The sequence below is a fragment of the Lycium barbarum genome, chromosome 7, assembly GCF_019175385.1.
Source record: "Lycium barbarum isolate Lr01 chromosome 7, ASM1917538v2, whole genome shotgun sequence".
In the NCBI taxonomy this organism is placed as follows: domain Eukaryota; kingdom Viridiplantae; phylum Streptophyta; class Magnoliopsida; order Solanales; family Solanaceae; genus Lycium; species Lycium barbarum.
Window position 1 is genome coordinate 77,717,750 of NC_083343.1, and position 288,358 is coordinate 78,006,107.

Genomic DNA, 288,358 nt, shown 5'->3' on the forward strand with positions numbered 1-288,358 from the left:
CCCTGGCCCCTTCGGGCATGCCGGTCCCGACATAATAATAATGATGATGGCCCCTTCGGGCATGCCGCGTCCGACATTATGATAATGATAGCCCCTTCGGGCATGCCGCTTGCAACATAATAATACTAGTCCTGGCCCCTTCGGGCATGCTGCTTGCGACATAATAATAGTTCTAGCCCCTTCGGGCATGCCTCTCGTGACATAATAATACTGGTCCTGGCCCCTTCGGGCATGCCACCTGCGACATAATACTAATAATGGTGTCTACACTACTCAATCCACAAATATCAATACAAAGAGATACCGTTATGGAGTGTAAACATAAAATCATCAATGAAACAAATAGTAAGATCTCGCATCCCCTTCGGAGTGGTTTTGAAAATCTAAATAATAAAATCTCGTACCCCTTCGGAGTGGTTTTGAAAATCTAAATAATAAAATCTCGCACCCCCTTCGGAGTGGTTTTGAAAATCGACTTTATGTTTCCTTTAGTACAAAACTAATTTTCTTGAAATCATTAATAAACCACAAACACGTTTCAAGTAAATCCGAGTTAGTATAAGAAAGTTAACAACCGTATGCACGAGCAGAGTAGCGAGAACTAAATACACATAAATCAACCTTTAAGACTTGATGTATAAGTATACTTACCGACCCCTGAAGACTCAGAAACAAGTTTCGGGTCAATCCGACTTAGTATAAGAAAGTTATGAGCGTTTGAAGTACAGAACCTTCTACGAATGTTTCAGAAGCTATTTTTGGAAAATTAAAGCAACAACCATACCCAGTACCTTTCAAATATCGTTATGGACATCATTCATTATAGAACCCCCCATGAACATTTCTAAAACAATTCGAGTTCGCTTATGAAATTTATGAACGTTATTCATTATAGGAACCTCTACAACCATTTTCAAGCAATCCGAGACCGTCTACAAAAGTTAGGGACATTACTACTTACAGAACTCTTTAAGACTTTTCTTGTTATTCAATCATACAATAAGCTCGGCCATACTAAGTATACTCACATGAAGAAGTGAATAAGAATCATCAACAAGCTCGGAATCGAGAATAGAATTTCCCCAAGGTAAGTATCATAGCTTACTTATCTCTAGGAGATGCCAAAAGAAAGAAAAGGTAAGCTTTACGTACCTGTCCCACGTCCAATTAGCCACACTTATTCGTCCAACTTTCTAGTCTACATTCAAGAGAATTGACATAATCATTAGACCCATTGACATATGCTTGTCTTAGTCCTTCAAATGAATTCATTTATATTCTGCCGAAAGTTCGGCAGCATTTCCCCTGTAAATACACCATCCCCGAGAATCTAACTCGGCCGATTTATCAACAACAAATCCGAGAATTCAACTCGGCCAAACTATCAACAACAATACCAACAATCATATCTCCAACTCAACAATTATTTCAAAATACATTCTAACATTAGTAGCTCCTTTTACATAATTCGATGACATTTCATTTATATTCAATTCAATCACATACGATCAAGCCAACATAAATGCTCACACGTCCAAATACTTGCCCATGACCTTACAAACAAGACTCCAGAACACTTCAAACAATCCGCGCAATGACCAAAACAACCCAACCAATGCACAATACCACTCGAAACCTCCCAAATGCAACAAGAACAATAATGACACATTTTCTTCCTTCAAATTCATGAACTACACCAACAATCCACACACTAACAACATTGTTTTCCATAATTACAAGAAAACTATATTCAAATCACATTAACTTCTAAAGCAACTCTCCAACCAATACAACTTCACTAGAATCATTAAACTTTATTTCTTAACATAGAATCCACAACAACAACAATCAAAACACTAAATAAAATAATTGACTCATCTTCCTACACAACACACATATACACGGCCACAACCAACATCCATATTTTCATGAATTTTACCCATTTTCTACATACTACAACATACACAACCATCCATACTATATAAAAGAGATTAAATATGACCTTTCTCCCTTAACTTCTCACTTGGCTTTGGTTGTGAATATGCAACAAAGAATGAGCTACTTGCTCCAACAACTACTCCATGTTATAGAGGACCTACCAATTGGTAGAAAAGCTAGAAGAAAATAATTTTTGGATCAAAATTTTTGGACTTCAATTTTTTTTCCTCCCATGGCCTAATAGGCCCTTGTTCTTTTTCTTTCTCTCCAAGCTTCTTCAAAGTTCCAAAAGATGAGAATGAAAATGTGTTCCATAAGTCATCTTTGACTTATTTATTTTAATTCCATGTGGGCCTTGGCCCACTCCAACATGGCCGACCACTTTGGCCCAAATTATCCAAGCCCAATCTTTTTTTTTGTTTTGAAATTCATGAAAATTTATTTTCCAAATTCCAAATTTGCCCTTGGCCTTCTCCATTTTTCTATGAGCCATCTTGTGAATTTCCCTTTTTGCCCCCTAGCCTTTCTTAATATTTCCACTAATAAACAACTCATACATTAAAATAAATTGGAAAATAGTCTTACCCTTAACTTCTTGCAATTTTCTTGAATTATCCGAATACGCAAAATACGGGATATAACATAACTATTCATGGCTGAGGATCAAAGCTGTGGGACATCACTTGTGATGGACCGTATGTTCCTATGAAACGTTGTGGGGCTGGATATGGGACTGGTTAAAAGTTTGAGAATGAGCTAAGAGTTGACCAACCCAGTTTCCAGAAAAGGAAGAAGGCTTGAGTGAGAAGAGGTAGTCAAAAGGTTACCTTAAAGGAGACTGCTCGAAGCATATCATTAGGAAAATAGGTGATTCCCCTCATTCAAGAACTTTCAAGTGGGAGTGTGTTTTATTTTTTCAAATGACGCTGAACAAGAAGCACTTTTGAAGAAATCGATAAAAGATGGGTTTGATCGAGCTCAACTTGCTGCCACTCCTCAAATTCTCTCGTGCTTGGCTACGTTAAGAGGAAAGGTAGAATGTTAAAAGGTGTTTTTTTGTGGCATCTAAATTACTCTTGTACCTTTACAGGTACACATGTGTGGCAGGGTCAGGATAACAAAATCATAAATGACATTGCACATCTCAGAGCTCTTGCCTCGTCTTCAAAATTGTCAAAGGACCTGGTCCATACGGCTCAGGTGAGCAGCCTCTTCTGTGCTTAGTATGTCATGAACTGTCTAGAATACCACATCATTAGGACTATTTCGCTTCTTATTCCAAATTAATCCCTTTAAATGCTTGACCATCTTGAACCTCTTCACACTCCAAAAGAAAACCCTTCTTTCTTCAGATCTTGCCAAAAGAAATCACCATTTCTTAAACCTAACTCGTCCTTCCTCACTCGACAGAATCTAAACCCCACCATATCACTACTAGATCACAAAAATAGTCTGACTCTGCTAAGTCCCACTTCCATTGATCATTCAGAACAGAAAAAGGACTTTATTAGCCCTGTGTAGACCTTTTCCATGATGAATCTAAACGAGAGGGAGAGAAACAGATCTAATATCATGGAAAATGGAACTGAAATTGTTAAGGGGTTTGTAGAGGCCTTGAAGGAACTCATAAGGATCCAATGACTAAACTAATGAAGGAGAAGGAACCTAATAGGGAAGAAATGGACGCAATCCGGAAGGCATGCAATCTATTAGAAGAAGGGTATCTGTCACAAGTAACCCTTGTGGTAGTGCAGAAGAGACATCATACACATATGCTCCCTGCAAATCACAATGGTCCTAACATGACAAACAAGGATGGAAACACCTTGCCAGGTACTGTGATAGATACTAAGATGTGCCACCTTATGGAGCCCAATGTTTACTGGTATAGCCATGCTAAAATCTGAGATACTAGTCGTCCAGCTTATTACAATGTACTAGTTGATAAGAACAGATTCGACGCAACTACAAACTTGCTATGCTACATATCTAAGGTGCACGCGTTCAGTCTCCATGGTTCCACCAGTCTATTATGCACATTTGGTTGCTCGTTGTGCACGATATTGCATTGAGGATGATGTGGTAATCATGGAGAAATTAAAATGCTCAAGAAGGAAAAGGGAATAGGTCTCAGTGGTGTTGCAAAGGAAGCCGACTCTTAGCTAAAGAATGAAAATCTTTGTCTAGAACCACCCCTCCTTAGTTCTTGAGCCACTCCTAGTCCCCCTAAATATCTGACCCTTTGTATTCCATCACTTAATGACTATGGCACTTATGGTAGTTTAAGCATCATATTTTGTACTTACTAAGACTTCTATGTTTTTGATATACATAATCTAATCTGACCAATTACTGTGATTTCTGAAATGATCTTGAAACTTGTTGTTACTATTCTTGCTTATGTTGTGTTAACCTTGTGGCCATGAGCTAACGCTATTGAACTTCTTTTTGGCTTATGCTACTTTTCTTACTCTTTTTAATGATACCAAAAAGGGGAAGGAAAACAAAGGGGTGGGAAAGGGAGGAAGAATGATGAGAGAGAGAGCAGTATATAAGATAGCGTCTCTAAGTTTGTCATCATTAAAAAGGGGTAAAATGACTATTTGTTTTAATGATTGTTAAACCTGGTGAAACCAGAGAGAGTGAGAAACTCGCTCCTCAATATGGCCTCTCCATAAATATCACAGTCTCAAGAATATAATCAATATATGTGAGAGAGACATATGCGGAAGATAGGGGGAACCGTGAAAAAGGGAAAGAGGACTGGAAGCTAGGCAAGTGAAAGACTGATCCGTAAAGGAACAAGTGGGAATCTGGTTCTCAGGGGGAACTTTTTCTATAAGTTTATCATCATCAAAAATGGGGAAATTGATATGCCATGACATGTTTTTATAATTTGACAAACCTCACTCAAAGAACCAAAATACTATTATGTATCTCAAGATCTGAGTCTCAAGGGGATCAAATGAGGCAACTGGGTAAGGGATTTGGTCCTTAGGGGGAATACAAAGGATGTTGCTTTGTCATCATCAAAAGGGGAGAAATTGATAAGAAATGTTATGTTTTGATGACATGAAAAACCCTAAGGAACCAGATACAATTAAGTTCACCTGTCTGAACTTGGTTAACCTTATAATATCTCATATGCTATTATTCTAACATGCTCCTTGATGGATCAGATGCCTACAGAACTTGCTTATATATGAGAGACTAGATACGTTGATTGAAAAGGACCAGATAGGAACAGGCCTCCTGCCTGCTCAGGCAACAGTGCTGCGGTAGAACTACTGACAGTATAGCCAGCAATTACAACTTGTTCTAATAACAGATGAGGTACCAGGTTCCCCCAGATAAAGGTCCTGGTCACTGAAGCGTTGAAAGTCCAAAATCTAAAATTGTAAAGTGTACAGGTTAAAAGTTCAACAAAGTTGTATAGCAGCACATCAACAAGGTCAATTGATTAATGCTTCAGATTTCATTAGTGGTCACCTCTGCCCTCTTTCTTCTCGTGCATATAAAGACATCATCTTCCAAGATAAGACTTATTCTTGGACAATCCAAAAATTTCTCCATCCAATGTGCAAATCTTCACCTTTCAAGGTGTTCCTCAAGAACAGAGCCTCAGCAACCCAAAGGACCATATCCAGAACTGAAGATGCTTTAGGTCCTTAGGTCATTGAGTCTTTGTTCTTTTGTGCTTAAATTGTAAACCTACTCTTCCATAAAAAGAAGTTGATTGTAGGTGTTTTTGATGTCTCAAAGGTTGCTTGTTGGAAGTGTGTTTCCTCAAGCCTTGAGTGGTACACTAGGCTAGAGTTAGCTTAGTTGTATTAGTGTATGGGTGGCTAGTGTTTGCCACTGTGGTGAATTCTCAAACGGTGTCTTTGAATGGTATGCTAGGCTAAAGTTAGTCTAGGCGTATTATTTGAATTCTCAAAGGTTGCTTGTTGGAAGAGTGTCTTCATAAGAACTTTGAGTTGCACACTAGGCTAGAGTTATAGTCTAGGTGTATTATTGTGCTTTTCTAGGGGTAGTCAAGTGTGAGGGTTGCATAAGCATTATTGTAAGGGTGAGGGGTTATGTGAATTAACTTCTAGCTTGCAATAGAGCTGTAACCTGAGTTTGCTCTGTTAGCGGAATTGAAATCCTATTGGGGTAGGTCGTGGTTTTTAATCCCTTGACTAAGGAGTTTTCCACATAAAAATCTTGTGTCGATTCTTGTACTCGACTGCATAAGGAAACTGGTGCACAATGTTACACCTCGGAAAATTTTTTCGTTGGTACGTAAGTGAACGAACTACTGATAAGTATGAGTGCATGATGTCCATGAGCAAGAAACGACGTTGATGACCTTAGGCAAGATTTCAAAGGTATCCGATGTGAGATGAGAAAGTTGGCTAAATTAAGATGAGATAAGAGGTGAGCAATGCATGTTCATGGACGTGGGTGATTAAAATTAGAAGTCTAAGAAATATGGGAAGTTGTAGAATTGCAATTGCCCAGTGGTCGTAAAGTGCTAGGACGGACCGTAAACTGGTATACGGTCCGTAAACTAGCAGGTCATAAACTGCCATGCAAGGCTTCAACTTTCTGCTAGCCGAGAAATGGTAAAATATGACCTGGAGGACGGACCGTAAAGTGATTTACGACCCGTAAACCATGGTCATAAATCACCATGCAAGCAGCCAAAGCTTCTGGTTCTGGAAATGGTTAAAGACAATCGCGAGGGACGGTCCGTAAACTGCAATACGGGCCGTAAACCATGATGGACGACCACTGTTCACCTCAGCACAGATTTTTGCAAGTCATTAAATAAAGGGACCAACACTTGTTTTATTTCATTACAACATTACACCACTTCTCTCTAAAACCTCTCTCTACATTTATTATACAAGTTTTCAAGGATATTTGAGGATCAACAACATAAAACAAAGTGAATCAAGAGTAAGAACATCATCAAAGATCATCTAGGTCAAGAAATCCAAATGGAGAAAAACTAGGGTTTTGCTCAAAGTGGAGTATTATTAACCAAAGCTTGTTCCTACAACCTCTAAGGTAAGATTCATGATTTTTACATGATGTTTAAGATATTGAAGAGTTGAAATACATGGATTGTAGAAAATATGGTCAAGTAGGTCATGAATGATGAATAGTGACATTTTGAGGAATAGTTTGAATTGAATCATGAATGTTGTTGTGTTGTGATATGAATGCATTATAAATGGTACTAAGATCATGAACTAGAAACTTTAGACGAATGGACGAAGTTGGATGTTATGACCACGAATATGGGTGAATTAGAGGCAAATTAAGGAATCTAGATAATGTGGATAATGTGAATGACTAATGGCCATTGTTATGATATTAATGAAGGTATAGACGCTAGCATTGGAAGGAAGCGTGCAAGTGTAGAATCGTCTGACGAAAAGGTATGTAAGGCTAACCCTTCTTTCATAAGGCATGGTTCCTTGGCCAAACTCTTAAATCCTCTATATGAGTATGTTGTATTCAAATGATTGACACTCTGAGCTCATAAGCCCACGATCCTCGATATGTGCTACGATTGTACTACGCACCCCATATGACGAGTAAGCATAAGATATAGATGTAGCAAAAATGATGATGCTAGTGATGACGATGATAATAATAATGATGCTAAAGGTGCCTATGGGCTATTATACTTACATGTGCCTATGAAGGGCTATAATGATACCCCGAGCTTATAACGCCGGGTAGGATATATGTATATGAATATGTATAAAGTATGTATACGATTACGAAACGCGCGCACACCTCTGAAGATGGTACGGATAACCCTGAAGCCTTGGTAGGGCCAGGTATGAGTAACCTTGAGCCTTGGTTGGCCAAGTATGTATGAAACACCGATCTTATGAGGTCAGGTATGCTATGTAAATGCATGTATATCAAATGACTATGTATATAATACGAATATGAATGTGATAAGACTATGTATAAGAATACGAATAAGGACATGTATACGAATATGAGCACAAGTATGGTACGAGTACTATTATGGAAAACGGATGATGACGTAGGTGTACAAATACGTATGAAAAATGGAAAGTCCTACGAAAGGCAGGTAAGTGCTATGACGATGATATTATTGTCTCCCCCTCCTATGCTATTTACTATGTTGTTCATGATGCTTATTTATTGGTGTGATCATGCTTTGCATAATCAGTACATTCTTCGTACTGACGTCCTTTTGTTTGTGGACGCTGCGTCATGCCCGCAGGTGCATAGGGAGACAGGCTTGATCCATAGCTGCCTATTCGGAGATTACATAGAGAGCTCCATTTCCTTCGGATCCATATCTTTTGGGTACTCATTCTTTTGTGTATATAATTATGGGCATAGCGGGGTCCTGTCCCGCTAATGTGATATGTTATACTCTTAGAGGCTCGTAGACATGTGTGTGTGTGGGTGGATATGTTTGGCCTTGTCGGCCTATGTTTTGTATATCATTTTGTTGGCCACGTTGGCCCGTGTACATTGATGTGGCATAAATGCCTATGATGATATAAATGTGCTGTTGTCCAAATGGGACTAGTTGACGAATGAATGGAAATGCATGTATAATTATGTGGCTCACCTATATGTAAGCATAAAGGTAACCTAAGAGGGTGCCCGGGTGGGCTAGCACCGGGTGCTCGTCGTGGCCTCGAGTCGGGTCATGACAAAAGTGGTATCAGAGCAGTTCAGTCCTAGGGTGTGTCTACGAGCCGTGTCTAGTAGACTCTTGGTTATGGGTGTGTTGCGCGCCACACTTATAAACAAGAAGCTGCGTACATTTTAGGAATAAATGACCTTCTTTCTTCATAAGAATCGTGCAATAGAGCTATGATGTAGGAAATTCTTGCTCCTAAATCGTGTGTTGTGTATTTCAGAGATGCCTAAAAAGGGAAAGCCTACGGCAGCCCAAAAAGGCAAGACGGTGGCAAAGAAGCGGGCTAAGAAAGCACCGCCACCGGTAGTAGAGGAAAGTGAGTCCCAGGGTGCGGCTCAATCTCAGTCCTCCCAGATAGTGCCCGTCTCTGAGGAGCGTCATGAAGCCTCAGCCCCTGCTCCAGCACCTCCAGCTCTTCCACCAAATGCTTCGAGCCAAGATGTAAAAGAGGCTATTACTTTATTGACTCAATTGGTTGCGGCCCAGGCTCAGAGGCACAGTTCAGGGTATGGTGATAGGGCTGTTAGTGCAAGAGCCCGTGATTTCATTACTTTGAACCCTCTGGAATTCTTTGGGTCAAACCTGGAGGAGGATCCCCAGGACTTTATTGATGGTATGCTAAGGACGCTCCGGTTGATACATGCTTCGGACACCGAGTCAGTGGAGCTAGCGTCATATAGATTGAGAGATTGCTTAATTCAGTGGTATACGGTATGGATGGCTTCACGGGAGGAAAATGCACCTCCCCCGGTATGGCAAGAGTTTGTTGATGCTTTTCTCCGTTATTATATGCCCCCAGAAGTTTGGCGAGCTAGGGCCGATAAATTCTTAAATTTGAGGCAAGGCAGTATGAGTGCCCTAGAGTATAGCCTCCGTTTTAACTCCTTGGCTAGGTATGCTTCGGCCATGGTAGCAGATATGGGCGACAGGGTACACCGATTTGTAAAGGGCCTAGGGCCCCATCTAATGGACAAATGCTTGACTGCGTCCCTTCAGGACGGTATGGATATTGCACGCATTCAGGCTCATGCTCAGAACTTAGAGAAAAGCCTACAGCAGCGGAGAAGTGAACGTGAACAGGATAGGGGACATAGCAAGAGGGCCAGATCTTCGGGCCCAATAAGTAAGTCCAGAGGCGGACACAGGCAACAGTTCCCTAGACATTCGGGCTATTCTATGACCAGTGCACCTCCACGGTTTTCAGGCCAGAGCCTTGATAGATCTACTCATCCCGGGCCGAGTCAGAGTTATTCGGGGTCCCAGTTTAGAGGTGATTCAGGCCAGTCAAGCCCACCTATACCACGATGTTCCCAGTGTGGGAAGTCGCATTGGGGTCAATGCCGATTGGGTTCAGATGTTTGCTATTCATGTGGTCGACCAGGCCATATTATGCGTGATTTCCCCTCAGTTCATGGTAGAGGTAGGAACCAACCATCAGGGTCGGTAGCCGGATCTTCGGCATCTGTACGCCCTACGGGGCCAGGTTCACATGCGCCAGTCATCCATGGTAGAGGTAGAGGCAAAGCTCCCAGTACTAGCGGCCCTCAGCACCGTATTTATGCCTTGGCTGGACGCCAAGATCTAGAGTCTTCTCCTGACGTGGTCACAGGTATATTATCGGTATTCTCTCAGGATGTATATACTTTGATTGATCCGGGCTCCATGTTATCATATGGTACTCCTTATATTGCGGGTCAATTTATAGTTGATCCGGAGTCGATCAAACCTTTTGAGGTGTCCACACCCGTGGGTGAATCGGTAATAGCTAGTCGAGTATATAGGGATTGTATAGTCACGATTTGTGACCGTCGTACCATGATTGATTTGCATGAGCTAGAAATGGTAGATTCTGATGTTATTATGGGCATGGATTGGTGGGCTTCTTGTTATGCCAATGTTGATTACCGAATGAAGATGGTTCGTTTCCAGTTTCCAGGAGAACCAGTCTTATAATGGAAAGGGAATGCGGCATCACCAAAAGGTAGATTTATTTCCTATTTAAAGGCAAGGAAGATGATCACGAAAGGATGTATTTATCATCTAGTGCGAGTTCAAGATGTAGAAGCTGAATCGCCGTACTCTTCAGTCAGTTCTCGTAGTGAACGAATTACCGGATGTGTTTCCGGAAGAGCTTCCAGGCCTTCCTCCCGAACGGGAGATTGATTTTACCATTGATGTGTTGCCAGGCACTACACCTATATCTATTCTTCCATATAGAATAGCACCCGCAGAATTGAAAGAGTTGAAGGAGCAATTGAAGGACTTGCTTGATAAAGGCTTCATTAGGCCTAGTCCATCCCCGTGGGGAGCGCCCGTATTGTTCGTCTGAAAGAAAGATGGCTCCCTGAGAATGTGCATTGATTATAGGAAATTGAATAAAGTAACGATTAAGAATAAATATCCTCTCCCAAGGATTGATGACTTGTTTGATCAATTGCAAGGCGCCAAATGGTTTTCAAAGATTGATTTGAGGTCCGAGTATCATCAAGTGAGAGTTAGGGAGAAAGATATCCCTAAGACAGCCTTCAGAACGAGATATGGTCATTTTGAATTCCGGGTGATGTCATTTGGGCTAACTAATGCGCTAGCGGTATTTAAGGATTTGATGAATAATGTGTTCAGGTCCTTTCTGGACTTATTTGTAATCGTATTCATTGATGATATTTTGATGTATTCTAGATCCGAAGCAGAACATGCGGATCATTTGCGTATTGTCCTTGGAGTTCTTCGAACTCGAGAATTGTTTGCAAAGTTTTCCAAATGTGAGTTCTGGTTGAACTCAGTGGCATTTTTAGGGCATATTGTGACGGCCGATGGTATTCGAGTGGATAGTAAAAAGATTGAGGCCGTGAAGACTTGGCCAAGACCCACAACTCCTACAGAGGTTCGTAGCTTTCTGGGCTTAGCAGGTTATTACAGGAGATTCGTTGAAGGTTTTTCCTCTATTTCTGCACCACTCACAAAGTTGACACAGAAATCAGCCAAGTTTCAATGGACAGATGCTTGTGAACGTAGTTTCCAAGAGTTAAAGGGTCGGTTGAATTCTGCCCCAGTTCTGACACTTCCAGAGGGATTGGAAGGATACGTTGTGTATTGCGACGCTTCAGGTGTTGGGCTAGGCTGTGTGTTGATGCAACATGGAAAAGTGATTGCGTATGCTTCAAGGCAATTAAGGACACATGAGCAGAATTATCCTACCCATGACTTAGAATTGGCCGCGGTGGTCCATGCATTAAAGATATGGAGACATTACTTATATGGTGTCCACGTGGATATTTACACAGATCATAAGAGTCTTCAATACATCTTCAAGCTGAAAGAGTTGAATTTGCGGCAACGACTATGGCTAGAGTTGCTAAAAGACTATGATATTGAGATCCTGTACCGCCCCGGAAAGGCAAATGTGGTGGCTGATGCTCTTAGCCGTAGGTCGATGGGAAGTCTAAGTGATGTACGACCAGAAAAGAAAGAGATGGCCCGTGAGCTTCAACAGTTAGCTAGCCTAGGAGTCCGAGTAGCGGACTCAGGTAGCAGCGGAGCTACTATCCAGAATACAACAGTCTCATCACTAGTAGCAGAAGTGAAAGAGCGACAATATGAGGATCCCATGCTAATGTAGTACAGAAATACACTCCCTCAGAAAAAGGAGTCATCATTTGACATTTCAGGAGACGGAGTTCTCCGATGTAGAGGAAGACTATGTGTTCCCGATGTGGCAAGTTTACACCACCAGATTTTGAGAGAAGCTCATAGTTCCCGTTATTCTGTTCACCCCGGAGCGACGAAGATGTATCATGATCTTAAGTCTATATATTGGTGGAATGGGATGAAGAAAGATATAGCGGAATTCGTAGCTCAGTGTCCTAATTTCCAACAAGTGAAGATTGAACACCAAAAGCCGGGTGGATTGTTGCAAGCTATAGAAATCCCAACTTGGAAGTGGGAAGTGATTAACATGGACTTCATTTCAGGCTTACCCCGTTCTCGACGCAAGTATGATTCCATATGGGTGATTGTGGATAGACTCACCAAGTCAGCTCATTTCTTACTGGTCAGGACGACCTATGAGGCAGAAGATTATGCGAAGCTTTATCTTAAAGAGATAGTAAAACTCCATGGCGTCCCGGTATCTATTATCTCCGACAGAGGGACTCAGTTTACAGCTAAGTTTTGGAGGTCTTTCCAAGAGGGTTTAGGGACCCGAGTTAGCCTTAGCACGGCATTTCATCCCCAGATCGATGGACAAGCTGAACGTACTATTCAGACTCTTGACGATATGTTACGAGCATGTATGATAGATTTTGGAGGAAATTGGGATGATCATTTGCCACTCATTGAATTTGCTTACAATAATAGTTATCATTCCAGCATTCAAATGGCACCATATGAAGCTTTATATGGGTGAAAGTGTAGATCCCCAATTGGGTGGTTTGAAACCGGAGAAACTAAATTGATAGGGCCAGACTTGGTCCAGCAAGCTATAAAGAAAGTCAAGCTTATACAAGATCGGTTGTTAGCAGCCCAAAGTCGTCAGAAGTCCTATGCGGATAATCGTCGAAGAGACTTGGAGTTCAAAGTGAAGGATTGGGTATTCTTGAAAGTGTCGCCAATGAAAGGCGTTATGAGATTTGGCAAAAAGGGAAGCTTAGTCCCCGGTATATTGGACCATATGAGATTGTGCGCAAAATAGGCAAAGTGGCCTATGAGTTAGATCTACCTTCGGAATTGGAGTCAGTCCATCCAATATTTCTTGTCTCGATGCTTCGAAAATGTGTTGGAGATCCCACTAGGATCATCCCAGTAAATGATGTGCAAGTGACAGAGAAATTGACTTATGAAGAGGTACCCATTGCCATATCAGACTGGCAAGTACGGAGGCTTAGAAACAAAGAGGTGGCCTCGGTTAAGGTTCTATGGAGGAGCAGTAAACGAGAGGAGATGACATGGGAAGCAGAAGAAAGTATGCGATCCAAATACCCACATTTATTTCAGCCCTTGGAAGAAGCCCAAGATGAGACGTCAAGATCATAAGGTATGTATATTTTCCTTTTATGATTTTGGGTCATGTGTGGCCAAAATTTTATGTATTATGTTGTGGCCCTATGTGGCATCGATATTTTGGGTTGTTGTGGCAGGATTGTAGCGCCATATTATAAGGGAAACTCTGGCGAAATCTTTGTAGAATTGCCGAGCACTTTAACATTCGGGGACGAATGTTCTTAAGGGGGGAAGAATGTTACACCTCGGAAAAATTTTCCGTTGGTACGTAAGTGAACGAACTAGTGATAAGTATGAGTGCATGATGTCCATGAGCAAGAAACGACGTTGATGACCTTAGGCGAGATTTCGAAGGTATCCGATGTGAGATGAGAAAGTTGGCTAAATTTAGATGAGATATAAGCTGAGCAATGCATGTGCATGTACGTGGGTGATTAAAATGAGAAGTCTAAGAAATATGGGAAGTTGCAGAATTGCAACTGCCCAGTGGTCGTAAAGTGCTAGGACGGACCGTAAACTGGTATACGGTCCGTAAACTAGCAGGTCGTAAAATGCCATGCAAGGCTTCAACTTTCTGCCAGCCGAGAAATGGTAAAATACGACCTGGAGGACGGATCGTAAAGTGATTTACGGCCCGTAAACCATGGTCGTAAATCACCATGCAAGAAGCCAAACCTTCTGGTTCTGGAAATGGAATACGGGCCGTAAACCATGATGGACGACCACTGGTCACCTCAGCACAAATTTTTGCAAGTCATTAAATAAAGGGACCAACACTTGTTTTATTTCATTACAACATTACACCACTTCTCTCTAAAACCTCTTTCTACATTTATTATACAAGTTTTCAAGGATATTTGAGGATCAACAACATAAAACAAGGTGAATCAAGAGTAAGAACATCATCAAAGATCATCTTGGTCAAGAAATCCAAATGGAGAAAAACTAGGGTTTTCCTCAAAGTGGAGTATTATTAACCAAAGATTGTTACTACAACCTCTAAGGTAAGTGTCACGACCCAACCCCGTGGGCCGCGACTGGTACCCTAACTGGGTACCCGTACATACCTACTTGACCGAATTTCATACCACTCAGATTTTTTTTTCTTTAAATAGATGTTTACAGAATCAGGCTGATACAGATACGGCACGCGCGCGAACATATATATGTATATACCTGAACATCCAGACATTTACAGATAAGCCGATAAGGCTAACATACAGACGAAACCCGTAACCCACACATCTATCTACAGGCCTCTACAGACATACAGAATCATATGACGGGACAGGGCCCCGCCGTACCCCAAAATACCATACATACAGAGTCTACAAATAACAGAAGATATATATACCAAAAGTATTTGCTCCGGATCGAAGGAGCTCTTCAGAATAGCAGAATCCGAGCCCTAGACTGGCGGTGTATCACCAAGTGCGCCTGTACCTGCGGGCATGTAACGCAGCCCCCGAAGAACCGGGGCTCAGTACGAAAAATGTACCGAGTATGTAAAGCAGAAATATATCAAACATAATCATGATCTGGACCGGAAGCACTGAAATATAATAGACAGGCTCATAAGCCGGACGGACAGAGTCATAGTCCCGACAAACGGACAGGATCATAGTCCAGACAGACAGAATCAGAGTCCATGCGGACATACAGAATCGGGATCCATACGGACATACGGAATCGAAACCCGTCGGTCAGATAATCCAGACGGACAGATGGAATTGTAACCCGTCGGGTAGATAATCCGGACGGACAGACAGAATCACAACCAGTCGGACAGATAATCCGGACGGACAGACAGAATCATAACCAGTCGGACAGATAATCCGGACGGACAGACAGAATCATAAGTCATACAGACAGACAAAATCACACATAGGGTACAAGAACGTGGTCACCACTCCTGCCGTTGGCGCCACAACACGTCAGATATCAGAAATTCTTCTCCGATTTCCGTCACTCATCATAACATAACCACGGTACCCGGGGGCGGACAGATAACACAGCACCCCGAGCCCGGACACATCATACTTCGTAATATATCCTCGGTAACCGGGGACGGACATATAACACAGTACCCCGGAACCGGACACATCATACTTCGGAATTCACATATGGGGCTCGGCGGCCCACCGCACGAAATACGTACCGGCCCGGGATCCGGTGAAAGGAATCATAGCATGTGCACGAACTGATTGATGAGAAACCACATACATATAGATCGTCATACAGAATCAACAGAACGGAAGTAGGCCAACTGGTCGATCGAACCAAAGTATTCGGATAGTTTTCAGACTACGCGCCTACACGTCACTTGGGGAGGCACGACAGATTATAACCAGGACCAGATTTCCAGATGTCAAGAGTTATTTTATAAGATTTGTATAAAAACAGTCATAATGTGATCAAAATAGTAGTCCAGATGTTTCTGAGAAAATCGGACAGAATTAAGGTAATTAAGATCATACAGAAGGTATCGGGCCTCGTGGGCCCGCCTCGGGTCAACTCGAGGCGACATATGTAAATTACCGATAGTATACCTTATGAGGTCATCCATAATCATCTGGAAGTGTTCCGACTCCGTTTAGGAAGGTTTCGTGCAAAAGTTCACTTTGAAGGCATTTTATAAGAAAAGGGTTTCAATTGTACTGAAGGAATTGGAGCGGATTCCCATCTCGAATTCCGAGGAACGGAGTCGTACTTAAGGCTCGCGGCCGAGCCTATCACATCCAGAACATGCCTAAGAATAAAGGGAAAGGCCTTACATACCTCGATTGCGCCTTACGCTCGCTTGGCTTCCACTCCAATCTCGTCAAAAATCTAGAAATGGTCAAGTTTACCAATTGTTAATTTCAAACATTTCAATAATCCAAACTTGTTACATACTTGCCTACCGAAATTTCGACAGCATTTCCCCTATATATATATCATCCCCGAGACTTAGCTCGGCTTAATATATCAACACAGCAACCCAGAAACAACATCAATGACAACAACATATATCACAAAATACAAGGTATGGCATAACTAGCCATCTTTCCGACATAACGAAACATCTCTCATTTCAACCTTACACTTCCAAACCAACCCTACCATTTTCATATTCAACACTTATCAAGATCATTACAACATATTTCGGAGGCATATCATACCATTTTCACAAGATATACATAAGATATACACAATATACAAGTTTCCTACCAAGGGCATATTTCACACACAACTTCCAATCTTTTAGTATAAACATCCATAACATATTCTTACCTTCCAACTTCATCAATGATAACCATAATTCGCATCTTCCTACTTTCACTTCCACATTTACATAATTATAATAAACTTGCATGTTTTCCTACTACAACTTAATAACCATTTTTCCATAACAACAAAAACCATTACTTTTTCATTCACTTCACAATTAACACAATTAACATACTAACAAAATTTAGTTCACATTCCATAATCAACATAATACCACACGGCCACGCCTTACTTTTCCGACTTCCACTAAATTCTTTCAACTTTCAATTCCAATACAAATTCCACCATAACCACAACTAGATTACAACATAAAAATTCAACTCATTATATCCATAAATTAACATACATACACGGCCACTTTCATACAAACACACCCACTTTGCAAACTTCCATATTTTCGTAAACTCTACTCATTTCTACATATCACAACATCAATCAAACCTCATAACATAAGAAAATGAATTGATTCTTACCCTTCCTTCAAGTTCTTCACTTGCTACAAAAATCACTTTCTTGCCAAGATACTTATACCACCTTGTAGAGGACCTTGCACTTAGTAGTATTACACCAAAATTACAATTTTTGGGTTCAAGATTGAAGGGCTAGAATTTTTTTTTTCTTTTTCTTTCCCTCTTTCTCCTCTCACCCGAAATGCTCCTCTTCTTTCTTTTGTTCTTGGTTTTTCTTGTTTGTTCTTGAATGTTCTAAGGATATGGACAATTATATAATGTCACATGGAAATTAATTAATCCATGGGCTTGGATCCTTGTATGGCCGGTTGGGCCTTCCCTTTTGGGCCTTATTTCTTATTTTTTTTTTAGCCCAATTGTTGGCTAATTAAGTAATTCATGGAGCAAATTTCTAAAATTCCAATTTTTTCCCTTGGCCTCCTTTCGTAATTCCACACCAACGTATTCATAGCCGACACATTCATCCCAAGTAAGGTCCAAGTAGGGTCCAAATATGGCCTTATTCATTACAAGTAAAATTATTTCGAATTTTTGAATAAGCAAAAATGCCGGATGTAACATCCTCCCCCCCCTTTAAAACATTCGTCCTCAAATGTTAAATTGACCTTATGGGGCTTCATATTACTTCGGGAGGGTTCCTTTTATTTTTATTTTTTATAATTGTCCTTTGTTGACTTTCCAATATGGATTCTTTACCAACATGATGGGGTAATTCTTCGCGTTACTGATTCAAATGCCATCATAATGTATTTTCTCATACCCTACATAATCACCGGACCATAAACTATATTCTCGTAACCGATGAATGCTTTTCAGACATCCTAATCAACATCACTTCTTGTTACGCTCCTCGGTCCCTTACCACATTATCATTTTCCTTTGTCATACCAAACAGATTCAGAACTGGGATCGGACGCATAGGAGCCTATCGGACAAATTCGTAATCGGAGGTAAACGTGCTAAATTATGGCGGACAAATTCGTAATCAAAATCAGACGCATAGGAGTGTATCAGACAGATCTGAGACCAGAGCCAGACATACATAGATTTATCAGACGGATTCATATCCAGAGTCAGACATACAGAGGCGTGTCAGACAGATTCGTAATCAGAGTCAATCGTACAGAGGTATGCCAAACAGAAACGTACACAGAATCAGAAATGCAGAAATATAACAAACAGAGTATTGATCAGAATCGAACCACTCTTATTAAGGCTCCAGTGGTTTATGAAAATTTCCCTTATCGATATTTCATTATTAATCCCGACAATTATACCACAGGGTTTTTTTTTTTTTTTTTGTATCCTTCCTAGGGGGGTCACCCATCCCGGAATTACTCTAGCCTTAGCAAGCTTAACCTCGGAATTTTTTCATGCATTTTGATGCGTTACGGCTAGTGTAATTTCGTCGACTGCCCCGCACGACCTTTGTCACGTAATTTAGGTCAAATCGGGATCTTTACACATTTTCGGAAAATTCTCGTAGTGGGTCCCACCCCGGGCTAAACCGTACAATTATCATTTCGCCCTTCCGAATCCTCGGTGTCTATCGAGTTAGACATTACCTTACCCTTACTAGTACCCGGAAGAAGGAAATCACATGACGTAACAAAATACAGACTTGTTCATACACACATCCCTCAAAAGAGATCAGTAGCATACCTGGGTGTGCACTGGAAGACGCTCCTGGGTCCTGCCGGCCGGTCAAAGCAAATACGCGGTTCGAAGGACCGCTGTAACCCGAAGCTGCACTGCGACCCCTGCCACGACTCGCTGGCGCTGGTGTTGGTGCTGGTGTTGGGGCCCCTCACCCCGTGGGGCGTATGGCTGCCAAAGGAGGGGATGAGCCAGCAACTGACCCGATAAGCTGGGTTGAACCACCTGGACCACCCCTATGTGGACACTCTCTTATCGTATGGCCTTGTTGGCCACACGAATAGCAGGAACCAGTGGCACGATAACACTCGCCGGGGTGGCGCCTCCTGCAATGAGGACATCGAGGTATGGATGGCCCCATCTGACTGAAACTCCCATCTGCTCGCGAACTCGAAGCCATGGAGTTTTGTCCCGAAAACTGGGGGGGCGTACTGTATGCTGGCTGGGACGGATACCTGTTACCCTGCCACTGAGAAAACTCACCCTGGAATCCCCCTGAATATCCGGCCGATCTGGCTCTCTTAAGTCGGCCCCTATCGGGACCCCTATCAGGCTGACGCTCCCTACGCCGGTCCTCCATGCCCTGGGCATATGCCTGTACTCGGGCAACATGCATTCCTGGCTGGGAAGCCATCGCCAGGCAACCATCAATCAAATAGGGGTCTAGCCCCAGCACATACCGGTGCACCCTGTCGGCCATCTCTGCTACTATAGCGGGTGCATACCTAGCCAATGAGTCGAACTCCAGGCTATACTCTCGAACACTCCTACCGTTCTGCTTTAGATGCAAGAATCGGTCAACCCTGGCTCTCCGTAGCTCTGGAGGTAGAAAATGCTCAAGGAAGGCCTTAGTAAACTCGGCCCATACTGCTGGGGGAGCTCCGTCACCCCTGGAGAGCTGCCAAGACTCATACCAGTTCGCCGCTACCTCGTATAACCGATACGAAGCCAACTCAACGGACTCAGTCGGCGAAGCCTTAATCAACCGTATCGTGCTCTCCATCTTTCTAATAAACTCCTGGGGTCCTCCTCAGGTTTTGTTCCGGAGAATTCTGGAGGATTACATGTCAAGAACTCACGAGCCCTGGAGCTTTCATATCTGTCCGCACGACCACCCCCAAATCCATGTGTACGAACCTGCTCTGCCATCAGCGTGGTCAACAACTGGACCGCATCTCGCATAGCCCTACCCTCCGCCCCTGCCTGTGGAGCTGGAGGCTCGGGCACTGGAACCTCGGGAGCTCGCGGTGGAGCCGTCTCCTGATCAGCAGCTTCTGCTGCTCCGATATCCTCCGGCAAGGGGGGTGTAACAGATCCAGATAATGGGGGCACATCCCCAAGGCCCTGGTAACCCTCGGGGCCCGGCTGGTCTCTCCTGCCTCAATCCTTGCCTTGCCCTTCTGGGCAGCTGTTGCCTTCTTCGGAGGCATCACTGAAACATAGCAGATCGTTAGGAGAGGATCATCCTACTAATACAGTTCTATCGCACGATCTAAGAATCCAAGGAAGGGTAACATCCTAAATGCCCTGTAGCTTCCTGTTTATAGATGTGGTGCACAACACATTGATAAACAAGACTCTACTAGACACGGCCTGTAGACATTCCGAGGACTAACCGCTCTGATACCACTTCTGTCACGACCTAACCCCGTGGGCCGCGACTGGTACCCTAACTGGGTACCCGTACATACCTACTTGACCGAATTTCATACCACTCAGATTTGTTTTTTCTTTAAATAGATGTTTACAGAATCAGGCTGATACAGATACGGCACGCGCGCGAACATATATATGTATATACCTGAACATGCAGACATTTACAGATAAGCCGATAAGGCTAACATACAGAAGAAACCCGTAACCCACACATCTATCTACAGGCCTCTACAGACATACAGAATCATATGACGGGACAGGGCCCCGCCGTACCCCAAAATACCATACATACAGAGTCTACAAACAACAGAAGATATATATACCAAAAGTATTTGCTCCGGATCGAAGGAGCTCTTCAGAATAGCAGAATCCGAGCCCTAGACTGGCGGCGTATCACCAAGTGCGCCTGTACCTGCGGGCATGTAACGCAGCCCCCGAAGAACCGGGGGTTAGTACGAAAAATGTACCGAGTATGTAAAGCAGAAATATATCAAACATAATCATGATCTGGACCGGAAGCACTGAAATATAATAGACAGGCTCATAAGCCGGACGGACAGAGTCATAGTCCCGACAAACGGACAGGATCATAGTCAAGACAGACAGAATCAGAGTCCATGCGGACATACAGAATCGGGATCCATACGGACATACGGAATCGAAACCCGTCGGTCAGATAAACCAAACGGACAGATGGAATCGTAACCCGTCGGGCAGATAATCCGGACAGACAGACAGAATCACAACCAGTCAGACAGATAATCCGGATGGACAGACAGAATCATAACCAGTCGGACAGATAATCCGGACGGACAGACAGAATCATAAGTCATACAGACAGACAAAATCACACATAGGGTACAAGAACGTGGTCACCACTCCTGCCGTTGGCACCACAACACGTCAGATATCAGAAATTCTTCTCCGATTTCCGTCACTCATCATAACATAACCACGGTACCCGGGGGCGGACAGATAACACAGCACCCCGAGCCCGGACACATCATACTTCGTAATATATCCTCGGTAACCGGGGACGGACATATAACACAGTACCCCGGAACCGGACACATCATACTTCGGAATTCACATATGGGGCTCGGCGGCCCACCGCACGAAATACGTACCGGCCCGGGATCCGGTCAAAGGAATCATAGCATGTGCACGAACTGATTGATGAGAAACCACATACATATAGATCGTCATATAGAATCAACAGAACGGAAGTAGGCCAACTGGCCGATCGAACCAAAGTATTCGGATAGTTTTCAGACTACGCGCCTACACGTCACTTGGGGAGGCACGACAGATTATAACCAGGACCAGATTTCCAGATGTCAACAGTTATTTTATAAGATTTGTATAAAAACAGTCATAATGTGATCAAAATAGCAGTCCAGATGTTTTCTGAGAAAATCGGACAGAATTAAGGTAATTAAGATCATACAGAAGGTATCGGGCCTCGTGGGCCCGCCTCGGGTCAACTCGAGGCGACATATGTAAATTACCGATAGTATACCTTATCAGGTCATCCATAATCATCTGGAAGTGTTCCGACTCCGTTTGGGAAGGTTTCGTGCAAAAGTTCACTTTGAAGGCATTTTATAAGAAAAGGGTTTCAATTGTACTGAAGGAATTGGAGCGGATTCCCGTCTCGAATTCCGAGGAACGGAGTCGTACTTAAGGCTCGCGGCCGAGCCTATCACATCCAGAACATGCCTAAGAATAAAGGGAAAGGCCTTACATACCTCGATTGCGCCTTACGCTCGCTTGGCTTCCACTCCAATCTCGTCAAAAATCTAGAAATGGTCAAGTTTACCAATTGTTAATTTCAAACTTTTCAATAATCCAAACTTGTTACATACTTGCCTACCGAAATTTCGACAGCATTTCCCCTATGTATATATCATCCCCGAGACTTAGCTCGGCTTAATATATCAACACAGCAACCCAGAAACAACATCAATGACAACAACATATATCACAAAATACAAGGTATGGCATAACTAGCCATCTTTCCGACATAACGAAACATCTCTCATTTCAACCTTACACTTCCAAACCAACCCTACCATTTTCATATTCAACACTTATCAAGATCATTACAACATATTTCGGAGGCATATCATACCATTTTCACAAGATATACATAAGATATACACAATATACAAGTTTCCTACCAAGGGCATATTTCACACACAACTTCCAATCTTTTAGTATAAACATCCATAACATATTCTTACCTTCCAACTTCATCAATGATAACCATAATTCGCATCTTCCTACTTTCACTTCCACATTTACATAATTATAATAAACTTGCATGTTTTCCTACTACAACTTAATAACCATTTTTCCATAACAACAAAAACCATTACTCTTTCATTCACTTCACAATTAACACAATTAACATACTAACAAAATTTAGTTCACATTCCATAATCAACATAATACCACACGGCCACGCCTTACTTTTCCGACTTCCACTAAATTCTTTCAACTTTCAATTCCAATATAAATTCCACCATAACCACAACTAGATTACAACATAAAAATTCAACTCATTATATCCATAAATTAACATACATACACGGCCACTTTCATACAAACACACCCACTTTGCAAACTTCCATATTTTCGTAAACTCTACTCATTTCTACATATCACAACATCAACCAAACCTCATAACATAAGAAAATGAATTGATTCTTACCCTTCCTTCAAGTTCTTCACTTGCTACAAAAATCACTTTCTTGCCAAGATACTTATACCACCTTGTAGAGGACCTTGCACTTAGTAGTATTACACCAAAATTACAATTTTTGGGTTCAAGATTGAAGGGCTAGAATTTTTTTTTCTTTTTCTTTCCCTCTTTCTCCTCTCACCCGAAATGCTCCTCTTCTTTCTTTTGTTCTTGGTTTTTCTTGTTTGTTCTTGAATGTTCTAAGGATATGGACAATTATATAATGTCACATGGAAATTAATTAATCCATGGGCTTGGATCCTTGTATGGCCGGTTGGGCCTTCCCTTTTGGGCCTTATTTTTTTTTTTTGAGCCCAATTGTTGGCTAATTAATTGTAATTCATGGAGCAAATTTCTAAAATTCCAATTTTTACCCTTGGCCTCCTTTCGTAATTCCACACCAACGTATTCATAGCCGACACATTCATCCCAAGTAAGGTCCAAGTAGGGTCCAAATATGGCCTTATTCATTACAAGTCAAATTATTTTGAATTTTTGAATAAGCAAAAATGCCGGATGTAACAGTAAGATTCGTGATTTTTACATGATGTTTAAGTTATTGAAGAGTTGAAATACATGGATTGTAGAAAATATGGTCAAGTAGGTCATGAATAATGAATAGTGACATTTTTAGGAATAGTTTGAATTGAATCATGAATGTTGTTGTGTTGTGATATGAATACATTATAAATGGTACTAAGATCATGAACTAGACACTTTAGATGAATGGACGAAGTTGGATGTTATGACCACGAATATGGGTGAATTAGAGGCAAATTAAGGAATCTAGATAATGTGGATAATGTGAATGACTAATGGGCATTGTTATGATATTAATGAAGGTATAGACGCTAGCATTGGAAGGAAGCGTGCAAGTGTAGAATAGTCCGACGAAAAGGTATGTAAGGCTAACCCTTCTTTCATAAGGCATGGTTCCTTGGCCAAACTCATAAATCCTCTATATGAGTATGTTGTATTCAAATGATTGACACTCCGAGCTCATAAGCCCACGATCCTCGATATGTGCTACGATTGTACTACGCACCCCATATGACGAGTAAGCATAAGATATAGATGTAGCGAACATGATGATGATAGTGATGACGATGATAATAATAATGATGCTAAAGGTGCCTATGGGCTATTATACTTACATGTGCCTATGAAGGGCTATAATGATACCCCGAGCTTATAACTCCGGGTAGGATATATGTATATGAATATGTATAAAGTATGTATACGATTAAGAAACGCGCGCACACCTCTGCAGATGGTACGGATAACCCTGAAGCCTTGGTAGGGCCAGGTATGAGTAACCTTGAGCCTTGGTTGGCCAAGTATGTATGAAACACCGATCCTATGAGGTCGGGTATGCTATGTAAATGCTATGTATATGAAATGACTATGTATATAATACGAATATGAATGTGATAAGACTATGTATAAGAATACGAATAAGGACATGTATACGAATATGAGCACAAGTATGGTACGAGTACTATTATGGAATACGGGTGATGACGTAGGTGTACAAATACGTATGAAATATAGAAAGTCCTACGAAAGGCAGGTAAGTGCTATGACAATGATATTATTGTCTCCCCCTCCTATGCTATTTCGTATGTTGTTCATGATGCTTATTTATTGGTGTGCTCATGCTTTGCATAATCAGTACATTCTTCATACTGACGTCCTTTTGTTTGTGGACGCTGCGTCATGCCCGCAGGTGCACAGGGAGACAGGCTTGATCCATAGCTGCCTATTCGGAGATTACATAGAGAGCTCCATTTCCTTCGGAGCCATATCTTTTGGGTACTCATTTTTTTGTGTATATAATTATAGGCATAGCAGGGTCCTGTCCCGCTAATGTGATATGTTATACTCTTAGAGGCTCGTAGACATGTGTGTGTGTGGGTGGGTATGTCTGGCCTTGTCGGCCTATGTTTTGTATATCATTTTGTCAGCCATGTTGGCCCGTGTACATTGATGTGGCATAGATGCCTATGATGATATAAATGTGTTGTTGTCCAAATGGGACTAGTTGACGAATGAATGGAAATGCATGTATAATTATGTGGCTCACCTAGATGTAAGCATAAGAGTACGCTAAGAGGGTGCCCGGGTGGGCTAGCACCTGGTGCTTGTCGCGGCCCCGAGTCGGGTCGTGACACACAACTAGGACCCTTCATACATTATTTCGTGGACGCATAGCCTGCATCAATAACAAATATATATTCACATGATTTCCAGCTTTATACTCAATATAAATAACAAGAAAACAGTCCATGAAACTCAATAAATCAAATTAGCATCTCTATGACCTAGTTTAGTCTTTCTTCATCTAACACATTAACCAAAATCAATACAAACTTAAAAACAAGAAAGAAGATGAATGTACTTACCTTATACAACAACTATAACTCGAAATCCCAGCTCCTCTTAACTTACAGTAACCCTCAAAGCCACCACAACACCTTAGAATTGTTGTTCTTCATCTAAGCTATCTCTTGTGGTGAACTTGGATAGAAACATATGGATTTACTCTTGGATGCATAAGAACTTTTTACGGAGGGTCTTGGGAGTATGGAGATGAAGTTTGAGTAGAAAATGATTTAAAATGAACTCTCAAGTTTATTTAAAACAAAAGAAGGTCGACTACCGCCTCAATGTACGTCCAACTTGTACGGGCCATACATATCATGTACGGGACATACATTGGGCCGTACCTAGCAAGGAAATGTTCCCACTTTTTATTTTAGGAGATACGATGGTACCCCCATAAAGGTACGGTCCGTACCTCACTTGTACGGTTCGTGCAACTTGCCCCAAAATCCAATTTCTGACGAAATGTTTTTTATTTGTTGCGTTCAAAACTGCAACCTTAGGATACATGCTTAAAACTTGCTTAATACCTTTCTTAATATTATAGGAGTTCCATGACCTCTTTGACTTACATTAGTTTACTTACGAAGCAAACGACGCGAAAAATACGAGGTGTAACATCCTTCCTCCCTTAGGAACATTCGTCCTTGAATTTTAAGGCATATAAGGATGCAACTACTCTTAGGGAATCCTGGGGAGATTTTGGCAGAGTCTCCCATAAAATTATAACTATCCAAGTCCTATAGATAAGTAGAAAAGTCCCAATTTTGCTTTACCATGCCACATATCATAATATACAGACCATTCTCATTTGAATATCAAAACATCAAGTGCAATTACTAAGAGATTTACCTCATATACAAGGAGTCTCGTATCTGGTTATACCACGCTCTTTTCTTGATTATCATCTAGGTACGAAGAGAATGGTTAGTACAATTTCATTAACATATCGAAATAAAAACATAATCGAGTCATAATTATTTAGGTTTTTCAGGCTGAAATAGATATGGATATTTCAATTTCATTACCTCTTTTGCCTCCCATGTAACTTCTTTGACATTCTTGTTGCACCATAGAACTTTTACAGAGGCTACTTCTTTTGTTCTTAACTTACGGGCTTGTCGGTCCAGTATAGCTACTCGAACCTTCTCGTACAATAAGTCTTCCATCACCTGTACATCATCTGCCGGTATTATCCTTGGAGGGTCTCCAATGCACTTCCTTATCATGGAGATATGGAAGACTGGATAAATGGATTCTAACTCCGAGTGTAACTCCACTTCATACCCATGGTGTACTCATCGAATGATCTGATAGGGTCCGATGTATCTTGGGCTGAGCTTGCCCTTCTATCCAAATCTCATTATGCCCTTTATATGCAAAATCTTTAGAAAAACCAAATCATCTACTTTGAACTCTAGATTTCATTGCCCTACATCTGCATATGACTTTTGACGACTTCGGGAAGCCAATAATCGATCCTGAATAACCTTAACTTTCTCTATTGCTTAGTGCACCAAGTCAGGTTTGAATAGCTCTGACTGTCCAACCTTGAACAACCCTATGGGAGATCTATACCTCCTCCCGTACAAGGCCTCATAGGGGGCCATTTGATGCTAGCGTGGTACCTATTGTTATATGCAAACTAGATAAACGGTAGGTGATCATCCCAGCTTTCTTTAAAATCTAGCACACAAGCTCGCCGCATATCTTCAAGCGTTTGAGTCATGCACTCTGCTTGCCTGTCCATCTATGGATGAAAGGTTGTGCTAAGATTAACTTTTGTACCCAAACTCTTCTAAAAATACCTTCAAAAGCTAGCGATAAATTGAGCACCTCTATCAGATATAATGGAAACGGGAATACTATGCAATCGAACAATCTCCTTAACGTATAGCTTTGTATAATCCTCAGCCGTATATATGGTCTTGACCGGTAAGAAATGAGCTGACTTCGTCAGTCTGTCCCTCATCACCCATATAAAGTCATAATTGCAATAAAAACGAGGTAAACCCGTAATGAAATTCATATTAATCATTTCCCATTTTCACATAGGAATCTCTATATTTCGATCTTCACTTATTGGCAATTGGGACATTGAGCTACAAACTCAGCAATACTTCTCTTCATATCATTCCACCAACATAGATCATTTATATCATGGTACATTTTTGTTTCCCCTGGATTGATGGAATAGCATTAATAGTTAACCTTATTCATAATCTTGCCTCATAACCCTATTACATTAGGAACACACAGTCGGCCCTGGTATCTTAAGACCCCTCGTTCATCAACCTCAAAGGCTGAGATCTTCTTTTGTTGAATACCTTCCTTAATTTTCCCTAAAATGGGTTCCTCGTGCTGGTGCTCTTTCACTTCGGCTATAAGGGATGGCTATATTTTATTATGAACCACAGCGCCCCCATAATCTGCTTCTATCAACCGGACTTTAAAGATGGCTAGCTGATGAAGTTTTTTGGTCAATTGCTTCTTTTCTGCTTGTATATCTACCTAGCTACAATGGAATTGCGACTAAGTGCATCTGTTACGACATTGACTTTATCGGGATGATATAGGATATCCACATCATAATCTTTCAATAATTCAAGCCACCTTCTTTGTCTCAGTTCAACTCTTAATGTTTACATATGTATTGGAGAGTCTTGTGATCCGTTAAGATATCTATACGAACACCATATAAATAATGCCGCCAAATCTTTAGTACGTATACCACAGCTACTAACTCCAAATCATGCCTCGGATAATTCATATCATGCTTTCCTAGCTGCCTCAAAGTATAAGAAATTCCCTTCCGATGCTGTATTAGTACACACACTAAGTCTGTACTTAAAGCATCGGAATATACCACACAGCCTTCTGTAATCTCTGGAAGAGTAGGAATAGGTGTTGTCGTCAACCGAGTCTTCAACTCTTGAAAACTCCGTACACAAGCATCACACCACTGAGACTTAGCCTCTTTCTGAGTTAACTTCATCAATAGCCCTGATATAGTAGAAAATCCTTCTACCAACCTCCTGTAATAACCTACCAAGCTAAAAAAACTATGAACCTCGGATGGAGTTGTGGGTCTCGACCAGTTCTTTACGGCTTCTATCTTCTGAGTATCAACCCGAATACCCTCATCGAAAACTATATGACCAAGGAACGCCAATGAATTCAGCCAGAAATCACACTTGGAAAATTTTGCATATAACGTTTGATCTTGGAGTATCTTTAATACCCTCTATAAATGATCTGCATGCTCTACTTCCTTACGAGAATAAACCAGAATGTCATCAATAGATATAATCATGAACACATCCAAGAATGGACGGAGTTGACTATTCATCAGATCCATGAATGTTGTTGGTGCGTTTGTCAGCACAAACGACATTACTAAGAACTTAAAGGGCCCATATCTCATTCGAAAGGCTGTCTTAGGAATGTCCTTCTTCTTAACCCTCAACTGATGATAACCCAACCTTAAACCGATCTTCGAAAAACACTTAACGCCCTGTAACTGACCAAACAGTTCATCAATTCGGGGAAGGGGATACTTATTCTTGATGGTAACCACAATCAGCTACCGATAATCAATAAACATGCGCAATGAGCCATCTTTCTTACCCACGAATAATATAGGTGCACCCCAAGGTAAAGTGATAGGCCTAATAAAGCCCTTCTCAAACAGGTCCACCACCCACACCCTGACGTGGGGCTTGAGCGGCCACCAATCGAGTCAACAACTACACTCCATCTCACAAATCCTTATTAGGTGCCTCAGGTAGAGGAACTAGGGGTACTGCAGCCCCTCAGAGCTCCTCTGGAGCGGGCGGAATTTGAGAAGTCTGGGATGGACCCTCACTCTAAAACTCACCTTGGCCCACTTTAGCGGGTGGCACTTGACTGGTTCCATCTCCCGCAACCACATCTAATCTCTTACCCACTAACTTCTTTCTCGTAGTCGTAGGCATCTATATAATCAAAACATAATATCAGAAGATGATCTCTTATGACACAGTTCGAGGGCACAATCTAGGATAAGAAGGAAAGATAACCATCCTAAATGCCCTACAGCCTTATGTTTATAAGTGTGGTGCACAACAAACCCACAAACAAGACTACTAGACACGGCTGGTAGACACCCTAGGACAGGCCTGCTCAGATACCAAGTTTCTCATGAGCCGAACGGGGTGGCCGCGACGGGCACTCGGGCTTTACTTGCCGAGTACCAACATGACATACACATTTGACCATATCAATATACATAAGTCGGCCAGAATGGCCGTCACAAAATAACCTACTAATTTATAAAAAGGGTAAACCAACATAACTAACCCAAAATGAAATATATATATACACATCAATAAAAGTAAGTACGGGCGAGCAAGGCCATCCTGATCATCTGTATAGCAAAAGGTAGACCGATACGGCCATACAAACGTCTATATACATAACAACTATCTACAAGCCTCTAAAGGAAGATATGAACGTCATAAGGTTGGGACAGGAGGCTGCCATACCCATATAATGTATACAAAACCATACCAAGAAGAAATGGAGTGCTCCTAAGTCAACGCTGAGCAAGATAGCCTACTGGTGAGGGTCGTCAACCTATCTATCAGGACCTGTAGGCATGAAATGCCGTGTCCCCAGGCAATGGGACGTCCTTACAAATAAAGTACAAAGTATGTACGATAGATAACAACATTAATAAGACATGAAGATAAGATAGGGATAAGGAAATCAACCTGGACATTTGAAATGCCTCTGAGGGCCATGATATATATAAATATAGTCTATATGTGTTTATAACGCAGTCGTACATATATATGTGTATATAACGCCACCAAGCCTCTGTGGGCATCATTATCATAGTAACAAACTGATCAGTGGCGCGTATATAATGCCGTCGTACACATATATATGTAAATAAATTGCCATTAAGCCTCTGTGGGCATCATTATCATAGTAACCATATTTCTATAAATGTATATGAATGATAAAGGAACATTCTGAGCCTATCGAAGTGACGTAAGGTCGTTGCACCTCCATTAATATTATGAAATTAACATCGTTAACATATTTGCATTTAAGAGTCAATGAACCATATGACAAGAATAAGTAATATAATATGGAAAAAAAAAGAACATAAGCTTTTAACACTTCTAAGAATGGAGTCGTTATGAGTATCGTCCATTTACGTTTCGTTTCATTAAGAAGAATGCCAAAATAATGAAAGAAGGTGCCTTAACATACCTTTGTCGTTTACTAAATGATTCACGTATACTTCCCGAAGTCTTTCAGTCTACCACAAGGGTAATGAAATTAGAATTAAACCATTACAAGGTTTAAACGCAAACACTTAAGGAAGCAACTCTCCTAGAGAAATTTGGGTAGCGTTTCCCCTATAACTTGACTTCCTCCAATCCCATACATCAACAACAACAACCTGAGCAACACATCAAGAATAACGTCAACAACATAGAATAGTATATTACCCATAAATCCATTATATAGCACGACGAGCGGCAAGCTCGAATTGAAATCCATATGACCCATTTATTCCTTATGAATCCTTTACTTTAACGCAATAACATGAATATCATGATAAAAAATTATATTCACATGATTTCCAGCCTTATACTCAACATAAATAACAAGAAAATAGTCCATCAAACTCAATAAATCAAATTAGCATCTCTATGAGCTAGTTTACTCTTTCTTCATCCAAAACATCAACCAACATCAACACAAACTTAAAGACAAGTAAGTAGATGATGTACTTACTTTGTACAACAAATAGAACTCAAAATTTTAGCTCCTCTTAATTTACATTAACCCTCAAAGCCACCACAACACCATAGAACTGTTGTTCTTCATCTAAGCTATCTCTTGGGGTTGAACTTGGATAGAAAAACAAGGAATTTCTCTTAGTTCAGTAAGAACTTGTTAGGGAGGGTCTTGGGAGTATGGAGATAATGTTTGAGCAGAAAATGACTTAAAATGAACCCTCAAATGAATTTAAACTGAAGGTTGGCTACCACCGCCTCAATGTACGCCCAACCTGTACACGCCCGTACATTGAGCAGTACCTCGCAAGGGAATTTTCTAACTTTTTGTTTTAGGAGGTGTGGTGGTACCCAAAAAAGTCACGGTCTGTACGTTAGCTGTACAGTTCGTACAACTGCCCCAAAATCTAATTTCTGAGGAAACGTATTCTCTTCAATTTGTTTGACCCCGAAACCTTAAGATACATGCTTAACACTTGTTTAAAACCTTCCTTGACCTATAGGGGTTCCATGTCCTCTCCATCATTCATTAGTTTACTTACGACGCAAAAATTACGAGGTGTAACACATTCGTCGCAAATGCTTTCAAATATAATGAGTCAAACACATAGTACAACCACTGGTCTAGGGTAAAACAAGGAACAAGCAATAAAATAATCCACAATAGGGGACTTATGCACACGTTGTGGTAAAACTAAACATTCTAAAGACAAGTGCCTAGTGGACATAAGGCATACTGAAAGGAACCTGAAGGGAATTGACAGAAGAGATGACATAACCATAAAACAAATAGAAATCAAGTCCTCATATGTGCCGGCAAGGTGGACAACAAAAAGTAGGACTCAACCTCAAAAACTATGGAGAGGATTTGAGACAATAAAAATAAATATCAGATCTCTAAAACAAATAAAATAGGAAACAAGAACAGGTTCCCTTATATGCCTTCTCATAGGACAATAAGAGATATGACGTATACTCTCAGTAAAAAGAAAGAGGTCTCATCGAGATATAGAGATACTAAGCCTCTCAAGACCACTGATACACAAAAAAGAAACTGGACTTCTGATGTATTTTCAGGATGGACAAGGGGAGATTCATTTCATCCTACTGGAAATAAGATTGGGATGAGGCCTGTTGATAGCAGGATAAAATCTGCGGTATTGACTGGAACAAGTGAAAGAAACATGTCTTTTCATGAGACTTCCGAACAGACCAAGAAAATATCAAAGAATTCTGCAACAGGGGTAAGAAACAGGTTCACTTCGGCTATCCCAAAATGGACGAAGAAAGACTTGATTCACCCTTTTGTACAAGGAAAAGGACCCAAGCTAGTATAGTTCCTAATCTCTGAATACCTAGAAATTTTAGTGAAAGGGAGCGAGCACTGACAACATAAACTTAAGGCTTGCTCAAGAAAGTGAGACGATTCAAATAAAAGGGTCCTTTCACCTACAATATTTTTTTTTAAAAGGAGGAGATACGAATTAAGCAGATGAAAAGCAATAATCAAACGCACTAGCACTCTGACATGAGGAATCTTCAAGGAATCATGCAGAGGAAATGGGTCAGTCAGCTTATTTGTCAACCTCTTTGAGAAAATAATGTGGGGAAAGGACACGAATAGGGGGAAAACAAGGTTGAGCAACTATGGGAGATGAATCTCAAACTAAATATTCATAATAATTGCACAAGAAATATGTTAAGGAACCAGTTAGACGAAATGGAAAAGAGATACCAGCGGAATAAGTAGTCAGAACAGGTCCAAGCTCAAGGAAGTAAGCAATTATCAAGTGACCTCAAAATTGAATACTGTGTGTCAGAGAAAAACAAGGAATTCCTATGATGGTAGCTAGAAAAATTGAGCTACTGATAAATTGATAAAGGTTTAAGAAGTTAAGATGAAGACCATGCTAAAATGTTGAAGATACCAGTCTTCCTCAAATCAATTAGCTAGAATCCCTGGTTTAGATAAACAGAGTGCTTCAAATTTGAAATCGTAAAATATATTCCTCAGTCTTGTAAATTTTATTATATGGCCATACCCTAATTGGTTCATGATCTCAAACTAGTTTTAGAAAGTATTTTGTCACAACAATTGGGCTGAAAAACAAGATTTCACATGGTTAGTCATTATCACTTTAGGTATGTATTCCTTTCTTTGAAATAAATTGTACAGTTAGATCATGCGTTGACAACCTGTTCTACCTACCCCAGTCAAGAACCTAGCAGTCATTAAAAGAGCCTTGAGAAGAGATAAAAATAGTCATGATGGCTTCTCTTGAAAACGACGGCAAATCAAATTTATCCTCTTCCCAAAAGATTCTTCACCTCTTCTATACCATGTCCCCTCGCCTTTTCTTAAACCTTCCAGAAATCCTTAAAATCTCACCCATTTCACTTTCTCCTTTATCACAACACCAGATCGGAAAAGAGAAATGCCTCTTTCTTTCTCCTTCTCCGATAACCCTAGGTTCCCTATTCATTCTTATAACACAACCAACTTTGACTTCGCGCTCTATCTCACTGTCATCAACCATTCATTCCCTTCTATACGAATCTACTCATCTGAAATGAAAAAAAAGGAAAGAAAAATGGTTGGGGCCTATGGAAAGGGGTAAATTTCTAAATATCCCAAAACAGGGGCAAATACGAAAGGAGTTAGTGTCACAACAACTCTTCAAGAAATTGTGTTGCTGGACATTACATGTTCAATCCAAGCTAATGTCAGAGGCCTATTGGGAAAAATAAGTTAAGGAGATATAAGGGTTCGTGAAGAAATATTGAAGGAGAAAACAGAGAAGAACCCTCGACTATCAGGGAAAAGAAAAGTAGTTTGGATTTTAGTCCTCATGGGCAAAACCAGTGGAAAAAGATGATGGATCGTCTTGGGGGTAAAACATGGATAAAGATGGTGGTTCTTGAAGAAGCTATCCAACAAAAATATATACCTCCCTTCCTCTTCAACGACACTTCTATCAGCTCATCTTAGGACTCACTAGTTACTAGTCTTAGAATATAGAATCCATCCAGGTCACAGTCCCTAGCAAAGTGACCAGATTCGTTATAAGTGTTTCCTCAAAACAATGTATCCTATTTTGTCTAAGTTCTAAGTTTCACAAATTGATCTCTTTGTACAATTGTAATCAAGGGACTGGAACAGTTTAATGAAAAACAATTTTTTATCTTATGAAAGTATGCCTTATTTATGTGATTTGAATTTTTCTAATATAAACTTGTTTGAGTGACTAATTCTGCTTGTGTGTGAATATGAGATAGCCCCAGTGCCAAAGAGTAATGTATTTCATACTCGGTTTGAACTTAAGTAATCTGAATTAAATTTTTAATGATGCCAAAAGGAAGAAGATTAGTTAATTGTGTGCTTACATGCTTCCTGACTCAATTGTTAAACTGGGCTATGAGATAATTTGAAACAAGTTATGGTATCGACCTGTTTGGGTGATTAGGAGATTTTACCCTTTTATCCCCTGTTGACCATTCCCCCCAGCCTCTTTAGGGTGTATTTGACTTGTGAGGCTGGGTAGCGTGGTACCCGAGGTGATCGGGCTGGTTTTGAGGAATTTAGAAGCCTTTAAGTTGAACAAGTGAAAAAGTGTTGACCAATAGCTGACTTTTGCGTAACTGAGTCTTTATTGAGATTTTTGTCAGTTCCATTAGGTCTAGAAGGTTGATTATAACTTGGTAAGGTATTTGGTTAAGCTCTTGAGAGACTCGAGGTTTTTTGGTCCTTCGACCGGAAGCCTTGCCTTTGGGTGTTTGGGGGTTGCTTGGGTCAAGATGACCGATTTTTCGAATTTTAAGGCTGCGAATGGGTTCGTAGCTTGTTTTTATAGTGTGTTGCATGTTTGATTTTTATCCAGGAGGTCTCGGATACGTTTCGGGTTGAACTTGGTGAAACACCGGATTTTTGTCGGTTTCTTGTGTACCGCACCTACGGGCTCGAATCTGCAATGCTTGGTCCGTAGGTGCTACATTGTGTGAGGTCAGCCAGGTTCCGCACCTGCAATGAGTTTTTTGCATGCACGGGACCGCGTCTACGGAAGTTCTACCGCACAAGCGTGTTTCAAATATTTTAGTGGGTTTTTCCTCTGCGGGTAATTTTCCACAGATGCGATCCCGTATCAACGAGGGAAGTTCCGTAGATGCGGGATCACTGGATCAGAAAGTTCTTATTCAATCTTTTCCAACTCCGAAACCCATTCACCCTAAATCATTTCTTTGACCTAGTAGTCTGTTGGAAGGGGAAAATTGGAAGATTTCTCAAGGTATATCATTGGGGTAAGTTCCCTAACTCTATTTATTATTTCATCTTATATTATTTAAGGTTTTCATGGTGGGGAACTCATTTTAACGAGGGTTTGATGATTTGTGAACCCTAGGTTAGTAAAGCCCTTTCTTAACTTAATTATGGATGGTTTTTTTTTTGAAGATTTCATAGTTTGTAGCTTGGGCAAATATTTCCAAACTTCAATTTCAACTTTTAAGAGGATATTCAAATTGAGTAAATGAGGGTTCTTCTCCAAATTGGGGGTTATGAGAAATTGTTGAAACTAGTGCCAAATTTAGGTTTAGTTTGTGATGAATCTTGGTATTGTGACACCCTAGACTTTGGGTAAACAGTTGTCAATATAAATTTCTATTTTTGGCCTTGTGGGCCTGGTGTTACACCTCGAAAATTTCCCCGTGAACGCACAACGAATAGACTAGCGAAGGATACAGGTATATGGTGTTTTAATGAGAAGGGAATGGCGTTTGACGACCCTAAGTAAGATTTCAAAGGCAATGGGAACAAGAGCTAGGTTATGCTAAACAATGACTAATTATAGGTTTTGAAGACTTGAAAGTTACAGATCTGCACTTTGGCCCAATTGGTCGTAAAATGAAATACGGACCGTAAAGTAGTATATGGCCCGTAAACCACCATGTCGTATTTCAACTCAACAAACATCAACTTTCTGCCAAATGTTTAAATTGTTAAATACGACTTGGAATACGGACCGTAAATTGAAATACGGCCCGTAAACTGCGGTCGTAAATCACCATGATCCTCAGCATACCTTTCAGGTTTTGATATACTTAAATACGACCACGATATACGACCCGTAAACTGGAATACGGACCGTAAACTGGGTTTACGACCACTGTGCACTTCGATTACTGTTCATTCCGGATTAGATTTTAAGTCATTAAAAGGAGACCGAAGCTCATTAAATTCATTTCATCTTCACGATATTTCTCTCTAGAAACCTCTAGAATGATCTCTACTCTTCATCACAAGAAAACCAAAGGAAATCCATGATCAATAACACCAAATCCATGAAATGAAGTGTATGAAACCTAGCTAAAGTTCATCTCTCTCAAGAAAACCCAAAGGAAGTGAAGTAGGGTTTTGATGCTAGAGGAGTAATTCCATCCAAGGCTTTCTCAACCATCATCTAAGGTGCGTTTCATGACTAAACCATGTTGTTTAAGGTATTGGAAGGTTAAGATACTTGAATTGTAGAAAGACTCAGGAAATGGCTCATTCATGGGTGAATAGAGTCATGGTTGGATAGTAGTTGGGTTGAATTATGAATGTTGGAGTGTTGTGATTATGAATAAGTTATAAATGACATTTAGACCATGAAATAAGTAATATATATGAGGAAACGTGATAGTAAGATATAACCATAAATATGGAGAAATGGTGGATTGTGGTCAATGTACACAAAAGACGATTGTTGATTTCAATATTGTGAATGTTGTTGTGAGCGTGTGGGAGTTAATATAGAATATGGGAAAGTAGTATAAACTAAGGAAGTCCCACCCAATTTTCCCTAGAAATAGTAGCGCGTTCTTATAGTCGATTAACTAACGCAAATGCGAATTCTCTTTTGAAGGTAGAAACGTGATATCGAAGGAGAACAAGCGAACGATAGCTTAGTTAAATGTCAAAGGTATGCGAGGATAGTTCCTTCTTTCTAATGGCATGAATCTTCTAGCATGATTTTCCTTCCTCTTCATGAGTTCCTATATTACGGAAAGCTAAAAGCCTATATCTGTGAATGGTAATATAAGATAAGGGATATGATATGATGATCCTAAAATGGCATGATGTTATTTATTGCTCACACTCACCTTATACATTAGTTCCTTCAAGGTGAGGCAGGATGTCGATAATTGCTTCATAATAAAATCCGGGGAAATCACGACCTTACGTCACCCCTATAAAGTAAAGTTGTTCATAAACCTTATGCATGTATTGTGATGAGTATGTATGATGATGATATAACAGCGCACCTAGTTGGCCGGGCAGTCACCGCTAAGGCGGGCAGCTATACGATACACCATGGCCAAATGGCATGGGCAGACACCACTAGAGGGCGGCATGAGATGATACCCCGGACGCGGGAGGCCTGGACGCAGGCTAATGTTATGATTATCACACCGATCCGAAATGGACGGGAAGCTTATACATTATTACACCGTACCTGTTACACCTCAGAAAAAATTTCCCGTTGGTACGCAAGAGAATGAACTAGTGATGAATATGAGTGCATGATGTCCATGAGCAAGAAACGACGTTTGATGACCTTAGGCGAGATTTCGAAATCTCCGATGTGAGACGAGGAAGTTGGCTAAGTTAAGATGAGATACTAGGTGAGCAATGCATGTGCATGGACGGGGGTGATTAAAATGAGAAGTCTAAGAAATATGGGAAGTTGCAGAATTGAAACTGCCCAGTGGTGGTAAATTGCAAAATACGGACCGTAAATTGCTATACGGTCTGTAAACTGGCAGTCGTAAACTGCCATGCAAAAATTTTCAGCTTTCTGCCCAACCGAGAAATGGTAAAATACGACCAGGTTTACGGATCGTAAAGTGATTTACGGCCCGTAAACCATGGTCGTAAATCACCATGCAAGCAGCCTTAAGTTTTTGGTTCTGCTTAATCTTAAAGACGACCAGGAGGGACGGTCCGTAAACTGAAATACGGACCGTAAACCTCCATGGACGACCACTGTTCACCCAGCACAGATTTATCAATTCATTAAATATGAGGATCAAGACTTGTTTTATTTCATTTCCACATTACACCACTTCTCTCTAGAATCATCTCTCTACATCTATTTCAGAAGTTTTCAAGGATTATAAGTCACCAACAACATAAACAAGTGAATCAAGTGTAAACAAGCCATTAAATACCATTCAAGTCAAGAAATGCAAATGGAGAAAAACTAGGGTTTGGCTCAAAGTGGGGTATTATCAACCAAAGCTTGTTCCTACAACTTCTAAGGTAAGATTCATGATTTTTACACGATGTTTAAGGTATTGGAGAATTAATATACATGGATTGTAGAAAATGCGGTCAACTAGGTCATGAATGGTGAATAGTGACATTTTGAGGAATAGTTTGAATTGAATTATGAATGTTGTTGTTTTACGAAATGAATGTATTATAAATGGTACTAAGATCATGAACTCGACACTTTAGACGAATGGACGAATTGGAGGTCATGACCATAAATATGGGAGAATTAGAAGCAAATTGAGAAATCTATATAATGTGGATGATGTGAATGACTAATGGCCATTGTTATGATATTAATGAAGGTATAGACGCTAGCATTGGAAGGAAACGTGCAAGTGTAGAATAGTCCGACGAAAAGGTATGCAAGGCTAACCCTTCTTTCATAAGGCATGGCTCTTGGCCAAATTTCTAATTCCTCTATATGAGTATGTTGTATTCAAGTGGTTGACATTCCGAGCTCATAATCTCACGATCCATAACATGTACTACGATTGTACTACGCCCCTCATATGACGAGTAAGCCTAAGATATGGATGTAGCAATAATGATGATGATAGTGATGACGATAACAATAATAATAATGATGCCAAAGGTACCGACGGGCTATTATACTTATATGTGCCTATGAAGGGCTATAATGATACCCCGAGCTTATACCGCCGGGTAGGATATATGTATATGATTATGTATAAAGTATGTATACGATTACGTAACGCGCGCACACCTCTGCAGATGGTACGAATAACCCTGATGCCTTGGTAGGGCCAGGTATGTATGATTTTGAGCCTCGGTTGGCCATGTATGTATGAAACACCGATCCTATAAGGTAGGGTATGCTATGTAAATGTTATGTATATGAAATGACTAAGTATATAATATGAATATGAATGTGATAAGTCTATAAATGCGAATGGGAGCACAATTTTGGTACGAGGACTATTATGGAATACGGATGATGATGTATGTATACGAGTACGTATGAGGAATGGAAAGTCCCTACGAAAGGTAAGTAAGTGCCATGACGATGACATTATTGTCTCCCCTCCTACGCTATTTCTTCTGTTATGTATTATGCTTATATATATATATATATCGATGTTGATCATGCTTTACATACTCAGTACATTCTTCGTACTGGCGTCCTTTTGTTTGTGGACGCTGTGTCATGCCCGCAGGTGCACAGAGAGACAGGCTTGATCCATAGCTGCTTATCCATGGATTGCATAGCAGAGCTCCATTTATTTTAGAGCCGCAGCTTTTGGGTACTCATTCTTTTGTGTACATAATTATGGGCATAGCGGGGTCCTGTCTCGCTCATACGATATGTCATACTCTCAGAGACTCGTAGTCATGTGTATGTGGGTATAGATGTTCGGCCATGTCGGCCCATGTTTTGTATATCTTTTGTTGGCCTCGTCGGCCTTGTACTTATGATGTGGCATAGATGCCTATGATATGTTAAATGATGATGGTCTTCTAATGGGATCAATATGTTTAACGATAAAAAAAAACACGAATTGACTTATGGTTCACCTAGATGTTATGTTATGTACGATAAGGGGGTGCCCGGGTGGGGTAGCACCGGGTGCTTGTCGCGGCCCCCTAGCTGGGTCGTGACAAAAGTGGTATCAGAGCAGTTCAGTCCTAGGATGTGTCTACGAGCCGTGTCTAGTAGAGTCTTGGTTATGGGTGTGTTGCGCGCCACACTTATAAACATGAAGTTGCGGACATTTTAGGAATAAATGACCTTCTTTCTTCATAAGAATCGTGCGATAGAGCTATGATGTAAGAAATTCTAGTTCCTAAATCGTGTGTTGTGTATTTCAGAGATGCCTAAAAAGAAAAAGGCTACAGCAGCCCAAAAGGGCAAGACGGTGGCAGAAAAGCTGGCTGAAAGAGCACCGCCGCCGGTAGTAGAGGAAGATGAGTCCCAGAGTGCGGCTCAATCTCAGTCCTCCCAGACAGTGCCTACTATCGAGGAGCACGTGGGAGCCTCAGCCCCATCTCCAGCTCCTCCACCGAATGCTTCGGGCCAAGATGTGAGAGAGGCCATTAATTTGTTGACTCAGTTAGTTGCGGCCTAGACTCAGAGGCCAAGCGCAGGGCAAGGTGACAGGGCTATTAGTGCAAGGGTCCGAGAATTCATTGCTTTGAAACCCCCGAAATTCTTTGGGTCAAAACCGGAGGAGGATCCTCGGGACTTCATTGACGGTATGTTGAGGACGCTCTGATTGATACATGCTTCAGACACCGAGTCGGTAGAGCTAGCGTCATATAGATTGAGAGATGTCTCGATCCAGTAGTATACGGTGTGGATGGCTTCACGGGGGGCCAATGCACCTCCCCCGGTATGGCAAGAGTTTCTTGATGCTTTTCTCCGTCACTATATGCCTCCAGAAGTTCGGCGAGCAAGGGCCGATAAATTCTTAAATTTGAGGCAAGGTAGTATGTGTTACATCCGGCATTTTTGCATATTCGAAAAATTTGAAACAATTTGGCTTGTAATGGACGAGGCCATATTTGGACCTTGCTTGGTACGAATGTGTCGGTTATGAATACATTGTTGTGGAATTACGAAAGGAGGCCAAGGGCAAAGTTGGAATTTTGGAAACTTGTGCCATGAATTACAAAAAATTAGCCAAGTGGACTCAAAAAAAAATAAGAGAAACAAGGCCCAACAAGGGAGCCCAACCGGCCATGGTGTGTGAAAATGGCCCAAGTCCATAATTTAATTATGTGATATTATATATATGGATCCCTATCCATAGAACCTTCAAGAAAAATAAAGCAAAGCAAGAACAAAAAAAGAGGAGAGGGTTCGGGTGAGAGAGAAAGAGAGGAAAAAAAAAAGGAAAATTCTTGGAGCTTAATCCTTGGTCCAAAAATTCATTTCTTGTGAAATTATTACCAAGTGCAAGACCCTCTACAAGATGGTGTAAGTATTTTGGCAAGAAAGTGATTTTGTAGCAAGTGGAAAACTTGAAGAAAAGGTGAGAAACAATTCATTTTCTTATGTTATTAAGTTTGGTTTATGTTGTAATATGTAGAATTGAGTAGAGTGTATGGAAATATGGAAGTTTGTAAAGTGGGTATGTTGTTTGAAAGTTGGCCGTGTGTATGCATGAATTGCATGTCCATAATGACTTGAATTTTTGTTGAAATCTAGTGTAGTTATGGTAGAAATTGTATTAGAAAGGAAAGTGGAATGAATTAGTGAAAGTTGGAGAATATAGTATGTAGCCGTGTGGTGTGTGTGGATGATGGAGTGTGAATTTAATTTTGTTAGTATGTTAAGTGTGTTATGGTGAGATTAATGGAAAGATAATAATCTTTATTGTCATGGAAAAATGGTTATTAAGTTGTTGTAGGAAAACATGCAACTTTGTTATGGTTTATGTAAAAATGGAAATGAAAGTATCAAGAGGCAAATTATGATTAATGTTGATGAATTTGGAAGATGGAAATGTAATATGAACTTCTAAGTTGAAGGTTAGGAGAATTGGATAAATTGTGGTTTTGATGGAAAGTTTGTATGTTTGTATATCTTATGTATATCTTGTGAGAATGGTATGGTATGCCTCCGCATCGTGTTATAATGACCTTGATGGGTGATGAATATCAAAATAATAAGTTTGGTTTGGAAATGTAAGGTTGAAACGAAAGATGTTTTGTTATGCCGGAAAGATGGCTAGTGATGCCATATTGTGTGTTGTAATGCATGTTGTTGTTATTGATGTGGTTTCTGGGTTGTTGTGTTGATAAATTAAGCCGAGCTAAGTCTCGGGGATGTTATATATATATAGGGGAAATGCGGCCGAAATTTCGGTAGGCAAGTATGTATTAAGTTTGGAGTCTTAAAGTTTGAAATTAACAATTGGTAAACTTGACCATTTCTAGATTTTGGACGAAATTGGAATTGAAGCCAAGCGAGTGTAAGGCGAAATCGAGGTATGTAAAGCCCACCCCTTTATTCTTAGGCGTGTTCTGAATGTAATAGGCTCGGCCGCGAGCCTTGAATACGACTCCGTTCCTCGGAATTCGAGATGGAAATCCGCTCCAATTCTTCCAGTATGATTGAAACCATTTCCTTATAAAATGCCTTTAAAGTGAACTTTTGTACGAAACTTTCCTAAACGGAGTCGGAACACTTCCAAATGATTATGGACGACCTCATAAGGTCTACTATCTGTAATTTTCGTACGTCTCCTCGGGTTGGTCCGAGGTGGGCCCACAAGGCCCGATACTTTCTGTATAACTTTAACTACTTTGTTTCTGTCCTCCTTTCTCAGACAACACCTGGATTAACATTCTAATCATGATATGACGATATTTTTATATAAATCTTACAAAATGGTTTTGACATCTGGAGATCTGATTCTGGTTATAATCTGTCGTGCCTTCCCGAGTAGGATATAGGCGCGTATTATGCACACTATTCAGATACATTGATTTGACTCGCCGCTTGGCATACTTCAGTTTGATTGAGTCTATATAATAATCTGTATGTCTGTGGTTTCTCACTAATCTGTTCGTGGATGTCTCAATGCTTCCTTTCACAGGATCCCGGGCCGGTTTATATCGTGCGGATGGGCAGCCGAGTCCCTTGTCGGGGGCTGGGTCCCATGTATGAATTCCGAAGTATGATGTGTCCGGTTCCGGGGTACTGTGGTATATGTCATTCCCGGTTACCGTGTATATGTTACGAAGTATGATGTGTCCGGTTTCCCGGCGTGTGATCTGTCCCCGGGGTTACCGTGGTTATGATATGATGTGTTATGTGACGGAGATGTTCGAAGATATGAAATCTTCTGAAATATGATATGTTGTGGCGCCAAAGGCAGGAGTGGCGACCATGTTCCTGTGCCCTATTATGATTCTATCTGTCTGATTGGATTCTGATTCTGTCTGTCCGTATGGATTACTATACTGTTTGACCGTATAGATTACGATTCCGTCTGTCTGTATGGATTGTGATTCTGCCCGTCCGTCTGGACCCTAATTCTGTCCGTCCGTTTGATTTATGGTTCTGTCCGTTATATTTCTGTGCTTCCGGTTCATGCTATGATTATGTTTGTTATGTTTCTGCTTTACATACTCGGTACATTTTTCGTACTGACCCCCGGTTCTTCGGGGGCTGCGCTACATGCCCGCAGGTACAGACGCACCTGAAGATACGCCGCCAGTCTAGGGCTCAGATTCTGCTATTTTGAAGAGCTCCTTTGGTCCGGAGCGTGTACTTTCAGTATATATCTTCTGTCTTCTGTATATTCTGTATGTATGGCAACTCCGGGTATGGCGGGGCCCTGTCCCGTCATATGACTCTGTATGTCTGTTAGAAGCCTGTAGATATGTTTGTGGGTTAGGGTCTTTCTGTACGGATGTGTGTACATGTTGTGTTTGGGGCGACCCCATTCGCCGCGACGGCCGGTCCGCATATGTTTATATACTGCTTTGTTGGCCGGTGTGGTCTTTGTTGGTATTTTCTGTGCGCAGGGTTATTTTGGATAGTCTGTAAAACAAAGGAAACTCTGCCAAAATTTTTCTGGAAATTATCTAAATTTGAAATATAGCCTTGACAGCTTCTGCTTTATACTTGAATGCGTTTGATAACAGTTGAGATAGCATTGGATAGATGTGTTTGGGTGCCCAGATCGGGTACTAGTCACGGCCTACGGGGTTGGGTCGTGACAGTATGAGTGCCCTAGAGTATAGCCTCCGCTTTAACTCGTTGGCTAGGTATGCTTCGGCCATGGTGGCAGATATGGGCGACAGGGTACACCGATTTGTAAAGGGCCTAGGGCCACACTTGATGGATAAATGCTTGACTGCGTCCCTTCAGGATGGCATGGATATTGCACGCATTCAGGCACATGCTCAGGAATTAGAGGAACACTTACAGCAGCGGAGAAATGAACGGGAGCAAGATAGGGGGCATAACAAGAGGGCTAGACCTTCGGGTTCGAGGGGCGAGTCTAGAGGCGGACACAGGCAGCGGTTTCCCAGCCATTCGGGCTATTCCATGACCAGTCCACCTCCACGGTTTTCAGGCCAAGGCCTTGATAGATCTGTTCGTTCAGGGGCGAGTCAGAGTTATTCAGGTTCCCAGTTCAGAGGTGATTCAGGCCAGTCAAGGCCGTCTGTGCCACCATGTTCCCAGTGTGGGAAGTCGCATTGGGGTCAGTGCCGATTGGGTTCAGATGTTTGCTATTCATGTGGTCGACCGGGCCATATTATGCGTGATTACCCCTCAGTGCATGGTAGAGGTAGGACCCAGCCATCAGGGTCGGTAGCCGGATCTTCGGCATCTGTACGCCCTACAGGGCCAGGTTCACATGCGCCAGTCGGCCATGGTAGAGGTAGAGGCAGAGCTCCCAGTACTAGCGGTTCTCAACACCGTATTTATGCTTTGGCTGGACGCCAAGATCTTGAGTCTTCTCCTGACGTGGTCACAGGTATATTATCGGTATTATCTCATGATGTATATGCTTTGATTGATCCGGGCTCTACATTGTCTTATGTTACTCCATACATTGCGGGTCAATTTATAGTCGAGCCGGAGTCGAAAAAACCTTTTGAGGTGTCCACGCCCGTTGGCTAATCGGTGATAGCTAGCCGAGTGAATAGAGGTTGTGTAGTCGTGATTTGTGACTGTCGTACCATGATTGATTTACATGAGCTAGAGATGGTAGATTTTGATGTCATTATAGGCATGGATTGGTTGGCTTCTTGTTATGCCAATGTTGATTGTAGAATGAAGATGGTTCGTTTCTAATTTCCGGGAGAACCAGTCTTAGAATGGAAAGGAAATACGGCATCACCAAAAGGTAGGTTTATTTCCTATATAAAGGCAAGGAAGATGATCACGAAAGGGTGCATTTATCACCTAGTGCGAGTTCAAGATGTAGAAGCTGAGTCGCCGACTCTTCAGTCAGTTCCGGTAGTGAACGAATTTCCGGATGTGTTCCCGGAAGAGCTTCTGGGCCTTCCTCCTGAGCGAGAGATCGATTTTGCGATTTATGTGTTTCCAAACACTAAACCCATATCTATTCCTCCCTATAGAATGGCACTCGCAGAGTTGAAAGAGTTGAAGGAGAAATTAAAAGACTTTCTTGAAAAAGGCTTCATTAGGCCTAGTTCATCCCCGTGGGGAGCGCCCGTACTGTTTGTCCGAAAGAAAGATGGCTCTTTGAGAATGTGCATCGATTATCGGCAATTGAATAAAGTGACGATTAAGAACAAGTATCCTCTCCCGAGGATCGATGACTTATTTGATCAATTGCAAGGTGCCAAGTGGTTTTCAAAGATTGATTTGAGGTCTGGGTATCATCAAGTGAGAGTCAGGGAAAGAGATATCCCTAAGACGGCCTTCATAACAAGATACGGTCACTTCGAGTTTCGAGTGATGTCGTTTGGGTTAACTAATGCCCCGGCAGTGTTTATGGACCTAATGAACAATGTATTCATACCTTTTATGGATCTATTTGTAATTGTATTCATCGACGACATCTTAGTGTATTCTAGATCCGAGGACGAGCATGCAGATCATTTGCGAATTTTCCTTGGAGTTCTTCGAGCTCGAGTGTTGTTCGCAAAATTCTTTAAGTGTGAGTTTTGGTTGTACTCGGTATCATTTCTGGGCCATATCGTTGCAGCCAATGGTATTCGAGTGGATAGCCAAAAGATCGAGGCCCTGAAGACTTGGCCAAGGCCCACGACTCCTACGGAGGTTCGTAGCTTTTTGGGCTTAGCAGGCTATTACAGAAGATTTGTTGAGGGTTTTTCTTCTATTTCTGCGCCACTCACCAAGTTGACTCAGAAGTCAGCTAAGTTTCAATGGACAGATGCTTGCGAGCGTAGTTTCCAAGGGTTGAAAGACCGATTGACTTCAGCCCCAATCTTGACACTTCTAGAGGGATTGGAAGGATATGTTATTTATTGTGATGCTTCAGGCATCGGGCTAGGCTGTGTATTGATGCAAAATGGTAAGGTGATTGCATATGCTTCTAGACAATTACGGAAACATGAACAGAACTATCCAACCCACGATTTAGAATTAGCCGCAGTTGTCCATGCATTAAAGATATGGCGATATTATTTATATGGTGTCCATGTGGATGTTTATACAGATCATAAGAGCCTTCAATATATCTTCAAGCAGAAAGAGTTGAATTTGCGACAACGACGATGGTTGGAGTTGCTAAAGGATTACGATATTGATATCTTGTATCACCCCGGAAAGGCTAACGTTGTGGCTGACGCTCTTAGCCGCAGATCCATGGGAAGTCTAAGTGATGTACGACCAGAAAAGAAAGAGATGGCCCGTGAGCTTCAAAAGTTAGCGAGCCTAGGAGTCCGAGTAGTGGACTCAGGTAGCAGCGGAGCTACTATTCAGCATTCAGCAGTTTCATCGCTAGTAGCGGAAGTAAAAGAGCGACAATATGAGGATCCCATGCTAATGCAGTACAGAGATACACTCCCTCAGAAGGAGGAGTCATCATTTGACATTTCGGAAGACGGAGTTCTACGATGTCGAGGCAGGTTATGTGTTCCCGATGTGGTAGGTCTACGTCACCAAATATTGAGGGAAGCTCATTGTTCCCGTTACTCCGTTCACCCCGGAGCGACGAAAATGTATCATGATCTTAAGTCTATATATTGGTGGAATGGGATGAAGAAAGACGTAGCGAAATTTGTAGCTCAATGTCCTAATTGCCAACAAGTGAAGATCGAGAACCAAAAGTCGGGTGGCTTGTTGCAAGCTATAGAAATCCCGACGTGGAAGTGGGAAGTGATTAATATGGACTTCATCACAGGGTTACCCCGTTCTCGACGTAAATATGATTCTATATGGGTGATCGTGGATAGACTCACAAAGTCAGCGCATTTCTTACCGGTCCGAACGACCTATATGGCAGAAGATTATGCAAAGCTTTATCTTAAAGAGATAGTGAGATTCCATGGCGTTCCGGTATCTATTATCTCCGATAGAGGAACTCAGTTTACAGCTAAGTTTTGGGAGTCATTCCAAGAGGGTTTAGGGACCCAAGTGCACCTTAGCACGGCGTTTCACCCACAGACCAATGGGCAGGCCGAACGTACCATTCAGACTCTTGAAGATATGTTGCGAGCATGTATGTTAGATTTTGGAGGAAAATGGGATGATCATTTGCCACTCATTGAATTTGCTTACAATAATAGTTACCATTCCAGCATTCAAATAGCACCGTATGAAGCTCTATATGGGCGAAAGTGTAGATCCCCAATTGGGTGGTTTGAAACCGGAGAAACTAAGTTGATAAGGCTAGACTTGGTCCAGCAAGCAATAGAGAAAGTTAAGCTCATACAAGATCGGTTGCTAGCGGCTCAAAGTCGTCAAAAGTCCTATGCGGATAATCGTCGAAGAGACTTAGAGTTCGAAGTGAAAGATTTGGTATTCTTGAAAGTGTCGCCGATGAAGGGCGTAATGAGATTTTGCAAAAAGGGGATGTGGCCTATGAGTTAAATCCCCGGTATATTGGGCCATACGAAATTGTACGCAAGATAGGCAAAGTGTCCTATGAGTTAAATCTACCTCCAGACTTGGAGTCAGTTCATCCAGTATTTCATGTTTCGATGCTTCGGAAATGTGTTGGAGATCCTACTAGGATCGTCCCAGTGAATGATGTGCAAGTAACAGAGAAATTGACTTATGAAGAGATACCCATTGCCATACTAGATAGGCAAGTACGGAGACTTAGAAACAAAGAAGTGGCCTCAGTTAAGGTCTTATAGAGGAACAACAATCGATAGGAAATGACGAGGGAAGCAGAAGAGAGTATGCGATCCAAATACCCACATCTATTTCAGCCCTTGGAAGAAGTACAAAATGAGACGTCGAGATCATAAGGTATGCATGTTCTCCTTTTATGCTTTTGGGTCGTGTGTGGCCAATTTTTATGTTATTATGTAGTGGCCATGTGTGGCATCGATATTATGGGCTGTTGTGGCAGGATGGCAGTGCCATAATGTAGGGGAAACTCTGGCGAAATTTTTTATAGAATCCCCGAAGACTTTAACATTCGAGGACGAATGTTCTTAAGGGGGGAAAAATGTTACACCTCAGAAAAAATTTCCCGTTGGTACGCAAGAGAATGAAGTAGTGATGAATATGAGTGCATGATGTCCATAAGCAAAAAACGACGTTTGATGACCTTAGGCGAGATTTCGAAAGTATCCCATGTGAGACGAGGAAGTTGGCTAAGTTAAGATGAGATACAAGGTGAGCAATGCATGTGCATGGACGGGGGTGATTAAAATGAGAAGTCTAAGAAATATGGGAAGTTGCAGAATTGCAATTGCCCAGTGGTCGTAAATTGCAAAATACGGACCGTAAATTGCTATACGGTCCGTAAACTGGCAGTCGTAAACTGCCATGCAAAAAGCTTCAGCTTTCTGCCCAGCCGAGAAATGGTAAAATATGACCAGGTTTACAGACCGTAAAGTGATTTACGGCCCGTAAACCAAGATTGTAAATCACCATGCATGCAGCGTTAAGTTTCTGGTTCTGCTTAAGCTTAAAGACGACCACGAGGGACGGTCCGTAAACTGAAATACGGACCGTAAACCTCCATGGACGACCACTGTTCACCCAGCACAGATTTTTCAATTCATTAATTTTGAGGATCAAGACTTGTTTTTATTTCATTTCCACATTACACCACATCTCTCTAGAATCATCTCTCTACATTTATTTCATAATTTTTCAAGGATTATAAGTCACCAACAACATAAACAAGTGAATCAAGTGTAAGCAAGCCAATAAATACCATTCAAGTCAAGAAATGCAAATGGAGAAAAACTAGGGTTTGGCTCAAAGTGGGGTATTATCAACCAAAGCTTGTTCCTACAACTTCTAAGGTAAGATTCATGATTTTTACACGATGTTTAAGGTATTGGAGAATTAATATACATGGATTGTAGAAAATGTGGTCAACTAGGTCATGAATGGTGAATAGTGACATTTTGAGGAATAGTTTGAATTGAATTATGAATGTTGTTGTGTTACGATATGAATGTATTATAAATGGTACTAAGATCATGAACTCGACACTTTAGACGAATGGACGAAGTTGGAGGTCATGACCATAAATATGGGAGAATTAGAAGCAAATTCAGAAATCTAGATAATATGGATGATGTGAATGACTAATGGCCATTGTTATGATATTAATGAAGGTATAGACGCTAGCATTGGAAGGAAACGTGCAAGTGTAGAATAGTCCGACAAAAAGGTATGCAAGGCTAACCCTTCTTTCATAAGGCATGGCTCTTGGCCAAATTTCTAATTCCTCTATATGAGTATGTTGTATTCAAGTGGTTGACATTCCGAGCTCATAAGCTCACGATCCTTAACATGTACTACGATTGTACTACGCCCCTCATATGACGAGTAAGCCTAAGATATGGATGTAGCAATAATGATGATGATAGTGATGACGATAATAATAATAATAATAATGATGCCAAAGGTGCCTACGGGCTATTATACTTATATGTGCCTATGAAGGGCTATAATGATACCCCAAGCTTATACCGCCGGGTAGGATATATGTATATGATTATGTATAAAGTATATATACGATTACGTAACGCGCGCACACCTCTGCAGATGGTACGGATAACCCTGATGCCTTGGTAGGGCCAGGTATGTATGATCTTGAGCCTTGGTTGGCCAAGTATGTATGAAACACCGATCCTATAAGGTCGGGTATGCTATGTAAATGTTATGTATATGAAATGACTAAGTATATAATATGAATATGAATGTGATAAGACTATAAATGATAATGGGAGCACAATTATGGTACGAGGACTATTATGGAATACGGATGATGATGTATGTATACGAGTACGTATGAGGAATGGAAAGTCCCTACGAAAGGTAAGTAAGTGCCATGACGATGACATTATTGTCTCCCCTCCTACGCTATTTCTTCTGTTATGTATTATGCTTATATATATATATCGATGTTGATCATGCTTTACATACTCAGTACATTCTTCGTACTGACGTCCTTTTGTTTGTGGACGCTGTGTCATGCCCGCAGGTGCACAGGGAGACAGGCTTGATCCATAGCTGCTTATCCAGAGATTGCATCGCAGAGCTCCATTTCTTTCGGAGCCGCAGCTTTTGGGTACTCATTCTTTTGTGTACATAATTATAGGCATAGCGGGGTCCTGTCCCGCTCATACGATATGTCATACTCTCAGAGGCTCGTAGTCTTGTGTATGTGGGTAGAGATGTTCGGCCTTGATGTGACATAGATGCTTATGAAATGTTAAATGATGATTGTCGTCTAATGGGATCAATATGTTTAACGATAAAAAAAAAGCACGAATTGACTTATGGTTCACCTAGATATTATGTTATGTACGATAAGGTGGTGCCCGGGTGGGGTAGCACCTTGTGCTCGTCGCGGCCCCCTAGCCGGGTCGTGAGAATACCTATAAGGGCGGGCAGCTTATATATTTATGCACACATAACCTGATGATGACTATGAGTAAGCCAGCATGCATTATTTCTTTTACACTTGATAGTCAGATACAGTTATTCCTTATTGATACTTTTTGTATATCATTGCCTTATTTCCTTGTTTATGCCTCTCATACTCAGTACAATGTTCGTACTGACGTCCGTTTTCTTTAGACGCTGTGATCATGCCCACAGGTACACAAGGAGGAGAGCTCGACCCAGATCAGCAAGAGCTGTCAGCTGATTGAAAGCACTCCTTTGTTCGGAGGTGCTTCTGATGATCCTTTTGTGTATATTAATGTATATGTATTTTTGGGCATGACGGGGTCTTGTCCTGTTCTTATGTGTAGCACTCCAGTAGAGGCTCGTAGATGCGCAGTGTGGGTTAGATGGTCTCACGAGATGCTATTATATGTATATATTATTTTGATGGCCGAGAGGCAGATGAATATAAAAGTATTTATGTTTCCATATAAAATATGATTTTCCTACTATTTGAGTATAAAGTTGATAAAAGAGCATTAAATGAGTAAGATGAGTAGTGGAACGAGTGTGCTCGGTGGCTAGCCCCGGGTACCCGTCACGGCCCCTAGCTGGGTCGTGACATGGGGACACGTTTAAAGTTGTTTTTTATTTCGGTTTGAAATTATTTCATTATGGATATCTTTAGCTTCATAATCTAATGTAGATTAACTGACTAATAGACTTTGATCGTTCGGAAGCTATTCGGAAAGGAAAGGCTCTAGCGGATTAGTTTGTGGCACCTGTTCGGCTTTCGAGGTAGATTATGTCTTACTTATGTTTAGACTCCGGTTAGCGAAATGTATGTAAATGTTAATTTTTTATGGGGAAAGCATGATAGGCCTTCGGTTATGGATGTGGTGTTAAATCGACTGGTTTGGTATGATTGTTGTTATATGGGCTTATCTCCATGTTCGTTATACTTCTGAGTTGGGCCGTATTTATCTCTGTCTCTTGATATCGCTTATGTCACGACCCGTCTAGAGGGCCGCGATGAACGCCCGGTGCTAGCACACCCGGGCGCCCCTTGGCTTACACTTATGCTTACATCTAGGTGAGCCATAAATTAAACATATGAATTTATTCGTTCATCATACTAGTCCCATTGGACGACAATGCCTTTATATCATAATTGGTATCTAGGCCACATCAAATGTACATAAGCCGACAAGGCTACCAAAAGATATACAAAATATAGGCCGACAAGGCCGGACATGTCTAACCATATACACGTGACTACGAGCGTCTAAGAAGAGTATAACATATCACATGAGCGGGACAGGACCCCGCTATGCCCATAATTATGTACATAAAAGAATAGGTACCCAAAAGCTATGGCTCCGAATGAAATGGAGCTCTGTTATGTAATCTCTGAGTAAGCAGCTATGGATCGAGCCTGTCTCCCTGTGCACCTGCGGGCATGACGCGGCGTCCACAAACAAAAGGATGTCAGCATGAAGAATGTACTGAGTATGTAAAGCATGATCAATATCAATATAGAAGCATAAATAGCAACATAAGAAATAGCATCGAATGGGAGATGGCAATATCATCGTCATATGCACTTGCTTGCCTTTCTTAGGAACTTTCCATGCCTAATACGTGTTTGTGTACATACATCATCATTCGTATTTATAATAGTACTCGTACCATATTTGTGCTCGTATTCGTAAACATGCCCTTAATCACCTTCATACACATAGTCATATCATATTCGTATTCATATCATATACATATTCATGTCATATACATAGCATTGACATAGCATACCCAACCACGTAGGATCGGTGTTTCATACAAAACCTTATATAACATACCCGACCATGTAGGTTCGGTGTTTCACGTACCCGACTGTATATAGGCTCTGTGATCATACATACCTGGCCAACCAAGGCTCAGTGTTACACGTACTTAGCCCTACCAAGGCTCAGTGATACACGTACCTGGCCCTACCAAGGCTCAGTGTTGTCCATACCCAACTGCAGTGGTGTGCGCGCGTTACATAAACATGCATACATATACATCTAGACATATACTACCTGGCCATATAAGCTCAGTGTCTCATAGTAGCCATACATACATATAGCTCATAAGCATCTTTACTATTATCATTACTATCATTATCGTCATCGTTATCATCATTGCTATCACCATTATAGTCGTCATCAATATCATCATTACTATTATCCTCATCCGTCACACATATCTTTATAGGCTTACTGGTCATATGAGGAACTTTGTATAATCGTGGCGTATCAAGAATCGTGAGCTTACTATCTCGGAAGATCAATCATTTGAAAAATATTATAGTCTTATGGAAGATCTAGATATTTGGTCAAAGAACCATGCTTTATGAAAGAAGGGTTAGCCTTACATACCTTTTCCATTCGACTATTTACCACTTGCACGTTCTCTTTCAACGGTTGCATTTATACCTTCATTAATGTCATACTATCGTTAGAATCGACAACTAGCACACATGGCTAAAGCTAGATAAAATCGGATAGCATCTCCTTTATTTATAAAAGATCCCTCCATATCGTAATTCAACTCCCAATCGTCAACAATACATTCACAATACAATAACAATGACCATTAATCATTTACGTTAACCACATTATCTAGATTTCTCAATTCGCTCCCAATTCACCCATATTAATGGTCATATCACCCGACTTCGTCCATTCATATAAAATGCCCATTTTCATGATCTTAACATTATTTTTAACACATTCATATCACAACACAACAAGAATCATGGTTCAATTCAAACTATCTCTCAAAATGTCACTATTCATCATTCATGACCCATTTTTCTATACTCATCTAATGTCCAAGCATTTTAACTCTCAAATACCTTAAACAACATATATATACCATAAATCTTACCTTAGATGTTGTAGGAACGAGCCTTGGTCGAAATACTCCACTTGAGCAAAAACCCTAGTTTTCCTTCAATAAGATTTTGTTGACTTGAATGATCTTAATCGGTTTCCTTACACTTGATTCACTTGATTTGTGTTGTTGATGACAAATAATCCTTGAAATCTTGTGGAATAAATGGAGAGAGATGTTTTAGAGAGAAAGGATGAAATGTGGAAATGAAATAATAAACTTGGTCCCTTATTTAATAACCCAAAATCTGATCTTAAATGAATAGCACAGTGGTCGTAAACTTGGTTTACGGTCCGTATTCCAGTTTACGGACTGTCCTTCGTGGTCGTGTTTAATCATATCAGAACCAGAAACTCAGGCTGAGACGTGGAGATTTACGGACACAGTTTACGGGCCGTAAACCACTTTACGGTCCGTATTTTGGGTCGTATTTAACCATTTGCTCATTTGGCAGAAAGTTGAAGTTTTGGAAGCCAAAATACGACATGGCAGTTTACGGGCCGTATTCCACTTTACGGTCCGTATTTCATTTTACGTGCAACTGGCCAGAATGCAAACCTGCAACTTTTCACATTTCCAAAACCTATAATTAGTCTTTGTAGAGAATAACCTATCGCTTATTCCAATTTCCTTCGGAATCGTACTTAGGGTCGTCAAACGTCGTTTCTTACTTATGGAAATATCGTATACTCGTACTCCTCACTAGATCATTCACTTGCGTACCAACGGAAGTGTTATATCCCGTATTTTTGTACATTCGGATATTCAAGGTACTCGCGATAAGTTAAGGGCAAGACTATTTTCCAAAGTTATTTTAATATAGAAGTTGTTTATTAGTATGGAAATATTGAGAAAGGCTAAGGGTAAAAAGGGAAATATTCAAGAAGGTTCTTGAAGGGGCCATGTTGGCCGTGTGGCATATGTCCACATTTTTATTAAATGGGGCTAATTATATATATATATATATATATATATATATATATATATATATATATATATATATATATATTGACCAAAGCTTACATAACAAGACAAGTAGTCATCTTTGTTTATTTTGAGAAAGTTCAAGAAAAAGGGAGAAAGGGACATGTGTCCACTTTGTATTGGTAGAAACCATATATATATATATATATATATATATATATATATATATATATACAATTGATGACAAAATAAGCCATAGTCATCTTTTAACTCTAGAACCTTGGAGGAAAAAAAAAGAAGAAGAAGAAAGAAAGAGAAGGGTATTCGGCCATGGCTCCCAAAATTGAGCCCATGGAAATTGATCAAGAAATATTATTTTCTTCTAGTATTCCAACCAATTGGAACGTCCTCTTTAACATGGAGTGGTTGTTGGAGCAATAAAACCATCCATTTGTGCAAGTTTACAACCCTAGCCGAGCCAAGAAGTTAAGTGAAAAAGGTATGTATTCAATCTTCTTTTACATGTGTTATGGATGATTTATGCATGTTGTGGTATATAGAAATGGATGAAATTCATGAAAAGGGTGTGTCTTGGTTGTGGCCGAATAAGAGGTGGTGTTGTGTAGATGTGATGAAGTGATTTTATTTAGTATTTTGATTGTTGTAGTTGTGGATTCCATGATGAAAATGAAGGTTTGATGAATTGAAAAGAAGTTGTGATCGTTGAGAAATTATTGGAGGAATTAATGTGATTCTAATATTGTTTCTTGTAATTATGAGAATAATGTTGTTAGTGTGTGAATTATTGGTGTAGTTCATGAATTGAAGGAAGGAAATGTGTTGTTATTGTTCTTGTTGAATTTGGAAGATTTCGGGTGAAATGGTATGTTGGTTGGGTTGTTTGAACATTATGTGAATTGTTTGAAGTGTTCTTGAATCATGATAGAATGATTTCGGATTAACACTTAAATGTGTAAGTATTGATGTTGGCTTGATTATATGTGGTTGAATTGAATATAAAAGAAGTGCCGTCGGATTGTGTAGAAAGGATTGCTAGCGTTAGAATGCATTTTGAATTAATCGATGAAGTTGGAAATATGATTGTTGGTATTGTTGTTGATAATTTAGCCGAGTTGAATTCTCAGATTGTTGATTGATAATTTGGCCGAGTTGGATTCTCGGGGATGGATGTATTTACAGGGGAAATGCTGCCGAAATTTCGGTAGATTATAAGTGAATTTATTTGAGAAGCTAAGGCAAGCGTATGACAACGAATCTAATGATTATGTAAATCTTCTTGAATGTAGACTAGCAAGCTTGGACGAATAAGCGTAGCTAATAGGATGTGGGACAGGTATGTAAGGAAACCCTTTCTTTCTTTTGGCATGATCCTTATGAAACGAGCAGATGACGTATATGTATGATTTCCAAGAAATTCCTATTCTTAGAGCCACTAGGATGGCTAATATTCTTGACTTCCATAAGCTATCTCATATGGTTTTGATGCGTATCTATGATGTCCGAAGATCTATTTGATATATTCCGAATGGCATTCGAGAGATAATTGATATGACTAATGTCTTGATTTTCAAATGATAGAACGTTTGATTATTCCATTGAGTCTTTGATATACTTTGATACGTACATATGGTTCCAAAAGCTCTATTTGATTTGACCCATAACGATATTCGAAAGGTACCTAACATGATTGTTGCTTTGATTTTCTAAAAATGGTTTCTGAAACGTTTGTAGAAGGTTCTGTACTAAAACGTCCATAACTTTTTCATACTAACTCGGATTAACTCGAAACGTGTTTGTGATCCTCAAGTGTCGATTTGCGCACCTATCTATTGAGTCTTGATTTATATGCATATAGTTTCTCACTACTCTGCTCGTGCATGCCTCAATGTATCTTTCACCGAGTCCTGGGCCGGGTATGTTATCGTGCGCACTCCACTGCATTGTTCACCGAGTCCCTCATTAGAGGGCCGGGTACGGTATATGTATATGATGACATGATGAGATGATGATGTGTTATGGCGGCCAGGAGGGCATATGATGATTTGATTCACCGAGTCCCTCACTAGAGGGCCGGGTACGGTATGTATATGATATATGATGTTCACATGCATTATTCTATCCACCGAGTCCCTTAATGGGCCGGGTACGGCATGATTTCATTCACCGAGTCCCTCACTAGAGGGTCGGGTATGGTATATATATATATGTATATATATGCATGCATGATGATATGATAGTATTGCTATATCCCGTATTTTGCGCATTCGAAAAATTTGAAATAATTTTGACTTGTAGGAAATAAGGCTATGTTTTTATTTTATTTAATACATGTGTGATATTCATGAAAAATATTGATGCGGGAATACGGAGGAAGGCCAAGGGCAAAATTGGAATTTTACAAATTAGTTCCGTGAATTACAAAATAAGATCCATAGTAAATTGGGCTCAAAAATTGTAAGAGAAAATGAGGCCCAATTCTTATAGGGGTGGCCAGCCATGGCTAGCCCAAGCCCATGAAAAGTTAATTCACCCATGTGATAAATATACTTAAAAAGGGACTTAATCTTTATTCTCCTTCAAGAAGTTTCAAGAAAGAAAATTGAGAGCACCTCAAAGAGAGGCCTTCGGCCATAGCAAAAAAAAAAAAAAAAAAAAAAAAAAGAAAAATTTCCAAGTCCTTCAATCTTGATCAAAAAAATCTCTTCCTTCTTGAATTCTTATTAAGTTCAAGACCCTCTACAACGTGGTATAATAAGTTAAGCAAGAGGACTACGTTTGTGGCAAGAGAAAATTTGAAGAAAAAGGGTAAGAATTTTATCCTTTTATGTTATGGAAGAAGTATATGTGTTATAATGATTAGAATTGCATGGAAATCATAAAATTGGTGTGAGTGTGTGCATGGCCGTGTAGTGTGTGTGAGGCCGTGTGGTGTGGGGGTGAAGGGGAGGTGAGTTAAATTTTATTTAGCTCGCTAGTTGTGTCGTTGTGGCATTTATGATGTAAATAAAGGTTTAATGACTCGAGTTGGCATTGAAATTGGTTATAAATCGTTATCAGGAATTTTGTGATTCTAATGTAGTTTTTATGTAATTATGGAAGAAAAATTAAAAAATGTGAATTATTGTTGTTGTTATTGAATTTGGAAGAAGACAATGCGACTTGGTAGTTTCGTTGCATTTGTAGAGGTTTCGGATGGAATATGGAGTTGGCGGAATTGTTTGAATCCTTGAATATTGTTTGGAATGCTATTTAATTATGTTTGAATAATCTTGAATTAGTTAATGAATATGGAAATGTTGATATTAGTTTGAAAGTGTGAAGTTGGAATGGAAGTTGTTGCACTATGTAGAAAGGAAGAATATTTATGTTAGAATGTGTTTTGTTGAGATTGTTGATGTTGTCGGTATTGTTGTGGGTGTTGTTGTTGATATTATGGCCGAGTTAATTCTCGGGGATGTCGAATTTATAGGGGAAATGCTGCCGAAATTTCTATAGAGAAATATGGATTTAAGATTGAATTCCTAAAAGCTTGTAACTCACATTTGGTAATTATGACCAATCGTAGATTTTGGAGGAAACGGGATTTGAGTTCGGACGAGCGTAACACGCGAATAAGGTATGTAAAGCCCTACGTTTCCTTCTTTTGGCATGTCCTTGGTGTACTAGGTTTGGATTTGAGCCTCGGGGAATATTCTGTTCATGGAAATCCGAGTTTACCTTCAGTGCTACTTCATTGAGTGAAATTGAATTAGAACCTTTGTATTTTGTTGGAAAGAAATGTTCAAACATCTGTAACCTTCACAAACGTAACCGAATCGCCTTGAAACTTTCAGGGATGACTCCATAGAGTCTAATGTTTGTAAATTACGTACGCCACCTCGACTTGACCCGAGGTGGGCCCACTAACCCCGAAATCTCCTTCGTTTGTCCTATTTGACTTATTTTTGTATGATATTAAAAAAGGGCTTTTGCTTATGATTTTAGCTACCAAAGAATAATGTTCTAATTGCTCTATTACACTCTGATTAACACTTTGAACTACAAATACGATTTCAGAAATACTTTTGTGAGATAGACCTCATATCGTTCAGTTGTTCAAACTAGTCTACCTAACTTGTCGTCATGTTATCATATCAAGTCCTTACAAATGTTTTATATGTAAAATGCATTAAGTTTCTCACTACTCCGCTCGTGCATGTTACTATGATATCATTCGCCGGATCCCGGGCCGGTTTTCTGATCGTGCGTACTATGACATATTCGGCAGTATGATGTGTTACGGTTCCCGAGAACTCGCCATAGGGCCGGGTACCGTTTGCATACGGCGTTATGATGTGATATGGCATATGTTATGTTTGATGATATGATACGTATGATGATATGATGTGTTCGGGGATTGTACGGAGATTTGAAACTTTCTGGAGTATGATGTGTTGTGGCGCCAACGTTGGAGTGGCGACCACGTTCCTGAGCCTTATGCATGATTTCTTTTTATTTGCATTATGTACATATGTTTTCAGTACAGGTTTTGGTATACTGATTCAGTATTCTCTCTCTGTACCTTTCACTTCAGTTGTGGTTTGGATTTCTGTACTCTATGCTTTACATACTCAGTATATCTTTCGTACTGACCCCCTTTCTTCGGGGGTTGTGTTTCATGCCCGCAGGTATAGACGTTCGTGATCCGCCAGTGTAGGCCACACATTCTGCTACTACAGAGTGCTCCTTTGATCCGGAGCCCATATTTTGGTAAATATATCATTTGTCATGTATATGCTTCTGTATATTTGACTATTTGGGGTACGGCGGGGCCCTGTCCCGTCATATGTTTCCGTTATGATTTGTAGAGGCCTTTAGTCATACATGTGGGTCATGGGTCATGTGTGTGTTCGCTTTGGTTATGATTTGTGTCTTAATGCGGTCCCGTCTGTTATAGCCGCCAAAATGGCCCGTATGTTCATATATGTGCATATATCCGGCGATGTGTATTCCGCCGCCCCTTTTGGTACTGATATGAAATTTTTGTACGCGCGACCGCTTAAGATAATAATCATTTTCAGTTCAATTTAAAATGATGAATATGAATTCTGAGTTAAGCTATAATATGACGATTTGGTATGTAAGTCTGTTTGGGGTGTCCAAATAGGACACCAGTCGCGGCCCACGGGGCTAGGTCGTGACAAAAGTGGTATCAGAGCGGTTTGTCCTCGGAATATCTACAGGCCGTGTCTCGTAGATTCTTTTTTATCGGTGTGTTTTGCACCACATCTATAAACAGGAGGCTACAGGACATTTAGGGTGTTACCTTTCTTTGAATCTTAGATCGTGCGATAGAGCTGTGCTATTAGGATGACTCTTTTCTGATCGGTTGTTGTGTTTTTCAGTGATGCCTCCGAAAAAGGCGACGGCTGCCCAGAAGGGCAAAGCGGTAGGATAGACCAGTCAGATGCAGAGAGTTACTCGGGCTTATGCTCAGGCTATGCCCGATGTTGTGCCTCATTCAGAGGGTTCAGTTACACCACCACCGGAGGACCCTGGAGCAGGTCCATCATTAGCTCCAGAGGCTCCAGCGTCCAAGCCTCCAGCTCCTCAGCCAGGGGCGGAAGATAGGGCGATGAGGGAGGCCGTACAGTTGCTAACGACGTTGGTGGCAGGACAGGCTCGCAGACGCGGGCTGAGAGGTGATGATGATGACAGGCGTGATAGCCTGAGGGTCCGTGATTTCCTGACATGTAATCCCCCAGATTTTTTCGGCTCTAAGCCCGAGGAGGACCCCCAGGACTTCATTCGGCAGATGCAGCGCTCATTGATACTGGTCAGGGCTTCAGAGACCGAGTCTGTTGAGTTAGCTTCGCACAGATTACGAGATGTCGCGATTAATTGGTATGAGTCCTGGGAGTTATCCAGGGGTGAGGGTATTCCCCCAGCGGTGTGGGACGAGTTTGCAGCGGCTTTTCTCCGCCACTTTTTTCCCCCGGAGTTGTGGAGGGCGAGGGTTGATAGATTTCTGCAGTTGCGGCAGAGAGGTCGGAGTGTTCGTGAGTATAATTTGGAGTTTGATTCTCTGGCTCGATATGCACCGGTACGTGATAGGGTTGGATCGCTACTTGGTTGACAGCTGCATGGCGATGGCATAGCAGACTGATATGGACATTGCCCGATTACAGGCACACGCTTAGGGGATGGAGGACCGGCATAGGGGAGAGCAGCCTAGTAGGGATCGAGATAGGAGGCAGTTTAAGAGGGCCAGGTCAGCGGGATATTCTGGAGATTTTCGAGGCGGGCAGCCTCAGTCGCAGCAGTTAGGCAGATATCTTCCTCCGTCAGGCCGGGGTACACAGTCCACCGGTAGACGATTTGATGGTGCAGGACCGTCTGGGGCCGGCCAGAGTTCCAGAGCACCAAGTTCACAGATGACTAGGGGTTCCAGCCAGTCCAGACCACCCAGGCCCCGTTGTTCTTATTGTGGGAGATCGCACCCGGGGGAGTGCTACCGAGCTACAGGAGCCTGTTTTTCTTGTGGCCGTCAGGGTCATGTCATGCGAGATTGTCCATTAGCGAGTGGTACTGGTGGTACAGTTCGGCCGACGGGATCAGCCGCTGGTTCATCCTCTACTCCTTCAGCTATGCGCCCTGCGGGGCGAGGTATGCCGGCACCGGCAGGCCGCGGTCGAGGCCATGGCGGGGTTTCAGATTGTAGCGGTCCTTCGAACCGCATATATGCATTGGCTAGCCGCCAGTACCAGGAGGCGTCGCCAAATGTTGTCACAGGTACATTACTAGTTTTCTCCGGATCTGTATATGCATTAATTGATCCTGGTTCTACTTTATCATATATCTCCCCGCTCGTTGCTAGAAAAATTGGAATAACACCCGAACCTATAGAGCCATTCAAAGTGGCTACACCGGTTGGGGATTTTATTATAGCGAGGCAGGTATATAAAGATTGTTCTGTGATTATATATGACCGTTGCACTAAAGCTGATTTAGTAGAATTAGATATGATCGAATTTGATATTATGGGCATGGACTGGTTAGCTTCCTTTTATGCTAATGTTAACTGCCAGAAAAAGGTAGTTTGTTTCCAGTTTCCAGGTGAACCCGTTATAGAGTGGTCAGGGAATACAGCATCGCCGAGGGGTAAGTTTATTTCATACCTCAAGGCTAAGAAGATGATTCAGAAAGGTTATATCTATCATTTGGTCCGTGTGCATGATACCAAAGCTGAGACACCTACTCTCCAATCAGTTCCGATTGTTAATGAATTCCCAGATGAGCTTCCAGGTCTTCCCCCTGAACGGGAGATAGAATTCACGATAGATTTGTTGCCAGATACGCAGCCCATATCCATTCCTCCATACAGAATGGCACCGGCAGAACTAAAAGAATTGAAGGAGCAGCTGAAAGATCTATTGGACAAAGGCTTCATCAGACCCAGTACATCGCCCTGGGGAGCGCCGGTATTATTTGTGAGAAAGAAAGACGGGTCGCTGCGGATGTGTATTGACTACAGACAACTGAATAAGGTGACTATAAAGAATAAATATCCCCTTCCCCGGATTGATGATTTATTTGATCAGTTGCAGGGTGCTAAATATTTTTCGAAGATAGATTTGCGTTCAGGCTACCATCAGGTACGGGTACGAGAGGCTGATATTCCGAAGACTGCTTTCAGGACCCGGTACGGGCATTATGAATTCAGAGTGATGTCTTTTGGGCTGACTAATGCGCCGCTATTCATGGATTTGATGAATCGGGTATTCCGGCCGTTCCTTGATATGTTCGTGATTGTATTTATTGATGATATTTGGGTTTATTCCCGATCAGCAGAGGAGCATTCAGATCATCTGAGAACAGTACTTGGCACACTTCGACAACAAATATTATATGCTAAATTCTCTAAATGTGAATTCTGGTTGACCTCAGTGGCATTCTTAGGGCATATTGTCGGAGCAGATGGTATTCGGGTCGATACACAGATGATTTAAGCCTTACAGAATTGGCCTAGGCCTATTACACTGACAGAGGTACGAAGTTTTCAAGGGTTGGCCGGATATTATAGCAGATTTGGGGAGAATTTTGCTTCTATTGCGGCACCATTAAGAAAGCTAACTCAGAAGGCAGCAAAATTTTAGTGGACTGATACCTGTGAGCGCAGCTTCCAGATGCTGAAGGAAAAATTAACTACAGCTCCAGTCTTAGCTCTTCCAGAAGGGTCAGACGGGTACGTCGTTTATTGTGATGCCTCCGGTATTGGGATAGGTTGTGTTTTAATGCAGCACGGTCGAGTCATAGCCTATGCTTCCCGGCAGCTCAGACCGCATGAGAGAAATTGTCCCACTCATGATCTGGAATTAGCCGTGGTGATTCATACTTTAAAAATATGGCGGCATTACTTATATGGGGTCCACGTTGATATTTAAACGGACCATAAGAGCCTCCAGTATATTTTTAAGCAAAAGGAGATAAATTTGCGGCAGAGAAGATGGCTTGAATTATTGAAAGATTATGACGTCGATATTTTGTATCATCCTGGGAAAGCCAATGTGGTAGCTGATGCACTCAGCCGCAAGTCAATGGGCAGGTTGACTGAGGTGCAGCCTGATAAGAAAGAATTGGTTCATGAGATTCAGCAGTTAGCCAGCCTTGGAGTCCGTTTGGCAGATTCTGGAGATGCTGGGGTTTCTATTCGAGAAGTTGCTGAATCATCAATTATGGAAGAGCTAAAGCGGCGTCAGTTCGAAGATCTTATTCTGATACAGTACAGAAATGTGGCCCTTAATAAAGAAAAGACTCAGTTCGAAATTTCGCCTGAAGGGGTATTATTATATGGAGGCAGATTATGTGTACCGGACATTGCAGGGCTACGGCGGCAAATCATGGGCGAAGCACATAATGCTCAGTATTCTGGTCATCCTGGATCCACTAAAATGTACCATGATCTTAAATGTTTATACTGGTGGGACGGTATGAAGAAGGACATTGCAGAGTTCGTTGGCCAGTGCCCAAATTGTCAACAAGTCAAGATCGAGCATCAAAAGCCCGGCGGATTACTACAGGAGATGGAAATTCTAGCTTGGAAATGGGAAATGATTAATATGTACTTCATTATAGGATTACCGTGCACTCCATGCAGGTACGATTCTATTTGGGTTATTGTCGATAGATTGACGAAATCAGCCCATTTTCTTCCGGTCAGGACTACTTATTCGGCTGAGGATTATGCCAGATTGTATATTAAAGAAATAGTAAGACTTCACGGGGTTCCTGTATCTATTATAACCGACAGAGGTGCCCAGTTTACGGCTAACTTCTAGAGGTCGTTCCAGGAAGGATTGGGGACTCAGGTGAGTCTTAGCACTGCATTTCATCCTCAGTACGACGGACAGGCCGAGCGCACTATTCAGACACTGGAAGATATGTTGCGGGCCTATGTTATTGATTTCTGAGGTAGCTGGGACGATCATTTTCCGCTTATTGAATTTGCTTATAATAATAGTTATCATTCCAGCATTCAGATGGCACCGTACGAAGCCCTATATGGTAGGAAATGCAGGTCTCCGAGTGGTTGGTTCTGTCACGACCCGGCTAGGGGCCGCGACGGGTACCCGGGGCTAACCACCGAGCACCGCTCTTCTTAATACTCAATTACTCATTAAATACTTATTTCAGAATTTATAGACGAAACATGTGAAAATCATACTTTACAAGAAACATACTTGCTTTACATACATTTGCCATACAACTATCAAGATAGTATATACATATAGTAATATCTTGTGGAACCATCTAACCCACACTGCGCATCTACGAGCCTCTACTGACGTGCTATACAATGGACGGAACAAGACTCCGTCATGCCCCAAAATGGATATATATATATATATATGTACGTATACATAAAATAAATCACAAGCACCTCCGAACAATGGAGTGCTCTCAACAGCTGACTGCCCCTATGGCTCTGGATCTAGCTCGTCTCCCTGTCTAGGGCATGAACACAGCGTCCAAAGAAAAGGACGTCAGTACGAAGATTGTACTGAGTATAAGAGGCATAAATAATGAAGAGAGAAACAATAACAACCTAATGAACATCAAAGTGAACATGTGAAGCTGAATCATAATCATAGGAAGGATGATGCATGCTGTCTTACTCATACTCTTTATCATATCATGTGTACATATCACGCAAGCTGCCCGTCCATGTCGGAACGGTGTGATCACCAATAATATAAGCCCGCGTCCAGGCCTCCCGCGTCCGGGGTACCATCTAATGCCGCCTACTAGTGGTGTCTGCCCATGCCCGAGAGGGTCATGGTGTATCCGTGTAGCCGCCCGCTGAAGCGGTGTCTGCCCGGCCAACTAGGCGCGGTGTAAATGCAATCATGACATGCTTAACATAAAATACTTATCATCATATACTTTTAAAAACATGCTTATCTTATCATAATACATGCGTGAGCTCATGATCATTTGTACTCTACCGGGGTGACGTAAGGTCGTGATCCCCCGATCTCTTTATGGAGCAATTTTTGACATTCTGCCTCACCTCGAAGGAATTAGTACATGAGGTGAGTGTAGACAATGAGGACATAATCATCGCTTTAGCATTATCATATCATATCTATTAGCTCATGGAAAGAAGGGGATTTTTATGCTATGGGATTCATGCCATTTGAAGAAAGGGACTAGCCGCACATACCTTGGTCGCTTAGCTAGAATACCGTTCACTTGCTCTTCTGCAATATCGCGTCGTTACCTTCATAAGGGAATTCGAATTATCGTTAGTTAGTGGGCTATAAGAACGCGTCACTATTTTCTAAAGAAAATTGGGCAGCACTTCCTTTGTTTATTCTACTTTTCCCATCGTCTATATCAATTCCCAACATTCACAATAATACCCACAACATTACCACCAACAACCATCATTCATATCGACTCATCACATTTCACCATTTTGCTCCAATTTTTCCATAATTTCCTACCTAGCTTATCATCGTGTTTTCACACCTTTAATACTTATTTCTTGGTAAAATCATCATTTCTAGCATATTCATAACCTTAACACTTCAACTTATATGATTCAATTCCATCAACACTCAATGGTGGCACTATTCACCCATTTTTCTATGTCTTCCTACAATTCAAGCTTTTCCTATGTTTCTAACACTTAAATAACTTAATAAGGTCATGAAACATACCTTGGATGGTGATTGAACAACCCTTGAGTTGAAATGCTTCGCTCCAACAAAACCCTAGGTCCTCCTTCTAGGAATTTCTTGACTCAAATAATCCCTTTTGATGTGTTCTTGCACTAGGTTATGGTGAATTGATGAATTTGATCTTAGATTTCTACTTGTGTTCTTGGTTTGGGAGAGTGTAGAATATTCTAGAGAGAGAGAGGATCGTGTAGTAGAAAGTGGGAATGAAGAAAATGAGACTTGGATCATATTTTATAAAATTCAACTTCAGTCCCGATGTCATTATACGGTTCGTTATACGGTTCGTATAAATTTATACGGTTCATATAACTGGCCGTAAAATGGATCCAGAGATCACCCCTTTCTGTAACCATTTGACGATCCATACGACGGGCCGTATAATCGTTATACGGTCCGTATAATTCACCGTAAAATCGACCTTCTTTCAACCTCATTCTGTGACACTTTGACGATTCATTTTACGGACCGTCAAACCGTTATACGGTCCGTATAGTACACCGTAAAACTCACCCTTCAGCCAGCCTCGTCTGTGACACTTCTACGGTCCGTATAATGGACCGTAAAACACTTTTACGGTCCGTATAATGGACCGTATACTCCCAGTTCACTGAAGCTTATTTTCTTGACTTGGTCTCATTTCCGATCCTTATGGAACCTTCGTAAAAGTTGTTCAACTCCTCGATACCAATCTATGGGACCTTATTACTTGCCTTCAAAATGCCACACACATATTTTATCCTTATTAGCCATTTTTGCACATGCTAACGGAAGATTTCCGGGGTGTAACAGGTTCGATGTGGGCGAAACTAAATTAATTGGGCCGGATGTGATTCAGCATGTAGTTCATAAGGTGAAACTTATTCAGGAACGGTTATTGGCTGCCCAGAGTCGACAGAAATCATACGCAGATAAGCGACGTCGGCTGTTAGAGTTCCAGATTGGCGACTGGGTATTTCTGAAGGTGTCGCCCATGAAGGGTGTAATGAGATTCGGTAGAAAGGGTAAGCTTATCAGATTATTCGGAAGATAGTCGAGGTTGCCTATGAGCTAGACTTACCATCCGATCTGGAGGCAGTGCACCTGGTATTTCATGTATCTATGCTCCGTAAATGTGTTAGTGATCCTTCCAGAATATTTCCAGTAGATGATATTCAGGTGACGGAGGACTTGTCTTATGAAGAGCAACCTGTAGCTATTCTGGATCGTCAGGTGAGGAGGCTGCATACTAAGGACATACCCTCTGTTAAGGTCTTATGGCAAAACAATACTAGAGAAGAAATGACCTGGGAAGCAGAGGACGAAATGAAGAAGAAGTACCCTCACTTGTTCTCTACACCTACAGGTAATCTAAATTTCTAAATTTGTTACATTGATTGGTAAGTAATTGATATGTGCTACTCATAAAAAGAAACTCCCCCGAAATGCTTGTGGGACCCTATAAGGCTAATTTAACATTTGAGGACGAATGTTCTAAAGGGGGGGAGAATGTTATATCCCGTATTTTGCGCATTCGGAAAATTTGAAATAATTTTGACTTGTAGGAAATAAGGCTATGTTTTTATTTTATTTAATACATGTGTGATATTCATGAAAAATATTGATGCGGGAATACGGAGGAAGGACAAGGGAAAAATTGGAATTTTAGAAATTAGTTCCGTGAATTACAAAATAAGATCCATAATAAATTGGGCTCAAAAATTGTAAGAGAAAATGAGGCCCAATTCTTATAGGGGTGGCCGGCCATGGCTAGGCCAAGCCCATGAAACGTTAATACACCCATGAGATAAATATACTTAAAAAGGGACTTAATCTTTATTCTCCTTCAAGAAGTTTCAAGAAAGAAAATTGAGAGCACCTCAAAGAGAGGCCTTCGGCCATAGCATAAAAAAAAAAAAATTCCAAGTCCTTCAATCTTGATCAAAAAAATCTCTTCCTTCTTGAATTCTTATTAAGTTCAAGACCCTCTACAACGTGGTATAATTAGTTAAGCGAGAGGACTACGTTTGTGGCAAGAGAAAATTGAAGAAAAAAGGTAAGAATTTTATCCTTTTATGTTATAGAAGAAGTATATGTGTTATAATGATTAGAATTGCATGGAAATCATGAAATTGGTGTGAGTGTGTGCATGGCCGTGTAGTGTGTGTGAGGCCGTGTGGTGTGGGGGTGAAGGGGAGGTGAGTTAAATTTTATTTAGCTCGCTAGTTGTGTCGTTGTGGCATTTATGATGTAAATAAAGGTTTAATGACTCGAGTTGGCATTGAAATTGGTTATAAGTCGTTATCGGGAATTTTGTGATTCTAATGTAGTTTTTATGTAATTATGGAAGAAAAATTAAAAAATGTGAATTATTGTTGTTGTTATTGAATTTGGAAGAAGACAATGCGACTTGGTAGTTTCGTTGCATTTGTAGAGGTTTCGGATGGAATATGGAGTTTGCGGAATTGTTTGAATCCTTGAACATTGTTTGGAATGCTATTGAATTATGTTTGAATAATCTTGAATTAGTTAATGAATATGGAAATGTTGATATTAGTTTGAAAGTGTGAAGTTGGAATGGAGGTTGTTGCACTATGTAGATAAGAAAAATATTTATGTTAGAATGTGTTTTGTTGTGATTGTTGATATTGTGGGTATTGTTGTGGGTGTTGTTGTTGATATTATGGCCGAGATAATTCTCGGGGATGTCGAATTTATAGGGGAAATGCTGCCAAAATTTCTATAGACAAATATGGATTTAAGATTGAATTCCTAAAAGCTTGTAACTCACATTTGGTAATTATGACCAATCGTAGATTTTGGAGGAAACGGGATTTGAGTTCGGACGAGCGTAAGACGCGAATAAGGTATGTAAAGCCCTACCTTTCCCTCTTTTGGCATGTCCTAGGTGTACTAGGTTTGGATTTGAGCCTCGGGGAATATTCTGTTCATGGAAATCCGAGTTTACTTTCAGTGCTACTTCATTCAGTGAAATTGAATTAGAACCTTTGTATTTTGTTGGAAAGAAATGTTCAAACATCTGTAACCTTCACAAACGTAACCGAATCTCCTTGAAACTTTCAGGGATGACTCCATAGAGTCTAATGTTTGTAAATTACGTACGCCACCTCGACTTGACCCGAGGTGGGCCCACTAACCCCGAAATCTCCTTTGTTTGTCCTATTTGACTTATTTTTGTATGATATCAAAAAAGGAATTTTGCTTATGATTTTAGCTACCAAAGAATAATGTTCTAATTGCTCTGTTACACTCTGATTTACACTTTGAACTACAAATACGATTTCAGAAATACTTTTGTGAGACAGACCTCATATCGTTCAGTTGTTCAAACTAGTCTACCTAACTTGTCGTCATGTTATCATATCATGTCCTTACAAATGTTTTATATGTAAATTGCATTTAGTTTCTCACTACTCCGCTCGTGCATGTTACTATGATATCGTTCGCCGGATCCCGGGCCGGTTTTGTGATCGTGCGTACTATTACATAATCGGCAGTATGATGTGTTATGGTTCCCGAGACCTCGCCATAGGGCCGGGTACCGTTTGCATACGGCGTTATGATGTGATATGGCATATGTTATGTTTGATGATATGATACGTATGATGATATGATGTGTTCGGGGATTGTACGGAGATTTGAAACTTTCTGGAGTATGATGTGTTGTGACGCCAGCGTCGTAGTGGCGACCACGTTCCTGACCCTTATGCATGATTTCTTTTTATTTGCATTATGTACATATGTTTTCAGTACATGTTTTGGTATACTGATTCGGTATTCTCTCTCTGTACCTTTCACTTCAGTTGTGGTTTGGATATCTGTACTCTATGCTTTACATACTCAGTACATCTTTCGTACTGACCCTCTTTCTTCGGGGGCTGTGTTTCATGCCCGCAGGTACAGACGTTCATGATCCGCCAGTGTAGGCCACACATTCTGCTACAACAGAGTGCTCCTTTGATCCGGAGCCCATATTGTTTGTAAATATATCTTTTGTCATGTATATGCTTCTGTATATATTTGACTATTTGGGGTACGGCGGGGCCCTGTCCCGTCATATGTTTCCGTTATGATTTGTAGAGGCCTGTAGTCATACATGTGGGTCATGGGTCGTGTGTGTGTTCGCTTTGGTTATGATTTGTGTCTTAATGCGGTCCCGTCTGTTATAGCGGCCAAAATGGCCCGTATGTTCATATATGTGCAAATATCTGGCGATGTGTATTCCGCCGCCCCTTTTGGTACTGATATGAAATTTTTGTACGCGCGACCGCTTAAGATAATAATCATTTTCAGTTCTATTTAAAATGATGAATATGAATTCTGAGTTAAGCTATAATATGACGATTTGGTATGTAAGTCTGTTTGGGGTGTCCAAATAGGACACCAGTCGCAGCCCACGGGGCTGGGTCGTGACAAAAGTGGTATCAGAGCGGTTTGTCCTCGGAATGTCTACAGGCCGTGTCTCGTAGAGTCTTGTTTATCGGTGTGTTGTGCACCACATCTATAAACAGGAGGCTACAGGACATTTAGGGTGTTACCTTTCTTTGAATCTTAGATCGTGCGATAGAGCTGTGCTATTAGGATGACTCTTTTCTGATCAATTGTTGTGTTTTTCTGTGATGCCTCCGAAAAAGACGACTGCTGCCCAGAAGGACAAAGCGGTAGGGGAGACCAGTCAGATGCAGAGGGTTACTTGGGCTCATGCTCAGGCTATGCCCGATGTTGTGCCTCAGTCAGAGGGTTCAGTTACACCACCACCGGAGGAGCCTGGAGCAGGTCCATAATTAGCTCCAGCGCCCGAGCCTCTAGCTCCTCAGCCAGGGGCGGAAGATAGGGCGATGAGGGAGGCCGTATAGTTGCTGATGACGTTGGTGGCAGGACAGGCTCGCAGACGTGGGCTGAGAGGTGATGATGATGACAGACGTGATAGCCTGAGGGTCCGTGATTTCCTGACATGTAATCCCCCAGAGTTTTTCGGGTCTAAGCCCGAGGAGGACCCCCAAGACTTCATTCGGCAGATGCAGCGCTCATTGAGACTGGTCAGGGCTTTAGAGACCGAGTCTGTTGAGTTAGCTTCGCACAGATTACGAGATGTCGCGATTAATTGTTATGAGTCCTGGGAGTTATCCAGGGGTGAAGGTGCTCCCCCAGCGGTGTGGGACGATTTTGCAGCCGCTTTTCTCCGCCACTTTTTTCCCCCGGAGTTGCGGAGGGCGAGGGTTGATAGATTTCTGCAGTTGCGGCAGAGAGGTCAGAGTGTTCGTGAGTATAATTTGGAGTTTGATTCTCTGGCTCGATATGCACCTGCTATAGTAGCTGATATGGCTGACCGGAAGCACCGGTACGTGATAGGGTTGGATCGCTACTTGGTTGACAGCTGCATGGCGATGGCATCGCAGACTGATATGGACATCGCTAGATTACAGGCTTATGCTCAGGGGATGGAGGACCGGCATAGGGGAGAGCAGCCTAGTAGGGATCGAGATAGGAGGCAGTTTAAGAGGGCCAGGTCAGCAAGATATTCTGGAGATTTTCGAGGCGGGCAGCCTCGGTCGCAGCAGTCAGGCAGATATTTTCCTCTGTCAGGCCGGGGTACACAGTCCACCGGTAGACGATTTGATGGTGCAGAACCGTCTGGGGCCGGCCAGAGTTCCAGAGTACCTGGTTCACAGATGACTAGGGGTTCCAGCCAGTCCAGACCACCCAGGCCCCGTTGTTCTTATTGTGGGAGATCGCACCCGGGGGAGTGCTACCGAGCTACAGGAGCCTGTTTTTCTTGTGGCCGTCAGGGTCATGTCATGCGAGATTGTCCGTTGGCGAGTGGTTCTGGTGGTATAGTTGAGCCGACGGGATCAGCCGCTGGTTCATCCTCTACTCCTTCAGCTATGCGCCCTGCGGGGCGAGGTAGGCCGGCACCGGCTGGCCGCGGTCGAGGCCGTGGCGGGGTTTCAGATTCTAGCGATCCTTCGAACCGCATATATGCATTGGCTAGCCGCCAGGACCAGGAGGCGTCGCCAAATATTGTCACAGGTACATTACTGGTTTTCTCCCGATCTGTATATGCATTGATTGATCCTGGTTCTACTTTATCATATATCTCCCCGCTCGTTGCTAGAAAAATTGGAATAACACCCGAACCTATAGAGCCATTCGAAGTGGCTACACCGGTTGGGGATTTTATTATAGCGAGGCAGGTATATAAAGATTGTTCTGTGATTATATATGACCGTTTCTCTAAAGCTGATTTGGTAGAATTAGATATGATGGAATTTGATATTATTATGGGCATGGACTGGTTAGCTTCCTGTTATGCTAATGTTGACTGCCAGAAAAAGGTAGTTCGTTTCCAGTTTCCAGGGGAACCAGTTATAGAGTGGTCAGGGAATACAGCATCGCCGAGGGGTAAGTTTATTTCATACCTCAAGGCTAAGAAGATGATTCAGAAAGGTTATATCTATCATTTGGTACGTGTGTACGATACTAAAGCCGAGACACCTACTCTCCAATCAGTTCCGATTGTTAATGAATTCTCAGATGAGCTTCCAGGTCTTCCCCTTGAACGGGAGATAGAATTCACGATAGATTTGTTGCCAGATACGCAGGCCATATCCATTTCTCCATACAGAATGGCACCGGCAGAACTAAAAGAATTGAAGGAGCAGCTGAAAGATCTATTGGACAAAGGCTTCATCAAACCCAGTACATCGCCCTGGGGAGCGCCAGTATTATTTGCGAGAAAGAAAGACGGGTCGCTGCGGATGTGTAATGACTATAGACAACTGAATAAGGTGACTATAAAGAATAAATATCCCCTCCCCCGGATTGATGATTTATTTGATCAGTTGCAAGGTGCTAAATATTTTTCGAAGATAGATTTGCGTTCAGGCTACCATCAGGTACGGGTACGAGAGGCAGATATTCCGAAGATTGCTTTTAGGAACCGGTACGGGCATTATGAATTCAGAGTGATGTCTTTTGGGCTGACTAATGCTCCAGCGGTATTCATGGATTTGATGAATCGGGTATTCCGGCCGTTCCTTGATATGTTCGTGATTGTATTTATTGATGATATTTTGGTTTATTCCCGATCAGCATAGGAGCATTCAGGTCATCTGAGAACAGTACTTGGCACACTTCGGCAACAAAAATTATATGCTAAATTCTCTAAATGTGAATTCTGGTTGACCTCAGTGGCATTCTTGGGGCATATTATCGGAGCAGATGGTATTCGGGTCGATACACAGAAGGTTTAAGCCGTACAGAATTGGCCTAGGCCTACTACACCGACAGAGGTACATAGTTTTCTAGGGTTGGCCCGATTTTATAGAAGATTTGTTGAGAATTTTGCTTCTATTGCGGCACCATTAACAAAGCTAACTCAGAAGGCAGCAAAATTTCAGTGGACTGATGCCTGTGAGCGCAGCTTCCAGATGCTGAAGGAAAAATTAATTACAGCTCCAGTCTTAGCTCTTCCAGAAGAGTCAAACGGGTACGTCGTTTATTGTGATGCCTCCGGTATTGGGATAGGTTGTGTTTTAATGCAGCACGGTCGAGTCATAGCCTATGCTTCCTGGCAGCTCAGACCGCTTGAGAGAAATTATCCCACTCATGATCTGGAATTAGCCGCGGTGATTCATGCTTTGAAAATATGGCGGCATTACTTATATGGGGTCCACGTTGATATTTATACGGACCATAAGAGCCTCCAGTATATTTTTAAGCAAAAGGAGCTAAATTTGCGGCAGAGGAAATGGCTTGAATTATTGAAAGATTATGACGTCGATATTTTGTATCATCCTGGGAAAGCCAATGTGGTAGCTGATGCACTCAGCCGCAAGTCAATGGGCAGTTTGACTGATGTACAGCCTGATAAGAAAGAATTGGTTCGTGAGATTCAGCAGTTAGCCAGCCTTGGAGTCCGTTTGGCAGATTCTGGAGATGCTGGGGTTTCTGTTCGAGAAGTTGCTGAATCATCAATTATGGAAGAGGTAAAGCGGCGTCATTTCGAAGATCCTGTTCTGATACAGTACAAAAATGTGGCCCTTAATAAAGAAAAGACTCAGTTCAAAATTTCGCCTGAAGGGGTATTATTATATGGAGGCAGATTATGTGTACCGGACATTGCAGGGCTACGGCGGCAAATCATGGGCGAAGCACATAATGCTCAGTATTCTGTTCATCCTGGATCCACTAAAATGTACCATGAGCTTAAATGTTTATACTGGTGGGACGGTATGAAGAAGGACATTGCAGAGTTCATTGGCCAGTGCCCAAATTGTCAACAAGTCAAGATCGAGAATCAAAAGCCCGGCGGATTACTACAAGAGATGAAAATTCCAGCTTGGAAATGGGAAATGATTAATATGGAATTCATTATATGATTACCGCGCACTCCATGCAGGTACGATTCTATTTGGGTTATTGTCGATAGATTGACGAAATCAGCCCATTTTCTTCCGGTCAGGACTACTTATTCGGCTGAGGATTACGCCAGATTGTATATTAAAGAAATAGTAAGACTTCACGGGGTTCCTGTATCTATTATAACCGACAGAGGTGCCCAGTTTACGGCTAACTTCTAGAGGTCGTTCCAGGAAGGATTGGGGACTCAGGTGAGTTTTAGCACTGCATTTCAACCTCAGTCCGACGGACAGACCGAGCGCACTATTCAGACACTGGAAGATATGTTGCGGGCCTCTGTTATTGATTTCAGAGGTAGCTGGGACGATAATTTGCCGCTTATTGAATTTTCTTATAATAATAGTTATCATTCCAGCATTCAGATGGCACCATACGAAGCCCTATATGGTAGGAAATGCAGGTCTCTGAGTGGTTGGTTCGATGTGGGCGAAACTAAATTAATTGGGCCGGATGTGATTCAGCAAGCAGTTGATAAGGTGAAACTTATTCGGGAACGGTTATTGGCTGCCCAGAGTCGACAGAAATCATATGCAGATAAGCGACGTCGACCGTTAGAGTTCCAGATTGGCGACTGGGTATTTCTGAAGGTGTCGCCCATGAAGGGTGTAATGAGATTTGGTAGAAAGGGTAAGCTTAGCCCGCGGTATATCGGGCCGTATCATATTATTCGGAAGATAGGCGAGGTCGCCTATGAGCAAGACTTACCATCCGATCTGGAGGCAGTGCACCTGGTATTTCATGTATCTATGCTCCGTAAATGTGGTGGTGATCCTTCCAGAATATTTCCAATAGATGATATTCAGGTGACGGAGGACTTGTCTTATGAAGAGCAACCTGTAGCTATTCTGGATCGTCAGGTGAGGAGGCTGCGTACCAATGACATACCCTCTGTTAAGGTCTTATGGCAAAACAATAATAGAGAAGAAATGACCTGGGAAGCAGAGGATGAAATGAAGAAGAAGTACCCTCACTTGTTCTCTACACCTACAGGTAATCTAAATTTCTAAATTTGTTACATTGATTGGTAAGTAATTGATATGTGCTACTCATAAAAAGAAACTCCCCCGAAATGCTTGTGGGACCCTATAAGGCTAATTTAACATTCGAGGACGAATGTTCTAAAGGGGGGGAGAATGTTATATCCCGTATTTTGCGCATTCGGAAAATTTGAAATAATTTTGACTTGTAGGAAATAAGGCTATGTTTTTATTTTATTTAATACATGAGTGATATTCATGAAAAATATTGATGCGGGAATACGGAGGAAGGCTAAGGGCAAAATTAGAATTTTAGAAATTAGTTCCGTGAATTACAAAATAAGATCCATAATAAATTGGGCTCAAAAATTGTAAGAGAAAATGAGACCCAATTCTTATACGGGTGGCCGGCCATGGCTAGCCCAAGCCCATGAAAAGTTAATTCACCCATGTGATAAATATACTTAAAAAGGGACTTAATATTTATTCTCCTTCAAGAAGTTTCAAGATAGAAAATTGAGAGCACCTCAAAGAGAGGCCTTCGGCCATAGCAAAAAAAAAAAAAAAAAAGAATAAAAATTTCCAAGTCCTTCAATCTTGATCAAAAAATTCTCTTCCTTCTTGAATTCTTATTAAGTTCAAGACCCTTTACAACATGGTATAATTAGTTAAGCGAGAGGACTATGTTTGTGGCAAGAGAAAATTTGAAGAAAAAAGGTAAGAATTTTATCCTTTTATGTTATGGAAGAAGTATATGTGTTATAATGATTAGAATTGCATGGAAATCATGAAATTGGTGTGAGTGTGTGCATGGCCGTGTAGTGTGTGTGAGGCCGTGTGGTGTGGGGGTGAAGGGGAGGTGAGTTAAAAAATTTTTAGCTCGCTAGTTGTGTCGTTGTGGCATTTATGATGTAAATAAAGGTTTAATGACTCGAGTTGGCGTTGAAATTGGTTATAAGTCGTTATCGGGAATTTTGTGATTCTAATGTAGTTTTTATGTAATTATGGAAGAAAAATTCAAAAATGTGAATTATTGATGTTGTTATTGAATTTGGAAGAAGACAATGCGACTTGGTAGTTTCGTTGCATTTGTAGAGGTTTCGGATGGAATATGGAGTTGGCGGAATTGTTTGAATCCTTGAATATTGTTTGGAAATCTATTGAATTATGTTTGAATAATCTTGAATTAGTTAATGAATATGGAAATGTTGATATTTGTTTGAAAGTGTGAAGTTGGAATGGAAGTTGTTGCACTATGTAGAAAAGAAGAATATTTATGTTAGAATGTGTTTTGTTGTGATTGTTGATGTTGTTGGTATTGTTATGGGTGTTGTTGTTGATATTATGGCCGAGATAATTCTCGGAGATGTCGAATTTATAGGGGAAATGCTGCCGAAATTTCTATAGACAAATATGGATTTAAGATTGAATTCCTAAAAGCTTGTAACTCACATTTGGTAATTATGACCAATCGTAGATTTTGGAGGAAACGGGATTTTAGTTCGGACGAGCGTAAGACGCGAATAGGGTATGTAAAGCCCTACCTTTCCTTCTTTTGGCATGTCCTAGGTGTACTAGGTTTGGATTTTAGCCTCGAGGAATATTCTCTTCATGGAAATCCGAGTTTACTTTCAGTGCTATTTCATTCAGTGAAATTGAATTAGAACCTTTGTATTTTGTTGGAAAGAAATGTTCAAACATCTGTAACCTTCACAAACGTAACCGAATCGCCTTGAAACTTTCAGGGATGACTCTATAGAGTCTAATGTTTGTAAATTTCCTACGCCACCTCGACTTGACCCGAGGTGGGCCCACTAACCCCGAAATCTCCTTCGTATGTCCTATTTGACTTATTTTATTATGATATCAAAAAAGTACTTTTGCTTATGATTTTAGCTACCAAATAATAATGTTCTAATTGCTCTATTACACTCTGATTTACACTTTGAACTACAAATACGATTTCAGAAATACTTTTGTGAGACAGACCTCATATCGTTCAGTTGTTCAAACTAGTCTACCTAACTTGTCGTCATGTTATCATATCAAGTCCTTACAGATGTTTTATATGTAAATTGCATTTAGTTTCTCACTACTCCGCTCGTGCATGTTACTATGATATCGTTCGCCGGATCCCGGGCCGATTTTGTGATCGTGCGTACTATGACATATTCGGCAGTATGATGTGTTACGATTCCCGAGACCTCGCCATAGGGCCGGGTACCGTTTACATACGGTGTTATGATGTGATATGGCATATGTTATGTTTGATGATATTATACGTATGATGATATGATGTGTTCGGGGATTGTACGGAGATTTGAAATTTTCTGGAGTATGATGTGTTGTGGCGCCAGAGTCGGAGTGGCGACCACATTCCTGAGCCTTATGCATGATTTCTTTTTATTTGAATTATGTACATATGTTTTCAGTACAGGTTTTGGTATACTGATTCGGTATTCTCTCTCTGTACCTTTCACTTTAGTTGTGGTTTGAATTTCTGTACTCTATGTTTTACATACTCAGTACATCTTTCATACTGACCCCCTTTCTTCGGGGGCTGTGTTTCATGCCCGCAGGTACAGACGTTCGTGATCGGCCAGTGTATGCCACACATTCTGCTACTACAGAGTGCTCCTTTGATCCGGAGCCCATATTTTGGTAAATATATCTTTTATCATGTATATGCTTCTGTAAATTTGACTATTTGGGGTACGGCGGGGCCCTGTCCCGTCATATGTTTCCGTTATGATTTGTAGAGGCCTGTAGTCATACATGTGGGTCATGGGTCATGTGTGTGTTCGCTTTGGTTATGATTTGTGTCTTAATGCGGTCCCGTCTGTTATAGCGGCCAAAATGGCCCGTATGTTCATATATGTGGATATATCCGGCGATGTGTATTCCGCCGCCCCTTTTGGTACTGATTTTTGTACGCACGACCGCTTAAGATAATAATCGTTTTCAGTTCTATTTAAAATGATGAATATGAATTCTGAGTTAAGCTATAATATGACAATTTGGTATGTAAGTCTGTTTGGGGTGTCCAAATAGGACACCAGTCGCGGCCCACGGGGCTGGGCCGTGACAAGTATGATGACATGATTTTCTCCACCGTGTCCCATAACAGGCCGGGTACGGTATGTGATAATGGTATGCATGATTTATGTTTTAAAGGCAAGAGCTTTGGTATTCTGGACATTGTACATGTTTCTTTACTCTTTATATCAGTTATGATCCTTTTACTGTGATTCCTGCCTTACATGCTCAGTACATTTTCCGTACTGACCCTCTTTTTTCGGGGGCTGCGTTTCATGTCACGCAGGTACAGCCAGATGAGTAGGAGACTTTGCTAGAAGGTGTTCCAACGGGATTGGCGAGCTCCATTTCCTTCTGGAGTGTTACACCTCAGAAATTTCGCCGTACTTGTATGATGAGTGGAATGATGAAAAATTGAGTGAATGATGTTTTATTAAGTCGGGAATGGATAATTAAGAATTTTTGGAAATAAGAAAGTCGCGGAAAATTTTTCAGCATAGTGGTCGTATATGGCACTATACGGCCCGTAAAGTGATTTACGGACCGTATAGTGCAGTCGTCCTCCAGCTTGTCAAAAATCTCAACTTTCTGTAAATGTTGGATATGGTTAAATACGACCCAGTTTACGGCCCGTAAACTAGTTTACGGACCCGTAAACCAGGTCGTAAACTGCCATGTCCACCAGCCAAACTTTCTGTTTTTGGAATGCTTAAAAACGACCACACTGGACGGACCGTAAATCAAAATACGGTCCGTATATGGTGGTTTACGACCACTGTTCACCCCGACAAGAATTCATTAAAAATCAGATTTTGTGATTTTTAAAAGGGACTTAAGCCTCATTTCACTTCATTTTCATCCATACACCTCAAGAGACATTCTAGAACTCTCCAAATATTTCCTCCACAAGAATTCAAGAGAATCAAAGGAGATATCAAGATTATCAAAACCAAATTCATAAAAGTAAGTGTAAGAACACATCAAAGGATCTTCTAAGTCAAGAAATTCCCAAGAAGGTGGAACTAGGGTTTTGGCTAATTGAAGTATTTCAACTTAAGGATTGTTCAACCATCATCCAAGGTAAGTTTCATGATTATTCCATGTTGTTTGAAGTATTGGAAAGCTTAGACACTTGAAATGTAGGAGAACATAGAAATGGGTCATTATTGAGTGAATAGTGCCATAAATGAATGATAGTGGAATTGGACTATGAATATTGAAGTGTTGTGAGCACTAATACATTATAAATGATGTTTATATTAAGAAACAAGCATTAAATGCATGAAAACGCAAAGATGAGCTAGAAGTAGAAATAAGGGAAAATTGGAGGAAAATGGTGGATTTTGCCAAATGTACGTAAGTGACGATTGTCGATCATGATATTGCGAATAATATTGTGAACATTGGGAGTTGATATAGAACGCGAGAAAAGTAGTATGAGCGAAGGAAGCGTTGTCCGACTTCTCCTAGAATTAGCGACGCGTTCTTATAGTTAGCTCACTAATGTTGATACGAATTCTCTTATGAAGGTAACGACGTGATATCGACGGAGAACAAGTGAGCAATATCTTAGCTAAACGACCAAGGTATGTGAGGCTAGTCCTTCTTTCTAATGGCATGAATCTTTTAACTTGCATCCCTCTTTCTTTCGTGAGTTCTTACATTCTAAGAAGTTAAAAGCTATTACTTATGAATGTCTATATGGGATAAGTTATACGATATGATGACACTAGAATGATGATGATGTTATTCCTTGCCTACACTCACCTGATGTATTAGTCCTTTCAAGGTGAGGCATAATGTCCATGACGGTTCCATAATGTAATCGGGGGATCACGACCTTACGTCACCCCGATAGAGTAAAGTTGATCATGAGTCAAATATACGCATTATGATAAGATAAGTATTTTATGATAAGCATATTACTATGAACATTTACATTGAGCATGTCATGAGCATTTCACACCGGGCCTAGTTGGCCGGGCAGACACCGCTTCGGCGGGCGGCGATACGGATACACCACGACCTACGGGCGTGGGCAGACACCACTAGTGGGCGGCATGAGATGGTACCCCGGACGCGGGAGGCCTGGACGCGGGCTAATATTATTGATTATCACACCGTTCCGACATGGACGGGCAGCTTGCATATGATGCATACATGTCATGATGATGAGTATGAGTAACATAACATGCATTACTTCATTTATGATTATCAGTCGGATCCAGATGTCTCATGTTGATGTTATCCTCATATTATTGATGTTTCCTTTCATTATGTATGCCTCTCATACTGGGTACAATATTCGTACTGACGTCCTTTCTTCGGACGCTGTGTTCATGCCCACAGGTAGACAGGGAGGAGAGCTTGGCCCAGGTCCTCAGTAGCTGTCAGCTGATAGATAGCACTCCATTGTTCGGAGGTGCTTATGGCTATTCTTTTGATGTACATTCATATATGCATATTTTGGGCATGGCGGAGTCTTGTTCCGTCTATGTATTCATTATGTTAGTAGAGGCTCGTAGATACGCAGTGTGGGTTAGATGGTCTCACAAAACGCTATGACTATATATATATTATTTTGATGGCCGAAAGGCAAATGCATATAAGTATTTATGTTTTTATTTAAATATGATTTTCCTACAATTGGTATGAAAAGTTGATGAAAGAGCATTAAATGAGTAGTAGGTAAGCGGTGCTCGGTAGCTAGCTCCGGGTACCCGTCGCGTCCCCTAGTTGGGTCGTGACATGGAGTGTTGCCGAGTCAGAGTCTATATGTTATGATTTCTGATTGATGTTAGAGACTTTGCAGACAGAGTCGTGGGTATAGAATGTCAGTCTTGTAAGCGGCTTCACCAACCGATGTGTCTTTATATATTATGTTACAGATTCCATATGATTACAGATTTTGTTGATTTGAGAATGATAAAAAGAATGTTTCTGAAAGCTGTACTATGTGTTTCATCCTTATTTGATTTAAAAGTCCAAAAATATTATGTGTGTACTAAGGGTCAGAGGGTTCGCTCGGCCCTAAGTAAGGGTTGGGTGCCCATCATACCCCAGGGAGATTAGGGTGTGACAAAGTGGTATCAGAGCAGGTCTTCCTTGGGGTTGTCTGCAGAGTTGTGTCCAGTAGAGTCCTGTTTATGGGTGTGAAGCCGGCCACATTTATAAACAGGAGGCTGCAGGGCATCTAGGGATTGTTGACCTTTTTTCTATCTTAGATCGTGCGATAGAGCCAAGTCATAGGAAATGAGATTCTTTGCACTAACCTTTGATCTCAGCAGAAGCCAGTATCGACGGGAGAAGGTGAATGATGATATGGGAAGTCACAGAGGTAAGTTCTGATATTTTTGTTCTTCAACCTGAAATTGGGAGCCTCGGGTGGCTGAAATATGTGTATATATATATGTATGCCCTGTAAGGCATTGTTGGTATTTTCTGCGTGCAGATTATGGATAGTGAGAATTGTAAAGGAGACTCTGCCAAAATTTGTCAAAATCAGGTCATTTAGTTAGGTACGCCTAACAGGAAGAAGCGTGGAAAGGAAATATCGTAAATAGACAATAAGTGGGATGCGTTGTTTTAGAGGAGTTATGGATTTGGCATGGCATGAAGAACGATTGCGAGAAAGACGGTTAGTAGTCCAAAGGATTAAAATGGATAACATTTGAAGTTTAGTAGGAGCAAGGTCTGTTGGGAGATTCAGAGAAAGTCGACAATCAATTTTGCTGTAGATTATTATGTAAGGATGGTGAGTGGAAATCTGAATAGGCTGATAGCTGAAGTAGTCATAAGTAACGGCGATGAAGGTATATTTGCTACCATCCAGAATCTGGGAATCTAGGACGAAAAGTAGTTATACACATAAGTGAAAGATGAATATTAAGGATTGAAAAAGGGTAAAATAGTAATTGTAAAGGGAAGGACGTGTTATGAGAATGTCTCGGAATCTGTAAGACTTCGACTTGCTCCAGATCATGTAATGAAGGTTATGCGGCGAAGTGGGTGCGATTATACCAACGCTAAGGCACAGGATTCCATTGAAGTTTCAAGGTTAAGCGTGCTAAGGTGGGAGAAATTTTAGAATGGGTGACCCCCTGGGAAGTGTGTAAGAAATCCTATAGATTTAGACATAAGAGACAAATGAGAAGTTAGAGTAGCCTAAGGGAAACTAAAGTGTACGGGATGGTTGGAGACCATAAGAGGACGCGTAGGACGAGACAGACTAGACTGGTGAAGAGACAAAGAGTGTATCACAGCTCTGGAATTAGGATAGGCTTGAATAGCGTTTGGAAGTATTCTGTGGGCAAGGTAATAGTAATTATACATACATATATACGAATGCGTATGATATCTCATATGTGATTGTATCAACGGGCATGTGGTGTGTGCCCCAGCAACCGGTGCTACGGTATGGAAGGCATCAATCGAGTAAGGGTACCGAAGTTCAAGTGACAGCAAAAATAAATGGTACGAGTGTCATAAGGTAAGCTGATGTTATTTTCACTACAGGTTAAGACTGGAAAGTTCTAATACAGCGGTAATTGGAAAATAAAGAGAGTGAGTAAATGGAAGGCAATGAGATCAAAATGTCGGAAAAAGGTGAAAGATAAGAAACCTCAGTGAGTGAAGCCCCGAGAGAAACTACCGGCAAAGCACGAAACGACTTGGGTAAAAATTCAAAGATAGGCACGTGAAAAGGATAAAGTGTGGTAATATGGAACAAAAGAAGAATGTGTAGGGTACGAGAACCGATTTAAATAAGTGGGGCTAAAAGAATAGTGACCACGACAAGGAACGTGAAGTAAGAGAAAGAATGCTTAGGCCTTGCGACGATGTTAAGAGATTTCCAGCCTGTGAGAGGTATATAAAGGGATAAGTGTATGGTAAAATTTACATGGTTGCTTCAGACATAGAAGAGCTTTCCTGAAAGGATGACTCAAGAATAGAACCGATTCGTGCGTATAAAGGAATACCTTATGAACTTCAGAGCCAATGCTACAAACAACAAGAGAAGAAAGCTATTCCCTAAGGGAGATTAAGGATACTGACGGCTTGATCGAAGGAAAAGGAGAGTATTTAGGAAGAAAATAATTAGAAATCTTTAACCGTAGAAATAATAAAGATACTTTAACGATTTAGCGGTAGGAACCCAATTACGCATCGAGGAAAGAACAAGAATGAGGGGTCGACACTGTTGATTGGGAAATTAATGGTATGGAATGAGAATTCATGTGAGGTCTGAGAGATTTGATCATAGAGGAAATGGAATGAAATGCAAGGAACGTGCAGGGGAGACCGCTCGGTCAGAGCATCATAAATATAGTTAAAGGTTCGATGAGCGGGGATAGAGAGAGTGTAAACTGTAAGGATTCTGTGCTAAGAGAAAAAGTAGCGGGATGCTCGAAGAACATGGATGCATAGCTGCAACACAAACGCGTAGTTAAGAAGAATACGAGTAAGTGAGCTAAATGGGCGAAAGGACTAATAGTAGATGGAAAGATATGGGAATGTTGACAAGAATGATGATATAGGCGCAAAATGAAAGAAAAACTTATGGTGAGAAGTTTCGATATGTTATGTACAGAGTTGGAAAGAGAGATGAGGAGTGAGGTATAAACGAAGATTTCACAAAAGGACTATTGGCATATGAGGAGCCCCTTAAAAAGGGGGGGGGGGGGAGAGCATATTATATTAGACTTAAAAGGGAATTGCAACAATTTCAGACTCCAGAGGAGGAAAATTTATTAGCTCGAGACCAGAGTTCGAAACATGTCGGCACATCAAAAGGATACATGGAAGAAGTAGAAACGAATTGACAATGAGTGTACCGTGAGGCCGACATGAAGGGAAAGGATGGAAGACACCTTAAGAGAATGCTTCATGCGAACATGAATTATGATATGTTTAGAACATGATTTGAATCCCTCATATCGGGCAAATTTGCGCCGTACCTAAGTACGCAGCGACATGTGTTAAAGAGTAATAAAAAGAGCAAGAAAGGGCTACAAGCTAAGTTCACAAAGGATAATGGAGAGAATGATAAGACTCAAGGGATATTTCGGACAACAACGACTATTAAATAAAGGTATCAACAATTGGTAGTCTGGGAATTTTTGAAAGAAAGAAAGAACGCAGCACCTATGAATGAAATAAAAGAGTCCACCGGATACTAAAAAATAGTTTATGGACCATTAATTATACGGAACTTGAGAATATACGCTATGAAATTATATGAATTATTGACGTGAAGCGATGTTCCATCATGTTTGTAAGGAATCCACACCAGAGAGCCGACAAGGAATAACGTTGGATGAAACGAGTGCCAATACAAAGAAATAAAAAAAACAAGTATACTTGTGTCGAGGAATATGAGGGTAAGGAACAACCTGTGGCCATATTAGATCGACAAGTGAAGATTACGTACCAAAGACGTGGCTTCTGTTAAGGTGTTGTGACGAAACAATAACAGAGAAGAGGTGACCTGGGAAGGACAAGGATAATAAGTTGGTGCAGCGGGTTAGAAAACCCATGACACGGAATGAGGATTCATGTAAAGACCGAGGAGTTCGATTATAAAGGAAATAGGGTGAAAGATAAGGAACGAGCATGAAGAAAAGGAGAACTATAAAAGGGACCCCCCGAAGTGCTACAAGACCCCATAAGATCAGTAGAACATTCGAGGACGAATGTTCTAAAGGGGGGGGGGGAGGATGTTATATCCCGTATTTTTGTACATTCGGATATTTCAAGGTACTCGCGATAAGTTAAGGGCAAGACTATTTTCCAAAGTTATTTTAATATACAAGTTGTTTATTAGAATGGAAATATCAAGAAAGGCTAAGGGTAAAAAGGGAAATATTCAAGAAGGTTCTTGAAGGGGCCATGTTGGTCGTGTGGAATATGTCCACATTTTTATTAAATGGGGCTAATTATAAATATATATATATATGGACCAAAGCTTACATAACAAGACAAGTAGTCATCTTTGTTTATTTTGAGAAAGTTCAAGAAAAAGGGAGAAGTGGGCCTGTGTCCACTTTGTATTGGTAGAAACCATATATATATATATATATATATATATATATATATATATATACAATTGATGACAAAATAAGGCATAGTCATCTTTTAACTCTAGAACCTTGGAGAAGAAAAAAAGAAGAAGAAAGAAAGAGAAGGGTATTCGGCCATGGCTCCCAAAATTGAGCCCATGAAAATTGATCAAGAAAAATTATTTTCTTCTAGTATTCCAACCAATTAGAACGTCCTCTTTAACATGGAGTGATTGTTGGAGCAATAAAACCATCCATTTGTGCAAGTTCACAACCCTAGCCGAGCCAAGAAGTTAAGTGAAAAAGGTATGTATTCAATCTTCTTTTACATGTGTTATGGATGATTTATGCATGTTGTGGTATGTAGAAATGGATGAAATTCATGAAAAGGGTGTGTCTTGGTTAGGTGTTGTGTAGATGTGATGAAGTGATTTTATTTAGTATTTTGATTGTTGTAGTTGTGGATTCCATGATGAAAATGAAGGTTTGATGAATTGAAAAGAAGTTGTAATCGTTGAGAAATTATTGGAGGAATTAATGTGATTCTAATATGGTTTCTTGTAATTATGAGAATAATGTTGTTAGTGTGTGAATTATTGGTGTAGTTCATGAATTGAAGGAAGGAAATGTGTTGTTATTGTTCTTGTTGAATTTGGAAGATTTCGGGTGAAATTGTATGTTGGTTGGGTTGTTTGAACATTATGTGAATTGTTTGAAGTGTTCTTGAATCATGATAGAATGACTTCGGATTAACACTTAAATGTGTAAGTATTGATGTTGGCTTGATTATATGTGGTTGAATTGAATATAAAAAAAGTGTCGTCGGATTGTGTAGAAAGGATTGCTAGCGTTAGAATGCATTTTGAATTAATCGATTAAGTTGGAAATATGATTGTTGGTATTGTTGTTGATAATTTGGCCGAGTTGAATTCTCGGATTGTTGATTGATAATTTGGCCGAGTTGGATTCTCGGGGATGGATGTATTTACACGGGAAATGCTGCCAAAATTTCAGTAGATTATAAGTGAATTTATTTGAGAAGCTAAGGCAAGCGTATGACAATGAATCTAATGATTAAGTAAGTCTTCTTGAATGTAGACTAGCAAGCTTGGACGAATAAGCGTAGCTAATAGGACGTGGGACAGTTATGTAAGGCTACCCTTTCTTTCTTTTGGCATGATCCTTATGAAACGAGCAGATGACGTATATGTATGATTTCAAAGAAATTCCTATTCTTAGAGCCACTAGGATGGCTAATATTCTTGACTTCCATAAGCTACCTCATATGGTTTTGATGCGTATCTATGATGTCCGAAGATCTATTTGATATGTTCCGAATGGCATTCGAGAGATAATTGATATGACTAATGTCTTGATTTTCAAATGATAGCACGTTTGATTATTCCATTGAGTCTTTGATATACTTTGATACGTACATATGGTTCCAAAAGCTCTATTTGATTTGACCTATAACGATATTCGAAAGGTACCTAACATGATTGTTGCTTTGATTTTCCAAAAATGGTTTCTGAAACGTTCGTAGAAGGTTCTGTACTAAAACGTCCATAACTTTTTCATACTAACTCGGATTGACTCGAAACGTGTTTGTGATCCTCAGGTGTCGATTTGCGCACCTATCTATCGAGTCTTGATTTATATGCATATAGTTTCTCACTACTCTGCTCGTGCATGCCACAATGTATCTTTCACCGAGTCCCGGGCCGGGTATGTTATCGTGCGCACTCCACTGCATTGTTCACCGAGTCCCTCATTAGAGGGCCGGGTACGGTATATGTATGTGATGACATGATGAGATGATGATGTGTTATGGCGGCCAGGAGGGCGTATGATGATTTGATTCACCGAGTCCCTCACTAGAGGGCCGGGTACGGTATGTATATGATATATGGTGTTCACATGCATGATTCTATCCACCAAGTCCCTTAATGGGTCGGGTACGGCATGATTTCATTCACCGAGTCCCTCACTAGAGGGCCCGGTACGGTATATATATATATATATATATATATATATATATATATATATATATATATATGTATATATATGCATGCATGATGATATGATAGTATGATGACATGATTTTATCCACCGAGTCCCATAACGGGCCGGGTACGGTATGTGATAATGGTATGCATGATTTATGTTTTAAAGGCAAGAGCTTTGGTATTCTGGACATTGTACATGTTTCTGTACTCTTTATATCAGTTATGATCCTTTTACTGTGATTCCTGCCTTACATGCTCAGTATATTTTCCGTACTGACCCCCTTTCTTCGGGGGTTGCGTTTCATGCCACGCAGGTACACCCAGATGAGTAGAAGACTTTGCTAGAAGGTGTTCCAGCGGGATTGGCGAGCTCCATTTCCTTCTGGAGTGTTGCCGAGTCAGAGTCTATATGTTATGATTTCTGATTGATGTTAGAGACTTTGCAGACAGAGTCGTGGGTATAGAATGTCAGTCTTGTAAGCGGCTTCACCAGCCGATGTGTCTTTATATATTATGTTACAGATTCCATATGATTACAGATTTTGTTGATTTGAGAATGATAAAAAGAATGTTTCTGAAAGCTGTACTATGTGTTTCATCTTTATTTGATTTAAAAGTCCAAAAAGATTATGTGTGTACTAAGGGTCAGAGGGTTCGCTCGGCCCTAAGTAAGGGTCGGGTGCCCATCACACCCCAGGAAGATTAGGGTGTGACAGGAAGATTTTCCGATGTGTAACAGTCTCCCCCCCTTAAGAAAATTCGTCCTCGAATGTTAAAGTCTTCAGGGATTTTATAGAAATTTCTTCAGAGTTTCCCTTATAATATGGCACTACCAACCTGTCACAACAACCCAAAATATCATCTCCTCACAGGGCTACATCACAGTATCAACATATCTATGGCCACACACGACCAAAAGCATGAAAAGGAAATCACACATACCTCATACCGCTGATGTTTCATCTTGAATCTCTCCAAAGGGCTGAAATAAATGAGGGTATCTGGATCGCATACTTTCATCCGCTTCCCATGTCATTTCTTCTCGTTTACTGCTTCTCCATAAAACCTTAACTGAGGCCACTTCTTTGTTTCTAAGCCTTCGTACTTGCCTATCTAGTATGGGAATGGGTACCTCTTCATAAGTTAATTTCTCTGTCACTAGCACATCATTTACTGGGATGATACTTGTAGGATCTCCAACACATTTTCGAAGCATTGAGATATGAAAAACTGGGTGAACTGACTCCAAATCCGGAGGTAGATCTAACTCGTAAGCCACCTTGCCCACTTTGCGCACAATCTCATAAGGTCCAATGTACCGGGGACTAAGCTTCCCCTTTTTGCCAGATCTCATTACACCTTTAATCGGTGAAACTTTCAAGAATACCCAATCTTTCACTTGGAACTCTAAGTCTCTTCGGCGATTATCCGCATAGGACTTCTGATGACTTTGGGCTGCTAATAACCGATCTTGTATGAGCTTGACTTTCTCTATGGCTTGCTGGACCAAGTCTGGCCCTATCAGTCTGGCCTCTCCTGTTTCGAACCACCCAATTGGGGACCTACACTTTCGCCTATACAAAGCTTCATACGGTGCCATTTGGATGCTAGAATGATAACTGTTATTGTAAGCAAATTCAATGAGCTGCAAATGATCATCCCAATTACCTCCAAAATCTATCATACATGCCCGTAACATATCTTCAAGAGTCTGAATGGTACGTTCAGCCTGTCCATCCGTCTGTGGATGAAATGTCGTGCTAAGGCTCACTTGGGTCCCTAGACCCTTTTGGAAAGACTTCCAAAAGTTAGCTGTAAACTGAGTCCCTCTATCGGAGATAATAGATACCGGAACACCATGGAGTCTCACTATCTCTTTCACATAAAGCTTTGCATAATCTTCTGCCACATAGGTCGTTCTGACTGGTATGAAATGAGCTGCCTTTGTGAGCCTATCTACAGTCACCCATATGGAATCACACTTACGTCGAGAACGGGGTAAGCCTGAAATGAAGTCCATGTTAATCACTTCCCATTTCCACGTTGGGATTTCTATAGCCTGCAACAATCCACCCGGCTTTTGATGCTCGATTTTTCACTTGTTGACAATTGGGACATTAAGCTAAGAATTCCGCTACCTCTTTCTTCATTCCGTTCCACCAATATATAGACTTAAGGTCATTATACATTTTCGTCGCTCCGGGGTGAACAGAATAACGGGAGCAATGAACTTCTCTCAATATCTGGTGGCGTAAACCTGCCACATTGGGAACACATAATCTGCCTCGGCATCGGAGAACTCCGTCTCCTGAAATATCAAATGAGGACTCCTCTTTCTGAGGGAGTGTATCTCTGTACTGCATTAGCATGGAATCTTCGTATTGTCACTCTTTCACTTCTGCTACTAGCGACGAGACTGCTGAATTCTGAATAGTATCTCCCTTGCTACCTGAGTTCACTACTCGAACTCCTAGGCTAGCTAACTGCTGGAGCTCACAGGCCATTTCCCTCTTCTTTGGTCGTACATCACATAAACTTCCCATCGATCTGCGGCTAAGAGCATCAGCCACAACATTTGCCTTTCCGGGGTGATACAAGATATCAACATCATAATCTTTTAGCAATTCCAACCATAGTCGTTGCCGTAAATTCAACTCTTTCTGCTTGAAGATATACTGAAGGCTCTTATGATCTGTATAAATATACACATGGACACCATATAAATAATGTCTCCATATCTTTAACGCATGAACCACTGCAGGCAATTCTAGATCATGGGTTTGATAATTCCGCTCATGTTTCCGCAATTGCCTTGAAGCATACGCAATCACTTTACCATGTTGCATCAATACACAGCCTAACCCAACACCAGAAGCATCGCAATAAACAACATATCCTTCCAATCCCTCTGGAAGTGTCAAGACTGGGGCGGAAGTCAACCTACTTTTCAACTCTTGGAAGCTACGTTCTCAAGCATCTGTCCATTGAAACATTGCCGATCTCTGGGTCAACTTTGTGAGTGGTGCAGAAATAGAAGAAAAACCTTCAACGAATCTCCTGTAATAACCTGCTAAGCCCAGAAAGCTACGAACCTCCGTCAGAATTGTGGGCCTTGGCCAGGTCTTCACGACCTCAATCTTTTGACTATCCACTCGAATACCATCAGCTGCTACAATATGCCCCAGAAATACCACTGAATTCAACCAAAACTCGCATTTGGAAAACTTTGCAAACAACTCTCGAGTTCGAAGGACTCCGAGGATAGTACGCAAATGATTCGCATGTTCTGCCTCGGATCTAGAATATACCAAGATGTCGTCGATGAATGCAATCACGAATAGATCTAGGAAAGGCCTGAACACATTATTCATCAGATCCATAAATGCTGCCGACGCATTAGTTAGCCCAAATGACATCACCCGGAACTCGAAATGACCATATCTTGTTCTAAAGGATGTCTTAGGGATATCTTTCTCCCTAACTCTCACTTGATGATACCTGGACCTCAAATCAATCTTTGAAAACCACTTGGTACCTTGCAATTGATCAAATAAGTCATCAATCCTCGGAAGAGGATACATGTTCTTAATTGTCACCTTATTCAATTGCCGGTAATCAATGCACATTCTCAAGGAGCCATGTTTATTTCGGACGAACAACACAGGTGCTCCCCACGGGGATGAACTAGGCCTAATGAAGCCTTTATCAAGCAAATCCTTTAATTGCTCCTTCAACTCTTTCAATTCAACGTGTGTCATTCTGTAGGGAGGAATAGATATAGGCTTAGTGTCTGGTAACACATCAATAGCAAAAATCGATCTCCCGCTCGGGAGGAAGGCCAGGAAGCTCTTCTGTAAACTCATGTACTACGGGGACTGACTGAAGAGTTGGCGATTCAGCTTCCACATCTTGAACCCGAACTAAGTGATAGATACATCCCTTTGTGATCATTTTGCTTGCCTTTAGATAGGAAATAAACCTACCTTTTGGGGACGCCGTATTCCCCTTCCATTCTAAAACTAGTTCTCCCGGAAATTGGAAAAGAACCATCTTCATTCTACAATCAACATTGGCATAGCAAGAGGCCAACCAATCCATGCCCATAATGACATCAAAGTCTACCATCTTTAGCTCATGCAAGTCAACTATAGTACGGCGGTCAAAAATCAAAACTATGCAATTTCTATATACTCGGCTAGCTATTACTGATTCACCAACGGGTGTAGACACCTCAAAAGGTTTGATCGACTTTGGTTCGACCCTAAATCGACCCGCAATATATGGAGTAACATATGATAATGTGGAGCCCGGATCAATCAAAGCATATACATCATGAGAGAATACCGATAATATACCTGTGATCACATCAAGAGAAGACTCGAGATCTTGGCACCCAGCCAAAGCATAAACACGATGTTGAGGACCGCTAGAACTGGGAACTCTCCCTCTGCCTCTACCATGGCTGACTGGCCCATGTGAACCTGGCCCCATAGGGCGCATGGAAGATGAAGATCCGGCTACTGACCCTGAAGGCTGGGTCCTACCACTACCATGAATCGAAGGGCAATCACGCATAATATGGCCTGGTCGACCACATGAATAACAACCCTCTGAACCCAATCAGCATTGACCCCAATGCAACTTCCCACACTGGGAACAATTTGGTACGGGTGGCCTTGCATAACCCGAATCACCTCTAAACTGGGACCCTGAATAACTCAGACTCGGCCCTGAACGAGCAGATCTATCAAATCTCTGTCCTGAAAACCGTGGAGGTGCACTGTTCATAGAATAGCCTGAATGCTTGGGAAACTGCTGCCTGTTCCCACCTCTAAACTCACTCGTCGGACCCGAAGATCTGGCCCTCTTGCTATGGCCCCTATCTTGCTCGCGTTCACTTCATTGCTATTGCAGGATTTCTTCTAAGTTCTGAGCATGGGCCTGAATGCGTGCAATATCCATATTGTCCTGAAGGGACACAATCAAGCACCTATCCATCAAATGCGGACCTAGGCCCCTTACAAAGCGGTGCACTCTGTCACCCATATCCGCTACCATGGCCGAAGCATACCTAGCCAAGGAATTGAAGCGGAGACTGTACTCTAAAGCACTCATGCTACCTTGCCTCAAATTCAAGAATTTATCGGCCCTAGCTCACTGAACCTCTGGAGGCATATAGTGTAGGAGAAAAGCATCAACAAACTCCTGCCATACCGGTGGAGGTGCATTGGCTCCCCGTGAAGCCATCCAAACCGTATAACATTGGATCGAGACATCTCTCAATCTATACGACGCTAACTCTACCGACTCGGTGTCCGAAGCATGTATCAATCGTAGCGTCCTCAACATACCATCGATAAAATCTTGAGGGTCCTTCTCCGGCTTTGACCTAAAGAATTCCGGAGGGTTAAAAGTAATGAAGTCGCGAGCCCTTGCACTAACAGCCCTATCAACTAGCCCTGAACGTTTCCTCTGAGTCTGGGCCGCAACCAATTGAGTCAGCAAATTAATAGCCTCTTTCACATCTTGGCTCGAAGCATCTGGTGGAGGAGCTGAAGGTGCTGGAGCCGGGGATGAGCTCCCTCACGCTACTCTAATATAGGCACTGAACTGGAGGACTGACATTGAGCCGCACTCTGGGACTCACTTTTCTCTACTACCGGTGGCGGCGCTCTTTCAGCCCGGTTTTCTGCCACCGTCTTGCCCTTTTGGGTTGCTGTAGCCTTTCTCTTTATAGGCATTTCTGAAATACACAACACACGATTAAAGAACAATAATTTCTTACATCATAGCTCTATCGCACGATTCTTACGAAGAAGGAAGGTCATTCATTTCTATAATGTCCGCAGCTTCTTGTTTACAAGTGTGGCGCGCAACACACCCATAACCAAGACTCTACTAGACACGATTGTAGACACACCCTAGGACTGAACTGCTCTGATACCACATTTGTCACGACCCATCTAAAGGGCCGCGACAAACGCCCGGTGCTAGCCCACCCGGGCGCCCCTTGGCTTACACTTATGCTTACATCTAAGTGAGCCATACAATTAAACATATGAATCTATTCATTCATCATACTATTCCCATTGGATGACAAGGCCTTTATATCATAATTGGCATCTAGGCCACATCAAATGTACATAAGCCGACAAGGCTACCAAAAGATATACAAAATATAGGCCGAGAAGGCCGGACATGTCTAACCATATAAACGTGACTACGAGCCTCTAAGAAGAGTATAAAATATCACATGAGCGGGACAGGACCCCGCTATGCCCATAATCATGTACACAAAATAATAGGTACCCAAAAGCTATGGCTCAGAATGAAATGGAGCTCTGCTATGTAATCTCTGAGTAAGCAGCTATGGATCGAGCCTGTCTCCCTGTGCACCTGCGGGCATGACGCAGCGTCCATAAATAAAAGGACGTCAGTATAAAGAATGTACTGAATATGTAAAGAATGATCAATATCAATATAGGAGCATAGATAGCAACATAAGAAATAACATCGAATGGGAGATGACAATATCATCGTCATATGCACTTGCTTGCCTTTCTTAGGAACTTTCCATGCCTAATACGTGTTTGTGTACACACATCATTATCCGTATTCATAATAGTACCCGTACCATATTTGTGCTCGTATTCGTAAACATGCCCTTATTCACCTTCATACATATAGTCATATCATATTCGTATTCATATCATATACATAATCATGTCAATACATAACATTGACATAGCATACCTGACCACATAGGATCGATTTTTCATACATATCCTTATATAACATACTCGACCATGTAGGTTCGGTGTTTCATGTACCCGACCATATATAGGCTCGGTGATCATACATACCTGGCCAACCAAGGCTCAGTGTTACACGTACCTGGCCCTACCAAGGCTCAGTGTTGTCCATACCTAACTGCAGTGGTGTGCGCGCGTTACGTAAACATACATACATATACATCTATACATATACTACCCGGCCATATAAGCTCGGTGTCTCATAGTTGCCATACTAGGGCATACATACATATAGATCATAAGCATCTTTACTATTATCATTACTATCATCATCGTCATCGTTATCATCATTGCTATCACCATTATAGTCGTCATCAATATCATCATTACTATTATCCTCATTCGTCACACATATCTTTATAGGCTTACTCGTCATACGTGGAACTTTGTATAATCGTGGCGTATCAAGAATCGTGAGCTTACTAGCTCGGAAGATCAATCATTTGAAAAATATTATAGTCTTATGGAAGATCTAGATATTTGGTCAAAGAACCATGCCTTATGAAAGAAGGGTTAGCCTTACTTACCTTTTCCGTTCGACTATTTACCACTTGCACGTTCTCTTTCAACAGTCGTGTTTATACCTTCATTAAAGTCATACTATCGTTAGAATCGACAACTAGCACACACGGCTAAAGCTAGAGAAAATCGGACAACATCTCCTTTATTTATACAACATCCCTCCATGTCGTAATTCAACTCCCAATCGTCAACAATACATTCACAATACCATAACAATGGCCATTAATCATTTACGTTAACCATATTATCTAGATTTCTCAATTCGCTCCCAATTCACCCATATTCATGGTCATATCACCCGACTTCGTCCATTCATATAAAATTCCCATTTTCATGATCTTAACATCATTTTTAACACAGTCATATCACAACACAACAAGAATCATGGTTCAATTCAAACTATCTCTCAAAATATCACTATTCATCATTCATGACCCATTTTTCTATACTCATCTAATGTCCAAGCATTTTAACTCTCAAATACCTTAAAAAACATATATATACCATAAATCTTACCTTAGATGTTGTAGGAACGAGGCTTGGTCAAAATACTCCACTTGAGCAAAAACCCTTGTTTTCCTTCAATAAGATTTTCTTGACTTGAATGATCTTAATGGGTTTCCTTACACTTGATTCACTTGATTTGTGTTTTTGATGACTAATAATCCTTGAAATCTTGTGGAATAAATGTAGAGAGATGTTTTAGAGAGAAGGGATGAAATGTGGAAATGAAATAATAAACTCGGTCCCTTATTTAATAACCCCAAATCTGATCTTAAATGAACAGCACGGTGGTCGTGAACTTGGTTTACGGTCCGTATTCCAGTTTATGGACCGTCCTTCGTGGTCGTGTTTAATCATATCAGAACCAGAAACTCAGGCTAAGACGTGGTGATTTACGGACACAGTTTACGGGCCGTAAACCACTTTACAGTCCGTATTTTGGGTCGTATTTAACCATTTGCTCATTTGGCAGAAAGTTGAAGTTTTGGAAGCCAAAATACGACATGGAAATTTACGGGTCGTATACCACTTTACGGTCCGTATTTCGTTTTACGTGCAACTGGCCAGAATGCAAACCTGCAACTTTTCACATTTCCAAAACCTATAATTAGTTTTTGTGGAGCATAACCTATCTCTTATGGCAATTGCCTTTGGAATCATACTTAGGGTCGTCAAACATCGTTTCTTACTTATGGAAATATCGTATACTCGTACTCCTCACTAGATCATTCACATGCGTACCAACGGAAGATTTTCCGAGGTGTAACAGCTTATCATCTAAAAAATGAAGGATAATATTGATGAATTGAGTTACTAGGCATTTTCATGGAAAATATCTTTTGATCTAATTATATGCGATGTTCTTGAGATTGATTTCATGCATGACATGCACCCCATACTTCATATATGACTTGAAATATGGTGATTACTGATTTAATTATTTGACCTTTATATCTTACTTATCTCATGAAAGAGGAAGAATTATATGGATGAAATGATGTTTGATTTGTATTCATAGAAAGTATCGTGGATCCTATATTATACGGTATTTTTATGCATGCATACATTCCATAATCCATATGTGATTTGATATGATTGTCAGATAAAATGATGGAGAAGATCATGTATGGCAGCTCCTAAGAGAGAGAAAGAAAGAGAGAGTGGTATATGGACTTTGCGGGTCCCCCATGGGTCATGGCTATTGAGGCATTTCCCTTAGCATGTGTGTACGATGGAGAAGAGCCTGTGTGGCAGCTCTTTGCATAGAGAAGGGCCTATGTGGACGCTCATTGCATTGCACTCCATATCACTGCATGATACATTTCTCATTAATTTCTTGGTGGGTGACATAATTGAGTTTTTGCTAGCTTGCAAGGCTATTTTATTAGAAACTTGACAAACTTGAGGATTAGAGATTACACTTAGGCCTATGATCCGAGGATATTAAGACTTACGGTGATTATTATTGTTGTGGACTGTCATCTGAACGTTCTTAGTGATTGTACTTGACTGCTTATCTGCGCTACTTGTTAGTTTTCTATTTATATGCATGAAGTAACCGTTGTCAGCCTATGATACCTACGAGTTTGTATGTTTGTACTCACAATACTATTGCTGCACTTTTTCTTGAGTGTATGGTTCGTTGTTGGTTCTACTTCCCGACCTCTCGAGTGATCCGAGGCCCTTGCTGGAGATTTCCATGGTTAGCTACATGCCTAATTTGCAGCGTAGAGACTCCTCTTATCTATACCTGTCCTTTCACACTCTTGAGACAATATTCTAGTTTGAGATGTTCATTTGTATCAGACTATGTATTTATATTAATAGCTTTTGTACCAGTCAGACCAGATCGTTGGGGTTATTTGTATTAGAACTTACGCACTGAGTTTATTCATATATGTTGAGATTGTTAGTCTATGTTACACCTCGTACTTTTGTATGTTGTGTTTCACCATGAGTTACTGGACATAGAATTCGAGTGCAGAACTATCTTTGAGGTTATAAGGGATTACTGATGTTAATCTTAAGTATATAAGAGTTTATGACCATGTCTAGTAAGTATTGGAAGGTCTAGAGGTTAAACGAACCGAAGAGAATACGTTTCGCCAAAAATCAAAGTTGGGCTTGAGATGTACGGCTACTACAATGAAAGTACAACCCATACTTTTTGGAGGCTCCACCATATGTCTTAGGCAGAATGTCATAATTTTCAGCCACTAGGTACGGTCCCATGTATGGCCCCGTACATCAAATGTACGGCCCGTACATTTAGGGCATACTTTGAGGTTGCTGATTTTATGTTAGGCTTATTTATTTTGTTTCATCAATCGGTTGATTCATTTTTCATCTAACATAGACCCTGCACGCTCTAAACCCCTCTCCCTATGTCCTAGATCAAATTGAAGCAAATCCATGGTAAATCAAAATGATTCAACTGCTTGTAGTTAGTAATAGTTAATGGGATGAATGTGTTCTTCTTGGTTTTGAAGTTGGGGATTTCCTCTTGGTGAAGTAATCTGATTTGGGAGTTGTTCCTGTGCATCAAGCTAAGGTTTCATCTCATCTTTGTGTTCTTGAGCTTATTTATCCCTTAATTAACTAGTTGGAGATGGAATTTATGAAAGGAAAACCCAAGGTTGTGCTAGAACTTGTGTTGAACTTATGGGTTGTTTTTAAGCATGATGTTGATGTGTTGTTGAAGGATTTCCCATGTATTATGATAGTTGTTGTTGTTGTTGTTATACTTCACGAATATGAAAAGGTAAAGTGTATACCGACATTGTATATAAGTGTATATCGGTTTGGTTGAATTATGGTCATTAAGAAATAGGGCAAATCCTGTCTGTTTCATTTTAAGAGACGAGTTATCATTCGGTATTCGTTCTATACTAGCGATCCCTAAGTGGACAAATGTATACCTTTGTTATAGGGTTGGCATACTAGTTGGGACGAGTTCGTTGTTGGTTTATTTTGACGACACTAGATATGGAATGGCTATCCTTTCTTTTCTTCGCATGAACCCATATCTAGCAAGAGCTTAACGAATCATATGAAGAGAAACTTATCGACTAGATCTTGTCTTAGTGATATAGAGATTTCCATATGTTTGTGTTGCACTTTTCGAGGGATTCTTAGCCGCTCCTTATTTCCTTGATGTTAGAAGTGATAGACATGTCAGTGCCTTTATACATTCTAGTATATACATGATAAGTAGCATCATATACATATATTTTCTTTAGCCTGGCCACTTGGTCAGTGAGACATTATCATTCCCTGGCCATTTGGTCAATGAGACATTATTATTGCCTGGCCTATGGTCAGTGAGATTTTATATTTTCCTGGCCTTACGATAAGTGAGATTTTATAGTTGCCTGACCACTTGGTTAGTGAGAGATACACCGAGCCCTATGTGTGACCGGCTAGCTATGATATTATTGTACTCCATTAAGATGAGATGGATCAAATGGGTATGTTCCAGGACATTCTTTAGCCTTCAGATTATTATGCTTTCCAGTTCAGTTTCAGCTTTCAGTTATTCTATCGGCTTACAAACTCTGTACATCATTTCGTACTGACGTCCATTTTGCTGGGGGATCTATATTCATGCCTGCAGGTTCTGACGGACAGCCGAATAGACCTCCCCAATAGCCAGGACCAGACCTTAGTTGATTGGTAAGCTCTACTCATCCGAAGTTTCCATGTCTAGACTTAGGAGTCTCTTTAGTGTATATAGACTTGATGGGTAGGCTGGGGCCCTATCCGAACCATGCTACAACTATAGGATCTTTAAAGTCTTGTAGGCGAGTCCTATATGTTTTGTATATCAGTATAGTGGCCTTGTCGGCCCCATGTACACGTTCATTTTGGTAAGTGGGATGTAGATGTTCAAGGCGGCCTCATCGGCCTGCACAGTTATGGAGATATGTTATGGGTGTTTATGCCCTTCAGCTATAATAGTTATTTCTTGTCGGCCCTATGTACACTTGTCTGTTTGTAGGTAGGCCTCGTCGTCATAAGTTGAGGGTTGCCCCTCCCGAGTTATAGGTACAGAGTGGTATGCTCAGGCCGAGTATAGGATCAGGTGCCGGCCACGCCTTTCCAAATTTGGGGTGTGACAGTATAATATCTGTTTATTTTCGCATTGTTGAAAGTTGACTAAAATGTGATAGCTTTAAGGCAAGGGTTCGCCCACCAGGGGGATAGTGTGGGTACCCGTACGACTCACGAGTTGGGTCATGACAGTTACACGGATGCTTAAAAGACAGATGTTTGTCATCATCAAAAAGGGGTAATTGCTAGCATAAAGCCATGTGTGAAATTTTGATGATGGACAAAGTGAACCCACAGTGTACCGAAAAACCAGGTCTAGATACATTTGATAATTGACAAAGAAATTAAACAAAGCTAGAGAGTTGGTTGAGAAAAAGCAGAGGTTCCAGAAGATGAAAAGGGCCTGAACAAGCAAGCAACACAGGATGGTTAAAACAGGTTCATAGACATGTTACATTGCAAAGAAGAGACAGAAAAGATGTGTCAATGCAAAGACAAGTGCAATGATCAGATTAGAGAGAGAATAAACTATCCACATACATGATCTATCACAAATACTGATACAGAGCAGAAGATGACTCACCACAGAGCAGTTAATTAAAGAATAAAAACAAGCACGAAAACATGTTTTGTCACAAAGAATCATCAGGTGCAGTTGATGAATGAATCATAAGAGAAGAGATGATGAGCAAGCATAAAAGGGGAAGATGACTCAAAACTATTTTGTTCAAACAACGAGAGTTGCAGACAAAGCACATGAACCAGGCCTGCATATCTGTTCCAACACAGAGCAAGAATATGATTAGTGTCACAGACAAACATGATCAGAGTCACAGACCTAATACAAGGGTGAAGACATGATTTGTTCCAGTAATGAGTAAATCAAAGTGAAGAAATACAGACACAAAGTGAAGAGCACGATGATATGAAACAAGTCTGTCGACATGTTCCAACATCCATGTCACGACCCAATTTCACTAAGTCGCGTGGGCACCTACCATTTCCCACCTCGGCAGGAGAACCCTTTTCCAAAACATCAATTTAACCATAATAAAGTAAATAGAGCAGAATAAGTAGAAGTCTGAATCATAAATAATCATAAGTGCGAAATCTAAGTACAATCCCCAAGGAATTGGTCTGACTCGTACAAGAGCAACTAAGTAATGTCTAGAAAATACATGTCTCAAATGCTAAACACATCTCTCTGAATGGAAGATAATACAGTTAGGGATAGAGGAGTCTCCGGCCAGCGACTCGTCAGATGCTAACCCTAGACACTGGAAATCAGCCTCGGGAAGTAGAAGCGGAACCTGTCTCAAAACTCTACAACCCGAAAAGAAGTGTAGCAAGGTAGCATCAGTACAAATAACACGTACTCAGTAGGCATCATAGGTCGACAGCAGTTTGTTAACACATATAAAGAAAGAGACTGAAGAACAGACATGCTCACAATCAGGTATATACACCACATAGTCCAAGTATAACAACTCGAGTACATAAGGATCAATAACCGGATCATAGCCTATGGTGAAGCACCTAAGCCCAAGTCCTACTAAGTTTCCCACAATCCCAGTCAATGTTGCTGAATGTGCAACCCGATCCAAGTAAGAGTTGCAAAATGTTCAACCCGGTTCAGTATAGGTATGAATATATGTGTTGCAGCACGCAACCCGATCCAAATATCTGAGTATGAATGCATGCATGTTATCAATGCCAACAAGAGTATATCAATCACAACAGTGCCACACATGGACACATATCTCAATATCAAGATCAATACCAATTCCTGCCTCTTCACAAGTCAATAACCAATAACTGGGGGATATAGCTTCACAACTATGAATAAGTCACTAAGAATTCATATCAGTGTATTATGAAAGATGAGAATGAGTACACTACATAATATCAACAAATGATAACTACATATCAAATCAATCGTGCCACATATGGACACATATCACAATAACAGTCTCAATATCATAGCTTACCTTTCCTTCCCAACAACATCAAAACATGATAGAATACGATCTCCAAATCATAAGGTAAATCATAATGGAACAATTCTAGAATCACTCACGTGGCTACAAGCCAATAAATCACAACAAGACAATAACTCAAAAGAACGCAGCAAGACGATAAGCCAAATTCAACAATAATACCAACCTAAGTAATCCATCCCAACTTCATACCCGAAGGCTTAACATGCTTTGTCAGACAATCGCTAACTCTACATATGCTTTGCTAATCGAAGTCTAACCATAAGGTAAGCCGTAACCTACCTAGAATGCCGAGCAGAAGCCACGAACCGTCAAACCTTAGCCTTTCCCTTTCTTTGCGCCTCCAAATACTGAAAGTCTAACCATATTCAAATTCTACATTAGGAACCAAGAAGAAGAATACCCATATTTCTGTACTTCTAATTTAGGTCCAATTCTAACTATGGAAAATGGCGAAACGGACCCACAAGGGTAAAATAGGTAATTTGATTCATGCTATAGATAATAAAAACCCACTAATCAATTGCTAGATTAAGTCAAGATTAAGCCATATTCGTAATTTAAGCGAAACCCCCAATTTTGGGTATCAACCCTAACTTTCAATCCTCAAATTAATCACTAATAATGGAATATTTAGGCCTATCAACAATGAATTCATCAAATTCTATGGTTATCCTAGTCAATTTCATGATCAATTTTCATTTAGGAAGTCTAGAACTCTGTCACGTCCCAAAATACCCGCTAGACGTAATTGGCACCCAGCAAACACCACCCGCCAGGCGAAACATATATCACACTCTTAATCATTTACAAAAGCACTAAAAGAAAATAAGTGCAGGTCCAACAACGTTATTAATGATAAAAATGCGAAATTGTCGCCAACCAAATCCATAATCGATTTATGAAAACCAACCAACGCTAAGATAAAAAAAATCTCTAGCCCACATCCCACGCTAAGATCATGGAGCATCTAACAGATTTACATGAGTTTGAGTGTCGGGCATATAAACCCAAAATAAAAGAAACAACTAGAAATAAACTAGATAAAGCTGAAACGACTACCTCCACGAACAATGCAGTCTTCAATTACCAGCCTTGTTCTCAAAGACAGTATCAGCATGGACATGCAGGTAAGGAGTAAGTTATACATAAATATAACCCAGTAAGATCCTCGACCCACCACTTCAACTACTCCTGGAACAAGTGTTAGAAAATACAAACACACAACAAGCACAAAAATATTATGCACATGAATATATCATTATTTAATAGCAACCAAGGTCCAAACCACTATTTATCAAATATGTTATATATCTCAATAACATATACACTACTGTCAGGACCCGTCTAGGAGGCCGCGACGAGCGCTCGGTGCTAGCCCACCCGGGCGCCCCTTGGATTGCACTTACACTTACATCTAGGTGATCCACATAATTAAACATACATTTCTATTCATCAGTCATACTAGTCCCATTGGATAACAATGCCTTTATATCATCATTGGCGTCTATACCAAGTCAATGTACATGAGCCGACAAGGCTAACACAATGATATACAAAATATAGGCCGACAAGGCCAAATACATCTTGTTAGACCCAGTATTTTAGACGTCAAGTTATTCGCGAAGGAATCGACGTGAGGTAGAAACCTCGGATTTTTAATTTCTAAACTAGACCTAATCGGTTATAAATTTTACTTAGTGTAAAAATGTTATTTGAGATTAGGAACTACTTAATTGTGGTGTTAAGTAAAATTTTGTGACAATAGTGAGCCAACAAGAGTATTAAACGTCCAAGGTCAAAAGGATGACTCAAAGTCATCTAAAATAAGTCTAATGGAAGACATACAAATGTGCAATTAAATGTTGATTCATCCACTACATTTTCAATATATTGTGGACAATTAAATTGGAAGGAAAATACAAGTTATATTCGGCCATAAAACTGAAATTTGGAGGAGACAAGTTGGAGCATACAATTGAATATTTGAGCATCTACCACTTTATGAAAGTATACATTATTTTAGGAAGACATCACATGGTGGAGGGATCACTTTACATTAAATATTGCTCATCCATCTTGGCATGATTACAATAGACAAAGGGTGATGTATGAATCATTCACCACACTTACAATTGTCTTGTAAACAATTGAAAAGAATGAAGAAAGGAGAGACAAGGGAAGTAGGCTAGCCGAAAGTGAAGGGAAAGAATTAGAAAAAATTTAAGTATAAAGTTAATGGAATGACTCATGCCATAAGTGGAGCATGAGACAAACTTGTAAGCATCATATTTGAAGAGATCAGCCATCACAATTCATTTCTACTACACAACACAAACAAACAAAAACCAAATTCTAGAGAGAGAAAGTCTCGGCCAAGGGACTGATTTTTGAGCCCTTTGAGTCTTGATCCATAAATTATTTTCCAAGGTGTTTCAACCCTTTAGAAGGTCCCTAGAACGTGAAGATAGTCTTTGGAGCAACAAGAACCATTTTCATCTCAAATCACAAACTCTAGCCAAGTAGAGAAGTCAAGTTGTCAAGGTAAGATCTAACTTCTTTTGCTTGTATTAAGGGTGATGTAGATGAGTAAATATAAGTTGTATACATGAAATGATGTGTGTTGATGTTGGAAAATGATAGTAGTTAGGGGGTTATATGTGTTGATGTTGAAGTATGGTTGTAACTTGATGAACATGAATCGCATGCATAAAATCATGAAAGTTGGTGTTGGAATGTTAGTTGGCCGTAGGGACTGTTTTGGTGGAATTAATAGACTGATTGTTATTATCATAGATCTCATGGTAAAAAAAAATGAAAAGAATTGGAAGGTTAAAGGTGAAGTTATGTTAGTATGAAAATGATTGAATCTATGATTTTATGTGAAGTGATGTTGAAGCATGTTGAAACCGTTTGTGGACTGTTTTGTGAGGAAGCTAGTGAACTGTTTTTACATGATACTTTGAATGTTATTATCATTAATTTTATGATGGAATGAAGGTGTTTAATGATTGGAGTTGAAACTAAAGTCGTTTGTGAGTTGTTACAAGAATTGTAGAAATGACGATATAGCTTAGTTGCGTATGAATTGATGTTGTACTTGTCATGTGGATAACTGGTCATAACCTACTGAAATTATATGAAACGAAGACATGAAATAATGTGTAATAATCATATGTGGTTGGCTTAGAATGTTCGTAAACGTTTGCAAGAATTCCGAACATCGTTTAGGGACTGTTTTGGACATGTTGTTGGACTGTTTTGGATATCTTGTGGTAATGAACTGTTTTGGACTTGTTGTTTTCATCAAGTTGGAAAAAATAATTATAGTTAAGAGTATACATCATGTTGTCATAGTGGTTGGGCTGTTATAGAATCGTTTCGACGAAATAATATGACTATAGATTAACAAGAATAAATTGGATGTGTCATAATCGCATGTACACTATTATCTAGTGTTGTAAGGTGCGGGTTTTTTTGACACGTTGTTGTTATTGAACTTGGAAGATTAATGATAATTAAGATTATGCTTTGTATTGTATGTTGGATGGGCTGTTATAAGTTGTTACATGCAAACGTTAAGGCTACGAACTATTAGAAGTAACTTGAGAATGTAGTAGCCGTATGTGAATTGTTATTGCATGTTGTGAATGTGGGCTGTTTGGAATATTGTGTGGGCTGTCCGGATTGATATTGAACATATAATTATTGATGTTGGGCTGGTTATATGTACTTGGTTTGGATACAAGAGCAAACGACGCCTAAACATCTAGAAAGGAGTTACTAACGTTAGAATACGTTTTGACTCTCCCCGTAACTTAAACGCAGTTGTTGACATCTTAATATAGGTTGAGATATTATTGGGCAGCGTAAACATATTGTGAGACGAATAAGCGCTAAAGGTATGTGAAGCTAACCCTTCTTTATTTTTGGCATGATCGTTGTGAAATGAATATACCATATATATACGATTTCAAAGGAAACTCCTATTCCTAGAGCCACTAGGATGGCTATTGATTTTTGATTCCCATAACTTATGTTTTGATTCATCTATATTAATGTGTACACATGATTTCAAAGATTCATTTTGATATAATCCACAGGGACATCCGAAAGGTATATGAGATGACTATTATTTGAAATTGCGAACGATGGTTCGTGTTGACTATTCTATTGAGTCTTTAAAAATGTTTTGAATTGCATATAGTTTCTCACTACTCTGCTCGTGCATATCTCAATATAACTTTCACCGAGTCCCGGGCCGGGTATGTTATCGTGCACACTTTCACTGTATTGTTCGCCGAGTTCCTCATTAAAGGGCCGGGTATAATATATATATATGTATATTCTGAAGTTATGTTGTGTTATGAAGTTATGTTGTGATATGAAGTTATGCTGTGTTACGGAGTTATGCTGTGTTACAGAGATATATATTATATTCTGAAGTTATGTTGTGTTATGGCGCCAGAGACGGGGTGGCGACCATGTTCACCGAGTCCTATAATGGGGCCGGATATGATATATGATGTTGACATGCATGTTTTGTGTTTCGCAAGCAAGTACTTGGCATTCTGGTTATTGTACTCATTTTCTGTACTACTTATTTCAATTATGATCCCGTTTTCTGCATTTCATGCTTTACATGTCGGCTTGAGTATTGTTTCATGATAAGATCGTTATAAGATCGATATTGAGTTTGCTGTGAAATGAATATGTAACTAAGGAATATGTATACGGGTGTCCATGTCGGGCACCAGTCATGGCCTACGGGGTTGGGTCGTGACAAAAGTGGTATCAGAGCAGTTCATCCTCGGACTGTCTACAGACCGTGTCTAGTAGAGTCTTGTTTATCGGTGTGTTGTGCACCACATCTATAAACAGGAAGCTACAGGATATTTAGGATGTTACCCTTTTTTCATATCTGAGATCGTGCGATAGAGCCCAATCCATAGGAAATTAAATTCCTTATACTAACCCTTAATTTCAGCTAAAGAACGACATCGACAGAAGAGAGTGACTGATGATATTAGAAGTCACAAAGTACGCAGGTAAGCAAAGGTACGAAAGATATATGTCGAGTAAGGTATTGAAGTACGATTGAAATATAAAAATTGAAAATTTAAAGGGAGAGTAGACAGGAGAATGTAACAGGTGCAGTTCGAGTTGGACATACCAGGTAAGTCCATTATTCTCATACGGTTGTTGATATTTGGAGCCCTGTGTGGCTGTGATATGATATGATATGAATATATATATATATGTTGGCCCTGTGAGGCATTGTTGGTATTTCCTGCGTGTAGGTTTTGAGATAATAACAAATACAGAGGAAACTCTGCCAAAATTTTCCTAGAAATAAAAATAAAATGAGATGTAGGTTTGTTGTTATAGCCCGTATCTTGTGTGTTTGGAAATTCCAAAGTCGTCATGGAAAGTTAAGGGCGAGACCATTTTCGAAAATTATTTTAATGTACAAGTTGGTTATGGATATTATTTATGAATATTATTGTATGGAAATATTGAGAAAGGTTAAGGGTAAAAAGAGAAACTCACAAAATGGTAAAATGGTAATTTCACAAGTATTCAAGAAAATGGAAGAATTCCCTAGGAAATAAAAAAAAAAGAAGCATGTGACCATTTTATAAGTGAAGGGGGCAAAGTGTAAATATGGATGGACTAAAGTGTAAAAGGGAAGACACTTGGTCTTCGTTGACCAAGTGAGAAAAGTCAAGCAAAGAAAAGAAAAATCAAGAAAAAAGAAGAAAATTCTAGAGAGGGACCTAAGTGCAAATATAAAGGTGGTGGAGGATATATATATATATATATATATATATATATATATATATATATATATATATATTGAGAGTTCATCTTTTAGAGGAAGAAAGCAACAACAAAAAAACAAAAGAAAGGAGGGGGAGCAACTCAAGGCCATTCGGCCAAGAGGGTGCCAAAACCACCCCATGAAATCTTGTCCAAAAAAAAAAATTGTTTCTTCATGTATTCCTACTAAAATTATGGTCCTCTTTAACATGGTACAAGTATTGGAGCAAGAAACCCCCTCTTTGTTGCAAGCTCATGATCATAATTAAAGGAGAAGTTGAAGGAAAAAAGGTAAGAATCCAATCTTCTTATATGTATTATGGATGGTTCTGCATGTTGTGATGTATAGGAATGAATGAAAAGTATGGAAATGTTATGTGTTGTGTTGGCCGAATGATGTGTTGTTATCTAGAAAAGATGAAATGATTCTATTTACTAGTTTGATGGTTGTGTTGTGAATTCCATGATGTAAAATGGATGAGGAACATGAGATCATGCATGTTGAAGTGAGGCTATGTGTGTGGTGTGGTGGCCGAATGACATAGTGTTGTGTAGAGATGGTTAGTTAATTTTTATTTAGTAATTTAATTGTTGTGTTACGGATTTCATGATGAAAAATGGGAATTTAAGGGGTTAAAAATGAAGTTGTGCTTGTTTGTGGATTATGGAAGGAGTTAGTGTGACTTTGGTGTGGTTCCTTATAATTGCATGAATAATATAGTTGATGTGTGGTGGTTATATTTCATGAATATGGAAGAAAGAAAATGTCGTTGGATTATGTAAAAAGAGCTACTAATGTTGGAATGTATGTTGAATGGACTGTTAATGTTGTTGATACGAATTGTGGTATTGTTGATAGTTTGGCCGGGTCGAATTCCCGGGATTGTTGTTGATTAAAATTGGCCAAGTTGAACTTGGTGGGATGGCATATTTATAGGGGAAATGCTGCCGAAATTTCGGCAGACAAAGTGTTACTTCAAAGAATTAACTTCTAAAGGCTCTAATCAAGTTTTGGTAAACATGACCAATTTGTAGATTTTGGCGGATTTGGAATGTGAATTTGGAGTCGCATAAGAAGCAGAAAAGGTATGTAAGGCTTTACCCTTCCTTCTATGGCATGTCTTAGACGTAATATGTTGGATATGAGCCTCGGGGATAACTCCACCCTCCGGAATCCGCACCCAAAGTTTCCCCTTTTTCATTCAGTAGAATTGAATTAAAAATTGTGTAAAATGTTGGAAGAACTTCCTAAACCTCTAGAACTCGCATAAATAGGACCCGACTACCCTAAAACCCTAACAAGTAACGCCATGACATGTAACATACATAAATTTGGTACGCCGCCTCATTTGACCCGAGGCGAGCCCATCGTTCCCGGACTTTCCTTATTGTTCCGCTTGACTTACTTTGAAGCTGAATCCAAAAGAAACCTTGATCCTTATTCCGTTATCAGATGACAAGTACCATACCTATCCCAACGAGAATACTTCTATGACGACAATGATAATGATGATGTTAAGAAAGAGAATATGCCTATGATAAGTACGATAAGAATGATTCTATGACTAGGAGTCTTGAGCTAAGAATTTAATGTGAATGTGAAAGTGTTATACTAGTTCTTGAACCTCAATTCTATTCCTTAGCTATGACACTAGTTTCTAAAAGACTTCAAGGCATATGAATTGGCGGTTATAATGTCCATCATTTTATTCTATGCTCTCTCTTAAGGCTATTTTCCGTTGGTAGTCTCGCCTTAAAATACTCGTTCCTTCAAGGTGAGACAAAGTGACCATGATTATTCCATAATGTAATCGGAGGTCACCGACCTTACGTCATTCCGATGGACACATGACTTTCTTTGGGCTCTCATGCATGCCAATGGTATGGCATATATATATGAATGTGAATATGTATATGTATATGTATATGTATATGGGGAAAAGGGGAAGGGCCACTGTTATATCACCACCTGATTCAGCTGGATTTCGTCCCGGACGCGGGATATGGGAGAGCCGGATACGGCGTCTGTATATGTGATATATAATATGTTGGGACACTCTTCGGGAAGGGGGTGGGAGAGCCGATGTACTCGGCGTCTGTGAATGTAAATGAAGGACACCGTTTTCTGAAATGTTCTGTTTTCTGTATATGTAAATAAGAAACACCGTTTTCTGAAAAAGAAACTAAGCATGCATGACATCTGCAGAAAGGCACTCATATGTACAGGTTACATCTGTCCCAGGATAAGCTCCTTATGTCTATTCTATTATTGTTCATACTGTATATTTCTTATTATGGTACTATTCATGCTTTACATACTCAGTACATTACTCGTACTGACCCCTCTTCTTCAGGGGCTGCGTTCATGCCGCGCAGGTACACCAGATGAGCCACAGCTATCATAGAAGATGTTCCAGCGGAGTTGGCAGGCTCCACTTGTTCTGGAGTGTTGCCGAGTCAGAGTATCCGAGCCATGATGTTTGTTTGATGTTAGAGACTTTGCAGACAGAGTCGTGGGTATAGAGTGTCGATAATATGTTATATCATAAAGTCCATGTGATTACAAATTCTGTTTGATTTGAATACGATGGAAAAAAAAAAGAAGAAAAAAAAAATCTCTTGAAAGTTTTACTATGTTTTCCATTTTTATTGATATAAGAGTCTAAGGAAGTTAAGTATGTAACAAGAGTTAGCGGGTTCGCTCGGCTCCGGATATGGGGTCGGGTGCACATCACACCCTAGTAAAGTCGGGGTGTGACAAAGTGGTATCAGAGCAGGTCGGTCTAAGGGTTGTCTGCAAAGTCGTGTCCAGTAGAGTCCTGTTTATGGGTGTGAAGCCAGCCACATTTATAAACAGGAGGCTGCGGGGCATCTAGGAAATGTTGACCTTCTTTCTGTCTCAGATCGTGCGATAGAACCAAGCCATAGGAAATCCGATTCCTGGTACTAATCGTTAATTTTCGCAGACGCCCAATAGCGACTGAAAAAGGCGAATGGCGCTATGGTAAGACACAGAGGTAAGTTGGGGTATTTGTTCTGTTACTTGGGACAAAAAGTTCTGAATGGCTGGAATTTGTCATACAGCCCGTATGTTCTGTAAAGTATCATCGATAATTGTTACGTACAGCCCGTGAAGAGTAGGAATGGTAAAGGAGATTCCGTAAGAATGGATACACCTGACAGGAAGGCGCATGGAAAGGAAATATTGCAAATCGGCAACAGGTGAGATGCGTTGTTCCAGAAAGGTCATGGATTTGGTATGGCAATGGAGGTGTGAATGTTACTATTGGGAGTCTGGAGGTCCAGGACAGGGGGTAGCCATACACACGGGCGGAAGATGAACATCGGGAGCCAAAAGGGTAAAACGGTAATTATAAAAGAAAGGACGTGTTACGAAAATGTTTCGGAGCCTGTAAGACTTCGACATGCCCCAGAACAGGTAATAGAGGTCATGTGAGGAAGCTGACGCGAAAATATCAGCATTAAGACACCGAATTCCAGCGAAGTTTTTGGGTTAAGCGTGCTCAGGTGGGAGTAATTCCATGATGGGTGACCCCCCTGGGATGTTGGTAAGAAATTTTATAAATTGAGACATAAGAGACAAACGAAAAGTTAGGGTAGTCTAAGGAAAAACTAGAGTGTATGGGATGGTTGAAGACCACAAGGAGGTACGTAGGACGCGACAAATTAGATTGGTGAAGAGACAGAAAGTGCATGGCAGCCCGGGAATTAAGATAGGCTTGAACAGCATTTGGGCGTACTTTGTGGGATAATTGATAGTAATTATATACATATATATATGTGAAGATGTTGAATATTTCAAAATGATTGTATAGGTGAATCTCAGAGTTCCAGTAACTGACACTATGACAAGGAAGGCATTAATTAGACAAAGGAATCGAAGCCCGAGTGATAGCGAAAGTAAATGGTACTGGTGCTATAAGGTAAGATGTTAGTGCTTCTGGGACAGATTATGATTGGAGAATCTAATACAGTAATAGTTGGAAAGGAAAAGGGGTGAGTTAATGGTGAATAAGGAGACCAGAGGGCACGGAAGGGTCAACGATAAGAAATCGCAGTGAAAGAAAAGTAAGAAAAGGTAGTGAGGGAAAACCCGAGAGAAACTATCGACGAGACACGAGACTACTTGGGCCAAGAATTTAAAAAGATAGGTGTGAGAAGGGATAGAGTGTGGCAATATAGATCAAAAGGGAAAAATGAGGAGTTTAAGGATCGATTCCAATAAGTAGGGCCATAGGAATAGTTTCTAAGTTTAGAACCCATTTGAAGACATAGCAAGAGAAGGAAGATACTCGAAGGCGGTCAGCATATAAGGGGTCCCCTAAAGGGGGGGAGACCATATTAGACCTAAAAAGGAATTGCAACACTATCAAGTGTCAAAAAAAAAAAAAGGAAATCTATTAGCTTGGCATCAAAGTTTAAAATATGTCGGCATGTCGCAAGAAACTTGGGAGAAGAGTAGAAGCGAAATAACAATGAGTGTAGTAAGAGATAGACCTGCGGATAAAGAAATAGCCTACGACTATATTGGATCGTCAAGTAAGGATTGCATACTAAGACATGACTACCGTTAAGGTGCGGTGACGAGACAATAATAGAAAAGAAAGGACCCGGAAGGAACAAGGATAATGAGGTGACACAGTAAGTTAGCAAAACCTATGACATGGAGCAATGACTCATGAAAGGTCAAGGAGTTTGATTATAAGAAAAATAAGGTAAAGGATAAGGAACGAGTATGATGGAGGGAGCAGCTATAAAAGAAACCCATGACATGGAATGAGGACTCATGTAAAGATCCACAAGTTTGATAGCAAGGAAAATAGGATAACAGATATAGAATGGACATGGAGAAAAGGGCAATTATAAAGGAACCCCCTTCCGAAGTGCTACAAGACCCCACAAGGTCAGTTGAACATTCGAGGACGAATGTTCTAAAGGGGGGGAGGATGTTATAGCCCATATCTTGTGTGTTTGGAAATTCCAAAGTCGTCGTGGAAAGTTAAAGGCGAGACCATTTTCAAAAATTATTTTAATGTACAAGTTGGTTATGGATATTATTTATGAATATTGTTGTATGGAAATATTGAGAAAGGTTAAGGGTAAAAAGAGAAACTCACAAAATGGTAAAATGGTAATTTCACAAGTATTCAAGGAAATGGAAGAATTCCCTAGGAAATAAATAAAAAAAAGGAGCATGTGACCATTTTATAAGTGAAGGGGGCAAAGTGTAAATATGGATGGACTAAAGTGTAAAAGGGAAGACACTTGGTCTTCTTTGACCAAGTGAGAAAAGTCAAGCAAAGAAAAGAAAAATCAAGAAAAAAGAAGAAAATTCTAGAGAGGGACCTAAGTGCAAATATAAAGGTGGTGGAGGATATATATATATATATATATATATATATATATATATATATATTGAGAGTTCATCTTTTAGAGGAAAAAAGCAACAACAAAAAAACAAAAGAAAGGAGGGGGAGCAACTCAAGGCCATTCGGCCAAGAGGGTGCCAAAACCACCCCATGAAATCTTGTCCAAAAAAAAATTGTTTCTTCATGTATTCCTACTAAAATTATGGTCCTCTTTAACATGGGACAAGTATTGGAGCAAGAAACCCCCTCTTTGTTGCAAGCTCATGATCATAATTAAAGGAGAAGTTGAAGGAAAAAAGGTAAGAATCCAATCTTCTTATATGTATTATGGATGGTTATGCATGTTGTGATGTATAGGAATGAATGAAAAGTATGGAAATGTTATGTGTTGTGTTGGCCGAATGATGTGTTGTTATGTAGAAAAGATGAAATGATTCTATTTACTAGTTTGATGGTTGTGTTGTGAATTCCATGATGTAAAATGGATGAGGAACATGAGATCATGCATGTTGAAGTGTGGCTATGTGTGTGGTGTGGTGGCCGAATGACATAGTGTTGTGTAGAGATGGTGAGTTAATTTTTATTTAGTAATTTAATTGTTGTGTTACGGATTTCATGATGAAAAATGAGAATTTAAGGGGTTAAAAATGAAGTTGTGCTTGTTTGTGGATTATGGAAGGAGTTAGTGTGACTTTGGTGTGGTTCCTTATAATTGCATGAATAATATTGTTGATGTGTGGTGGTTATATTTCATGAATATGGAAGAAAGAAAATGTCGTTGGATTATGTAAAAAGAGCTACTAATGTTGGAATTTATGTTGAATGGAATGTTAATGTTGTCGATAAGAATTGTGGTATTGTTGATAGTTTGGCCGGGTCGAATTCCCGGGATTGTTGTTGATTAAAATTGGCTAAGTTGAACTTGGTGGGATGGCATATTTACAGGGGAAATGCTGCCGAAATTTCGGCAGACAAAGTGTTAATTCAAAGAATTAACTTCTAAAGGCTCTAATCAAGTTTTGGTAAACATGACCAATTTGTAGATTTTGGCGGATTTCGAACGTGAATTTGGAGTCGCATAAGAAGCAGAAAAGGTATGTAAGGCTTTACCCTTCCTTCTATGGCATGTCTTAGACGTAATTTGTTGGATATGAGCCTCGAGGATAACTCCACCCTCCGGAATCCGCACCCAAAGTTTCCCCTTTTTCATTCAGTAGAATTGAATTAAAAATTGTGTAAAATGTTGGAAGAACTTCCTATACCTCTAGAACTCGCATAAATAGGACCCGACTACCCTAAAACCCTCACAAGTAACGCCATGACATGTAACATACGTAAATTTGGTACGCCGCCTCATTTGACCCGAGGCGGGCCCATCGTTCCCGGACTTTCCTTATTGTTCCACTTGACTTACTTTGAAGCTGAATCCAAAAGAAACCTTGATCCTTATTCCGTTATTAGATGACAAGTACCATACCTATCCCAACGAGAATACTTCTATGACGACAATGATAATGATGATGTTAAGAAAGAGAATATGCCTATGATAAGTACGATAAGAACGATTCTATGACTAGGAGTCTTGAGCTAAGAATTTAATGTGAATGTGAAAGTGTTATACTAGTTCTTGAACCTCAATTCTATTCCTTAGCTATGACACTAGTTTCTAAAAGACTTCAAGGCATATGAATTGGCGGTTATAATGTCCATGATTTTATTCAATGCTCTCTCTTAAGGCTATTTTCCGTTGGTAGTCTCGCCTTAAAATACTCGTTCCTTCAAGGTGAGACAAAGTGACCATGATTATTCCATAATGTAATCGTAGGTCACCGACCTTACGTCACTCCGATGGACACATGCCTTTCTTTGGGCTCTCATGCATGCCAATGGTATAACATATATATATGAATGTGAATATGTATATGTATATGTATATGGGGAAAAGGGGAAGGGCCACTGGTATATCACCACCTGATTCAGCTGGATTTCGTCCCGGACGCGGGATGCCCGGACCCGGGATATGGGAGAGCAGGATACGGCGTCTGTAAATGTGATATATAATATGTTGGGACACTGTTGGGGAGGGGGGTGGGAGAGCCGATGTAGTCGGCGTCTGTGAATGTAAATGAAGGACACCGTTTTTTGAAATGTTCTGTTTTCTGTATATGTAAATAAGAAACACCGTTTTCTGAAAAAGAAACTAAGCATGCATGACATCTGCAAAAAGGCACTCATATGTACAGGTTACATCTGTCCCAGGATAAGGTCCTTATGTCTATTCTGTTATTGTTCATACTATATATTCCTTATTATGGTACTATTCATGCTTTACATACTCAGTACATTACTCGTACTGACCCATCTTCTTCGGGGGCTGCGTTCATGCCGCGCAGGTGCACCAGATGAGCCACAACTATCATAGAAGATGTTCCAGCGGAGTTGGCAGGCTCCACTTGTTCTGGAGTGCTGCCGAGTCAGAGTATCCGAGCCATGATGTTTGTTTGATGTTAGTGTCACGACCCAACCCCGTGGGCCGAGACTGGTGTCCTAACTGGGCACCCATACGTAACTACCTGACAAAATTAGCGTACTAGCCAATTAATCAGATTAGACATACACAAATTCATACGGTTACAGAATACATCGCGCGAAAATATATATAGAGACGTAGACTTATACATAAGTCGTTAAGGCCAGCATAGCAAGCGAAGTAACTTAAATCGCAATATCACACATACCTACCGGAACAGTGATAACCCATAACCCACAACCATGTCTACAGGCCTCTACAGACAGAACAGAAACAGATGACGGGACAGGGCCCAGTCGTACCCCAAATAGACAAATGTACAGAATACACATCAGAACAAAATATATACCAAAAGTATATGCTCCGGATCAAAAGGGAGCACTCCAACAGTAGAACAGGTACCCTAAGCTGGTGGCGTATCTCGAGGTGCGTCTGTACCTGCGGGCATGTAGCGCAGCCCCCGAAGAACAGGGGGTCAGTATGGAAATGTACCGAGTATGTAAAGCAGAATGTAACAAGTATAATCATAATCTAAATTAGAAATACAGAAATATAACGGACAACTCGAACCCAAAACCGAAGCAGAAACACAGAGTATACGGACAGATCCACAATATATATCTTAAGCACGGGGCATAGCCGACGGAGTCGTGATATGAATCAGAAGGACAGAGTATAGCTGACAGAATGATAACACAGATCAGAAGTGCAGAGTGTGACTGACAAAATCGCAAACTGAGTCAGAAGTGCAGAAATATGACAGACTGAGTCATAAGCCGAATCAGATGTTAGACGCACAGAAGTGCAACAGACAGAGTCATAATCCAGATCATATTTTCCAGAAGTGTGACAGACAGAATCATACTCCAGATCAGACATACAAAACTGTAGTAGACAGAATCATGCATGCAGAGTCATAATCATATACAGACATACACATCATAAATCAGATCCCGGCCCTTTTATAAGGGACGCGGTAACAGAACCCGGCCCTCTTAGTACGGGACGCGGTGGACAGACAGATCAGATCAAATGCCATCCTGGCCGCCATCCCCGACAAATCACATAATCAAATCATAATCAGATATAAACAGATCCCGACCCGTACATCCGAGGGACGCGGTGAACAATGCAGTGGAAGTGCACGAATCACAGAACCTGGCCCGGGCGTAGTGAAGGAAGCATTGAGGCATCCACGAACACATTAATGAGAAACCATATGCATACAGACCGACACACAGACCGAATGGAACTGAAACAATTCAGAAGAGGGGTCAAATCGGAACTATCGGATTATAGTTATAATAGATACGCATACGTGTCATTTGGGATGGCGCGACAAATTATCTCAGAACAGAATATTCAGGACCGTTCCAGATGTCATAACATTCACCATATGATAGCAGAAAGATAGCCAAGATCTAACTAAGAGTATTGGACCAAACAGAGTCAATTTATGCCTTACCGAATCCATCGGGGGTTCTGTGGACCCACCTCGGACCCAACCATAGTGGCGTACAAAAATTATGGATAATAACCCTTAGGGAGTCATCCGTAATCATCTTGGGGTGTTTTGACTCCATTTGTAGAAGTTATGTACATATGGGCAATTTTGCCGACAAAAAAGTAAAGAAACAATTCAATCTTACTGAATGATTTTGAGCTATTTTCAATCTTGGAGTGTGAGTAGCAGAAATGCGATCGAGGCTCGTTTCCAAGCCCGTTACACTCATAACATGCCTAAGAAAGAAGGGGAAAACTTTACATACCTTCGTAATGCTTTATGCTCGTCAAATCTCAATTCCCGTCTCGTCCAAAAACTGCAAATGGTCACTTTTGCCAATTACTATTCATGAGACTTAAAAATTCTAAACTTAACCAACACTTGTCTATAAAAATTTAGGCAGCATCTCCCTTATACATATAGCCTCCCCGAGATGCAACTCGGCTCACAACAACCAACAACAATCCAACAACAACACCAACAACACCAACAGCCACAATAAGGCACAATATAGACTAATTAGTCCTCTTTTCGTCATAATGCAATAACTCTCACTTCGACTTCACACTTCCGAATCAATACCAACATAATTTCATTTATTACTAATCAAGGTCATAACAATACCATTCGGAAGCATATCATAACATTTATACAACATATACACAAGATATACACATGATATACAAAACACGCAAATTTTCCACCAAAACCACAATTCATCCAAATCTTCCAACCTTTAACAAATAAGTTCATAACACCTTTTCATCTTCCAAGTTCATCAACATTAGTCATAATTTGCACCTTAACAACTTCATTTCCACATTTACATAAACTACAATAAAATTGCATACTTTCCTAGTACAACTTAACAATTATTTTTCCATGACAACAAAAACCATTTTTCTTCCATTCATTTCACAATAACACAATTAACACACTACATAATTTAATCCATGTTCCTCTTCCTTCCATGTAGTACACGGCCATACACACACATTCACAACACACAAAATTTTCATGCTTTTCATTCATTCCCACACACTACAACATATATACATATATTCCATGGTATAAAAATGGTAAAATTCTTACCTTTTCTCAATTCTTTCACTTGCCACAAATGGTAGTTTCTTGCCAAAATAATTATGCCACTTTGTAGAGAATCTTGCACTTAGTAATAATCCCACAAGAAATGAATTTTTGAACCAAGGGTTTGGCTCCAAGAATTTTTTTTCTTCCTTTTCTCCTTCTCTTTCTCTCTAGCCGTGAGCTTCTTTTTTTTTTTTTGTCTTGATTTTTTTCTAAATTTTTCTTGAACCTTTTACATGATAAGATGACTTATATAAGTTATCACATGGAAATTATTTTAATCCATGGGCTTGGCCAACCCTATGGCCGGTTGGGCCTCCTTTTTGGGCCTCATTTTCCTAATTTTTTTTTAGCCCAATTCGTTAAAATTCTTATTTTGTAATTCCCGAAACAATTTTCGAAATTCCAAATCTTGCCCTTGGCCTTCCCCGATGTCTCCAAGTCAACACTTTTCATAAGCAGGAACATATATATCAAATGAAATCAAAATATGGCCTTATTCTTTACATGTCACAATTATCTCGGATTTTCCGAATATCCAAAATTTCGGGATATAAAAGTTAGAGACTTTGCAGACAGAGTCGTGGGTATAGAGTGTCGATAATATGTTATATCATAAAGTCCATGTGATTACATATTCTGTTTGATTTGAATACGATGGAAAAAAAAAAGAAAAAAAAATCTCTTGAAAGTTTTACTATGTTTTCCATTTTTATTGATATAAGAGTTTAAGGAAGTTAAGTATGTAACAAGAGTCAGCGGGTTCGCTCGGCTCCGGATATGGGGTCGGGTGCCCATCACACCCTAGTAAAGTCGGGGTGTGACATTTGTAACATGTCCTGAAAGGTTCTGTCAATAGTAATGACAGGATTTGACTAAGTTGCGAGTACGGCTGACCTCAAGAAATAAGTTAACTGCTGAATAGATGGTAATAGTAATTATGAGGTCAGGATCAATATGGTAAAAAGGAAATGTTAAGACAATTTGGAAGGGCGTGTGATAATAAAAGATGATTTAGAAAGGGCTGGAAAAATCTTAATAGAGTGTTATGTTGAGATATCAGCTGATTTGATCAGTAGGGATAAATTACAATGAGTCTATAGTTAAAAGGAGTAATAATGTGATTAAGACAGGAGTACAGAGGAAAAGGAATTGTGGCGAATATGAATGTATTAATAAGACAGCTTGCGAGATATTAAGGATAGGATTGACTAGGAAGGGTAAAAGGTTAAATACGCTTACTCCACCGAGTGTAATTAACCCATAGTAAGAATCGTGAATAAGGTTAAGAAGTGTTACACTATGGGATTGAATACGCACAGGATATAATGAAATTAAGGAGGATTGTTATGAAAATAAGTAAAGACTAGTGAGGAAGTGGCCAAAGACATGATGTGATCCGTGTGACTAGAATATAATGGTAAGTGTAAAACGGAAAAGCGAGCTATAGTACAAATGAGAAAGACTTATCAAGTTCTTTAGGGAAAGTTTAAAATAAAGGGTACACGATAACAGAAATGATAGCGAGTACGAGAAAAGAAAGAGTAATTGAAAGGGAAGAAATAAAAAGAAAGCGAGATGACAGTGTAGCAATAGGTTATGACATGTACAGCCGAGAACACGAGTATTATAAGTGACGGAACTGTGAAAGGCCAAGTTATAGAAAGAGGAGTAAAGGGGTAGAATGAGTGCTAGAAAATGAGTGATATGATAAGAATAGACATGGAGGAACCAAATACGCTCTGAAAATGAGAAAAAGATTATGCAGAAGTAATGTGTTCCGAAGGATACAGAGGTGGCATAAGATTCCTCGTGTACAGAATAAAAGATAGACATAAACGGGAGAAATGATAAGGGAATTCTAAAGGAAGCATCCAAGATAGACGTAATTAATTGAGTACGAGCAGGGAACGAAAGGGTTATATTTATCATCTGGTACGGGTACATGACCTGAAGGCAGAGGCGCCGACTTTTCAGTCAGTGCCGGTAGTTAGCGAGTTTCCCGATGTATTCCCAGATGAACTCCCAGGCCTTTCTCCTGAGCGGGAGATAGAGTTCGCTATAGACGTATTACCGGACAATCAACCCATATCCATTCCTCCTTACAGAATGGCACCTGCAGAACTGAAGGAACTGAAGGAGAAACTGAAAGATCTACTAGAAAAAGGCTTCATCAGGCCCAGTACATCACCTTGGGGAGCACCGGTATTATTTGTAAAGAAGAATGATGGGTCGCTGCGGATGTGTATAGATTATAGGCAGCTGAATAAAGTAACCATAAAGAATAGGTATCCTCTCCCCAGGATCGATGATCTATTTGACCAGTTGCAGGGTGCTAAGTGTTTCTCGAAGATAGACCTGCGGTCAGGTTATCACCAAGTACGGGTAAAGGAGGCAGACATTCCAAAGACTGCATTCAGGACCCGATACAGACATTACGAATTTAGAGTGATGTCCTTTGGGTTGACCAATGCTCCAGCAGTATTTTTATGGATCTGATGAACAGAGTGTTCAAGCCATTTCTTGACCTGTGCGTAATCGTATTCATTGACGATATTCTGGTCTACTCACGATCATAAGAGGAGCATGCAGATCACTTGAGAACAGTACTTAAGGTGCTCCAGCACCAGAAACTGTATGCTAAGTTCTCTAAATGTGAATTCTGGTTGACTTCAGTAGCATTCTTGGGGCATATTATTGGAGCTGACGGCGTTTGGGTAGATACGCAGAAGATTGAGGCGGCGAAGACTTGGCCTAGACCTACGACACCTACGGAAGTACGTAGATTTCTGGGGCTAGCAGGGTATTACAGAAGGTTCGTAGAGAAGTTTGCCTCAATTTCAGCGCCTTTAACAAGGCTAACACAGAAGGCAGCTAAGTTCCAGTGGACCGACGCTTGTGAGCGGAGTTTCCAATTGCTGAAAGATAAATTGACTACGGCTCCAGTTCTAACTCTTCCTGAGGGACAGGATGAATATGTCATTTATTGTGATGCTTCCGGTGTTGGGACAGGTTGTGTGCTAATGCAGCATGGCAAAGTTATAGCCTATGCCTCCCGACAACTCAGAAAGCACGAAAGGAATTACCCCACCCATGATCTGGAGTTAGCAGCGGTAATTCATGCTCTAAAAATATGGAGACATTATTTATATGGTGTGCATGTGGACATTTATACAGATCATAAGAGTCTCCAATACATCTTTAAGCAGAAGGAGCTGAATTTGCGACAGCGACGGTGGTTAGAGTTGCTGAAGGACTATGATGTTGACATTCTATACCACCCAGGAAAAACAAATGTTGTAGCAGATGCATTCAGTCGTAGATCCATGGGTAGTTTGGCGGACATACAACCAGAGCAGAAGCAGATAGTCCGTGAAATTCGCCAGTTAGCTAATTTGGGAGTCCGTTTGGCTGATTCTGAAAATGGCAGGGTTTCTGTTCGGGGAGTTGCTGAGTCCTCTATCATAGAGGAGATAAAGAGATACCAGTACGAGGACCCTATCCTTTTACATCACAGGGATGCAGCTCATAAAAAGGAAGAGACCCCATTTGAGGTGGCACCTGACGCAGTGCTACGATACAAAGGTAGATTATGTGTACTTGGGGTTGCAGGATTACGACAACAAGTGATGGGAGAGGCACACTGTGCCCGTTATTCTGTTCATCCAGGGTAAACGAAGATGTATCATGACCTCAGATGCTTGTATTGGTGGGATGGCATGAAAAGGGATATAGCAGAATTTGTCGCTCAGTGTCCGAATTGCCAGCAGATTAAGGTCGAACACCAGAAGCCTGGAGGACTATTACAGGAGATGGAGATTCTGACCTGGAAGTGGGAGGTGATTAATATGGACTTCGTCATAGGTTTACCTCGCACTCTGTGAAAATATGACTCTGTTTGGGTCATCGTTGATAGGTTGACAAAGTCAGCCCATTTCCTTCCAGTCAAGACTACATATTCAGCTGAGAATTATGCCAGTTTGTACCTTAAGGAGATAGTGAGACTTCACGGGGTTCCCACAACTATTATTTCTGATAGAGGAGCCCAGTTCACAGCTAACTTCTGGAGATCCTTCCAGGAGGGATTGGGGACACAAGTGAGTCTCAGCATGGCGTTTCACCCTCAGACTGACGGACAGGACGAGCGTACCATTCGGACACTACAAAACATGTTACGGGCCTATGTTATGGATTTCCGGAGTAGCTGGGATGATCATTTGCCACTTATTGAGTTCGCCTATAATAACAGCTACCATTCGAGTATCCAGATGGCACCGTATGAGGCCTTGTACGGGAGGAAGTGTAGATCACCTATTGGCTGGGTTGATGTTGGCGAGACCAAGTTGATAGGCCCAGATATGATTAAGCAGGTTGTTGATAAAGTGAAGCTTATCCAGGAAAGATTACTGGCAGCCCAGAGTCGACAGAAATCATATGCAGATAATCGGCGTCGACACTTAGAATTTCAGGTTGGTGACTGGGTATTCCTGAAAGTGTCGCCCATGAAAGGTGTTATGAGGTTTGGCAAGAAAGGGAAGCTAAGTCCGAGATATATTAGACCTTATCAGATTGTCCACAGAGTGGGCCAAGTTGCCTACGAGTTGGACCTACCGGCTGATTTAGAAGCAGTGCATCCAGTCTTCCATGTGTAAATGCTTCGTAAATGTATAGGCGATCCTTCCAGAGTATTCCCCGTAGATGATGTCCAAGTGACAAAAGAATTATCCTACGAGGAGCAACCTATAGTCATACTTGATCGGCAGGTTAGGAGGTTGCGAACTAAGGACGTGGCTTCCGTCAAAGTATTATGGCGAAACAACAACAGGGAAGAGATGACTTGGGAAGCCGAAGAGGAGATGAAAGACAAGTATCCCTACTAGTTCTCTACGCCAACAGGTAACTTCAACTCCTCACTTGACTATATTAATTTCCTGATGAATTGTATGTAATAACGATAAGGGAGACTTCCCCAAAATTCCAATAGGACTTTACTGGACCAATTCAACATTCGAGGACGAATGTTATAAAGGGGGGGAGAATGTTAGACCCCGTATTTTATACGTCGAGTTATTCGCGAAGGAATCGACGTGAGGTAGAAACCTCGGATTGTTAATTTCTAAACTAGACCTAATCGGTTATAAATTTTACTTAGTGTAAAATTTTTATTGGAGATTAGGAACTACTTAATTGTGGTGTTAAGTAAAAATTTGTGACAATAATGAGCCAACAAGAGTATCAAACGTCCAAGGTAAAAAGGATGACTCAAAGTCATCTAAAATAAGGCTAATGGAAGACATACAAATGTGCAATTAAATGTTGATTCATCCACTACATTTTCAATATATTGTGAAAAATTAAATTGGAAGGAAAGTACAAGTTATATTCGGCCATAAAACTGAAATTTGGAGGAGAAAAGTTGGAGCATACAATTGAATATTTGAGCATCTACTACTTTATGAAAGTATACATCATTTTAGGAAGACATCACATGGTGGAGGGATCACTTTACATTAAATATTGCTCATCCATCTTGGCATGATTACAATAGACAAAGGGTGATGTATGAATCATTCACCACACTTACAATTGTCTTGTAAACAATTTAAAAGAATGAAGAAAGGAGAGACAAGGGAAGTAGGCTAGCCGAAAGTGAAGGGAACGAATTAGAAAATATTTAAGTGTAAAGTTAATGGAATGACTCATGCCATAAGTGGAGCATGGGACCAACTTGTAAGAATCATATTTCAAGCAAATAATGACCAAGAGATCAGCCATCACAATTCATTTCTACTACACAACACAAAGAAAGAAAAACCTAATTCTAGAGAGAGAAAGTCTCAGCCAAGGGACTGATTTTTGAGCCCTTTGAGTCTTGATCCATAAATTATTTTCCAAGGTGTTTCAACCCTTTAGAAGGTCCCTAGAACGTGAATATAGTGTTTGGAGCAACAAGAACCATTTTCATCTCAAATCACAAACTCTAGCCAAGTAGAGAAGTCAAGTTGTCAAGGTAAGATCTAACTTCTTTTGCTTGTATTAAGGGTGATGTAGATGAGTAAATATAAGTTGTATACATGAAATGATGTGTGTTGATGTTGGAACATGATAGTATTTAGGGGGTTATATGTGTTGATGTTGAAGTATGGTTGTAACTTGATGAACATGAATCGCATGCATAAAATCATGAAAGTTGGTGTTGGAATGTTAGTTGGCCGTAGGGACTGTTTTGGTGGAATTAATAGACTGATTTTCTTTAGTAAATATGGTTGTTATTATCATAGATCTCATGGTAAAAAAAAGAATGAAAAGAATTGGAAGGTTAAAGGTGAAGTTATGTTAGTATGAAAATGATTGAATCTATGATTTTATGTGAAGTGATGTTGAAGCATGTTGAAACCGTTTGTGGACTGTTTTGTGAGGAAGTTAGTGAACTGTTTTTACATGATACTTTGATTTTTATTATCATGAATTTTATGACGGAATGAAGGAGTTTAATGATTGGAGTTGAAACTAAAGTCGTTTGTGAGTTGTTACAGGAATTGTAGAAATGACGATGTAGCTTAGTTGCATATGAATTGATGTTGTACTTGTCGTGTGGATAGCTGGTCATAACCTACTGAAATTATATGAAAAGAAGACATGAAATAATGTGTAAGAATCGTATGTGGTTTGCTTAGTATATTCATAAATGTTTGCAAGAATTCCGAACATTGTTTAGGGACTGTTTTGGACATGTTGTTGGACTGTTTTGGATATGTTGTGGTAATGGACTGTTTTGGACTTGTTGTTTTCATCAAGTTGGAAAAAATAATTATAGTTAAGAGTATACATCATGTTGTCATAGTGGTTGGGCTGTTATAGAATCGTTTCGACGAAATAATATGACTATAGATTAACAAGAATAAATTGGATGTGTCATAATCGCATGTACACTATTATCTAGTGTTGTAAGGTGCGGGCTGTTTTGACACGTTGTTGTTATTGAACTTGGAAGATTAATGATAATTAAGATTATGCTTTGTATTGTATGTTGGATGGGCTGTTATAAGTTGTTACATGCAAACGTTAAGGCTACGAACTATTAGAAGTAACTTGAGAATGTAGTAGCCGTATGTGAATCGTTCTTGCATGTTGTGAATGTGGGCTGTTTGGAATATTGTGTGGGCTGTCCGGATTGATATTGAACATATAATTGTTGATGTTGGGTTGGTTATATGTACTTGGTTTGGATACAAGAGCAAACGACGCCTAAACATCTAGAAAGGAGTTACTAACGTTAGAATACGTTTTTACTCTCCCCGTAACTTAAACGCAGTTGTTGACATCTTAATATAGGTTGAGATATTATTGGGCAGTGTATACATATTGTGAGACGAATAAGCGCTAAAGGTATGTGAATCTAACCCTTCTTTCTTTTTGGCATGATCTTTGTGAAATGAATATACCATATATATACGATTTCAAAGGAAACTCCTATTCCTAGAGCCACTAGGATGGCTATTGATTTTTGATTCCCACAACTTATGTTTTGATTCATCTATATTAATGTGTACACATGACTTCAAAGATACATTTTGATAGAATCCACAGGGACATCCGAAAGGTATATGAGATGACTATTATTTGAAATTGTGAACGATGGTTCGTGTTGACTATTCTATTGAGTCTTTAAAAATGTTTTGAATTGCATATAGTTTCTCACTACTCTGCTCGTGCATATCTCAATATATCTTTCACCGAGTCCCGGGCCGGGTATGTTATCGTGCACACTTTCACTGTATTGTTCGCCGAGTTCCTCATTAAAGGGCCGGGTACAATATATATATATATATATATGTATATTCTGAAGTTATGCTGTGTTATGAAGTTATGCTGTGATATGAAGTTATGCTGTGTTACGGAGATATGCTGTGTTACGGAGATATATATTATATTCTGAAGTTATGTTGTGTTATGGCGCTAGAGACGGGGTGGCGACCATGTTCACCGAGTCCTATAATGAGGCCGGATATGATATATGATGTTGACATGCATGATTTATGTTTCGAAAGCAAGTACTTGGCATTCTGGTTATTGTACTCTTTTTCTGTACTTCTTATTTCAATTATGATCCCGTTTTCTGCATTTCATGCTTTACATGCTCGGTACATATTCCGTACTGACCCCCTTTCTTCGGGGGGCTGCGTTTCATGCCCGCAGGTGCAGACATTCGCTTTGGTGATCTGACAGCTTAGGATTTTCCCCTGCTGCTATTTTGGAGAGCTCCATTGTTCCGGAGTCCAGACTTTGGTACAAATCTTTCTTGGATATATATTTATATGCCTATGTGGACTAAGGGTACGACGGGGCCCTGTCCCGTCATATGTTACGTTACTGTTGATACTCTTAGAGGTCTGTGGACATATGTGTGGGTTGTGTATGGGTTCTGTTCAGCTGTGTCTATACCCTTATTCACATTCATATCCTTATTCACATTCATATCGTATCATATCCATATTCGTACTCGTATCTATATTATATACATAATCATATCATATACATAGCATTTACATAGCATACCCGACCATGCCGGATCGGTGTTTCATACATACTTGGCCAACCAAGGCTCAAGGTTACACATACCTGGCCCTACCAGGGTGTCAGGGTTACATCTACCTGGCCGTACCAAGGCGTCACGGTTATCCGTACCATCTGCAGAGGTGTGCGCACGTTACATAATCATATACATACTTATTTACATATCCTACCCGGACTCATAAGTCTCGGGGTTCCATAATAGTCATACATAGATACATATACATAATAGCTCATAAGCGTCTTTACTATTATAATTACTATCATCGTCGTCATCGTTATCGTCATAGCTATTACCACTATAGTCGTCTTCCATATCATTGTTGCTATTATCGTCATTCATCACATCTATCTTTATAGGCTTACTCGTCATACGAGGAACTTAGTACAATCGTAGAGTATCAAGAATCGTGAGCTTACCAGCTCAGAAAATCAAATCATTTGGAAGATATCATAGTCTTATAGATTTGGACGTTTGGCCAAAGAACCATGCCTTATGAAAGAAGGGTTAGCCTTACATACCTTTCCGTTGAACTATTCTACACTTGTACGTTCTCCTCCGAAGCTCACGTAGACCTTAGATGTCGTAGGAACAAGCCTTGGTTGATAATACTCCGCTTGAGCAAAAACCCTAGTTCGTCTCCAATGAGATTTCTTGACTTGTATGATCTTTAATGGGTTTTCTTACACTTGATTCACTTGGTTTATGTTGTTGATCACTAATAATCCCTTAATTCTTGTGGAATAAATGTAGAGAGATGTTTTAGAGAGAAGGGGTGAAATGTGGAAATGAAATAATAAACTTGGTCCCCCTTTTAATAACCCAAAATCTGATCTAAAATGAACAGTCGTCGAAAGTGCAACAGTGGTCGTAAATTCAGTTTACAGTCTGTATTCCAGTTTACAGGCCGTATTTCGTGGACGTATTTAATCATAACAGAACCAGAAAGTCAGGCTGAGACATGGTGATTTACGAACACAGTTTACGGGCCGTATTTCAAGTGGTCTTTAACCATTCAAGCATTTGACAGAAAGTTGAAGTTTTGGAAGTTGAAATACGACATGGCAGTTTATGGCCCGTAAACTACTTTACGGTCCGTATTTCATTTTACGATACACTGGCCAAAGTGCAAATGCCACGACCCGACTAGGGCCGCGAAGAGCACCCGGCGCTACCCCACCTAGGCACCCCTTTAACATACATTCACATAACGTCTAGGTGAGCCATAAATCAAATCATGCATTCTAGTCATCAACCATACTAGTCCCATTTGGGTGACAACATTTCCTATATAACATCATAGGCATCTATGCCACATCAATTGTACATGGGCCGACGTGGCCGACAAAATCATATACAAAACACAGGCCAACAAGGCCAGACATTTCTAACCATATACACGTGACTACGAGCCTTTAAGAAGAGTATAACATATCACATGAGCGGGACAGGACCCCGCTATGCCCATAATTATATACATAAAAGAATAAGTACCCAAAAGCTATGGCTCCGAAGGAAATGGAGCTCTGCTATGTAATCTCTGAATAAGCAGCTATGGATCAAGTCTGTCTCCCTGTGCACCTGCGGGGATCACGCAGCGTCCACAAACAAAAGGACGTCAGTACGAAGAATATACTGAGTATGTAAAGCATGATCAACATCGATATAGAAGCATAATGAACAACATGTGATTCAACTCCCAAACGTCGACAATACATTCACAATATCATAACAATAGCCATTAATCATCCACATTATCAAGATTTCTCAATTTGCTCCTAGTTCACCCATATTCATGGTCATAACCCTCGACCTCGTCCATTCATATACAATGTCGATTTCATGATCTTAACGTCGTTTATAACACATTCATATCACAACACAACAATAAACATGATTCAATTCAAACTATTTCTCAAAAGGTCACTATTCATCATTAATGACCCATTTTACCATATTTTTCTACAATCCATGTATTTCAACTCTCCAATATCTTAAACAACGTATAAATATCATGAATCTTACCTTAGATGTTGTTGGAACGAGCCTTAGTTGATAATACTCCACTTGAGCAAAAACCCAAGTTTTCCTCCTGTTATATCCCGTATTTTGCGTATTCGGATAATTCAAGATAATTGCGGGAAGTTAAGGGCAAGGTTATATTTTTGACCTTGTTTAGCACACAATTTGTTCATGAAAGTTTTGATGTGAAAATATTAAGAAAGACTAGGGGCAAAAAGGGGAATTCACAAGGAGGTCTATGGTAATATTGAGGAAGGCTAAGGGAAAATTTGGAATTTGGAAAATAATTTTTCATGAATTCCAAAACAAAAGAAATATATATATAATGGTCTTGAAAAGGGCCAAGTGGGCCGTCCAAGTTGGGTGGGCTAAAGCCCACATGGGAGTTAAATAAAAGTGGATAAAGATGACTAATTGGGTCATACTTTTCATTTTCCACGTTTAAAAATTTCAAGAAGCTTGGAGAGAAATAAGAGGAAGGGCCATTTCGGCCATGGCTTACCAAACAAGCTTTGGAAAAATCTTGATAAAAAAAAATATTTCCTTCTAGCTTTTCTACTAATTGGAAGGTCCTCTTTAACATGGAGAAATTATTGGAGTAAGCAAAACATTCGTGTGCAAGTTGTGGATTCTAGCCGAGAAAGAAGATGAGTGAAAAGGTATGTGTTCAATCCTCTTCTACTTGTATTAGGAATGATTTATGCATGTCGTAGTATGTGGAAATGAATGAGATTCATGAAAGTGTGTGTGTTGGGGTTGTAGTCGTGGATGTGTTGTGTTGTGTGGGAAAGAATGAATCAATTTTACTTAGTATTTTGGTTGTTGTTGTAATGGATTCTATGATGAAAATGAAAGTTTAATAAGTCTAATTGAAGTTGAAATTGTTGTGGGATTGTTGAAGAAGTTAAGGTGACATTAGTATGATTCCTTATGCTTGCATGAATGATATTGTTAATATGTAGATTGTTGGTGTAGTTTATGAATTTTGAAGGAAAGAAAATATGTTGTTATTGTTCTTGCTGAATTTGGAAGGTTTCGGGTGAAGAGGTATGTTGGTTGAATTGTTTGAAGTATTCTTGAATCATGATAGAATGATTTCGGATTAATACTTGAATGTGAAATCATTGATGTTAGCTTGACTATGTGTGGTTGAATTGAATATAAGAGGAATGCCGTCGAATTGTATAGAAAGAATTGCTAGTGATATAATGCATTTGAAATAATTGTTGAAGTTGGAGATATGATTGTTGGTATTGTTGTTGATAATTTGGCCGAGTTGAATTCTCGGATTTGTTGTTGATAAATTGGCCGAGTTAGATTCTCGGGGATGGTGTATTTACAGGGGAAATGCTGCCGAAATTTCGGCAGAATATAAATGAATTCATTTGAAGGACTAAGACAAGCATACGTCGATGAGTCTAATGATTATGTCAATTCTCTTGATTGTAGACTAGCAAGTTTGGATGAAAAAGCGTTGCTAATTGGACGTGGGACAGGTATGTAAAGCTTACCTTTTCTTTCTTTTGGCATGTCCTAGAGCTAAGTAAGCTATGATACTTATCTTGGGGTAACTCTATTCTTGATTCCGAGCTTGTTTACGACTCTTATTCACTTGTTGATATGAGTATGCTTAGTATAGTCGAGATTATTATACGATTGTATAACGAGCAAAGTATAAAGAGTTCTTGTTTTTAAAAGAGTTCTATAAGTATTAATGTCCCAAACTTTCGTAGACAGTCTCGGATTGCTTTAAAACGTTCGTAGAGGTTTCTATAATGAATAACGTTTCTAACCTTCATATGCTAACTCGGATTGCTTTGAAACGTTCTTGATTTCTATAAGCTGTTTCATATGGTTTGATGCGTATCTATGATGTCCGAAGTCCGGTTGATATGTTTCCGAATGGCATTCGAGAGATAATTGATATGACTAATGTCTTGGTTTTTAAATGATAGCACGTTTGATTATTCCATCGAGTCTTTGATACATTTTGATGCGTACATATGGTTCCAAAAGCTCTATCTGATTTGATCCATAACGACATTCGAAAGGTCCTAACATGATTGTTGCTTTGATTTTCCAAAAATGGCTTCTGAAACGTTCGTAGAGGGTTCTGTACTTCAAACTCTCATAACTTCCTTATACTAAATCGGATTGACCCGTAACTTGTTTCTGAGCCTTCAGGTGTCGGTAAGTGTACTTGTCCATCGAGTCATAAAATTGATTTATATGCATATGATTTTACTAATGATTTCGAGAAGATTAGTTTTAAACTAAAGGAAACACAAAGTGAGATTTACTAATTAAATTTTCAAAACAACTCCGAAGGGGGTGCGAGGTTGTACTATTTCATTCCATATACGACTCAGGTTTACATTCCATGGCATCATTATTATTGTTATGCCCGAAGGGGCCAGGATTATTATTATTATGTCGGGACCGGCATGCCCGAAGGGGCCAGGGTAGTATTATGTCGGAACCGGCATGCCCGAAGGGGCCATCATTATTATTATGTCGGGACCGGCATGCCCGAAGGGGCCAGGGTAGTATTATGTCGGGACCGGCATGCCCGAAGGGGCCATCATCATTATTGTTAATGTTGCAAGCGGCATGCCCGAAGGGGCCATCATCATTATTGTTAATGTTGCAAGCGGCATGCGCGAAGGGGCCAGGTGTTATATCCCGCATTTTTGCGTATTTGGATAATTTAAGGTAATGGTGGAAGGTCAAGAACAAGACTATAATTTTGATTTTGATTGGCATACAAGTTGTTTATGAAAATTTTGAAGTGGGAATATTAAGAAAGGTCAATGGCATAAAGAAAAATTCGCAATATGACTCGTGGAAATATGGAGGAAGGCGAGGGGTAAATTTGGAATTTAAAAACAAAAAAAGAATTCATGAGTTACAAGACCAAGAGAGCTAAATATGGGCTTGGAATTAAAAAGGGGCCACTTGGGCCATCCACATGGATGGGCTAGGCCCAACTAAAGCTTAAGGGGTCAAAAATAAAAAGGATGACCAAGTCATCTTTTCCACTTCAACTTCTAGAAATTTCAAGAGCCTAAAAACACTAGAGAAGAAGGAGAAAAAAATCTCCAAGGCCATTTTCGGCCAAGTTCAAGACCAAAAAAAAAAAAAAAAAAATTCTTCAAAAATCATTTTCTACCAATTGAAGGGTCCTAAACAAAGTGGAGTGGTCATTGAAGCAAGAAAAACACATATTCATACAAGTTGTGAATTCTAGCTAAGTGGAGGATTAAAGGAACAAGGTTAGAATTCATCCTTCCTTATATGTTATGAATGTTTATGGATGTTTATGCATGTGGTAGTGTACAAAAATGGATGAAATTCATAAGGAAAAAGAATATGGTGGTGTGGCCGTGAGGTAGCATGTGTGGGTGTAGAAATCATGTTTTAATTATTTTATCTAGTAATTGGTTGTTATTGTTGTGAATGTTATGTTGATAATGGAAGTTGAATGATTTTGGAGAGGTTGTAGTTGTATATGCATGATGTATAGCCATGTATATTTGGTGAATCATGAAGGAATGTGAGCAAGTTTTATTTGGTATGTTGGTTGTTGTGTTGTGGATTTTATATTGCAAATAAAAGACTAATGAGCTTAGTGAAGTATTAGTAGTTGGAGGCTTGCCTTGGAAGATTATGTAAATTGAATATTATGTCCTTACATGTATGGAAGATAATGATATTAGTATGGTGTTGTTGGAATATACATTATAAGGTTGTTATTGTTTTTATCGGAGCTGGAAGGTTTTGAAAGAAGTAGTAAATTGATTAAGTTGTTATAATGTATAGGATTGAATATGGAAATTGTTAGTGTGGTTGTTGAAATTATGTTGATAGTTTGGCCGGGTTGAATTCCCGGGATTGTTGTTGATTGAAATTGGCCAAGTTGAACTTGGTGGGATGGTGTATTTATAGGGGAAGTGCTGCCGAAATTTTGGTAGACAAATGTTACTTTGAGATTCCAATTCAAAAATGCTCTAATCAAAGTTTGGTAAATGTGACCAATTTGTAGATTTTGGCGGATTTGCAACTTGGATTCGGAATAGCATAAGGAGCGAAAAGAGGTATGTAAGGCTTCACCCTTCTTTCTATGGCATGTCTTAGATGTAATAAGTCGGGTACGAGCCTCGGGGACAACTCCGTTCCCCGGAATCCGCACCTAAAGTTTTCCACTTTTTGTTCAATAGAATTGAACTAGAAAGTGTGCAAATGGTAGAAAGACCTCCTAAACCCCTAGAAGTTGCATAAATGGGACCCGATTACCCTAGAACCCTCACAAGTAATGCCAAGACATGTAACATATGTAAATCGTACACGCTACCTCATCCGGCCCGAGGTGGGCCCATTACTCTCGGAATTTCCCTATAGTCTTGTTTGACTTACTTGAAGTGAATCCAAAGGGGACCTTTGATCACGATCCCGCTACCAAATGATATGTGCTGTGACTACTTTAACGAGAATGTTTCTATGGTGATAATGATAACGACAATGTTAGACAAGAGAATGTGCCTATGATAAGTACGACCGGAACGATTCTACGACTAAGATTCCTAAGCTAAGGAGTTAATGTGAATATGAAGTTGATAAACTAATTTGTGAATATTATTTGTATCCTCTAGCTATGACTTTACTTTCTAAAGACTCCCAAGCCTATGAACTGTCATCTGTGACGCCCACGATTTCATTCTACGTTTACTTTAATACTATTCTCCGTTGACCGTCTCACCTTAAAATATTCGTCCCTTCGAGGTGAGACAAAAGCGATCACGAGTATTCCATAATGTAATCGGAGGTCACCGACCTTACGTCACTCCGATGGCTACATGATTTTTCCTTGGGCTCCCTTGTGTGCTTATATGATATATATATATATAAAACATGTATATGTATATATATATATAAAACATGTATATGTATATAAGATATGTGTAAGTATATAAAATATGTATATGTATATAAGATATGTAAATGTATATAAGATATGTATATGTATACAAGCTATGTATATGAATATAAAAATATGTATACGTATATAAGATGTGTATATGCATACAAAGTACATATATGCAAGCTATGTATATGAACCTGGGCTGGGGGGAAGGGTTATATGGGGGAACGGGAAGGGAAATATGTTTCACTGCCACCTGATCAGCTGGGTTATCATCCCGGACGCGGGGTGCCCGGACGCGGGATATACGGGTGAGCCGGTGCGTATCTACATCGGCGCTATGTGGGTGAGCCGACATTGTTCGGCGCTATGATATGACCTACCATGTCATGACCAGACATGCTATGCTATGATATGACACGATACGCTATGATACGCTATGCTATGATAAGAAATGTTATGACAAGCTATGCTATGACATGATATGCTATGATATGCCATGACATGACATGCTATGATACGGTAAGCTATGCTATGATATGACAGGCTATGCTATGATATGATAAGCCATGCTATGATACGATAAGCTATGCTATGATATGACAGGCCATGCTATGATATGATAAGCTATGCAATGATGTGACAAGCTATGCTGTGACATGATACGCTAGGATATAATACTTCCATGACATGATATGCTACGATATGATATGATACGACACGCTATGATAGTGCAGAATGTGATATGATAAAAACATAACATGATTTAAACCCTATTTTCCATGTCTATGAAAAAGAAATGTTTCAAAGAAAAAAAAAAGACAAGGGGCCTCCCTAAGTGCAGGTTACTTTCTTACCTCATTATACGTCCTACGACTCCATGATACTATTAATCGTACTCTATGTTACAACTTGTATTATCTTCCATGCCTTACATACTCGGTACACTATTCGTACTGACGTCCCTTCTTGTGGACGCTGCGTTTCATGCCGCGCAGGTCAGCAAACAGGTGGACGTGATCCTTAGAAGCTCTACCAGCCGCACTTGACAGCGCTCCAGTTGTTTCGGAGCCTCACTGCAGCGGTACTATTTTGTGTATGTATATTCGGGCCCGACAGTACTCGGCCCTCTCTATGTATAAGTATACTATGTCTAGAGGCTCGTAGACAGATATGTACAGTCAGTCAGGTACGGTTAGATATATGGTGTTTTGGCATGGTTGTTGTATAAAGTGATAACGAAGTTTACTAGTCTATGTTCATAATGACGCTGCTAATGTTAATGTTCATTAATGTTCAAAAAATAAAAAACATGGCACTGTTTATACGGCTTGCTAAGAGGTAAAGGTAACAAGATAAATAAGGGGTGCTCGGTACAAGTATCGGGTACTCGTCACGGCCCCTAGTCGGGTCGTGACACCAAGACTAGTATTATTAATGTCGCAAGCGGGATGCCCGAAGGGGCCATCATTATTATTATGTCGGAACCGGTATGCCCGAAGGGGCCAGGACTAGCATTATTATGCCGGCGGCATGCCCGAAGGGGCCATCATCATTATTATTATTATATTGGAACCGGCATGCCCGAAGGGGCCAGGACTAGTATTGTTATGCCGGCGGCACGCCCGATGGGTCCATCATTGCTACTATGCCGGAAGCGGCCGTCCGAAGGGACCATTATGATACTATTTTCTCATAGTGTATTCTAGAATTTGGGTATACTGTACTTACATTGTGTATGCTAGAAGGCGTGTAAGGCACTTTATGGCACGGTTCAAAATGCTATTCCAGGTTACTCGCGGGTTGTCTCTAAACTGGTTACTGTTACGCCTTTCCTTGTTTATGATTCAGTGATGCTTTACATATTCAGTACATATTCCGTACTGACCCCCTTTCTTCGGGGGCTGCGTTTCATGCCACGCAGGTACACCCAGATGAGTGGAAGACTTTGCTAAAGGTGTCCAGCGGGATTGGCGAGCTCCATCTCAGTTCGGAGTGTTGCCGGGTCATGTACTTATGTCATGGTATTTTGTATATGTTAGAGACTTTGCAGACACTGTCCTGTGGATAGGGCGTCGAGAAGTGCGAATCATTTGTAGATGTTAAAAGAGTATGTATGATGACTTCAGTTGGTAAAAAGTACGTAATTGATTGAAAGTTTATCATAATCTATAGAAAGAAAATGACCTCTATTTTGAAAAGTTCCTTGTTTTTAAAAGTTTTTGAAATGACAGGTTTTGGTAAAGCGAACGTTTAAGGGTTCGCTCGATTCTGATGAGAGTCGGGTGCCCATCATGCCCTATCAAGATGAGGGTGTGACAAAGTAGTGTCAGAGCAGGTCGTCCTAGGGGTTGTCTGCAAAGTCGTGTCTAGAAGAGTCTTGTTTATCGGTGTGTTGTGCACCACATCTATAAACAGGAGGCTACGAGACATTAATAGGATGTCATTCCTTCTTTCATATCCGAGATCGTGCGATTGAGCCAGTCGTAGGAAATGAAGTCCCTTGTACTAACCTATGATTCCAGCTAAAGGACGACGTCGACAGAAGGAAGAGACTCATGACATTAGCAATTACAAAGTACAGCGGTAAGTAACGGTGCGGAAGAGGCATGTTGGATAAGGTAAGAATATTGAAATATGATTGAAATGTAAAGTTGGGGGATGGAAGTGAAGGTGAATATTGGTAATTGTTAAGGAGAAAAACGTGTTACGAGAATGTCTCGGAATCTGTAAGACTTCGACTTGCCCCAGATCATGTAATGAAGGTCATGCGGTGAGGTGGATACGAATATACCAGCATTAATGCATCGAATTTCATAAGAGTTTCGAGGTTAAGCGTGCTAGGGCGAGAGAAATTTTGGGATGGGTGACCCCCTGGGAAGTGTACTAAAAGTTCTATAAATGTAGACATAAGAGACAAATAGGAAGATCATGTGGGAGTACGAAGGACAAGGATAATGAGTTGGCACAGTTGATTAGAAAACCCAGGGCATGGAATGAGGATTCATGTGAAGACCGAGGAGTTCGATTATAAAGAAAACAGGGTGAAAGATAAGGAATGGACATGAAGGAAAGGACAACTATAAGAGAGACCCTCCCGAAGTATTATAACACCCCCATAAGGCCAGTTGAACATTCGAGAACGAATGTTCTAAAGGGGGGGAGAATGTTATATCCCGTATTTTGCGTATTCGGATAATGCAAGATAATTGCGGGAAGTTAAGGGAAAGGCTATATTTTTGACCTTGTTTAGCACACAAGTTGCTCATGAACGTTTTGATGTCGAAATATTAAGAAAGACTAGGGGCAAAAAGGGGAATTCACAAGGCGGTCTATGGTAATATTGAGGAAGGCTATGGGAAAATTTGTAATTTGGAAAATAATTTTTGATGGATTCCAAAACAAAAAATATATATAAATAATGGTCTTGAAAAGGGCCAAGTGGGCCGTCCAAGTTGGGTGGGCTAAAGCCCACACGGGAGTTAAATAAAAGTCGATAAAGATGACTAATTGGGTCATACTTTTCATTTTCCACATTTAGAAATTTCAAGAAGCTTGGAGAGAAATAAGAGGAAGGGCCATTTCGGCCATGGCTTACCAAACAAGCTTTGGAAAAATCTTGATCAAAAAAAATATTTTCTTCTAGCTTTTCTACTAATTGGAAGGTCCTCTTTAACATGGAGTAAGCAAAACATTCGTGTGCAAGTTGTGGATTCTAGCCGAGAAAGAAGATGAGTGAAAATGTATGTGTTCAATCCTCTTCTACTTGTATTAGGAATGATTTATGCATGTTGTAGTATGTGGAAATGAATGAGATTCATGAAAGTGTGTGTGTTGGGGTTGTAGTCGTGGATGTGTTGTGTTGTGTGGGAAAGAATGAATCAATTTTACTTAGTATTTTGGTTGTTGTTGTAATGGATTCTATGATGAAAATGAAAGTTTAATAAGTCTAATTGAAGTTGAAATTGTTGTGGGATTGTTGAAGAAGTTAAGGTGACATTAGTATGATTCCTTGTGCTTGCATGAATGATATTGTTAATATGTAGATTGTTGGTGTAGTTTATGAATTTGGAAGGAAATAAAATATGTTGTTATTGTTCTTGCTGAATTTGGAAGGTTTCGGGTGAAGAGGTATATTGGTTGAATTGTTTGAAGTATTCTTGAATCATGTTAGAATGATTTCGGATTAATACTTGAATGTGAAATCATTGATGTTAGCTTGACTATGTGTCGTTGAATTGAATATAAGAGGAATGCCGTCGAATTTTGTACAAAGAATTGCTAGTGATAGAATGCATTTGAAATAATTGTTGAAGTTGGAGATATGATTGTTGGTATTGTTGTTGATAATTTGGCCGAGTTGAATTCTCGGATTTGTTGTTGATAAATTGGCCGAGTTAGATTCTGGGGGATGGTGTATTTACAGGGGAAATGCTACCGAAATTTCGGCAGAATATAAATGAATTCATTTGAAGGACTAAGACAAGCATATGTCGATGAGTCTAATGATTATGTCAATTCTCTTGAATGTAGACTAGCAAGTTTGGACGAAAAAGCGTAGCTAATTTGACGTGGGACAGGTATGTAAAGCTTACCTTTTCTTTCTTTTGGCATGTCCTAGAGCTAAGTACGCTATGATACTTATCTTGGGGTAACTCTATTCTTGATTCCGAGTTTGTTTACGACTCTTATTCACTTCTTGATATGAGTATGCATTGTATAGTCGAGATTATTATATGATTGTATAACGAGCAAAGTATAAAGAGTTCTTGTTTTTAAAAGAGGTCTATAAGTATTAATGTCCCAAACTTTCGTAGACAGTCTCGGATTGCTTTAAAACGTTCGTAGAGGTTTCTATAATGAATAACGTTTCTAACCTTCATATGCTAATTCAGATTGCTTTGAAACGTTCTTGATTTCTATAAGCTGTTTTGTTACACCTCGGAAATTTTCCGTTGGTACGCAAGTAAATGGACTAATGATGTGTGCGAGGAGTGCGAGTGTATAATGTTTCATGGGAAATGTATGTAAAGGGATGTGGATGATTAGAATGAAAAGTCGAGAAATGAGAAAAATTGAAAGTTGGCAAAACTGCCCAGTGGTCGTATAGTGCAAAATACGGACAGTAAAGTGCAATACGGTCCGTAAACTTGACGTCGTAAACTGGCATGTCCAACTTCAACTTTCTGTCAGCTGAGGAAATGGCTAAAATACGACCTGGTGGACGGACCGTAAAGTGATTTACGGCCCGTAAACCATGGTCGTAAATCACCATGCATGCAGGCCAATGTTTCTGGTTCTGCTTAAGCTTATAAACGACCACGAGGGACGGTCCGTAAACTGAAATACGGACCGTAAACCTCCATGGACGACCACTGTTCACCCAGCACAGATTTTTCAATTCATTAAAGATGAGGATCAAGACTTGTCTTATTTCATTTACAACATTACACCACTTCTCTCTACAACTTCTCTCTACATTTATTATATGAGTTTCCAAGGATTATAAGTCATCCATAACATTAAGACAAGTGAATCAAGGATAAGGGAGTCATCAAGGATCATCCAAGTCAAGAAATCCAAATAGAGAAAAACTAGGGTTTTGCTCAAAGAAGAGTATTATCAACCAAAGCTTGTTCCTACACCTTCTAAGGTAAGATTCATGATTTTTACAAGATGTTTAAGGTATTGAAGAATTAAAATACATGGATTGTAGAAAATGTGGTCAACTAGGTCATGAATGATGAATAGTGACATTTTGAGAAATAGTTTGAATTGAGATATGAATGTTGTTGTGTTGTGATATGAATGTGTTATAAATGGTATTAAGATCATGAACTAAACACTTTAGACGAATGGACGAAGATGGGTGTTATAATCATGAATGTGGGTAAATTAGAGGCAAATTGAGGAATCTAGATAATGTGGTTAATGTGAATGACTAATGGCCATTGTTATGACATTAATGAAGGTGTAAACGCTAGCATTGGAAGGGAACGTGCAAGTGTAGAATAGATCGACGGAAAGGTATGTAAAGCTAACCCTTCTTTCATAAGGCATGGTTCTTGGCCAAATTCCTAATTCCTCTATATGAGTATGTTATTTTCACATGGTTGACATTCCGAGCTCATAAGCTCACGACCCTTGATATGTACTATGATTATACTACGTTCCTCGTATGACGAGTAAGTCTATAATGTAAATGTAGCTATAATGATGAGGATAGTAATGATGATGAGAGTTAAACGAGACTAGAGATGCTTACGAGCTATGATAAGTATATGTGTGCCTATGAAGGGCTATGATAAGACCCCTAGCTTATGATGCCGGGTAAGACTATATGTATATAACTATGTATAAAGTATGTATATGATTACGTAATGCGCGCGCACTTCTACAGAAGGTACGGATAACCCTGATGCCTAGGTAGGGCCAGGTATGTATGACCTTGAGCCTTGGTTATCCAAGTATGTATAAGACACCGATCCTATGAGGTCGGGTATGCTATGTAAAGGCTATTTATATGAAATGACTATGTATATAATATGAATATGAATGTGAAAAGACTATGTATAGGAATACGAATAAGGACATGTATACGAATATGATCACAAGTATGGTACGAGTATTATTATGGGATACGAACGACGATGTATGCAAGTAAGCGACATGATGATGATATTACTGTCTCCCCTCCTATGATATCTTCATATGATATCTATTATACCTCTATATTGATGTTGATCATCCTCTACATACTCAGTACATTCTTCGTACTGACGTCCTTTTGTTTGTGGACCCTGCGTCATGCCCGCAGGTGCACAGGGAGACAGATTTGATCCTTAGTTGCCTTTTTGGAGATTTCATAGATAGCTTCATTTCCTTCGGAGCCATATCTTTTGGGTACTCATTCTTTTGTGTATATAATTATGGGCATAGCGGGGTCCTGTCCCGCTAATGTGATATGTTATACTCTTAGAGGCTCGTAGACGTGTGTGTGTGTGGGTAGATGTGTTTGGCCTTGTCGGCCTATGTTTTGTATATCATTTTGTCGGCCACGTTGGCCCATGTATATTGATGTAGCATAAATGCCTATGATGATATAAATGTACGGTTGTCCATACGGGACTAGTTGACGAATGAATGGAAATGTATGTATAATTATGTGGCTCACCTAGATGTAAGTATAAGAGTAAGCTAAGAGGGTGCTCGGGTGCGTTAGCACTGGGTGCTCGTCGCGGCCCCGAGTCGGGTCGTGACATGTTTCATATGGTTTGATGCGTATCTATGATGTCCGAAGTCCGGTTGATATGTTTCCGAATGGCATTCGAGAGATAATTGATATGACTAATGTCTTGGTTTTTAAATGATAGCACGTTTGATTATTCCATCGAGTCTTTGATACATTTTGATGCGTACATATGGTTCCAAAAGCTCTATCTGATTTGATCCATAACGACATTCGAAAGGTCCTAACACGATTGTTGCTTTGATTTTCAAAAAATGGCTTCTAAAACGTTCGTAGAAGGTTCTGTACTTCAAACACTCATAACTTCCTTATACTAAATCGGATTGACCCGTAACTTGTTTCTGAGCCTTCAGGTGTCGGTAAGTGTACTTGTCCATCGAGCCTTAAAATTGATTTATATGCATATGATTTTACTAATGATTTAGAGAAGATTAGTTTTAAACTAAAGGAAACACAAAGTGAGATTTACTAATTAAATTTTCAAAACCACTCCGAAGGGGGTGCGAGATTTCACTATTTTGATTTTCAAAACCACTCCGAAGGGGGTGCAAGGTTGTACTATTTCATTCCATATACGGCTCAGGTTTACATTCCATGGAATCATCACTATTCTTATGCCCGAAGGGGCCAAGATTATTATTATTATGTCGGGACCGGCATTCCCGAAGGGGCCAGGGTAGTATTATGTAGGAACCGGCATGCCCGAAGGGGCCAGGGTAGTAATATGTCGGGACCGGCATGCCCGAAAGGGCTATCATCTGTCACGACCCAAACCCCGTGGGCCGCGACTGGTACCCTAACTGGGCACCCATACGTACCTACCTGATCGAACTCGAACCCTACAGATTTTTTTTTTTTTTTTCAAAACAGAAGTACAGAAGTAGGCCGATACAAATACGGCGTGCGCGTAACATACATATATATATATATACATATACCTGAACACACAGTCATTTACAGATGAGCCGATAGGGCTAACATACAGACGGAACCCGTAACCCACACATCTATCTACAGGCCTCTACAGACATACAGAATCATATGACGGGACAGGGCCCTGCCGTACCCAGAATATACAGACATACAGAGCACACAAAGACAGAAGGTATATACCAAAGATATATGCTCCGAGTCAAAGGAGCTCTTCAAGTAGCAGAATCGGAAACCTACGCGGGCGGCGTATCACCTGGTGCGTCTGTACCTGCGGGCATGTAGCGCAGCCCCCGAAGAAAGGGGGTCAGTACGAAAAATGTACCGAGTATGTAAAGCAGAAACGTAACAGATATAAACATAGTCCGAACTAGAGTCGCAGAAATATAACGGGCAAAATCATAAGTCAAACTGACGGACAGAGTTATGATCCAGACAGACATACAGAATCGTGTTACACACAAATGGACAGAATTATAGTTCGGACAGACAGACGAAATCATAATACGGACAGACGAGCAGAATCTGAATCCATACAGACATACAGAAGCAGAAGCCATACGGACAAACAGAAATAGTCGTAACATAGACGGACAGACAGACAGTAGTATGACGGACAGAATTATGCATGCAGAGTAGCACAGAGTCATACAAAATCATACAAAGGCGTGTGCTTTATAAATACAGATGGCACACGCATATATTCATACAGATCCCGGCCCTGTCTGGGGGCGCGGTAACAGAACCCGGCCCTCTTAGTACGGGACGCGGTGGACAGACAGAATCAAATCAGATCATATGCCATCCTGGCCGCCATCCCCATACACAGATCATACAGACATACAGATCCCGGCCCGTACGCCGAGGGACGCGGTGAACAATGCAGAGAAATGTGCACGATAACAGAACCTGGCCCGGGTCGCAGTGAAAGAATGCATTGAGACAGACACGAATCGATAAATGAGAAACCACCTACCTACAGACTCAACATACAGACTCAATCAAACTGAAGGGTGCCAAACGGCGAGCCAAAATCAGAATGTCCAGATAGTATGCATAGTACGCGCCTATAACCTAGTTGGGAAGGCACGACAGATTATCAGAATGGGATGCTCAGATGTTCAGAAAGCATGTTATATAGATTACACAAAAATAGCCATAATATACAAAAAAATAATAATTCAGAAGTTTTTAGAGAAAATCGGACCCGAAACAGAAGTATTTAAAATCGTACCGGAAGTATCGGGCCTTATGGGCCCACCTCGGACCAACCCGAGGCTATATACGTAAATTATTGCTAATTGACCTTATGAGGTAACCCATACTCATTCGGAAGTGTTCCGACTCCGTTTGGGGGAAATTTTGTACAAAATCTCACTTTAAGGGCAATTTGTAAGAAAATAGGTTCAACTGAATTGAAGGAATTGGAGCGGTTTTCCGTCTCGAATTCCGGGGAACGGAGTCGGACCTAAGGCTCGCGGTTGAGCCTACCACATCCAGAACATGCCTAGAAATGTAGGGAAGTGCTTCACATACCTCGCTGGCGCCTTATGCTCGCTTGGCGTCACTCCAAATTTCGTCCAAAATCTGGAAATGGTCAAATTTACCATTTGGTTAGTCTCATTCTTTCAATACCCCAAGCTTACACATACTTGCCTACCGAAATTTCGGCAGCATTTCCTCTGTATATACGACATCCCCAAAAGTTAAAACACAGCCAACAACCAACACAACAACCCAGAGAATGATATCAAAACAACAACAAACATCAAGACATACATTAAGGCATCATTAGCCATCTTCCAACATAACGAAACATTTTTCGTTTCAAACTTACATTTCCAAACCAAACTTATTATCTTCGCATCTATTATCCATCAAGATCATTATAGCATACGTCGGAGGCATATCATACCATTTCCACACAATATTCACACGATATACAAACATACAAACTTTCTATTAAAGCCACTACTTATCCAATTTTTCCAACCTTCCACATACAAGTTCATCAACACGTTTTTACATTCCAAATTCATTATCCTTAATCATATTTTCAAGAAATCACGATAACGCGACATACTTTCCGACGACAACTTAATCAACACTTTCTTCGTTTTAGCTTAACCATTATCCTTCCGTCTACTTCATAAGGCCATAACAACACAATTAACATGCTAACAAGATTTAACTCACCTTCCAACACCAACACACACACACGGCCACACCCCAAAATTCTCAATTTTCCTTAATTCATTCAACTTTCATTTCTAATACAATCTCCACCATCCTACAACTAACTTACACAAGAATTCAAGCCATTAAAAGCATGCAATACATACATATGCATTCGGCCACCACCCAAGTTGTTCAACACACAAAATTTCCATGTTTTTCCTTCATTCACACATACTACAACATACATACATCATTTTTAACACAACAAAAGCATGAAATCCTTACCTTTCTTCAAGTTCTTCACTTGGGGTTGAAGTTGTTTTCTTGCCACAATCTTTATATCAACTTGAAGAGCACCTTGTGCTTAGTACAAATCTCACAAGAGATGAATTTTAGAACCAAGGAATGGGCTCCAATTTTTTTTTCTTTTCTTCCTTTCTTTTTCTTTCACCCGAAACCTCCCCCTTTCTCTCTATATTTTTTTCTTGAATGTTCTAAGGGATGAACATTGATTCATGTATATATCCTTTATGCTAATTAGTCATGTGACTAGTCACATGACCAATTTTAATGGTCTTGGGCCAACCATGGCCGGTTGGGCCTCCCTAATGGGCCTTGTTTTTCTTATTTTTTTTTTTGTCCAATAGGCTAGAATTTGTAATTTATGGAACAACTTCCCAAAATTCCAATTTTTGCCCTTGGCCACCTTTCGTAATTCCACACCATCAAATTCATAACCTACACGTGCATACCAAGGAATGTCCAATTATGGCCTTATTCATCACAAGCCCATTTATCCTGAATTTTCCGAATGAACAAAAATGTCGGATGTAACATCCTCCCCCTCTTTAGGAACATTCGTCCTCGAATGTTAAATTGACCTCATGGGCATCTTACTACTTCGGGAGGGTTCTCTTTATAGTCGTCCTTTACCGACTTTCCGACATGGCTTCTTTACCAACCTTATGGGGTAAATTTTTTTTTTCATCCCTGATTCAAATACCATTATATTATATCTTCTCATACCCCACATAATCATCGGACCATAAACTATTTTCTCGTGACGGACGAACGCTTTCCAGACATCATAGTCCATCTCGTTTCCTGTTATACTCCTGAGATTCCTACCGCAATTTCGTAATCCCACTTCATACCAGACACTTCTTACCAACAGATTCAGGACTGGAACCGGACGCGTCGAAGCATATCGGACGGGTTCGTAACCGGAAGCGGACATGCTAAACTCTGGCGGATGGATTCATAATCAAAAGAAGAGATACGGAAATATGTCAGACAGGAACGTATTCAGAATCAATCATACAAATCGTCTTGGGTGTCGCTTATCGACTTTTTCAAAGATTCTGCTTACTCGCCCTTCTTATCTCTCTCTTTCCCTACTATCCATACTCTTTTTCCTTTTACAACTATCGTCATACCAGACTAACTTATGATGTACTTGGGCGTTTTCTACCCCCTGACAACATTCGGGTCGTCGCTGACTGTTATCCAGATTCGCTAAATTTTTCCGAGTGGCATCACACCTTTCCTTTTTGCCCACTTAATCCGCGTCGGACTGTGTGGTTTTTATAAAGGCGCTAATTACTCCATACATTCTCTTTTCCTTTAGATTACCCCAAATTTTCATTTATATCAGTCATACCTACACTTGTGCAAAACTTTGCATTACTTCCCAGGGGGTCACCCATCCCAGGATTGTTCTGGCCTGAGCACGCTTAACTCCGAAACTTTCATGCATTTCGACGCGTTAGGGCTAATATAATTTCGTCGATTGCCCCTCACGACCTTTGTCACGAAATTTTAGAGTAACTCGGGGTCTTCGCAGATTTTCGGAAAAATTTTTGGTAGCGGGTCCCACCCCCGGCTAAGTCATACCATTACCATATTGCCTTTCTGAATCTCGGTATCTAACAAATTAACATTTATCTTACTATTTCTAATACCCAGAAGTACGAGATCACGTAATTCAGCAAAATACAAACTTATCCATACATACATTTCTCAAAAAGGATTGGCTGGCGTACCTGGGTGTGCACTCGAAGACGCTCCTGGGTCCTGCCGGCCGGTTAAAGCAAACACGCGGTTCGAAGGACCGCTGTAACCAGAAGCTGCACCACGTCCTCTGCCACGACCCGCTGGCGCTGGTGCTGGTGCTGGTGCTCCTCGCCCCGCAGGGCGCATGGCTGCTGAAGGAGAAGATGAGCCTGCAACGGACCCAGCAGGCCGGGCTGAGCCCGAACTGCCCTTAAGTGGGTACTCTCTGACTCGATGGTCTGGGCTCCCACAAAAATAAAAACCGCCCGTAGCGCGATAACACTCCCCCGGGTGGGGTCTCCCACAGTAAGAACACGGGGGTATGGGTGGCCTCGACTGACCGGGACCTCTAGAGCTCTGTCCTGCGAACTGTGGGGGCGTACTGTAGGCTGGCTGGGACGAGTACCTGTTACCCTGCCGCTGGGAAGGCTCGCCCTGGAACCCCTCTGAATTCCCAGCCGATCTGGCCCTCTTAGGCCGGCCCCTGTCGTAACTCCTATCAGGCCGACGTTCCCTACGTCGGTCCTCCATGCCCTGGGCGTGTGCCTGTACCCGGGCTACATGCATCCCTGGCTGAGCAGCCACAGCCAAACAACCATCAATCAGATAAGAGTCCAGTCCCATCACATACCTGTGCACCCTGTCGGCCATCTCAGCTACTATGGTGGGTGCATACCTAGCCAGTGAATCGAACTCTAGGCTGTACTCGCGAACACTTCTACCATTCTGCCTCAAATTCAAGAACCGATCAACCCTAGCTCTTCGTAGCTCTGGTGGTAGAAAATGGTCAAGAAAGGCCTTAGTAAATTCGGCCCATACTGCTGCGGGCGCATCGGCACCCCTGGAGAGCTGCCAAGACTCATACCAATTTGCTGCCACCTCATACAATCGATACGAAGCCAACTCCACAGACTCAGTCGGCGAAGCCTTAATCAATCGCAGTGTGCTCTCCATCTTTCTGATGAACTCCTGGGGGTCCTCCTCAGATTTTGTCCCGGAGAATTCTGGAGGACTACATGTCAAAAACTCGCGAGCCCTGGAGCTCTCATACCTGTCCGCACGACCACCCCCAAATCCATGCCTACGAACCTGCTCCGCCATTAGTGTGGTCAATAACTGAACCGCATCTCGCATGGCCCTACTCTCCGCCCCTGCCGGTGGAGCTGGAGGCTCGGGCGCTGGAACCTCAGGAGCTTGCGGTGGAGCCGTCTCCCAATTAGCAGCCCCTGCTGTTCTGATATCCTCTCGCGAAGGGGGTGTAACAGACCCAGACGACGGGGGCACATTCTCAAGTGCAGGCTGAACACTGGCCCTGGTAACCCTCGGGGCCTGGCTAGTCTCTCCTGCTTCAATCCTCGCCTTGCCCTTCTGGGCGGCTGTTGCCTTCCTCGGAGGCATCGCTGAAACATAGCAGATCGTTAGGAGAGGATCATCCTACTAATACGGTTCTATCGCGCGATCTAAGAATCCAAAGAAGGGTAACATCCTAAATGCCCTGTAGCTTCCTGTTTATAGATGTGGTGCACAACACATCGATAAACAAGACTCTACTAGACACGGCCTGTAGACATACCGAGGACTAACCGCTCTGATACCACTTTTGTCACGACCCAAACCCCGTGGGCCGCGACTGGTACCCTAACTGGGCACCCATACGTACCTACCTGATAGAACTCGAACCCTACAGATGTTTTTTTTTTTTTTTTTTTTTTCAAAACAGAAGTACAGAAGTAGGCCGATACAAATACGGCGTGCGCGTAACATACATATATATATATATACATATACCTGAACACACAGTCATTTACAGATGAGCCGATAGGGCTAACATACAGACGGAACCCGTAACCCACACATCTATCTACAGGCCTCTACAGACATACAGAATCATATGACGGGACAGGGCCCCGCCGTACCCAGAATATACAGACATACAGAGCACACAAAGACAGAAGGTATATACCAAAGATATATGCTCCGAGTCAAAGGAGCACTTCAAGTAGCAGAATCGGAAACCTACGCGGGCGGCGTATCACCTGGTGCGTCTGTACCTGCGGGCATGTAGCGCAGCCCCCGAAGAACGGGGGTCAGTACGAAAAATGTACCGAGTATGTAAAGCAGAAACGTAACAGATATAAACATAGTCCGAACTAGAGTCGCAGAAATATAACGGGCAAAATCATAAGTCAAACTGACGGACAGAGTTATGATCCAGACAGACATACAGAATCGTGTTACACACAAATGGACAGAATTATAGTTCGGACAGACAGACGAAATCATAATACGGACAGACGAGCAGAATCTGAATCCATACGGACATACAGAAGCAGAAGCCATACGGACAAACAGAAATAGTCGTAACATAGACGGACAGACAGACAGTAGTATGACGGACAGAATTATGCATGCAGAGTAGCACAGAGTCATACAAAATCATACAAAGGCGTGTGCTTTATAAATACAGATGGCACACGCATATATTCATACAGATCCCGGCCCTGTCTGGGGGCGCGGTAACAGAACCCGGCCCTCTTAGTACGGGACGCGGTGGACAGACAGAATCAAATCAGATCATATGCCATCCTGGCCGCCATCCCCATACACAGATCATACAGACATACAGATCCCGGCCCGTACGCCGAGGGACGCGGTGAACAATGCAGAGAAATGTGCACGATAACAGAACCTGGCCCGGGTCGCAGTGAAAGAATGCATTGAGACAGACACGAATCGATAAATGAGAAACCACCTACCTACAGACTCAACATACAGACTCAATCAAACTGAAGGGTGCCAAACGGCGAGCCAAAATCAGAATGTCCAGATAGTATGCATAGTACGCGCCTATAACCTAGTTGGGAAGGCACGACAGATTATCAGAATGGGATGCTCAGATGTTCAGAAATCATGTTATATAGATTACACAAAAATAGCCATAATATACAAAAAATAATAATTCAGAAGTTTTTAGAGAAAATCGAACCCGAAACAGAAGTATTTAAAATCGTACCGGAAGTATCGGGCCTTATGGGCCCACCTCGGACCAACCCGAGGCTATATACGTAAATTATTGCTAATTGACCTTATGAGGTAACCCATACTCATTCGGAAGTGTTCCGACTCCGTTTGGGGGAAATTTTGTACAAAATCTCACTTTAAGGGCAATTTGTAAGAAAATAGGTTCAACTGAATTGAAGGAATTGGAGCGGTTTTCCGTCTCGAATTCCGGGGAACGGAGTCGGACCTAAGGCTCGCGGCCGAGCCTACCACATCCAGAACATGCCTAGAAATGTAGGGAAGTGCTTCACATACCTCGCTGGCGCCTTATGCTCGCTTGGCGTCACTCCAAATTTCGTCCAAAATCTGGAAATGGTCAAATTTACCATTTGGTTAGTCTCATTCTTTCAATACCCCAAGCTTACACATACTTGCCTACCGAAATTTCGGCAGCATTTCCTCTGTATATACGACATCCCCAAAAGTTAAAACACAGCCAACAACCAACACAACAACCCAGAGAATGATATCAAAACAACAACAAACATCAAGACATACATTAAGGCATCATTAGCCATCTTCCAACATAACGAAACATTTTTCGTTTCAAACTTACATTTCCAAACCAAACTTATTATCTTCGCATCTATTATCCATCAAGATCATTATAGCATACGTCGGAGGCATATCATACCATTTCCACACAATATTCACACGATATACAAACATACAAACTTTCCATTAAAGCCACTACTTATCCAATTTTTCCAACCTTCCACATACAAGTTCATCAACACGTTTTTACATTCCAAATTCATTATCCTTAATCATATTTTCAAGAAATCACGATAACGCGACATACTTTCCGACGACAACTTAATCAACACTTTCTTCGTTTTAGCTTAACCATTATCCTTCCGTCTACTTCATAAGGCCATAACAACACAATTAACATGCTAACAAGATTTAACTCACCTTCCAACACCAACACACACACACGGCCACACCCCAAAATTCTCAATTTTCCTTAATTCATTCAACTTTCATTTCTAATACAATCTCCACCATCCTACAACTAACTTACACAAGAATTCAAGCCATTAAAAGCATGCAATACATACATATGCATTCGGCCACCACCCAAGTTGTTCAACACACAAAATTTCCATGTTTTTCCTTCATTCACACATACTACAACATACATACATCATTTTTAACACAACAAAAGCATGAAATCCTTACCTTTCTTCAAGTTCTTCACTTGGGGTTGAAGTTGTTTTCTTGCCACAATCTTTATATCAACTTGAAGAGCACCTTGTGCTTAGTACAAATCTCACAAGAGATGAATTTTAGAACCAAGGAATGGGCTCCAATTTTTTTTTCTTTTCTTCCTTTCTTTTTCTTTCACCCGAAACCTCCCCCTTTCTCTCTATATTTTTTTCTTGAATGTTCTAAGGGATGAACATTGATTCATGTATATATCCTTTATGCTAATTAGTCATGTGACTAGTCACATGACCAATTTTAATGGTCTTGGGCCAACCATGGCCGGTTGGGCCTCCCTAATGGGCCTTGTTTTTCTTATTTTTTTTTTGTCCAATAGGCTAGAATTTGTAATTTATGGAACAACTTCCCAAAATTCCAATTTTTGCCCTTGGCCACCTTTCGTAATTCCACACCATCAAATTCATAACCTACACGTGCATACCAAGGAATGTCCAATTATGGCCTTATTCATCACAAGCCCGTTTATCCTGAATTTTCCGAATGAACAAAAATGTCGGATGTAACATCATCATTATTGTTAATGTTGCAAGGGCATGCCCGAAGGGGCCAGGACTAGTATTATTAATGTCGCAAGCGGCATGACCGAAGGGGCCATCATTTTTATTATGTCGGAACCGGCATGCCCGAAGGGGCCAGGACTAGCATTATTATGCCGGCGGCATGCCCGAAGGGGCCATCATCATTATTATTATTATGTCGGACCGGCATGCCCGAAGGGGCCAGGACTAGCATTGTTATGCCGGCGGCATGCCCGATGGGGCCATCATTGTTACTATACCGGAAGCGGCCGTCCGAAGGGACCATTATGATACTATTTTCTCACAGTGTATTATAGAATTTTGGTATACTGTACTTACATTGTGTATGCTAGAAGGCGTGTAAGGCACTTTATGGCACGGTTCAAAATGCTATTCCAGGTTAATCGCGGGTTGTCTCTAAACTTGTTACTGTTACGCCTTTCCTTGTTTATGATTAAATGATGCTTTACATATTCAGTACATATTCCGTACTGACCCTCTTTCTTCGGGGGCTGCATTTCATGCCACGCAGGTACACCCAGATGAGTGGAAGACTTTGCTAAAGGTGTCCAGCGGGATTGGCGAGCTCCATCTCAGTTCGGAGTGTTGCCGGGTCAAGTACTTATGTCATGGTATTTTGTATATGTTAGAGACTTTGCAGACAGTGTCCTGTGGATAGGGCGTCGAGAAGTGCGAATCATTTGTAGATGTTAAAAGAGTATGTATGATGACTTCAGTTGGTAAAAAGTACGTAATTGATTGAAAGTTTTTCATAATCTGTATAAAGATAATGACCTCTATTTGGAAAAGTTCCATGTTTTTATAAGTTTTTTAAATGACAGGTTTTGGTAAAGCGAACGTTTAAGGGTTCGCTCGACTCTGATGAGAGTCGGGTGCCCATCATGCCCTATCAAGATGAGGGTGTGACAAAGTGGTATCAGAGCAGGTCGTCCTAGGGGTTGTCTGCAAAGTCATGTCTAGTAGAGTCTTGTTTATCGGTGTGTTGTGCACCACATCTATAAACAGGAGGCTACGAGACATTAATAGGATGTCATTCCTTCTTTCATATCTGAGATCGTGCGATAGAGCCAGTCGTAGGAAATGATGTCCCTTGTACTAACCTATGATTCCAGCTAAAGGACGACGTCGACAGAAGGAAGCGACTCATGACATTAGCAATTACAAAGTACTGCGGTAAGTAATGGTGCGGAAGAGGCATGTTGGATAAGGTAAGAATATTGAAATATGATTGAAATGTAAAGTTGGGGGATGGAAGTGAAGGTGAATATTGGGGATTCAAAGGGGTTAAATTAGTAATTGTTAAGGAGAAAAGCGTTTTACGAGAATGTCTCGGAATCTGTAAGACTTCGACTTGCCCCAGATCATGTAATGAAGGTCATGCGGTGAGGTGGATACGAATATACCAGCATTAACGCATCGAATTTCATCAGAGTTTCGAGGTTAAGCGTGCTAGGGCGAGAGAAATTTTGGGATGGGTGACCCCCTGGGAAGTGTACTAAAAGTTCTATAAATGTAGATATAAGAGACAAATAGGAAGATCATGTGGGAGTACGAAGGACAAGGATAATGAGTTGGCGCAGTTGATTAGAAAACCCAGGGCATGGAATGAGGATTCATGTGAAGACTGAGGAGTTTGATTATAAAGAAAACAGGGTGAAAGATAAGGAATGGACATGAAGGAAAGGACAACTATAAGAGAGACCCTCCCGAAGTATTATAACACCCCCATAAGGCCAGTTGAACATTCGAGGACGAATGTTCTAAAGGGAGGAGAATGTTATATCCTGTATTTTGCGTATTCGGATAATTCAAGATAATTGCGGGAAGTTAAGGGCAAGGCTATATTTTTGACCTTGTTTAGCACACAAGTTGCTCATGAACGTTTTGATGTGGAAATATTAAGAAAGACTAGGGGCAAAAGGGGAATTCACAAGGCGGTCTATGGTAATATTGAGGAAGGCTAAGGGCAAATTTGTAATTTGGAAAATAATTTTTCATGGATTCAAAAACAAAAAATATATATAAATAATGGTCTTGAAAAGGGCCAAGTGGGCCGTCCAAGTTGGGTGGGCTAAAGCCCACATGGGAGTTAAATAAAAGTGGATAAAGATGACTAATTGGGTCATACTTTTCATTTTCCACATTTAGAAATTTCAAGAAGCTTGGAGAGAAATAAGAGGAAGGGCCATTTCGGCAATGGCTTACCAAACAAGCTTTGGAAAAATCTTGATCAAAAAAATATATTCTTCTAGCTTTTCTACTAATTAGAAGGTCCTCTTTAACATGGAGTAAGCAAAACATTCGTGTGCAAGTTGTGGATTCTAGCCGAGAAAGAAGATGAGTGAAAAGGTATGTGTTCAATCCTCTTCTACTTGTATTAGGAATGATTTATGCATGTTGTAGTATGTGGAAATGAATGAGATTCGTGAAAGTAAGTGTGTTGTGGTTGTAGCCGTGGATGTGTTGTGTTGTGTGGGAAAGAATGAATCAATTTTACTTAGTATTTTGGTTGTTGTTGTAATGGATTCTATGATGAAAATGAAAGATTAATAAGTCTAATTGAAGTTGAAATAGTTGTGGGATTGTTGAAGAAGTTAAGGTGACATTAGAATGATTCCTTATGCTTGCATGAATGATATTGTTAATATGTAGATTGTTGGTGTAGTTTATGAATTTGGAAGGAAAGAAAATATGTTGTTATTGTTCTTGCTGAATTTGGAAGGTTTCGGATGAAGAGGTATGTTGGTTGAATTGTTTGAAGTATTCTTGAATCATGTTAGAATGATTTCGGATTAGTACTTGAATGTGAAATCATTGATGTTAGCTTGACTATGTGTGGTTGAATTGAATATAAGAGGAATGCCGTCGAATTGTATAGAAAGAATTGCTAGTGATATAATGCATTTGAAATAATTGTTGAAGTTGGAGATATGATTGTTGGTATTGTTGTTGATAATTTGGCCGAGTTGAATTCTCGGATTTGTTGTTGATAAATTGGCCGAGTTAGATTCTCGGGGATGGTGTATTTACAGGGGAAATGCTGCCGAAATTTCGGCAGAATATAAATGAATTCATTTGAAGGACTAAGACAAGCATATGTCGATGAGTCTAATGATTATGTCAATTCTCTTGAATGTAGACTAACAAGTTTGGACGAAAAAGCGTAGCTAATTGGACGTGAGACAGGTATGTAAAGCATACCTTTTCTTTCTTTTGGCATGTCCTAGAGCTAAGTAAGCTATGATACTTATATTGGGGTAACTCTATTCTTGATTCCGAGCTTGTTTACGACTCTTATTCACTTCTTGATATGAGTATGCTTAGTATAGTCGAGATTATTATATGATTGTATAACGAGCAAAGTATAAAGAGTTCTTGTTTTTAAAAGAGTTCTATAAGTATTAATGTCCCAAACTTTCGTAGACAGTCTCGGATTGCTTTAAAACGTTCGTAGAGGTTTCTATAAAGAATAACGTTTCTAACCTTCATATGCTAACTAGGATTGCTTTGAAACGTTCTTGATTTCTATAGGTTTTTTCATATGGTTTGATGCGTATCTATGATGTCCGAAGTTGGGTTGATATGTTTCCGAATGGCATTCGAGAGATAATTGATATGACTAATGTCTTGGTTTTTAACTGATAGCATGTTTGATTATTCGATCGAGTCTTTGATACATTTTGATGCGTACATATGGTTCCAAAAGCTCTATCTGATTTGATCCAAAACGACATTCGAAAGGTCCTAACATGATTGTTGCTTTGATTTTCCAAAAATGGCTTCTGAAACGTTCGTAGAAGGTTCTGTACTTCAAACGCTCATAACTTCCTTATACTAAATCGGATTGACCCATAACTTGTTTCTGAGCCTTCAGGTGTCGGTAAGTGTACTTGTCCATCGAGTCTTAAAATTGATTTATATGCATATGATTTTACTAATGATTTCGAGAATATTAGTTTTATACTAAAGGAAACACAAAGTGAGATTTACTAATTAAATTTTCAAAACCACTCCGAAGGGGGTGCGAGATTTCACTATTTAGATTTTCAAAACCACTCCGAAGGGGGTGCGAGGTTGTACTATTTCATTCCATATACGACTCATGTTTACATTCCATGGCATCACTATTATTGTTATGCCCGAAGGGGCCAGGATTATTATTATTATGTCGGGACCGGCATGCTCGAAGGGGCCAGGGTAGTCTTTTGTCGGAACCGCCATGCCCGAAGGGGCCATCATTATTATTATGTCGGGACCGGCATGCCCGAAGGGGCCAGGGTAGTATTATGTCGGGACCGGCCTGCCCGAAGGGGCCATCATCATTATTGTTAATGTTTGTAGCGGCATGCCCGAAAGGGCCAGGACTAGTATTATTAATGTCGCAAGCGGCATGCCCGAAGGGGCCATCATTCTTATTATGTCTGAACCGGCATGCCCGAAGGGGCCAGGACTAGCATTATTATGCCGCGCGGCATGCCCGAAGGGGCCATCATAATTATTATTATTATTATGTCGGAACCGGCATGCCCGATGGGGCCAGGACAAGCATTGTTATGCCGGCGGCATGCCCGAAGGGGCCATCATTGTTTCTATGCCGGAAACGGTCGTCTGAAGGGACCATTATTGTCACGACCCAGCCCCGTGGGCCGCGACTGGCACCCTATCTGGGTACCCAGACCAAATCACATGTTTATTATCAAATCCAAACTTATTTCAGAGTTTCATAAAAGTCATATCAAACATAACTTATCGAAATATGTCTTAAGCGGTCGCACAAATCAAATACAAACTGAGCGGCGGAATAGACATCGCCGGTCAAAACTGCAAACATAAGCATAAGGGCCATTTGGGGCCATCATAACAAGCAGACCGCTTTAAGACCAGAAAACGAAATCAAACCAACATATACAGGACTGTTATAGCCCGCATTTTGAACGTTCGGATAGTTTGAGGTAATCGCGGGGAGTTAAGGAAGTGACTATTTCTCAAGGTTATTTTAAATATGAATGGACTATGAATATTGTTTATGGGTATTATTAGCACGGAATTATTGAGAAATATTAAGGGTGAAGGAAGAAATTCATGAAATGACTCAAGGTAATCACGCAAAGGTCTAAGGGCAAAATGGTAATTTCACAAGGCCTTCATGAAAAGGCCATGTTGGCCAATTGATTTAGACCATAAAAAGGGGACATGAGATTATATTATATTGCAAGACATGCACATGTGGGCAAAAGTTGACCAAGGCAAGAGACTATGCAAATTTGAAGCCTTAAAGGATAATCTTGAACAATTTAAAGAAATTAGTGGAAAATAGGGGGCACATGACCGGCCATGTGCCCATTTGTGTGTATAAATGTGTTCAAGTCTTGCAAAAGAAGACTAATTTACTACTCTACAATTCAAGAAGGTTCAAGAAGGAAAACTTGAAGGACAAAGGCAAGCAAGATTCGGCCATAGTAAGATCCACAAGGAAAAATTGATAAAATTCTTCCAAAACTCATTTCCTACTAAGTGGAGGGTGCTTAACAAGGTAGAGTTGTTGTTGGAGCAAGAAAGATTCAAAATCATATAAGTTGCCAAGAGATAAGCAAGTGAGAAGTTGAAGAACAAAGGTAAATTCTAACCTTGTTTTATGTGTTATACATGGGTTATATGTGTTGTAGTATGCAAAAATGGATGAAATTCATGAAGGAGATAAATATAGTATATGGCCGTGTACATATATGTATGTGTAGGAGCCATGCTTCAATTGTTTTAACTAGTGTTTGGTTGTTATTGTTGTGAATGATATGTGGAAAATGGAAATTGAATGAGTTTGGAGAATATTGATGTTGTGTTGTGGCCGTGAGGTATATGGTGTGTGTATGGCCGTGTATATTGTATGTATAGTAGTGTATATGTGTTGAAGCATGAAGAAATGGTAAGCAAGTGCTAGTTAGTATTTTGGTTGTTGTGTTGATTGATAATGGTGGCCGAATGTAGTGTTGTTGTGTTGGACAATCGAATTGATTTTTATGTAGTGTTTGATTGTTGTTATCATGGATTCAATAATAAAAATGAAGTTGTAATCATCGTAGATTTCATATCGCAAATAAATGTTTGATAACTTTGGAAGTATTGATAATTGGGAGATTATGTATATTGAAGGAAATATGTGAATTGTTAGTGCGATTGTTGAGTTATGGGACCCGATTACCCTAAGACCCTCACAAGTAACGCTATGACACGTAACATACGTAAATCGTATACGCTACCTCATCCGGCCCGAGGTGGGCCCGTTACTCTCGGATTTTCCTATAGTCTCGGTTGACTTATTTGAAGCGAATCCAAAGGGGGCCTTTGATCTCGATGTCGTCGCTAATGATAAGTACTATGACCACTCTAACGAGAATGCTTCTACGGTGATAATGATAATGACAATGTTAGACGAGAGAGTGTACTTACGATCAGTACGACCGGAACGACTCTATGACTAAGCTAAGTATCTTATGTAAACAATGAAAGTGATAAACTAATTTTTGAATCGTATTTATATTTCCTAGCTATAACTTTATTTGCTAAGACTCCAACGCCTATGACTGTCACCTATAATTCCCACGATTTCATTCTACGGTTACCGTAATATTATTCTTCGTTGATAGTCTCGCCTTAAAATACTTGTTCCTTCAAGGTGAGACGGAGTTATCACTAGCATTCCATGATGTAATCGGAGGTCACCGACCTTACGTCGCTCCGATGAATACATGATTTTTTTTCTTCCTTGGGCTCCCTTGTGTGCTTATATGATATATATATATATATATATAAAACATGTATATGTATATAAGATATGTATAAGTATATGAAATACGTATATGTATATAAGATAAGTAAATGTATATAAGACATGTATATGTATACAAGCTATGTATATGAACCTGGGCTGGGGGGAAAGGGATACATAGGGGAAAGGGAAGGGAAATATGTTTCGCTGCCACCTGATCAGCTGGATTATCATCCCGGACGCGGGATATATGGGTGAGCCGGTACATATCGGCGCTATGTGGGTGAGCCGACATTGTTCGGCGCTATGATATGACCTACTATGTCAAGACCAGACATGCTATGATACGATATGCTATGACATGCTATGCTACGATATGATATGCTATGATATGCCACGACATGACATGATATGACAAGCTATGCTATGATATGATACGCTATGACATGTTATGCTATGGTAAGACATGCTATGACACGCTATGCTATGACACGACACGCCATAACATGCTATGCTATGACACGATATACTATAACGCGACATGCTACGACAAGACAAGATAAGATATGATACGATACGATACGATATGATAATACATGACATGATAATAGTTCTATTTTCTATGTCCTATGACTCCATGACGTTATTCATCATACACTATGTTATTGCTTGTGTTATCTTCCATGTCTTACATACTCGGTACACTATTCGTACTGACGTCCCTTCTTGTGGACGCTGCGTTTCATGCCGCGCAGGTCAGCAGACAGGTGGACTTGATCTTTAGGAGTTTACCAGCAGTACTCTACAGTGCTCCAGTTGTTCCGGAGCTTCACTTCAGTGGTACTATTTTGTATATGTACATTCGGGCACGATAGTACTCGGCCCTTTCTATGTATAAGTATACTATGTCTAGAGGCTCGTAGACAGCTATGTACAGTCAGTCAGGTACAGCTAGATATATGATGTTTGGCATGATAATGCTGTTGTATAAAGTGTTAACGAAGTTTACTAGTCTATGTTCATAATGACGCTGCTAATGTTAATGTTCATTAATGTTCAAAAAAAAAAAAAATATGGCTCTGTTTATACATGATAGATAAGGGGTGCTCGGTACAAGTATCGGGTACTCGTCACGGCCCCTAGTTGGGTCGTGACAAGGACCCTCACCCCACATATATGACTACAGGCCTCTACGAATTCAAAACAAAGACATATGGCGAGACAGGGCCCCGCCGTACCCAAATAGTCAAATATACCGAACATATACAAAGCAGAAGGAGTCTGTACCAAAAGTGGACTCCGGATCAAAGTGGAGTACTCCGGAATAGCAAAGAGGGAAGCCTACTGTGGAGGATCACCAATATCTGCACCTGCGGGCATGAAACGCAGCCCCCGAAGAAAGGGGGTCAGTACGAAATATGTAAAGCACGGAGTACAGAAATATGGATCAAAACTGAAAGCAAATCAGATAACAAAGTGGAGTACAAATCGGGATGTCAAAACCCGTATTAAAATCATATACGTATACATAATGCAAACAAAATCATGCAAACGCTTAAGAACGTGGTCGTCACTCCGACGCTGGCGCCACACACAGCATAACACCAGAAGGTTTCAAATCTCCGTATCTCCGAACACAAACACAAACATAGGTGAGCGTATCGCATCACGAGCCATATCACAGCATAACTCCAAACGAAACCCGGCCCTATGGTGAAGCCTCGGGAACCGTAACACAGCATACGGCCGAATTATCGTAAGGCGCACGAATCATAACCGGCCCGGGAACCGGTGAACGAAGTCATAATAAGGCACGAGCGGAGTCGTGAGCAAACAAATGCAAATCATACTTCAAAATAGTCTTTCAAAACATAATAGCTTTACAAATCGTTCCATAGCACAAAATAAGCGAATACTTAGTCGATGCAAAGATCCGTTTCACAAAAGTTTCCAAAATGGTACGTATGGCTCAAAACGTAACTTAGCATATCATAATATTCCAATTATATCTCATAGGAGGGAGTTCCAAAATCGAAAGTATCATATCAGACTTTATTCACAAAGATAGCCCAATAAGACAAATAGGGCGTCTCGGGGTTAGCGGGCCCACCTCGACTCAAATTGAGGTGGCGAACATAATTTACGAACATTTAGGGGCCAAAAGGTCATACATAATCATTTCTAAGTTACCCGACCACATTTCAATAGGTTTGGGACGATTGGTGGCATCCTAGCCAAAATAGAGCCCTTAGGCTTCAATTGAATTGAATGAATAGTAACTTTTCTGTGGATCGGGTTTCGAGGAGCAGAAATGCTCCGGAAGTTCCAATATTCTCCTATCACACTAAGACATGCCAAATGAAGAAGTGGGAAGCTTTACATACCTTACAGACGTCGTATGCTCTCCCAAAAGTCAAGTCCCGTTTCGTCTGAAATCTGCAAATGGTCAAAGTTACCAATTGAGACTCTTAGGCTTAAAAATGCCTTTAACTTCATTCTTGCCTACCGAAATTTCGGCAGCATTTCCCCTATAAATCTAACATCCCCGAGGCTTAGCTCGGCTCAGAATACATCAACAACAACAACCCAAACATCATTCAACAATATAAACCGTATTCAAACTTCAAAAGCCTACCTTACTACACAAGTTGGAAATCTTTCATTCAAACTTCAAAATTCCAAATCTATATCCATATTATTGTATTCATTCACTCATTCAAGATTATGCCATCACATTAAAAATACATTCCAAGCCATACACGAAATTGCCCAAAATCCATTACTTTCTATAATTCTCCCAAAACACCAAAACTTACAACAAACATTCTAACTTGCGTCGTTTCATTCCGACTTCATTAACATCAACTATAAATTCATATTTAAAGTCTTTAACACCCTAAATATACAATGATATACACAATGATACCAAAGGTATACGCTTTCCGATAATGTCCGAAATCATTTTCCAACGCCAATTTAATTCATCAATCGATCATTTACGACATAATGATCACAACAACACATTATACCAACTAAACAAGATCAATTCACACCACTTTCTTCTTCCTAGGGCTCACGGCCAACATGCAATATACACACACACCCACGGCTTTCTATATACACCAAAGTTACGGAATTCGCGTCTATTCCCAATCCTTAACACATTTATATCAATTCTATAACATTAGAGGGGGAACATTCTTACCTTTTCTTGAATTTCCGACTTGTCACAAACGAGGTTCTTGTGCCATACTAATTATACCCCGTTGAAGAGGGCCTTGAGTACTTCACAACTATGTAGAAATTAGGATTTTTGGATCAACAACCAAGCTTGGAAATTTTTCTTTAGCTTCGGCCGAACCCCTTTTTTGTGGTGTTCTTTGATTTTTGTTCTTGTTCTTGATAATTACAATCCAAGACTTGATATATATCACAATATAGGCCATGTGATAATCACATGACCATTTAAAGTGGGCTTAGACCATGCCATGGCCGGCCACTTCACCTCTTTGGGCCCAAGTTTTTGGTTGTCCAATTCTTGGTCCAATTCACAAAAGTCCCGTTTTGTAATTCCCGAAACTAATTTCTGAAATTCCAAATTTACCCTTGGCCTTCCCCGAGGTCTTGACATTAATGATTCCATAACCAACATAGTCATATTCACTAAAATCAAATTATGTCCTTATAACACACAAGTCGTAATTATTTCTCGATTTCCAATTATACGAAACACGGGACATAACAATTATGATACTATTTTCTCATAGTGTATTCTAGAATTTGGGTATACTGTACTTACATTGTGTATGCTAGAAGGCGTGTAAGGCACTTTATGGCACGGTTCAAAATGCTATTCCAGGTTACTCGCGGGTTGTCTCTAAACTGGTTACTGTTACGCCTTTCATTGTTTATGATTCAGTGATGCTTTACATATTCAGTACATATTCCGTACTGACCCCCTTTCTTCGGGGGCTGCATTTCATGCCACGCAGGTACACCCAGATGAGTGGAAGACTTTGCTAAAGGTGTCCAGCGGGATTGGCGAGCTCCATCTCAGTTCGGAGTGTTGCCGGGTCAAGTACTTATGTCATGGTATTTTGTATATGTTAGAGACTTTGCAGACAGTGTCCTGTGGATAGGGCGTCGAGAAGTGCGAATCATTTGTAGATGTTAAAAGAGTATGTATTTTCAGATGACTTCAGTTGGTAAAAAGTACATAATTGATTGAAAGTTTTTCATAATCTGTATAAAGATAATGACCTCTATTTGGAAAAGTTCCATGTTTTTAAAAGTTTTTGAAATGACAGGTTTTGGTAAAGCGAACGTTTAAGGGTTTGCTCGACTCTGATGAGAGTCGGGTGCCCATCATGCCCTATCAAGATGAGGGTGTGACACCTCCATTTGAATTTCTTCACTTGGATGATCTTTAATGGGTTTTTCTTACACTTGATTCACTTGATTAACGTTGTTAATGACTAACAATTCTTGAAAACTTATATAATAAATGTAGAGAGATGTTTTAGAGTGAAAGGGTGTGATGTAGAAGTCAAATGAAATAAGTCTTGGTCCCCTTATTTAATCACTTAAAAATCTGAATTGAAGTGCACAGTGGTCGTAAACTTGGTTTACGGCCCGTATTCCAGTTTACGGACCGTCCTTCGTGGTCGTGTTTAACCATAGCAGAATCACAAACTCAGGCTGCAACATGGTGATTTACGACCATAGTTTATGGGCCATAAATCACTTTACGGTCCGTATTCCAGGTCGTATTTAACCATTGATCATCTGGCAGAAAGTTGAAGTCTCGAATGCCAAAATACGACAGGACAGTTTACGGACCGTATACCATTTTACGGTCCGTATTTCACTTTACGACCGACTGGCCAGATTGCAAACCTGTAACTTTTCACATTTCTTGACTCTTCATTCTAATCATCCACATCCATTTGCCTACCTTGCTCATCTCATACCTTGCCTTATCTTAGCCAACTTTCTTGTCTTGCATCGGATGCCTTTGAAATCTCGCCTAAGGTCGTCGAACGTCATTTCTTACTCATGGAACGTCATACACTCATACTCATCACTAGTTCATTCACTTTTGTACCAACGGAATATTTTCCGAGGTGTAACAACAAATATGCAACTTTCCACATTTTCAGAACCTATAGTTAGTCATTATGGAGCATAATGTATCTCTTATTGCAATTGCCTTTTGAATCTTACTTAGGGTCGTCAAACGTCGTCCCCTTCTTATTAAAACATCGTACACACTATGCCCCTTGTTAGCCTATCCACTGTACGTTCGCGGGGAAATTTTCAAGGTGTAACAACTACGAACCGTCATAAGTGGCAGTTAAAGAATTAGTCAACACTATGAATCCACGGCAACATACACAATGTGCCAAATATGGCAGGAAGCATACACAATGCTAAGGGAAGCATACACAATGCCCTAATATCATCAAGAAGCATACACAATGCTAAGGGAAGCATACACAATGCCCCAATATAATCAAGAAGCATACACAAGGCTAAGGGAAGCACACACAATGCCCCAATATCATGGCTCACGGCTATATCACATCACAAAATAATTTATCAAGAGAGTTTTGGATTATTTGAAAACAAAGTATATGTGGTTGGCCTTAACGACCACCGATTCTGCCAAGCACACGCTCACCCCACCACATGGACCAGGCAAACAAAATATATTTTTAAAACGGGTTTTGAAAAGAAAGTACCCAAAGCTTAAAGTCTCACTTACCTCAAATTCACAATTCAAGCACACTTCCCAATAAATCAAAACTGCGTTCTCGAGTATCCGGATTGCCTCAAACTACACAAAAATGGATTTAGAATGGTCAAAACCCTTAGGGTAAACCACTTCTATATTTTTAGAGGCTTAAACGGTTAAAGTCAAATGTTAAAGGACGAAAACGCCTTCTGGTCAATGTCTTCAAAACCCGACAAGACTTATGTTTTCAGAAACGCCAAAACGAGAGGATTCCAACGATATATAGAAGTCTAAAATCCGACGCTATTTTCCCTTTCAAATCAATGATTTTGGTTGAAGAACCCTAGAGCTAAACTTTCTCAATTCCTCAAAATATCCCTATGTTTTCACCATAAAGATTCACCCATAATTATGTAATAAACTTAAATAAAAGATTAGAGTCATTACCTTGATGATTTGGGATGAAAGTTCTTGTTTTTATCCTCTCTTTTACTTTTTTTTTCTCCCTTTCTTTTCCTTTGTCCCACTGGTTTTTTTCTCCCTCTGTTGGCACGTTTCCCTTTTTTCTTTTTCTTTCAGCAATTTAGTGATTCACGTCTGATGGCTTAGCCATCAGAATTTTAAAGCCCATTTTTTTTCTTTTTTTTCCTTTCCCTTTTCCTTTTTGGGTTTGGCCCACTAAATTGCTTCTTTTTCTATTTTCTCTTTAATTCTAATTACGAATTTCTTTTCTTTTTAATTCCTTTTAGATAAAATTACCAACTAGACCTTATTTAAAAATTGGGTTATTACATTCTCCACCACTTAAAATAACGTTCGTCCTCGAACGGATCAAGATCATACCTGTCACGTCAAATAATTGAGGATATTTATCTGGCATATCCGTCTCAGACACCCATGTAGCCTCCTCGATTGGATGATTACGCCACAACACTTTGACTGAAGCTACCTTCTTCGACCTCAATTGTCGCACTTGCCTATCAAGAATAGATATCAGACCCTCCTCGTAAGTAAAATTTTCATCGAGCTCCACATCCTCTGGTTGAATCTTATGGCAATCATCACCAACATATCGTCTTAGATAGACACGTGAAATACAGGATGAACAACAGAAAATCTCGGAGGTAAAGCAAGTCTATATGCCACCAACCCAATTCGATCCAAAATCTCATAAGGACCAATGTACCTAGGACTTAACTTACCTTTCCGACCGAATCTCATACTCCTTTCATATGGGATACTTATAGAAAGACTTTTCCCCCCTTCATGAACTCCATATCACATACTTTCTTATCTGCGTAGGACTTTTGTCTGCTTTGTGCTGTCCGAAGCCGTTCTTGTATGAATGCAACTTTTTCCAAGGCTTGCTGAACCAGATCTGGACCTAATAGTTGTGCTTGGCCCAGTTCAAACCATCCTACTGGTGAACGACACCTGTGACCATATAGATCCTCAAACGGCGCCATCTGTATACTCGATTGGTAGCTGTTATTATAAGAAAACTCTGCCAAAGGCAACTGATCGTCCCAATGACCACCAAAATCAATCGTGCAAGCTCTAAGCATGTCCTCTAAAATCTGAATAACTCGCTCAGACTGTCCATCAGTTTGTGGATGAAAAGTTGTACTCAACTCGACCTGTGAACCCCAACGACTTCTGAAAAGACTTCCAAAACTCAGCAGTAAAGTGTGCACCTCTGTCACGACCCAACCCCGTAGGCCGTGACTAGTGCCCGAGTTGGACACTCATATCCCCTGTTAACTATAATCTTTTATAACCAGCATATTATGAACTTATTTGTATAAAAAGGCAGGACGTTATTTTAAAGCTGTCACAATTCTGTATGTCGTAGGCACCTGTCTCCTGAAGAGTTACGATCTTCAACAACAACATATATATATCTACGCAAGCCGACAAGGCTGCCACTACACGCAACCTCCCAAACATATATATATATATGCAAGCCGACGAGGCTGCCATTATGAATGGGTACGCCCCAAACATAAGTCGTATTCATACAACGCAACAACAACTATATACAGACCCACACAAATGTTCACAGACCTCTAAGAGTACTGACAGTATCATATGACGGGACAGGGACCCGCCGTACCCCGAATAAACACATACATATACAACAAAAGAGAGTTATACCACAGGCTAGGCTCCGGAACAAAGGAGCACTCCAAAGTAGCTGAATAGATATCCTAGGCTGGCGGATCTCCGAAATGAGCGTCTGTACCTGCGGGCATGAACGCAGCCCCCCGAAGAAAGGGGGTCAGTACGAAATATGTACTGAGCATGTAAAGCATGAAATATAGTAATAGACTCATACTGAGACAAGGTGTGTAGGACCCAATGCAACAAATAGAAATTCATAAAACTTACCTTTGAACATAATTCATCTGTATCGTTCTCATATCAATATCAATATAGAGTTTTGTAATCAAAGCTGAATAATCATTCTGTATATAACATATATAACGTGTCTCGGCCCTTTAGTGAGGGACTCGGTGAATAATGAACATATGCCCTCCTGGCCGCCATCCCCATATCATCATGTCATCATATCATCATATCATCATATATATATAACGTGTCCCGGCCCTCTAGTGAGGGACTCGGTGAATAATGTAATAAATATACGCACGAAAACGTGTCCTGGCCCGGGACTCAGTGAAGGATATAGCTGTTATATCCCGCGTTTATGCGCATTTGGAAAATTTGGAATAATCTTGCTTTGTAGGAAATGAGGGCTATGTATTTATTTTATCTCATATGTGTGATATTCATGAAAAATATTGATGCCGAAATACGGGGGAAGACCAAGGGCAAAATTGGATTTTTGTTAATTTGTTTCGGGAATTACAAATAAGATCCACAATGAGTTGGGCCCAAAAATAAATAAGAGAAAATTTAGGCCCAACTCAAGAGGGTGGCCAGCCATACATGGCCAAGCCCATGAGAATTATAAAGATTTCCATGTACCAAATTAGTTATAAAGGATCATTATCCCTTAGAAGCTTCATGAAACAAACAAAAGAAATAGAGCAAGAACAAGGGAGAGGGGTTCGGCCCCCTCCAAGAGAAAAAGAAAAAAAAAATCCCAAGCCTTTAGACTTTGATCCAAAAGTCATAATTTTCTAGCAATATTACTAACTCAATGATGCTCTTCAACATGGATAATTTTTAAGGCAAGAAAGTGCTTGTGTTGGCAAGTGGAAGTTTGAGGTAAAAGGTAAGATTTCTATTCTTTTGTGTTATGGAATAAGTATATATGTTATGATGATGAGAATTGGATGAGAATTATGGAGTTGTGATGTGTGTGTGCATAGCTGTGTATGTGTGTGGGTGTGTACATGGCCGTGTGCCATGGTGATGAAGGGAGGAGATGAATTAAATTCCATTTAGTTTGTTAGTTGTGTTGTTGTGGTGTTTGTGATATAAATAAGGGTTTAATGAATCAAGTTGGTATTGAAAATGGTTGTGGGTCGTTATGGGAAATTATGTGATTTTTTAATAAAGATTTTATATAATTGGGGAAGTAAGATTCAAAAATGAGAATTTTGGTTGTTGTTAATGAATTTGGAAGAAAACAATGTGATTTAGTAGTTTTGTTGCATTTGTAGAAGTTTCGGATGGAATATAGAATTGGCGGGATGACTTGAATCCTTGAATATTGTTTGGAATGTTATTGAAATATGTTTGAATAATCTTGAATTAGTTATGGAAAATGTTGATATTAGTTTGGAATTGTGGAGTTGGAATGGAAGGGTTGTATTATGTAGAAAAGAAGACTAGTTGTGTTAGAATATGTTTGGTTGTGGTTGTTGGCATTGTTGTGTTGTTGTTGTTGATATTTTGGGCCGAGATGATTCTCGGGGATGTGAAATTTATAGGGGAAATGCTGCCGAAATTTCGGTAGACAAATATGGATTTAAATTTGAATTCTTAAAAGCTTGAAACTCATATTTGGCAACAATGACCAATTGTAGATTTTGGACGAAACGGGAGTTGAGTTTGGACGAGCGTAAGACGCAAGTAAGGTATGTAAAGCTATCCCTTTTCTTCTTTTGGCATGTCCTAGAGATACTATGGTGAGGTTTGAGCCTCGGGGACAACTCTGTTCATGAAAATCCGAGTTTGATTTTGAGTACTATTCATTCAATGTAATTGAATTAAAATTCTTATGTTTTGTTGGAAAACTATTCGAACATCCATAATTTGCCCAAATGTAATCTGATCGCTTTGAAACTTTCATGGGTGACTCCATAGAGTCTAATGTTCGTGATTCATGTCCGCCACCTCGACTTGACCCGAGGTGGGCCCACTAGCTCAGAGATTTCCTTCGTTTGTCCTATCCGACTTACTTTGGTATAATGTTAGGAAGGAACTTTTGTTTATGATTCTGGCTATCAAAGAATGGTATTTTAGTGGCTTCATTTGACGTGCTCCATAAGTTATTTGAAAGCTCCCCAATGTGAATGATACGAAATTTTCAGAAAAAGGCTTCTGAAGTATATTTTCGAAAGTTTGTAAATTTAAAGGCTTATATCTTTTGTATACTACTTCCGACGGACTCGATACTTACTTTGGACTTTTTGATCTCAAAATATATGTATACGTACTTATTTGTCGAGTCTGGGAATTTAATTATGTATATGCATATGATTTCCGCACTACTCTGCTCGTGCCTGCTATTATGACATCGTTCGCCGGTTCCCGGGCCGGTTTTGTGATCGTGCACACTATGATATATTCAGTCGTATGTTGTGTTACGGTTCCCGAGACCTCGCCATAGGGTCGGGTACCGTTTATAGAGTTATGCTGTGATATGGCCTATGATTTGATTTGATGATGTGATGTGTTATGTTCGGAGATGTACGGAGATTTGAAACCTTCTGGAGTTATGCTGTGTGTGGCACCAGCGTTGGAGTGGTGACCACGTTCCTGAGCTTTATGCATGATTTTTACTTGCATGATATATATATATACATATGCTTTCAGCGCAGACTCTGATGTATTGATTCGGTATTTTCTCTCTGTACCTTTTATGACAGTTATGGTTCGTATTTCTGTACTCTATACTTTACATACTCAGTACATCTTTCGTACTGACCCCCTTTCTTCGGGGGGCTGCGTTTCATGCTCGCAGGTATAGAGGTTCGTGATCCGTCAGTGTAGGCCACATATTCTGCTATCACAAAGTGCTCCTTTTGATTCGGAGCCCATATGTTGGTACATATCTTTTATGATGTATATGTCTCCGTATATCTGACTATTTGGGGTACGGCGGGGCCTTGTCCCGTCATATGATTCCGTTATGATTCGTAGAGGCCTGTAGTCATATATGTGGGTCATGGGTCATGTGTGTGTTTGTTTGTGTATGATCTGCGTCTTAGCGCAGTTCCGTTTGCTATTATGGCCAAAACGGCCCATTTGTCTGTATACGTATATGTATCTGGCGATGTATATTCCGCCAACCTATCAGATTTGGATACGGCCAGAATGGCCTGTATATTTGTATATGTGCATATATTCGGCGATGCATATTCCGCCGGTTCTTTTGGTTCTGATGTGATGTTTTGTACGCACAATCGCGCAAGATAATATTTGTTTTTAACTCTGTTTAAAATGACGAATATGAAATCTGAGTCAAGCTATAATATGATGATTTGGTTTGTATGTCTGTTTGGGTGTCCAAGTAGGGCACCAGTCGCGGCCCACGGGGCTGGGTCGTGACAATAGCGGTAAGCACGAGCAGAATAATAAGCAACCACATACATGCAAATCATCTTTAGAGACTCAATAGATAAGTAACTAACCAGCTCTCAAGTGTCAGGATTATAATCATATTCAGTTCTTTTTTTAAATCTCATTACAAACTATAGCAAGGAACGTTTCCGATTTCATGTACATGTATCAATTTAACGTGGTGTAGCTTTTGAGCCAAGTATGCCTCTAATTATGCAACTCTTTAAGAGTAGGAACTTCTATACATCATTTATTAGTCAATCATATCGTAGGCTCGTGACAATAACATTAAGGAATGAATAGAATCATAAGTTATGCTTGGAACTAGAGAGTAGAATTTACCCAAGGTTCATATCATTTCTTACTTACGTCTAGGACATGCCAAGAAAAAGAAGGAATAGGCTTTACATACCTTTAGCGTTTAGTCGTATTATAACTTGTACTTGCTGCCCAATGGTACTTATCCTATATCAAGATATCAAGAGCTACGATTAGTCTATAAAGGAATTCAATATGTATTTTAACGTTAACAATCCCTTTCTAACATTTAGACGACGTTTCGTTCGTATTCAAACCAACTAGTACTACAAACTAATATTGCTAATCATACTTTCAAGTATCAATCCGAACTTGGTTAAACATGACTTAAGGGAACTTTGGACAGTCCGTACATCATTCAAAACAGTCCCCTATTCACGGCCAAACAGCACGCACAACATTACCATTTTCAATTCGCAGTTTTCCAACTTCAACTACAACGACAACAACACGTTTACAACATTACTTATACGATTATTGGAACTTCTTTGGCATCATATTTATTCCTACAACAGCCCACAAACCATTTCAATTTCAACTTGAATCATTAAGCTTCACTTTCACTATACGTTCATAACAACAATCAACATTCAAAACGCACTAATCCACTCTTATCATTAAAACAGTCCACGGTTTGGGACTGTTTTCCTACTTCAACATAATTCATTTCTTTTACACCCCAATTCATCTTTCCATAATGCATACAATACACCACAATGTCCATAACAACAACAATTAAAACATGACACAAAACAGTCCACAACTTCTCCTAAAGCAGTCCCCTACACGGCTTCAACACAACTACAACAACTTCATGATTTTCATCCATTTATCCATACTACAACACATTCAATTCATTCCCAATACATGTATAAGAAGATTAAGCATCATTTCACCTAGGTCTATAGCACACGGCCCACTTCAACTTCAAGAAAAACAGTCCAATACCAAAATGCACAATCATAAACATTCAATTCACCATAAAACACATGAGAAGGGATCAATTCTTACCTTGTAACTAAACCCTTCAATCGGCTAGCCCTTCACTTTCACTTCTTGAATTTTAACACATGTTCTTGCTATTCCAATGAATGCTACACGTTAATACACACCTTCAAGGGAGTTGAATTGCTTAAGAAAATGATTTTTGGATCAATTTGGAGAAGGTTATTCTCGGCCAGCTTGTAGTCGAGAGCCTCTCTCTCTATCTCTTTATTTTTTTTTTCTTTGCAAATGTGGAAATGAGCTAGTTAGTGATGAATGAATCAGAATTTGTGTTATATATATGCATTAAATGATTTGGACATGTGTCCCACTCAAATTTTGGGTCAATGATCATTGACCACTTCCATCCTCTTACACGGCCACTATGGCTTATTTTATGGATTGATTTTTTTTAATCCCACTTAATAATCTAATCATGGTTAATTTAATCCCAATTTTCCATTAATGCTTCTATACCAAACGAAATTTATAGGTAACTTGTGACTTGAAACGAAACCGGAAGTTAAAGTCTCTACTTCGTATCTTAAAATAGTCTTGTCTTTAACTTGTCGTGTTTAGTTTAAAACGTCCCAATGTATGAAAATATGGGATATAACATCCTCCCCCCCTTTAGAACATTCGTCCTCGAATGCAAATTTTTATCCCGTCGGGTTCTATAAGAGTCTTGGGAAGGGTTTTCCTTATCGCTAACATATAGATTGAGCAGACAATTAACACAATCAAGCAAGGGGGTTTAGATTACCTGTAGGCATGGAAAACAAGTGAGGATATTTCTTTTTCATCTCCTCTTCAGCCTCCCAAGTCATCTCCTCCCTATTATTGTTCCGCCACAACACTTTAACCGACGCCACATCTTTTGTTCGCAACCTTCTGATTTGTCGATCAAGTATGGCTATAGGCTGCTCTTCGTATGATAGCTCCTCTGTTACCTGGATATCATCTGCAGGAAACACCCTGGAAGGATCGCCTATATACTTCCGAAGCATTGACACATGGAAGACTGGATGTACTGCTTCTAAATCCGCTGGTAGATCTAACTCGTAGGCAACTTGGCCTACCTTACGGATAACCTGATAAGGTCCAATGTATCTCGGGCTCAACTTCCCTTTCTTGCCGAATCTCATAACACCCTTCATGGGTGACACCTTCTAGAACACCCAATCGCCAACCTGAAATTCCAAGTGTCGACGTCGATTATCTACATATGACTTCTGCAGACTCTGGGCTGCCAGTAACCTTTCCTGAATAAGCTTCACCTTATTGACAGCCTGCTGAACTGTCACGACCCAACCCCGTAGGCCATGACTAGTGCCCGATCTGGGCACTCAAACGCATTCTAATATATGGCAGAAGCCGACAAGGCTTTATTTCAAATTTAGCTAATTTTTAGAAAAATTTCGGCAGAGTTTCCTTTGTTTTACGGACTATCCCATATATCCTGCACGCAGAAAATACCAACAAAGGCCACACAGGGCCAACAAAGCAACATTTACATATATGCGGACCGGCCGCGGCGGCGAATGGGATCGCCCAAACACAACATAAGCACCCCACTGTACAGAAAGATCCCGACCCACAACATGTCCACAGACCTCTAACAAACCGACAGAATCATATGACGGGACAGGGCCCCGCCGTACCCATGAACGAGAATATACATATATAGAAGTGACATACTATACCAAAAGATGGCTCTGAATAAAAGAGCGCTCCAAGAATAGCAGAATGAGATCCTAAGCAGACGGATCAGCAAACCTGTCGTCGGTACCTGCGCGGCATGAAAACGCAGCCCCCGAAGAAAGGGGGTCAGTACGAAATATGTACTGAATATGTAAAGCCTGAGTTGCAGAAACAAAATCATAACTGGTGCAGAACATACAGAAAGTAAATGGAAAATCCAAAGTGTCAGATACATATTTCCAAAACATGCAGAGTGTGTACAGAACATATGTCATATCAAATCCGGCCCCTGCCAAGGGACTCGGCAGACCGAACGTGGCCACCCTCCCGACCCTGGTGCCACAACACAGAAGAATCAGAATAGGGGCATAACCCCGTAACATAATATGTCATATCAGATGGCCATAGTAAATCATATCAGAACAAACGTACATGGCACAGCATACTCCACAAACCCATGTACGCATATACCTGCCCCCTCACATCGAGGCACGACGAACAATGCAGGGGATTACGCTTGACAACATATCCTGGCCCGGGCTCAGTGTGGGAAACATTGGGGCATCTACGAATAGAGTCGTCAGAAACTAATGCAAGTAAAATATCATAAATGTTTCCATAGACTCGATGAGGCATATCAAAGACAAACCGATCCGATGAAGTCGGAAGGGATCATAGTAAATGAGTTTCGAGTATCAAAACAATTTATCAGACTTAATGGAATATTTAAAACCATATTAGTTAGGTAATTAAAAGGGTAGTCGAAACGTTTCTTTCAAAAATCGTTCAAAAAGGGGACTTTAGTACATCAAGGGCAAAACCGGGAATAGCGGGCCCACCTCGGAACAAGCAAGGCGGTGGGCTCAAATTACGCCCTTTAAGCTTATGGGGTCACCTATAAAGATTCTACGGACATTCTATAGCTTTTCAAGGAGTTTAGAAGAAGTCTACATACTTTCAGGAAAAGCATATCAAAATGGTTCAATTCTACTGAAGGAAAAACTGAGATTTTCTCTTGCGGATTCCGATGGCCAAGAAGGTCTTTTGAGGCCCGAATCCGATCCTAAAACACTTAGACATGCCAAAAGAAGGATCGGGGTAACTTTACATACCTTTCAAGCTCCTTACGCCTTTCCAAACTCACTTCCCGTTTCGTCAAAAATCTGTAAATGGTCAAGTTTGCCCATTGTAAGTTATAGATGCTACAAATTCAATTCAACTCTTATTTGTCTACCGAAATTTCGGCAGCACTTCCCCTATACATATAGCACCCCCGAGAACTTAACTCGGCTCACAATCATCAACAACAACCCAAGCAACAACATCAACATCAACAACAAGCATTAGAAACACAATACGGCAACACTAGTTCTACTTGCCGACATAATGTCATAACCTTTACTTTAACCTTAACTTTCAAACTATTCTCAACAATTTCACATTCATTATCAATCTAGATTACCACAACATAGTTTAAAAGCATTTCATATCGTTTTACACAAGATATTCATACGATATACATAATATACAAACTTTCCGCCAAAGTCATAACGCATTCGAAACTTCTAATCTTTGACTTACGTATTCATAACATGATTCCATCTTCCAAATTCATCAATACCCGTCATAATTTGCAACCTAATAACTTCATTTTCATAATGTCGCAAAATCATACTTAAACGACATAAGTTTTCTACATTCCATTTCAAAGCAAACTCATATCGTTTTACTTTCATTTACATTGCAAGAATCACAATAACACAATTAACACACTAGACAAACTTAATCCATTTCCATTCCACACACCCCATACCACACGGCCAAACACCCCACTACCAACTACTATCCAATTCATTCAATTTTCATTTCCAAGATGCATTTCATCCCAACCACAACTAGAATATGATATAAATTCAACACCTTACAATTATACACATACATATATATATACACGGCCACATGCCTATATACATATCCACTTGGTAAACTTCTATTTTTCCGTACAATCAACTCATTCTCACATACTACAACACAAACAAAACTTCATAACACAATAAAAAGGAATGAATCCTTACCTTTTTCTCTAGTCTTCTTTACTTGAACTAGTGATCAAATTGAGGAACCAAGTGCTTCTTCCTCCAAGACAACTACACCAAGTTGAAGAGGCTACCCAAATTAGTAGGAAAACCACAAAATATAAATTTTTGAAGCAAGATTTTTGTGGCTTATTTTTGCACTCCAAACCCGAAACCCTCTTCTCTTTCTCCTCTCTTGCTTTGTTTTTCTTGTCTTCTAAGTTTTTCTTGAACTCTCCAATGTATATAATAGCCCCTTAATTAAATTGTCACATGGTTGCCATGTGACTTGGGTTTGGGCCAAGTATGTTGGCCGGCCACCCCATTTGAGTTGGGCCCAAATTTTTCTTTCAATTATTTGGGCCCAATGGATTATAATTCCCGTTTTGTAATTCCCGAAACTAATTTTCGAAATCCCAAATTTTCCCTTAGCGTTCCTCGACACTTCCATATTAATATTCTTTCATAACAACTCAAGGGTTACATAAATTCAATTATGACCTTATTTCATACAAGTCCAAATTATTTCCAATTTTACAAAGGTGTGAAAACACGGGATATAACATGAACCATATCTGGGCCTATTAGCTTAGTCTCACCAACGTCAAACCAGCCTATAGGGGATCTACACTTCCTGCCATATAGAGCTTCGTACGGTGCCATCTGAATGCTAGAATGGTAGCTGTTATTATAAGCAAACTCGATCAGCGGCAAGTCATCATCCCAGCTGCCCCTAAAATCAATGACACAGGCCCGTAACATATCTTGAAGCGTCTGAGTGGTACGCTCGGCCTGTCCGTCAGTCTGATGGTGAAATGCTGTGCCGAGACTCACCTGTGTCCCCAATCCCTCCTCGAAGGATCTCCAGAAATTAGCTGTAAACTGGGCCCCTCTATCCGAGATAATAGCTGTGGGAACCCCATGAAGTCTCACTATCTCCTTAAGATACAATCTGGCATAATCCTCAGCTGAATACGTAGTCCTGACTGGAAGAAAGTGGGCTAATTTTGTCAATCTATCAACAATAACCCAGACAGAGTCATATTTCCGTGGAGTGCGAGGTAGACCTGTGACGAAATCCATATTAATTACCTCCCATTTCTAGGTCAGAATCTCCATCTCCTGCAGTAGTCCTCCAGGCTTCTGGTGCTCTATCTTGACTTGTTGCTAATTCGGACACCGGGCCACGAATTCTGCTATGTCCTTTTTCATACCATCCCACCAATACAAACACCTAAGGTCATGATACATTTTTGTTGATCCTGGGTGAACAGAATAACGAGCATAGTGTGCCTCCCCCATTACCTGCTGCCGTTATCCTGCAACCTCAGGTACACATAATCTGTCTCTGTATCGTAGTACTCCATCAGATGACATCTTGAATGGGGTCTCGTCCTTCTGAAGTGTCGTGTCTCTGTAATGTACAAGAATGGGATCCTCATATTGATGTCTCTTCACTTCTTCTACAATAGAGGACTCAGCAACACCTCGCATAAAAATTCTACCATCATCAGAATCAGCCAAACGAACTCCAAGACTAGCAAGCTGATGAATCTCCTAGACTATCTCTTTCCTTCCTGGTTGTACACCTGCCAAACTACCCATAGATTTACGGCTGAGTGCATCTGCTACAACGTTAGCCTTTCCTGGGTGATATAGAATATCGACATCATAATCTTTCAGCAACTCTAGCCACCTCCTTTGCCGCAAATTCAGCTCCTTCTGCTTAGAGATATACTGGAGACTCTTATGATCTGTATAAATATCAACATGCACGCCATATAGATAATGTCTCCATATCTTTAAGGCATGTATCACCGCCTCCAATTCCAGGTCATGGGTAGGATCATTGTTTTCGTGCTTCCTGAGCTGTCGGGAGGCATAGGCAATAACTCTGCTGTGCTGCATCAACACGCAACCCAACCCAACACCGGAAGCATCAAAATAAATAACATAGCCATCTGGCCCCTCAGGAAGAGTTAGAACTGGAGCCGTGGTCAATTTATCTTTCAATAATTGGAAACTTCGTTCACAAGCATCGGTCCACTGGAATTTAGCCGCTTTCTGTGTTAGCCTTGTTAAAGGCGCTGAAATCGAAGCAAACTTTTCTACAAATCTCCTGTAATATCCTGCTAGCCCCAGAAAGCTACGTTCCTCAGTAGGCGTCGTAGGTCTAGGCCAAGTCTTGACGGCCTCAATTTTCTGCGAGTCTACCCAAATACCGTCTGCTCCAACAATATGCCCCAGAAATGCTACTGAAGTCAACCAGAATTCACATTTAGAGAACTTAGCATATAATTTCTGATTCTGGAGAACCTTAAGTACAGTCCTCAAGTGATCTGCATGCTCTTCTTCCGATCGTGAATAGACAAGAATATCATCAATAAATACAATCACGAACAAGTCGAGGAATGGCTTAAACACCCTGTTCATCAAGTCCATAAACACGGCTTGAGCATTGGTCAGCCCAAAAGACATCACTTTAAACTCGTAATGCCCGTATCGGGTCCTGAATGTAGTCTTCGGAATGTCTGCTTCCTTTACCCGCACCTGGAGATAACCTGACCGCAAGTCTATCTTTTAAAAACATTTAGCACCCTGCAACTGGTCAAATAAATCATCAATCCTGGGGAGGGGATATCTATTCTTTATTGTTACTTTGTTCAGCTGCCTATAATCAATACAAATCCGCAACGACCCATCCTTCTTTCTTACAAATAATACCGGTGCGCCCCAAGGTGATGTACTGGGCCTAATGAAGCCCTTCTCTAATAGATCTCTCAGTTGCTTCTTCAATTCTTTCAATTCTACAGGTGCCATTCTCTAAGGAGGAATAGATATGGGCTGAGTATCTGGCAATGCATCTATAGTGAACTCTATCTCACACTCAGGAGGAGGGCCTGGAATTTCATCTGTAAATACATCTGGAAATTCATTAACTACCGGGACTGTCTGAAGAGTCGGTGCCTCAGCTTTCAAGTCATGCACACGAACCAGATGATAAATATAGCCCTTACTGACCATCTTCCTTGCCTTGAGGTATGAAATAAACATACCTCTCGGCGATGCTGTATTCCCTCTCCATTCTATAATTGGTTCCCTTGGGAACTGAAATCGAACTACTTTGCCTCTGCAGTCAACATTAGCATAACAAGAAGTCAACCAGTCCATCCCCATAAGAACATCAAACTCAGTCATGTCTAGTTCTATCAAATCTGCCTTGGTGCAGCGATTACATATAACCACCGAACAATCTTTATACACTAGTCTTGCTAAAAAAAATCCCCTACCAATGGTTCTATAGATTCAAATTTTATCCCAATTTTACTAGCAACAAAAGGGGAAATATATGATAATGTGGAGCCTGGGTCTATCAATGCATATACATCTCGGGAGAAAATCGATAATATACCTGTACCCACATTTGGCGACGCCTCCTGATCCTGTCTGCTGGCTAAAGCATATATACGGTTTGAAGGACCGCCAGAACTGAAAGCCCCTCCACGGCCTCTGCCACGACCTGCTGGTGTCGGAATACCTTGCCCCATAGGGCGCCCAGCCACCGAAGAGGAAGAACCAGGAACTGATCCCGTAGGCTGAGCTGCGCCACCTGCACCACCCGAAAATCGACACTCCCTCATAGTATGGCCCTAACGGCCTCAAGAGAAATAAGCACCAGTAATGAAATGGCATTCCCCTGGATGCCGTCTGCCACATCGAGGACACGGAGGTATAGGTGGTCTCATCTGGCCTGTATTCCTGTGCATCTGGGAACCTGAAGTCATGGAGCTTTGACCAGCTCCCGAATACCCCGTGCTATCAAACCTCCTACCAGTAAATCGTGGAGGTGCACTCCGTGCCGGCTGGGAAGGATATCTACTATACTGCTGTTGGGGCTGCCTGCCCCGAAAGTCACCAGAAAAGTACCCAGCTGATCTAACTCTCTTATGCTGACCCCGGTCCTGCTCCCTATCAAATTGACGCCCTCTCTGTCGATCCTCAACCCCCTGGGCGTATGCCTGCACTCGAGCGATATCCATACCGGGTTGAGAAGCCATTGCCATACAACTATCAATCAAGTAAATATCCAGCCCCATTACGTAACGATGCACCCTATCTGCCATGTCAGCTACAATAGTGGGCGCGTACCTAGCCAGTGAATCAAACTCGAGGCTATAATCTCGAACACTTCTGCCATTCTGCCTCAGGTGTAGAAATCTGTCAACTCTGGCTCGCCTCATCTCCGGAGGCAGAAAGTGACCCAGAAAAGCCTCCACGAACTCGTCCTATACTGCTGGTGGGGCATCCTCACCCCTGGACAACTCCCAGGACTCATACCAATTAACCGCTACGTCACGCAACCGATATGAAGCCAATTCAACCGACTCAGTCTAGGAGGATTTAGTCACCGGCAAAGTACGTAGCATCTGTCGAATAAACTCCTGTGGATCCTCCGCGGGCTTTGACCCATAGAACTCTGGGGGGTTACAAGTCAAGAAATCACGGACCCTCAAACTATCATGTCTGTCCGCATATTCACCTCCTAACCCGCGTCTGCGAGCCTGTCCCGATACCAACCTGGTCAATAACTGTACTGCGTCTCGCATAGCCCTATCCTCCGCCCCTGGCTGGGGAGCTGGAGGCTCAGGTGCTGGAACCTCAAGAGCTGGTGGTAAATCTGTCTCCTGATCTGCAGCTGCTGCTATCCTAGGCCCCTCTGATAATGGTGGTGTAGCGGAGCTCGCTGATTGAAGCCTAATCTCAGGCACATATTGGGCATAAGCCCTAGTAATCCTCCGGGTCTCACTGTCTCTCCAACTACCGCCTTGCCCTTCTGGGCGGCTGTCGCCTTCTTTGGAGGCATCGTTGTAAACATAACAATCTGTTAGGAGAGATTATCCTGATAATACAGCTCTATCGCACGATCTAGAATGAGAAGGAAAGATGACATCCTAAATGTCCTGTAGCTTCCTGTTTATAAATGTGGTGCACAACACATCGATAAACAAGACTCTACTCGACACGGTCTGTAGACACTCCGAGGATTGAACCGTTCTGATACCACTTTTGTCACGACCCAACCCCGTAGGCCGTGACAATATCCCCTGTTAACTATAAGCTTTTATAACCAGCATATTATGAACTTATTTGTATAAAAAGGTAGGACGTTATTTTAAAGCTGTCACAATTCTGTATGTCGTAGGCACCTGTCTCCTGAGGAGTTACGATCTTCAACAACAACATATATATATCTACGCAAGCCGACAAGGCTGCCACTACACGCAACATCCCAAACATATATATATATATATATATATATGCAAGCCGACAAGGCTGCCATTACGAATGGGTACGTCCCAAACATAAGTCGTATTCATACAACACAACAACAACTATATACAGCCCCACACAAATGTTCACAGACCTCTAAGAGTACTGACAGTATCATATGACGGGATAGGGCCCCGCCGTACCCCGAATAAACACATACATATACAACAAAAGGGAGTTATACCACAAGCTAGGCTCCAGAACAAAGGAGCACTCCAAAGTAGCTGAATAGATATCCTAGGCGGGCGGATCTCCGAAACGAGCGTCTGTACCTGCGGGCATGAACGCAGCCCCCCGAAGAAAGGGGGTCAGTACGAAATATGTACTGAGCATATAAAGCAAGAAATATAGTAATAGACTCATACTGAGACAAGGTGTGTAGGACCCAATGCAACAAACAGAAATTCATAAAACTTACCTTTGAACATAATTCATCTGTATCGTTCTCATATCAATATCAATATAGAGTTTTGTAATCAAAGCTGAATAATCATTCTGTATATAACATATATAACGTGTCCCGGCCCTTTAGTGAGGGACTCGGTGAATAATGACCATATGCCCTCCTGGCTGCCATCCCCATATCATCATGTCATCATATCATCATATCATCTTATATATATAACGTGTCCTGGCCCTCTAGTGAGGGACTCGGTGAATAATGTAATAAATATACGCACGAAAACGTGTCCTAGCCCGGGACTCAGTGAAGGATATAGTGGTAAGCACGAGCAGAATAATAAGCAACCACATACATGCAAATCATCTTTAGAGACTCAATAGATAAGTAACTAACCAGCTCTCAAATGTCAGGAATATAATCATATTCAGTTCTTTTTTTAAATCTCATTACAAACTATAGCAAGGAACGTTTCAGATTTCATGTACATGTATCAATTTAACGTGGTGTAGCTTTTGAGCCAAGTATGCCTCTAATTATGCAACTCTTTAAGAGTAGGAACTTCTATACATCATTTATTAGTCAATCATATAGTAGGCTCGTGACAATAACATTAAGGAATGAATAGAATCATAAGTTATTCTTGGAACTAGAGAGTAGAATTTACCCCAAGGTTCATATCATTTCTTACTTACGTCTAGGACATGCCAAGAAAAAGAAGGAATAGGCTTTACATACCTTTAGCGTTTAGTCGTATTATAACTTGTACTTGCTGCCCAATGGTACTTATCCTATATCAAGATATCAAGAGCTACGATTAGTCTACGAGGGAATTCAATATGTATTTTAACGTTAACAATCCCTTTCTAACATTTAGACGACGTTTCGTTCGTATTCAAACCAACTAGTACTACAAACTAATATTGCTAATCATACTTTCAAGTATCAATCCGAACTTGGTTAAACATGACTTAAGGGAACTTTGGACGGTCCGTACATCATTCAAAACAGTCCCCTATTCACGGCCAAACAGCACGCACAAAATTACCATTTTCAATTCGCAGTTTTCCAACTTCAACTACAACGACAACAACACGTTTACAACATTACTTATACGATTATTGGAACTCTTTTAGCATTATATTTATTCTTACAACAGCCCACAAACCATTTCAATTTCAACTTGAATCATTAAGCTTCACTTTAACTATACGTTCATAACAACAATCAACATTCAAAACGCACTAATCCACTCCTATCATTAAAACAGTCCACGGTTTGGGACTGTTTTCCTACTTCAACATAATTCATTTCTTTTACACCCCAATTTATCTTTCCATAATGCATACAATACACCACAATGTCCATAACAACAACAATTAAAACATGACACAAAACAGTCCACAACTTCTCCTAATGCAGTCCCCTACACGGCTTCAACACAACTACAACAACTTCATGATTTTCATCCATTTATCCATACTACAACACATTCAATTCATTCCCAATACATGTACAAGAAGATTAAGCATCATTTCACCTAGGTCTATAGCACACGGCCCACTTCAACTTCAAGAAAAACAGTCCAATACCAACATGCACAATCATAAACATTCAATTCACCATAAAACACATGAGAAGGGATCAATTCTTACCTTGTAACTAAACCCTTCAATCGGCTAGCCCTTCACTTTCACTTCTTGAATTTCAACACATGTTCTTGCTATTCCAATGAATGCTACACGTTAATACACACCTTCAAGGGAGTTGAATTGCTTAAGAAAATTATTTTTGGAGAAGGTTATTCTCGGCCAGCTTGTAGTCGAGAGACTCTCTCTCTATCTCTTAATTTTTTTTTTGCTTTGTAAATGTGGAAATGAGCTAGTTAGTGATGAATGAATCAGAATTTGTGTTATATATATGCATTACATGATTTGGACATGTGTCCCACTCAAATTTTGGGTCAATGATCATTGACCACTTCCATCCTCTTACACGGCCACTATGGCTTATTTTATGGACTGATTTTTTTTTAATCCCACTTAATAATCTAATCATTAGAAACACAATATGGCAACACTAGTTCTACTTGCCGACATAATGTCATAACCTTTACTTTAACCTTAACTTTCAAACTATTCTCAACAATTTCACATTCATTATCAATCTAGATTACCACAACATAGTTTAAAAGCATTTCATATCGTTTTCCACAAGATATTCATACGATATACATAATATACAAACTTTCCGCCAAAGTCATAACGCATTCGAAACTTCTAATCTTTGACTTACGTATTCATAACGTGATTCCATCTTCCAAATTCATCAATACTCGTCATAATTTGCAACCTAATAACTTCATTTTCATAATGTCGCAAAATCATACTTAAACGACATAAGTTTTCTACATTCCATTTCAAAGCAAACTCATATCGTTTTACTTTCATTTACATTGCAAGAATCACAATAACACAATTAACACACTAGACAAACTTAATCCATTTCCATTCCACACACCCCATACCACACGGCCAAACACCCCACTACCAACTACTATCCAATTCATTCAATTTTCATTTCCAAGATGCAATTCATCCCAACCACAACTAGAATATGATATAAATTCAACACCTTACAATTATACACATACATATATATACACGGCCACATGCCTATATACATATCCACTTGGTAAACTTTTATTTTTCCGTACAATCAACTCATTCTCACATAGTACAACACAAACAAAACTTCATAACACAATAAAAAGGAATGAATCCTTACCTTTTTCTCTAGTCTTCTTTACTTGAACTAGTGATCAAATTGAGGAACCAAGTGCTTCTTCCTCCAAGACAACTACACCAAGTTTAAGAGGCTACCCAAATTAGTAGGAAAACCACAAAATATAAATTTTTGAAGCAAGATTTTTGTGGCTTATTTTTGCACTTCAAACCCGAAACCCTCCTCTTTCTCCTCTCTTGCTTTGTTTTTCTTGTCTTCTAAGTTTTTCTTGAACTCTCCAATGTATATAATAGCCCCTTAATTAAATTGTCACATGGTTGCCATGTGACTTGGGTTTGGGCCAAGTATGTTGGCCGGCCACCCCATTTGAGTTGGGCCCAAATTTTTCTTTCAATTATTTGGGCCCAATGGATTATAATTCCCGTTTTGTAAATCCCGAAACTAATTTTCGAAATACCAAATTTGCCCTTAGCATTCCTCGACACTTCCATATTAATATTCTTTCATAACAACTCAAGGGTTACATAAATTCAATTATGACCTTATTTCATACAAGTCCAAATTATTTCCAATTTCCCAAAGGTGTGAAAACACGGGATATAACAGCAAGTATGAAACCAATAAGCGAACCATAGGGTTATAGATGAGAAAGCTTATAAGACTTTGTTAAGAGAAAGTCCAGCATAGGGGTTCCTTAAGGACAGAAATGATAGCAAGCAAAAAGGGGGAAGTCAACTTGAAAAGGAAATCAGAGAAAAGTGATATGTTAAAGTAGCGATAGTTGTAATTAGACTAATCAAGAGCATGAGTGATATTTTTAGCTGGATGCAAAAGACCAAGACTACAGAAAGATGAATAATGAAATAGGACGATTATCAGGAGAAGGATCAACACAATAAGGGTGAGAGGGGATGATCAGGATGAACAGAAAAAGTCTCGAAAGCAAAAAGAATGGAGTGTACAAAGGCAGCATATTCTAAAAGGCAAAGCGGTACTAAATTAGGAATAAAGTTCCTCATGCGAAGAATAAAGGATTAACCATAAAAGGGGAGGAAATAAGATTAATTGAGAAGGAAGGAATGTAAAGGAATAAGAATGAGAATAGAGAGAAAAGGAAATATACGAAGTATGCGTGCTTAAGAAGTAGTCGTGTTATGATTAAAGGAAGGTGCATCTCCTACGAAAATCCTATACCAAGTTAGAACGAGTAAAGTATATGAAGTAAAGAGTTGAAAAGAAAAAGCTGATCATGAGTTATGAGTTTACCGTACGACGCTAAAGCGATAGAGTAATGTTATCATCAACGACAAATATACTACGATTATGATTGGTTTTGAAATCAGTGTTGAGTGCAAAACAAGAGTAAAAGAATATGAGGCATGAGGGGTATTAGGGGCGTATGAGACATAGACCCTGGAAAACAAAGATGACGTTACAAGTGAATTTTGAGCGCCGGAGAAGAGGGCAAGTGACATTCGATGGATGGTATGGATAACTAGACCTACTACTATTGTGAGCATCCCTATAGGGCAGAAAGTTGTTAATTGGAGCGAATTTAGATATTTACTCATGACTACCAGATGAGCTAAGTGAAAATACATCCTTGTTCGGATTGCTATATTCATTGTATTATTTGTTTACAAGACTGCAAGGTGAGTATGTTAAGACTTCACATGAATTATCGTAGCTATAAATTATGGGAAACAGCATAAATGAGATGTAGTATAGTAAGGGATACATGAATTCAAGCTTTGAAGGTGAGGGAACGGATTTGAGGATGGTACAAGTAAAACCCATAAAGGGGGAAGTGAGTAAGGAAAATACGAGTGTAGAAATTGAAGCGATGAACTCGATGATGTGATAGATATAGACTCTAAAACAAAAGTGAGAGTTATGCAGGAATGAGTCTAATAACCAGTAAATAAACGGACACGAATTGAGCGAACATCTGAGACTGTACGAGAAACCATTCGCGAAGACCTTGAGCCCTATGATATTGAGAGCAATTAATTCAAGGGATATTGTAAAAGATGGCGATACTATATTAGAATAGAAGAAAAGGTACTAGCGGTAAATTCGTTGTTACTAATATTGCTATTTATAAGCGACAATTAAGAAAGAGACCTAAGGTTTTCTATAGCAGGACACTAGATATGATAATCAGGGAAAACAAGATAAAGGAAGGAAGAGAGCACGATGAGATAAGTTACTACAGATAGACAAAAGACTTTTGGTATGAACGACACCAAGCCTAGTCATGGTCGGGTGCGCAGAACACCGAACCTTCGTGGTCGGGCATGTTATGTAAATGATATGTATATGAATATGACCATGGATATGATAGGTAAATTAGTACGATTATGAATACGGATGCAGATGCGGATACATGTATATGTATAGATGTGTATGTACAAGAATCATGCAAGAATGATTATGTAACTTGTAAGTAATTATACGTCGCCAATGAAACCAAGTGGGTACTTAAAAAGAGTAAGAGGTAAACAAGAATGGTGTGATCATGATACCACCGGTCAGTTGAAGGAAAATATATGGTAAATTGAGTTGAAATGTTGAGTTGGGATTACTGTTAGGGATAAATAGGATAATTACTTCAAATATGACATAAGTGCATGCTATACGCTTACTATAGTAGCCCTGGGGTGTGACAAATTACGAATGCAATAAGATCACTGAATGAAAGGGAAGCTTAGTCCCCGATGCATTAGGCCTTATCAGATTGTATACGAAATAGGCAAGGTGGCTTATGAGTTAGATCTACCATCCATGCCTCGATGCTTCGTAAATATGTTGGAAATCCTACTAGGATCATGTCAGTAAATGATGTTCAAGTGACAGAAAAGTTAATCTATGAAGAGGTACCCATTGCCATATTAGATAGGCAAGTACGGAGACTTCGAAATAAAGAAATGGCCTCAGTTAAGGTCTTATGGTAGAATAACAACTGAGAAGAAGGACTTGGGAAGCGGAAGAGAAAATGATATCCACATATCCACACTTATTCCAGCCCCCTGAAGAGATTCAAGATGAAACACTAACATTATGAGGTATGTATGCTTACTTTTCATGTTTTTGGTCGTGTGTGGCCATAAATATATTGTTATTGTGTTTTGGCCCTATGAGGTAATATTATTATGGGTTGTTGTGACAGGACGGCAGTGCCATGTTACAGGGGAAACTCTGGCAAAATTTTCGTAGGAATCCCGAGTGTTTAACATTCGAGGACGAATGTTCCAAATGGGGGGAAGAATGTTACACCTTGGAAATTTCATGTCGTCACGTAGTGAATGAACCAATGCACGATTAATGATAATAGGAAGTTATTACGATTATAAGATGGATAATTAGTGGTTTTAGAATGCATACATTAAGATCTTGAAGTTATATGAAATGATGAGATAAGAATTGATAAGGACAAGTGGAGTATAGGTGAGGTTTAGGAAAGGTTCCATAAATTTTTGTGCTAAAGATTGTTTGGTAAGGTTTTGAGGACGAGTTATAGGGATGTTTAGATCATTAATGAAGTATTAAACAAGTGTTAAGAAGGTTGTATAAGGATTGGAGATCAAACGAAACGACGAGAACAACTTCGGAAGAAACTGTGAGTTCCACGACCACAACCACGGGCCGTGAAACCTTCCACGGACCATATACTGGTCCGTGGAATACCCAGCAGAAATGATGTTCAGCCAGTGGTGAACCACGGCCACTTCCACGAACCGTGAAATGTTCCACGGACCGTGAAAGTGTCCGTGGAAGTCCGGACGGGCTGAACTAAGTTCAATTATATAATGATGTTCCCACTTCATTTATTTCATTTCCCACACTTTTCTATCTCTCTCAAGACTTCTAGAGAATTCCACACTCTTCATCCACAAGAACTCAAGAAAGATTGGTGATCAATTTCATCAAACCAACAAGAATCAAGAGTGTGAAACCCATTAAAGTCATCTAAGCCAAGAAATTTCAAAAGAAGTAAGTTAGGGTTTTTGGTGCAAGAAGAGTCTTGCTACTCAAGGCTTGTTCCTACAATATCTAAGGTAAGTTTTATGATATTTTCATGATGTTTAAGATATTGAGAAGTTGAAACACTTGCATTGTTGAAGAATATAGAAAATGGGTCATAAATGTTGGAATAGTGCTATTATTGAGTAGTAGTTTGGAATGAATCACGAATATGGATATGTTGTGATTGTAAGTAGATTATGAATGACATCTATAACATGGAATGAGCATTATACATGAAAGAACGTAATAGTGAATTATGACCATGATTATGGGGGAATTGAAATGATATTGTGAAAGGTGGAAAAATGATGATTGTTGCCTATAATATGGTGAATATGATTATGGTTGTTTGGGATTTGATATAGACTATGGGAAAAGTTGTATAAACAAAGGAAATTCTTCCCAATCTTCTTTAGCTTTAGTAAGCACGTTCTTATAGTCGATTAACTAACGTTAATGCGAATTCTCTTTAAGGTAGAAACGCGAATATTGAAGAGGAACGTTCAAGACATAGAGTAGCTAAACGAAAAGGTATGTAAGACCAATCCTTTCTTTCTAAGGCATGAATCTTTCAAATTTTCCATGATCTTCTTATACGATAGAGACTAGGAGTCCATGAATATAAGAAGCTACACACGCACGTGATTAAGAAAGGAAATACGATACAAGCATGATAATGATGATGATGAACATAAGTATGAGAAATCCTAGTATAATAAAGGATGTCCATGAAGCTAAAAATTCTAAGTATGCTTCCATCGATGCTTCTCTTTGCGTACACTCACCTTAGATTGTTAGTTCCTTCAAGGTGAGATATGATGTCGATGATTACTCCATAATATGATCGGGGGTTCACGACCTTATGTCACCCCGACATAGCCATAACTACCTTCAAATCCTAATGTATGTCTTAATTGATAAATGTATAATGATGCTAAGTCATGATATGTCTGTGAGATGATCGATAATATAAGATTATGTTATGCCTATGAGATGTGTAATAATGATGAAGCTATGATTAATTGTATGACGATATGATTCCACCGTGCCTAGATAGCCGGGCATGTCACCGCTAATACGGGCTGCTATGATTCCACCGTGCTTAGATGGATGGGCATGTCACCGCTAATGCGGGCTGCTATGATTCCACCGTGCCTAGATGGCCGGGCATGTCACCGCTAATGCGGGCTGCTATGATTACACCGTGCCTAGAGGGCCGAACATGACATCACTAGTGGTCGGCGTATGATGGTTACCCGGACGCGGGTTAACGATTATGATGATGATGTGATGTTATATGTGCTATGATAATACATGTTCCATGATTATGTAAATATGCGATATATGTATGAAATGTACTCACATATAGAACTCATGCAGGTTTTATCCTTCTCCTATGGTTTATGAATCTTCTACTATGCTTATTTCATTCATGTCTTACATACTCAGTACAATGTTCGTACTGACGTCCGTTTTCTTTGGACGCTGTGTTCATGCCCACAGGTAGACAGGGAGGTGATCCTGATCCAGACTCGTAGGAGCTACTACCTAATTTGAAGAGCACTCCATCTTCTGGAGATGCCATTGATTATTCTTTTGGTATATATGTATATGTATGTTTTGGGCCTGACGGGGTCCTGTCCCGTCCTTATGTCTAGTACTCCAGTAGAGGCTCATAGATGCACAGTGTGGGTTATATGGTCTCACAAGGTCACTACTGTATATGTATGTGTATATGTGTATATTATCATTTTGATAGCCGAGAGTCTTATGTAAATAAAAGTATTTATGTTCCCAAATGAAATATGATTTTCTTATGATTTGAGTATAAATTTGATAAAATAGCGTTAAACGAGTAAGATGAGTAACAGAACGAGCGGTGCTCGGTGGTTAGCCCCGGGTACCCGTCGCGGCCCCTAGTCAGGTCATGACAGTGACCCACATATTTATACTTGGAAGCCAAAAGGCTACAGCGGTCCGGTTCGACGAGCAGATCGACGGCCCATCATCGTGTCTACGGTTCGTCGACTTGCTCGTCGACCTGCGCCTGCAGAATGTATGGCTGCGGAACCCTTTCGATGTCGCACAACGACGACCCATCGACAGGTTCGACGACCCGTCGATCTTGACTGGTGTCCTGCAGGTTTTTCTTATTCAATTCAGATTGCGTCGATTCAATTCATTCCCCTTCTAATCCTGCAAATCACCAGGAATACCTGCTGGTACCATTTCACACGGGGTGAGACACTTTCTATCTCCAAAACTCGGGCTCGGGTCTCGATTCCCAAGGCATACCCAACTAGAAAATCGTAAGTTCTACCACCGCGAAAGCGAGGGGTGTAACATTCTTTCCCCCTTAGGAACATTCGTCCTCGAATGTTCGAATAATCTTAGGTTATAAAATTTTCGGCAGAGTTTCCCCTGTACTTATACCAATCCGTCCTATACACAACAACCCAAAACAATGCCTCACAGGGACACACAGTGTAACACACAATACCATGGCCTCACACGACAAATCACGATAACTGAAATGAAAACAATACATGGGGAAAGTGATGTCTCCAACTGCACCTCCGGTACTGCTGGGAAAAAATGCGGGTACTTAATATTCATCGCTTCTTCCGCTTCCCAAGTCACTTCTTCAACATTCTTGTTCTTCCACAAGACTTTAACAGAGGCTAGATCTTTAGTTCGCAACCGACGGACCTGCCTATCCAATATAGCCACTGGAACCTCTAAGTACAATAACTGCTCTGTCACCTGGATATCATTCACTGGTACAACTCTTGAAGGATCTCCGATACATTTACGAAGCATTGATACATGAAATACTTGGTGCACCGATTCTAACTCAGAAGGCAATTCTTGTTCATATGCCACTGTACCCACTACACGAATGATCTTATATGGCCCAATGTATCGAGGGCTCAGCTTACCCTTCTTACCAAACCTCATCACTCCCTTCATAGGGAAAACTTTCAGGAACACCCAGTCGCCCATTTTAAACTCTAGCTTACGTCGCCAATTATCCGCATAAGATTTCTGTCAGCTCTGGGCTATTAGCAACCTCTCTCTAATTACCTTCACCTTATCAACTGCTTGTTGGATTAAGTCTGGGCCTAGCAACAGATTCTCCCCAATATCAAACTATCCTGTGGGCAATCTACACCTCTGCCCATATAAGGCCTCATAAGGAGCCATCTGAATACTGGAATAGTAACTGTTGTTATATGCGAACTCGATAAGAGTAAAATGATCCTCCCAACTGCCCTTAAAGTCAAGCACAAAAGCCCTGAGCATATCCTCAAGGGTCTGTATAGTACGCTCCGCTTGTCCATCTGTCTGCGGGTGCTAAGACTCACCTGAGTCCCTAATCCCCGCTGAAAAGACTTCCAGATTCTGGCTGTGAACTGTGCTCCCCTATCTAAAATAATGGCTGAAGGAACACCATGGAGTCGTACTATCTCCTTAAGATAAAGCCTCGCATAATCCTCGGCTGCATGAGTAGTTCTGACAGGCAGAAAGTGAGCTAACTTTATGAGCCTATCAACTACGATCCATATCGAATCACACTTCCGCTGAGTACGGGGCAACCCTGTAATGAAGTCCATATTAATTACCTCCCACTTCCATGTCGGGATCTCCGTAGCTTGCAATAAACTTCCAGGCTTCTGGTGTTCTATTTTGACCTGCTGATAATTCGAACACTGAGCGACAAATTCTGCTATATCTCTTTTCATACCATCCCACCAATAAACATCCTTGAGATCATGGTACATCTTTGTTGAGCCTGGATGAATAGAATAGCGGGATTAATGTGCCTCTCCCATAATCTGCTGACGGAGTCCTGCAACACTAGGGACACACAATCTACCTCGATATCTGAGTAACCTATCGCCTGTGATCACAAAGGGCGTCTTTTCTTTCTGCGGTGCTATAACTCGGTAATGAACTAGAACCGAATCCTCATACTGACGCTCCTTTATTTCAACTACCAAGGACGATACCGCTGTGTCTTGAATAGTAAATCCTGCATCACTTGAGTCTAGCAATCGAACTCCGAGGATAGCTAATCGATGAACTTCACGGACCATTTCTCTTCTCTTTGGTGATACGTGAGAAAAAATACCCATAGATTTGCGACTGACGGCATCGGCTACCACATTAGCCTTCCCGGATGATATAAAATGTCCACATCATAGTCTTTTAACCTCTCCAACCATCGCCTCTGACGCAAGTTCAAATCCTTCTACGTAAAGATGTACTGGAGACTCTTATGATCAGTATAGATATCAACATGGACATCGTATAAGTAGTGCCTCCAAATCTTCAAGGCATGAATCATTGCCGCTAAATCCAGATCATGGGTTGGATAATTCTTCTCGTGCTTCTTCAATTGTCTAGAAGCATAAGCGACAACCTCACCATGCTGCATCAATACACAGCCCAATCCAACACCTGCAGCATCACAACACACCACATAGCCATCTGTTCCTTCTGGAAGAGTCAAAACTGGTGCTGAAGTTAGCTTATCTTTCAACGTCCGAATACTCTGCTCATAAGCATCTGTCCATTGGATCTTAGCTGATTTCTGAGTCAATTTGGTCAATGGGGCTGAAAGAGAGGAAAATACCTCTACAAACCTTCTATAATAACCTGCCAAGCCTAAGAAACAACGTATATCTGTTGGTGTCATGGGCCTTGGCCAATTCTTCACAACCTCAATCTTCTGAGCATCCACTCTAACACCTTCTTCTGAAATAATGTGACCCAAAAAAGCCACAGAGTTCAACCAGAACTCACAGTTAGAAAACTTAGCATACCACTCTTTACCTCGGAGAATCTGAAGCACTGCCCGCAGATGTTCTGCATGATCGGCCTCTGACGGTGAATAGACCAGAATATCATACATGAGCACAATCACGAAAAAATCTAGAAAGGGCCTGAATACACCATTCATAAAATCCATGAATATGGCTGGGGCATTAGTTAGCCTGAACGACATAACACGGAATTCATAATGGCCATATCTAGTCCGGAATGCTGTCATCGGAATGTCTTCTTCCTTTACCCTGACCTGGTGGTATCCCGACCTCAAGTCTATCTTCGAGAAATACTTGGCGCCTTGCAACTGATCAAACAAATCATCAATCCTTGGGAGCGGATACTTATTCCTTACAGTCACTTTATTCAATTGCCTATAATCGATACACATTCGCAAGGAGCCATCCTTCTTTCTTACAAATAGTATTGGCGCTCCCCATGGCTATGTACTAGGCCTGATAAAGCCCTTCTCAAGCAAATCCTTCAACTGCTCCTTCAATTCCTTCAACTCCGCAGGTGCCATCCTATAAGGAGGAATAGATATTGGCTGAGTGACTGGCAATAGATCAATAGCAAAATCAATCTCCCTCTCTGGGGGAATGCCCAGAAGCTCTTATGGAAACACTTATGGAAACTCATTAACCACAGGGATGGACTGAAGAGTCGGCGACTCCGCTTGCACATCTTGAACTCGAACTAGATGAAAACTATACCCTTTTCTGATCATCCTCTCTGTCTTAAGGTAGGAAATAAACCTACCTCTAGGTGAAACAACATTGCCCTTCCATTCTAGGACTGGCTCACCTGGAAACTGAAATCGAACCATCTTTGCTCTACAATCAACATTAGCATAACAAGAAGCTAACCAGTCCATGCCCATAATAACATCAAAATCAATCATATCTAACTCAATCAAATCTGCTACGATGTGGCGGTCTCAAACTATAACAACACAGTCCCGGTATACTCTCCTAGCTAAAACCGGGTCACCGACTGGCGTAGACACCTCGAAAGGTTTGATCAACTCAGGCTCTACCCCAAACTTGCCAGCAACAAATGGTATAACATATGATAAAGTGGAACCTGGATTATCAGTGCATAAACATCATGGGAGGAAACCGATAATATACCTGTAACAACATTAGGAGATGTCTCGCGGTCCTGTCTACCAACCAATGCATATACGCGGTGCTGAGGACCGATTGAGCTGGATGCTCCACTCCTCCCTCTACCTCACCCTGATGGCGGCTGGAAAACTTGCCCTGAAGGGCGCACTACGGAAGAAGAGCTAACCACATACCCTGTAGGCTGAACCATACCTGTAACAATCCTCATCGGGCACTCCCTCACCCTGTGGCCTAGCAGGTCACAAGCATAACAACCATCTGTTCCCAGTCGACACTGACCAGCGTATAACTTCCCACACTGGCCAGATCGCGGCAAAGGGGTTCTCATTTGGCCTGACTCTTGTCAGTACTGAGAGCCTGATGCTCTAGAACTCTGGCATGCTCCGAAATAAGGAGACCGGTCAAATCTCGGACCTGAAAACTGCGGAGATGCACTCCCTGCTGAATGGAAAGGATATCGGGGATGCTTTTGTCTCTGTCCTCCTCTAAACTCACCCCTAACATCAAAAGATCTGGACCTCTTACCATGGCCCCGGTCACGATCATGATCTGTCCTCCTCTGGCGCTTGCGATACTCTAAATTCTGCGCATATGCCTGTATACGGGAGATATCCATGCTTGGCTGTAATGTGGCAGTCGTACAGGCTTCGATCAAATGTGGCCCTAGACCAGCCACAAAACGATGAACTCTATCCTCCATCTCAGCCACCATGGCTGGAGCATATCTGGCCATAGAGTCGAAATACACGCAATACTCTTGGACACTCATACTGCCCTGCTCAATACATATGAATCTATATGCTCGGGCCCGCTTGACTTCAGGAGGCAAATAATGGTGGATAAAAGCATCTGCGAACTCTCGCCACACAGCTGGAGGGGCATTCTCTCCCCTAGATAACTCCCAAGTCTGATACCACTATACTGCAATATCACGCAGCCTATAAAAAGCCAACTCTACGGACTCGACCTCATCCGCATGCATAACCCTCAAAGTCCTCTGCATACCATCAATAAAATCTTGAGGATCCATATTCTGCTGTACCATGGAAAACTCTGAAGGACCTAACCCAAGAAAGGTCTTAACCCTCGAGCTACCAGTCCCATCAGCCTAGTCAATACCAATTCCTTGCTGCTGAGCCTGGGCAGCTACTAATCTGGTCAACAACCGTACGACATCCCGCACATCCTGGCCCGGTGCATCCGGCTGAGGAACTAGGGCAGGGGCTGGAGGTGGTGTATATGATGTCTCAGATGGCCCCTCACTCTGAATCTCATCCTGGGCTCTCGTGGCCCGTCGAGTACGGCTAGTGGCCTCATCTGTGGATTTCTTTCCCTTCTGGGCGACTGTAGCTTTCTTGGGAGGCATCACTGAAATCATAACAATTCATTAGAAAATGAACGCCTAACACGTGGCTTTATCGCACAATCTAGGAGAGAAAGAATGACACCATCCTAAATGCCCCGTAGCCTCCTGTTTATAAGTGTGGTGCACAACACACCCATAAATAAGACTCTACTAGACACGGTCTGTAGACATCCCTAGGACGAAACTGTTCGGATACCACTTCTGTCACGACCCAAACCGATGAGCCATGACGAGGGGTCTGACCTCTAGCGACCAAACACCCCTATACTCGTATCTGAAATATACTAAACATTAAAGGCCCATGAATGGCACAACTAATCTCATAAAAAGGAAACATCAGAACTCTGTACAATCTGTATACATGTATACACAATCATGCGGAAGAACAGTGCAAGCCAACTAGGCTACTACATATACTGTACACAAAAGAATAGAAGCCGACAAGGCTACGTCGTCTGACAAATACATACAACTGTCTACAGACGTCTACTGGAATAAAAATTGTAGAAAGGACGGGACAGGGCCCCGTCATACCCATATGCATACACATCTCAAAAGGGGCTTACCAAAACTGACTGTAGCTCCGGATCGAATAGAGCGTACTGACCACTGCTAACGCTAGATGTCCTACTGAGCTGGACCACCTGTCTGTCTCCCTGTACCTGCGGGCATGAATGCAGCCCCCCGAGCAATGGGGAGTCAGTACGGATAATGTACTGAGCATGTAAAGTATAAGAGCAACATAAAATATATATATATGGGAATCATGAATAAGATCTGAACTCATAAGCTGAAATGACAGACTGCATGTACTTGTATGAACTAATATCTGCATGAATTTGTATATCTAACAATGCCTTTGTGGGCGTATAGTACGCATACTCATGCCTATCTATAAGTGTTACACCTCAAAAAATCTTCCGTTGGTACGCAAGTGAATGATCTAGTGAGAAGTATGAGTATACGATATTTCCATAAGTAAGAAACAACGTTTGACAACCCTAAGTAAGATTCAGAAGGCAATTGCAATAAGAGATAGGTTATGCTCCACAGAGACTAATTATAGGTTTTGGAAATGTGAAAAGTTACAGGTTTGCATTCTGGACAGTTGCACGTGAAATAAAATACGGACCGTAAAGTGCTATACGGCCCGTAAACTACCATGTCGTATTTTGGCTTCCAGAACTTCAACTTTCTGCCAAATGAGCAAATGGTTAAATACGACCCAAAATACGGACCGTAAAGTGGTTTACGGCCCGTAAACTGTGTCTGTAAATCACCACGTCTCAGCCTGAGTTTCTGGTTCTGATATGATTAAACACGACCATGAAGGATGGTCCGTAAACTGAAATGCGGACCGTAAACCAAGTTTACGACCCCTGTGCTGTTCATTTAAGATCAGATTTTGGGTTATTGAATAAGGGACCAAGTTTATTATTTCATTTCCACATTTCATCCCTTCTCTCTAAAACATCTCTCTACATTTATTCCACAAGATTTCAAGGATTATTGGTCATCAACAACACAAATTAAGTGAATCAAGTGTAAGGAAACCCATTAAGATCATTCAAGTTAAGAAAATCTTATTGAAGGAAAACTAGGGTTTTTGCTCAAGTGGAGTATTTCGACCAAGTCTTGTTCCTACAACATCTAAGGTACGATTTATGGTATATATATGTTGTTTAAGGTATTTGAGAGTTAAAATGCTTGGACATTAGATGAGTATAGAAAAATAGGTCATGAATGATGAATAGTGACATTTTGAGAGATAGTTTGAATTGAACCATAATTCTTGTTGTGTTGTGATATGAATGTGTTATAAATGATGTTAAGATAATGAAAATGGGCATTTTATATGAATGGACGAAGTCGGGTGATATGACCATGAATATGGGTGAATTGGGAGCGAATTGAGAAATATAGATAATGTGGTTAACGTAAATGATTAATGGCCATTGTTATGGTATTGTGAATGTATTGTTGACGTTTGGGGAGTTGAATTACGATATGGAGGAATGTTGTATAAATAAGGGAGATGCTGTCCGACTTTCTCTAGCTTTAGCCTTGTGTGCTAGTTGTCGATTCTAACGATAGTATGACTTTAATGAAGGTATAAACGCAACCGTTGAAAGAGAACATGCAAGTGGTAAATAGTCAAACGGAGAAGGTATGTAAGGCTAACCCTTCTTTCATAAGGCATGATTCTTTGGCCAATCATCTAAATATTCTACGAGCTTATGATGTTCTCCAAATGCTTCTACCTCCAAAGCTACTAAGCTTATGATTCTCAATATGTTACGATTGTATTAAGTTCCTCGTATGACGAGTAAGCCGATAAAGATAGATGTGATGAATGACGATAATAGTGATAATGATATCGATGACGATAATGATGACGATGATGATAATGATGTTAATAGTAATGATGCACATGAGCTAGTATGTGTATGTATCTATGTATGACTATTATGGAACCCCGAGCTTGTGAGGCCGGGTATGATATGTAAATAAGAATGTATACGATTACGAAACGCGCACACACCTCTGCAGAGTGTACGGATAACCCTGACGCCTTGGTAGGGCCAGGTAGATGTAACCCTGAAGCCTTGGTAGTGTCACGACCCGTCTAGGGGCCGCAACGGGTACCTGGGGCTAACCACCGAGCTCCGCTCGTACTATCATTTTCTTAATCTATTCCACAGTCACTTATCAATTTCCTATTAACTTTAAGGGGAAGATCTGCTTTCCATTACAAAATATAATACTCTGATATACAAGCATATTCCAATATACTTATACACATGCATACTACCCACGTTATGGAACCACACAACCGACATCGAGCACCTACGAGCCTCTATTGAGTGACATACACAATATATACACAAAAGAATCACCCAATTAGCACCTCCGGAAGATGGAGTGCTCCTCAGCTCAGCTGGTAACTCCTATTAGTCTGGACCGCTTTCCTGTCTACCTGTGGGCATGAACACAACATCCAAAGAAAAGGATGTCAGTACGAGCATTGTACTGAGTATGTAAGGAATACATCTAAGAAATAAGGTAAGAATAAGAAAGTAAAGTAAAACAAGAAGATAACCGAATACAGCTTGCCTCTTAAGGCGGATCCATGCATGCATAATAATGCTTTGCTGCGGAACGTGCAGACCGGTCCATAAATATAATATGCTAGTGCCGAGGAACGTACGGCCCAATCCATAACACATATATCCCGCGTCCGGGCATTCCGCGTCCGGGATGGAATCATAATATGACAGCTGATCAGGTGGCCATGCGTCTATAGAGCCTCACCTTCCCCATTTCCCCTGAATACATACATATATATATATATACGCTTATATAGTATACATAGCATGCATGAGAGCCCAAGGAAAGTCATGTTTCTACCGGAGTGACGTAAGGTCGGTAACCTCCGATTATATTATGGAATAATCATCATAGCTTTGCCTCACCTTGAAAGAACAACTATTATAAGGCGAGACTATCAACGAAGAATAACCTTAGGAGAACATAGAATAAATTCATAAATCTCGCAAGGGGTAAATTCATATACTTTGGAATCTTTAAAAATAGTCATCATCCCTGAATAAAATTGAGAAATCAAGGAACAACTCAACATTCTTATGTCGTCATTGAAATCATGACTTGTAACCTTTAGCATGAAATCGTACTTATATTTGGCATCGTTGTCATTGTGATAAAATATGTTCATCATTGTCATCATAAGAGCTTACAAAATCGTAAACTTGTATTTGGAAAGAAACAGGCATTGGAAAGACATTTACGGGTTATCAAGAAAGGAGTCATGCGTTGGAATCATAGAATTCTAAATTTGAAACAATGAGGTCATGAAAGAATTTATGAAACCGTAACATAAGACTCATGCCTTTGAAAGAAGGGATGAGCCTTACATACCTTTGACGTTTACTATTCTTATCGCTTGATCGTTCTCCTTTACCGCACTTGTATATACCTTCAAGAGAACCCGTATCGTCGTTAGCGAAGCAATTATAAGGACAGGCTACTATTTCTAAGGAAGATTGGGCAGCATTTCCTTTGTTCCTACTATGTTTCCCATGTTCTATTTTAGCTCCCAAACATTCGCAACAATATCCACAATATAGAAATCAACAATCATCATTTATATACGTTTAGCAAAATCCACCAACTTCCTCCAATTTCTCCACATTTAGTGGTTTTAGCTAATCGTCACTTTTACTCATGCGTCGCACTTATTCCATGGTCAAAACGTATTTATAATCATAGCATATCAACTTCCATGATTCCATTCGACCATCATTCCATAGTGACACTATTCACTAAATAATGGTGCACTTGCTATGTCTTACTACAATTCAAGTTTCTTAGTCTTCTAATACTTTAAACAACATGCCAAAGTCATGAAACTTACCTTAGTTGATGGTTGAATAAGTCTTGAGTAGTAATACCTTCTTTGCACCAAAACCCTACTTCACCTTTCTTGGATTTTCTTGAGGTACATGGCCTTTACTAGCATTTCATACTCTTGTTGCATGGATTTGGTGTTGATGGTCTTAGGTTTCCTTTGATTCTCCTTGAATTTCTATGGATGAAGTGTTGAGAGAATTCTAGAGTGTTCTTGAATGGTGTAGATGCATAATGAAATAAAATGAAGCTTGGGTCCCTTTTTGATAACTCAAAATCTAATTTTTAATGAATTGTCGTCGGGGTGTATAGTGGTCGTAAACCACAGTTTACGTACCATATAGTATGGTCGTATTTAAGCATGTCCAAAAAAAGAGAAGGTGGCTGAAGAACATGGCAGTTTGCGATCGAGGTTTACGGTCCGTAAACCAGTTTACGGGCCGTATTCCAAGCCGTATTTAACCATTTTCACAATTTACAGAAAGTTGAAGTTTTTGGCAAGCTGGAGGACGATGGCAGTATACGGTCCGTAAATCACTTTACGGGTCGTATACTGATTTACGACCACTGGCTGTGCTGAAATTCTTTAACCTTATTATTTCCAAAAATTCATGAATCATCACCCCTTACTTAGTACAACATCACACACTCATACCCTTCGTTGGTCTATTCATCGTTCATGTACGGGGACTTTTCCGCGGTGTAACATTCTTCCCCCCTTTTGGAAAATTCGTCCTCGAATGTTAAATCAGCGGGGATTCTAAGAAAATTTTGCCAGAGTATCCTTTGTCATATGGAACTACCAACTTGTCACAATAACCCATAATATCATCGCCTCACAGGGCTACATCACGACATCAACATAACTATGGCCACACATGACCAAAAGCATACAAATAAGACACACATGCCTTATATCATTGACGTTTCCTCTTGAATCTCTCCCGAGGGTTGGAATAAATATGGGTAATTGGACCTCATACTCTCTCCCGCTTCCCCGGTCCTTTCTTCCGGTTATTATTTTACCACCAAACTCTGATTTAAGCCACCTTCTTATTTCGATATTCTCGCACTTACCTATCTAATGTGGCAAAGGGTACCTTTTCATACATCAACTTTCTTGTCATTTGAGCATCATTTTATTGACATGCTCCTAGTGGGAGTTCTAACATATTTATAAGCTACCTTACTTGTTGCATACGATCTTATAGGATCTAATGCATCGGAACCTAACTCCCCCTTTATTCCGTGATTCTATCGCTCTCGCAGGTTGTCATATCCTCGGGCTTCTATAGTAAGTATGTAGCCTGTACTTATACCATTTCCCAAGCAATTATTCTAGTTGTCTCTCACAACAATTCCAACTCGACATTTCAGTTCCGTTTAATTTATACCCTCTTTCAACTTACCCCGGGCATCATGACTCCCTTATCCTTATTTTACCTCTTATTCCTCTCCTAAGTGTTGACTTGGTCTCATTGGCGACACGTAAATATCTACGAATTACATACTCTTTTTGCGTGATTCGCATTCATACCTATCTATCTGTATACCTGTATCCATGTCTGTCTTCGCATTCATAGTCATATTCATCTGTATGCCGTATCCATGGTCATATTCATATAAGTATCAATATCCTTCTCAATGCCCTTTTCGCTAACGCCCTTACCTCGAGAACGGGGTAACCTTACAATAAAACCCATGTTAATCTCATGAATTATTCTGTGTCTCAGGCCTGCATGCCTTTTTCTTGGGACTACCATCACCCACTATATTCACAACATTCTCCGGGGTTATATTTTCATTTTGGCTAGAAGAGTATTCAATCCCGTAAGTCATTAAATCAATATAAGGACAGAGAAACGAGAGTTTCCATTCTGCTGGAAGAGTAATAGTAACTAATCAGTACTCCCTAACCCGATTCCAACTCTTCTTTAGCCATGTCACTCAATCCGAGTTTTGTAATTTTTCTCCCCATCTTGCACCACTCGGAACCTTAAGGAACACAACATCTAAGTGTTCGGCCTCATACTTCACTAAAATTCTTCTGGGATTCGTAATTTAGAGGGATGAGGAGATAGTATAATCTTAAGGAACTGTGGGTTCACCCCTACCTGTCGTCGGTGTTTTACCATCTTTGCTGACTCACGGCTCTGCTCCCTCTCCTTCTTGCTTTTGGATGTCACCTCATCCTACCGTCTGTAGTCAATACACTCCCATAAGGCTCATCATCTTAATCTTCACGCTGGTATCCTCTCTATTCGCTTCCCCCCGTTTTTAAGGGTTTTACTCGTACCTGTAAATTTTGATTTCACGTACTCCTAACTACACTGCGTCTTCTCAAACCGTTCCCAGCAATCTATGGCTGTAATAGTTCATGTATAACGTCTTAGCGCACCCACTTTACAGTCCTCGTAACCAAACATTGCACCCGACACAGCAATCTGAGCAAAAAAATTTTTTTTAGCTCATCCAGTAATTATGGGTCTATATCTGAATCTACTCCAATTACCAACTTCCTGCCCCATAGGGATGCTTCCATGAGTAGTAGGTCTAACCATCCACGCCACCCATCTAATGTCACATGCCCTCTTCTTCGGCGCTCGAGATTTGCTCGTAACTCCATCGTCGTTTCTCCAGGGCTTAAACCTCTTACGCCACTAATACGCCCCATACCTTCTATTCCTTTACTCCTAATTACCCTTGACACTAGTTTCATAATCACCTTGTACCACTATCGTTATTAATTGCAACTCTACTCCATCGCATCATCGTCGTAGAATAAATTCATAGCTCATGGCTATCTTTTCCCTTCAGCCCTTTATTTCATGTACTTCACTTGTGATAACTTGGTATAGGACATTCGTAGGGAATACTTTCTCCTTTAATTACCACACAACTATTCCTTAGGCACGTGTACTTCGAATATTTCCTTTTGCTATACTCTCGCTCTTATTCCTTCCTGCTCGACTTATCTTAGTTCCTTCCGTTTATAATCAACCCTTGACTCTTCATATGAGGGACTATATTCTTAACTTAGTACCGCTTTGTCCTCTAGGGTATACTACCTTTGTCAATCCATCCCTTGCTGCCGAAACTAATTTTGTTCGTTCTCATCATCCCCCCTCACTCCTATCATGCTGACCCTTCTCCTACTAATTATCCTACTTTCATCATTTATTATCACTATATTCTCGGTCTTTTACACCTACTAAATGTATCATTCATACTCTTAATTATACCATCCACGGCTACTGCTACTTCGCTATATCACTTTTCTCTAATTCTTTTTAGGTTGACTTCCCCCTTTTTGCTAGCTATTGCCCCGGTCATTGAAGAATTCCTTGCACTGAGCGTTCCCCAACAAAGTCCTTCAAGCTTTTCTCATCTGCTGCTCGCTGGTTCACTCGCTGATTTCATCCTCATATTCGTATAGGGCTTGGCACACCCTTAGGCATTTCCTCACTATACTTTACGTTACAATCCTGTTACATGCTCATTGTATCCAGATCATAACCTACCCCGTGGAGTGACACTTCTTGATCTCGTGCACCAACCTACTCATAACATAGAATAGCCTCATGAAGCCGGCACACTCAACCTGTTATTATTTTTAGTCAGTCACCTTACATTTACCATACGGACTGGTTTCCCACATATTCATATTAATCCAAAAAGGGTGCTAACAATATACCTGGAGCAACATCAGGGGAAGACTCAGGATCCCGTCGTTCAGCTAACGCCTGGGTATGCTGCTGGGATCCACTTGGACTAGGCGTTCTTCGATCTCCACCACTGCTTACTAGGCCCTGTGGCCCTGACCTTGGAGGGCATGCCGATGATGAAGAGCCCATTACCATTCCCATAGTCCAAACCTCACTTTTACCACGTAGCGATGGACAATTTCGTTTTAGATGACCTGGCCGAGCACAGGCATAACATGCATACTATAAACACTCTGGTCCCCGATGCTACTTGCGACACTGAGCACATCGTGGTACTGGTGACCTCGCCTGGCCGGAATCACTCTAAACCCGAGAACTGGCAACTCTGAGACTCTGGGATGAACTTGAATAAGTAGGTCCATCAAATCTGGGTCTGGGAAACTGCGGAGGAACACCGCCAAACTCATGATCAGACCCTAGAGAATTAACTCCCCTTCTCCAACCCCTGTTATCGTGACCACCATCTCGCCGCTGAGCTTGAGCGGCTACCAACTGAGTCAATAAAAGAATAGCCTGTCTCATCTCTTGGCCCGCGGTATCTTGTGGAGGAACGGGGGGTGCTAGAGCTAAGGTTGAGGCTCCCCTCTGATCCTCAAATGTGGACGGAGTATGGGAACATCGAGGTGGTGCCTCATTCTGGGATCCACCTTCCTCTATATCTATAGACGGCTCTCGATCAAACCATTCTTCGACCACCATCTTGCCCTTCTGGGTTGCCGTAGCTTTTCCTTTCATCAGGTTGCTAAAATTATAACGCACCGTTAGGGGAGGAATAATCTTATAACACAGCTCTACCGCACGATCTATTAAGAAGAAGGATGGTCATCTTTCATAAATGCCCGGTAGCCTCCTGTTTATAGATGCGGTGCACAACACACCGATAAACAAGACTCTACTAGACACGGCTCGTAGACGCTTCCTAGGGCGAACTGCTCTGATACCACATCTGTTACGACCCGGCTAGGGGCCGCGACGGGTACCCGGGGCTAACCACCGAGCACCGCTCGTACTATCATTTTCTTAATCTATTCCACAGTCACTTATTGATTTCCTATTAACTTTAAGGGGAAGATCTGCTTTCCATTACAAAATATAATACTCTGATATGTAAGCATATTCCAGTATACTTATACACATGCATACTACCCACGTCGTGGAACCACACGACCCACATCGAGCACCTACGAGCCTCTATTGAGTGACATACACAATATATACACAAAAGAATCACCCAATTAGCACCTCCGGAAGATGGAGTGCTCCTCAGCTCAGCTGGTAACTCCTATTAGTCTGGACCGCTTTCCTGTCTACCTATGGGCATGAACACAGCATCCAAAGAAAAGGATGTCAGTACGAGCATTGTACTGAGTATGTAAGGAATACATCTAAGAAATAAGGTAAGAATAAGAAAGTAAAGTAAAACAAGAAGATAACCGAATACAGCTTGCCTCTTAAGGCGGATCCATGCATGCATAATAATGCTTTGCTGCGGAATGTGCAGACCGGTCCATAAATATAATATGTTAGTCCCGAGGAATGTACGGCCCGATCCATAACACATATATCCCGCGTCCGGGATGGAATCATAATATGACAGCTGATCAGGTGGCCATGCGTCTATAGCGCCTCACCTTCCCTATTTCCCCTGAATACATACATACATATATATATATATACGCTTATATAGTATACATAGCATGCATGAGAGCCCAAGGAAAGTCATGTTTCTACCGGAGTGACGTAAGGTCGGTAACCTCCGATTATATTATGGAATAATCATCATAGCTTTGCCTCACATTGAAAGAACAACTATTATAAGGCGAGACTATCAACGAAGAATAACCTTAGGAGAACATAGAATAAAATCATAAATCTCGCAAGGGGTCAATTCATATACTTTGGAATCTTTAAAAATAGTCATCATCCGTGAATAAAATTGAGAAATCAAGGAACAGCTCAACATTCTTATGTCGTCATTGAAATCATGACTTGTAACCTTTAGCATGAAATCGTTCTTATATTTGGCATCGTTGTCATTGTGATAAAATATGTTCATCATTGTCATCATAAGAGCTTACAAAATTGTAAACTTTTATTTGGAAAGAAACAGGCATTGGGAAGACATTTACGGGTTATCAAGAAAGGAGTCATGCGTTGGAATCATAGAATTCTAAATTTGAAACAATGAGGTCATGAAAGAATTTATGAAACCGTAACATAAGACTCATACCTTTGAAACAAGGGACGAGCCTTACATACCTTTGACGTTTACTATTCTTATCGCTTGATCGTTCTCCTTTACCGCACTTGTATATACCTTCAAGAGAACCCGTATCATCGTTAGCGAAGCAATTATAAGGACAGACTACTATTTCTAAGGAAGATTGGGCAGCATTTCCTTTATTCCTACTACGTTTCCCATGTTCTATTTTAGCTCCCAAACATTGGCAACAATATCCACAATATAGAAATCAGCAATCATCATTTATATACGTTTAGCAAAATCCACCAACTTCCTCCAATTTCTCCACATTTAGTGGTTTTAGCTAATCGTCACTTTTACTCATGCGTCACACTTATTCCATGGTCAAAAAGTCATTTATAACGTATTTATAATTATAGCATATCAACTTCCATCATTCCATTCGACCATCATTCCATAGTGACACTATTCACTAAATAATGGTGCACTTCCTATGTCTTACTAAAATTCAAGTGTCTTAGTCTTCTAATACTTTAAACAACATGCCAAAGTCATGAAACTTACCTTAGTCGATGGTTGAATAAGTCTTGAGTAGTAATACCTTCTTTGCACCAAAACCCTACTTCACCTTTCTTGGGTTTTCTTGAGGTAGATGGCCTTTACTAGCATTTCATACTCTTGTTGCATGGATGTGGTGTTGATGGTCTTAGGTTTCCTTTGATTCTCCTTGAATTTCTATGGATGAAGTGTTGAGAGAATTCTAGAGTGTTCTTGAATGGTGTAGATGCATAATGAAATAAAATGAAGCTTGGGTCCCTTTTTAATAACTCAAAATATGATTTTTAATGAATTGTTGTCGGGGTGTACAGTGGTCGTAAACCACAGTTTACGGACCGTATAGTGTGGTCGTATTTAAGCATGTCCCAAAACAGAGAAGTTGGCTAAAGAACATGGCAGTTTACGATCGAGGTTTACGGTCCGTAAACCAGTTTACGGGCCGTATTCCAAGCCGTATTTAACCATTTTCACAATTTACAGAAAGTTAAAGTTTCGGCAAGCTGGAGGACGATGGCAGTATACGGTCCATAAATCTCTTTACGGGCCGTATATTGATTTACGACCACTGGCTGTGCTGAAATTCTTCAACCTTATTATTTCCAAAAATTCATGAATCATCACCCCTTACTTAGTACAACATCACACACTCATACCCTTCGTTGGTCTATTCATCGTTCATGTACGGAGACTTTTCCGTGGTGTAACAGGTAGGGCCAGGTATGAGTAACCTTGAGCCTTGGTTGGCCATGTATGTATGAAACACCAAACCTTTGGGGTCGGGTATGTTATGTGAATGCTATGTATATGATATGATTATGTATAGGATATGAATACGAATATGATATGACTATGTATATGAATGTGAATAAGGGCATGTATATGAATACAGTACAAATATGGTACGGGTACTATTATGAATACGGATAATGATGTATGTACACAAACACGTATTAGACATGGAAAGTTCCTAAGAAAGGCAAGCAAGTGCATATGACGATGATATTGCCATCTCCCATTCGATGCTATTTCTTATGTTGCTACCTATACTTCTATATTGATATTGATCATGCTTTACATACTCAGTATATTCTTCGTACTGACGTCCTTTTGTTTGTGGACGCTGCGTCATGCCCGCAGGTGCATAAGGAGACAGGCTCGATCCATAGCGGCTTACTCAGAGATTACATAGCAGAGCTCCATTTCATTCGGCGCCATAGCTTTTGGGTACTTATTCTTTTGTGTATATAATCATGGGCATAGCAGGGTCCTGTCCCGCTCATGTGATATGTTATACTCTTCTTAGAGGCTGGTAGTCACGTGTATATGGTTAGACATATCAAGCCTTGTCGGCCTATATTTTGTATATCTTTTGGTAACCTTGTCGGCTTATGTACATTTGATGTGGCATAGATGTCAATGATGATTTAAAGGTTTTGTCGTCCAATGGGACTAGTGTGATTGATGGAAAGAAATGTATGTCTAATTATGTGTCTCACCTAGATGTAAGCATAAGCGTAGCTAAAGGGTGCCCGGTTGGGCTAGCACCGGGTGCTCGTCGCGGCCCTCTAGACAGGTCGTGACAAAAGTGGTATCAGAGCAGTTCAATCCTAGGGTGTGTCTACGAGCCGTGTCTAGTAGAGTCTTGGTTATGGGTGTGTTGCGCGCCACACTTATAAACAAGAAGCTGCGGACATTATAGGGATGAATGACCTTCTTTCTTCGTAAGAATCGTGCGATAGAGCTATGATGTAAGAAATTCTTGTTCCTTAATCGTGTGTTGTGTATTTCAGAAATGCCTATAAAGAGAAAGGCTACAGCAGCCCAAAAGGGCAAGACGGTGGCAGAAAAATGGGCTGAAAGAGCGCCGCCACCGGTAGTAGAGGAAAGTGAGTCCCAGAGTGCGGCTCAATCTCAGTCCTCCCGTTCAGTGCCTATATTAGAGGAGCGTGAGGGAGCCTCAGCCCCAGCTCCAGCTCCTCCACCGGATGCTTCGGGCCAAGATGTGAAAGAGGCCATTAATTTGCTGACTCAATTGGTTGCAGCCCAGACTCGGATCCAAAGTTCAAGGCAACGTGATAGGGCTGTTAGTGCAAGGGCCCGCGACTTCATTACTTTGAACCCTCCGGAATTCTTTGGGTCAAAGCCGGAGGAGGACCCTCAGGATTTTATCGATGGTATGTTGAGGACGCTTCGATTGATACATGTTTCGGACACCGAGTCGGTGGAGCTAGCGTCGTATAGATTGAGAGATGTCTCGATCCAATGGTATACGGTATGGATGGCTTCACGGGGAGCCAATGCACCTCCCCCGGTATGGCAAGAGTTTGTTGATGCTTTCCTCCGATACTACATGCCTCCAGAAGTTCGGCGAGCTAGGGTCGATAAATTCTTGAACTTGAGGCAAGGTAGTATGAGTGCCCTAGAGTATAGTCTCCGCTTTAACTCCTTGGCTAGGTATGCTTCAGCCATGGTAGCGGATATGGGTGACCGGGTACACCGATTTGTGAAGGGCCTAGGGCCACACTTGATGGACAGCTGCTTGACTGCGTCCCTTCAAGACGGTATGGATATTGCACGCATTCAGGCCCACGCTCAGAACTTAGAAGAAAGTTTACAACAGCAGAGAAGTGAACGTGAGCTAGATCGGGGACATGGCAAGAGGGCTAGATCTTCGGGTCCGATAAGCGAGTTTAGAGGGGGGCACAGGCAGGAGTTTCCCAGACATTCAGGATACTCTATGACCAGTGTACCTCCACAGTTTTCAGGTCAGAGATTTGATAGATCTACTCGTTCGGGGCCGAGTCATAGTTATTCGGGGTCTCAGTTTAGAGATGATTCGGGTCAGGCAAGGCCACCCGCACTATGATGTTCCCAGTGTGGGAAGTTGCATTGGGGTCGATACCGGTTGGGTTCAGATGTTTGCTATTCATGTGGTCGACCAGGCCATATCATGTGTGATTGCCCTTCAGTACATGGTAGAGGTAGGACCCAGCCATCTGGGTCGGTAGCCGGATCTTCAGCATCTGTACGCCCTACGGGGCTAGGTTCACATGCGCCAGTCGGCCATGGTAGAGGCAGAGGGAGAGCTCCCAGTTCTAGCGGTCCTCCGCACCGTATTTATGCTTTGGCTGGACGCCAAGATCTTGAGTCTTCTCCTGACTTGGTTACAGGTATATTATCGGCATTCTCTCATGATGTATATGCTTTGATTGATCCGGGCTCCACATTGTCATATGTTACTCCATATATTGCGAGTCGATTTAGGGTCGAACCAGAGTCAATCAAACCTTTTGAGGTGTCTACACCCGTTGGTGAATCGGTAATAGCTAGCCGAGTATATAGAAATTGCATAGTTTTGATTTATGACCGCCGTACTATAGTTGACTTACATGAGCTAAAGATGGTAGACTTTGATGTCATTATGGGCATGGATTGGTTGGCCTCTTGCTATGCCAATGTTGATTGTAGAATGAAGATGGTTCGTTTCTAATTTCCGGGAGAACCAGTTTTTGAATGGAAGGGGAATACGACATCACCAAAAGGTAGGTTTATTTCCTATCTAAAGGCGAGGAAAATGATAACAAGGGGATGTATCTATCACTTAGTTCGGGTTCAAGATGTGGAAGCTGAATCGTCAACTCTTCAGTCAGTCCCCATAGTACATAAGTTTCCGGATGTGTTCCCGGAAGAGCTTCCAGGCCTTCCTCCCGAGCGGGAGATCGATTTTGCTATTGATGTGTTACCAGACACTAAGCCTATATCTATTCCTCCCTACAGAATGGCACCTGCATAATTGAAAGAGTTGAAGGAGCAATTGAAGGATTTGCTTGTTAAAGGCTTTATTAGGCCTAGTTCATCCCTGTGGGGAGCACCCGTATTGTTCGTTCGTTCGAAAGATGGCTCCTTGAGAATGTGCATTGATTACCGGCAATTCAATAAAGTGACGATTAAGAATAAATATCCTCTTCCGAGGATCGATGACTTATTTGACCAATTGCAAGGTGCCAAATGGTTTTCAAAGATCGATTTGAGGTCCGGGTATTATCAAGTAAGAGTTAGGCAGAAAGATATCCCTAAGACAGCCTTTAGAACAAGATATGGTCATTTTGAGTTCCGGGTGATGTCATTTGGGCTAACTAATGCGGCGGCGGCATTTATGGATCTGATGAATAATGTGTTCAGGCCTTTTCTGGATTTATTTGTGATAGTATTTATGGACGACATCTTGGTATATTCTAGATCCGAGGCAGAACATGCAGATCATTTGCGTACTGTCCTTGGAGTTCTTCGAACTCGAGAGTTGTTTGCAAAGTTTTCCAAATGTGAGTTTTGGTTGAATTCAGTGGCATTTTTAGGACATATTGTGGCAGCCGATGGCATTCGAGTGGATAGTCAAAAGATTGAGGCCGTGAAGACTTGGCCAAGGCCCACAACTCCTATGGAGGTTCGTAGCTTTCTGGGCTTAGCAGGTTATTACAGGAGGTTTGTTGAAGGCTTTTCTTCCATTTCTGCACCGCTCACAAAGTTGACCCAGAAATCGGCAAAGTTTCAATGGACAGATGCTTGTGAACGTAGTTTCCAAGAGTTAAAGGGTAGATTGACTTCTGCCCCAGTTTTGACACTTCCAGAGGGATTGGAAGGATATGTTGTCTATTGTGATGCTTCAGGTGTTGGGCTAAGCTGTGTATTGATGCAACATGGTAAAGTGATTGTGTATGCCTCAAGGCAATTGCGTAAGCATGAGCAGAATTATCCTACCAATGATTTAGAATTGGCCGCAATGGTTCACGCATTAAAAATATGGAGACATTATTTATATGGTGTCCATATGGATATTTATACAGATCATAAGAGCCTTCAGTATATCTTTAAGCAGAAAGAGTTAAATTTGCGGCAACGACAATGGTTGGAATTGTTAAATGACTATGATATTGATATCTTGTATCACCCCGCAAAGGCAAATGTTGTGGCTGATGCTCTTAGCCGTAGATCGATGGGAAGTTTATGTGATGTACGACCAGAGAAGAGAGAAATGACCCGTGAGCGCCAAAACCTAGCTAGCCTAGGGGTCCGAGTAGTGGACTTATGTCACGACCCAACCCCGTAGGCCGTGACTAGTGTCCGTGCTGGACACCCATACGTACCCAATAACCCCAAACTAGCATATTAGCAGAATATATCAATATAAGAGTCAATTTGGCGTTACTAGATATCGCATATGCACAGATATAGCACGTGGAAGCCGATAGGGCCATCACAGATCATAACAATCCCAGAAACATATACAGAACCCACATGCATGTCTACAAACCTCTACAGAACAAAACAGAATCATAAGACGGGACAGGGCCCCGTCGTACCCCTGAATGGCATACATATATACAATGGCAGAAGACTGTACCCAAAGATAGGCTCCGGACAAAAGAGCGCCTCAAAATAGCAGAATAAAGTCCTATGCGGGCGGATCAGCAAACCTGTCGTCTGTACCTGCGTGGCATGAAAACGCAGCCCCCGAAGAAAGGGGGTCAGTACGGAATATGTACTGAATAAGTAAAGCCTGAGGTACAGAAACAAGATCATACCCGGAAACAGAATGAACAGAAAAAGAATGCAAAATCCAGAATATCAAATGCATATTTTCAAAACATATGAAGTGTGTACAGAGACATATTCCATATCATATCCGGCCCCCGCCAAGGGACTCGGTAGACAGAACGTGGTCACCCCCCCGACGCTGGTGCCACAACACATAAGAATCAGAATAGCGGATAACCCCATAACATAGCATAACATATCCGATGGCCATATCAGATCATATCATATCAAAATAGAGTACATGGCACAGCGTACTCCACAACCCATGTACATGTATACCTGCCCCCTCACATCGAGGCACGGCGAACAATGCAGTGGAAATCGCTTGAGAACATATCCTGGCCCGGGCTCAGTGTGGGAACCATTGAGGCATCCACGAATGGAGTAGTGAGAGACTAAATGCAATAAAATACCATATATATTTCCAGAGACTCAATGAGGCATACCGAATGACAGATCAAAGCAATGAAATCGGACGGAATCATAGTAAGTGAATGATGTCATAATGGGTTACGGAGGTATAATCTTTCTGAGATCGTTTCAAAGATCCAAAACGATTTATAAGACGTAATGGAGTATTAAAAATGACTTTTATTTAGATGTTAAAACCTTTCCTTTAAAGCCGCTCAAAGAGAAGTCATAAACACAAAAGGGTAAAATCGGAAATAGTGGGCCCACCTCGGGACAACCGAAGCGGTGGGCTTAAATTACATATTTTAAGCTTATGGGGTCACATATAGAGGTACTAGGGACATTTCATGACATTCTAAACAATTTGTGAAAGTTTGCCTAATTCTTCCAACAAAGCATTCCTAAAGGGTTCAATTCTATTGAATGAAAAAGTGACAATTTCAAACGCGGATTCCAATGGACAGAATATATTCCGAGACTCAAATCCGATCCTAGTACACCTAGGACATGCCAAAAGAAGAATCGTGATAGCTTTACATACCTTATATGGTCTTTACGCCTTTCCGAATTCAATTCCCGTTTCGCCCGAAATCTACAAATGTTCACGTTTACCAATTGTTAGCCATAAGACTTAAGACCTAAATCTTAAGTCATTATTTTCTACAAAAATTTGGGCAGCATCTCCCCTATACATATAGCGCCCCCGAGAATTCTACTCGGCCAAAACAATCAACAACGACCCAACAACAACACCAACACCAACAATAATCACTACAAAACACAATATAACATAATTATTCATCTTTCCAACATCATGTCGTAACCTTCATTCCAACTTCGTATTTTCAAATCAATATCGACATTTTCATATTCATTACTAATCAAGATCATAACAACACAATTCGGAAGCATTTCATATCATTTCCACAAAATATTCCCAAGATATACAAAATATACAAACTTTCCACCAAAGTCATAATTCATCCAAAACTTCTAATATTCAACCTACATATCCATAACATATTTCCATCTTCCAATTTCATCAATCATAATCATAATTCACATCTTAACAATTTCATTTCCATAATATCACAAAATCATTCTAAGGTGACATAATCTTCTACATTCCAACTTCAACCAAAATTCATTCAACTTTCATTCCCAATATAATTTTCACCCTAACCACAACTAGAATACAACTCACCATATGTATACAACATATATACACTCACGGCCACATATATATATATATATATATATATATATATATATATATATATATATATATATATATATTCACTTTGTAAACTTCCATATTTCCATAGTTTCTACTCATTTCCATATACTACAACACAAACAAACCTTCATAACATAATAAAAAGGTATGAATTCTTACCTTTTTCTCCAATCTTCTTCACTTGTCCAAAGTGTGAGATTGATGAAACTAATGCTCAATCTTCCAAAACAACTACACCAAGTTGTAGAGGGACCTTGAATTAGTAGGAATTCAACAAGAAAATAATTTTAGAGGCAAGATTTTGAGGGATGATTTTTCTATGGCCAAACCCGAAATGGCTCTTATGTTGTTGCTCTTGTTTTTCTTCTTTTCTTTCTCTTGAAAGTTCTAGGGGATTTAATGAATAATTGCCCCTTTTATCCTTTAGCACATGGAAATTAATTAAAATCATGGGCTTGGGCCGTGGCATGGCCGGCCACCCCTCTCCAAGTTGGGCCAATTTTTTTCTTTTCATTTTTTTGGGCCAACTCGGTTGGTCCCGGGTTGGGCCTAGCCCACTGACCTTTCGACCTTAAAACGTTCATATCTCCTTGTACCGACGTCACCTGGGAACCCACGACCTATGGATGGAAAGCTAATTCAATTATCTACAACTTCTATTTCTTGGTATGTTTCCAAATTCCAAACTTATAATACCGTGTTTGCCCCTCAAAGTCAGGTCACCCGAAAACGTTTTCTTAAAAATATTCGTTTGGAGGGCTTCCACTTTGATTTAGCCCAAGGGTACTTCATGAGTTGTGTTTAACTTTACATATGTGATTCATATGAATTTTCAGATGTTCCAAAAAAAAATCTCGGTGTGTGGGCCCCACCCCAGCAGATATTCCGAGGTTCAAAAATACGGGATATAACATCCTCCCCCCCTTTAGAACATTCGTCCTCGAATGTTAGATTAATCTTATAAGGTCTTGTAAGTATTTTGGGGAAGGTTCCGTATATGGGCAGCATACATAACTTATTAATCAATCAACATAATCCGTTACAGAATTTAAATTACCTGTAGATGGAGGAAACAGGTGAGGGTACTTCTTCTTCATTTCTTCTTCAGCCTCCCAAGTCATCTCCTCCCTGTTCTTATTTCGCCACAGTATTTTAACCGAGGCTACATCCTTATTGCGCAATCTCCTCACCTGGCGATCCAGAACGGCTACAGGCTGCTCCTCGTAAGATAACTCTTCTGTCACCTGAATATCATTCACTGGAAATATTCTGGAAGGATCGCCAACACATTTGCGGAGCATGGATACATGAAATACCGGATGTACCGCTTCCAAATCAGATGGCAGGTCTAGTTCATAGGCGACACTCCCAATTTTCCGAATAATCTGATAAGGTCCAATGTAACGCGGATTGAGCTTACCCTTTCTGCCGAATCGCATTACGCCTTTCATAGGCGATTCCTTCAGAAATACCCAATCACCAACTTGGAATTCCAAAGGTCGACGCCGTTTATCAGCGTATGACTTCTGTCGACTCTGGGCTGCTAATAGTCGCTCTCGGATAAGTTTCACCTTATCAACGACCTGCTGGATCATATCTGGGACAATTAATTCTGTCTCGCCAATATCAAACCAGCCGATCGGTGACCTGCATTTTCTGCCATACAAAGCCTCGTACGGAGCCATCTGGATGCTGGAATGGTAGCTGTTATTATAAGCAAACTCTATCAACGGCAGATGATCATCCCAGCTACCTCTGAAAACAATAACACTGGCCCGCAACATATCTTCAAGTGTCTGTATAGTACGCTCGGCCTGCCCGTCGCTCTGAGGATGGAAAGTCGTGCTCAGACTCACCTGAGTCCCTAATCCCTCCTGAAAAGATCTCCAGAAGTTCGCCGTAAACTGGGCACCTCTGTCAGTGATAATTGATATAGGAACTCCGTGAAGTCGCATGATTTCTCTAATATAAAGCCTGGCATAATCCTCAGCGGAATAAGTAGTTCCGACGGGGAGAAAATGGGATGATTTTGTCAGCCTATCGACAATAACCCAGATGGAATCGTACTTCCGTGGAGTGCGAGGCAAACCTGTAATGAAGTCCATATTAATTATCTCCCACTTCCATGTCGGAATTTCCATTTCTTGCAACAGTCCACCCGGCTTCTGATGCTCAATTTTGACCTGCAGACAGTTTGGGCACTGGGCGACGAATTCTGCAATATCCCGTTTCATGCCATCCCACCAGTATAGGCATCTGAGATCATGGTACATCTTCGTAGACCCAGGATGAACAGAATAGCGAGCATAGTGTGCCTCGCTCATAACTTGCTGCCATAGCCCTGCAATATCAGGTACACACAACCTGCCTCTGTACAATAATGTCCCGTCCGATGTAAACTCGAACGGAGTCTTCTCCTTTTCAGGTGTTGTGTCTCTGTACCGAGCTAAAACAGGATCTTCATATTGGTGCCGCTTAATATCTTCCTTAATAGATGATTCAAAAACCCCTCGGACAGAAATCAGCATACCTCCAGAATCGGCCAGACGAACCCCAAGATTAGCCAACTGATGAATATCACGTACTATCTCTTTCCTGTCTGGCTGTAGGTCTGCCAAGCTGCCCATAGACTTGTGGCTGAGTGCATCCGCAACAACATTAGCTTTGCCCGGATGATACAGAATATCCACATCATAGTCTTTCAGTAGCTCCAGCCACCGCCGCTGCCGCAAATTAAGCTATTTCTGCTTAAAAATATACTGGAGACTCTTATGATCTGTATAGATATCAACATGAACGCCATATAAATAGTGTCTCCATATCTTCAGAGCATGGATTACCGCTGCAAGCTCCAGATCGTGGGTAGGATAATTCTTTTCATGCTTTTTGAGCTGCCGGGAAGCGTAGGCTATAACTCTGCCGTGCTGCATCAATACACAGCCTAACCCCACACCAGAAGCATCACAATAAATAACATACCCGTCTGGTCCCTCTGGAAGAGTCAAAACTGGAGCTGTGGTCAATTTCTCTTCCAGCAATTGGAAGCTTCGTTCACAAGCATCAGTCCACTGGAACTTGGCTCCCTTCTGAGTTAGCCTTGTCAAAGGCGCTGAAATCGAAGCAAACTTTTCCACAAATCTTCTGTAATAGCCTGCTAATCCCAGAAAACTACGTACTTCCGTGGGCGTCCTGGGTCTAGGCCAATTCTTTACGGCTTCAATCTTCTGTGTATCCACCCGGACACCATCAGCTGAAATAATATGTCCCAAGAATGCCACTGAAGCCAGCTATAATTCACATTTAGAGAATTTTGCATATAATTTCTGATGTCGAAGCACCCCAAGTACCACCCTCAGATGATTTGCGTGTTGCTCCTCTGACCGAGAATAAACTAGAATATCGTCAATAAACACAATCACAAACATATCCAAGAACGGCCTGAATACCCAGTTTATCAGATCCATGAATACCGCTGGAGCATTTGTCATCCCAAAAGACATCACTCTGAATTCATAATGCCCATATCGAGTCCGGAATTCTGTCTTAGGAATGTCGGCCTCACGTACCCATACCTGGTGATAACCTGACCGCAGATCTATCTTCGAAAAGCACTTAGCGCCCTGCAACTGATCAAACAAATCATCAATTCTGGGGAGTGGGTATTTATTCTTGATAGTTACCTTATTTAGCTGCCGATAATCAATACACATACGCAACGACCCTTCTTTCTTCCGTACAAATAATACCGGAGCTCCCCAAGGCGAAGTGCTGGGTCTGATAAATCCTTTTTCTAACAGATCTTTCAGCTATTCTTTCAATTCTTTTAATTCTGCAGGTGCCATTCTGTACGGGGGAATAGATATAGGCTGAGTATCTGGCAGCAAATCAATAGTAAAATCTATCTCCCGCTCCGGAGGAAGACCTGGAAGCTGATCCGCGAATACGTCTGGAAATTCATTAACAACTGGGACTGACTGAAGAGTCGGTGCTTCTGCTTTCAAGTCTTGTACACGAACCAGATGATAGATATACCCTTTTCTGATCATTTTCGTCGCCTTAAGGTATGAAATAAACTTACCTTTCGGCGACACTGTATTACCTGCCCACTCTATAACTGGCTCCTCGGGAAACTGAAAACGAACCACCTTTTCCTGACAATCAACACTGGCATAACAGGAAGCTAGCCAATCCATGCCCATAATAACATCGAATTCGATCATATCTAACTCCACCAGATCTGCCTTAGTATCTCGGACACATATAATTACAGAACAGTCTTTATATACCTGTCTCGCTATAATAAAGTTCCCAATCGGTGTGGCTACTTCAAATGGCTTTATAGGTTCAGGCATTATACCAATTTTGCTAGCGCCGAGAGGAGAAATATATGACAATATAGAACCTGGATCAATCAATGCATACACAGATCGAGAGAAGACCAATAATGTACCTGTGACGACATTAGGCGATGCCTCCTGATCCTGGCGGCTGGCCAAAGCATAAATGCGGTTCGAAGGACCGCTAGTACTGGGAACTCCACCACGGCCTCTGCCGCGACCTGCTGGTGCTGATGTACTCGGCCTCGTAGGGCGCATAGCCACCGAAGAAGATGATGACCCAGCGGCTGATCCGGTAGGCTGCACTGCACCACCCAAATTACCCTTATATGGGCAATCTCTCACAGAATGGCCCTGGCGGCCACAAGAAAAACAAGCACCGGTGGCCCGGTAACACTCTCTCGGATGGTATCTGTCACAATAAGAACACTGAGGCCTGGGTGGCCTCATCTGGACGGAACTCCTGTCTGCTCGCGAACCTGAAGCCCTGGAGCTCTGGCCTGCTCCTGAATACCCTGGGCTATCAAATCTCCGACCTCTAACCTATGGAGGTGTACTCTGTGTCAGCTGGGAAGACTGTCTGCTGGTCTGCTGCTGCTGCTGGGGCTGCCTGCTCCGAAAATCCCCAGAATACCCAGCTGATCTGGCCCTCTTGGGCCGTCTCCGATCCTGACTCCGGTCGGGCTGATGTCCCCTGTGCCGGTCCTCCATGCCCTGGGCATGTGCCTGTATACGGGTAATATCCATATCGGGCTGAGCAGCCAACACCAAACAACTGTCGATCAAATAATCATCTAGCCCCATAATATACCGGTGCATCCTGTCGGCCATAGTAGCTACCACAGCAGGTGCATATCGAGCCAATGAGTCAAACTCCAGGCTGTAGTCTCGGACACTGCGGCCTCTCTGTCTTAGCAATAAAAACCTGTCAGCCCTGGCCCGCCGTAACTCCGGAGGCAGAAAATGGCCAAGAAAAGCCTCAGCAAACTCATCCCAAACTGCAGGGGCAGCACCGTCGCCTCTGGCTAACTCCCAGGACTCGTACCAATTAGCTGCTAGATCATACAACCGGTACGAAGCCAACTCAACTGACTCGGTCGTAGAAGCCTTAATCAAGTGTAGCGTGCGCCGCATCTTTCTGATAAACTCCTCTGAATCCTCCTCGGGCTTTGTCCCGAAGAACTCTGGTGGGCTACAGGTCAGGAACTCATGAGCTCTCGAACTGTCACGCCTGTCAGCACGGTCACCTCCCAATCCGTGCCCCTGAACCTGCCCTGCTACTAGTCTGGTCAACAACTGGACCGCATCTCTCATAGCCCGATCCTCAGCTCCTGGCTGTGGAGCTGGAGGCTCAGGTGCTGGAATCTCAGAAGCTGGCGGTGAAGCCGTCCCCCGATCCGCGGCTGCTGCAATCCCTTCTGGGTGTGGCGGTGTAGAGGAGCCCTCTGCCTGGGGCAAAGTCTCAGGAATAATATATGCACGGGCCCTGGTAGTCCTCTGGGCCTGGCTAGTCTCCCCCGCTGCCACTGACTTGGCCTTCAGGGCCGCTGTCGCCTTTTTCGGAGGCATGACTGCAAATGTAACAATTCGTTAGGGAGGAATAATCCTGATAATACAGCTCTATCGCACGATCTAAGACAAGAAAGAAGGGTAACATCCTAAATGCCCTGTAGCCTCCTGTTTATAGGTGTGGTGCACAACACACCGATAAACAAGACTCTACTAGACACGGTCTGTAGACACTCCGAGGACGGACCGCTCTGATACCACTTTTATCAAGACCTAACCCCGTAGGCCGTGACTAGTATCCGTGCTGGACACCCATACGTACCCAATAACCCCAAACTAGCATATTAGCTGAATATATCAATATAAGAGTCAATTTGGCGTTACTAGATATCGCATATGCACAGATATAACACGTGGAAGCCGATAAGGCCATCACAGATCATAACAATCCCAGAAACATATACAGAACCCACATGCATGTCTACAGACCTCTACAGAACAAAACAGAATCATAAGACGGGACAGGGCCCCGTCGTACCCCTGAATGGCATACATATATACAATGGCAGAAGACTGTACCCAAAGATAGGCTCCGGACAAAAGAGCGCCTCAAAATAGCAGAATAAAGTCCTATGCGGGCGGATCAGCAAACCTGTCGTCTGTACCTGCGGGGCATGAAAACGCAGCCCCCGAAGAAAGGGGGTCAGTACAGAATATGTACTGAATATGTAAAGCCTGAGGTACAGAAACAAGATCATACCCGGAAACAGAATGAATAGAAAAAGAATGCAAAATCCAGAATATCAAATGCATATTTTCAAAACATATGAAGTGTGTACAGAGACATATGCCATATCATATCCGGCCCCCGCCAAGGGACTCGGTAGACAGAACGTGGTCACCCCCCCGACGCTGGTGCCACAACACATAAGAATCAGAATAGCGGATAACCCCATAACATAGCATAACATATCCGATGGCCATATCAGATCATATCATATCAAAATAGTGTACATGGCACAGCATACTCCACAACCCATGTACATGTATACCTGCCCCCTCACATCGAGGCACGGCGAACAATGCAGTGGAAATCCCTTGAGAACATATCCTGGCCCGGGCTCAGTGTGGGAAACATTGAGGCATCCACGAATGGAGTAGTGAGAGACTAAATGCAATAAAATACCATATATATTTCCAGAGACTCAATGAGGCATACCGAATGACAAATCAAAGCAATGAAATCTGACGGAATCATAGTAAGTGAATTTCGGATGTCATAATGGGTTACAGAGGCATAATCTTTCCGAGATCGTTTCCAAGATCCAAAACGATTTATAAGACGTAATGGAGTATTAAAAATGACTTTTATTTAGAAGTTAAAACCTTTCCTTTAAAGCCGCTCAAAGACAAGTCATAAACACAAAAGGGTAAAATCGGAAATAGTGGGCCCACCTCGGGACAACTGAAGCGGTGGGCTCAAATTACATATTTTAAGCTTATGGGGTCACATATAGAGGTACTAGGGACATTTCATGACATTCTAAACAATTTGTGAAAGTTTGCCTAATTCTTCCAACAAAGCATTCCTAAAGGGTTCAATTCTATTGAATGAAAAAGTGACAATTTCAAACGCAGATTCCGATGGACATAATATATTCCGAGACTCAAATCCGATCCTAGTACACCTAGGACATGCCAAAAGAAGAATCGGGATAGCTTTACATACCTTATATGGTCTTTACGCCTTTCCGAATTCAATTCCCGTTTCGCCCGAAATCTACAAATGGTCACGTTTACCAATTGTTAGCCGTAAGACTTAAGACCTAAATCTTAAGTCAACATTTTCTACAAAACTTTGGGCAGCATCTCCCCTATACATATAGCGCCCCCGAGAATTCAACTCGGCCAAAACAATCAACAACGACCCAACAACAACACCAACAACAACAATAATCACTACAAAACACAATATAACATAATTATTCATCTTTCCAACATCATGTCTTAACCTTCATTCCAACTTCGTATTTTCAAATCAATATCGACATTTTCATATTCATTACTAATCAAGATCATTACAACACAATTCGGAAGCATTTCATATCATTTCCACAAAATATTCACAAGATATACAAAATATACAAACTTTCCACCAAAGTCATAATTCATCCAAAACTTCTAATATTCAACCTACATATCCATAACATATTTCCATCTTCCAATTTCATCAACCATAATCATAATTCACATCTTAACAACTTCATTTCCATAATATCACAAAATCATTCTAAGGTGACATAATCTTCTACATTCCAACTTCAACCAAAATTCATTCAACTTTCATTCCCAATATAATTTTCACCCTAACCACAACTAGAATACAACTCACCATATGTATACAACATATATACACTCACGGCTACATATATATATATATATATATATATATATTCACTTTGTAAACTTCCATATTTCCATAGTTTCTACTCATTTCCATATACTACAACACAAACAAACCTTCATAACATAATAAAAAGGTATGAATTCTTACCTTTTTCTCCAATCTTCTTCACTTGTCCAAAGTGTGAGATTGATGAAACTAATGCTCAATCTTCCAAAACAACTACACCAAGTTGTAGAGGGACCTTGAATTAGTAGGAATTCAACAAGAAAATAATTTTAGAGGCAAGATTTTGAGGGATGATTTTTCTATGGCCAAACCCGAAATGGCTCTTATGTTGTTGCTCTTGTTTTTCTTCTTTTCTTTCTCTTGAAAGTTCTAGGGGATTTAATGAATAATTGCCCCTTTTATCCTTTAGCACATGGAAATTAATTAAAATCATGGGCTTGGGCCGTGGCATGGCCGGCCACCCCTCTCCAAGTTGGGCCAATTTTTTTCTTTTCATTTTTTTGGGCCAACTCGGTTGGTCCCGAGTTGGGCCTTGCCCACTGACCTTTCGACCTTAAAACGTTCATATCTCCTTGTACCGACGTCACCTGGGAACCCACGACCTATGGATGGAAAGCTAATTCAATTATCTACAACTTCTATTTCTTGGTATGTTTCCAAATTCCAAACTTATAATACCGTTTGTGCCCCTCAAAGTCAGGTCACCCGAAAACGTTTTCTTAAAAATATTCGTTTGGAGGGCTTCCACTTTGATTTGGCCCAAGGGTACTTCATGAGTTGTGTTTAACATTACATATGTGATTCATATGACTTTTCAGATGTTCCAAAATAAAATCTCGGTGTGTGGGCCCCACCCTAGCAGATACTCCGAGGTTAAAAAATACGGCATATAACAACTTAGGTAGCAAGGGGACTATTATTCAGAATTCTGCAGTCTCGTCGCTAGTAATAGAAGTGAAAGAGCGACAATACGAAGATTCCATGCTAATGCAGTACAGAGATACACTCCCTCAGAAAGAGGAGTCCTCATTTGGTATTTCAGGAGATGGAGTTCTCCGATGGCGAGGCAGATTATGTGTTCCCGATGTGGTAGGTTTACGCCACCAGATTTTGAGAGAAGCTCATTGTTCTCGTTATTCTATTCACCCCGGTGCAACGAAAATGTATCATGATCTTAAGTCTATATATTTGTGGAATGGAATTAAGAAAGATATAGTGGAATTCGTAGCTCAATGTCCCAATTGTCAACAAATGAAAATCAAGCACCAAAAGTTGGGTGGATTGTTGCAAGCTATAGAAATCCCAACATGGAAATGGGAATTCATTAACATGGACTTCATTTCAGGCTTACCCCGTTCTCGACATAAGTATGATTCCATATGGGTGATTGTAGATAGGCTCACAAAGGCAGCTCATTTCTTACCAGTCAGAATGACCTATGTGGCAGAAGATTATGCAAGGCTTTATGTTAAAGAGATAGTGAGACTCCATGGTGTTCCGGTATCTATTATCTCCGATAGAGGGACTCAGTTTACAGCTAACTTTTGGAAGTCTTTCCAAGAGGGTCTAGGGACCCAAGTGAGCCTTAGCAGGACATTTCATCCACAGACGGATGGACAGGTTGAACGTACCATTCAGACACTTGAAGATATGTTACGGGCATGTATGATAGACTTTGGAGGTAATTGGGATGATCATTTGCCACTCATTGAATTTTCTTACAATAACAGTTATCATTCTAGCGTCCAAATGGCACCGTATGAAGCTTTATATGGGCGAAAGTGTAGGTCCCCAATTGGGTGGTTCGAAACAGGAGAGGCCAGACTGATAGGGCCAAACTTGGTCCAGCAAGCCATAGAGAAAGTCAAGCTCATACAAGATATGTTATTAGCAGCCCAATGTCGTCAGAAGTCCTATGCGGATAATCGCCGAAGAGACTTAGAGTTCCAAGTGAAAGATTGGGTATTCTTGAAAGTGTCACCGATGAAAGGTGTAATGAGATTTGGTAAAACGGGGAAGCTTAGTCCCCGGTACGTTGGAATTTATGAGATTGTGCGCAAAGTGGGCAAAGTGGCCTACGAGTTAGATCTACCTCCGGATTTGGAGTCAGTTCACCCAGTTTTTCATATCTCAATGCTTTGAAAATGTGTTGGAGATCCTACTAGGATCGTCCCAGTAGATGATGTGCTAGTGACAGAGAAATTGACTTACGAAGAGGTACCCATTGCCATTCTAGATAGGAAAGTACGGAGGCTTAGAAACAAAGAAGTGGCCGCAGTTAAGGTTTTATGGAGAATCAGTAAACGAGAAGAAATGACATGGGAAGCGGAAAAAAGTATGCGATCCAGATACCCTCGTTTATTTCAGCCCTAGGGAGAGATTCAAGATGAAACATCAGCGGTATGAGGTATGTGTGATTTCTTTTTCATGCTTTTGGTCGTGGGTGGCCATAGATATGTTGATATTGTGACGTAGCCCTGTGAGGAGATGATATTTTGGGTTGTTGTGACAGGTTGGTAGTGCCATATTATAGGGGAAACTCTGGCGAAATTTCTATAAAATCCCTGAAGACTTTAACATTCGAGGACGAATGTTCTTAAGGGGGGGGGGGGGGGAGAATGTTACACCTCGGAAAATCTTCCGTTGGTACGCAAGTGAATGATCTAGTGAGGAGTACGAGTATACGATATTTCCATAAGTAAGAAACAACGTTTGACGACCCTAAGTAAGATTCCGAAGGAAATTGCAATAAGAGATAGGTTATGCTCCACAAAGAATAATTATAGGTTTTGGAAATGTGAAAAGTTACAGGTTTGCATTCTGGCCAGTTGCACGTAAAATGAAATACGGACCGTAAAGTGGTATATAGCCCGTAAACTGCCATGTCGTATTTTGGCTTCCAGAACTTCAACTTTCTGCCAAATGAGCAAATGGTTAAATACGACCCAAAATACGGACCGTAAAGTGGTTTACGGCCCGTAAACTGTGTCCATAAATCACCACGTCTCAGCCTGAGTTTCTGGTTCTGATATTGTCACACCCCAACCTTACTAAGGTGTGATGGGCACCCAACCCTTACTTAGGGCCGAGCGAACCCTCAGACTTTGCTGTGCATAAAATCACGTCAAACTTTTTAAATCAAAGAAGATAAAATACATAGTAAATTTTTTTTTCTTTTTGAAATATTCTTTCTCGTAGCTTCCAGGCCGAACAAATCTATGATCATACAAAATTCAGTACATAACACAAACCGACATATCGGCTGACGGAGCAGCTTACAAACTGACAACCAATACCCACGACTCTGTCTGCAAAGTCTCTAACATTAACAGAACCTTTAACACATATATTCTGACTCGGCAGTTCTCCGGGAGCAAATGGAGCTTGCCATCCTCGCTGGAACATCTTCCATAATATCTTCAACTCATCTCGGAGTACCTGCACGGCATGAAACGCAGCCCCCGAAGAAAGGGGGTCAGTACGGAATATGTACTGAGCATGTAAGGCATGAAACACCAAAAAAACGAAGCCATAACCGAAGTAAAATGTACAGAAGGTGAGCACAATAGCCAGAATACCAAAGTGTTGCATCTGACGTACAAATCATACATAAAAGGTTCCGGAAGACAAATACGGCAATCAAAATACCAAAATACTTTGCTTTCCTTTGAAAAACATTTCCGTCTCTTACACACAGAAAATCAAACAGACAATTACCGCGGCCAAAAGTCCAGCGGTCACTATCACACATACCGCGACCAAGTGTCCAGCGGTTAGCATCCCAAAACCGACATATCGCGGTCAGCGGTCCAGCGGTCAATGTCGCAGATACCGCGGTCAGGGGTCCAGCTGTCAACATCACAAATGCGGCATACCGCGGTCAGGAGTCCAGCGGTCAATGTCGCACATACCGCGGTCAGGGGTCCAGCGGTCAATATCACATAATGCGGCATACCGCGGTCAGGGGTCCAGCGGTCAATGTCGCACACACCGCGGTCAGGGGTCCAGCGGTCAATAACCAAATTTATTACTTTCCAAACATAAATCACACATGTCAGAATCATGCGTCACACATACATACAACGTGCCCCGGCCCTCGGTGAGGGACTCGGTGAATAGATTCATGTATACCAAAATCGTATATCAGAAAAATACCAAAGGTAAGTAGCTTATCCAGAATATCAGAATACTTACTTTTCAACCACAACTGATGCATAACAAAGTCATGCAAAGGGCACAGGAACATGGTCGCCACTCCCGTCTCTGGCGCCATAACACACCATGCTCCAGAAGATTTCATAACATGTATACGGTATCTCGGGAACCGGACATATACCACGAGAACCCGGGGACCAGTCACATCATAATCCATATACACAGTAATTGGGGACGGACATATACCAAAGTACCCCAGAACCGTACACGGTAACCGGAGACGGACATATACCGCAGTACTCCGGAACCGAACACATCATACTCCATATACACGGCAACCGGGGACGGACATATACCACAGTACCCCGGAGCCGGACACATCATACTTCGAAATTACATACATGGAACCCGACTCCTAGACAAGGGACTCGGCGAACCATACGCACGATACATACTGGCCCGGAACTCGGTGAAAGGGATCATAGCATATATACGAGCGGATTAGTAAGAAACTAGGTGCACATAAATTAAAACCCGATGAAGGAATCGAATGTATTACCAGGATATTCGTAATGGATTATTTATAACCGAATACTTATTTCGGATACTTATATCAGATTACCTGTGTCAGGATGTTTCTGTCAACATACCTATATCAGATTACTCATAGCAGACTCTTTATATCGAATTACATGCTCACATCAGGATATTCATATTAAGGAGCTTTCCAATGACTTATGGAACGAATCAAACGGAGTCTTAGATTCATAGACGAAAGTCTTACTTTTATATCATACAAACATATCTCAAGTGAGACAAACGTAGGAAGTTTCGGAACTTGTGGGCCCACCTCGAGTCAAGTCGAGGTGGCGGATATAAATTACAAACATTGGACTCTATGGAGTCATCCATGAAGGTTTCAAAGCGAGCCAATCACGTCTGTACGAGTTATGGATGTTTGAACAGTTTTCCAACAAAACTTAAGGGCTATAATTCAATTGTGCTGAATGAATAGTACCAAAAATTCAGACTCGCATTCCCATGAGCAGAATAACTTTTATATCCCGTATTTTTGAACGTCAGATTAATTGCTGAGGTGGGACCCACACATCGAGATTTTTTTTGGGACATCTGAAAATTCATATGAATCAGATATGAGAAGTTAAACACAACTCAAGAAGGACCCTTGGGCCAAATCAAAGTGGAAGTCCTCCAAACGAATATTTTAAGAAATAGAAGTTGTAGATAATTGGAAAACGGTATTATAAGTTTGGAATTTGGAAAAGTACTAAGAAATAGAAGTTGTAGATAATTGAATTAGCTTTCCAACCATAGGTCGTGGGTCTCCAGGTGACGTCGGTACAAGGAGATATGGACGTTTTAAGGTCGAAAGGTCAGTGGGCTAGGCCCAACTCGGGACCAAACCGAGTTGGCCCAAAAAAATAAAAAACAATAAGTGGGCTAAGGTTTGGGCCTTGTTTGGCCGTCCATTTGGTGTGGGCTTAAGCCCACATCATGGTTAATGAGTAAATAACGAGATGACCAAGTCATCTTTTTCATCAAACTCTCTAGAATTTTCAAGAAAGTAAGAACAAGAAAAGAAGGAGAAAAACTTGAAGGCCATTTCGGCCAAGATCTAAAACCAACAAGAAAATTGATAAAAATTCTTCAAAAATCATTTTCTACCAAGTAAAGGGTGATTAACAATGTGGAGTTGTTGTTGGAGCAAGAAAAATTCAAAATCATACAAGTTGTCAAGTTGTAGTCAAGTGAGAAGTTGAAGAAGAAAGGTGAGTTTTGATCTTGTTTTATGTGTTATATATGGTTTATATGTGTTGTAGTATGCTAAAATGGATGAAATTCATGAAGGAGATAAATATAGTACATGGCCGTGTGTATGTATATATGTGTAGGAGTCATGCTTCAATTATTTTAATTAGTGCTTGGTTGTTATTGTTGTGAATGATATGTGGAAAATGGAAGTTGAATGAATTTTGAGAAGTTGTAGTGTGTATGTTGGTGTTGGCCGTGTGGTTATGGTGAAAAAATGGAAGAGAATGAGTCCATTTTATTTAGTATTTTGTTTGTTGTTATGTTGTGGACTCTATGTTGCTAATGAATGTCTAGGAACCTTAGTGAAGTTGAAGTAGGTGGAGGTTTGTTTTAGAAGTTGTGTAAATTGAATGTAATGTTCTTGCATGCATGGAAGGTAATGTGGTTAGTATGATGTTGTTGGAATATAGATTATGAGGTTGTTATTGTTTTCATTAAAGTTAGAAAGTTTTTGGAAGAAGTAGTAAGTTGATTGAATATGGAAGTTGTTAGTATTGTTGTTGTTGGAATTGTGGTTGATATTTTAGCCGGGTTTGAATTCCCGGGATTGTTGTTGATTGAAATTAGCCAAGTTGAACTTGGTGGGATGGAGTATTTATAGGGGAAGTGCTGCTGAAATTTCGGTAGCCAAATGTTTCCTTAAGATTCTAACTCTAAGTACCCTAATAAGAGTTTTGGTAAACATGACCAATTTGCAGATTTTGACGAGATTGCGACGTGAATTTGGAATAGCAAAAGGAGCGGAAAGAGGTATGTAAGGCTTCACTCTTCTTTCTATGGCATGTCTTAGATGTAATAAGTCGGGTACGAGCCTCGGGGACAACCCTATCCCCCGGAATCCGCACCTAAAGTTTTCCACTTTTTGTTCAATAGAATTGAACTAGAAAGTGTGCAAATGATGGAAAGACCTCTTAAACCCTTAGAACTTGCACGAGTGGGACCCGATTACCCTAGAACCCTCACAAGTAATGACATGACACGTAATATATGTAAATAACATACGCCACCCCATCCGGCCCGAGGTGGGCCCGCTACTCTCAGATTTTTCCTTACAGTGTTGCTTGACTTATTTGAAGTGAATCCAAAGGGAACTTTTGATCCCGAGTTCGTTACCAAATGATAAGTACTATGACTCCTCCAACGAGGACCCTTCCATGACGAGAATGATAACAATGACATTACATAAGAGGATATGCCTATGATACGCACTACCGGAACGACTCTATGACCAAGATAACTAAGCTAAGTATCTTATGTAAATATGAAAATGATAAATTAATTTTTTAATCTTATTTATATTCCCTAGCTATGCCTTTATTTTCTAAAGATTTCAAAGTCTATGAACTGTCATCTATGATGCCCACAATTTCATTCTACGTTTACTTTAATACTATTGTCCATTGACCATCTCACCTCAAAATATTCGTCCCTTCGAGGTGAGACAAGAGCGATCACGAGTATTCCATAATGTAATCGGAGGTCACCGGCCTTACGCCGCTCCGATGGCTATATGATTTTTCCTTGGGCTCCCTTGTGTGCTTATAGGATATATACATATAGAAAACATGTCTATGTATATAAGACATGTATATATATATATAAAACATGTATATGTATATAAGATATGTATAAGTATATAAAAGATATATATGTATATAAGATAAGTAAATGTATATAAGACATGTATATGTAAGCAAGCTATGTATATGAACCTGGGTTAGGGGGAAGGGATACATGGGGGAATGGGAAGGAAAACATGTTTCATTGCTACCTGATCAGCTGGCTTATCATCCCGGACGCGGGGTGCCCGGACGCGGGATATATGGGTGAGCCGGTGTATATCGGCGCTATGTGGGTGAGCCGGCATTGTTCGGCGCTATGATATGACCTACCATGTCATGACCAGACAGGCTATGATAAGATATGCTATGGTAAGCTATACTATGACATGATATGCTATGATCTGCTACGACAGGACATGATATGACAAGCTATGCTATGCTATGATATGCTATGCTATGGTAAGACATGCTATGACACGCTATGCTATGACACGACATGCTATAACATGCCATGCTACGATATGAGGTACTCTGTTATGATATACTATAGCCTGACACTCTATGACACGATATACTATGACGTGATATACTACGACAAGACAAGATAAGATATAATACGATATGATACGAGATGATAATATATGACATGAGATATGTTCTATCTTCTATATTCTATGACTCCATGACATTATTAATTATACATTATGTTACTACTAGTGTTATCTTTCATGCCTTACATACTCGGTACACTATTCGTACTGACGTCCCTTCTTGTGGACGCTGCGTTTCATGTCGCGCAGGTCAGCAGATAGGCGGATTTGATCCTTAGGAGCCTTACCAGCAGTGTTGACAGCGCTCCAGTTGTTCCGGAGCCTCACTCCTGCGGTACTATTTCGTGTATGTATATTCGGGCACGGCAGCACCCGGCCCTTTCTATGTATAAGTGTACTGCGTCTAGAGGCTCGTAGACAGTTATGTACAGTCAGTTAAGTACAGTTAGAGATATGGTGTTTTGGCATAATTCAACATCTTCCATCCCAACTTCACACTATCAACCTAACGTCAACATTTTTATGTTTATTCACTAATTCAAGACCATTCAAATACAATTCAAGAACATTTTCCATTATCCTACAAAATATGCAAAAGTTCCACCAAACCATAATCAACCCAAAACCTTCAATTTTCAACATAAATATTCACAACACATTTTTATCTTCCAATTTCACTTACAACAATCACCACTTACACCTTACAACTTCTTTTCCTCAATTGCATAATTTATAATGAAATCACATACTTTCCGACAACATCTTAACAACAAATTCTGCATACTAACTTGAACTAAAATTCTTCCATTTGCATTCAAAAGGCCATTACAACACAAGTAACATACTAATTAATATTTGTTCATCTTTCCTTCACCCACACAACATCACACGGCCTCATCCAAAACACAACATATTCATGCTTTTCATTCACTTCTACATTCTACAACACACATAAACCTTCTATAACATATAAAGGAATAGAATTCTTACCTTTCTTTTCTTCAACTTCTTCACTTGCCCAAGGTATGAATTTGCAACTAAGAGTGATTCTATCCTTCTAACAATTGTATCATGTTGAAGAGGACCTCCAAATTAGCGGAAATATCACAAGACAATAATTTTTGGATCAAGATTTGGAGGGGTGATTTTTCCCTAGTCTTGGCCGAATGGCCTCTTTGTTGCTCCTCTTGTTCTTGTTTTTCTCCTTCACTTATTTCTCTTGAAGGTTCTAATGGATAATGATCCCTTTATAATTAATTTAGCACATGGAAAATATTTATTAATTTGGTGGACTTGGGCTTATTAATGGCCGGCCACCCTTCCCCCCTCCATATTGGGCCTTAGTTTCATCTTTTGTTTGAACCATTCTAGCCCAATTAATTTGGGCCTATTTTGAAATTCCCGAAACTAATTTCCGAAATTCCCAATTTTGCCCTTGGCTTTCCTCCATATTTCCACACAAACACCTTTCATGAACAACCTATATGTTAATTAAAATCATAATATGGCCTTACCTCTTACAAGTCACAATTATTTCAAATTTTTCCTAATGTGCGAAATACGGGATATAACATCCTCCCCCCCTTTAGAACATTCATCCTCAAATGTTCAACTGACCTTATGGGGTATTATAGTACTTCGGGAGGGTCCCTCTTTCTTCATCCACAGGCGCTGCGTTCTTTCTTTCTTTCAAAAATTTCCAGATTACCAATTGTCACGACTATCTGGCCGTTTAGGGTCTCTAACCATTCCTCATACGCTAATTTCCCTTTTGGTTACTCTATCCTTTTCATTTGTCTCTGACAGCAAAATCTTTAGAGTATTTTGCATACTTCCCAGGGGGTCACCCATCCTCCCACTTTAGCACGCTTAACCCCGAAACGTTGGCGGAATTCGGTTCCTTAATACCGACATAATCACGTCCACTTTCTCCTATAGTCTTTATTACATGATTCAGGGCGACTCGAGGTCTTACAGATTCCGAGGCATGTTCGTAATACGTTCCTTCTTTTACAATTACCATTTTACCCTTTTTGGTCTTCAATAGTCGCCTTTACAAATTCGTATCATCCGAAATTTGTACACAGCAAATACCAACAACACCTTACAGAGCATACAGCTATATAACATATTCTAGCCACCCAGAACATTCTGTCTCAGGTAACAGATCAAATACATCCAGACTTGTCCTCGTGACCTTTCCATATCGTCACTTACCCTTCTCCATTGTATGCAAGGCTTACGGAAAGGGTTTCATTTTTCCTATGTCTTGGCTCTATCACACGATCTTATTACGGAAAGAAGGTCAACAATCCCTAAATGCCCCGTAGCCTCCTGTTTATAATGTGGCGCGCTACACACCATAAACAGGACTCTACCGGACACGACTTTGCAGACAACCCCTAGGACAGACCTGCTCTGATACCACTTTGTCACACCCCAACCTTACAAGGGTGTGATGGGCACCCGACCCTTACTTAGGGCCGAGCGAACCCTCAGACTTTGCTGTGCATAAAATCACGTCAAACTTTTTAAATCAAATAAGATAAAATACATAGTAAATTTTTTTTTTCTTTTTAAATTATTCTTTCTCGTAGCTTCCAGGCCGAACAAATCTATGATCATACAAAATTCAGTACATAACACAAACCGACATATCGGCTGACGGAGCAGCTTAAAGACTGACAACCAATACCCACGACTCTGTCTGCAAAGTCTCTAACATTAACAGAACCTTTAACATATATATTCTGACTCGGCAGTTCTCCAGGAGCAAATGGAGCTTGCCATCCTCGCTGGAACATCTTCCATAATATCTTCCACTCATCTCGGAGTACCTACGCGGCATGAAACACAGCCCCCGAAGAAAGGGGGTCAGTACAGAATATGTACTGAGCATGTAAGGCATGAAACACCAAGAAAACGAAGCCATAACCGAAGTAAAATGTACAGAAGGTGAGCACAATAGCCAGAATACCAAAGTGTTGCATCTGACGTACAAATCATACATAAAAGGTTCCGGAAGACAAATACGGCAATCAAAATGCCAAAATAGTTTGCTTTCCTTTGAAAAACATTTTCGTCTCATACACACAGAAAATCAAAACACAATTACCGCGGCCAAAAGTCCAGCGGTCACTATCACACATACCGCGACCAAGTGTCCAGCGGTTAGCATCCCAAACCGGACATACCGCGGTCAGGGGTCCAGCGATCAATGTCGCAGATACCGCGGTCAGGGGTCCAGCGATCAATGTCGCAGATACCGCGGTCAGGGGTCCAGCGGTCAACATCACAAATGCGGCATACCGCGGTCAGGAGTCTAGCGGTCAATGTTGCACATACCGCGGTGAGGGGTCCAGCGGTCAATATCACATAGTGCGGCATACCGCGGTCAGGGGTCCAGCGGTCAATGTCGCACACACGCGGTAAGGGGTCCAGCGGTCAATAACCAAATTTATTAATTTCCAAACATAAATCACACATGTCAGAATCATGCGTCACACATACATACAACGTGCCCCGGCCCTCGGTGAGGGACTCGGTGAATAGATTCATGTATACCAAAATCGTATATTAGAAAAATACCGAAGGTAAGTAGCTTATCCAGAATATCAGAATACTTACTTTTCAACCACAACTGATGCATACCAAAGTCATGCAAAGGGCACAGGAACATGGTCGCCACTCCCGTCTCTGGCGCCATAACACACCATGCTCCAGAAGATTTCATAACATGTATACGGTATCTCGGGAACCGGACATATACCACGAGAACTCGGGGACCAGTCACATCATAATCCATATACACAATAATTGGGGACGGACATATACCACAGTACCCTAGAACAATACAAGGTAACCGGAGACGGACATATACCACAGTACTCCGGAACCGAACACATCATACTCCATATACACGGCAACCAGGGACGGACATATACCACAGTACCCCGGAGCCGGACACATCATACTTCGAAATTACATACATGGAACCCGACTCCTAGACAAGGGACTCGGCGAACCATACGCACGATACATACCGGCCCGGAACTCGGTGAAAGGGATCATAGCATATATACGAGCGGATTAGTAAGAAACTAGGTGCACATAAATTAAAACTCGATGAAGGAATCGAATGTATTACCAGGATATTCGTAACGGATTATTTATAACCGAATACATATTTCGGATACTTATATCAGATTTCAGGATGTTTCTGTCAACATACCTATATCAGATTACTCATAGCAGACTCCTTATATCGAATTACATGCTCACATCAGGATATTCACATTAAGGAGCTTTCCAATGACTTATGGAACGAATCAAACGGAGTCTTAGATTCATAGACGAAATTCTTACTTTTATATCATACAAACATAGCTCAAGTGAGACAAACGTAGGAAGTTTCGGAACTTGTGGGCCCACCTCGGGTCAAGTCGAGGTGGCGGATAAAAATTACAAACATTGGACTCTATGGAGTCATCCATGAAGGTTTCAAAGTGAGCTGATCACGTCTGTACGGGTTATGGATGTTTGAACAGTTTTCCAACAAAACTTAAGGGCTATAATTCAATTGTGCTGAATGAATAGTACCAAAAATTCAGACTCGCATTCCCATGAGCAGAATAACCTACGAGGCTCAAATCCGAATCTAGTACACCTAGGACATGCCAAGAGAAGAAAAGGGATAGCTTTACATACCTCACTTGCGCCTTATGCTCGTCCAAACTCATTCCCCGTTTCGTCCAAAATCTACAATTGGTCATAGCTGCAAAATGTAAGTTTCAAGCTTAAATTCATATTGTCTACCGAAATTTCGACAGCATTTCCCTTATAAATTCAACGTCCCCAAGAATCATCTCGGCCCAAAATATCAACAACGACAACCCAACAATACCAACAACATCAACCATCATCACAAAATACATTATAATATAAATAGTCTTCTATTCTACATAATTCAACATCTTCCATCCCAACTTCACACTATCAAACTAACGTCAACATTTTTATGTTTATTCACTAATTCAAGACCATTCAAATACAATTCAAGAACATTTTCCATTATCCTACAAAATATGCAAAAGTTCCACCAAACCATAATCAACCCAAAACCTTCAATTTTCAACATAAATATTCACAACACATTTTTATCTTCCAATTTCACTTACAACAATCACCACTTACACCATACAACTTCTTTTCCTCAATTGCATAATTTATAATGAAATCACACACTTTCCGACAACATCTTAACAACAAATTCTGCATACTAACTTGAACTAAAATTCTTCCATTTGCATTCAAAAGGCCATTACAACACAAGTAACATACTAATTAATATTTGTTCATCTTTCCTTCACCCACACAACATCACACGGCCTCATCCAAAACACAACATATTCATGCTTTTCATTCACTTCTACATTCTACAACACACATAAACCTTCTATAACATATAAAGGAATAGAATTCTTACCTTTCTTTTCTTCAACTTCTTCACTTGCCCAAGGTATGAATTTGCAACTAAGAGTGATTCTCTCCTTCTAACAATTGTATCATGTTGAAGAGGACCTCCAATTAGCGGAAATATCACAAGACAATAATTTTTGGATCAAGATTTGGAGGGGTGATTTTTCCCTAGTCTTGGCCGAATGGCCTCTTTGTTGCTCCTCTTGTTCTTGTTTTTCTCCTTCACTTATTTCTCTTGAAGGTTCTAATGGATAATGATCCCTTTATAATTAATTTAGCACATGGAAAATATTTATTAATTTGGTGGACTTGGGCTTATTAATGGCCGGCCACCCTCCCCTCCTCCATATTGGGCCTTAATTTCATCTATTGTTTGAACCATTCTAGCCCAATTAATTTGGGCCTATTTTGAAATTCCCGAAACTAATTTCCGAAATTCCCAATTTTTCCCTTGGCCTTCCTCCATATTTCCACACCAACACCTTTCATGAACAACCTATATGTTAATTAAAATCATAATATGGCCTTACCTATTACAAGTCACAATTATTTCAAATTTTTCCGAATGTGCGAAATACGGGATATAACATCCTCCCCCCCTTTAGAACATTCGTCCTCGAATATTCAACTGACCTTATGGGGTATTATAGTACTTCGGGAGGGTCCCTCTTTCTTCATCCACAGGCGCTGCGTTCTTTCTTTCTTTCAAAAATTTCCAGATTACCAATTGTCGCGACTATCTGGCCGTTTAGGGTCTCTAACCATTCCTCATACGCTAATTTCCCTTTTGGTTACTCTATCCTTTTCATTTGTCTCTGACAGTTAAATCTTTAGAGTATTTTGCATACTTCCCAGGGGGTCACCCATCCTCCCACTTTAGCACGCTTAACCCCGAAACGTTGGCGGAATTCGGTGCCTTAATACCGACATAATCACATCCACTTTCTCCTATAGTCTTTATTACATGATTCAGGGCGACTCGAGGTCTTACAGATTCCAAGGCATGTTCGTAATACGTTCCTTCTTTTACAATTACCATTTTACCCTTTTTGGTCTTCAATAGTCGCCTTTACAAATTCTTATCATCCGAAATTTGTACACAGCAAATACCAACAACACCTTACAGAGCATACAACTATATAACATATTCTAGCCACCAAGAACATTCTGTCTCAGGTAACAGATCAAATACATCCAGACTTGTCCTCGTGACCTTTCCATATCGTCACTTACCCTTCTCCATCGTATGTAAGGCTTACAGAAAGGGTTTCATTTTTCCTATGTCTTGGCTCTATCGCACGATCTTATTACGGAAAGAAGGTCAACAATCCCTAAATGCCCCGTAGCCTCCTGTTTATAATGTGGCGCGCTACACACCATAAACAGGACTCTACCGGACACGACTTTGCAGACAACCCCTAGGACAGACCTGCTCTGATACCACTTTGTCACACCCCAACCTTACAAGGGTGTGATGGGCACCCGACCCTTACTTAGGGCCGAGCGAACCCTCAGAATTTGCTGTGCATAAAATCACGTCAAACGTTTTAAATCAAATAAGATAAAATACATAGTAAATTTTTTTTTTCTTTTTAAATTATTCTTTCTCGTAGCTTCCAGGCCGAACAAATCTATGATCATACAAAATTCAGTACATAACACAAACCGACATATCGGCTGACGGAGCAGCTTAAAGACTGACAACCAATACCCACGACTCTGTCTGCAAAGTCTCTAACATTAACAGAACCTTTAACATATATATGCTGACTCGGCAGTTCTCCAGGAGCAAATGGAGCTTGCCATCCTCGCTGGAACATCTTCCATAATATCTTCAACTCATCTCGGAGTACCTACGCGGCATGAAACACAGCCCCCGAAGAAAGGGGGTCAGTACAGAATATGTACTGAGCATGTAAGGCATGAAACACCAAGAAAACGAAGCCATAACCGAAGTAAAATGTACAGAAGGTGAGCACAATAGCCAGAATACCAAAGTGTTGCATCTGACGTACAAATCATACATAAAAGGTTCCGGAAGACAAATACGGCAATCAAAATGCCAAAATAGTTCCTTTCCTTTGAAAAACATTTTCGTCTCATACACACAGAAAATCAAACACACAATTACCGCGGCCAAAAGTCCAGCGGTCACTATCACACATACCGCGACCAAGTGTCCAGCGGTTAGCATCCCAAACCCGACATACCGCGGTCAGGGGTCCAGCAATCAATGTCGCAGATAACGCGGTCAGGGGTCCAGCGGTCAACATCACAAATGCGGCATACCGCGGTCAGGAGTCCAGCGGTCAATGTTGCACATACCGCGGTCAGGGGTCCAGCGGTCAATATCACATAGTGCGGCATACCGCGGTCAGGGGTCCAGCGGTCAATGTCGCACACACCGCGGTCAGGGGTCCAGCGGTCAATAACCAAATTTATTACTTTCCAAACATAAATCACACATGTCAGAATCATGCGTCACACATACATACAACGTGCCCCAGCCCTCGGTGAGGGACTCGGTGAATAGATTCATGTATACCAAAATCGTATATCAGAAAAATACCGAAGGTAAGTAGCTTATCCAGAATATCAGAGTACTTACTTTTCAACCACAACTGATGCATACCAAAGTCATGCAAAGGGCACAGGAACATGGTCGCCACTCCCGTCTCTGGCGCCATAGCACACCATGCTCTAGAAGATTTCATAACATGTATACGGTATCTTGGGAACCGGACATATACCACGAGAACCCGGGGACCAGTCACATCATAATCCATATACACAGTAATTGGGGACGGACATATACCACAATACCCCAGAACCGTACACGGTAACCGGAGACGGACATATACCACAGTACTCCGGAACCGAACACATCATACTCCATATACACGGCAACCGGGGACGGACATATACCACAGTACCCCGGAGCCGGACACATCATACTTCGAAATTACATACATGGAACCCGACTCCTAGACAAGGGACTCGGCGAACCATACGCACGATACATACCGGCCCGGAACTCGGTGAAAGGGATCATAGCATATATACGAGCGGATTAGTAAGAAACTAGGTGCACATAAATTAAAACCCGATGAAGGAATCGAATGTATTACCAGGATATTCGTAATGGATTATTTATAACCGAATACTTATTTCGGATACTTATATCAGATTACCTGTGTCAGGATGTTTCTGTCAACATACCTATATCAGATTACTCATAGCAGACTCTTTATATCGAATTACATGCTCACATCAGGATATTCATATTAAGGAGCTTTCCAATGACTTATGGAACGAATCAAACGGAGTCTTAGATTCATAGACGAAAGTCTTACTTTTATATCATACAAACATAGCTCAAGTGAGACAAACGTAGGAAGTTTCGGAACTTGTGGGCCCACCTCGGGTCAAGTCGAGGTGGCGGATATAAATTACAAACATTGGACTCTATGGAGTCATCCATGAAGGTTTCAAAGCGAGCCGATCACGTCTGTACGAGTTATGGATGTTTGAACAGTTTTCCAACAAAACTTAAGGGCTATAATTCAATTGTGCTGAATGAATAGTACCAAAAATTCAGACTCGCATTCCCATGAGCAGAATAACTGTTATATCCCGTATTTTTGAACGTCAGATTAATTGCTGAGGTGGGACCCACACATCGAGATTTTTTTTGGGACATCTGAAAATTCATATGAATCACATATGAGAAGTTAAACACAACTCAAGAAGGACCCTTGGGCCAAATCAAAGTGGAAGTCCTCCAAACGAATATTTTAAGAAAATGTTTTCGGGTGATCTGACTTCAAGGGGCAAAAACTGTATTATACGTTTGGAATTTGGAAACGTACTAAGAAATAGAAGTTGTAGATAATTGAATTAACTTTCCAACCATAGGTCGTGGGTCTCCAGGTGACGTCGGTACAAGGAGATATGGACGTTTTAAGGTCGAAAGGTCAGTGGGCTAGGCCCAACTCGGGACCAAACCGAGTTGGCCCAAAAAAATAAAGAAAAATAAGTGGGCTAAGGTTTGGGCCTTGTTTGGCCGTCCATTTGGTGTGGGCTTAAGCCCACATCAAGGTTAATGAGTAAATAACGAGATGACCAAGTCATCTTTTTCATCAAACTCTCTAGAATTTACAAGAAAGTAAGAACAAGAAAAGAAGGAGAAAAACTTGAAGGCCATTTCGGCCAAGATCAAAAACCAACAAGAAAATTGATAAAAATTCTTCAAAAATCATTTTCTACCAAGTAAAGGGTGATTAACAATGTGGAGTTGTTGTTGGAGCAAGAAAAATTCAAAATCATACAAGTTGTCAAGTTGTAGTCAAGTGAGAAGTTGAAGAAGAAAGGTGAGTTTTGATCTTGTTTTATGTGTTATATATGGTTTATATGTGTTGTAGTATGCTAAAATGGATGAAATTCATGAAGGAGAGAAATATAGTACATGGCCATGTGTATGTATATATGTGTAGGAGTCATGCTTCAATTATTTTAATTAGTGCTTGGTTGTTATTGTTGTGAATGATATGTGGAAAATGGAAGTTGAATGAATTTTGAGAAGTTGTAGTGTGTATGTTGGTGTTGGCCGTGTGGTTATGGTGAAAAAATGGAAGAGAATGAGTCCATTTTATTTAGTATTTTGTTTGTTGTTATGTTGTGGACTCTATGTTGCTAACGAATGTCTAGGAACCTTAGTGAAGTTGAAGTAGGTGGAGGTTTGTTTTAGAAGTTGTGTAAATTGAATGTAATGTTCTTGCATGCATAGAAGGTAATGTGGCTAGTATGATGTTGTTGGAATATAGATTATGAGGTTATTGTTTTCATTAAAGTTAGAAAGTTTTTGGAAGAAGTAGTAAGTTGATTGAATATGGAAGTTGTTAGTATTGTTGTTGTTGGAATTGTGGTTGATATTTTGGCCGGGTTTGAATTCCCGGGATTGTTGTTGATTGAAATTAGCCAAGTTGAACTTGGTGGGATGGAGTATTTATAGGGGAAGTGCTGCTGAAATTTCGGTAGCCAAATGTTTCCTTAAGATTCTAACTCTAAGTACCCTAATAAGAGTTTTGGTAAACATGACCAATTTGCAGATTTTGACGAGATTGCGACGTGAATTTGGAATAGCAAAAGGAGCGGAAAGAGGTATGTAAGGCTTCACTCTTCTTTCTATGGCATGTCTTAGATGTAATAAGTCGGGTACGAGCCTCGGGGACAACCCTATCCCCCGGAATCCGCACCTAAAGTTTTCCACTTTTTGTTCAATAGAATTGAACTAGAAAGTGTGCAAATGATGGAAAGACCTCTTAAACCCTTAGAACTTGCACGAGTGGGACCTGATTACCCTAGAACCCTCACAAGTAATGACATGACACGTAATATATCTAAATAACATACGCCACCCCATCCGGCCTGAGGTGGGCCCGCTACTCTCAGATTTTTCCTTACAGTGTTGCTTGACTTATTAGAAGTGAATCTAAAGGGAACTTTTGATCCCGAGTTCGTTACCAAATGATAAGTACTATGACTCCTCCAACGAGGACCCTTCCATGACGAGAATGATAACAATGACATTACATAAGAGGATATGCCTATGATACGCACTACCGGAACGACTCTATGACCAAGATAACTAAGCTAAGTATCTTATGTAAATATGAAAATGATAAATTAATTTTTGAATCTTATTTATATTCCCTAGCTATGCCTTTATTTTCTAAAGATTTCAAAGTCTATGAACTGTCATCTATGATGCCCACAATTTCATTCTACGTTTACTTTAATACTATTCTCCATTGACCATCTCACCTCAAAATATTCGTCCCTTCGAGGTGAGACAAGAGCGATCACGAGTATTCCATAATGTAATCGGAGGTCACCGGCCTTACGCCGCTCCGATGGCTATATGATTTTTCCTTGGGCTCTCTTGTGTGCTTATAGGATATATACATATAGAAAACATGTCTATGTATATAAGACATGTATATATATATATATAAAACATGTATATCTATATATGATATGTATAAGTATATAAAAGATATATATGTATATAAGATAAGTAAATGTATATAAGACATGTATATGTAAGCCAGCTATGTATATGAACCTGGGTTAGGGGGAAGGGATACATGGGGGAATGGGAAGGAAAACATGTTTCATTGCTACCTGATCAGCTGGCTTATCATCCCGGACGCGGGGTGCCCGGACGCGGGATATATGGGTGAGCCGGTGTATATCGGCGCTATGTGGGTGAGCCGGCATTGTTCGGCGCTATGATATGACCTACCATGTCATGACCAGACAGGCTATGATAAGATATGCTATGGTAAGATATACTATGACATGATATGCTATGATCTGCTACGACAGGACATGATATGACAAGCTATGCTATGCTATGATATGCTATGCTATGGTAAGACATGCTATGACACGCTATGCTATGACACGACATGCTATAACATGCCATGCTACGATATGAGGTACTATGTTATGATATACTATAGCCTGACACTCTATGACACGATATACTATGACGTGATATACTACGACAAGACAAGATAAGATATAATACGATATGATACGAGATGATAATATATGACATGAGATATGTTCTATCTTCTATATTCTATGACTCCATGACATTATTAATTATACATTATGTTACTGCTAGTGTTATCTTTCATGCCTTACATACTCGGTACACTATTCGTACTGACGTCCCTTCTTGTGGACGCTGCGTTTCATGTCGCGCAGGTCAGCAGATAGGCGGATTTGATCTTTAGGAGCCTTACCAGCAGTGTTGACAGCGCTCCAGTTGTTCCGGAGCCTCACTCCTGCGGTACTATTTTGTGTATGCATATTCGGGCACGGCAGCACCCGGCCCTTTCTATGTATAAGTGTACTGCGTCTAGAGGCTCGTAGACAGTTATGTACAGTCAGTTAAGTACAGTTAGAGATATGGTGTTTTGGCATGCTAATGTTGATGTATAAGTGATAACGAAGTTTATTAGTCTATGTTCAGAATGACGCCGCTAATGTTAATGTTAAAAAAAAAATGGCTCTGTTTACATGGCTTGCTAAGAGGTAAAGGTAAAACGATAGACAAGGGGTGCTCGGTACAAGTATCGGGTACTCGTCACGGCCCCTAGACGGGTCGTGACAGAAGTGGTATCAAAGCAGTTTGGTCCTAGGAGTTTGTCTACGAGCCGTGTCCAGTAGAGTCTTGTTTATGGGTGTGTAGCGCGCCACACTTATAAACAGGAGGCTACAGGGCATTTAGGAAATACGACCATCTTTGTTTCCTAAGATCGTGCGATAGAGCTATGCTATTAGGTATCTATGTTCCCTTCCTAATCCTATGCTATGGTTTCAGTACTGTCGATGAAGAGATCAGCTTCAGATGATGGGGGCACCAGTAAGGCCCCTAGAGTATCTCCAGAGCCGAGTAGGGGGAGCCTCGGCTATTCGATTGAGTCAGATCCGTCAGAGGACCCAGCCACAACTCCTCCAGATTTTCTGACCCCCAGAGCGGAGGATCCCGCGGAGGACAGCTATGATGCGGACCCGTCGGAGGATCCAGCGACAATTCCTCCAGAGATTCTGACCCCTAGAGCAGGGGATTCCACAGACAGTGGCTATGATACAGATAACTCAGAGGATTCGACGATGACTCCCCTAGAGCTTCTTACCTCCAGGGAGGAGGATAGTCATGGCACAGATCCGTCGGAGCACTCTTCGGGGACGACGGACGAGGAGGCTTCCGGGGGTACGCCAGTTACCCCCGTGATGGAGGACCGTGTCAGTCCGGCCACCTCGGAGAGTGCTACGGATTTCTCCTGTCCCTTGTTCTGGCCATCAGAGAACCAGGAATCACCGCTATTCTCTTCGGACTCGGACGCGAGAAATGATGAGGGTCGGGCGAGCGATGAGCAGACAGACGAGAATGAAGAATATACTTCGCATGGTAGCTCCCCGGGCCAGGCTCGAGATTGATCGGCTACAGGTATATGAGATTTTCTTTAAAACTTTCTATGTATACGTAATCTCTGCAGGAATACTGATTAATAACGGCAGGTAGAAATTCAAAAAGGGATCAAAGGTTTAGCGGCTATAAGTAATGGCGACTGAGATGTCCCCGCCACCAGTGTGAGTTTAGAAACCCCGGTAAAAGATAGTTATATGTATGGATAGGAGTAAATAGCGAAGATTTAAGCAGAGGCAATATGGTAGTTGTATGGTTAGGAAAGTGAAGATAGGAGCGGGACACGCCGTGAGGACGTTTTGGGAGTTGTTAGAACCCCGACTTACTTTAAATAATGTGACAAAGGCCGTACGAGACAGTCGGAAAAATTACACCAGCGTTCGCGTATTAAAATGCACCAGAGTTTCAAGGTTAAGCGTGCTCAGGTGGGAGCAATTTCATGATGGGTGACCCCCTGGGAAATATGCTGAAATTTTCACAAATGTGGGAACAAGAGACGAATGTGAAGCTAGGTAGTCCAATGTAAATTAGAGTGTGTGGAGTGGTTACAAACCCTATAAAAGTCATGTAGGCTGAGACGGACAAGACTAACGGAAGAGGAGAAAGCGTGACAGAAAGGGGACTTATTAACGTGGGGCCAACGTTCGGAGCTTACTCAATGGACTTACGACATAAAAGCGACCTAAGCGACATGTGAGATGTCTACGAAGGAGACCTCCCCGAAGTATTATGATACACTATGAGGCCAGTTTAACATTCGAGGACGAATGTTCTAAAGGGGGGGAGAATGTTATATCCCGTATTTTTGAACGTCAGATTAATTGCTGAGGTGGGACCCACACACCGAGATTTTTTTTGGGACATCTGAAAATTCATATGAATCACATATGAGAAGTTAAACACAACTCAAGAAGGACCCTTGGGCCAAATCAAAGTGGAAGTCCTCCAAACGAATATTTTAAGAAAACGTTTTCGGGTGATCTGACCTCAAGGGGCAAAAACGGTATTATAAGTTTGGAATTTGGAAAAGTACTAAGAAATAGAAGTTGTAGATAATTGAATTAGCTTTCCAACCATAGGTCATGGGTCTCCAGGTGACGTCGGTACAAGGAGATATGGACGTTTTAAGGTCGAAAGGTCAGTGGGCTAGGCCCAACTCGGGACCAAACCGAGTTGGCCCAAAACAATAAAAACAAATAAGTGGGCTAAGGTTTGGGCCTTGTTTGGCCGTCCATTTGGTGTGGGCTTAAGCCCACATCAAGGTTAATGAGTAAATAACGAGATGACCAAGTCATCTTTTTCATCAAACTCTCTAGAATTTTCAAGAAAGTAAGAACAAGAAAAGAAGGAGAAAAACTTGAAGGCCATTTCGGCCAAGATCAAAAACCAACAAGAAAATTGATAAAAATTCTTCAAAAATCATTTTCTACCAAGTAAAGGGTGATTAACAAGGTGGAGTTGTTGTTGGAGCAAGAAAAATTCAAAATCATACAAGTTGTCAAGTTGTAGTCAAGTGAGAAGTTGAAGAAGAAAGGTGAGTTTTGATCTTGTTTTATGTGTTATATATGGTTTATATGTGTTGTAGTATGCTAAAATGGATGAAATTCATGAAGGAGAGAAATATAGTACATGGCCGTGTGTATGTATATATGTGTAGGAGTCATGCTTCAATTATTTTAATTAGTGCTTGGTTGTTATTGTTGTGAATGATATGTGGAAAATGGAAGTTGAATGAATTTTGAGAAGTTGTAGTGTGTATGTTGGTGTTGGCCGTGTGGTTATGGTGAAAAAATGGAAGAGAATGAGTCCATTTTATTTAGTATTTTGTTTGTTGTTATGTTGTGGACTCTATGTTGCTAATGAATGTCTAGGAACCTTAGTGAAGTTGAAGTAGGTGGAGGTTTGTTTTAGAAGTTGTGTAAATTGAATGTAATGTTATTGTTTTCATTAAAGTTAGAAAGTTTTTGGAAGAAGTAGTAAGTTGATTGAATATGGAAGTTGTTAGTATTGTTGTTGTTGGAATTGTGGTTGATATTTTGGCCGGGTTTGAATTCCCGGGATTGTTGTTGATTGAAATTAGCCAAGTTGAACTTGGTGGGATGGAGTATTTATAGGGGAAGTGCTGCTGAAATTTCGGTAGCCAAATGTTTCCTTAAGATTCTAACTCTAAGTACCCTAATAAGAGTTTTGGTAAACATGACCAATTTGCAGATTTTGACGAGATTGCGACGTGAATTTGGAATAGCAAAAGGAGCGGAAAGAGGTATGTAAGGCTTCACTCTTCTTTCTATGGCATGTCTTAGATGTAATAAGTCGGGTACGAGCCTCGGGGACAACCCTATCCCCCGGAATCCGCACCTAAAGTTTTCCACTTTTTGTTCAATAGAATTGAACTAGAAAGTGTGCAAATGATGGAAAGACCTCTTAAACCCTTAGAACTTGCACGAGTGGGACCCGATTACCCTAGAACCCTCACAAGTAATGACATGACACGTAATATATGTAAATAACATACGCCACCCCATCCGGCCCGAGGTGGGCCCGCTACTCTCAGATTTTTCCTTACAGTGTTGCTTGACTTATTAGAAGTGAATCCAAAGGGAACTTTTGATCCCGAGTTCGTTACCAAATGATAAGTACTATGAGTCCTCCAACGAGGACCCTTCCATGACGAGAATGATAACAATGACATTACATAAGAGGATATGCCTATGATACGCACTACCGGAACGACTTTATGACCAAGATAACTAAGCTAAGTATCTTATGTAAATATGAAAATGATAAATTAATTTTTGAATCTTATTTATATTCCCTAGCTATGCCTTTATTTTCTAAAGATTTCAAAGTCTATGAACTGTCATCTATGATGCCCACAATTTCATTCTACGTTTACTTTAATACTATTCTCCATTGACCATCTCACCTCAAAATATTCGTCCCTTCGAGGTGAGACAAGAGCGATCACGAGTATTCCATAATGTAATCGGAGGTCACCGGCCTTACGCCGCTCCGATGGCTATATGATTTTTCCTTGGGCTCCCTTGTGTGCTTATAGGATATATACATATAGAAAACATGTCTATGTATATAAGACATGTATATATATATATAAAACATGTATATGTATATAAGATATGTATAAGTATATAAAAGATATATATGTATATAAGATAAGTAAATGTATATAAGACATGTATATGTAAGCAAGCTATGTATATGAACCTGGGTTAGGGGGAAGGGATACATGGGGGAATGGGAAGGGAAACATGTTTCATTGCTACCTGATCAGCTGGCTTATCATCCCGGACGCGGGGTGCCCGGACGCGGGATATATGGGTGAGCCGGTGTATATCGGCGCTATGTGGGTGAGCCGGCATTGTTCGGCGCTATGATATGACCTACCATGTCATGACCAGACAGGCTATGATAAGATATGCTATGGTAAGCTATACTATGACATGATATGCTATGATCTGCTACGACAGGACATGATATGACAAGCTATGCTATGCTATGATATGCTATGCTATGGTAAGACATGCTATGACACGCTATGCTATGACACGACATGCTATAACATGCCATGCTACGATATGAGGTACTATGTTATGATATACTATAGCCTGACACTCTATGACACGATATACTATGACGTGATATACTACGACAAGACAAGATAAGATATAATACGATATGATACGAGATGATAATATATGACATGAGATATGTTCTATCTTCTAAATTCTATGACTCCATGACATTATTAATTATACATTATGTTACTGCTAGTGTTATCTTTCATGCCTTACATACTCGGTACACTATTCGTACTGACGTCCCTTGTTGTGGACACTGCGTTTCATGTCGCGCAGGTCAGCAGATAGGCGGATTTGATCCTTAGGAGCCTTACCAGCAGTGTTGACAGCGCTCCAGTTGTTCCGGAGCCTCACTCCTGCGGTACTATTTTGTGTATGTATATTCGGGCACGGCAGCACCCGGCCCTTTCTATGTATAAGTGTACTGCGTCTAGAGGCTCGTAGACAGTTATGTACAGTCAGTTAAGTACAGTTAGAGATATGGTGTTTTGGCATGCTAATGTTGATGTATAAGTGATAACGAAGTTTATTAGTCTATGTTCAGAATGACGCCGCTAATGTTAATGTTCAAAAAAAAAATGGCTCTGTTTACATGGCTTGCTAAGAGGTAAAGGTAAAACGATAGACAAGGGGTGCTCGGTACAAGTATCGGGTACTCGTCACGGCCCCTAGACGGGTCGTGACAATAACCTACGAGGCTCAAATCCGAATCTAGTACACCTAGGACATGCCAAGAGAAGAAAAGGGATAGCTTTACATACCTCACTTGCACCTTATGCTCGTCCAAACTCAATCCCCGTTTCGTCCAAAATCTACAATTGGTCATAGCTGCCAAATGTAAGTTTCAAGATTAAATTCATATTGTCTACCGAAATTTCGGCAGCATTTCCCTTGTAAATTCAACGTCCCCAAGAATCATCTCGGCCCAAAATATCAACAACAACAACCAAACAATACCAACAACATCAACCATCATGACAAAATACATTATAATATAAATAGTCTTCTTTTCTACATAATTCAACATCTTCCATCCCAACTTCACACTATCAAACTAACGTCCACATTTTTATGTTTATTCACTAATTCAAGACCATTCAAATACAATTCAAGAACATTTTCCATTATCCTACAAAATATGCAAAAGTTCCACCAAACCATAATCAACCCAAAACCTTCAATTTTCAACATAAATATTCACAACACATTTTTATCTTCCAATTTCACTTACAACAATCACCACTTACACCTTACAACTTCTTTTCCTCAATTGCATAATTTATAATGAAATCACATACTTTCCGACAACATCTTAACAACAAATTTTGCATACTAACTTGAACTAAAATTCTTCCATTTGCATTCAAAAGGCCATTACAACACAAGTAACATACTAATTAATATTTGTTCATCTTTCCTTCACCCACACAACATCACACGGCCTCATCCACAACACAACATATTCATGCTTTTCATTCACTTCTACATTCTACAACACACATAAACCTTCTATAACATATAAAGGAATATAATTCTTACCTTTCTTTTCTTCAACTTCTTCACTTGCCCAAGGTATGAATTTGCAACTAAGAGTGATTCTATCCTTCTAACAATTGTATCATGTTGAAGAGGACATCCAAATTAGCGGAAATATCACAAGACAATAATTTTTGGATCAAGATTTGGAGGGGTGATTTTTCCCTAGTCTTGGCCGAATGGCCTCTTTGTTGCTCCTCTTGTTCTTGTTTTTCTCCTTGACTTATTTCTCTTGAAGGTTCTAATGGATAATTATCCCTTTATAATTAATTTAGCACATGGAAAATATTTATTAATTTGGTGGACTTGGGATTATTAATGGCCGGCCACCCTTCCCCCCTCCATATTGGGCCTTAATTTCATCTTTTGTTTGAACCATTCTATCCCAATTAATTTGGGCCTATTTTGAAATTCCCGAAACTAATTTCCGAAATTCCAAATTTTGCCCTTGGCTTTCCTCCATATTTCCACACCAACACCTTTCATGAACAACCTATATGTTAATTAAAATCATAATATGGCCTTACCTCTTACAAGTCACAATTATTTCAAATTTTTCCGAATGTGCGAAATACGGGATATAACATCCTCCCCCCCCCCCCCCCCCCCCCCCCCTTTAGAACATTCATCCTCGAATGTTCAACTGACCTTATGGGGTATTATAGTACTTCGGGAAGGTCCCTCTTTCTTCATCCACAGGCGCTGCGTTCTTTCTTTCTTTCAAAAATTTCCAGATTACCAATTGTCACGACTATCTGGCCGTTTAGGGTCTCTAACCATTCCTCATACGCTAATTTCCCTTTTGGTTACTCTATCCTTTTCATTTGTCTCTGACAGCTAAATCTTTAGAGTATTTTGCATACTTCCCAGGGGGTCACCCATCCTCCCACTTTAGCACGCTTAACCCCGAAACGTTGGCGGAATTCGGTTCCTTAATACCGACATAATCACGTCCACTTTCTCCTATAGTCTTTATTACATGATTCAGGGCGACTCGAGGTCTTACAGATTCCGAGGCATGTTCGTAATACGTTCCTTCTTTTACAATTACCATTTTACCCTTTTTGGTCTTCAATAGTCGCCTTTACAAATTCTTATCATCCGAAATTTGTACACAACAAATACCAACAACACCTTACAGAGCATACAGCTATATAACATATTCTAGCCACCCAGAACATTCTGTCTCAGGTAACAGATCAAATACATCCAGACTTGTCCTCGTGACCTTTCCATATCGTCACTTACCCTTCTCCATCGTATGTAAGGCTTACGGAAAGGGTTTCATTTTTCCTATGTCTTGGATCTATCGCACGATCTTATTATGGAAAGAAGGTCAACAATCCCTAAATGCCCCGTAGCCTCCTGTTTATAATGTGGCGCGCTACACACCATAAACAGGACTCTACCGGACACGACTTTGCAGACAACCCCTAGGACAGACCTGCTCTGATACCACTTTGTCACACCCCAACCTTACAAGGGTGTGATGGGCACCCGACCCTTACTTAGGGCCGAGCGAACCCTCAGACTTTGCGGTGCATAAAATCACGTCAAACTTTTTAAATCAAATAAGATAAAATACATAGTAAATTTTTTTTTCTTTTTAAATTATTCTTTCTCGTAGCTTCCAGGCCGAACAAATCTATGATCATACAAAATTCAGTACATAACACAAACCGACATATCGGCTGACAGAACAGCTTACAGACTGACAACCAATACCCACGACTCTGTCTGCAAAGTCTCTAACATTAACAGAACCTTTAACATATATATTCTGACTCGGCAGTTCTCCAGGAGCAAATGGAGCTTGCCATCCTCGCTGGAACATCTTCCATAATATCTTCAACTCATCTCGGAGTACCTACGCGGCATGAAACACAGCCCCCGAAGAAAGGGGGTCAGTACAGAATATGTACTGAGCATGTAAGGCATGAAACACCAAAAAAACGAAGCCATAACCGAAGTAAAATGTACAGAAGGTGAGCACAATAGCCAGAATACCAAAGTGTTGCATCTGACGTACAAATCATACATAAAAGGTTCCGGAAGACAAATACGGCAATCAAAATGCCAAAATACTTTGCTTTCCTTTGAAAAACATTTTCGTCTCATACACACAGAAAATCAAACACACAATTACCGCGGCCAAAAGTCCAGCGGTCACTATCACACATACCACGACCAAGTGTCCAGCGGTTAGCATCCCAAACCGGACATACCGCGGTCAGGGGTCCAGCGATCAATGTCGCAGATACCGCGGTGAGGGGTCCAGCGGTCAACATCACAAATGCGGCATACCGCGGTCAGGAGTCTAGCGGTCAATGTTGCACATACCGCGGTGAGGGGTCCAGCGGTCAATATCACCTAGTGCGGCATACCGCGGTCAGGGGTCCAGCGGTCAATGTCGCACACACGCGGTCAGGGGTCCAGCGGTCAATAACCAAATTTATTAATTTCCAAACATAAATCACACATGTCAGAATCATGCGTCACACATACATACAACGTGCCCCGGCCCTCGGTGAGGGACTCGGTGAATAGATTCATGTATACCAAAATCGTATATCAGAAAAATACCGAAGGTAAGTAGCTTATCCAGAATATCAGAATACTTACTTTTCAACCACAACTGATGCATACCAAAGTCATGCAAAGGGCACAGGAACATGGTCGCCACTCCCGTCTCTGGCGCCATAACACACCATGCTCCAGAAGATTTCATAACATGTATACGGTATCTTGGGAACCGGACATATACCACGAGAACCCGGGGACCAGTCACATCATAATCCATATACACAGTAATTGGGGAAGGACATATACCACAGTACCCCAGAACCGTACACGGTAACCGGAGACGGACATATACCACAGTACTCCGGAACCGAACACATCATACTCCATATACACGGCAACCGGGCACGGACATATACCACAGTACCCCGGAGCCGGACACATCATACTTCGAAATTACATACATGGAACCCGACTCCTAGACAAGGGACTCGGCGAACCATACGCACGATACATACCGGCCCGGAACTCGGTGAAAGGGATCATAGCATATATACGAGCGAATTAGTAAGAAACTAGGTGCACATAAATTAAAACCCGATGAAGGAATCGAATGTATTACCAGGATATTCGTAACGGATTATTTATAACCGAATACATATTTCGGATACTTATATCAGATTACCTGTGTCAGGATGTTTCTGTCAACATACCTATATCAGATTACTCATAGCAGACTCCTTATATCGAATTACATGCTCACATCAGGATATTCACATTAAGGAGCTTTCCAATGACTTATGGAACGAATCAAACGGAGTCTTAGATTCATAGACGAAAGTCTTACTTTTATATCATACAAACATAGCTCAAGTGAGACAAACGTAGGAAGTTTCGGAACTTGTGGGCCCACCTCGGGTCAAGTCGAGGTGGCGGATAAAAATTACAAACATAGGACTCTATGGAGTCATCCATGAAGGTTTCAAAGTGAGCTGATCACGTCTCTACGGGTTATGGATGTTTGAACAGTTTTCCAACAAAACTTAAGGGCTATAATTCAATTGTGCTGAATGAATAGTACCAAAAATTCAGACTCGCATTCCCATGAGCAGAATAACCTACGAGGCTCAAATCCGAATCTAGTACACCTAGGACATGCCAAGAGAAGAAAAGGGATAGCTTTACATACCTCACTTGCGCCTTATGCTCGTCCAAACTCAATCCCCGTTTCGTCCAAAATCTACAATTGGTCATAGCTGCCAAATATAAGTTTCAAGCTTAATTCATATTGTCTATCGAACTTTCGGCAGCATTTCCCTTGTAAATTCAACGTCCCCAAGAATCATCTCGGCCCAAAATATCAACAACAACAACCCAACAATACCAACAATATCAACCATCATCACAAAATACATTATAATATAAATAGTCTTCTTTTCTACATAATTCAACATCTTCCATCCCAACTTCACACTATCAAACTAATGTCAAAATTTTTATGTTTATTCACTAATTCAAGACCATTCAAATACAATTCAAGAACATTTTCCATTATCCTACAAAATATGCAAAAGTTCCACCAAACCATAATCAACCCAAAACCTTCAATTTTCAACATAAATATTCACAACACATTTTTATCTTCAAATTTCACTTACAACAATCACCACTTACACCTTACAACTTCTTTTCCTCAATTGCATAATTTATAATGAAATCACATACTTTCCGACAACATCTCAACAACAAATTCTGCATACTAACTTGAACTATAATTCTTCCATTTGCATTCAAAAGGCCATTACAACACAAGTAACATACTAATTAATATTTGTTCATCTTTCCTTCACCCACACAACATCACACGGCCTCATCCACAACACAACATATTCATGCTTTTCATTCACTTCTACATTCTACAACACACATAAACCTTCTATAACATATAAAGGAATAGAATTCTTACCTTTCTTTTCTTCAACTTCTTCACTTGCCCAAGGTATGAATTTGCAACTAAGAGTGATTCTCTCCTTCTAACAATTGTATCATGTTGAAAAGGACCTCCAAATTAGCGGAAATATCACAAGACAATAATTTTTGGATCAAGATTTGGAGGGGTGATTTTTCCCTAGTCTTGGCCGAATGGCCTCTTTGTTGCTCCTCTTGTTCTTGTTTTTCTCCTTCACTTATTTCTCTTGAAGGTTCTAATGGATAATGATCCCTTTATAATTTAATTTAGCACATGGAAAATATTTATTAATTTGGTGGACTTGGGCCTATTAATGGCCGGCCACCCTCCCCCCCTCCAAATTGGGCCTTAATTTCATCTTTTGTTTGAACCATTCTAGCCCAATTAATTTGGGCCTATTTTGAAATTCCCGAAACTAATTTCCGAAATTCCCAATTTTGCCCTTGGCCTTCCTCCATATTTCCACACCAACACCTTTCATGAACAACCTATATGTTAATTAAAATCATAATATGGCCTTACCTCTTACAAGTCACAATTATTTCAAATTTTTCCGAATGTGCGAAATACGGGATATAACAGATATGATTAAACAGGACCACGAAGGGCGGTCCGTAAACTGGAATACGGACTGTAAACCAAGTTTACGACCACTGTGCTGGTCATTTAAGATCAGATTTTGGGTTATTAAATAAGGGACCAAGTTTATTATTTCATTTCCACATTTCATCCCTTCTCTCTAAAACATCTCTCTACATTTATTCCACAAGATTTCAGGGATTATTAGTCATCAACAACACAAATCAAGTGAATCAAGTGTAAGGAAACGCATTAAGATCATTCAAGTCAAGAAAATCTTATTGAAGGAAAACTAGGGTTTTTACTCAAGTGGAGTATTTCGACCAAGGCTCGTTCCTACAACATCTAAGGTAATATTTATGGTATATATATATGTTTTTTTAAGGTATTTGAGAGTTAAAATGCTTGGACATTAGATGAGTATAGAAAAATGGGTCATGAATGATGAATAGTGACATTTTGAGAGATAGTTTGAATTGAACCATGATTCTTGTTGTGTTGTGATATGAATTTGTTATAAATGATGTTAAGATCATGAAAATGGGCATTTTTTATGAATGGACGAAGTCGGGTGATATGACCATGAATATGGGTGAATTGGGAGCAAATTAAGAAATCTAGATAATGTGGTTAACGTAAATGATTAATGGCCATTGTTATGGTATTGTTAATGTATTGTTGACGTTTGGGGAGTTGAATTACGATATGGAGGAATGTTGTATAAATAAGGGAGATGCTGTCCGACTTTCTCTAGCTTCAGCCATGTGTGCTAGTTGTCGATTCTAACGATAGTATGACTTTAATGAAGGTCTAAACGCAACCGTTGAAAGAGAACGTGCAAGTGGTAAATAGTCGAATGGAGAAGGTTTGTAAGGCTAACCCTTCTTTCATAAGGCATGGTTCTTTGGCCAATCATCTAAATTTTCTACGAGCTTATGATGTTCTCCAAATGCTTCTACCTCCAAAGCTACTAAGCTTATGATTCTCAATATGCTACGATTGTATTAAGCTCCCCGTATGACGAGTAAGCCTATAAAGATAGATGTGATGAATGATGATAATAGTGATAATGATATCGATGACGATAATGATGACGATGATGATAATGATGTTAATAGTAAAGATGCTCATGAGCTAGTATGCGTATGTATCTATGTATGACTATTATGGAACCCCGAGCTTGTGAGGCCGGGTATGATATGTAAATAAGTATGTATACGATTACGAAATGCGCGCACACCTCTCTAGAGGGTACAGATAACCCTGACCCCTTGGTAGGGCCAGGTAGATGTATCCCTAAAGCCTTGGTAGGGCCAGGTATGAGTAACCTTGAGCCTTGGTTGGCCAAGTATGTATGAAACACCGAACCTTCGGGGTCGGCTATGTTATATATATGTTATGTATATGATATGATTATGTATAGGATATGAATATGAATATGATATGACTATGTATATGAATGTGAATAAGGGCATGTATACGAATACGAGTACAAATATGGTACGGGTACTATTATGAATACGGATAATGATGTATGTACACAAACACGTATTAGACATGGAAAGTTCCTAAGAAAGGCAAGCAAGTGCATATGACGATGATATTGCCATCTCCCATTCGATGCTATTTCTTATGTTGCTACCTATGCTTCTATATTGATATTGATCATGCTTTACATACTCAGTACATTCTTCGTACTGACGTCCTTTTGTTTGTGGACGCTGCGTCATGCCCGCAGGTGTACAGGGAGACAGGCTCGATCCATAGTGGCTTACTCAGAGATTACATAGCAGAGCTCCATTTCATTCGGCGCCATAGCTTTTGGGTACTTATTCTTTTGTGTATATAATCATGGGCATAGCGGGGTCCTGTCCTGCTCATGTGATATGTTATACTCTTCTTAGAGGCTCGTAGTCATGTGTATATGGTTAGACATGTCAGGCCTTGTTGGCCTATATTTTTTATATCTTTTGGTAGCCGTGTCGGCTTATGTACATTTGATGTGGCATAGATGTCAATGATGATTTAAAGGTGTTGTCGTCCAATGGCACTAGCGTGATTGATGGAAAGAAATGTATGTCTAATTATGTGGCTCACCTAGATGTAAACATAAGCGTAGCTAAAGGGTGCCCAGGTGGGCTAGCACCGGGTGCTCGTCGCGGCCCTCTAGACAAGTCGTGACAATAAAGGTCATGCATCTATATATAGGTGCGTATATAACGCCTGTTTCTTTTCTTATATCGTATCGGCTTCTCTGCGGCTATCATCATATACATTGCTACGATACTTGCAGCCTAATTCTCATATCATCATATTAGTACACCAGTTGATCAGGTGGTGATGCGTATATAATGCCTGCTCCTTTCCATACCCCATATACATATTATACTTGCGTATATAACGCCTTCTGGTCACGGGTCAACACACATATATATATAAATGAATGCAATGCATGAACAACTGTATACATAAAACTGGACACATGAACAAAAGGAATTATCGTAAAGGGGTACATGAACATCAAAGACTGTAATACTCCTAATACTTCTAAGAGTAGAGTAATATGGACCCGCTTACTCGCTTATTGGATCGTATCATAGGATGATGCCAAAAGAAGAAAAAGGTAGCTTAACATACCTCGACGTATATCAAATCGACCAACTCCTACTTCTCGACTTGTAAATCTACAATTAAGACAACATAGACCTTCATTAGACTAGGTACTTCACTTGCTAACCCCCTTTTTGATGCATAGAGGGCTTAACGAATCATGAACAACATTTCTCTCCTAAGCTTAACAACTCTTCAACTTCTCACTCGATTCCACATTAACTACGATACTCACATCAACAATGACAACACAGATATATATATCAAAATATACGTAAGCCCGTTTGCTCTTCATCAACTCAACACTTCCACAATTACCTTCTCTTCACTTAGAATAACTAAAACTCTTGATACTCAACTTAAATACAAAGGTAGAAATCATTTACATACCTTGAGGGGTCAAGAATCACTCCAACTTCAACTCCCTAAATTCCACTCTTGAAGAAGCCCTAGAAGCAACCTTTCTTCTTCACCATCTCGAGTTTACGGGGTCCGGGTCTCGTCAAATCTTCACTAATAGGATGAAAAATATTGGGAGGAAATATTTTAGGGTTTTCTAATTTTTGTAAAGAGGAAAATGTGCAATGAAGTCGTGACACACATATTTGTACTTGGAAGCCAAAAGGCTACAGCGGATCGGTTTGATGAGCGGGTCGACGACCCATCGACGTGTCGACGGTCCGTCGACGTGTCGTCGGTCCGTCGACCTGCGCCTACAGAATGCATGGCTGCGAAACCCTGTTGACGCCGCACAACGACGACCCGTCGATCTTGACTGGTATCTTGTAAGTTTTTCTTATTCAGTTCAGATTGCACCGATTCAATTCGTTCCTTTCTAATCCTGCAAATCACCAAGAATACCTGCTGGTACCATTTCACACGGGGTGAGACACTTTCTATCTCCAAAACTCGGGCTCGGGTCTTGATTCCCAAGACATACCCAACTAAGAAATCGTATGTTCTACCACCGCGAAAGCGAACAGTGTAACACATGCTCCGTCATTCGAACCATCCGAAGTTTTACCTAGAAAGGATACGTTTTTATAAGAAAGCTGGATTTTGAGAAAAATCCATTTTTTACGAGATTTACCGATTTATGGAAAAGAATATTTTATATGATTTTCTCTAAAAGAGCTTATTGATTATGACTGAAAGTACGTTAGTGCGCATTCCTTGACCCCTGTTAAATTCCACAAAATGTCACGTATAATCCTTATGCTTGTTTATTCATATCATAACTATTATTGATTGTCCTTTTGGCCTCGATATACATCCCATAACTAATTCGGAGGTCATGACCTTACGTCACTCCAAAAGGCCCGTGTCTATTTCTTGAACTCTACATGCATTTATATATATACTCTATTTGCACTATTTTACTTACCGAGCCGCGCTATAGTCGGCCGGGTACGGCACGTAGATATGGAACCACTAATCAGTTGGGTATGTTTACCGAGTCCCGAAAAGGGACGGGTACTTTATGCTGATGATGATATGAAATTTCTTTAGACGCGGGATACCCCTGATGCGGGATGATATGATGATGATGATGATGATGCTTATTTACCGAATCCCGGAAGGGCCGTGTACGATTGTGACATCTCAGAAAGTTTGAGTTGTTGCCTTGTGAATAGACTAATGCGAGAACAAGGTAAATATGAAGTCCTTATGAAGTTAAGGAGAGTATTTGACAGCTTTAAAGTGCGTTCTACAAGATTTTGAAGTCACATGAATCAGTGGAACTAAGTTCGTTGAAGCAAGTGAAATATAAGTTGCGTTTGGGAAGGTTTTCGCAATAATTGAGTTAATATTTATTTAGTGATGTTTTGAGGAAGAGCTATAGGACTCCTTAGATGGTTAATGAAGTGTTATACAAGTGCCAAGAAGGTTCCACGAGAATTGGAAGCCAAACAAATCAATGAGAACAAGTTCGGAAAAAAATGGGTTGTACGACCACTTATACAGTCCGTATAGCTTATACAGTCTGTATAACTTGTATGGTCCATATAACCTGTCACGACCCAACCCCGTAGGCCATGACTAGTGTCTGTGATGGACATCCATACGTACCCAATAACCCCAAACTAGCATTTTAGCAGAATATATCAATATAAGAGTCAATTTGGCGTTACCAGATATCGCATATGCACAGATATAGCACGTGGAAGCCGATAAGGCCATCACAGATCATAACAACCCAAAAACATATACAGAACCCACATGTATGTCTACCGACCTCTACAGAACAAAACAGAATCAAAAGACGGGACAGGGCCCCGTTGTACCCCTGAATGGCATACATATATACAATGGCAGAAGACTGTACCCAAAGATAGGCTCCGGACAAAAGAGCGCCTCAAAATAGCAGAATAAAGTCCTATGCGGGCGGATCAGCAAACCTGTCATCTGTACCTGCGTGGCATGAAAACGCAGCCCCCGAAGAAATGGGGTCAGTACGGAATATGTACTGAATATGTAAAGCCTGAGGTACAGAAACAAGATCATACCCGGAAACAGAATGAACAGAAAAAGAATGCAAAATCCAGAATATCAAATGCATATTTTCAAAACATATGAAGTGTGTACAGAGACATATGCCATATCATATCCGGCCCCCGCCAAGGGACTCGGTAGACAGAACGTGGTCACCCCCTCGACGCTGGTGCCACAACACATAAGAATCAGAATAGGGGATAACCCCATAACATAGCATAACATATCCGATGGCCATATCAGATCATATCATATCAAAATAGTGTACATGGCACAGCATACTCCACAACCCATGTACATGTATACCTGCCCCCTCACATCGAGGCACGGCGAACAATGTAGTGGAAATCGCTTGAGAACATATCCTGGCCCGGGCTCAGTGTGGGAAACATTGAGGCATCCACGAATGGAGTAGTGAGAGACTAAATGCAATAAAATACCATATATATTTCCAGAGACTCAATGAGGCATACCGAATGACAAATCAAAGCAATGAAATCTGACGGAATCATAGTAAGTGAATTTCGGATGTCATAATGGGTTACGGAGGCATAATCTTCCTGAGATCGTTTTCAAGATTCAAAACAATTTATAAGACTTAACGGAATATTTAAAACAATTATTTAGATCGTAGTTAGAGGAGTAGTTAAGACATTTCCTTTAAAATCGCTCGAAGACAAGTCATAAATACAAAAGGGTAAAATCGGAAATAGTGGGCCCACATCGGGACAAACGAAGCGGTGGGCTCAAATTACGTATTTTAAGCTTATGGGGTCACCTATAGAGGTACTAGGGACATTTCATAACTTTCTAAGCCATTTGTGAAAGTTTACCTAATCCTTCCAACAAAGCATACCTAAAGGATTCAATTCTATTGAATGAAGAAGTGACAATTTCAAACGCTGATTCCGATGGGCAGAATATATTCTGAGGTTCAAATCCGATCCTAGTATACCTAGGACATGCCAAGAAAACAATCGGGATAGCTTTACATACCTTTTATGCTCTTTACACCTTTCCAAGTTCACTTCCCGTTTCGTCCAAAATCTGCAAATGGTCACATTTACCAAATGTTGACCATAGGGCCTTAGGACTTAAATCTCAAATCAACACTTTTCTACAGAAATTTGGGCAGCATTTCCCCTATACATATAGCGTCCCCGAGAATACAACTTGGCCAAAACAATCAATAACAACCCGGCAACAACACCAACAACAACAACAATCACAATAATACATAACTAGTCATCTCTCCAACATAATGTCATAACCTACATTCCGACTTCGTATTTTCAAATCAACACCATCATACTCACATTCATTACTAATCAAAATCATTACAATGCCATTCGGAAGCATTTCATATCATTTTTACAATCTATACACAAGATATACAAAATATACCAACTTTCCACCAAAGCCACATTTCATCCGAAGCTTCTAATCTTTAGCATATTTATTCATAACATGTTTCCGTCTTCCAAGTTCATCAACAATCATCATAATTTGTACCTTAGCAACCTAATTTCCATAACGACATAAAATCATACTAAGACGACATAAGCTCCTACATTCCATTTCAATGAAAACTTACATCATTCTACCTTCATTTACATTGCAAGAATCACAACAACACAACTAACATATTAAACAACATTAATCCATCATTATTTCATCATAACACAACCCACGACCAACATGGCAATTTTCCAACTTCAACCAAATTCTTTCAACATTCATTTCCAATATAATTTCCATCATAACCACAACTAGAATACAACATAAAATTCGACACACTATAGGTATACACATACATCTACACACGGCTACATTTATATATATTCACTTTGTAAACTTCCATATTTCCATAGTTTCTACTCATTTCCATATACTACAACACAAACAAACCTTCATAACATAATAAAAAGGTATGAATTCTTACCTTTTTCTCCAATCTTCTTCACTTGTCCAAAGTGTGAGATTGATGAAACTAATGCTCAATCTTCCAAAACAACTACACCAAGTTGTAGAGGGACCTTGAATTTGTAGGAATTCAACAAGAAAATAATTTTAGAGGCAAGATTTTTAGGGATGATTTTTCTATGGCCAAACCCGAAATGGCTCTTATGTTGTTGCTCTTGTTTTTCTTCTTTTCTTTCTCTTGAAAGTTCTAGGGGATTTAATGAATAATTGCCCCTTTTATCCTTTAGCACATGGAAATTAATTAAAATCATGGGCTTGGGCCATGGCATGGCCGGCCACCCCTCTCCAAGTTGGGCCAATTTTTTTTTCTTTTCATTTTTTTGGGCCAACTCGGTTGGTCCCGAGTTGGGCCTAGCCCACTGACCTTTCGACCATAAAACGTTCATATATCCTTGAACCGACGTCACCTGCGAACCCACGACCTATGGATGGAAAGCTAATTCAATTATCTACAACTTCTATTTCTTGGTATGTTTCCAAATTCCAAACTTATAATACCGTTGTTTCCCCTCAAAGTCAGGTCACCCGAAAACGTTTTCTTAAAAATATTCGTTTGGAGGGCTTCCACTTTGATTTGGCTCAAGGGTACTTCATGAGTTGTGTTTAACTTTACATATGGGATTCATATGACTTTTCAGATGTTCCAAAAAAAAATCTCGGTGTGTGGGCCCCACCCCAGCAGATACTCCGAGGTTCAAAAATACGGGATATAACATCCTCCCCCCCTTTAGAACATTCGTCCTCGAATGTTAGATTAATCTTATAAGGTCTTGTAAGCATTTTGGGGAAGGTTCCTTGTATGGGCAGCATACATAACTTATTTATCAATCAACATAATCCATTACAGAATTTAAATTACCTGTAGATGGAGGAAACAGGTGAGGGTACTTCTTCTTCAGCCTCCCAAGTCATCTCCTCCCTGTTCTTATTTCGCCACAGTATTTTAACCGAGGCTACATCCTTATTGCGCAATCTCCTCACCTGGCGATCCAGAACGGCTACAGGCTGCTCCTCGTAAGATAACTCTTCTGTCACCTGAATATCATTCACTGGAAATATTCTGGAAGGATCGCCAACACATTTGCGGAGCATGGACACATGAAATACCGGATGTACCGCTTCCAAATCAGATGGCAGGTCTAGTTCATAGGCGACACTCCCAATTTTCTGAATAATCTGATAAGGTCCAATGTAACGCGGACTGAGCTTACCCTTTCTGCCGAATCGCATTACGCCTTTCATAGGCGATACCTTTAGAAATACCCAATCACCAACCTGGAATTCCAAAGGTCGACGCCGTTTATCAGCGTATGACTTCTGTCGACTCTTGGCTGCTAATAGTCGCTCTCGGATAAGTTTCACCTTATCAACGACCTGCTGGATCATATCTGGGCCAATTAATTCTGTCTCACCAACATCAAACCAGTCGATCGGTGACCTGCATTTTCTGCCATACAAAGCCTCGTACGGAGCCATCTGGATGCTGGAATGGTAGCTGTTATTATTAGCAAACTCTATCAATGGCAGATGATCATCCCAGCTACCTCTGAAATCAAGCGTCTATATAGTGCGCTCGGCCTGCCCGTCGCTCTGAGGATGGAAAGTCGTGCTCAGACTCACCTGAGTCCCTAATCCCTCCTGAAAAGATCTCCAGAAGTTCGCCGTAAACTGGGCACCTCTGTCAGTGATAATAGATATAGGAACTCCGTGAAGTCGCACGATTTCTCTAATATAAAGCCTGGCATAATCCTCAGCGGAATAAGTAGTTCTGACGGGGAGAAAATGGGCTGATTTTGTCAGCCTATCAACGATAAGCCAGATGGAGTCGTACTTCCGTGGAGTGCGAGGCAAACCTATAATGAAGTCCATATTAATTATCTCCCACTTCCATGTCGGAATTTCCATTTCTTTCAACAGTCCACCCGGCTTCTGATGCTCAATTTTGACATGCTGACAGTTTGGGCACTGGGTGACGAATTCTGCAATATCCCGTTTCATGCCATCCCACCAGTATAGGCATCTGAGATCATGGTACATCTTCGTAGACCCAGGATGAACAGAATAGCGAGCATAGTGTGCCTCGCTCATAACCTGCTGCTGTAGCCCTGCAATATCAGGTACACACAACCTGCCTCTGTACAAAAATGTCCCGTCCGATGTAAACTCGAACGAAGTCTTCTCCTTCTCATGAGCCGTGTCTCTGTACCGAGCTAAAACAGGATCTTCATACAGGTACCGCTTAATATCTTCCTTAATAGATGACTCAGAAACCCCTCGGACAGAAATTTGCGTACCTCCAGAATCGGCTAGACAAACTCCAAGACTAGCCAGCTGATGAATATCACGTACTATCTCTTTCCTGTCTGGCTGTAAATCTACTAAACTGCCCATAGATTTCCGGCTGAGCGCATCTGCAACCACATTAGCCTTGCCCGGATGATACAGAATATCCACATCATAGTCCTTTAATAGCTCCAGCCACCGTCGCTGCCGCAAATTAAGCTCTTTCTGCTTAAAAATATACTGGAGACTCTTATGATCTTTATAAATATCAACATGAACGCCATATAAATAGTGTCTCCATATCTTCAGAGCATGGATTACCGCTGCAAGCTCCAGATCGTGGGTAGGATAATTCTTTTCATGCTTTTTGAGCTACCGGGAAGCATAAGCTATAACTCTGCCGTGCTGCATCAATACACAGCCTAACCCCACACCAGAAGCATCACAATAAATAACATACCCGTCTGGTCCCTCTGGAAGAGTCAGAACTGGAGCTGTGGTAAATTTCTCTTTCAGCAATTGAAAGCTTCGTTCACAAGCATCAGTCCACTGGAACTTGGCTCCCTTTTGAGTTAGCCTTGTCAAAGGTGTTGAAGTCGAAGCAAACTTTTCCACAAATCTTCTGTAATAGCCTGCTAATCCCAGAAAACTACGTACTTCCGTGGGCGTCGTGGGTCTAGGCCAATTCTTTGCGGCTTCAATCTTCTGTGTATCCACCCGGACACCATCAGCTGAAATAATATGTCCCAAGAATGCCACTGAAGCCAGCCAGAATTCACATTTAGAGAATTTTGCATATAATTTCTGATGCCGAAGCACCCCGAGTACCGTCCTCAGATGATCTGCGTGCTGCTCCTCGGACCGAGAATAAACCAGAATATCTTCGATAAACACGATCACGAACATATCCAAGAACGGCCTGAATACCCGGTTCATCAGATCCATGAATACCGCTGGAGCATTTCTCAGCCCAAAAGACATCACTCTGAATTCATAATGTCCATATCGGGTCCGGAATGTTGTCTTAGGAATGTCGGCCTCAAGTACCCGTACCTGGTGATAGCCTGATCGCAGATCTATCTTCGAAAAGCACTTAGCGCCCTGCAACTGATCAAACAAATCATCAATTCTGGGGAGGGGGTATTTATTCTTGATGGTTACCTTATTTAGCTGCCGATAATCAATACACATACGCAACGACCCGTCTTTCTTCCGTACAAATAATACCGGAGCTCCCCAAGGCGAAGTGCTGGGTCTGATAAAGCCTTTTTCTAACAGATCCTTCAGCTGCTCTTTCAATTCTTTTAACTCTGCAGGTGCCATTCTGTACGGGGGAATAGATATAGGCTGAGTATCTGGCAGCAAATCAATAGTAAAATCTATCTCCCGCTCCGGAGGAAGATCTGGATGTTCGTCCGGGAATACATCTGGAAATTCGTTAACCACTGGAACTGACTGAAGAGTCGGTGCTTCTGCCTTCAAGTCTTGTACACGGACCAGATGATAAATATACCCTTTTCTGATCATCTTCCTCGCCTTAAGGTATGAAATAAACTTACCTTTCGGCGTTGCTGTATTACCTGCCCACTCTATAACTGGCTCCCTGGGAAACTGGAAACGAACCACCTTTTTCTGGCAATCAACATTAGCATAACAGGAAGCTAGCCAGTCCATGCCCATAATAACATCAAATTCAATCATATCTAATTCCACCAGATCTGCCTTAGTATCTCGGCCACATATAATTATAGAACAGTCTTTATATACCTGTCTCACTATAATAAAATCCCCAATCGGTGAGGCTACTTCAAATGGCTCTATAGGTTCAGGCATTATACCAATTTTACTAGCGACGAGTGGAGAAATATATGACAATGTAGAACTGGGATCAATCAATGCATACACAGATCGAGAGAAGACCAATAATGTACCTGTGACAACATTAGGCGATGCCTCCTGATCCTGGCGGCTGGCCAAAGCATAAATGCGGTTCGAAGGACCGCTAGTACTGGGAACTCCACTACGGCCTCTGCTGCGACCTGCTGGTGCTGATGTACTCGCCCTCGTAGGGCGCATGGCCACGGAAGAAGATGATGACCCGGCGGCTGATCCGGTAGGCTGCGCTGCACCACCCATATTACCCTTATACGGGCAATCTCTCACAGAATGGCCCTGGCGGCCACAAGAAAAACAGGCGTCGGTGGCCCGGTAACACTCTCCAGGATGGTGTCTGCCACAATAAGAACACTGAGGCCTGGGTGGCCTTATCTGGCCGGAACCCCAGTCTGCTCGCGAACCTGAAGCCCTGGAGCTCTGGCCTGCTCCTGAATACCCTGGGCTATCAAATCTCCAGCCTGTAAACTGTGGAGGTGTACTCTGTGCCGGCTGGGAAGACTGTCTGCTAGTCTGCTGCTGCTGCTGCTGGGGCTGCCTGCTCCGAAAATCCCCAGAATACCCAGCTGGTCTGGCCCTCTTGGGTCGTCTCCGATCCTGGCTCCTATCGGGCTGCTGTCTCCTGTGCCGGTCCTCCATACCCTGGGCGTGTGCCTGTATACGGGCAATAGCCATACCGGACTGAGCAGCCAACACCAAACAACTGTCGATCAAATAATCATCTAGCCCCAAAATATACCGGTGCATCCTGTCGGCCATAGTAGTTACCACAGCAGGTGCATATCGAGCCAATGAGTCAAACTCCAGACTGTAGTCTCGGACACTGCGGCCTCTCTGTCTCAGCAATAAAAACCTGTCAGCCCTGGCCCGCCGTAACTCCAGAGGCAGAAAATGGCCAAGAAAAGCCTCAGCAAACTCATCCCAAACTGCAGGGGCAGCACCGTCGCCTCTGGTTAACTCCCAGGACTCGTACCAATTAGCTGCTACATCATACAACCGGTACGAAGCCAACTCAACTGACTCGGTCGCAGAAGCCTTAATCAAGTGTAGCGTGCGCCGCATCTTTCTGATAAACTCCTCCGGATCCTCCTCGGGCTTTGTCCCGAAGAACTCTGGTGGACTACAGGTCAGGAACTCACGAGCTCTCGAACTGTCACGCCTGTCTGCACGGTCACCTCCCAATCCGTGCCTCTGAACCTGCCCAGCTACCAGTCTGGTCAACAACTGGACCGCATCTCTCATAGCCCGATCCTCAGCTCCTGGCTGTGGAGCTGGAGGCTCAGGTACTGGAATCTCAGGAGCCGGCGGTAAGGCCGCCCCCTGATCTGCAGCTGCGGCCGCCCTAATCTCCTCTAGGTGTGGCGGTGTAGAGGAGCCCTCTGCCTGGGGCAAAGTCTCAGGAATAATATATGCACGGGCCCTGGTAGTCCTCTGGGCCTGGCTAGTCTCCCCCGCTGCCACTGACTTGGCCTTCTGGGCCGCTGTCGCCTTTTTCGGAGGCATGACTGCAAATGTAACAATTCGTTAGGGAGGAATAATCCTGATAACACAGCTCTATCGCACGATCTAAGACAAGAAAGAAGGGTAACATCCTAAATGACCTGTAGCCTCCTGTTTATAGATATGGTGCACAACACACCGATAAACAAGACTCTACTAGACACGGTCTGTAGACACTCCGAGGACGGACAGCTCTGATACCACTTTTGTTACGACCCAACCCCGTAGGCCGTGACTAGTGTCCGTGCTGGACACCCATACGTACCCAATAACCCCAAACTGGCATTTTAGCAGAATATATCAATATAAGAGTCAATTTGGCGTTACTAGATATTGCATATGCACAGATATAGCACGTGGAAGCCGATAAGGCTATCACAGATCATAACAACCCAAAAACATATACAGAACCCACATATATGTCTACAGACCTCTACAGAACAAAACAGAATCATAAGACGGGACATTGCCCCGTCGTACCCCTGAATGGCATACATATATACAATGGCAGAAGACTGTACCCAAAGATAGGCTCCGGACAAAAGAGCGCCTCAAAATAGCAGAATAAAGTCCTATGCGGGCGGATCAGCAAACCTGTCGTCTGTACCTGCGGGGCATGAAAACGCAGCCCCCGAAGAAAGGGGGTCAATACGGAATATGTACTGAATATGTAAAGCCTGAGGTACAGAAACAAGATCATACCCGGAAACAGAATGAACAGAAAAAGAATGCAAAATCCAGAATATCAAATGCATATTTTCAAAACATATGAAGTGTGTACAGAGACATATGCCATATCATATTCGGCCCCCGCCAAGGGACTCGGTAGACAGAACGTGGTCACCCCCCCGACGCTGGTGCCACAACACATAAGAATCAGAATAGGGGATAACCCCATAACATAGCATAACATATCCGATGGCCATATCAGATCATATCATATCAAAATAGTGTACATGGCATAGCATACTCCACAACCCATGTACATGTATACCTACCCCCTCACATCGAGGCACGGCGAACAATGCAGTGGAAATCGCTTGAGAACATATCCTGGCCCGGGATCAGTGTGGGAAACATTGAGGCATCCACGAATCCATAAAATACCATATATATTTCCAGACACTCAATGAGGCATACCGAATGACAAATCAAAGCAATGAAATCGGACGGAATCATAGTAAGTGAATTTCGGATGTCATAATGGGTTACGGAGGCATAATCTTCCTGAGATCGTTTTCAAGATTCAAAACAATTTATAAGACTTAACGGAATATTTAAAACAATTATTTAGATCGTAGTTAGAGGAGTAGTTAAGACATTTCCTTTAAAACCGCTCGAAGACAAGTCATAAATACAAAAGGGTAAAATCGGAAATAGTGGGCCCACCTCGGGACAAACGAAGCGGTGGGCTCAAATTATGTATTTTAAGCTTATGGGGTCACCTATAGAGGTACTAGGGACATTTCATAACTTTCTAAGCCATTTGTGAAAGTTTACCTAATCCTTCCAACAAAGCATACCTAAAGGATTCAATTCTATTGAATGAAGAAGTGACAATTTCAAACGCTGATTCCGATGGGCAGAATATATTCTGAGGTTCAAATCCGATCCTAGTATACCTAAGACATGCCAAGAAAAGAATCGGGATAGCTTTATATACCTTTTATGCTCTTTACACCTTTTCAAGTTCACTTCCCGTTTCGTCCAAAATCTGCAAATGGTCACATTTACCAAATGTTAACCATAGGGCCTTAGGACTTAAATCTCAAATCAACACGTTTCTACAGAAATTTGGGCAGCATTTCCCCTATACATATAGCGTCCCCGAGAATACAACTCGGCCAAAACAATCAATAACAACCCGGCAACAACACCAACAACAACAACAATCACAATAAAACACAATAATACATAACTAGTCATCTCTCCAACATAATGTCATAACCTACATTCCGACTTCGTATTTTCAAATCAACACCATCATACTCACATTCATTACTAATCAAAATCATTACAATGCCATTCAGAAGCATTTCATATCATTTCTACAATCTATACACAAGATATACAAAATATACCAACTTTCCACCAAAGCCACATTTCATCCGAAGCTTCTAATCTTTAGCATGTTTATTCATAACATGTTTCCGTCTTCCAAGTTCATCAACAATCATCATAATTTGTACCTTAGCAACCTAATTTCCATAACGACATAAAATCATACTAAGACGACATAAGCTCCTACATTCCATTTCAATGAAAACTTACATCATTCTACCTTCATTTACATTGCAAGAATCACAACAACACAACTAACATATTAAACAACATTAATCCATCATTATTTCATCATAACACAACCCACGGCCAACATGGCAATTTTCCAACTTCAACCAAATTCTTTCAACTTTCATTTCCAATATAATTTCCATCATAACCACAACTAGAATACAACATAAAATTCGACACACTATAGGTATACACATACATCTACACACAGCTACATTTATATATATATATATATATATATATATATATATATATATATATATATATATATATATTCACTTTGTAAACTTCCATATTTCCATAGTTTCTACTCATTTCCATATACTACAACACAAACAAACCTTCATAACATAATAAAAAGGTATGAATTCTTACCTTTTTCTCCAATCTTCTTCACTTGTCCAAAGTGTGAGATTGATGAAACTAATGCTCAATCTTCCAAAACAACTACACCAAGTTGTAGAGGGACCTTGAATTAGTAGGAATTCAACAAGAAAATAATTTTAGAGGCAAGATTTTTAGGGATGATTTTTCTATGGCCAAACCCGAAATGGCTCTTAAGTTGTTGCTCTTGTTTTTCTTCTTTTCTTTCTCTTGAAAGTTCTAGGGGATTTAATGAATAATTGTCCCTTTTATCCTTTAGCACATGGAAATTAATTAACATCATGGGCTTGGGCCATGGCATGGCCGGCCACCCCTCTCCAAGTTGGGCCAATTATGTTTTCTTTTCATTGTTTTGGGCCAACTCGGTTGGTTCCGAGTTGGGCCTAGCCCACTGACCTTTCGACCTTAAAACGTTCATATCTCCTTCTACCGACGTCACCTGCGAACCCACGACCTATGGATGGAAAGCTAATTCAATTATCTACAACTTCTATTTCTTGGTATGTTTCCAAATTCCAAACTTATAATACCGGTCTTTCCCCTCAAAGTCAGGTCACCCGAAAACGTTTTCTTAAAAATATTCGTTTGGAGGGCTTCCACTTTGATTTGGCCCAAGGGTACTTCATGAGTTGTGTTTAACTTTATATATGTGATTCATATGACTTTTCAGATGTTCCAAAAAAAAAATCTCGGTGTGTGGGCCCCACCCCAGCAGATACTCCGAGGTTCAAAAATACGGGATATAACATAACCCTTCCAGAGAGGGGTTATCCCATGGTGGTATTATACGACTATTTATACGGACCGTATAAGTTATACAGACTGTATAAGTGGCCGTATAATCGAGTCGGGTCAAATTGTTTTTCTCTTTTTATATATAGATGACCCTTGTGCTTATTTTTCATTTCCCACATTTTCTCCAAGTCTTGAAGGCTCTAGAACATTCCCCCTACCATATTAACACAACCCAAGAGAAATCAAAGGTTAAATAGCAAGAATCAAGTGTGGAGAGACTCCCTAGGGTTTGTAGAGTTCAAGATTTCCTTTGGTGTTGAAGTTGGAGTTTCATTCAAGTGAAATACATTAATCCAAAGTTCATCCTTGTACAATAAAAGGTGAGTTTTTTTTTTATCTATTTCATGTTATTAAGAGTATTTGGTTGAATAACTTGGATAAGGGAAGAAAGTAGAAGATGAAGCTCAAATATGGATTTAATGATATTTTTGAGTAGTAAATTAACTTGAGTCAGAATCCTTAGTAGGGGATGAGTATAATCTTGTTGTGGGTGGTGCTAATGATGTTGGGGAAATATTATAAGTAAGTGAATATGGGGTCGTGTTGTAACTATTGTTATGGATGACCTTGAAAAAGAGTTTGCGAATTAGACAATGCTTAATTTGAAAGAAGCCTCTCGATTATGGTATTATGGATATTATATGGTTAGGAGTTGTTTATTATATGGAGGAAGTCAATGAAACAAAGGAAATGCTGCCCAAATTCCGTTAGCTCTTAGTTACTTTAGTTTAAGCTTAATCATGCTTTTAATGACCTCACCTTAGTACGAATTCTCTGGAATGTAGAGTCGCGAGCTTGAGAGGAGAACATTTAGTCGTTAAGTAAAGGAGATGTGAAGGTATGTTAAGGCTAGTCCCCTTCTTTCAAAGGAATGATTCCTATGTTGTAATTTTATCCATAGTTTTCATAACCTTCTTATTTCTAAAAGTAGAAGTTCATGATTATTAAAGCTTCTTATGATGTTAACGATAAGTATGTTCCATGACGATAATGACGATGATAATGATTCCATTCCTGGAGATTCCAAAGCTTATGGATTTGACGTTATTATGAGATTATTGAGCTTATTTCATGATTTCCTTGATTTTATTCATTGTGTTGATCTCATAATAACGTCAAATTTTATTCATTGTTCCTTCAAGGTGAGATATAGCGATGATGATTGTTCCATAATATAAATCGGAGGTCGCCGAACTTACGTCATTCCGATAGAGTTGTAGCTTTTAATTGGCTCTCATGCATGCTTATTTTTATGTATGATTGCACCGAGCCTAGTTTGCCCGATAGACACCACTACGGTAGGCGTAGTGGGCGGCTTATGGATAATAACACTGTGCCTAGTTGGCCGGGCAGTCACCACTAGTGGGTGGCATGAGATGGTTACCCCAGACGCTAGCTAATGATGATTACACCGTACCAATATGGTTTGGGAGTTTATATATATGTTATGATGTTGTTTTAAAAGGTAAAAGTTAGCATGCCTGGTTTCTCCTTAAGAGGCAATCAGTTACAGGTTATGTCTTTATCTTATATTTCTTTATCCTTTATGATGTTATTATTCATGCCTTACATACTCAGTACAATGTTCGCACTGACATCCTTTCTTTTGTAGACACTGCGTTCATGTCCGCAGGTAGACAGAGCGAGGGTCAGATCCCTAGGAGCTTTATTAGCTGATATACAGGAGCACTCCACTACTCCGGAGTTGTGGTTTATTGGTATATTCTTTTGTGTCTATATTTGGGGCATGGCGGGGTCATTTCTCGTCCTCATGACTTTCAATACTCCAGTTAGAAGCTCGTAGACATCTGTGGATAGTAGATATTTCATGACCTTATTAGTGCATATTCTGTATATCATCTTGTAGCCTTGCAGGCTTGTTCATATATATGTATGAGGTAGAATTGAAGGATGCTTCGTAACGAGTTTTATTTTTTAGAATGGCTCTTAATCAGGTTCAGTTATTTGTTAATTAGAAAAGAGGTCCACCGAGATATATTGGAAGAAGTATGATAAGTGGTGTTCGGTAGGCTAGCTCCGGGTACCCGTCATGCCCCCCCTGGTTAGGTCGTGACAAAAGTGGTATCAGAGTAGTTCCATCATAGGGTGTGTCTACGAGCCGTGTCCGGTAGATTCTTGGTTATGGGTGTGAAGCGCATCACACTTATAAACAAGAGGTTGCGGGCATTTTGGAATAATGACCGTTCTTTCCCTTCATAGATCGTGCGATAGAGCCATAATATAAGATTCCTCCTTTTCTTAATTGTGTGTTATGATTTCAGCGATGCCTATGAAGAGGAAAGCAACAGCTTCCCAAAAGGGCAAGAACGGGAGCCACCGGTGAATATAGCGGAGGGTGAGTCCCATAATGAAGCTCCATCTCGTATTTCTCACACTCCGCCTATTTTAGAGGAGCATGAAAGAGCCTCAGCTCCAACTCTAATGCCTCCAGTTCCTCCTCCAGGTGCCTCCGGCCAACAGATGACAGAGGCTATTCAATTACTGACCCAGCTAGTTGTCGCCCAGGCTCAGCGGCAGGGTGCGGGTCAAGGTGACAGAGTGGTTAGTGCAAGAGCCCGTGATTTTATCAGCTTGAATCCTCCAGAATTTTTTGGGTCAAAGACGGATGATGAACCACAGGGCTTTATAGATGAGATGCTGAGAACGTTGAGGATAATACATGTTTCTGATACTGAGTCAGTGGAGTTAGCTTCTTATAGACTACGGGATGTGGCCGTTCTTTAGTACAATAATTGGATATCTTCGAGAGGGGAAAATGCGCGTCCCCCGGTATGGCAGGAGTTTGTAGATGCCTTTATCAACCATTATTTGCCACCTGAGGTCCAACGGGCCCGAGCTGATAGGTTTTTGAGTCTAAGGTAAGGAAATATGAGTGCTCGGGAGTATAGTCTCCGCTTCAATTCATTGGCTAGGTATGCTCGGGCTATGGTAGCCGCTATGGGAGACCGGGTGCATCGGTTTGTGAGTGGCTTGGGGCCATCTTTGATTAAAGACTGCTTGACAACTTCCCTCAAGGAAGGGATGGATATCTCTCGTATTCAGGCCCATGCCTTGAATTTTAAAGAGCAGGAGCCGCACAGGAGTGAGCGCGATATTGACAGAGGGCATAGTAAGAGAGCCAGATCTGCAGGTGCTAGCAGTGAGTATAGAGGGGGGTCACAGGCAATAGTATTCCAGATATTCAAGACAATCTGCGGCTAGTGCGCCTCCTCAATTTGCAGGCAGGAGATTTGATCGCCCTATTTATTTTGGACCGGGTCAGGGCTCGAGAGTTCTGGGTTCCCAGTTTGGAGGCGATTTTAGTTAGAGGAGACCACTTGTACCACGATGCAGTCTGTGCAGTAGACTACATGCAAGTAAGTGTCGCTGAGGCTCAGATGCTTGTTATTCCTGTGGTCAGACTAGGCATATGATGCGTGATTATCCATCGATGAGTGGTAGAGGTGGGATCCAGCCCACAGGATTAGTAGCCAGCTTTGCTTCATCTGTGCACCCTGTGGGGCAAGGTTCACAGGCGCCATCAGGTCGTGGTAGGGGCAAAGGGGGAGCATCCAGTTCAAATGGCCCTCAGCCCCGTATTTATGCATTGGCCGGGCGACAGGATCTTGAGTTCTCCCCTGACATTGTCACATGTATATTATCAGTATTCTCTCATGATGTTTATGCATTGATTGATCCGGGATCTACTTTGTCATATATTACTCCTTATATTGCTGATCGTATTATGGTGAAACCCAAGCCAATTAAACCTTTTGAGGTGTTTACTCTTGTTGGTGACCCGGTAATAGCTAGACAAGTATATAGAAATTGTATGGTAATGGTATGTTATCGTCATACTGTAGCTGATTTGGTCGAGCTGAAAATGTTAGATTTCGATGTCATTATGGGCATGGATTGGCTGGCTTCTCATTATGCTAATGTGGATTGTAGAACAAAAATGGTTCGATTCTAATTTCCAGGAGAACCAATGCTTGAATGGAAAGGTAATACAGCATCCCCAAGAGGTAGGTTTATTTCCTACCACAATGTGAGGAAGATGATTCCGAAGGGCTATATTTATCATTTAGTCCTGGTTCATGATACCAAAGAAGAACAGCTAACTCTTCAATTTGTTCCGGTAGTAAATGAGTTTCCAGATGTATTTCTAGATGAGCTTCCAGGTCTTCCGCCAGAGTGGGAGATTGATTTTACTATTGATGTGCTACCGGACACCAAACCCATATCTATTCCTCCTTGCTGAATGACTCCTGCAGAATTGAAAGAGCTAAAGGTACAACTAAAGGATTTACTCGAGAAGGGATTTATTAGCCCAGTTCATCGCCATAGGGAGCACTTGTCTTATTCATAATAAATAAAGATGGTTCCTTGCGAATGTGCATTGATTACAAGCAGTTGAACAAGGTGACAATAAAGAATAAATATCTGTTTCCGAAAATCAACGATTTATTTGATCAATTGTAGGGTGCTATTTGGTTTTCAAAGATAAATTTGAGATTAGGATATCACCAAGTGAGGGTTAGAGAAGAGGATATTCTGAAAACGGCTTTCAGAACCAGATATGGTCACTACGAATTTCAGGTAATGTCGTTTGGATTGACTAACGCCCCGGGAGTGTTCATGAATTTGATGAATAATGTGTTCAGGCCTTTCCTAGATTTTTTCATAATTGTGTTCATCGATGACATTCTGGTATACTCCCGATCAGAAGTAGAACATTCAGATCATCTACGTACTATCCTTGGAATTCTTCGGACTCGAGAATTATACCAAGTTTTCCAAATGCAAATTCTGGTTGAATTCTGTAACTTTTCTGGGCCTTATTATCTCAGCCGATGGTATTCTAGTAGATACTCAGAAGATTGAAGCTGTGAAGACTTGGCCAAGGCCTACAACACCTATAGAGGTCCGTAGCTTTCTGGGATTGGCAGGCTATTAGAGAAGATTTGTAGAAGGTTTTTCTTCTATTTCTGCTCCATTGACAAAGCTAACTCAGAAATCAACAAAATTCCAACGGCCCGATGCTTGCAAGCGTAGTTTCCGAGAATTGAAAGATAGATTGACTTCAGCTCCGGTTTTGATACTTCCAGATGATTCAGAAGGCTATGTTGTTTATTGTGATGCCTTCGGTGTTGGGTTGGGCTATGTGTTGATGCATCACGGTTAGGTCATTGCCTATGCGTCCAGGCAATTGTGGAAACACGAGAAAAACTATCTGACCCATGATCTTGAACTAGCTGCAGTTATTCATGCCCTAAAGATGTGGAGACATTACTTGTATGGTATTTATGTTGATATTTATACAGATCACAAGAGTCTCCGGTATATTTTCAAGCAGAAGGAATTAAATCTACGGCAGAGGCGGTGGTTAGAGCTATTGAAAGACTATGACATGAGTATTTTATATCATCCTGGAAAGACATATGTGGTGGCTGATGCTCTTACCCGTAAATCCATGGGAAGTCTATGTGACGTTCAGCCGGAGAACAGGGAATTAGCCCATGAACTTCAACAGCTAGCTAGCCTAGGAGTTCGCTTCATGGACTCAGGAAATGCAGGAGTTGCTGTTCATAGCCCATCTATTTCATCCTTAGTAGTGGAGTTGAAAAAGTGCCAATATGAAGACCCCAAGTTGAGTTATTACAAAGATACACATCCTCAGAAATAGAAGCCACCATTTGAAATTTTACCGGATGGAGTTCTCAGGTATCGAAGCAGGCTATGTGTCTTGGATGTTGCAGGATTATGCCGTCAGATTGTAGAAAAAGCCCATTACTCCCGTTATTATGTTCATCTAGGAGCAACAAAGATGTACCATGATCTTAAGTCAATGTATTGGTGGGACGGAATGAAGAAGGATATAGATGAGTTTGTAGCTCAGTGCCCAAATTGTCAACAAGTGAAAATTGAGCATCAAAAGCCAGGAAGATTGTTGCAAGCTATGGAAATTCCAACTTGGAAATGGGAAGTGATCAACATAGATTTCATTGTAGGCTTTCCTTGTTCTCGGTGTAAGTATGACTCCACATGGGTAATTGTGGACAGACTTATAAAGTCAGCTCATTTTCTACCAGTCAGCACTACATACCCAGCAGAAGATTATGCAAAGCCGTACCTTCAAGAGATAGTGTGACTTCATGGTGTCCTAGTATCCCTTATCACAGATAGAGAGGCTCAATTTACAACTAATTTCTGGAAGTCCTTTCAAGAAGATTTGGGAACTCAAGTAAGACATAGCACAGCATTTTATCCGCAGACTGATGGAAAAGCTGAACGCACTATTCAGACCCTCAAAGATATGTTGCGAGCATGTGTATTAGATTTCGGAGGTAACTCAGATGATCATTTGCCACTTATTGAATTTGCGTATAACAACAGTTATCATTCTAGTATCCACATGGCCCCGTATGAGGCTCTATATCGGAGAAAGTGTAGATCGCCGATTGGATGGTTTGAAGTAGGAGAGACACAACTAATAGGCCCAGAACGGATCCAGCAAGCAGTAGAAAAGATCAAGCTTATCCGAGACCGATTGTTGACAGCCCAGAGTCTTCAGAAATCTTATGCGGACAATGGTCGACGAGACTTGGAATTCCAAGTTAATGATTGGGTATTCTTGAAACTGTCGTTGATGACAGGTGTAATGAGATTCCGCAACAAGGGAAAGCTTAGTCCCCGGTATATTGGGCCTTACAAGAGTGTGCGCAAGGTAGGCCGAGTGGCTTATGAATTGGATCTACCTTCGGATTTGGAGTCAGTCCATCCGGTTTTCCATGTGTCAATGCTTCGTAAGTGTGTTGGAGACCCTTCTAGAATTGTCCCTGTAGATGATGTCCAAGTTACTGAGAGATTGTCTTATGAAGAAGTACCCATTGCCATTCTAGATAGGCAAGTGCGGAGACTTAAAACCAAAGATGTCGCTTCAGTTAAGGTCTTATGGAGAAACAATAACAGAAAGGAAATGACTTAGGAAGCAGAAGAGGATATAAAGTCCAGATGTCCGCATTTGTTTCCACCCCCAGAAGGGGTTTAGGACGAGACGCTATTGTCCTCAGGCATGTAATACTGTCTTTTGATGCTTTCTTGGTCGTGTGTGGCCATACTCTCTTGTTGTCGTCATTGTAGCCCTGTGAGGCCATGCATTTTGGGTTGCTATGATAGGATGGTAGTGCCATGTTACAGGGAAAACTCTAGCACAATTTCTGTAGAATCCCTGAGAGCCTAACATTTGAGGACGAATGTTCCTAAAGGGGGGGGGGGGGAGTATTTGATAGCTTTAAAGTGTGTACTACAATATTTTTAAGTCACATGAATCGGTGGAACTAAGTTTGTTGAAGAAAGTGAAATATAAGTTGTGTTTGGGAAGGCTTTCGCAATAATTGAGTTAATATTTATTTAGTGATGTTAACGAAGTGGTATACAAGTGTCAAGAAGGTTCCACGAGAATTGGAAGTCAAACAAATCAACGAGAGCAAGTTCGGAAAAAAATGGGTTGTACGACTACTTATACGGTCTGTATAACTTATATGGTCCGCATAACCCTTCCAGAGAGGGGTTATCCCATGGTGGGATTATATGCCCATTTATACGGACCGTATAAGTGGCTGTATAATAGAGTCGGGTCAATTTTTTTTTTCTATTTTTATATATAGATGACCTTTGTGCTTATTTTTCGTTTCCCACATTTTCTCCAAGTCTTAAAGGCTCTAGAACATTCCCCCTACCATATTAACACAAACCCAAGAGAAATCAAAGGTTAAATAGGAAGAATCAATAGAATTAAGTGTGGAGAGACTCTCTAGGGTTTGTAGAGTTCAAGATTTCCTTTGGTGTTGAAGTTGGAGTTTCATTCAAGTGAAATAAATTAACCCAAAGTTCATCCTTGTACAATAAAAGGTTAGTTTATATATTTCGTGTAATTAAGAGTATTTGGTTGAATAACTTGGATAAGGGAAGAAAGTAGAGGATGAAGCTCAAATATGGATTTAATGATATTTTTGAGTAGTAAATTAGCTTGAGTCATGATCCTAAGTAGGCTATGAGTATAATCTTGTTGTCGGTGGTGCTAATGATGTTGGGTAAATATTATAAGTAAATATGGTGTCGTGTAGTAACTAATTTTATGGATGACCTTGAAAAGGAGTTTGAGGATTGAACAATGCTTAATTTGAAAGAATCCTCTCGATTGTGGTATTATGGATATTGCTATTAATGGTTGGGAGTTGTTTATTATATGGCGGAAGTCAATGAAACAAAGGAAATTATGCCCAAATTCCATTAGCTATTAGTTACTTTAGTTTAAGGTTAATCATGCTTTTAATGATCTAACCTTAGTACGAATTCTCTGGAACGAAGAGTCGCGAGCTTGTGAGGAGAACACTTAGTTGTTAAGGAAAGGAGACGTGAAGGTATGTTAAGGCTAGTCCCTTTCTTTCAAAGGCATGATTCCTATGTTGTAATTTTATCCATATTTTTTATAACCTTCTTATTTATAAAAGTAGAAGTTCATGATTCTTAAAGCTTCTTTGTCACGACCCGTCTAGGGGGCCGCGACGAGCGCCCGGTGCTAGCCCACCCGGGCGCCCCTTGGCTTACACTTACACTTACATCTAGGTGAGCCACATAATTAAACATACATTTCTATTCATCAGTCATACTAGTCCCATTGGACAACAATGCCTTTATATCATCATTGGAATCTATACCACGTCAATGTACATGAGCCGACAAGGCTAACAAAATGATATACAAAATATAGGCCGACAAGGCCAAACACTTCTAACCACGTACACATGTCTACGAGCCTCTAAGGAGAGTATGTCATATCACATAAGCGGGACAGGACCACGCTATGCGCATAATTATGTACACAAAAGAATAAGTACCTAAAAACTATAGCTCCGAATGAAATGGAGCTCCGCTATGTAGTCCCTGAGAGTGTAGCTATAGATTAAGCCTGTCTCCGTGTGCACCTGCGGGCATGACACAGCGTCCACAAACAAAAGGACGTCAGTACGAAGAATGTACTGAGTATGTAAGGCATGATCAATATCAATGTAGAAGCATAATAAGCAACATGAAAAATAGCACAGGATGGGAGATGGTAATATCATCGTCATAGGCACTTACTTGCCTTTCATAGGAACTTTCCATTTCTAATGCGTATTGTGTACATACATCCATATCCGTATCCATAATCATATCCGTTCCATATTTGTGCCCGTATTCGTATACATACCCTTATTCACATTCATATCATATAATATCCGTATTCGTACTCGTATCTATATCATATACATAATCATATCATATAGATAGCATTTACATAGCATACCCGACCATGCCGGATCGGTGTTTCATACATACTTGGCCAACCAAGGCTCAAGGTTACACATACTTGGCCCTACCAAGGCGTCAGGGTTACATCTACCTGGCCCTACCAAGGCGTCAGGGTTATCCATACCATCTGCAGAGGTGTGCGCACGTTACATAATCATATACATACTTATTTACATATCCTACCCGGCCTCATAACCTCGGGGTTCCACAATAGTCATACATAGATACATATACATAATAGCTCATAAACGTCTTTACTATTATAGTTACTATCATCGTCGGCATCGTTATAGTCATCGCTATTACTACCATAGTCGTCTTCCATATCATTGTCACTATTATCGTCATTCATCACATCTATCTTTATAGGCTTACTCATCATACGAGGAACTTAGTACAATCGTGGCGTATCAAGAATCGTGAGCTTACAAGCTCGGAAGATCAAATCATTTGAAAGATATCATAGTCTTATAGAAGATTTAGACGTTTGGCCAAAGAACCATGCCTTATGAAAGAAGGGTTAGCCTTACATACCTTTCCGTTGAACTATTTACCACTTGCATGTTCTCCTTCAACGCTCGCGTTTCTACCTTAATTAAAGTCATACTATCATTAGAAATCGATAGCTAGCATACATGACAAAAACTAGAGAAAATCAGGCAACGTCTCCTCTATTTATACGACATTCCTCTATAGCGTATATCAACTCTCAAACGTCAATAATATATTCACAATACTATAACGATAGTCATTATTCATCCACATTATCCATGGCCATAACGCACAACGACGTCCATTCTCATACATTGCTCATCTCATGTTCTCAACATCATTTATAACATATTTACATCACAACACATAAAGAATCGTAACTCATGTTAAGCTATTTCTCAAAATGGCACTATTCCACATTCATGACCCATTTTTCTATACCCTTCTACAATCCAAGTATTTCAACTCTCAAATACATTACACAACATAGAAATATCATAAATCTTATCTTAGATGTCGTAGGAACAAGCCTTGGTTGATAATACTCCACTTGAGAAAAAACCCTAGTTCATCTCCAATGAGATTTCTTGACTTGTATGATCTTTAATGGGTTTTCTTACACTTGATTCACTTGGTTTATGTTGTTGATCACTAATAATCCTTGAATTCTTGTGGAATAAATGTAGAGAGATGTTTTAGAGAGAAGGGGTGAAATGTGGAAATGAAATAACAAACGTGGTCCCCCTTTTAATAACCCAAAATCTGATCTGAAATGAACAGTCGTCGAAAGTCCAACAGTGGTCGTAAACTCAGTTTACGGTCAGTATTCCAGTTTACGAGCCATCTTTCGTGGATGTATTTAATCATAACAAAACCAGAAAGTCAGGCTTAGACATGATGATTTACGAACACAGTTTACGAGCCGTATTTCAGTTTACGGTCCGTATTTCAGTTTACGGGTCCGTATTTCAAGTCTTCTTTAACCATTCAAGCATTTGACAGAAAGTTGAAGTTTTGGAAGTTGAAATACGACATGGCAGCTTACGGCCCGTAAACTAATTTACGGTCCGTATTTCATTTTACGATCAACTAGCCAATGTGCAAATCTGTAACTTTCCACATTTTCAGAACCTATAGTTAGTCATTATGGAGCATAACTTATCTCTTATTGCAATTTCCTTTGAAATCTTACTTAGGGCCGTCAAACGTCGTTCCCTTCTTATAAAAATATCATACGCGCTATGCCCTTTGTTAGCCTATCCACTGTACGTTCGCGGGGAAATTTTCAAGGTGTAACATTCCCCAACCCCCCCCCCCCCCCCCCCCCCCCCCTTTTGGAACATTCGTCCTCGAATGTTAAACACTCAGGATCCTGTGAAAATTTCGCCAGAGTTTCCCCTGTAATTTGGCACTACCAACCTGTCACAACAACACATAATATCATAACCTCACAGGGCTACATCACAATATCAACATATCTATGGCCACACACGACCAAAAGCATGAAAAGTAAGCATATATACCTTATATCGTTAGTGTTTCATCTTGAATCTCTTCTGGGGGTTGGAATAAATACGGGTATCTGGATCGCAAACTTTCTTCCGCTTCCCATGTAATTTCCTCTCGTTTACTACTCCTCCATAGAACCTTAACTGAGGTCACCTCTTTGTTTCTAAGCCTCCGTACTTGCCTATCTAGTATGGCAATGGGTACTTATTCATAAGTCAACTTTTCTGTCACCTGCACATCACTTATTGGCACGATCTTAGTAGGGTCTCCAACACATTTCCGAAGCATCGAAACATGAAAAACTGGATGGACTGACTCCAAATCCGGAGGTAAATCTAGCTCGTAGGCCACTTTGCCTATCTTTCGTACAATCTCGTAAGGCCCATTGTACCAGGGACTAAGCTTCCCCTTTTTGCCAAATATCATAACGCCCTTCATCGGTGACACTTTCAAGAATACCCAATCCTTCACTTGGAACTCTAAATCTCTCCGGCGATTATCCACGTAGGACTTTTGATGACTTTGGGCGGCTAACAACCGATCTTGTATGAGCTTGACTTTCTCTATGGCTTGCTGGACCAAGTCTGGCCCTATCTGTTTAGTTTCTCCTATCTCGAACCACCCAATTGGGGATCTACACTTTCGCCCATATAAAGCTTCATACGGTGTCATTTGAATGTTAGAGTGACAACTATTGTTGTAAGCAAATTCAATGAGTGGCAAATGATCGTCCCAATTACCTCCAAAATCTATCATACACGCCCGCAACATATCTTCAAGAGTCTGGATGGTGCGTTCACCTTGCCCATCGGTGTGTGGATGGAATACCGTGCTAAGGCTCACTTGGGTCCCTAAACCTTCTTGGAAAGACTTCCAAAAATTTGCTGTAAACTGAGTCCCTCTATCAGAGATAATAGATGCTGGAATACCTTGGAGTCTAACTACCTCTTTAATATAAAGCCTTCAATAATCTTCTGCCACAGAGGTCGTTCTGACCGGTAAGAAATGAGCTGAATTTGTGAGCCTATCCCCAATCACCCATATAGAATCATACTTACGTCGAGAACGGGGTAAGCCTGCAATGAAGTCCATGTTAATTACTTCCCACTTCCAAGATGGAATTTCTATGGTTTGCAACAATCCACCCGGCTTTTGGTGCTCAATTTTCACTTGCTGACAGTTGGGACATTGAGCTACGAATCCCGCTATATCTTTCTTCATTCTATTCCACCAATATATAGACTTAAGATCATGATACATTTTCATCGCACCGGGGTGAACAGAATAACGGGAACAATGAGCTTCTCTTAATATTTGGTGGCGTAAATCTGCCACATTGGGAACGCATTATCTGCCTCGATATCCGAGAACTCCGTCTCCTGAAAGCTCAAATGATGACTCCTCTTTCTGAGGGAGTGTATCCTTGTAATGCATTAGCATGGAATCTTCGTATTGTCCCTTCTTCACTTCTGCTACTAGCGACGAGGTTGTTGAATTCTGAATAGTACTTCCCTTGCCACCCGAGTCCACTACTCGAACTCCTAGACTAGCTAGTTGCTGGAGCTCACGAGCCATTTCTCTTTTCTCTGGTCGTACATCACATAGACTTCCCATAGATCTGCGGCTAAGGGCATCAGCCACAACATTTGCCTTTCCGGGGTGATACATGATGTCGACATCGTAGTCGTTTAGCAATTCCAACCATCGTCGTTGCCGCAAATTTAACTCTTTCTGTTTGAAGATATACTGAAGATTCTTATGATCTGTATAAATATCCACATGGACACCATATAAATAATGTCTCCATATCTTTAATGCATGAACCACTATGGCCAATTCTAGATCATGGATAGGGTAATTCCTCTCATGTTTCCGCAATTTCCTTGAAGCATACGCAATCACCTTACCATGTTATATCAATACACAGCCTAGCCCAACACCTGAAGCATCACAATAAACACCATATCCTTCTAATCCCTCTGGAAGTGTCAAAACTGGGCGGAAGTCAATCTACCTTTCAACTCTTGGAAGCTACGTTCACAAGCATCTGTCCATTGAAACTTTGCTGATATCTGGGTCAACTTTGTGAGCGGGGCAGAAATAGAAGAAAAGCTCTCAACGAATCTCCTGTAATAACCTGCTAAGCCCAGAAAGCTATGAACCTCTGTTGGAGTTGTGGGCCTTGGCCAAGTCTTCACGGCCTCAATCTTTTGACTATCCACTCGAATACCATCGGTGGCAACAATGTGCCCCAGGAATGCCAATGAGTTCAACCAACTCTCGAGTTCGAGAATTTTGCAAACAACTCTCGAGTTCGAAGAACTCCAAGGACAGTACGCAAATGATCCGTATGTTCTGCCTCGGATCTAGAATACACCAAGATATCATTGATGAATACAATCACAAATAAATCCAGAAAGGGCCTGAACACATTGTTCATAAAACCCATAATCACTGCCGGTGCATTAGTTAGCCCAAATGACATTACCCGAAACTCGAAATGACCATATCTTGTTCTGAAAGCTGCCTTAGGGATATCTTTCTCCCTAACTCTCACTTGGTGATATCTGGATCTCAAATCTATCTTGGAAAACCATTTGGCGCCTTGCAATTGATCAAATAAGTTATCAATCCTCGGGAGAGGATATTTATTCTTAATCGTCACCTTATTCAATTGCCGATAATCAATGCACATTCTCAAGGAGACATCTTTCTTTCGGACAAACAATACGGGTGCTCCCCACGGGGATGAACTAGGCCTAATAAAGCCTTTATCAAGCAAGTCTTTCAACTGCTCCTTCAACTCTTTCAATTTTGGAGGTTCCATTCTATAGGGAGGAATAGATATAGTCTTAATGCCTGGCAACACATCAATAGCAAAATCAATCTTCCGCTCGGGAGGAAGGCCTGGAAGCTCTTCCGGGAACACATCCGAAAATTCATTTACTACAGGAACTGATTGAAGAGTCAGTGATTCAGCTTCTACATCTTGAACCCCGACTAGATGGTAGATACACGCTTTTGTGATCATTTCCCTTGCCTTTAGGTAGGAAATAAACCTACCCTTTGGTGACACCGTATTTCCTTTCCATTTTAAAACTGGTTCTCTCGGAAATTGGAAACGAACGATTTTCATTCTTCAATCAACATTGGCGTAGCAAGAAGCCAACCAATCCATGCCCATAATAACATCAAAGTCTACCATTTTTAGCTCATGTAAGTCAACCATAGTACGATGACAACAAATCTTAATGACACAATTCCTAGGCTAGCTATTACCGATTCACTAACGGGTGTAGACACCTCATAAGGTTTGATCGACTCCGGTTCGACTCTAAATCGACCCACAATATATGGAGTAACATATGACAATGTGGAACCCGGATCAATCAAAGCATATACATCATGAGAGAATACCGATAATATACCTGTGACCACGTCAGGAGAAGACTCAAGATCTTGGCATCCAGCCATAGCATAAACACGGTGCTGAGGACTGCTAGAACTGAGAATTATCCCTCTGCCTCTACCATGGCCGACTGGCGCATGTGAACCTGGCCCCATAGGGCGTACAGATGCTGAAGATCCAGCTACCGACCCTGAAGGCTGGGTCCTACCTCTACCATGAACTGAGGGGCAATCATGCATGATATGGCCTGGTCGACCACATGAATAGCAAACATCTGAACCCAATCGGCATCGACCCCAATGAAACTTCCCACAATGGGAATATCGTGGTGCGGGTGGCCTCGCCTGACCTGAATCATCTCGGAGCTGAGACCCCGAATAACTCTAACTCGGCCTGGAACGAATAGATTTATCGAATCTCTGGCCGGAAAACCGTGGAGGTGCACTAGTCATAGAATAGCCTGAGTGCCTAGAAATTTGCTGTCTGTGCCCACCTATAAACTCACTCATCGGACCTGAGGATCTGAACCTCTTGCTATGACCCCTATCCTGCTCACGTTCACTTCTCTGCTGTTGTAAACTTTCTTCTAAGTTATGGGCATGAGCCTGAATGCATGCAATATCCATATTGTCCTGAAGGGACGCAGACAAGCACCTATCCATCAAATGCAGCCCTAGGCCTTTCATAAATCGGTGCACTCGGTCATCCATATCCGCTACCATAGTCGAAGCATACCTAGCAAAGGAATTGAAGCGGAGACTATACTCTAGAGCACTCATGCTACCTTACCTATAATTTAAGAACTTATCGGCTCTAGCTCGCCGAACTTCTGGAGGCATATAGTGTCGGAGGAAAGCATCAACAAACTCTTGCCATATCGGGGGAGGTGCATTGGCTCCCCGTGAAGCCATCCAAACCGTGTACCATTGGATCGAGACATCTCTCAGCCTATACGATGCTAACTCCACCGATTCGGTGTCCGAAGCATGTATCAGTCAAAGCGTCCTCAACATACCATCAATAAAATCCTGAGGGTCCTCCTCCGGCTTTGATACAAAGAATTTCGGAGGGTTTAAGGTAATGAAGTCACGGGCCTTTGCACTAACAACCCTATCACCATGCCCTGCACTTTGCCGCTGAGTCTGAGAAGCAGCCAACTGAGTAAGCAAACGTATGGCCTCTTTCACATCTTGGCCTAAAGCATTCGTTGGAGGAGCCGGAGGTGCTGGAGCTGGGGCTGAGGCTCCCTCACACTCCTCTAATAGAGGTACTAAATGAGAGGACTGAGATTGAGCCTCACTCTGGGACACACTTTCCTCTACTACCGGTGGCGGTGCTCTTTCGGCCCGCTTTTCTGCCACCGTCTTGCCCTTTTGGGCTGCTGTAGCCTTTCTCTTTATAGGCATTTCTGAAATACACAACACACGATTAACGAACAAGCATTTCTTATATGATAGCTCTATCGCACCATTCATATGAGGGAAGAAGGTCAATAATTCCTAAAATGCCCACAGTTTCTTGTGTATAAGATAAGTGTGGCGCACAACACACCCATAACAAAGACTCTACTAGACAAGGCTCGTAGACACCCCATAGGACTGAATTTCTCTGATACCACTTTTGTCACGACCCATCTAGGGGGCCACGACGAGCGCCCGGTGCTAGCCCACCCGGGCGCCCCTTGGCTTGCACTTACACTTACATCTTGGTGAGCCACATAATTAAACATACATTTCTATTCATCAGTTATACTAGTCCCATTGGACAACAATGCCTTTATATCATCATTGGCATCTATACCACGTCAATGTACACGAGCGACAAGGCTAACAAAATGATATACAAAATATAGGCCGACAAGGTCAAACAAATCTAACCACGTACACATGTCTACGAGCCTCTAACGAGAGTATGTCATATCACATAAGCGGGACAGGACCCCGCTATGCCCATAATTATGTACACCAAAGAATAAGTACCCAAAAACTATAGCTCCGAATGAAATGGAGCTCCGCTATGTAATCCCTGACAGTGTAGCTATAGATCAAGCCTGTCTCTCTGTGCACCTGCGTCCACAAATAAAAGGACGTCAGTACGAATAATGTACTGAGTATGTAAGGCATGATCAATATCAATGTAGAAGCATAATAAGCAACATGAAAAATAGCACAGGATGGGTGATGGTAATATCATCGTCATAGGCACTTGCCGTTCATAGGAACTTTCCATTTCTAATGCGTATTGTGTACATACATCCATATCCGTATCCATAATCGTATACGTTCCATATTTGTACTCGTATTCGCATACATACCCTTATTCACATTCATATCATATCATATCCGTATTCATACTCGTATCTACATCATATAAATAGCATTTACATAGCATACCTTACCATGCCGGATCGGTGTTTCATACATACTTGGCCAACCAAGGATCAAGGTTACACTTACCTGGCCCTACCAAGGCGTCAGGGTTACATCTACCTAGCCCTACCAAAGCGTCAGGGTTATCCGTACCATCTGCAGATGTGTGCGCGCGTTACATAATCATATACATACTTATTTACATATCCTACCCGGCCTCATAAGCTCGGGGTTCCATAATAGTCATACATAGATACATATACATAATAGCTCATACGATTACTATTATAGTTACTATCATCATCGGCATCGTTATCGTCATCGCTATTACCACCATAGTCGTCTTCCATATCATTGTCACTATTATCGTCATTCATCACATCTATCTTTATAGGCTTACTCGTCATACGAGGAACTTAGCACAATCGTGGCGTATCAAGAATCGTGAGCTTACAATCTCGGAAGATCAAATCATTTGAAAGATATCATAGTCTTATAGAAAATTTAGACGTTTGGCCAAAGAACCATGCCTTATGAAAGAAGGGTTAGCCTTACATACCTTTCCATTGAACTATTTACCACTTGCACGTTCTCCTTCAACGCTCGCGTTTCAACCTTAATTAAAGTCATACTATCATTAGAAATCGATAGCTAGCGTACATGACAAAAACTAGAGAAAATCGGGCAACGTCTCCTCTATTTATACGACATTCCTCTATAGCGTATATCAACTCTCAAACGTCAATAATACATTCACAATACTATAACAATAGTCATTATTCATCCACATTATCCATGGCCATAACGCACGACGACTTCCATTCTCATACATTGCTCATCTCATGTTCTCAACATCATTTATAACATATTTACATCACAACGCATCAAGAATCGTAACTCAAGTTAAGCTATTTCTCAAAATGGCACTATTCCACATTCATGACCCATTTTTCTATACCCTTCTACAATCCAAGTATTTCAACTCTCAAATACCTTACACAACATATAAATATCATAAATCTTACCTTATATGTCGTAGGAAAAATCCTTGGTTGATAATACTCCACTTGAGCAAAAACCCTAGTTCATCTCCAATGAGATTTCTTGACTTGTATGATCTTTAATGGGTTTTCTTACACTTGGTTTATGTTGTTGATCACTAATTGTTATACCCCGTAAGAGTCCGTGCTATTTTAATTAAGACAAGAAAGAATGAGTTAAGAAAGTTCAAGGAAAGTTAATCGAGTTAGTAAGAATATCGTTATATATATATGGTTGCCTTAAGTATCCCGAGGTGTCATCGTAACCTAAAGGATTTTAAATCGCGTTATGAGCGTATATGAGTATGTATATGTATGTATAAGAGGTTACATGAGGGTCGGAAGAGGATTAGAAGTTAAACGAAGCTGAACGAAATGAATCCAAACAACTTCAGAAAATATCTCGGACCAGATTTTTAGCCCATATTGTTGGAGGCATATCTCCTAGTACATGAGGAGTTTTAAGGTGTTTCAAAATTCTAAAATTAAGTTCATCGAGCATAGTTTCTAACGCAACAAACCGCTCGTCAAAACGATATCTGGATAAGCAGATATGGACGATGCAAGTTGGGCTGGCGGGGGCAGAAAATTGTGACCCGATCCAAACATTCACATTTCGGCCCATGAGGCCCATTAACGTCAAGTATATAAGGAAAAATTATTTGAGGGCTTTTCATTTAACATAAAATCTTCCCAGAACATTAGAGAGAGAGAGAGAAAACATCAAGGCTAAGAAGGTCATTTTGATCAAAATCCTAGCCCCGAATCCCGAAGCTCATGAAGAGAAAAGCATTGTACGTTGAGTTGCCTTCAATTTGAGCTAAATATTGGTCTTGGGGAATGAAATTTTCGTGTTTGAGCTGCTTCTAAGGTATTTATAAGATTCATTTTATGTTATTAAAGTGTTTATTTAGAGTTTTAACGAATTAGAACGGAGAAAACAACATTATAAACTCGTTTGTTGTTTTGTTGAGATTTATGGATTAGGGGTTGTTTTAATTGAAATTGATGGACTGATTTGAATTAATATTTTGGTTGTTGTAATCATAGATTATGTGATGAGAATGAAGGAATTTGAAGGTTAGAGTTGGAGTTAAAAATTGTTGTGGGTTGTTGTAAGGATTATAGAGATAATAATGTGGTTTAGTTGCATATGAATAGATGATGTGGTGTCGTGTGGCTGCTGTTGTATTTCTCAGAAATTTGCTGAAAAGATTGCATGGAATAAGGTATAAGAAGTGCATACGGGCTGCTTGGTGTATTGCAAGTGTTCGTTAGAATTTCGGGCATCGTTATGTTATAGTTGGGGGCTGTTTTGATATGTTGTTGTTCTTGTTGAAATAAAAGAATTGAAGATGTGGTTGTGTCCATATGTTATTGTTGGTATTTCTGTGTCAACAGGAGAGCAATTGGAAATTCGGATAGGCGAGTTTATAGGGGAAATGCTGCCGAAATTTCGGTAGGCAATTATGTGATTAAGCTTAGATTCTTGAAAAGCTTGAAATTGACAATTGGTAAACATGACCATTTGTAGATTCTGGACGAAATTGGAATTGAAGCCAAGCGAGCATAAGGCGCAATCGAGGTATGTAAAGCCTTCCCCTTTGTTCTTTGGCATATCCTAGGTGTGCTAGGTGGA